The sequence below is a fragment of the Colletes latitarsis genome, chromosome 9 (genome assembly GCF_051014445.1).
Source record: "Colletes latitarsis isolate SP2378_abdomen chromosome 9, iyColLati1, whole genome shotgun sequence".
NCBI lineage: Eukaryota > Metazoa > Arthropoda > Insecta > Hymenoptera > Colletidae > Colletes > Colletes latitarsis.
The window spans coordinates 15,468,049-15,756,406 of record NC_135142.1 but is presented as its reverse complement, the minus strand read 5'-3'; the positions used below and the strand labels follow the sequence as shown (position 1 = coordinate 15,756,406).

Here is a 288,358-nt window from a genome sequence, read left to right as displayed (position 1 = left end):
GTTGTTAAAATATGTCGATAAAACAACTGTTAAAATTGCAAAAGTTATTTCTTTAAAAGTATAAATCCATAAATACACACGTGCAAGTCACGTTTAAATATCAACAAATCTTTCTTTACCAATACATCGTGAAATCTAATTTCACTGTTCAGAGAAAACAAATGAAAAATAAAAATTTTTATCACCATTAATCAAAATAATTTTTACCATCAAAATTTTCAGCAAAATTCAATTTCTCATCAAGTATTATCTACTGTTATAATTTGCAATTAACATCGTTGAAACACGTTTGGAGTAAAGTTTTCCACTTTATTGTTGTTTTATGCTACCGAAGATATATAGATTTATACGATCTCTCGTGATTTATCAGTTTAATTTCCCTATATGGCAAAGAAGATAGAAACTCGAATTATTTCCCGTAACGATCGTAATAAGAGAAGACCGCCATTATGTTTGGAACGATCGCGTATCTTTCATGATTCAATCTGATCATGAAAAGGATCAAGTACTGGCGGCTTAATCGACAAATATGTTTTCGATTAGTTCCCTGTGAGCCCAGCAAAGACCCCAAATACCGTGCAATTTCGGAGGGTTCTCGGCTGTATTCTGCGCAACGTGATTACACGTCGATCGAACCTAATGACCTGTTGCGGGTTTATTGTATCATTGGTATCGTTCTAACAGTATTACAGTTTGAGACTCATTACTCTAAATTATCTCGTAGAATGTTTTCACAGTAAGTGTATCACGTAAGCTTGATAGAAACACACGATACGAGATGCATTAATATTGCTTCTTACTCCATCTAAACGCATTGAACGGTCGATTAGTTCGATATCGAAATTTATCACTTTTATTAACGGCTAATAACCCTTTACTATACAAACGTTTCACATAAATTGATAATTCGAAAACAGAAGGTATAAAAGGTAATATCTAAAAAATTAAAAAAAATATAGAGCATTTTAAACCATAGCTTGGCGACTTCATTATGGTGGACTACTTTTAGGCGTTGTTTATTTATATTTTGAATTCGAAGTTCTTTATCAAGTGTAATATCCGTAATATTTCAATCAAAATATAAAAATATCGCGTTATTATGAACAAAATGCAGCATTTCTTTAACATTAACTTGTGTTAGCTTTTAATAAATTAAGTTGTACTATTTTAAAATTGAGTGATATAATCAAATTCCTGCTGAACGTTTTTAAAAAAGATACTAAACAATTATAAGAAAATACTGATTGAAACATTGACTAGCAATAACAGGTACAACTCTCGTACAAAATGGTAAAGAATAAGTTTTTTAAAATTTATACAATTTTTCCCAATTTTCCAAGAATAAAGTACCTTATGAAAGTTTTTGGCGGATATTTGACTTCTAGAAGAAAAAACTTGGACGATGTTTAATCCATATCTAATAATGTACTTAAATAGTCCATCGTAAACCATAAAACAAATTGGGCTTTTCAAGTTTTTTTATTGTTTCAGGAGACTTCCACGTTTCTTCGTCCGCGCAATAACTTTGTAATAAAAGGGGTAACTTTTATATCGGACCAAATTAGTCATGAAATTTTCCAAAAGTTAGTGAACAGTTGTAACGTGAATCCATATCGATTTTAAGTAAATTATGTAACTTGTTCGAAATTTCCACGTAATGAATCGTATATTTTTTTCAGAAATAATTTCATTTACCAAAAGAAGTAATTCTCTTGTTTTCAAACTATGTATTTCAAGCGTTACTAGTTTCGAGACAAATAAAAACATAAAACGATAAAATATAGTTTTCAAGCAAAACCATTTTTTATTATTGTTTTCAACTGTTCGCGTTATATGTAATGCCGTTATAAACAATAAAAAAAAGAAAAACGGAGAATGTACATTCACGAGAAGAATTAATAGCAGCGAAACGTTTCGATTGAAAAGCGAGACATTAATTTCATTTAAAACTTCGACGTGCAAAATATTGGTCATGTCGAAAATATATGTGCGTTTCGTGCAATTTTTCGATAGTCACTGTCAATAAATAAATCGTACTAGCTGACAAAGACTAAAGTTCAGCCATTACTCGTAATTTAGCAATGAATTGAATAGTAAATGACAACCAATGTGTTTCCCAACCGAATTCTATTTTTTTGTAAAATAAACATAAATTTATTAACACGTTCGTAACCCCGATATTGATAATCTTTTGGTATAAAGAACATTATGTCCTTTTGCAGATTAAATCATCGTGTGTAATATAACTAGGTAATAAAAAATATTTTGTTAATAAACCTATTAGAGTTGATATTTGAAAGGAAAGATATTAATTTTTTTACTATTTACGAAATTTTTAATCTATTGTATAAACAAATAAATATTGTGTTTATTGTAAAAATAATTTCATAGTAAATAGTTGTACAAATTTAAAAAAAAGAGAAAGTATGCGTACAAATTACATATACGTTTGACAGTTAAATGATTAAGAAATTATGATTAGTATTGTTAATCTACTACTACTGAGAAAAGGATATGGAAGCCATAATCGCGAGACTTTCATTCTATTATAATTACGGGAGTATTTTACTCCGGTGGCCTTCGCAGTAAATGAATCATCTTGCGGTAAAATAATTACATCAATAATTAGTGCAGTGATTAATTATGTGACTAATCATAGACTGTAGATTTTTATTACAGAACAATTGTAACTTATAGTAATTAAGACACTAACCTATTGAATAAGTCATTCTTATATAGTATACTATACTGTATTAATTAATGTTGTATACTTCATATAACGTGTAACTATTTTGATAAATATATGTACAAAAAAAGGTACAAATAAAGTATATTTATAGCAGAAATACATAAGTTGCTAAAATATTCAAGTTATTCCTAATGATTCTATAAAAAGGAACTAACAGTTCAATGAAATTGACAAAACGTATAATTTTACTTTTAACGTTAAGTAATCTATTAGAAAATATTCTGTAGGGTTAAAAATAGTATCTTATAATTTGTTTCTTGAGTTTAAATGTAGAATAATTTTAACTAAAATAATTATTAATGACCATTGCATCGATACGTTAATGACGAATTCAACATAATACTACATATATTGAAATGATATTACGAGTTAGTAATGTTTTACCAAACAATAATTAAGCAATAATTCAAATTATGTTATTCATATTTGTTATTGAATGTTTCGACTATTTTTTGATTTTTCTCAGCAATGCAAGGATATTTAATTCTATAATAAAATAGACAAAAAATATTATTCGATGTTACGATAATTTTACACTTATATAGAATATAAAGTTTAAAAAATAGTATGTCTCGAAATTTGGATAAATTAAGAATGACACAATTAATTTGGAAGGGAAAATCTTTTTTTATCAATAATAAAATGCGCATGTTTAACAAGTGTTTATAGATGACTTCTTTTAGGAAAAAATTAATTATAAGAAACTTTTGGAAAACGTGGAAATATAATGGAGAATAGAATTTCGAGACTTCTTGTAATTTTTAGGTCATGAAGATAATATTATGAACTTGTAAAATTGACTTTACCTATAACGCTATCACCGACTGTGAGTTTCATTCAAAAACTGGTTAAACAACAAACCTTTTTCTTAATAGATTCATCTTTCCATATTCCGTATACATGGAGAAAAGTTTGTATATTTATCCATTTTCATTTGATCGAACGAGTTCTTGCGTTATACGTTTTGAAATATATTGACTAATATGCTTTTAAGAAAAGATCGTAGAAAATAGGATGGTAAAGGGTGAATTTAAACTCTACGTCGAACAGCAGGTCCTTGAATCGAGGTAGTCAATTATTTCACCGACTGAAGCAATGTTTGCAGCAGAAGGTAATATAGTAAAGAGCTAACTTGAGCCATTCTAGGATCAGCAAGTCCTTGAATCTAGATAGTCAATTATTTCAACGACTGAAGTAATCTCTGACAAGCGAAAGTATCTAGGCTTAGCGTACAGATGTTGGAAGACTTAAATTCTTGCAAATGTCTAGAAATCATTCCGTCTAATATAAAGAAGAGATCAAATCGAATTATGATAATACAAAGTGCTTTTGAAATATATAGATAGCCAGGTTAGAAGCGTATTCTCATAACTATGAAAAGATGCTATAAACATAGATCTCTAACTCTTTTCTTCCGAATAAAAAGCACATTTTATTTACAATTGAATGTGATTTCAATATCTGCCTAGTTCGTAATTTCGAATAGTGTTATTATTTTCTTTCTGTTATAAGCGAACAGTAGAAACGTGGAGGTCTCGACGACGACGAGTAGATTTGAAAATCTCGAATATATCAGGATTATAGAAAATTTTATTAATTTAAATAAATGATACAATATATAAAAGAAATCAATGATTCATTTATGTATTTTTCTATGATTGTTTTACTAAATAGGTATGACGAACTAAGGTTCTATATTAACATAAAACAATTCACAGAAATAGATATAATACATAATCTAGATAATATAAAACTAATTATACACTATGAGGAAACTAAGTCTAATTATAAAAATGCACAAAAATTATTTATTTATATAAATGAGCAATACTTTTTGGTAAACAAATAAAATTGTATATGAATACAAAGAAAATGATAGGTATATAGGTATATATTTTAATATTTATACAGGACCACGACCTGTTAATTCCTATTATGTAAAAAAATCATCTAAATATAAATAAACAAGTCATGTATTTCTCTTATTTATTTTATCATTTATAATATATATATAAAATTTTCGTGTAACAACTCTAGCAAACAGTGTGACACAATCAGCTTAACACTCCAAATCAGTGTACGTCATATGTTCCACTTGAAATGCGCAATCAAATATAGTTCATGCATAATGAAGCACTAGTCTATTTTAGTCACACAGTTCAACAGTTCTTTAATAATAATTTCACCGATCCGTGGATTTGTAGAGAAGAGGAGGTGCTCCGTGGAGAGCATGTTCTCCCAATTTCAATTCTTCGCGTATTTATTTATAGTGGTCCTTCAAGATTCTCATTTACAACAACCCTATTATTACTGCGAATGTACTCCGAAAATTATCTGCTTTCTCGACGGTCCACGAGATGTCGATAAAAAATATTTGTGTAGCATTGCAAAAGTACTCTTATAAAACTGCAACATGTCTTAACTTCATCACAATTATTTAGAATAGAGAATAGAGGAAAATAATATCTGGAGAAGTTAATTTGAAAATGTCCACTAAAAATGTTCTGACAGTTTTAAAGAATATGTTTATTGAAAGATATGCCGGCATGTAGAAGAAAGTTTGAATTTTGTTAGATAACTAATAGAAATAACTATTTGTTCTACTATGGAATTATGTAAATATTTGTTAATTACCGTGTAACTTGTTTTTAATAAGAAACGCTTTAGAACATGTTAATACATCATTGAGATCGAGAATATTATGAAGAAGATATTAAAAGTTAATCTTTTTTTTTCAAATTTAAAACAAAGTATGAATTTAGTTTGTTCATTCTTAAATAATAATTACTTCTTTATGCAAGTATGTAAATGTTCATTGTTTACTATATAATTTGTTTTGAGTAATATTTTAGAATATAATTTATCCCTTAGTTACTCGTGTCACTTTAAAGTATTAATTTATTTGACCACAATTAAGAAAAAAATTAATTTATTTTAATACAAGGAAATATTTTTTTTTTGCTCGATTTTTACAATAACAAGTTCGTTGATGTAAAAATACACTTGTTATCTTACTAATTACCTCTCCATTTTAATTCACTTGCCTCACAAGTTAAACAAAAAGAGGTTACAGTATTGTGCAAATTAATATGAACGCAAGGATTATTTGAAATTTTTACAGGTGCATTGTTTGCAATATTTTAAGTGTTGGAACGAATTTAAAAATGTTTGAGAAGGCTAAGATTTTTAGTCAAAAGTTGGAAAATCGTCAGAAGTGATTCCATTTCGAAATGGGGGAAAAACTTCATCCATACCAAACGAGGACATATTTCTTGTTAAAAAGTCAACATACCATATTGTATTTTTCCGTGAAGTAATCAAAATTTTGTTTTTATCTAAAGTATTTTTCTAATGTAATAATCTGTGTTCACATTAATTCGCACAATTGTACTGTAAATCAACGATGAGGTATCGATAATCAATAATTCTAACTCTAGTTAATACCATTTTTTTTCGTGAGTAGAAAATCGGCCTGTACAAATCCGAGAAAGAAGCGTGAAACGCATCGAGAATAGAAAACATTTGTAAAACGCGAAGTGGTTTGGCGACAGGGATGCTCGACGAGGATCCGAGGCGTCTCAGGCTGTTAAACTCTGGGAATCGGTGCCGGTGGAAGCCGTTTTTGGCGATCGTTTCGAGCAGATGAAGCCGGCACACCGGAACAAAGGAGGGGTGCAGAAACGTGCGTGGAGGTGGTTGCCGCGCCTTTAGAGGGGGTAGTGCGGCGAAAAGTAAAAAACAGCCAGAAAGAACGAAACGCATGGCAGAAAGAACGAGAGGGCACTCGTACACGGTGAAATTGCCCAGCCATTAACGATACTACGTTATTACGCTCGTCCTTTTTTGCACCGCAGCCTCCACTCGCGCGCGCACAAGCTGGCGGCCATCTTGGAACATGGGATTGAGAAAAGAAGAGAAGGAACACGATGGACAAGAATGCCGCTTTCGTACTGTCGCTGTCCCGTTCATGACGATGATGAATCAATCCGATCGTTGCTGACCAATCGTTCGACAGGAAAAGGAATTAATTTCTCGCGTTAGTTTCGCCGCTGGAGGGCTCGTCGCGAATTATTTACACGCTCGTCGGTGTTCAGCCTTCGCCGGTGACTCACAGTCCGCTGGACCGAGCAACGTTTTTACGATTACTTACGTAACTGCTCGATACGAAAGTGTAACTCGATGGTAGTAGTTGGTAATAAATGTTTCACGGAAGTATCGGGTGTCTTTAACAATTTTTTTTTTTCGTATAACAGTAATTTAATTGTAGGGGAGACTAGAGGCGGTAGCAACACTTTGACTGCAATACGATTATGCAAAAACTGTTGCATTTACGGTAACAATTTTTGTATGTTACATACTTATTTGAAATTATTAAAGTTATTAATAACGAATGTCATAACCGTATTAGGATCATGGTTAAATTAAAATATAATAATACACGAGAAAAAGTAGAATAATTGTGTTGATGCATAAGGAATGTAGAGAATAGGAAATAAAAAATTAAATCATAAAAATTGGCATCGTAATTATGACAAATATATAAATCAATATTGGACCCACTTCTCTTTTGGTTTACAGCTGCTGTATGGTTCCATGCACAGAAGACAATAATATTCTTTATCTTTATTCTTTTTTTCTTTTGGTTTCTTTATATTCTTTTGTTCGTTCTTTTCTCTCACTTTTCTGTAATCTACTTGTTTCGTTTTTAGAAAAATCGGTATGTATAGCAGATGTTCTTGACTTTTCATCCCTAGTGATTTTCATTGTTGATAAGTTTAAGACTATTTGTTGCTAATTTTACAATACTGAAGAATTTAGTCGTGTTTATCATACACAACCAGATAAGAAGACGATATTGTCAATAAAATTTTGTTTTTAAATTTCTTGTAAATCTTTCTTATTTTTGTTTACCATTTTGCTAAGATAAACAACGATTTTAAGGCATGAAATATATTTAATGTGTTCAAGACTTACAAAATTCTAAGAATTTTTTAGATTTTGAATAACGCTAGTTTTGTAAAAAAATTTGGAGACTGCGAGTTGAACTGCTTGACTCGACACGTCTCGACAGAATTTGAATTTTATAATTTTATTATTGACCGTCGACACATCGATATAATATCAATAGTGCCATGCTATTTTAGGAAGAAAGATACTTAATTAGTTGTATACCTAAACTGTCATTCTGTAATATAATTTATTGAATAGTGTTCATGCAACTTTAAGTTAATAATCGTTTGAAACCAGAAAATGTTAAATATTGATTTCGTCTTAAATAACGTAAGTTTCTGTATTTTGTCAGTTTTCAATTTTCCTTATTTACTTTTTCATTCTCTTTCCTTTTTGTTTTGTTTTAAATTTCACTTTGTAGAGTGCCAAGTTTATGTGCGATAAAAATGATTATATCAGAGGTCCTTCTAATCTGATTTCCATCTATTTCACTCGCTCCAGAACAATCTAAGTGAGTATTCACGAATAACGTTTAATCAAAAAATAGGTTAGTTGAATTTTTCAATATTAAACCGTAACGTAATTTAAGAAATGGTATACAAGCAGTAGTTGAACATCAAGAAAAGGTTGTAATATGCAAAAGCGAATGTATAATTGATTAACTTGCATTTACATTTTGGAAAAAATAAATACTTTATTACCACTAACTTAATAAAGTACATTTTGTGCATTAATCTTCATATATCCGATGTAAATCGAATTTATCAGAAAAATCTTATTATTTTTTCAAGTTGAGTACTTGTCTCGTACGAAAACACTCAAATTGTTCAGCAAAAATGTACTTTTCACAGTTTCCCCATTTTTATTAGGATTACAAAAATGGCACATTAATAATATATAGAAAAAGATCATTACTGAAATAATATATACGTTTTAAAACATCGGTAAATTTTATCTTTACATCAATTGCAAGAAAATTAAAAAGAAGCGTAAAAAATGACGAACATTGATTAATTACTCTTAATTGTTTCGAATTGATCAATAATATAAGTAGCACAATTAAATACAAACCGACCATACGCTCGTATGTGTTCGAAAATGAAGTTATTACATTGCTAGCCGTTATTAATACATATATTGTCATTTTCAAACTAGAAATTATTCACCTATCACTCACAATTGCGCTCAATAGTTACTGCATAAATTTACTGCATAAATCATTGTTTGCCACAGGCAAAAAAGGTATTCTTAAAATTGCTACGCCTCCCTATAAAAATCTTCAAAATACGAATTTGAGAAATAAAGAAAAGATAGAGCACTAATATAAAAAACAACGACAATAAACCATCAGTGTAGTTTGCTTAGAGCAATTATATTTGTGATTATTGTAAATTATTTTAAAACTATTATTAGGTGTCACATAACGTTCATTGAAAATCATATACCAAAGAATAATGTTAATTTAAGTTAAACGATACGATAATGTCAGTTATTTTCCTCTTTTATTATGATTACTCGTGTTATTGACTTGTAATTAACGCAACGAGAATAAATATATTTTTTATTATTTTACATGTATTTAAAGGAAACTTGAATCGTCTGCTAGTAAAGAAACTTCCCTTAAAATCACTACATCGACATCTCAAACGTTTCGTATCTCGCAGAAAATAATGTTTCCAATGTACGTATAAATTTTTATTTAAAACACAAATCAATATAGAATTGTCTAAAGAAAGAGTATTAAAAATTTTTTAATGAAATTTAGAAAAGGGTTACCTGGTACCCGGTTATTAACAAAAAGGGTGGTAACCTTGTCGTATATTCGATCTAATAAAAGGGGGAAGGAGTCTTAAAGGGTTATTTGATTGTACTTGATGGGGGATACAAGAAGATACTTTCAAATTGTAGACAAAATTTTTTTTATATAGATTCTTTTTATTTTTTATTAACTACTGTAGAATCTTGTTAACCTCTTTAAAGATGTAAACCCCTTCCCTAGTTGGCAGATTATCTGATTACAAAATGAAATTTTTTAAAGCTAAATAGGAAATTGAAACACTTATAACGTTTGAAAAGAAAATGAAGTGTTTTCCTTAGCCAGATAAACTTTAAAAAGTATTATAAATAAAAGATTAAACTAAAATTTTAAATTCATTTCCTCGAGAAATGTATAACGTTCATTCAATTAGTTTTCGAGTTACCTTTGACACCAGTTTAAAGATTGTGGTTTTGAGAAAAACGTGTTGAAAATTTTATTTTAATAGGCGTAACTTCATTATTTTTGGGAATATTTTAAAATGTCGAGAACTCATTTTTTAAATGTTTTTCTTTGAATTATGAAAAAAATGATAAAAGTCGATGCTTTGAACTCGTTACAGTATAATCCCCCCTTAATCCCTGGTACCAAAGACAAGCGAATATCAATTAGCCAGAAAACGCTTATCGTTTGTAGTTAGATTGTATGCACCGACGAAAAGAAAACGTTATCGAGCGTTTCAGCATCCTTTAGAACAGTCGATTCCTTCAGGGATTGAGGCATATTATTAGTCATTACCTATAATCTCAAGTTGGTCTCTCCCATCAGGTTCAATAGTCATTTTGTACCGACTTTTGACCCGTCCGGACTATAATCAAACGTAAATCGTGTCCGGCACTTTTTATGGAACGTTTAAAGACCAAATGGGACCGCACCGATTGCCGATATTTCTGCGCATTGTATTTGTCTCTCTTTGTCGTTTCGCCCATCTCTGTTGCAGTGCCAATTTTCCCAAGACTGCCATTTGCAGCCATTAAATTGTTTTCGACCCCCGTCTCTCTTCGTGTCTTGACTTCTGACCCCAACCATACGTATAACCGACCGCATCTGTGCGTGTATGTCATTCCATAGAATACATTCGACCGATCGAACATTTCTCAACGATTTTTAAAGAATTACCCATCGACTCCCTCGGTTAACGACGATAAAAGTTGAACGTGCCCGCTGCAAATCGGTACAAATTACGATATGTTTGAGCCACGAGTAATTTAACAAACGAACGAATAATTAATGCAAACATACCTAATTAAGGATTGTCTTATTATGCAACTAGCCATTACTCGTGGCTTCGCTCCTTGTTGAAGTCGTTTTCGACGACAGTTTCTTTTAGTCTCTTTCATTGCGCGTGTTTAAATTTGTTTACTAAAGTAATAGATTTTAAATTCTTCCAGTTGTTTCCCCGTGATGAAAGTAACAAACAGACGGGCATAAATAAATTTTGTTTATAATTGCTTAGAACTTGCGATTATAATGCGAAACAGAACCGGGGATTCATAAAAATCGTTTCACTAGATTTTGAAGTAACACGTGAGAAAGAGACAAACAGCAGACAAAAATTCGAAAAATGTGTAATTCGGTTTAAATACTCTATAAAGTGTATACCCCAGTCGAAATAAAAACATTTTTCAATTGCAAACAAAATTGTAATTTTATTTGTGTAAATAAAATTTTCAACCGTTGTGTATGGTCCTATTCAGTATGAAAATTCCCAAAATAAATAAATTCAAGAAATAAATTTCTTTAAGAATAATAAGTGAAAGATTTTCATTAATAAATTTATATTTGTATTGAAAATATATTAAAATTATTTCTCTAATATAGGAGTAACATAGAATGTATGATTTAATAAATTTAACTAGCCAGATTATTAATATTTGTATTATACACAAGAATTCTTAACAATGCATTATCTATTTCTCATGTTATAGCTCATTCTGCTCCCTAACATACAGGGTGTTCGGCCACCCCTGGGAAAAATTTTAATGGGAGATTCTAGAGGCCAAAATAAGACGAAAATCAAGAATACCAATTTGTTGATTGAAGCTTTGTTAAAAAGTTATTAACGTTTAAAGTTGCACCTGTAGAACGGCAATCTGCGTACAGCTGCGTGCGCGCGATAGTGGTTCTCACTCAGCATGAGAAACTCTACTTAGTGACGTGTCGACAGCCATACAGTTTTCTGAGTGAGAGCCACTATCGCGCGTACGCAACTGTTCTCAAGTTGCCGTTCTACAGTCGGAACTTTAAACTTTAATAACTTTTTAACGAAGCTTTAATCAGTAAATTGCTATGCTTGATTTTCGTCTTATTTTGGCCCCTCGAATCTCCCATTAAAATTTTTCCCAGGGGTGGCCGAACATTCTGTATACTGAATAATGATGATTTAATGGAGTTTAAAGTAACCCGGAACAAACAAACAAACACATAGATAAAAATGCTAAAAATGTACTATTTGGTTTCTGCAAATTATATCAAACTCAGTTGAAAACACATTAAAATTCTACAATTACAAACACAGTTATAATTTTATTTGGTAAACGTTTCCTTTACTGGCTTTGCTCTAAATCTGGGGTGAATGGGGTAGTACTAACAACTTCTGCAAATATCTCGAAAATTGAGGACGAATGACAATTATTATTAAGATAAAAATTGTTCACAATCACATCCTCTGTAGTATATTCAAAAATCATCGGGATCACTCCATAGATAATATTGTTTCTTAACATTTTAAGATTTTTTTGTAAACAAAAATGCAAAAGCTCGTTACTTTTTCAGCCTCTCTTATCTCTATTTCTTCATAACACTCAGATACAACCTTTTGTGAAAAAGCTATAAAAAAATATACATACATGTGCTGTAAGCGTGTTGCATCTACAAGGGGGCGCCGATCGTCTTCTATTCACATCAGGGTGACAGACAGGCGAACGTATATAACGGGTGAACTAAAAGATTTAATTTAACCAATTTCGCATCAATTTCGTTATGGGCCGCAAACTGCCTCACCCTTGGCGACAAAATAAAAAATAGCCAAACCTAATATATTCACTAAAACTAATTGTCGAAATATTGATTACATTAACTAATTAGTTTTAGTGATTAGATTAGATTTGGCTATATTTTATATTGACATTAGGCATATATGAGTTACGTCTGAGCTAGTATATACTATTGAAATTGGTTAAGTTACACAAAAGACGATCGTCAGCCCCTTGCAGGCACACGTGTCTGCGGCACACGTACAGTTGGAGCAACCAACCAACAATTTTTACAAATATCTCGAAACTTGAGACCGAACGACAATTATTGTTGCAATAAAAGTTGTTCAGAATTTCATTCTCTATAACATACTCAAAACTCATCGGGATCACTCGATGGATAATATAGTTTTTAAAAAAAAATGCAAAAGCTCATTACTTTTGCAGCCTCCCCACCTGTAAATTTAGGGCAATGATACTAAAGTAAACATTTACCAAACAAACCTTTTAATTAAATCAAAAATTTATAGGAAAGAATGAGGTTCTGATTGTTGTTCGATAAAATAACAAAAGTACTTGTAAATAAGCATTGTTTACAAAATATATATTTACAAACGTTTCAATTCTAGAGTTTTGACATAAAAGGAAAGACATAAAAAGAAAAGGAAGCAAACGTAATGAAAATATACAGGGTATTCGGCCACCCCTGGGAAAAATTTTAATGGGAGATTCTAGGAGCCAAAATAAGACGAAAATCAAGAATACCAATTTGTTGATTGATGCTTTGTTAAAAAGTTATTAACGTTTAAAGTTCCACCCGTACTGAATTTTTTTCTAGAAAGTGGGTAGGATTTCGGGGGTAGGTCTATTCATAAAAAATTATTGTAATTGACCCTCGCAACCGAAAATAATTTTTCCAGAACGATTTGAAATTTTTTAATTTTGTCGAAAAATTTCACACCATCTTGAATTTTTTTCTAGGAAATGAGTAGGATTTCGGGGATATGACTCTTCACAAAAAATGATTGTAATTGACCCCTGCAGCCAAAAATATTTTTTTTAGAACGATTTGAAATCTTTTTTTTTCGTCGAAGAATTTAGGCACCTACCCCCCGTCAATTTTTCCTAAAAATTCGTTTTTGATTTTTAGTAATTTTATTTGACGCCCCACAGAAAAGTTGTGTAATACTTTTTTGTAGGTACTCATGAGCTCTACTTTAGAAAAAAGTTTCATTGAAATATATTCACTATTGTAGGAGTTATGGCTGTTTGAAAATTCGACCATTTTTATTGGGTTTTTCTCAGTTTACGGGGTCAAAGATTAACTTTTCAAATATTTTTGCAATTTCTACATATTCTTCATCTAAATACGCGCCGTTTGCGTTTTTGAAAATTAAAATCGTCCGATTCGTTCAGGAGTTATGGTGTTTTAAAGATTCGCATGAAATTTCGGGGAACGATTTCTGGCCTGAAATTAGATTTTCGGCAAGGAATTTTTTTCTCGAAAATGCGTAGGAATTCGGGGGTGTGTGTAGTGACCACAAATGATTGCAATTGACTCTTGCAAATGAAAAAAATTTTTTAAAACGATTTGGATAATTTTTTTTTCTGCCAAAAAATTTCTACACCTACCCAATTTGTTTTCTCGAATGTGGGTACGATTTCGGGGGTAGGTCTATTCATAAAAAATTATTGTAATTGATCCCCGAAACCAAAAATAATTTTTCCAGAACGATTTGAAATTTTTTAATTCAATTGTTAATAACTTTTTAACGGAAACTCCATCAGCAAATTGATATTCTTGATTTTCGTCTTATTTTGGCTTCTAGAATCCCCCATTAAAATTTTTCCCAGGAGTGGCCGAACACCCTGTATAGAGCAAAAAGAGTTGAACTGAATGTCATTAACTTAAGTTACTTTTTTTTCATGGTTACAAAGTCATGAAAAATTAAAATCAATTCTATAAATACGTTTAAGTTAAAAGGTATTCCAAACTACTTCGATTCTATTACCAAGCATACATTGAAAAATTTGTGCTATTATGTACAATAAAAAAGTGGTTCAAGTAAATGTTATTCAGTTTTATAAAAGTTATCCAAATAAGTAAAGAAAAATACCATCTTCCATTTAAAAAAATCAAGAGATATGCACATTGAAAAAATTAGCTCCTTGGACCATTTAATTTGAAAAGAAACGTTGATATCTTCATTGGTTTCTGAGGAAATAGGTTGAAACTTCATTTGGACCATATGATACAAATATTAACGACAGTTAATATCCTAATTACCATAAACAAACGAAGCTTAGAAAAAGTTTAAATTTTTATATAATCAGAATAATTACAGAAAAACTTCTAAAAACGAAATACATGCATAACTTTTGTTGTATCTAGCATCTATAAGACATATGTCTAAAAAATGTACGCTTTTCGTTCAAAATATAGTGCGTGCTAAAGGATAGTTACACATCCGTTTTCTCAACAATACGAGTAACTAAAACTAAATTCGCAACTAAATTCGAGTCTAGAGAAACCAAAGTATAAATAACACAGATTTTAAAGTATAAATAACACAGATAAACTGTTGTTAATATTACTATCAGATATCTCGTCACCTCAAGATATCACGGTAAGGTATTTGATACAAGACTGTATCGGACACTTTAATTCAAGGAAATACATAAGCAGAGATAAACGCTGTTTTAAATATTTACGGTATATTCTTATCTGATATATTGGTACGCATTATTCACCACAAAATCAATTCGAGCACTTATTCGTTTACAATTTAACGATATACTGTACAAAGGCTTAGAAACAGTATTTGGTCAGTCATTTTAAAAACGTATCACACCGTATAAAGTAAAAACTATTGTATTTAGCAAATTATACAAACTAATAGAACGTCAATTATATTATATATTTTTATAAGTACTGTTTTGATTTTCTCTTTCCTTTTTGTATACTGTGAACTGGTTTCCACGACCATGTTTTCCTTTGATTGATTTACTGTTCCCTGGTTTTGGACAGAACATTCTTCCTCATTACCGAACAGTAAAAATCTCAATTTTGTATCCGTATTTATTTGTATTGATATTTATCTTTTCGCTTTAATGTTTAAAAGTAATGATAACCAATTGTTCGTGACATCAATACAGTTTGAATGCTGCAGTTGATAAGATTATGAGCAAAAAAATTGGTTCGAGAGAAGCGTCTATAAAATATTCTAAAAAGCATTTTAGTTTACGAAATAGAGATTTTAAAGCTGATTCTAAGCTGGGTAGATTTGCAAAAACATTCAAAACATTAAGATCAATTGGTGCATCGTATAAAAGATTTAACTAATCGTTTCGAATTGATTAATAATATAAGTAGCACTAATTAAATACAAACCGACCATACACTCGTATTCAAAAATGAAGTTATTACATTGTTAGCTGTTATTAATACAAATATTGTCATTTTCAAACTAGAAATTATTCACCTTCCACTCACAACTGCGCTCAATAGTTACTGTATAATTCGTTGCTTGCCACAGGCAAAAAATGTATTCTTAAAATTGCTACGCCTCCTTATAAAAATCTCCAAAATATGAATTTGAGAAATAAAAAAAAGATAGAGCACTAATGTAAACAACAACGACAATGAACCATCAGTGTAGTTTGCTTAGAGCAATTATATTTGTGATTATTGTAAATTATTTTAAAACTATTACTAGGTGCCTGTATAAGGCATAAGGGCAGCCTGTATAAAAATAATGTTAATTCAAGTTAAACAATACGATAAGGTCAGTTATTTTTCTCTTTTATTATGATTACTCGTGTTATTGACTTGTAACTAACGCATCGGGAATAAATATATTTCTTATTATTTTACACGTATTTAAACGAAACTTGAAGCGTCTACTAATAAAAAAACTTCCCCTAAAATCACTGCATCGACATCTCAAACCTTTTGTACTTGTAATTAACGCATCCAGAATAAATATATTTTTCATTATTTTACACGTATTTAAAGGAAACTTGAATCGTCTACTAGTAAAGAAACTTCCCCTAAAATCTTATTACTGCATCGACATCTCAAATGTTTTGTATCTCGCAGAAAATAATGTTTCCAGCGTACTGTGTTCTTCCAGACATCCCCAAAATTCTAAACTCAGTTTTCAACATCTCGTGGAGCATTTAAACATACCGTTACGTTCGAGAGCTATTTAAGTCCATTTAAACGAATATTCAGAAACAAGAAAAACCTCGCACGACGCATTATCTTGTCGAGGGTTCGCGCTAACGCGAATATCCCCCTAGCAATGGCCGAACATCTCGTCGTTCGGATAAAAGTTTCGTTTCACCTTTTAAGAAGTCCCTCCCGATTAATAAATTATGTAAAATTTCGTGTTAATACTCGACCGGCCGATAAACTCCTCGGTCTATCGTCGAGGACGATCGCTGCGAATAAATTAGCTCGTGAAAATGCCGAAAATAATACCGGGACGTCTAGATTTTTTCACGGGGACCCGGGTGTATCTCTCCCGTTCAATTTAAATTTTCGATTTGCCGGTGAACATTCCTCGTACAAAGGAGAGTCCCTGCGAGTCAGGATGCCGATAAGATTCATGCATAAAAACGGATCTGGTTTACGAGAATGCTCGTCGTCTAGAACACGATTATTAAAACGTGCCGCCAGCTTGTAGACCCCAACGAAGGAAACACAGTTCTCGGAGTCTTCTTGGAACCTTAAATTAAACCGCTCTCGTTGTTTTGCGATCGGAAAAGGATCCCGATCAGTGCCGAGGACTTGAGAGCGTTCCGGTGTCGTTCGCAATCGGGGGCATAAAGTGTCCGCATAAAGCAAAGTCCAGCGTAGACGTCGAACCACCAGGTAAGGATACGATCGAAATGGTGCCCCACGTTCTCCCACAGACCTCCATTCCATCCAGAAAATTTCAACGAATTTTCTACAGGTTCTACAACCGTATCGAATCGCGTGGAACGAGTTAAAACAAAACGTTTTCCATAGATATATTCAGGATGGCCGAAACGGTTGGGACCAAACTTATACTACGTGTCACGCAGGTCGAATAGATAAAAGAAGTTTGTATAAACTTATGCTCGAAAATGCTTTATTGAAAAGATATAAACTTTCGAAGATATTTATGATTTATTACAGTTACAAAAAATGTTCGAAAATTCCTCCCTCTACAAAAATGTAGTCGAATTAGTGATTGTCGAACTCTTTAAAATATTCCATCTGGTTGGGACCAAGCTTATACTACGTGTCACTCAGATCAAATAAAAGAAGATCGTATAAACTTATGCTCGAAAATGCTTTATTGAAAAGATACTAACTTTCGAAGATATTTATGATTTATTGCAGCTATAAGAAATGTTCGAAAATTCTCCCCTCTACAAAAATGTAGTCGAATTAGTGATCGTCGAACTCTTTCAAATATTTCATCTGTGTCGGAAATAATAGTAAATGCATTTTGAATATACAATTTCTAAAGTTAATCTTCTATTGTATTTTTATAAACCAACTTTTTTGCATGTATGGTACCTTGAAATGTCTATTAGACGTTGTAAGGACTGATAGTAGAGCTCTCGAAGTAAACAATAATATTATTGAGAATTTATAATACGTACGTCAACGTTCAAAACAAAAAAGGAGGTACGATAGAATATATTCAGATCAATTAGTAGGAACAAAGATTATTATCAACATGACGAGCATTCGCTATTCTCGTTAAACATTCTCAAACCAACCGTTTACGTCCATCTTCAGAATTATCAAAAGTAATCAAATAAACGTTATTTAAAACGTTAAACCAAAAATGATAAATGGGTTAATACGACTAGATCCAATACTATTATTAACACATTAACACATTGATTGCTACGTCACCCATATATGAGTGACATGATTTTTCACTAAGGAGCTAAACAAATTAATTCTCAATAAACCTAGACAGAACTCTTGAATTTTAACAAGACTGTAAAAATAAGTTCCATGACAAATTGTAATAACGTTAGCTACCAATTGTCCAAAAATAAAGTTTTGTTTTCCTGGACAGTCTGGCAGCCAACGTGTTAAACAGTCTCAAATGGAACAGTAACTCTATTGCTCCGCGATGGAGTAAGTTCTAACCCAAATAAACACTGATAGGTTCTCTATAAAAGTACTATCGTCCTAAAACTAAACTTTTCCGTAAGTAAATAAAAGTTCTCTAATCCAGACGATTCATCCGCCGCGTGAAATAAACCGTCAGCCAACATTGCTACGGGTGTGCTCAACTTTGAATACCTAATCACGATTCTATAATGCAATTTCAGTGTCGGTAGTCGGCCACGGAACATGGTGAACGCGTATCCTCTAGAAAGTCTGCGGACTGATAACGTATCTAACGTTTTACAATCGAATGTCCCGAATATTTCTCGTCGACGTCGATGAAAGCACAGAAAACCACAACTCGAGATTGATGGCCACGCCGCTGGACCGAGTTCAACGTCTGTGTTGGAATTTAAATTCAACGCGATCCAGTTTGCAACTCTGACTCTAACGAGTGTAACATTTCGTAAAAAAAAGTTTTACAGGTACGTGGCGAGGGAACGACGAAAAGCTTAGTGGCCGTACCTGTTCGCGAGGAAGAATCTTATCGGATGGACAGACGGCGTGCGGCCCTGCGGGGGTTTAATTCGAATAAATCCGAGTTGACGAGAAGGCGGCCTTTTAAAATTCCAGTGATAACAGACCGGATCCACCGGGACTCGTCAACAACGTAACGTTTACTTACTGTGTTTTCTTTCTGTATCTTAAATAGAGAACAGTAATGACAATCCACTTGGCAAAAATTCTTCTATAATAATTAAATGTAGTTGATATGACACAATACCAAAAGAAAATCATAGTGTTTGGTTTCGTGACTTGGACCACTTTCATAACAACCAATTTACATACAGATATAATGTTCGGACTACGATATACCTAATATAGAAACTTGACACTCGATATATCAAACGATACAATAAAAAGTGCAGATATTTTACTTTTGGACAAGATTGTCCTGAAGACTATAAATGTAAATATTTTTATTATTAATATATTATTTGATCAGGAAGAATGGGTATTTTAATATAGTATTAAAGGAACAATAACAAATACAATTATTTTGATATGTACAAACGGAAAGAATGTTACCATCGTTTTATCGGAAATATATTTTTCAACAAAATTTAGGAGTGGTGAGTTTATTCGGAAAGTCTTATTTGTGAATCTTCTTTAACTTTAACACGGCCTGTCTTATTTTTTATTCGTATTCTTTCTACAGATCTTTGTATAATATATCACACTGTCATTTTTCATTTTTTCAATAAGATACAAAAATTTGTCTAATTTTGAGATTTGTTTCTTTACTTTTTCTATCTATGATAATGCATTGTTGAAACGAGAAGTTGTAAATGAAAATTAATGCTTATTAAATGCTTGTCTATATTTTTTGACTATTTTCAGCGCCAATCAGAAACAAATGCCCATTGACGTGAAAAATGTATAAATAAAGTTTTAGGCAGTGTTTTTGCATAATTTCTGTGCCATTTCCAATGTTATCGATTGAGACAGCTATAAAATACAGCGCTATAGAGGGTAGGAATTTGAACCATAGACTAGTTACAGAATAGACTTACCTATCGTCCAATGCATTTTTGTGTTATCATAGACGAGCTATACGACTCGTATACCTGGTTTGTGTTGCTACGTAGCATCAGAGGGCTACGTAGCTCCCTTACCATTTTCGTGTCATACGTGACGTTACTGACTCATGAAAGAATAAGATCGTAGCGCAACGAAACGGCAGGAATTATTATTAAATTTAGAGATCGTCAATTATCTTAAATATAAATGCAATCGGGATCGATGTATAAAATTTAAATTGAGGTCGTGACATTAGTACAGACCAGGTATAGGAGACTATGCATCTTATGCAAGGCGGTGTCACACGAACTGAAATACCGACTTGGTAAACAAACCAGTGGTTTTTGAACGACAACAGATGAGGTATAAAAGTAGACCTAACACTACAGATGAGGTATACGAGTAGATTTTTCACCACAGACGAGGTATATGAGTAGACTTTTCACCTTATGGACTTTTGCGGCCGAATCTGACTGCCATACCGACCTGAAAATTCGGAGGTGATTTTAGCGGCCTCTTCTCATGGATGGCGGTCATTTGAGAAACTATTCACTGAATTAGTATTAATAGGTAAACAGCTGTAGTGTTTGCGTAAATATATGCGAATTGACTATGGGGGGATTGCAAAGCATAATCGAATATTAATTATCAGACGGCAGACCAGGTGCAGAAATTTTTCACAAACGAGAAAGGTCCAAAAATTATTTTTGGTCAAGAGACATACTCCCGAAATCCTACCCCCTTTCGAGAAAAAAATTCGTGTAGGTGTGAAATTTTTCGACAAAATTAAAAAATTTCAAATCGTTCTAAAAAAATTATTTTTAGTTACAGGGGTCCATTACAATCGTTTTTGGTCAATAGACATGCCCTCGAAATCCTAACCATTTTCGAGAAAAAAATTCCTCAACGAAAATCTAATTTCAGGCCAGAAATGTTTGCCCGCATTTTCATGCAGATCTTTAAAACGTCATAACTCCTTAACGAATTGGACGATTTTAATGTTTAAAAAAGCAAACTACGCGCATTTTGATGGAGAATATGTACAAATCGCAAAAATATTCGAAAAGTTGGTCCCTGATCTCGCAAAATGAGAAAAACCCCATAAAAATGGTCTAATTTTCAAACAGTCATAACTCCTACAATTGTGGATATATTTCAATGAAACTTTTTTTTGAAGTAGAGCCCATGGGTACCTACAAAAAAGTATTAGACAACTTTTCTGTAGGGCGTCAATCAAAATTACTAAAAATGAAAAAGGAATTTTTGTGAAAAATCGACAGGGGGTAGGTGCTTAAATTCTTCGACGAAAAAAAAAATTTTTAATTAATTCTAAAAAAATTATTTTCGGTTCCGGGGGTCAATTGCAATCATTTTTGGTGAATACACATACCCCTGAAATCCTACCTACTTTCTAGAAAAAAATTCGAGAAGGTGTGAAATTTTCTGACGAAAAAAAAAAAATTTTAAATCGTTCTAGAAAAATTATTTTCGGTTGCGGGGGTCAATTGCAATCATTTTTGATGAAGTTACATACCCTCGAACTCTTGCGCATTTTCGAGAAAAAAATTCAGTACGGTCGAAACTTTAAACGTTAATAACTTTCATTTTATTAAAAAATAATAAAATTTCTGAAATTTCTGTCTCGCTTCCTCTTGTGTTCATTTCTAAATCTGTTGGTAACGTTGCGAGTGACACGGAAATGGTAATGGGTCTCTGGAGCCCCAGAGAATCGGGCCGAAAAGATACATTAGGTGATAGGTCTACTCGTATACCTCGTCGGTGCTTTCACGCAATATATTTTATTGGCCCATTTTTATGGGGTCTCGAAACCCCATTACCATTTTCGTGTCATTTGCAACGTTACCAACAGATTCGGAAATGAATTTTAATCCCTTCCATAGTCATTTATACTATATCATGTATTTACACACACACTATAGCTGTCTGCTCACCAATAATTCAGTGAATAGTTTGTCAACTGACTGCCATCCATAAGAAGAGGACGCTAAAATCACTTCCGAATTTTCAGGTCGGTATGGCAGTCAGATTCGGCCATGAAAGACCATAAGGTGTAAGGTCTACTCGTATACAGGGTGTTCGGCCACCCCTGGGAAAAATTTTAATGGGAGATTCTAGAGGCCAAAATAAGACGAAAATCAAGAATATTAATTTGTTGATGGAGGCTTTGTTAAAAAGTTATTATAACGTTTAAAGTTCCGCCCGTACTGAATTTTTTTCTAGAAACTGGGTAGGATTTCGGGGGTAGATATATTCACCAAAAATGATTGTAATTGACCCCCGCAACCGCAAATAATTTTTCCAGAACGATTTGAAATTTTTGAATTTAAATGTTAATAACTTTTTAACGAAGCCTCTATCAACAAATTGATATTCTTAATTTTCGTCTTATTTTGGGCTCTAGAATCTCCCATTAAAATTTTTCCCAGGGGTGGCTGAACACCCTGTATATACCTCGTCTGTGGCTGTATGGTGCAGAATTGGCCACCAAACGATTAATTTCATTAGAATAATCAATTGATTAACGGATGCGACTGGAAATTTAGTCGCGATTAATAATTAGAAACAGCCGATTTATGCTGAGGAAAGTCACAGATGCTTCGTAATTTCTGGTCACTACCCTGAAATGCGAACGCGATGAAATAATCGCAACACTAAAAACAATCGCGATCAAATTCATATAATTATATTTACAACTCGAGTAATATTTATATTTTGCAACGCTACTACAAACCGCGATTAGTGTTTGCACGCAACTCTACCCTGGAAAAGCAAACGCGAAAAATTCTCATTGTGCGCAACACTAAATGGAGTTACACAATTAATGCAAATTATTTGAAATTTTAACTAGGCAAAGAAACGCGAATAATTCGTATTTCGCAACGCTAATAGCAAACCGCGATATATCCAAATAAAGAAAAGAAATGGTCGTTGTGATACAAGTATCATCTGAAAAACTAAAACTACAACTACAGACGAACATAGTGACACAGTAGTAACGATGACACTCCATCTTCATTCGAAGATGAAGATGAAGAGCCATTTGTTGCAGCCCACTCTTGCGACAGTTTGTCAGGGCCTCTTCGACTCCCGAGAGTCTCTTCTTTCTTCGACGGTCCTGCCATAGCCTGAAACTTAAACCTACGCCCGAGATTCCGTGCAATACACAGTCCTCCAACGATTCTACGAATCGTTATCGGAACAGGTGTGGAGAAACTCGAGCGGGACGAGCGTTTCGGGGAACCTACCGCGAACGAACGCGACCGCGAAGAGCGACTGTAAAGCCGCGCGATTCCACGAATCGAAAGTAAGACCAAAACAAACGGTACAATCCGTTTGGATCGGTCAACGTTTCGACTCTTCAAATCGAACTACAGGCACAGGACTTGTACAGCCCTGCCCTGACCCTACCTACTTACATCTAACACACATACCAGAAAGTAAGTTACCTACCTACCTAACCCTATATTTAAAAAATTGCAAAACTCATTCTCGCAAACATACGCTCCACGGTTCTCACACATAATGTCCGGGCGCAAAAGCCTAAACTAGAGAGGATTCCCCGGGGTTCCTCCGACACCCGAACATTTCACACAACATTCATACTCTAAAGTACGTACCAATTTCCTGTAATCAACTGACGAAGGCTAGTGTCCATTGCGTATTTCTATTATTTATATTACATTATTTTCTTTTGATAGAATTCTTGATAAAATATGTTACTGTATAAGTGATCGTATTCGATTTTCAATCTGTGTTTAAAATCATGTAGTCGTTTATATTTCATTAAATATGTTGTAGTATGATCATCTTGTACAAAATCATCTTGCAAAAAAATATGTAAAAGATGAAATAGAATTTTTATCGTAAATAAGGAACTTTTAAAACGACGCAATTCCACAGCCTAATTACACATACACACACACACATATGTGGAAATTGTGTCGCGCACGATACACTAGCGCAATGTCAGTCGCATTCATATATGTATGTATATTATTAGAAGTTCTTATACACTAAATCATCGTGTCCATTACCTTCACTAACGCAAGTAGCACCTGGGCACCTGGGTGAATTTAGGCAATGAACACGGAAAGATATCCTGAAAATCCTGATCTAGAAAAAATGGTTATTGTGAATAATAGCGCATAACAGACTAGTATCTCTACTTTTTCTTATTTAATTTTAATATCAGAATTAATAGTTGAAAGATGTTATTCTATAAAAAAAGTATACTGACCAAAATTTAATTATACAGGGCGTTCAGCCAACCCTGGGAAAAATTTTAAATGGGGTTCTAGAAGCTAAAATAAGACGAAAATTAAGAATACCAATTTGTTGATGGAGGCTCCGTTAAAAAGTTATTAACAATTCAATGCAAAAATTCAAATCGTTCTGGAAAAATTATTTTTGATTGCAGGGGTCAAATATAAGCATTTTTGGTGAAGAGTCATATTCCCGAAATCCTACTCATTTCCTAGAAAAAAATTCGAGAAGGTGTGAAATTTTTCGACAAAATTAAAAAATTTCAAATTGTTCTGGAAAAATTATTTTCGGTTTCGGGGGTCAATTACAATAATTTTTTATGAATAGACCTACCCCCGAAATCGTACCCACTTTCGAGAAAAAAAATTGGGTAGGTGTAGAAATTTTTTGGCAGAAAAAAAAATTTTTCAAATTGTTTTAAAAAATTTTTTTCATTTGCAAGAGTCAATTGCAATCATTTTTGGTCACTACACACACCCCCGAATTCCTACGCATTTCCGAGAAAAAAATTCCTTGCCGAAAATCTAATTTCAGGCCAGAAATCGTTCCCCGAAATTTCATGCGAATCTTTAAAACACCATAACTTCTGAACGGATTGAACGATTTTAATGTTCAAAACGCCAAACGCCGCGTATTTTAGTGTAGAATATGTAGCAATTATAAAAATATTCAAAAAGTTGTTCCTTGACCCCGTAATGTTAGAAAAACCCCATAAAAATGGTCCAATTTTCAAACAGCCATAACTTCTACAGTAGTAAATATATTTCAATGAAACTTTTTTCTAAAGTAGAGCTCATGAGTACCTACAAAAAAGCGTCAAATAAAATTACTAAAAATCAAAAACGAATTTTTAGGAAAAATTGACGGGGGGTAGGTGTCTAAATTTTTCGACGAAAAAAAAAATTTCAATTCGTTCTAAAAAAAATATTTTTGGCTGTAGGGATCATTTACAATAATTTTTGGTGAAGAGTCATATCGCCGAAATCCTACTGATTTCCTAGAAAAAAATTCGAGAATGTGTGAAATTTTTCGACAAAATTAAAAAATTTTAAATCGTTCTGGAAAAATTATTTTCGGTTTCGGGGACCAATTACAATAATTTTTTATGAATAGACCTACCCTCGAAATCCTACCCTCTTTCTAGAAAAAAATTCAGTACGGGCGAAACTTTAAACGTTAATAACTTTTTAACGAAATCTCCATTAACAAATTAGTATTCTTGATTTTCATCTTATTTTGGCCTCTAGAATCTCTTATTAAAATTTTTCCCAGGGGTGGCCAAACACCCTGTATAAGAAAAATTACTTCAGTTCAGAGTTTATAATAAAGTAAACTACTTTGAAAATTTAAGATTAATTATTAAAGCAAATTAATCAGAATATGTAACCCTCGGACGATTCTGTCGTCAAAGCATATTTTGAAAATGTAAAAATAGTGCACCATACATATTACTTTGACTCTAGAATCTATCCATCGCGAAATATCTTCTTGTGCATTTTAATAAATAAGGAAAGACTATGGTATATTTGGTACAAAATCATCAAATTATAACATGAATGTGACAATTGTGATTAGTAATTTGAAAAGACAATCAATATTAAAAATTATATTCGATAATCGTCATTGCAAAGTGAATGTAATTATTGAACAATATAAAAAACAATCAATATTCAATCTATATTATAAACATTACTCTATCCTATACTTTCAATCATACATATTCTTATTCAGAATCATTTAACATATTATGACACTTATATTAAAAATCGCGGCGCACAAGAAAACCCTATCCTGAACTAACAAAATATAATAGTAAATGTTACTACTTACGGGTATGATTCATACCCGCGGTCACTATATTCGCCAAAAATACTAAGTATACAACTGGTCACCCGTGTTGATTCGGATATTTCATCCTACAACATGGTTGGGGACCAGAGGAAACAGAATAGCATGCGACTCACCAATTGTAGAATTCAAGCACCCGGACGACGATTTAGGTTAGTAACTGTCACCAGCGAAGTCAGCAACGAAGTCAGCATCAATGTCAGCAGCGAAATCATCGTCGAGTTTCTCTGGATCCACAGGTACGATGATGAGATAACAGGATCCTGTAGAAAGAAAGAGTAAATGTTTTAACGAAAAGATTTTTACCGTATTTGAAAACTTGATGTAAAAAAATTTGAATCAAACAATTGTTTTTAAGCGTACTCGGAACAAAATACGAAGGATACTTACATTTTTCGCACGTGGGCATCGCCAAATACTCCTTTTCGCATACATACAGGTTTCCTGTCGAAACGTGTTCAAACTCTCAAAGCATTCTGGTATCGCGTCTATTGCGGAATTGTAGTTTGACCGTACTTGAGCGTCCCATGTGCTTGAATTGTAATTATGGGATGTAACAGAAATAAAACACAAATTTGTTAACAGACACTTATTAATATTGTATAAATGTATCGATGGAGAATGACGAAGAGAACAGAAACAGTTAAAAATAAAAAATGTATACTTAATTAGACGCGAAGCTGCCAACGCACTTATCACACCACTTTCCAGACGAAGAATGACGAACGGAATCGGACACGTCTCTCGCGCGAGGAGTTGGGAGTGGGGTGAGGGAGTCACCTAGTCCGTCTCAACTCTCGATGTGTATCTCCAAAAGAAAGGTTAAATTTTATATCTCGAAGAATTAAAAATAAATAAAATAAATATATGAAGTAAATAAAATTAATATTAAAAGATATCAAACAAATAATTAATTACTAATTTATAATCTGTATACTACTGTGACGTCAAAATGAGAAGCTGTCATTGGCTCATCTAATATCGATCTGTTATTGGTTGCATATGTAACTAGATCAATTAAAATATATTAATTCTAACCATATAATGTGTAAGTATTAACTTTCAATCCAAATTTCAATCAGTTTTTCATATAAAAGTTTCTTTTGTTTCTACTAAATTTTCTAAAGATATTTGTTTTAATTCTCACTAGATTACTAACCTTCTTTGACGCGGTGTCGATAACATTGAACTTGACACAGTTTTGGTAAGAAGTTTTCTACAGGCATAAACGAAGTGCGAAGTAGAGGTCGCACGCAATATTTCTGTCGTAACACACGGATTAAGGGCACAGACAATGCATAGTATAGATGCATAAACCAACAGTATTGTGTCACGCAGACCAGGAATTCATGAGCTCATCTCCAAGGTGAAGACGAGAGGCCGGCGTCCGAGAATATAAACACAGCCTGACCGAGCTTTCAAAAGATAAGAAACGTATCGCATCATTGTCCTTGGCTCAGGAATGCTAACAATGGTAAGAATAAAATTATTTTTAAAGAATATTATAGAATACACAAGAAATAGGTACAGACGAGTAACAGACAGGAACAGTATTTAGTGGGAGTCCTATGACGCAAAAGAAAAATATCGTAAAAAATTAATATTTTTGTATATTTTATACATATTATTTGTCTATTGTTGTTGCATTTACACAATTTATATGAAAAGCATTTATTAGAATCGTAATAATTAATGAATTTCAATCGATCTAGTTACTTATGTGTCGATTAACAGATCGATATTCGATGTTCAAGCAGCGCCTGTGATTGGCTGTTACTTATTGTGACGTCACAAGAATATAAAGACAATAAATCATTAATTAATTGTTTGTCTGATATCTTTCTGTATTTATTTCATGTATTTACTTTATTTATTTTCAGTTATTCGAGATATAAGGTTTAACCTTTTCTTCTGAAACGAGACGTCGGACTACGAGACCACCTCACCCTGCTCCCCACTCCTTGCGCCCCGCGGGAGACGCGTCCGTTCCTGTCAGTCATTCGTCCTCTGGAAACTCGTGTGATGAGATGCAGTGACAGGCTTCGCGTCTAATGAGGTACGTAATTTTTAATTATTGTCATCTTAATGTTCCAAATCGCTTGTAGTACTTTCCTTTATTGTCTGGTGGTGCTTTCATTTAATATTAACACGTTTCTGACGTTCAAGTCAATCGGAATCGCGAAAAATGTTTCATCTGTTTCGCACGTGCTCTTCCCATACATAATCGTCGTCAATTATGAAGTCTGTAAATATAATTAACAATTCATGGACCATATTTCGGGTTCAGTCGATGTTTAATTAAGTTATAGGTACATTTATTTTAATGCATTGAATCGTAATATGTGTTTTATTGCTGTTACAGATTTTGATTGTCGAGTTCGACTGGAAGGGACGCTATCGGTATGCAATCGACGCCATGTTTGGAAATGGTAAATGGAAGGAATTGAAAATGGAATATTGGGGAAATCAACTTCATTATAACAAGTGAGTTTGTACCTATATATGTTTACACATTTTTGTGTTTTTATCGGTCAAATTTAATACTAAATCTATAAATAGACATGTCTGAATGATCTTAATTATTTCTTATTTCTTATTTCAGTATTTTTTTTCAGAAATTTTAGTGACCGCGCGCAATGCGGTCGGTAGAATCAGTGTTTGTTGCGTAGAATAGTTTATTGTTCTTCGAAGCACAGTTGCTTCGAGTAGAGTTTCGTTTATACTTTAAGCACACGCGAAGGTCGAGTCAGTGTATATTGCGCATTTTTATATTTTTTCCAGAGCGTCGTGGCTCTTTGCTTTCAAAATCGCGACAGTAGAGCCTCTTGTTCGCCGACTTTTATTTTCGGTCGCGTTAGTTTATCATTTTTTTAATATTTCTTTTACATTTTTGCTTTAAAAATTAAAATTACTCGACGCCGGTGTTAGAATCACTGCATCACCAATGAGAAATATATGTAGATTGAGCGAAAGTCTACGAATAAAAAATGTAAGTAACATCCTATTTTATTCTATGCACCTTTAGAAAAATATAATATTTTCAAATTTTGCTATGGATTAAAAATTTTTTAAATTATCAAAAGCTTGTGATTAGTTTTGAACGCAGTATCTTTTATATTAATTTATTAAATGTATATAATTTGTACAGTAGATTATGATTGTTTTCTTGTGCTTTACAGACTATGAATTTCATCCTTACATTCTGGAAACCAGCAGGACCAGCAGCAGATGACTTCGCTGATATATTTCATTGGGCAGTATCATCGTCGTCGTAGTCAACGATTGGTGAGTCGCATGTGATTTTTGTCCCTCCGGTCCCCAATCATGTTGTAGGGCGAAAGGTCTGAAACAACACGGGTGACCGGTTGTATACGTAGTATTTTTGGCGAGTAGTGACCACGGGTATTTTTCATACCCATGAATAGGAACATATGTATATTGTTTTATTTTATAGATCAGGCTAGGGTCTTTTTGTGCTATGCGATTTTTAATATAATATGAAATTTGTCAGAAAATGAAAAAAATTCTTTGACTTGTAATATTGATTGTTTTTTATATTGTTCGTGCTTCATATGAAAATATAATTTCGTGACTTAATATCGAAGGCATCAAAGTCTTTCCTTATTCAAAAATTTTATGTTACAATTCATGTACAAAAAGACGTTTCGCGATGGGTAAATTCTTGAGTCAAAGTAATATGCATTCAGTACTACTTTCATCTTTAAAAAATACGCGTTGACAACAGAATTGCTCAAGGGTTAAATATTTTAATCAGTTTGTTTCAATAATTTTTCCTTACATTTTTAAAGTAAATTATTTTACTGTAAAGCCTTTCGTCTTAAAAAATTCAATTTTAATCAGAATAATTTGCTTTACTAATAATATTTTTCATTATTATTGTATATTAAAATTTTGTTCTTTATTTATCAAAAATACAAAGTCGAGTAAAAGAAATAAGATAAGAAATAATATATAAATACTACTTCGTTATACGCTAGTATGTTAGTGGGGAATTCTAGAGGCCAAAATAAGATGAAAATCAAGAATACTAATTTGTTAATGGAGATTTCGTTAAAAAGTTATTAACGTTTAAAGTTCCGCCCGTACTGAATTTTTTTCTAGAAAGTGGGTAGGAATTCGGAGGTAGGTCTATTCATAAAAAATTATTGTAATTGACTCCCGAAACCGAAAATAATTTTTCCAGAACGATTTGAAATTTTTTAATTTTGTCGAAAAATTTCACACCTCGAATTTTTTCCTAGGAAATGAATAGGATTTCGGGGATATGACTCTTCACCAAAAATGATTGTAATTGATCCCTACAGCCAAAAATATTTTTTTTAGAACGATTTGAAATTTTTTTTTCGTCGAAAAATTTAGGCACCCTAGCAAAAACCCTCGTAGCAAAAAATAATTTTTTCAGAACGATTCGAAACTTTTCTTTTTACCGAAAAATTTAGGCACTTACCCCCCGTCAATTTTTCCTAAAAATTCGTTTTTGATTTTTAGTAATTTTATTTGACGCCCTACAGAAAAGTTGTGTAATACTTTTTTGTAGGTACTCATGAGCTCTACTTTAGCAAAAAGTTTCATTGAAATATATTTACTACTGTAGAAGTTATGGCTGTTTGAAAATTGGACCATTTTTATGGGGTTTTTCTAACATTACGGGATCAAGGAACAACTCTTCGAATATTTTTATAATTGCTACATATTCTACACTAAAATACGCGTTGTTTGCCGTTTGAAACATTAAAATCCTCCAATCCGTTCAGGAGTTACGATGTTTCAAAGATTCATATGAAATTTCGGGGAACCATTTCAGGCCTCAGATTATATTTTCAGTAAGGAATTTTTTTCTCGAAAGTGGGTAGGATTTCGGAGATATGTCTATATTAACCAAAAATGATTATAATGGACCCCAGCAACCAAAAATGATTTTTTTAGAAAGATTTGAAACTTTTTAATTTTGTCGAAAACTCACACTTTGTAAAATTTTTTTCTAGAAAGTGGGTAGGATTTCGTGGGTATATGTAATGACCAAAAATGATTGTAATCGACCTCTGCAACCGAATATAATTTTTTTAGTATAATTTGAAATTTTTTAATTTCGTTTAAAAATGTCAGTACCTACCCGAATTTTTTTTCTCGAAAGTGGATAGGATTTCAGGGGTATGTCTATTCACCAAAAATGCTTATAATTGACCCCTGCAATCAAAAATAATTTTTCCAGAACGATTTGAAATTTTTGAATTCAATTGTTAATAGCTTTTTAACGGAGCCTCCATCAACAAATTGGTATTCTTGATTTTCGTCTTTTTTTGGCCTCTAGAACCCCCCATTAAAATTTTTCCCAGGGGTGGCAAACACCCTGTATAATTAAATTTTGGTCAGTATACTTTTTTTATAAAATAACATCTTTCAAATATTAATTCTGATATTAAAATTAAATGAGAAAAAATAGAGAAACTAGTTCGTTATACACTATTATTCACAATGACCATTTTTCCTAGATCAGGATTTTCAGGATATCTTTCCGTGTTCATTGCCTAAACTCACCCAAGTGCCCAGGTGCTACTTGCGTGAGCGAAGGCAACGAACACGATGACTTAGTTTCTAAAAATTCCGAATAATATCTATTTGCGACTGACATTGCGCTAGTGTATCGTGCGCGACGCAATTTCACATGTGTGTGTGTGTGGTTAGGCTGCGGAATTGCGTCGTTGTAAAACTTTAATGTAATTTACAAATAAAATTCTATTTCATCTTGTCCATACTGTTTGCATACTCGAAGACAATAATATAAAATATTTAATGAAACGTAAATACAATGAATTTCTTGATTTTAAACAACAGAATGTAGAAAATCATTTTATCAAAGATCCTATTATTTGAAAGTTACTTGAAATACGCAATGATCACTAGTCTTTATCGGTTGATTTCAGGTATTGGTACGTAAACATTAGAGTGTGAATGGTGTGTGGAATGTTCGGGTGTCGGAGGAACCCCGGGGCGTCCTCTCTAGTGTAGGCTTTTGCGCCCGGACATTATGTGTGAGAACCGTGGAGCGTATGTTTGCGAGAATGAGTTTTGCAATTTTTTAAATATAGGGTTAGGTAGGTAGGTAACTTACTTTCTGGTATGTGTGTTAGATGTAAGTAGGTAGGATCAGGGCAGGGCTGTACAAGTCCTGTGCCTGTAGTTCGATTTGAAGAGTCGAAACGTTGGCCGATCCAAACGGATTGTACCGTTTGTTTTGGTCTTACTTTCGATTCTTAGAATCGCGCGGCTTTACAGTCGCTCTTCGCGGTCGCGTTCGTTCGCGGTAGGTTCCCCGAAATGCTCGTCCCGCTCGAGTTTCTCCACACCTGTTCCGATAACGATTCGTAGAATCGTTGGAGGACTGTGTATTGCACGGAATCTCGGGCGTAGGTTTAAGTTTCAGGCTATGGCAGGACCGCCGAAGAAAGAAGAGACTCGATGAGTCGAAGAGGCCCTGACAAACTGTCGCAAGAGTGGGCTGCAATAAATGGTTCTTCATCTTCATCTTCGGATGAGGATGGAGAGTCATTCCATGTTCCTATTATGTCACTGTTGTCGCCTGTATTTGTAGTATTTGTAGTTTTTCAGATCAACAGCCAGTATTTTGGGGCAGATCGCGGTTTGCGTTAGTGTTGCGGAACGCAAATGATCGCGTTTGTTTAAAAAGTAGCGTTGCGCATAATTTGAATTTATCGCGATTACTTTTAGCGTTGCGCACAATGAGAATTTTTCGCGTTTGCTTTCAGAGTAGTGTTACGAGTAAGAATTAATACCGGTTTGCTATTAGCGTTACGAAGTACAAATTATTCACGTTGTTTACCTAGTTATCTTTGCAAATAATTAGTTATATAGATAACTTTAGAGTTGTGAATGATGAAAATTTTTCGCGTTTTTTTTCAGGGTAGTGTTGCATGTATAAACTAATTTCGGATTGCATTAGTGTTGCGAAATGTAGATATTATCGCGTTGCAATTACAATGAACCGATTTTGATTACTTTTAGAGTTGCGATTGGTTATATTCCTCGCGTTTACTTTTGGTGTAGCGTTGCGTATAGTCACTGATCACGTTTGTTTGTGGAGTTGCGACGTATAGAATGCCTCAAGTATAACACTGGTAGTACGTGTATCATCACGGAACAGCCTGATGTATTACAATATAAATAAAAAATAGAGGATTTGCGGTGTACTTGTCAATGAGGTACATCCTTACGTATTTTAATAATCTTGAAATCGTTAACCCTTAGAGTACGGAGTCTATTTTATAACATAAAGGACGGAATGGGGTCACTAAAGTCCCCCACACAGAAATTGTTTTGGTTTGTTTATAAGTTGGCATATTAATATTACAAAGACTGTTAGTAAATTAAAAAACGATTATTTAATTAAATTTACAGCATTTATTTTTAATAAACAAATAAAATACTATCCACTTTCAACCATTTCATGTTTTGACATAAAATAAACTTATTATTACAATAAATAATTAAAATAAGGAACACAAACTAAGGAACTCAACTTTACTTCTTTCAACAATAAAAAATACAAAAAAATAAATATAATAATTTATTGCATCAGCTCCATCTCTATCGTTATCACTAAATTCTTTATTCAGTGTCACTAGAATCCATAATATGTTATAGACAAACGATCTTCTTTTCTTTTGTTCTATTGTTCATTACAGACAAAGTTAGAGCATGTGGCACATTTAAATTTAGACTTTTTATCTTTATTTCTAGGACATAGGAAGCAACGACCACGTTTTATTCCATCCTTTGTTATGAAAAAAAGGGAATCTGTAACGTAAAGTACGATGTGGTGTAACTTGGGTTCCCCAAACGAAAAACTTACCTTATAATTATAAATAAATTAATAATAGAATGCCACTAATAAGTTTTTATACAGGATTTAAAATAAAACTCGACTACCTAAAGGGAAAAAGAGAGAAAGAAATTATTTACGAAGTTATTAAAGAAAAACTAATCTTGGGGGGCCTAAAGTCCCCCACTCCGTACTCCAAGGGTTAAATAATCTTAATCGATTGATTACTTCAATGAAATTAATCGATTGATGCTCAATTCTGAACGATACAGCTTTCATTCCGTTGAAAAATACTAAAATTTATGTAATTTCATTTTCTGTTTCACTTCCTTTTGTGTTCATTTGTTTAATCTATTGGTAATGTTGTGGGTGACACGAAAATGGTAATGGGGCTCTGGAGCTTCAGAAAAATGGGTCGAAAAAATACATTAGGTGAAAGGTTTACTCGTATACCTGGTCTGTGTTAATACCTCTCATAGTCAATTCACATGTATTTACGCAAACACTACAGTAGTCTGCCCATCAACTAATTCAGTAAATAGTTTCTCAACTGACCGCCATCCATGAGAAGAGGACGCTAAAATCAGCTCCGAATTTTCAGGTCGGTATGGCAGTCAGATTGGGCCACGAAAGTCCATAAGATGAAAGTTCTACTCGTACACTTCGTTTGTTCTGGAGGCTCGCGTGTCGCTTTTAACGTTATCGGCTCATACTGGAATTCGAATTTAGCACTCTTAGTGTTAGGAATTAAGACTAAGTATGGAGAAATTAAAATATTTCGCAAGCAATAAAAATTAGATCTCGAGAGCGGTATACTCAATTCAATGATCTGTAAAAGTATATGGAAAAATTAACGATTTATAAATTGTCCCTTATATATTATTTATTGAAAATGATCCAATGTAATTGGTCTTAGATATTCATATTGGAATAATTAAATTTCACTGTATCGAAATCTAAATTATTTTTATACAAAAAGGTGCAATTACGAATACACGTTAATACCAAATTTATCAATATGAGGTATTGAATTGCAGTTTCGTGTCTTTTCATTGCAAGTTTTTTACTTATTATTTAATTATAAACAAAAATCGCGAGCAAACTTTAATCGTTGCAAAAAATTTTAAAATTTATAAAAATATACACTACATATTTGCAAGAAATTTCTTGCAAGGCAATTGCGTTTGATAAAAATTACTATATCCTGTTAAGGAATCTTATCATCACAGGGTTTACGATGCGAATGTGACATCTCTGCTATTTTTGAGGGCTATTGTTTAACAGGACGACCAGGCTCGCATGAGACCCTGGGAAAATGGAAAAATAGAAAGCTTAAAAGTTATCCTTGCATTTCATTCCATTCATACAATGGCTGCCACACTAAGGTTAATTTAAATAAATGTGTTCCGAAGAACGAAACAGATATCTAAACACTTCTAATTACTGATACTGCTGTTCGTCACTCTCTATCATTGCCTTTATTTGATATTAATATATTTCAATTATAAATTTAATTGGCATCGTGAAAAAAAGTTAATTCGGTTTTCCGGTTTTTTTCGACATTTAATTAACTGATGTCCATTGTTATTATATTTCTAAATTAGAGTCTCTTATGATATATTTTGGATTTAATCGAAAATTAATTTTCGTGGTTTGGATCATAATTTGATTTATATTTCTGGTGTAATCTCTAATTACGAGTCAAGTTCAAAGATGGACGCCGTGATGGATGCCGGGATGTTTGAAAATATTGATCGACAGAATTTTACATGGATTATTGGTTAGAACTAATCTATTATTGCAAGTGACATATACATATATATAATGGAACGAGCGGTGCATTGTTGTTGCGTTTCTATGTTTTTTCTTGTTTTGCAATTAAATCAACAAAGACTATAATACTATGCTATAACAATTATATATATATTTAAAACAACCAAGGCAGACATAGAAACACAGGTCTTGTCTGTCTTTGCTGATTTAATTGCAAAACAAGAAAAAACATAGAAACGCAACAATGCATCGCTCGTTCCATTAAAAGACAAAAAAATTCGTATAATTTAATTTCCTACCGTAACAAGCGCTACGATCGTTTTCTATGGATTGTTGGTAATGCTGCGAGTGACACCGAAATGGTAATGGGGCAAAGAAATGGGTTGAAAAAATACATTCGATGTAATGTCTACTAGTATACATCTTCTGTCATAGTAGCGACTTTATTGCATTATCAACACTCGAGCTATTTTATCAGTCTTGTTTGGTACGTTCAATAGAATATTGACATCCTTTGTTAGACTTGGAACGATTATCGTCACTGTTGCCGACTGTTGTTTAAGAATTTCACAAAGTATTAACAGTAAAATCGTAGATGGCATTTATTGAACTAAAAGTCCTTAATTCGGTGATAGACATCTGAAACACTTTTGTGTAGTATGTATTTCTACTTCATTACAATTTGCTTAAAATATTCTAGAAACTTTTACGTGTAATCGGAAATCGGAAATTAAAAATGAGAATCTCAAATTATTAATTCTCATCGATTCTAAAGAAATGAATAAAATGTGATGCAAAAATTATTTGGCTACAATTGATCAGGTCAAAAATCTGTAAATACTTTTTATGTAATGCCATAGTAAATTAGTTATTTTGATTTTATTTATGCTTCGAAAAGAACTTGCAGTTATGCTATAAATGTATAGCGAATATTTCTTTATTTTAATTAACTACTTTTAAATACGAATATATATTCTAATTTTATTTAAGCTAGGGTCTATGAATATTTAAGCGATATTATACCATTTAACTTTATCACCTTATTCTTCTAATAATACACAAGTTATTAGTACTAAATTGGTTTCATATTGAAAGTATCATCATAATCGGTGACTACGATTATAATATTATTTTGTATAAAATGTAACTTTCGTCTGTACTAAGAGAAAATGAAAAACTCCAAAAATGTCAAAATGGCAATAGTTTGATGATGTACAACGATTTTTACTACAACTTTTAAACTTTGTTTTTGCATTGCAAAAAATAGTTTTTTAGTACTGAATTTATTACAGTTCAAACATAAATTAATATGCACTTTGCATGCAATTTTAATTTCGAGTCAAGTGGTTAATTAATTTTGGAAGTACTGTAGTTATTTGTTTAAGGACTGTTAATTTGAAAAAGACACATTTAAACTTTCAAGTGTTTTATTAATTTAGAAAAAAATTTCTGACATTTATGATTAGTCAGTAATTCCAAGGTCATGAAGAATATCTTTCTTTTCCTTAAGGAAATCCTATAGGTCGAGTTTGTTTCTTTTGTATAATAATTCTTATTTTCTTCTTACGGTATCGAAGAAATTTTCTCGTAACTAAAATGCTCTTTTCTGTAATAAATTTAATTTCTTGCGCTACGAAAATATTTGAATACCTCGTAGAAATGAGCACACAAACAAATGGATTAAACCACTAGATAAAACTAGAAAACAGTCACGATTCAAGAGGGGAAAGTTGAATATACGATAAATGCTAAAAGGCAGAGTGTGGAAAAGAAAATTAAGGAAAAGTTCCTTGGACTTCTTTGCATGTTGGTACCGCGTAATTTTACTCTTGTTGACGTTCCTTTCCAGAGTGAATGAGCGCGACCGTAACGATAACACCGGAATAATGGTCGCCAACGGACCCTCGTGGACGAAAACTTTCGCTTCAACTGAATCAAAGTGGCAAGGAGGCGCGACACAAGTTTGATCATAATCTGAAGGGAAAGCAAAGGGTGCGTTAATAAACTCTCGGGTGGTCGTCTTCTTATCGCGCGTCCACAACGTGGCTTAGGGGCATCTTACAGTAGACGGAAAATAGGCATTCTTTGTGAATTTTTTACGAAAAAACCATTACACTTTTCAATACAAGAGTTTCGTCCACTTTGCTATTCATCTTTTGAGAATACACACTTTTTTAGTAAGATTTAGATAATTATATTGCTTTTCTAATGAGTCAATATTTTCGGTCAACCAAAACTCATTTTATTATTAACAGTCCCAGTAGTTAAATTTTTTTTGTCATGTCGCATATAATTGACTTCTGCTTAATAATTTTGCTATTTTACTATACAATTTGCCTGTACAACATCATTTGATTATTAGTGCTCTGTTAGAGATATTTGTTTCTGATTTTTTGGCGCACATTTTTAATACACACTTCGTAATTTTGCTAATATTGACTGTATCGACCAAGATAACTGAACCTATCGATGTTTACATTTTTTCATACACAAGCAATATATTTTCGTATCGTTCGAATACTTTTCTGGCGTCCGTGTAGTCGATATTTTCAAAAAATTGTCTGTCACACTTGATGTACATCATCATTATACTTTCATATTGCTAATGACATAAGCAGAACATTAATTCGTTCCGTTAAGTTTAAATTGTTTAGTATCACACTTGACGTACACTATCATCATACTTGCATATTGCTAATGACATAAACAAAATGTTAATTCGTTCCGTTAAGTTTAAATCGTTTACTGTTACACCTGACGTACACTATCATCATACTTGCATATTGCTAATGACATAAGCAGAACATTAATTCGTTCCGTTAAGTTTAAATCATTTAGTATCACACTTGACGTACACTATCATCATACTTGCATATTGCTAATGACATAAGCAGAACATTAATTCGTTCCGTTAAGTTTAAATCATTTAGTATCACACTTGACGTACACTATCATCATACTTGCATATTGCTAATGACATAAACAAAATGTTAATTCGTTCCGTTAAGTTTAAATCGTTTACTGTCACACTCGACGAACACTATAATTATACTTGCATATTCTTAATGACACAAACAAAATGTTAATAAATCCCGTTAAGTTTAAATCGTGTACTGTCACATTTGTCGTACATTATCATCTTGCATATTATTAATGACATGAGCAGAACGTCAGTTCGTTCCGTTAAGTTTAAATCGTTTACTGTCACACTTGACGTACATTACCATCATATTTGCATATTATTAATGACATAAGCAGAACGTTAATTCGTTCCGTTAAGTTTAAACCGTTTACAGGAAGCGTTAACTTAGCTTCCGAGGCGATCGTATCTGTTACAGAGCCATTTATCACAAGAGAAAGCAAATTGAACGCCTTGCATCAATTTCAAGAACATTTCTCATTTCCTTCGAGCAATTAACAATCACGCACGCCAACGCTTGGCTTAAACACACGTTGCTAGTTAATTGCCACCATATTTCGCAGGCAAATTGCACGCCATCGTACTGTACATACATCCGAAGCTCGATAACTCCTCTCGAAGCCAATGGGAACATTGTGTAGGTAAAGAAAGACCGCGTATCAGTTAAATGATGCTTTAAGAGGACGGAGCACTTGAACCGCTATAAGGTGCTACATTGTCCCGTCATTCTCAGTCGTACCTACCGAGATTCAAGCTACCGCTGTCGCATTTATGCGCATAGAATGTAAAGCAGCCATTGAAAGAGCTCACAGATTAATATTCCTGAAATTGGGAGAAATAGAGATTCAGTGGTTTTGCAGTTTTTTATGCGGTATGAAAGGGCCTTTGTACTCTTTGAGGAGCAATTTGTTGAAATCCAATTTAATGTGCAGGGATGAAAGGTACTATCAACATAGTCGAGAGAAAGAGCCCTATTGAATGTACAGCCTGAAATCACGTGAAACTAAGTAATTTCCGTTCGAACCGAGTTTCAGCTTTAAACTATGATAAAAGCCTCACGAAATATCCTTGGTTTATAAATTCTCTTCGAACTTATAATTTACTGACGATAAAAGTTTTTCTAATTTCCTTTGTCCATAATTGTTTGTGAAATTCAAGATTTCTCCACATTTTTGAAGTTTATAATTTGATTTACAAAGTACGCATAATTTGTTAATTGACGTTAGAAAGTATTCGTCGAGTTTGTTTCAATCGAACTGGGAAAAAGATTCTTTTCATGCCTTTTTCATTCTTGCCTTTATCTTTCTTTATGTCTATTATTGACAATGTCGCTTCATATTACACAAACCAATGGAAGAAAGAAAAAAATCATATTTCAATTTCTTAAATAAAGTATGATTATGATATCTTTAATTAATTTAAAGGAGTTTGATGTACGTATACTCTATAGTAACAGTCACGCTTTATGTATATAATTATATTAGATTATCCCATAAATCGTGTCGTTTTTTAACGCTAACTTTAATTATAAAATAATAATACTTGTATTTATTTTTAATCATTAATGCACCTTTTAGATTTCATTTCCAAAAAATGTTCGGGATTTTATTTTATCGCCAACTTGACATTCTGAATATCGTTGAAAGTTCTAAATTGTAGATTTTAATATTTTATAAGTTTGTCTTTACCATGATAGAATAAAATTTCACTCTTATTTACCAAAGATGGTCATTTTTTCACATAAAGCTGCGTGCAATTGGTAAAACTATTGATTTTATACTTGTGTACTAATCATATTTTAATTTTTAAATTCTACATACTGTTCTGGGAAACTTGTGAAAATATTTAAACTATATTTAAATTTTCTGTTCATTTCTCTTTTTTACATATTTTAAACAGGATTCAGTACAACTGAATTTTCTACTAATTATATTAATTTACTTTTACTTTTAATAGGAAAGGGCAGATTTATAATTCGTTAAACGTAACAGAAGTTTATGATTTTGTTGTATAGGGGTATATTTTTTCCATTTCATACTGTACACATTCCTATATACTTTTCTAAATTGTAGCTTGTCACGTTGAATATAACGTTTTTGCTCAATAAGTCTATTTTTCAATTTCTTCCGAAATATTTTGCAATAAACACATATTCTTTTTTTGGGGGCTTGAAGAGGGTCTAATACACGGTTGAAAAGTTGGTAATTTTTTGTCAAATATATTCAGTATTTGATCAAATAATTTTCCTATTTATTTCTATTGGATACGTTGGCCAAAAAGAACGAAGAAAATTGTTTTCTAAGAAGTTAGACGTTCTAATGGGTCTATGCGTTGTATTATGGTTGGCAGGGTTCAATCCCTAGAGGGGTTCTATTAGACTCTGGCAGCGAAAGGGATTCAGGAGAAAACTTCCTTACGTCTCCTAAAGTCTGGCAAATCTTCCTTTTGTGACTAGAGTAACGATGAACCGGATAATTACTCTGGCAATGAAACCAAAACCCTCTGGTAGTGATACCAGTGCTACTCCAGGGGGTGGAACATGTTCGTGATCATCAGATCAAAGAGGTTATAGATTTCTAGGATGGGTACTTGTGAGCAGTGCTGGATTAATTAATAATTAATCATTATTTAAGGCACCAAGAAAAAGAGACATCCAATGTTGCCTGTGGGATGTCTTCGAAAAGTTTTAAATAATTGCAAAAGAAAGTGCTGTCAGATCTTGATTACAATGTAGCTCAATCTAGGTATCCAATAATGACATACATCAAGAGTATATCTGATTACAACAGATAAATTTATTTATGGTTCCCTTGTTTCTATGACAAATATTGCATGCAAGAATAATTGTAAGTTTTCCATTTTCCTTTTCCTCTTTATTCGCGAAGCAAGTGGTATTTGCTTTTGCTTCCTCTGCTTTTAAGTACTGAAATTGGAAACTTCACGATTATCAGCACTACATTTTCATATATTTATACAGGGTGTTCGGCCACCCCTGGGAAAAATTTTAATGAGGGATTTTAGAGGCCAAAATAAGACGAAAATCAAGAATACCAATTTGTCGATGGAAGCTTCGTTAAAAAGTTATTAACAATTAAATTAAAAAATTTTAAATCGTTCTAAAAAAATTATTTTTGATTGCAGGGATCAATTATAATCATTTTTGGTCAATAGACATACCCTCGAAATCCTACTTAGTTTCGAGAAAAAAATTCCTTACCGAAAATATAATTTCAGGCCAAAAATACTTCCCGTAAATTTCATGCGAATCTTTAAAACACCATAACTTCTGAACGGATTGGACGATTTTAATGTTCAAAAAGCCAAACGCCGCGTATTTTAGTGTAGAATATGTAGCAACTATAAAAATATTCGAAAAGTTGTTCCTTGACCCCGTAATGTTAGAAAAACCCCATAAAAATGGTCCAATTTTCAAACAGCCATAACTCCTATAATAGTGAATATATTTCAATGAAACTTTTTTCTGAAGTAGAGCCCATAGGTACCTGCAAAAAAGTATTAGACAACTTTTCTGTAGGGGAGCAAACAAAATTACTAAATATCAAAAAGGAATTTTTAAGAAAAATCGACGGGGGGTAGGTCCCTAAATTTTTAGTCGAAAAAAAAAATTTCAAATCGGTCTGGAAAAATTATTTTCGGTTGTGGGAGTCAATTACAATCATTTTTGGTCAATAGACATACCCTCGAAATCCTAACCATTTTCGAGAAAAAAATTAATTACCGAAAATATAATTGCAGGCCAGAAATGCTTCTCGTAAATTTCATGCGAATCTTTAAAACACCATAACTTCTGAACGGATTGGACGATTTTAATGTTCAAAAAGCCAAACGCCGCGTATTTTAGTGTAGAATATGTAACAATTATAAAAATATTGAAAAGGTTGTTTCTTGGCCCCGCAATGTTAGAAAAACCCCATAAAAATGGTCCAATTTTCAAACAGCCATAACTCCTATAATAGTGAATATATTTCAATGAAACTCTTTTCTGAAGTAGAGCCCATAGGTACCTGCAAAAAAGTATTAGACAACTTTTCTGTAGGGGATCAAACAAAATTACTAAATATCAAAAAGGAATTTTTAAGAAAAATCGACAGGGGGTAGGTCCCTAAATTTTTAGACGAAAAAAAAAATTTCAAATCGTTCTGGAAAAATTATTTTCGGTTGTGGGAGTCAATTACAATCATTTTTGGTGAATAGATATACTCCCGAAATCTTACCCACTTTCGAGAAAAAAATTCAGTACTGGCGGAACTTTAAACGTTAATAACTTCTTAACGAAGCTACCATCAACAAATTGGTATTCTTGATTTTCGTCTTATTTTGGCCTCTAGAATCTCCTATTAAAATTTTTCCCAGGGGTGGCCGAACATCCTGTATATGTGTTGTATCACACGTTTGCCTTTTTTTCATATTTTAATAAATATCATTGTTATATACAGAACCTGGATAGTGATAAATCAAAATTGTTATTCATTATATAACAAATAAGTATAAGATATTTTCTTTATAAAATATTTCACAAATTTACATTTCAATGTTTCTATACGCGATATTCATTAATTAAAATAGATACAATGCTATATAGGGTGCCCCGTAGAATGTGAGACCCACTTCAGGACTAGATTCTACACATGAAAATAATAAAAAAAAGTTCATATAAACATACGTTCTATTCGACCTTGTTTTTGAGTTATGGCGAGTTTCTTTTTTAACACACCGTATGTGTTCACCTTCACAACAAATGTTTGAAATGAGTCGAGTTTGAGGCCTAGAGACGTTTTATCATTGACTGTCTTACTCTTTCTATTTGTCCAGGAATTTTTCGAATTTCATGGAGGCTTTGTACAATTCTTTCGCATAGGATTCCGACGTTATTAATGGGCACTTTGTATACAATGGATTTCAAATAGTTTTCGAAATAATTATACCAACATACAACTCGTCATAGCTCGAAAATAAAGTAGAATAGGACGTATGTTTATATAAACTTTTTTTTTATTGTTTTCATGTGTAGAATCTAGTCCTGAAGTGGATCTCACATGTTACGAGACACCCTGTATATTGGCAAGTATTGAGTGTATATCAAAACTATTAATTTGTTTTGAACATAACCTATTATTTAGTCCCTTAATAGGGTTCTTCGATTCTTAGCGATTTCATTTTAGTTGGCACACCTGGTACATGCATCCACATTCCAAAACATTTTTTTTAGGCAATCGTGGAATTAACACATGTATTGTATACAAAAATAATTTTTTTTAGAGCTTATATAATGGAATCCTTTATTCAAAACATAGAATTAAAAAGAAAACGTCTTCTTACGCTGTTTAATCTCCGATATACTTCAAAAATATGTTTTGAGTGTACCTATTTTAGAGGCTATTTTCACATTTTCGAAGAGAGTATCAGTCGATAAAAAAAATTATATTGTCAAATATTTTTTAAAAGATTATCCCCTCCATAAGATTTCACCAAAATCGACGTGTATGAGTTTGATACGTTCCTTTGTCAGTTTAAACAGTGAAGAATGGTTTTTTTATTTCTTATTAAAATGAAAGAATGCTATAAGAATATATGATTTTTCAAACAGTTTGCTTTTTAATTTTATTTACCCTTTCTATTTGTTCAGGAATTGTTCGAATTTTCAATGAAATCCTTGTCAGTATTTGTAAACAGTTATCTGATTATTTCAATCAAATGAGGTTACCTGAAAGATGGAGCCCGGGGCTGTAGCCTTTTAATTAACGAACGAGCGAAAAGTGATTAGGAAACACTGCACCGGACCGAAACATTTTATTCGTATCCTGCTCTCGAAAATGCATCGGATCGTTAAGTTCGTAAACAGGGTTCCGTGAAATTTTCGTCAAAATTAATCACCGTACGAATAATTTCCGTGCTTGGCTGGTAATCAGCTCCTCCCTCATAGCCAGGCAAACATAATTCGACTGCCACGAGTCGCGTCCCGGGGTTCCTCGAGCGAACGCAAGGACGTTGGAAATCATGCAAACATCAGGAGGATTTGAAATGTGAGCGCACGCCGGGGGATAACCGACTGAATCCGTTACCTTCGACGGCAACGTCGAAAACAATGGCCACTTCTGCGCAAAAGTAGGACACACGGACTATATCGGCGTCGATGAAACGAGAGCCAAGCGATTACAGTCGTCGAGAAGGAATAGAAGGCGATCGCGTCGCGACGCCGCGGCCTCCATCCGTACTCCCCCAAGACACTTGCTGTGCGTAATTAATATTTAAGCCGACAGCGGGGAAGGCCGTCGCGAGGAAGGCCCTCTTTGCGTGCACTTTGCGAACCAAATGGCCCCGAAATTTACGAGCAAACTGTTGCTTTTGTTGCGCCTCGGCGACGCAGCGGTTTCGGGAAACGCCAAGCGTCGCTAGTCGAGCCGAATTGTTTTGAGCGCAAACAACAACGACGCATAGTGTGTCCAGCAATGGACAAAAGTCAAAAAACTAAAGTCTATATTTTATAAATTCTTACAGTGAGTAACGAAAGTATTCGAACAACATGATAGAAAGTAATTGATTATACAAAAATTGTATAATCAATTGCAATTTATTGAAACAAATTGTTTTTATACTATTGTACATACATTTTCTAAATAAGGGTGGTCGGCCACCCCTGGGAAAAATTGTAATGGGAGATTCTAGATACCAAAATAAAGAATATCAATTTCTTGACTTCGTTAGTAAGTTAGTAAGTTACTAAATAATTTCAAATCATTCCGAAAAAATTATTTTTGGTTGTGGAAGTCAATTACAATCATTTTTGGTGAATAGACATACCCCCGAAATCCTGCGCATTTTCGAGAAAAAAATTCAGTACTGGCGGAACATTAAAAGTTAATAACTTTTTAACGAAGCCTCCATCAAACAAATTGGTATTCTTGAGTTTCGTCCTATTTTAACCTCTAAAATCTCCCATTACAATTTTTTCCAGGGGTGGTTGACCACCCTGTATATGCAAACTTAGAGAAAAATTAAACAATAAGTAAACTAATTACATAACATTTGTAACAGATAAGTACATATAAGACATAACAAAAGTATTCGAACACAGTTTTAATAGTCATGATAGAACGCAATAGATATGATTATATTGCAGTTTAATATCTAGTTGGGCCACCCTTGGCTTTAATAACCTCTCGAAGACAATTTTCCATACTATTAACTAACTTTTTGGTAACACTTGAATCTATAGAGTGCCAGGCTGTCAGGATATTTTCTTTTAAAGAATTTTTATATGTTATATTAGTCCTTTTAAGTCTCCTATCGAGCTTTTCCCATAGATGCTCGATGGGATTTAAGTCCGAGCTCTGTGATGGGCTCGGTAATGTATGGGGAACATTGTATAAGATCCATTCTCGTACTATTTTGGCCGTATGTTTGGGGTCTCGGTCTTGCTAGAAGCAAAAATTTTTTAATACGTCTAACTTTTCGGCACTGTCAATTAAATTTTCTTTTAAAATATTTAAATAGTTAATTTTGTTCATGATTCCATCGATGAATACGAGATTGCCAGGTCTATTAGCAGATATGCAGCCCCATACCATTACGGAGCCTCCACCATGTTTCATTGTATACTTCAAATTTTTTTATTTATACAGAGTGTTCGGCCGCCTCTGGGAAAAATTTTAATGGGAGATTCTAGAGGCCAAAATAAGACGAAAATCAAGAGTACCAATTTGTTGATTGAGGCTTCATTAAAAAGTTATTAACGTTTAAAGTTGCGCCTGTAGAACAGCAATCTGCGAACAGCTGAATGCATGGGATAGTGGTTCTCACTCAACATGAGAAACTCTACTTACTGATATATCGACAGCCCTACTACTTTGTGAGTGAGAGCCACTATCACGCGTACACAGCTGTTCGCAAATTGTTGTTCTACAGGCGGAACTTTAAACGTTAATAACTTTTTAACGAAGCCTCAACCAACAAATTGGTATTGTTGATTTTCGTCTTATTTTGGCCTCTAGAATCTCCCATTAAAATTTTTCCCAGAGGTGGCCGAACACCCTGTATACTCTTTGGCAAATTTTAATCGAAGTAATTTATTCTTCTTGTTAACGTATGGTTTATTTCGTGGGGCTCTATCATGGAAATTATTTTTCCATAACATTCTTCGACATAATTGGTTGCGTACTTGTTTATTAAAGTTCGTAGGAACCATTGTTGTTAATTTTGAAGCAGATGTAAACGGATCTTTTTTTATTTCACGCAGAAGCAGTATTTCTTCCCGTGGTGTTAATTCTTTTGGACGCCCTGATCTCTGTTCATTTGCTAGATTTCCGTTCGTATTATACTTTTTTATTATATATTGAATTGTTGATTTGTTTCTGCTTACAAGAGATTTGTAATTTCTTTATATGATTTACTTTCTTTGTGCAATTTAACAATAATTTTTCGTTCGAGTTTATTTGTCTTCGATGTTTTACCACGCATTATTCTGAATTACAGATTAACGGTTAACTTTCGGCTTCATTTGCTTTCAAATACTGTTCGAAGCACACTGAAGAACATTTATTTACATTTAGACCTCGCAGCAGTCTTGTGTTTACAAATTATAGTGCTTATAATTCAGCTTTCAAATACTTTCATTACGTGTTAAATGTACTTATATGTGAAAAATGTTACGTAATTTGTTTCCTTATTGTTTCATTTTTCTCTAAGTTTGCATATATTTAGGAAATGTATGTATGATAGTATAAAAACAATTTCTTTCAATAAATTGCAATTTATTATCCAACTCTTGTAGAATCAATTATTGTCTATCATGTCGTACGAATATCCCAAAATGTTAATAAAGGAACGTAAATTTTAATACTATTCATAAATTTTACTGAATTTACCAATTTGTTGTTGAAAATGATGCCAGAAAATTGCAATTGTCGGTGTATTTTTTTAAATATGTGCCATTTATCGAAAGTTTGTGTCTTCAATTTGATTTTTGCAAGTTATGTACAGTATTATAGTGCCTTCCAAACAGTTAAACAATCTTTTTATAATATTAACAATTGGTCCCAATATTTTATGTTAAATATATATCAACTTTGAATAAAGTTTAAAAAAAAATACCAGAAAATACCTCGATGATTTTTTGCATATTAATTCAGGGCAAAATCATTATTGCAAGTACTGATACCTGCTCCGAATCATAATCGAAATTAATCTAATAAAAAATGTTCTTTTATTTTTTTAAAAGATAAGAAATTGTTTCTGTATCTATTTTATATTTGAATTAAAAAGAACTAAAGGAAAAACATTACGTAGATGCAAAGTTATGATTTTCTGAACCAATCAAAAAACTTTTCGAACAAAGGTTACACAGAAATCACTTACCAAGAAATTTCATTAGTAGAAATTAGCAAAACAATTTTTATTCAACAAAAAATCAAAGTCGCTTCATTTTTTTTAACAAAAATGTATAATTTTTGTGCATCAATTAATGCATCTTTATATTCTTTTTAAAAAAGTGTAAGAGGTCTTAGGTCGAAAATTGACTAGTTTAGAAGCTATGATTTTTGTTCCGAATTCTCATTTACGCGACACATTGTGCGACGGTTTAAAAAGGCGCGTCGCGATGAGATTTGCGGGAGATTGATTTATGTCTGGATACGCGGAATATGCTCTTGACGAAATATTATTTCGCTGGATACAATGTGTTTCGAAGGAATACGAATCGCTGTAAGTGCAACGAAGCAAACCTTTTATGCGATATTTTATAACTCATTCGGCAATTTAGATGTTCGAATGAAAATCTGAATTCGTAAATTATTATACAGTAGAACTTTACTTATCCGAACTCCGTTTATCGAAATGAAATTTTCGACAATGGCCGATTTAATGAACTTCCGCCGAACTCCTATTATCTAAACTACTATCGAGCGTATTAGCTACTTGTAACGACCCCTGCGGCAACGTCAAATATATTACTACATCTCGAAAGACTAGAGGAGTAGCTTTATCGATGGACAATAAGGGCAAACACGGACAAGTATAAGCATCAGAGTGTACTTTATTTTTCACCTTTGGAATTTTTTTGAAACACCCCCTGCAATTGTAAAAATAACCTATGCAAAATCTGAAATTGATAGGACAATGGGAAGACGTAGCACATCGAAGTTGAAAATTTTTTATTTTTGTAAGTTGCGATTCTAAACTTTCAAAAATTTATCGCGGAAAAAAAATATACTTTATCGCATTATATTTACTTCGTTAAATAGTACTAGTTTTACCTATAACATTTTTTTATATGTTTATAAATAACGAAGATATTTAAGTAATTTCGTTTTTACGTTTTCGACTTCATATTTTCACAAAATAAATAGTACTTTTCAGTGAAACAATTTAGGTGCATACCAAAATTATAGTTTCTTATTAATTTGATATTACTATTTATTCATGCGTATGAAATAGTTTATGTAAACGTGTGCAAAACAATATTCAAAGTCTTGAAATTGTTATTTGTCTTGTAGGCGTCATATTTATGAGATTGTTTTACAAAGTATATTCATTGAAAAAATGATAAAATCCGAAGGACCAGGTGTTCCTCTATTTAAAAAATCTTTTTGTTTAATTTTATTGTGACTGATGATTGAGTCGACTTTGTTTGATTATCGAAAAAGGATAAAATTTAAAAGTCCGATTACTAGGACGTCATGGTACTTTCTAATTAAAATCATTTTTTAAAATGAAAGGATATTCGTTTTATTTATTTTAGTTAATTGAATGTAGAAAGTAGATGTTGCAAAAATGAATTTAAAAACATGAAAGATAAAAATGATTGTTTTATCTCATTTCTACCGAACACATTTTATTTTTCCCTTACCGTCTCTATTATTAGGATAATTATTTTATATAAAATTAATTTAAAAGAACAGCGTAGTGTAACATAAAGAGAAATGTATGAAAATGTGAATATATTTTTGTAAATGTGTGTGATAAAAAGGTTATAAAAATTATTTACGGTTGAGCAAAATAATCATATTAGTGTAAAATAACTAGCACTATTCTTTGAAAGTTTAGGCTATTTAATTTACACGAGGAACTTTGTTTTTAACTAATTGGTATTTTTTCATGATTAACTCTACGTTGCTGTATCGTAGTTGAACAATAAATCGAAACAATATTAGTTTCCACCAGAAAGGTTTATTCGAGTTCATCGAGACAGGTATTGTGTGTGTTATTTTACAACGTACGGAAAATAAAATTGGATCTCAACACAAGTGCCTTGATCGTGATCAAAGCTCAAAAACTATTAGCATTGCATGAAACTTGGCGTACGAAAAGAACAGAAGACTATGACTGTGTACCTGGAAAATGATTTCTGATATATCCTCTTCCACTAATCCAACAATCAAGCGACTTTTATTAATTCTTGTGAAAAAAGGAAAAGAACCTTTTCTTAACACGATGCAAAGAAACGTAACTTTTTGACACATGATCGTATGTGTCTCCTTGTCATTTCAATTGAAAATAATCATATGGCAAAACGTAGCACACCTACATACATTCGGTTTTAGTTTTCATACATAAGAAAAAGCCACGAATTATTACTCATTCCCTATGTTATATGCGATGTTTAATAATAAATTAAATGGTAGTTTTGGAGATCACACGTAATGTTATTATTTTACACTAAAGGAATTATAATTTCACCAAAAAATATCGTTTAATAAATTTCAAATAAGACGATACATTCGACTGTAATGCGAAATCGTTATAATTTCAAAACTTCAATTCAAATGCGGCACGTATTCTAGTTGTCCAATTAAAATTTGGCAAAAATGATTTTTTTATCAAGTGTCACAATTTATGGCGATGTGCCAAAAAGAACTAAACAAAAATTTTGACCCCTGTAGTTAAGGACTACCCTAATGCACATATTGCAAGTATTGAATAAGAAATTATTTAGTGTGTTCATTTCTGCTCTTTACTGTACTCGGATCTCCGAGTGTAGAATGTGAAAAGTAGTCGGTAAGTTCCCTGAAACACTCTGGTCAGCGAAGCAAAACAGTTTGTCTTCGCCGTGGCACTTACTCATCGTTTCTAACGAAGTTGAAGGCTACCGAGGAGAAAAGACGACACCAAAAAATTGGCTTAATTATGGGTCGCAATTAAAGGATGATAATGGCCGGAGAAGGACGCGAGAGCGCTGCTCGGAGTCGAGCAAAAAGGAAGCAGGCAGGAGCGTAAACAAGGAGAATGCAATGTGGGGGTAGGTGGCTGAAGCGGCCAAGAGGCAACACACGCTCATGCGCGCTTGGAACCCCGCCCTGTCGCTTCGGACGAAAGCTTGTCCCGTCGAGGACTCTCGGCCGAGGCTCGACGAGTAGTCACGCTTTAACTCGCGATCCGCGAGGCGGATGGTACCGGGAACGCGAGTCGTAGGTGCAGGTACCCGATGTAACAAGGATCAAGATTTCGGCAGTCCTACCTCCTGCACTCTGTGCCGGGGATCCCGTGACCGAGCACGGCGGCACAGACAACATTTTTCGGGGGGTCGTTCTCGACGGGAAGCAGGCGTGCAGGTGTCAGGTGTCAGGTGTTTCATGCGGGAAAAGTCTCTATTTGCGCGCTCTGTATCCGAGTGTCGCTGGGAAACTGTTAACCGAGGGAGGAATTATCCAGTGACAGGCGTTGGAGGATCGAGGATTCCATCGATCACGCGTCGCCGCTACCTTCGATACGCGTCTCCAGGTGTTTAAATGTTTGTGGTAAACACGAATGCCACAACGTGATCGGTGTAGATTCCGAGATCAGCAACAGAGTAAGCAGAGGCAACCAGTTGCTGGATGTAGTTATCCTCGTAATTGAAACCAACGGGATACACTTTTCTGATCTTTGTCGATCGAAGGAAGGGAAGAGATGCTTTCTGCGATAATCCCAGTCGACCAGTAGTGGCGGGGATTTATCCGAAGCGAGTCGAGGCAAATCCAGAGAAGGCGGCCCGTCGTTCGTTAAGATCGCGTCGCTAGCGATCGGATTTCCTTGATTATAGTAATAGTATCGACGCGATAAAGCACCGTGTCCTTTTGCGAAGGGAAAGGAGAAAGTAGGATCGATTTTTGACGCCTGACACGAGCGGCATTTTCCTTCGTCCTCGTTCAGGACGCGCCTCCTGTTGATTATAAGCGCTAATGGCAGCGATGGTCAATCGATCATCGACCTCGTTAGTCAGGGAGATATTTCATCGATGATTATGCTTGCTGGGTCGATTTCTTGAGCAAGGAAAGAGCGAAAGAAGCGCGCCTCTGGCTGGAATATTGGAGATATGTGGTGTGCGAAACGTCAAAATTGTAATAGCAATCAATCGGTCGGTTAATCGGAACGTAAACTGTGTTTCCTACAAATTCACGTAAAAATTTCTGGTTAGCGTAAGGTGTTTGTAACAGTGGGTGAATCAAGCAGGCCTAACTTAATATCCAATTAGTAACGATTCATCGAGTGTCATCGATTTCGCGATAGAGTTCAGTGATAGTTATCGGGAAGACGGTCGAAGGTGTACTTAGCGTAAAAGATAACGACCTTGAAACTTTTCCACACGGACCAGAAGGCTGACTCGAACACTGCCGAGATGCTCTATGCTCGACAGCGTGACTACAGTTAAAAGGTCGTGATCGATCGACTTACTTCGATGGCCTAAAAGAACTTTAAACGTGCAAGGTCATTTTGCATAACGAGAAAACGGGACGACTTTAAAGCGCGGATGAAACGAGGAAAGATTTCGTTCGACTAAAACGGATTGATAGTTCCGCGAAAACAATTTGCGAGGCCTACGTGTCCTATTTGCTCGAAGAAAACACAGTAGCGCCCCAACGAAGAGAGAACCCTCCTCGAGACAGTCCAGATGACGCGATAGCGGAATCCGCTGATCCGCGCGATGTCGTGTCAAGGACATTCGAAGAAACGGGAACGTACCGGCACTAACGAAATGTGGCACGCCGATAGCGGGACGTCTCTCGAATTTTTACAGGGTTTCCACGAGATTTCGAAGACACGGCCGTATGTTGCGAGGCGACGATAACGCAGGATCGGTTATCGCGACCAGGATCATTTTCGATCACAGTCTTCTAATTCGTTTCGAAAGTCTATAATACCTTCGGACTGATACGCTTAACGAAATCATAGAACAACGTCGCCTTTTCATGAGATTTTCACGTGAACCTAAACGGTGTACAAAATTTCGATTAATAAATAATACAAAAGAAAGACGTTACCCGTAGTTAACAGCCGCAACGAAGGAACGCGTTCGCTAAATGAGATCATCTAAGAAAAGACTCGATCAAGCGGCCCAGAAAGCTACCCCTGTCCCGTGCAAGAAGAACCTCGTCGGCCGACCTCGCTACCGAGCCAGCCTCTGACCCCGAGTCAGCACACAAAGTAGCCCCGCCAGCACTCGATGAGTCCTAGTAAAGATAAGGATCCTCGAGCACTCTCGATCGTTTGCCTCAAAAGCCTGAAGAAGATCCGGTTGGCACCTCTCTGAGAGCGGTTGGGTGATGCGCGGGAGCAGCTCCGAGCTCCTGCTGGAGGCGAGCTGCGTCCAGTGTCAGAGCGATCATCACAGCCAGCATAGGCATCAGCAGCATCCGCAGAACGAGAAACACGACTTCCAAGAGCGAGAGCTACGTCGTCGCAAGCTGTTGGAGCTCGGGTTCGGCGCTTCGCGGCGCCGACCGCCACGGCGTACCTGCCGTCAGCGGTTCAACTTCTACGCCACCTCAGCGTTGGCCTTCGTCGCGACGTCTGGCGGGGCGGCGCTCCTTTTCCTGGTGCCCCTCTACGTAGATCCGGCCATCAGCACCTTGGCGGCCGATTTCTCACCTGAACCGGTCATCTGCACTACTTCCAGGCGCGAGGAGCTCTACGGTTTGTTCAATTGCACATGGAGCTCGTGCCGCGAGGGATGCACCAGTGACGTTTACAGGTGTACGCATATATACGTCACGTACACACCATGGAGCAACACCAGTATGAGCAACGACACTGGAGGTAGAGAGAATCCCGTGAACTCTACCGACATCGCGCACACCTCCACGACTGCGGGTAAGAATTATATTTTCCTATTTTCTTCTACGGTACGCGACAAAAGGATATCACGTTCAATCGATTTGTTCAGTTTTATTTTGTCAATTGTGAAAATACTATTTTAAATGTAGATATGCAGGATGTTCATTAGGGTGGTCCTTAGCTACAGGGGTCAACATTTTTTTTTTAGTTTTTTTGTGCCGTATTTAAATCAAAGTTTTGAAATTATAACGATTTCGCATTAGAGCCGAATGTACTTGTATCGTTTTATTCTAAATTAATTAACCGATATTTTTTGGCGAAATTATAATTCCTTTAGTGTAAAATAATAACATTACGTGTGATCTCCAATACTACCAATCAATTTATTATTAAACATCGCATATAACATAGAGAATGAGTAATAATTCGTGGCTTTTTCTTATGTATGAAAACTAAAACCGAATGTATGTAGGTGTGCTATGTTTTGCCATACGATTATTTTCAATTGAAATGACAAGGAGACACATACGATCATGTGTCAAAAAATTACGTTTCTTTGCATTGTGTTAAGAAAAGGTTCTTTTCCTTTTTTCACAAGAATTAATAAAGTCACTTGATTGTTGGATTAGTAGAAGAGGAGATCTCAGAAACCATTTTTCAAGTACACGGTCATAGTCTTCTGTTCTTTTTGTACGCCAAGTTTCATGCAATGCTAATAGTTTTCGAGCTTTGATCACGATCAAGGCACTTGTGTTGAGATCCAATTTTATTTTCCGTACATTGTAAAATAACATACACAATTATTGTCTATTACTAGGAAACTTTGTTCCAATAATTTTACTTTCGTCATGCCCTAACAAATATTAGGTTGGGGAACAAGAATTCCATTATTTTCACGTTTATTTTAAGACTTTATTTAACTTGGTTCGGATTGTTCGACTTGGGTGAAATATGTACCGTTTTGTTTTATAATTTGTTGCCATTCGATTTCGTTCCGTTTCAATTTGTGTGGCACTCAAACGTCGAGCTTCTTTTTGAATCCAGCTTTATGCAAATGGTTTAAAACTTTTTGTGGTCGATCTTTCACTCCTGGATGGTGCTACCACTGCTAACATGAGGGTCTACTTTGATCATTTCCATGATTTTATCAACATTTTCGACATTGGCTCTGACAGTATCGGGCCCATAAACACCATTCACAATTTCAGCCTTCTGGCTTGCATTTTCGCCTTCATCAAAGCAAAATTGTAAAATATATTGAATTTTCTCTTTATTAACTTTCATTTTTTACACCATGTAACTGACAATTCAATCAACCAACCAAAAAATTATAAAAGAATTTTTTTTTAGTACGAAATGCCACTTTTCCAACGACCATAAGTCTCAATTTGTTTGGTCAATACTTTACAAGACATATATCACCACAGCCACCTAAGTGAAAAATAATGGATTTCTTTTTCCCCAACCTAATATATTTTATCAGAACTTCTAGTCTCCATTTTTCTACACATTCACTTTCTCTATGAATAATATTTTGCAAACTGCACACGTCGAACTTTTAATGATGACTAAATAAAAAACGGTTCTTGTTCCTATGGCCTCATTGTTGAAAGTAATATACAAGTATCATTAATATATATCTGAGAAAATTTAAAAATATTCATTAATACTTCTAAAATAACACAATACAATTATGTCCTAAATTGACGTGAAATCACCTATAATTTAAAACATTTAACTCAAATGCGGCACAGGTTCCCGTTTTTCAATCACTCTCAAATTTTGCAAATGTTATTTTCTCTCTAAATGTCACAATGTTATGTTTGATGTTCCAAAAGGTTCACATTTGGGACCTGTTCTATTTATAATATACAAGATGTTCGGCCACCCCTGGGAAAAATTTTAATGGGGGATTCTAGAGGCCAAAATAAGACGAAAATCAAGAATATCAGTCTCTTGACTGAGGCTTCGTTAAAAAGTTATTAACAATTAAATTAAAAAATTTCAAATCGTTCTGGAAAAATTATTTTCGGTTGCAGGGGTCAATTACAATCATTTTTGGTGAATAGACATACCCTCGAAATCCTGCGCATTTTTGAGAAAAAAATTCAGAACGGGTGGAACTTTAAACGTTAATAACTTTTTAACGAAGCCTCTATCAATAAATTGATATTCTTGATTTTCGTTTTGTTTTGGCCTCTAGAATCCCCATTAAAATTTTTCCCAAGGGTGGCCGAACATCCTGTATGTTAATGACATTTCTAAGGTATTCCAACACTCTGAATTGTTATTATATGCCGATGATCTTAACATATATACATAAATGCGTTTATAATCAGCGAAAGCTCAATCAATTCAAGATGACCTTTACAGGCTTCAGAATTGGTGCTCATTAAATAAATTGTGCCTCAATTTAGATAAGTGCCATATTGTTAAGTTTAGTAATAAGAAAAATAATATAATTTATACTCTAAATGGCATCGAACTAACCTCGCTTAATTATGTTAAAGATCTTGGTATAACTTTCTTTTCTAACTTATCTTTCAAAGTTCATTATGAAAAAAGTATTTCGCAAAGTCTCTGCTCTCTGGAACTTATTAATAGGGTTTCCAGATACTTTAGTAAAACTAATACACTTAAAATTTTATATTGTGCTTTGACGAGACACATTCTAGAATATGGCAGCATAATTTGGCCTTCTTATTACAAAACATACATCGACAACATTGAGAGAGTTCAATACAAATTTCTTCGTGTTGTTCCTAGGCATAGTGGGAGTTCCATGCCTCTTGAATCACATAATTATGATGACTTATTTATTAATACTAATCTTCAAACACTGCATAGTAGAAGAAAAATCATAGATATTATGTTTGTAAGTAAGTTAATCAAAGGTCATATTTAGTGTTCAACGATTAGTCAATTGTTTCCTTTGTATGTACCATCTAGATATTTAAGAAATCACTTTCTATTTTACTCTGAAAGTTACCGCACAACGTTTGGAACTCAGAATTGTGTAAATATTATAGAATGATTAGTAATGCAAATTTTGTACACACTAAAAGATTTAATTGAACAATCATTAAAAAGTCTAAAATTATCCTTGCAACATATTATAAATTAATTTATTTTTGTTAAATTCACTAATCGATAATGTTTGACTGTGTAAAATCCGCATCTGTAGTTCCTTACATCTTTGTACTAAAGGGTTTAATCCCGTTAATAAATGAATAATAATAATAATAATTTAAGAGGGTAAGACCGAACAAAGTCGAAAGTCGAAAAATAAGAGTCACCCTAATACTACAGTTCTCTAACCCTGACGTTGCATTGTATAGGATTCTAAATATAACAATGAAAATCACACTCACGTTACCGTTTTAGACATAAGAAATTATAATTTCACTAAAAAATATCAGTCGATAATTTTTGTATAAGGTGGTACGAGTACATTTGACTCTAACGCGAAATCATATAAATTTTAAAACTCTAATTTGAATGCGACACGTGTTCCTGTTTTCTAATCTCGCTGAAATTTTGCACTGAACTTTTTTTAATCAAGTGTCAAAATCTGGGGAGGGGGGGGGGGGTGTCTGACAAAATCTGACAAAAAAATGTTTCGAATAAAAGTTATTCAATACTCTGATGAGAATAAATTGCAATAATACAAATTTCGAAACAGTTTTTTATTCGTTAAAAACCTAAGGTCACCTTGGCTTTTTTAAATAGTATTATGCATTTCAGACTTGATGTTTTATCTGATAGAAAAACGAATTCAGTAATCTGCCATGCAATGGCCTTCGGATGGCCTTTAGCTCAGAAATTCGCAGTAATTAAAAAAACAATTTTCTTACACGCTAATAAAACGTAAACGTAACTCATAGTCAATGATACTTTCGAGCTGAATGTAAACATTAACATACATCTTTAATTCGATCTTTTATTTACAGTACGTATTAATTTATTATAATAATGGTAATTTCATAGGATAAACCCGGAATAGTTTGACTTCCGGGACCTATTGACCAGTATTGATACTTTAAAATCAAAGTAAGATAGGGTTCTGTGTGATGTAAACGAAACAAATGCATATTCAGCTTGTTGGTGATCCCACAGTGACAATTGTTATAAAGAAAAAAGGAAAATGGAAATTGTATCTAACACAACAATGCTCCAATTTTCTAACAGAAAGTGGTCAAATTTTCCATGTACTTCTAAACTACGTAGAATGTTATAAATTGTTTTTTAGAAATATGATATCCCTCCGGATATCGCTGCCTGTATAAATCCACTGTCTGGCGATTATTCCTTTTACACTCACCATACGTCAACAATATTTCAATTTTTTCGGAATTCAAAAAAGATTCATTATTAGATAGATATTCTCACATAACTTGTACTGCACTACTGAGTTTACAGCGTCTTTAGTAATACTATGTGAGTAAATGATCAAATCAAAGTTAAGAGTGTTTACATTCTAACTGTTTACATTCAGTTCAAAAGTATCATTGCTTGAGAGTTACGTTTACGTTTCATTAAGGGGGTCTGCTACTGTAAAACGCGTTTTTTTATGTTCTCTTTGGTATTTTTTTATAAAGAAACTATACAAGCTTATGCATCGGCGTTTCGTCTATATATTTATTACCTCTCAGTAATATTCACAAATTTTTACAACGAGAAATAGTCAAAATTAGTGGCAGTAGAGAGCCTCGTACGCAATCGCGCACCGAAAGAGTGTTCTAATGGCTTCCATGATTCCAGCCGTTCTGTTTGTCTAATTGTAAGTCAAAAAGATCAAAAAGACTCTTAATTTCTACAGTCGGTACTAAAAGAACAGAAGAAAATTGATAATTAAAAAAATAGCAGCATTTTGAAGTTGAAATATTCATTTTTTTCTCATTTTTAACTTTAGCGGGCTAAAGAAAAAATAGAAAGAATAATGATTTTGACTTCATTCTAGTACGGACTATAGCGACACATGTACTGAAGGTGCACGCCAAAGAACAAAATCAGTCGAGTAGATCTTGAGATATCATGGAAACCAATTCAGAAAAGATAGTTTTGAGAAAAACGCATCTAAACAGAACGATCAGACCGAGCAATATGTATACCTTCGTTAATTTTAGGAGTTCAGTCATATGCTTTTGCACACATATTTCTAAGACTATATCCTTTAAGAAAATGCAAAAAAAAGATCGAATTTTTTGGCGGTTTACAGTAGAAGACCCCCTTAACGCGTAGGAAATTTATTTTTTTAATTACTGTGAATTTCTGAACTAAAGACCATCCAAAGGCCATTGTATAGGAAGTCGCTGAATTCGTTTTTTCATCAACTATAACAATGTGAAATGGAAAATGCATAGTGTTATTTAAGAAAGTCTAGATGACCTTAGGTTTTTTTGAATAAAAAAATTTTTGAATGTCTCAAAAATCGAGGCGACTATTAGGATGAACACCCTGTATATTATCGTCTGTAAGTCACTGGACATTTTGCTTGTCCACAGATACAATTTTTTAAAGCGACTTTTTTATCTTGCTTTCTTACATTTTCTTATTTTAAGTCACTATTTTAAGTAAAATGTGAGTGTGTAAGTAAAAGTTGAGTGTGTTATTCTTTTGTGGCGAACTGTATTCTCAGCCGTGAAATTTTCGTTATTGTTGATGAACTTTTTGAGATAAGAAGACTTCAAGCTTTGGAAGCTCTGGGTATTTATTATAGAAAATATAATTCGCTAAAAAACTTGCGAAGCACGCAAATAGGACATCAGTTTTTCAGTTTTGATTATAAGCTTGTTAACCTTATCGACACCAATATCACATCTAGTAGTAGGACTTCGAATTGCTTCACATTATTTCGAATCTTATTGTGTGTTGTAACAAAGATTCCAACATAATTTGATGTTAAGAAATTTTTGTAAATCTTGATCGTCTCGAAAGTTTTGAAACTCTTAATTGTTTTGGATGTCCTGAAACTCATGATTGTTTTGGGTCTTGATCATCTTGGGGGTTTTGAAAATCTTAATAATGTCGTTAAGTGTAAATCCAATATCTCTTGGACATTTGCGAGTATACTTTCAGAAGGAAAATTTTGTTTCTTCTAAATTCATATTTCGTGTTTTGGCGTGTAATCCGAGAGAACTCTGTATAAATAGCGTATTAAGATACAAGTTTGACACACAGACCAATTCAGTATACATTGGTTAATAGTAATTCACAAGCATAACGTCCCATCATCCTACCATACTAGTTATGAGTTGAAACCAACAATTAGGTAACAGAAAATTATTAAAATGATAGGTTTTTCGCGGTCAAATAGTTATTTAAAAACATTGTTTCTCATTTTGATTCATTCTCTTTATTCTCAACTGAAACAAATTATTTGATTTAATTACATTTGTTAAAAATCAATTATATTTGTAGTTTTACATGCTTTATTTGAAGATCGTGATGTAAATAACCTGTGATAACGTGATAGTGAATATGTTCATCTTAAAACTGGCGAAGAAATCTATCCTATAATTGCATCCAGCCAGGATTGAACAAATTTTATTCATAAATAACAAATGCAAATTGTAAATTTATTTGTAAGCTAACTTCTGGTTGCATTTGATTTGCAAATTCATTCGTAAATTGGAGTTTATTAATGGCTTTATTAAAACGAGATCCAGACGAGCGAAAACAAGTTTATGAATGAATCTGAAATTTTTATTCGTTATTCGTGAATAAAATTTACTCAGCTCTGTTTATAGCGTTCTGTAAGTCATTTTATTTCGTTTTTTTTATAAGAATTTCGCGTATGAGAGATCTATTTCGAAGAAAAAAAGTCGTCCAAGTTATTTCAATCAAGAAATGGGCGACATATATAGATGTATCTGTGTTTACATGTATACGATTTTTGAAGTAGGTACAATTTGTGCAGAGTGTCGATTCATAATACTGAAATTATGTATCAAAGAATTGAGCATGGTTTTTAGCAAATTTTAATAACTCCTGACGCGTCGAAAGGATAGGAAGATTAATGATAACACATTCACCAAAAGTTTTTAACGTTTCATGAATACAAATTTGTGGATTTGCATTTGGATACAACGCGGTGACTTTGTGAATATTTTGTGAAACTGAGTGGATACAGATTGTTAAAATACAAAAGTCACTATAACTGGGAAAAAATGTCAAATCAAGCACATAGCTTAAACGAAATTATTTTATGCCTTTTGTAAGTACTAAAACCATTCCTAAAGTCCCACGCATTACGAGACACCCTATAGAGTGATAGGAGATCACAGGAGGTCTCATACTGTCTTCTGACCCTAATATTTTCCATCGCCATTTTAGAAGATGAGTCATGTAATTGACTAGAATCATATTTTTTTATGGCTTAGAAAGGACGATATTGGTACAATAAACTGTTTAATAATACATAACATTCAATGACATCATTTTTTACACGAGTCCAACTTCTATACTCTTTCTTTAATCTCTTAACAATCTTTCAGTCAATCTTGTAGTCAGAAACGATCACTGTTTCATCTGACCGTTTAAGGGATGAAAATTATTGTTTTACTTCATATTTCACGTTTCGGTTTCCACTTGATTAAAAACGTTATTTAAAATAATTGTTATGTAGTCTAGAAACAATGCCAATAAAGAGGACTGATCATTTTTTCCAATAAATGTGAGCGATAAGAGGTTAAATAAAATTATATTTATTTTACATAAATCAATTTCTCACGTTATTTCGCGGATAGAAAATATGAGATAAAATATTTAAAATATAAATATTTTTATTAAAGAATATAAATACTTTTTGTATATATTTATTTAATATATTTAAACTTTTTATATATATTTAATTGAATCTAAACATTAACTAGAGTAATTTTCAATTTTCTAATTCCCAATTTGGATACTGCGAGTAATTCTTGTCTTAACTAAATATTTATTTCACGTCTCCATATTTTCATCTTTTTCATTAATCTTATAAAAAAGTTATCCTTCTCTTTTTTTTGCAAACGTATTTTCATAATTCTTTTTTCTTTTATTTTTAGAATCATGTTTGCTTTTCATTACATTGAAACGTTTCGGTCCAGTGGTTTCCTTTGTTGGATTTATATTCATTAAGCAATTTGTTATTGAATTCTTAAACTTTTCAAAATATTTCAATTTGTTCAATGACGTATATCGTATAGTTATCGTTAAATATTTATAATCATGCGATGTTAGACATTTGGAATACTTTGAAAAATACATTTTAAAATACGTTTGAAAAATTTTAAATACTTTGGGAAGTATTTATGTTATAAATGTTTCATCCTATAATTTTCATATGCAAAATAATATGGAGAATAGATTTATTTAAAGAAAATGTATACATAATTTTATTTAAGAAACTATTTTCAGTAAGACCTCGCTTAATACTAATCTTATGTAAATAAGGGTAGGTGCTTGAAAACACTTTTATAATAAGCGTTAATAAATTTAAAGCAGTAACTATATCAATTTGGCATTTATCGTCTTAAAATTAATAATTTCTATAATAGTGTCTAAAATAATTTTTTATTGTATCATTGATTTTAGAATTATTGGGCAATATAAATCTGAAGGAAACTCACGGGATCAAATAAATATAGGCATAAATCGAACGACAAAATACAAAAGTTTGAAAAACATACAGATTTAACAATAGAAATGAAATAGCTTATAAGAACAATCTTTCTATACGTAGTACAGTGTTGCAGATTGACACGCGTCTCGACAAAACGCTTCCAATTAAAAAATCTGTCGCCACTAATTGTTCACTCTGTCGGCTACGTGAAAAAAGGGCTTTTTGCGTAACGCACGGTTACATGTATGTATATGTATTTACTAACTGAATGTGTATATTTCGTGTGACGTAAAAGCGCCTTACAATGAAACGACGTCAAAAGAGGATTTCTATCAGGAACGTTAAAAAAAACAATTTTTTGTGAGTAAATTAAGTTTCCTTGAAAACTCGTGTTATTTGATATCGTTATATGAAACATTAATGAAAATTTTGATATTATTCGAATTACGAAGCTTTAAAGGAAGCAGCGAATGAACAAAAAAGCAAATAAAAATCCCTGGTTTTAATATTTTAAGGAGAATTATTTCGGTGCAGAATTGAAAAAATAAGCTAACTAGTGTTTATATTATTTAAAAGTTTTATTATTTAAAAATAACGAAAGTATTATTCTAATGTTTATTGCACTATTAAAAAATTATTCTTCAGGTTATAAGTATTTATTTAGCAGTTCGAAAGATTAACAAAGTTTTAAAATATTTTTGAAATGTTTTAACGTGTTTTCCTCAAAACCACGTTTTTCGAGACTGTCGACACGATATCTAGAAAATTACTGAATCGATTGATCCGAAATTTCATATATTAGGTCACTCTATATTCCTGTCGAGTTTTATACCAGAATTCAAAGCAATATTTCAAACATACCATTGAGTTTGATGAAAAACTGTAATTCGTTTCTCGTTCACTAACTCTTTTTCATTTTTTCGATAAAACAATTTTATCGTTGCTTCAAAACTTCTTTGATTTGTCATTAAAATGTTATTTAATACTATTTCTAGTTGATATTTTAAAATTTGTTACCCTCTAAAAAGCGTTGGAATATACAAACTAAATTATAGTCAGATTCAATTAAAAAGATAATGAAATATCATTTTGTTTCTGGTCAAGAATCCTGGACATTTTACATTTGACGATTTTGGTAATTTTTTTTAATTTGGTAAAAGTTTATACTAAACGTAATAATCTTATTATTTGGTCCGAATTCAAAATATAAAATGCCTTCATGATTCCACCAAACACGTACAAAAATTTTATGTAAGACGTAAACCAAACTTGGAATGTTATTGTGCTGCTTTTCATTCAACAGTTCATCAACATTTTTGCCAGCGATTGTCGTATAATATCCATTTTTTATCTTCAGTTACTAAACATAACACCTTAGGATGTTTTAGAAAGAAGAAACTTTTAGGAAGTTTTTTTATATTACATACGAGCAAAGGTGTGCAGGTTGTACGATTAGGTTGTTCCATTTCATAACATAGTGCGAACTAACCCATTTTTTCCTTAAATCTCTATGATTGTTAATGTTGGTATTTTTAAAACAACAAACATTCCTTGAACAGATAAATTTCGTTTTTTTTTTTGCACAGATACGAATTTTAACGGCATGGACTTATGGGATGACCTAATACATATAAAGTAGATGTCTGTTTATAGTCTCTATCAAACTTAAGTTGATACATTTAAATTTTCTATATTGTTAGCCCCTTCTAAGATTAACAAAATTGGAATAGTATCAAGGTCCTTCTTTAAAATATTGCCATTTTGTTAAATCTTTCTTTAAATTTTTTGTTCTTATACAGGGTGTTCGGCCACCCCTGGGAAAAATTTTAATAGAGGATTCTAGAGGTCAAAATAAGACGAAAATGAAGAATACCAATTTGTTGATGGAGGCTTCATTAAAAAGTTATTAACAATTAAATTCAAAAATTTCAAATCGTTCTGGAAAAATTATTTTCGGTTACGGGGGTCAATTACAATCATTTTTGGTGAAAACACATACTTCCGAAATTTTACCCACTTTCGAGAAAAAAATTCGAGTAAGTACTGAAAGTTTTGGGTGGAAAAAAAGACTTTCGTATCGTCTCGAAAAAATTATTTTTAGTTGCAGGGGTCAATTGCAAGCATTTTTGGTCAACAAACATATACCCGAAATCCTACTCAGTTTCGAGAAAAAAATTCCTTACCGAAAATCTAATTTCTGGCCATAAACGTCTGCCCGAATTTTCATGCGAATCTTTAAAACGTCATAACTTCTGAACGGATTGGACGATTTTAATGTTTAAAAAAGCAAACGACGCGTATTTTAGTGTAGAATATGTATAAATTGCAAAAATATTCGAAAAGTTGGTCCTTGGCCTCGCAAAATAAGAAAAACCCCATAAAAATGGTTCAATTTTCAAACAGCCATAACTCCTACAATTGTGAATATATTTCAATGAAACCTTTTTCTGAAGTAAAGCTCATGGGTACCTACAAAAAAGTATTAAACAACTTTTCTGTAGGGCGTCAAACAAAATTACTAAAAATGAAAAATGAATTTTAAGAAAAATCGACAGGGGGTAGGTGCCTAAATTTTTCGACGAAAAAAAAAATTTTTAATTAATTCTGGAAAAATTATTTTCGGTTGCGGGGGTCAATTACAATCATTTTTGGTGAATAGACATACCCCCGAAATCTTGCGCATTTTCGCGAAAAAAATTCAATACCGTCGGAACTTTAAACGTTAATAACTTTTTAACGAAATCTCCATTAACAAATTAATATTCTTGATTTTCGTCTTATTTTGGCCTTTAGAATCCCCTATTAAAATTTTTCCCAGGGGTGGTTGAACACACTGTATAGACTAGAGTCACACTAATATACTTTAATCATTTGTTTAATTCACTTATTTTCTGCCTGTGAAACGGCGTCAATCTTGTCGATAGAAAAACACTCTTACTAAAAGTATTTATTACTATGCGTTAGACAATTAGACAATACATTTAAAAGTTAATAAATATGTAACAGTTAATATTTAAAAGTTAATGAACTTTCCGTTCATAGTTCTCGTTTAAACAAAGTAGCGTTAAGCAGTATCATATTGTTATTGCATTTACTATGGAAAGTTATACATTAATGAACAGTTCAACTTTAATGTACACTACACATTTGCATTTTTAATCATAAGAAAAATATAATGGAATTAAGTTGTATAATTTGTGTTTCTAATTTATTTTAATTGCTGTTATATTCAAACGACTATTAAATTCTGAATATCTATTATAACAATTCATTTTTTACGAGTCAATGCCAATTTTTATTTTTATTTTTTTCAAAAAAAAGATGGCCAAAATTCTTACCTAAATAAAAATTCGATAAAAAATAAACAAGCGTTTATTCATTACTCGTTAAATAAAAATAGAAATTTTAATTATAAAACAAAACATTTTCCAATGGACAGGTACAAAATGTTCGATCGAATAAATTGTTATACGTTAGTTTTATCGATTTTCTGTTATTCGAATACAATTTTGTCCATATCTGTTCCAAAATCAAAATAATTTGTCCTTGAAGAGTTTAAGACGGAAGCACACTATGGCTACGTCACGTGAGCGCACGAGACCTTCAAACTAATTTATTTTTGGGTTACGTAGAAGTTGTACACTTCTTTCGTAACTTTCCTTCACTTCTTAATATCACTTCATGCAATGTTACGTAGACTTTCATTTCCAAATCTGCTTATACCTTCCCATACTTACGAATATTTTAATTTCTATAATTACGATATTTCTGTGAGAAATTGGTATAACAATTGTAATAAACCACACGCTATATTTAATTGTAAAATACAGATGAAATGAAATTTTAAATAAATTTCTATTTAATTCAATTGGATTATTTAGTACATACGCAAATGAACTAAATTTTCTTTCCTAACTTTACGCAAATATTTATTACGTAAATTTTATATTAGATTAGAGCTTTATAAACTAGAATTTAACTTGATAAAAAAGAACTCTTTGATCGTTCAAAGCCATGTAGTCTGCTTTACAGATAATATTTCTGCATATTATTCTCCTTCGACACAAAACGTGTAACTAAATAAAATTTCATCTAGATTAGATAAAAGTAGTAGCACTTTTGAAGAAATCACAATCACGCTGATTTCGAATTTTAATAATTAAATAAAATTTTTACAACTTGTAATTAACTTGTGAAATTAATAAGGGAAATATCAGTACTGATCCTCACCGTAAAGTTTTGAAAAATGACGAACGTAGGAGATTGGTAATATTTTGTTTCAAGTTCAAAAATAATATAATATAATATGATTCGTTGAACAAAAATTCTATAGAATATTATATTTTCTACGTTTGCTACTACGCTACATTTATTGTTGATTGGTATGCTCTACTCGAGTCTACGAGATTAAGCGAAGTTTCCAAACTTTACCATTATTTTTATCATGTCTGATTGGTCTCTACGGCTATAATTCCGATCACGATTGCTGTACACGTGGACCTATAAGCCAGCATTTCATTAAAATATATGAGGATCAGCACTGACATTTCTTTTGTTAGTTTCACACGGTAATCTCAAGTTAAACTTTAGTTATTAATATAAAAGGCAAAACCTGTATGTTTGTGATTTCTCTATAGCTCTTATTATTTCTGTCCAATCCAGATCAAATTTTGTTCATTTGCTCTTTATGATCCGACGGGAAGTATAAGTTACTTAATTAGCAAAAATATTATAGAAAATTTTTATTTTTAAGTATTATAGAAATATTTATACGGACGAAGGGTTGTATTTCAGCTATAACAATCCAAGTATGTATTTATCTATAGAAAATTTTAAAAAATCTTTAATTTGTCTATGAAAATATTTTAATTCAAGGGTGGTCATCCGTCACGCTTGACGGAGTAATATAGTAGTATAAGATATACATATAAAATATATGTTATGTATAGTGTATAACCAACGTGTAACAATTTATTCAATTGAACAGTTAAATTTCTATTCGTTTACTATGAAATATTTAATGTCTATTTAACGAACAATGGATAAAACAGTTATATAATCTTTATTTATTATTCAACATTTGTATCTATATGAACGTTTTGTCGATTTTTAATATAAGGACACAATTAAGGATACCACCACGTCCTTTCGAATTCATGTAACTCGAAGATCCATTATATTTCTATAAATTCTTTCCAACAATAATAATTCTTCATTCTTAAATTATATACTATCGTGTCGAAGGATATCAAAATAAAAACATATAATAATTGGGAGTACAAATTAAAGAGAAGAATTATTAAAATACTTCGTGTGTTCGTTCAAGAATAACAAACCAATAAACTATTCCTTCCTTAATTAAGAAAGTCGAACATCGTGGTTACGTAAATATCGAGTTAATAAACTTCAGAGTTTGTTCTCACGATCAATAAAAAGTTTTTACTTTCCTAAGCGTACTAGTTAAAAACAACTTTAAGGCTTGACGTACACTCTAATAGTATATAAGATGTAACTTCGTGTAATTGGTTATGCTAGGTTTAGCATTTCGAATGTTGACGATTCGTTCGTTAATGCGTTAAGTCCTCGACTTACGCTATTTATTCGTTCTGTAGTTGTCCGCGTAAATTGAATCGTATCGTATCGATTAATGTTTCTTTAATAATCTATTGCGGTATAATTAACAATTTCTGCTAAAGCTGTTTTTTCGTTCTTTTTATAATACATTTAGTATACAATTTTTGTCATAGACATGAACTAAAATTAAAAACATTCATATGCACCTCTTTATGGAACGAACATTGAAAAGAAAAAAGGTATATTTAATGTGCGAATAAGTACACACACACTAAATGTGTATAGGGACATAAGTGGAAACATGACCGTGTATCTATAAAATCGACGTAACTCGAGGACTTACTGCATAACGTGGTTACAACCGCGTTAAGAATAGGTAATGTCGTATTCAGCAGAGAAAACAAGACCTTTCGTGCGAATCGTATTGGATGAGATGTTATAGTTAGAGTTTGTAAGGCAAAATTATTCGATGTTATCTACATTCTACTTACTCACAGTGCCATGCTCACCTTAATCCGGGACTGTTTTTTCTTTATCCTTGCAATGCCACAATTAAGGGGAATGTGGGCAACATTTATTCAGTTACAAGTTTATCAAAGGTCGACTAAATCGCCAGATCCAGGAATCTTTGGTTTTAATAATAACTCGAACTAAATATAGGGTGTTCGGCTACCCTTGGGAAAAATTTTAATGGGGGATTCTAGAGGTAAAAATAAGACGAAAATCAAGAATACCAATTTCTTAATGGAGGCTTCGTTAAAAAGTTATTAACGTTTAAAGTTCCGCTCGTACTGAATTTTTTTATCAAAAATGCGTAGGATTTTGGGGGTATGTCTATTCACCAAAAATGATTGTAATTGATCCCTGTAACCAAAAATGATTTTTCCAGAACAATTTGAAATTTATTAATTTTATCGAATAATTTGTCCACTTTCCTGAATTTTTTTCTCGAAAGTGCATAGGATTTCGAGGGTAAGTCTATTCACCAAAAATTATTGTAACTGACCCCCGTAACCGAAAATAATTTTTCCAGAACGATTTGAAATTTTTTTTTTCGTCGAAAAATTTAGGCACCTACCCTTTTGTCGATTTTTCTTAAAAATTCGTTTCTCATGTTTAATAAATTCGGTTAGCGCTGTACAGAAAAGTTATATAATAATTTTTCGTAGGTATCCATGAACTCTAGTTCCCCTCAAAATTCCAATGAAATATATTCACTATTGTAGGAGTTATGGCTATTTGAAAATTGGACCATTTTTATTGGGTTTTTCTCAGTTTACGGGGTCAAGGATCAACTTTTCGAGTATTTTTATAATTGCTACATATTCTACACTAAAATACGCGGCGTTTGGTTTTTTAAACATTAAAATCCTCCAATTCGTTCAGAAGTTATGATATTTTAAATATTTGCAAGAAATTTCGAGGAAGCATTTCTGGCCAGAAATATATATTTTCGGTAAAGAATTTTTTTATCGAAAATTCGTAGGATTTCAGAGGTATGTTTTTTCACCAAAAATGATTGTAAATGATCCCTGCAACTAAAAATAATTTTTTTAAAACGATTCGAAATTTTTTAATTCTGTCGAAAAATTTCACACCTACCCAAATTTTTTTCTCGAAAGTGGGTAAAATTTCGGGGGTATGTTTATTCACCAAAAATGATTGTAATTGACCCCCGTAACCAAAAATAATTTTTTCAGAATGATTTGAAATTTTTTAATGTAATTTTTTAATAACTTTTTAACGAAGCCTCAGTCAAGGAATTGATATTTTGGTCTCTAGAATCTTCCATTACAATTTTTCGCCGGGGTGGACAAACACCCTGTATAACACTTATGTATGTAAAGTTTATGTGGTATATTTTCATATATCGTATATTTTCATACGCAAACATATTTTAAGTGCATGAAGATTCGCAGTCTGCTGATTAGTATTGTTGTTTGTACAGTGCCGACGCCAGGTGACGTCGAGGCGGCGCTCCTGGTGAACATCAAAGGGTGCGGCTACCCGCCGATCGTCGACTGCAACAACTTCACCCGCGAATTGGGCTACGAGGGCGCGAGGTTCCCCTGCCATTACAGCCGCGTGAACGGCAGCATAGTGATGGCGAACTATAACCGTGAGGCGCAGGTCACCACCATCATACACTTCTTGGCGGCGCCATTCGTATTGACTCTCGCGACCAGCGTCGCTCTGTGTGTGATGCACTGTGACTGTAGGTGCAGTCCGCCGCCTCGACATTCGTCACGTGGTATCAGGAGAGCCAGGGGTAACGATCTCAGGTAACTAACATCAAATTTCCGCTTTCTTTTTCTGCTTTAACCTATATCGGTCGATAAGTTACTCGAAACAACGATGTTTATTCGACACGGGCAGCAACGGAACCGAACAACTCGTTTAATTGGCCGATGACCTTTCGACCATTCGAACTGTGAATCTTTTTAGAAACACTCGCAATTATATTTAAAAATAATCAGAGCGTCGAGCGTTACGAATTATGTAGTCCCCGCGAATTTTCCGCCATTTTTGATAATTTTAAAAACGGAAACAAAAAATTGAGGTCATCGTGATGTTTTTAAATAAAATGTATTTTTGACTTCGTAATATTGTAAGAGGCGTCGAAGCGAATTCAATGACCCGCTTGACTGTGACCTTAGATGACCTTATATTGGAAAATCGTGACGAATCGATTGTTTCGATTTTGATGCCTTTAAAGTTTCGGAGAAAAGGATGTATTAAAAATGGAGTAGTCATTATAATAAGTGAAATGGACTTGTTAACACACGACACACATTAATACTAGTGTGTCGTTCGAAGAAGCTAACTGCAACGTTGGTGAAACGGAAATATTTAATGTATAAACTCTTAGAAATTAATTTTTTTTAATAGTTAATTTCAGAATCGAGTATCTGGACTCAATATATTTTAACAAAATATTTTAATAAAAAATTGACAAATGATATTGGTTCAGACTGCAGAAACAGAGTTGGGCAAATTTTATTCACGAATAACGAATAGAAATTTTAAATTGATTCGTAAACTAATTTCCATATACGTTTTATTCATAAATTTATTTATAAATTCAGAATTTGTTAAGAAATTTTTTAAACCAATATTCAGACGAGCAAAGCTGTAGGCAAATGCTAGTTTACGAGTGGATCTAACATTTTTATTCGTTACTCGAAAATAAAATATGCCTAACTCTGTTCGCGAAGCCTGAACCAATGTCAATTGTCAAAATCCGAACTGTGAAAGCTTAAAATATTTTAAGTTCACATATTCGATTTTGAAATACATTAAAGTTTATACATTAAATGTTTAACAAAAGTTTTATAATAAAACTTTAAACTTACACATTGATAAATAATCTATGTCCTACGCATAATGATATAACTTTTGAGTTCAGATTTTTCGAGTTTCAATTTTCCAATTGAAACGATGTTACAGACAGATTACGAAAATATTTTTATAGACAAAATAATCATTTTATCGTTTGACACACAATTTAGTTCCAAAATTACGGAACCAAAACCCTTTTGTTTATTTTAACCTGAATTAAATTATAAAATACATTTACTATTTAATTTTAAAATAAATAAAATGTCATTACTATATAAATTAAGTGCACTGCTATCGAAGCTGATTATATACAATTATTATCAAAAGTTGCAATGTACAAATATTTTATAAAATTTTTGCATAATAATTTACATTATTATCAGGATTACGTTATGCCTAGATTTTTCTTTGTATATTAAAAAATTGAAATACGTAAATATTTTAAAGTTGTTTCTGGTGGATATAACCAATTTGAAATTACACTCCTCAATTTACTTACAGACCCCACAGTTTCTCAAACTTGGTATGCGACTTAAATCGCATTTCAGTACGATTATAACTAACAAGATTTACTTAATTGGGTATCCTAATCTTTTTTATCAATCGACGTTTTTTCTTTTACAGTTTATATGTTCTTAACATTTAAGATTACAATTTTAGTTTTCTTTATAACATACAGATCAATGTATGACGTTTCCTTGCTTAATTTTACTAAAAAGAAGAAACATTTTATAAAGTGGTTTCTATACTTTTCATGATTATTTTTTTACGTACTGCATATTACTACGAATTTTTCTAATGGATCACACTTTGAGTGATCGAAATGTCGACGGCTAATTAAGCACGTTGTCTCATTCTATTGGTTCTATGTCCACTAAACTATATTATTCTAATCTCAGGTAACGTTTAACGATATTCAAACGTGATCGTTGTTTGTCTTTTCGCGACTCTGCTGGAGAGCTTCGAAAATACTGAAATGTCGGCGCAACTTTTCGTCCAGATCGTAAGATTCGTCGGGTTAGTGAATGCTTTTTTTATTCATCAGAGCTGTCCCCGTGGAACACGCTTTTTGGGTGAATTTACTACAACCGCAGCAAATGTGAGAAGTTCGTTTTATTTTTCATTGTTATCGTCACTCTTATCGGATATTTAGGCGGCAAGTTATAGTTTTGGATGATTTCCTAACTAACCGTCGATTATTATCAATATGGCGCGAAGATTTTAAAAACTGTTACTCGGTTGAGCTGGAAAAATGGTCTCAAAGGGTATCGGGAAACAAGGGGTATTTCTCGACTATTTGTGAATTTTATATAGAATTTTGTATATTTTACCAATTGATTCAAAGAAATAGACATGAAAAAAATCGCCCAAAATGTATTAATCCAATTTTTAACCCTCGAAGACTGACTCAGTCAGAGTCCAATTTGACTCAAATCAGAATTTCGTTACCTTCCGGTATAAGGTTTTCGATATAATGTCTATATTATTACATTTGCAAGTTTTTTATTTATTATTACCACCTACTTTTATAAGTTCTTGCATGTATTGTTATATTGTTATTTAATAAAACACAAAATATTACGATTTAAAAAATAAATACTCTCCACGGGTTAAAATGAATCAGAAGTCCGCTGGGCAAGGATTAATTATATAATTTTGATATTAATATCAATTTAACGTATACGACAGGAAATAAAGATTTGAATACAGAAGAATCAGATGTACATACTAAGGCTTAGATAAGGGTCTGGTTAGTCAAGAATTATTATGTTCTCAGCGTTCATTAGTGTCTTTTGTATAATCCTAAATAATTAGGATTAAAATAAAGGTGCAGTAATATACAAGAAAATTGAGTTTGAAAATTATGGTCGAGGTTTAATGTATCCAATGACAATTATAATCAATCGGTTTGTTTGTACTTATTAATTAATCGTATAATAATAAGTATACGTAATACGTATAGTTGTTCAGTACCGAGGTGGACAAAAATTGTAATTGCTTAAAAAACTGTTATTTTATTAATTACGATATTGTTGCAAATGTTGTCTTTATCGTTTGCATGCAAAGTTAATTTATCCTATCTTTAACTCTTAAATTGCTCATATAATTATGTATGTTTTAATCAATTAACGTATTATCAATATAACATTCAATTTCGTCGAATTCAAAGCAATTGATTAGTAATCTTCTAATTCGTGTGACAGCTTAGCAAGAAAATTTTCCACAATTTCTTACTTTGTAGAATAAAAAATGTTTTAAGGATTTAAACGTTTCTATTTTTTGGTGAATCTTATTATCCATCGTATTACGTATTTAATGTATACGATCATTCAAAATTTTGTCAACTAAAAACAAATTAAGCGAGTAAAAATTTCCATGTTTGAAAAAATGGTATTCGTGTCCTTGTTAGTTATTGACAGAAGTTTATTCAAACATTATTTTATTCTGTACAAATTTATTATAAAACGAAATCTGATTTCACCGATCTAATATCAGAAATTGAAACGCGTTCGCAATAAAACTCTTCGGAGAGTTTAATCAAGCCAAAGTTTCCGTAGGATTATTTTCAAATATGCTACTTTAATATTATTGCCGTTTTAATGGGTGAAATTATTTTCCAATGGTACCTTCCAGGACTCCGCGTAATTAAATTCCGTTTAAAGTATAATCCAATAAGACGCGATTTAAAAGCGCTCTTAACAGCTTATAAAATAATACTCCAGCGGGCCAGATTATTCCGAGCTATAAGCTACAACATTAAATTAAGAAATATAAGCTGCAATAATACTGACGCGTTATCTGTCCTCCATCTCTTAGTTTTCAGTAGTCACTGAAACGTGTCGCGAATGAATTCCGTTAAATCCTTTGATCGAAAAATGTAGCGCGCAAACAGTCGAACGGTTTCATCCGTCTAAATGGATATATAAAAAAGGAGTTTCTTTTAAAAGGTATCGATCGGATCGCCAATAGCGATCGAGTATTTCGCGATAATCTGGAACTTCGTCGACCCGTAGTGCTCACTATGTGATCCCATCGATCACGATAAAAGGTATTGGAAAAAGATATCACGGCGATGTTACTTGTTCTACGGAAAAAAATTTCCAATCAAAATAATTTTCTTCAGTAGTAATCGAAAAGAATATCGATCACTTTATGACGTTTAATTATTGACGGAATCAGATTTTCTACATGGAAGTCTATTACGAAGTTGCAACGACATACACGAGGAGATTTTTCAATTGTGGGGTTTGTCTTTCGTGAATTTAAAATGTATTGTAGAAATACACAAGTTTATTAATGAAGTTTATTAATAAAGCTGTAACCTTTAATTATCTGATATTAGAACCATGAATTTGACAACTTTCATCTTTTGCAGTAAAGATGTACATATTTTGAAATATTGAATATTTTTCTTTAGTCCTAACTTCATTCTAAAGTCATATATTTTTGCGTGAGATAACAATGGTGATTATAATAATATTATAATCTAAGCTTGATTCACGAATGTGAGTTATTTAGAACTTATCGAATTGCACATTCGTGATTCTGATATGAGAATAATGGTCCAATTTACAAAGATATTACGTCTTTTATGTGATGTTCTCGAAATCCTTTGTCTTTCATTTGCAATAACTTTTTAAGAATTTTAAAAATAAAACATCATGTCACGAGTGGAGTTGTAGATAGGAAATGTTACATTCTTCTTAACAATAGTAATTATAAAATCATTAACGAAACTGTTCTTTTACTTCTGTTATTTTTTTTTTTAAATACATACAAAAACAAATAAATTTAAACGAAAAATATAAAACTAAAGAAAGGAAAACAACAAAAAACGTTGTCTCTTGTGATATTTGAATCACGTACTTTGGGACACGAGTCTATAACCAATCGTTTTTACCATCACAGTCGTTACAATTGTGTGAAAAAACTCCATATGCATATACAGGGTGTTCGGTCAAACTTAGGAAAAATTTTAATGGAAGATTCTAGAGGCCAAAACAAGACGAAAATCAAGAATATCAATTTCTTGACTGAGGCTTCCTTAGTAAGTTAATAAGTTATTAAAAAATTAAATTACAAAATTTCAAATTGTTGTAAAAAAATTATTTTCGGTTGCAGGGGTCGATTACAATCATTTTTGATCATTACACATACCCATGAAATTCTACACATTTTCGAGAAAAAAATTCCTAATCGAAAATGTAATTTATGGCCAGAAATGTTCCCCGAAAATTTCATGCGAATCTTTAAAATGTCATAACTGCTGAACGGATTGAAGGATTTTAATGTTTCAAAATTCAAAAGACGCGTATTTTAGTGAGGAATATGTAGAAATTCCAAAAATATTCGAAAAGTTGTTCCTTAACCCCGTAACGGGAGAAAAACTCCATAAAAATGGTCCAATTTTCAAACAGCCATAACTCCTACAATAGTGAATATATTTAAATGAAACTTTTTTTTTAAGTAGAACTCATGGGTACATACAAGAACGTATTAAACAACTTTTCTGTAGAGCGTCAAACAAATTTATTAAAAATAAAAAACAAATTTAAAAAAAAAATCGACAAGGGACATTTAAATTGCATTCAAAAATTGCTTCTCGGCGAAAAAAAAAATTTCGAATCGTTCTAAAAAAATTATTTCTGGGTTCTAGGGTCAAATACAACCATTTTTGGTGAATACACATATCCCCAAATTCCTACACACTTTTGAGAAAAAAATTGAGTACGGGCGGAACTTTAAACGTTAATAACTTTTTAACGAAGTCTCCATCAACAAATTAGTATTCTTGATTTTCGGCTTATTTTGGTCTCTAGACTCTCCCATTAATATTTTTCCGAGGGGTGACCGAACACCCTGTATAGATATCCAAAAATTAAATTTTAAATACCTTTGTAAATAATAAGCATTGGAAAAAATCTCGAAATATGTGTTTACTTTTTTTTGTTTTAGAGTTATCAGAAAAAATTTCGATTAAAATTGTCGATCTCTCCTTCTCAGTATTAAAAAATTGTCTGCTTTAAATCGGCCTGCACAGTCTCGATCTTCGAACCTATAGATTCTCTACAGGGAATTCGTATGAGTCTCAACCAAAATCAATCACAGAATTGTATAATAGGATTTTAGAATCAGTAGGATCGAATATTTTCGGGTTATTCTAGTAATTTAACAAAAAATATACCGAGGCGAATTAGTGCATTTTAGCTAGCGAATATCTTGTGGACAAAATATTGAGAATAGATAATATGTGTATTAATCAGTCAATCTTTCTTGTTTATCATTGATAAACAAGAAGATAATTATTGTTGAAAAAATTTCTTACGGTATTTCTAACTGTGATAAAAACACATACTTATTCGACAAAAGAAAATTATTAAATAATAAAAAAAATCAGATACGAAATTAAAATTTTGATTAATTTTCAATTGGTCAGTGAGAATTAATTGGAATATTAGTTTACGATCAAGTTGTACATATAATGCTTGAAAATAAATAATGATTTATACCCATCGTGTAATTATTGGTTATGCTGCTTACTCTACATAACTGACAACATCGATGATTAATTCCTTCGTTAAAAACTATTTAAATCAATTTTCTGAACACCAACGCGGTCGTATATTCAATAAAAAAGACACGCGTTCCCGCGTCTTCTATTTTTGTCATGTGCCTGTTGTTATGCCGCATCTACGAAAAAAAGAACGCTCTGGTTTCTGCTTTAAAAGTCGAGCCTACTCCATTACAGGCCACTGCGTCACCGAGGCCACTTCCAGTATCTTTTCATTTTTTCACGTACTTTTGGTGCGCGTTGCCTTTGCCGTACTCGAAAATAATTCAATGAAAATAATTAATACACCAGCGCGAGCTGCCTACAAAATAAGAAGTATTTACACAATGCATAAAACCAGAGTGCATAGAAATCACAGAAACCGTGAAACCACCGAGAGGCCGGTACACTTTTGATTTACGCTAAAACCGACTAACTCGGAAACAAGGAGACGCATAAAGCACATGCTCGTAAAATAGCTTGTAGTTGCACGATGTGGTCGACATGCTAACATCGTGGGACGAAAGAGGTCGGGATTCGAGCTCATGTCCAAGCTATGCCCATTTTAGACATAGTGATCGTTTGTCGCGCGTTCTCGAAGCACATCATGGCTCCTGGATTCTTATTTTCCTGTCGTGGACCGTTTATTATCTTTATAACGGCTGCTGGCACAATATCGTGTCGTACTTAGGAGATCAGGCTAGACGTTTACGATAAAGGATAGCTGAGACGAGGGCTAACAACCTTGGTCATGATACAGGGTGTAAAATTAAAAACGTCGAATTTTATGAACACTATGGACTTGTTAAATATCTCTAAATATTGAATTTTATTTATGTTTTCTTTGTTTCTGCGTGTACACAGTGTTAGGCTACTTTTAGTGGATGATGAGACGAAAATGTTCGATAGAGACTATACAGAGTGGTCGGCCACCCCTGGGAAAAATTTTAATGGGAAACTTGTATATTATTTGGTTATGTACAGCAAACATTTAAAAATTATTTCAATTTTAAATGCAACATTTCGATAATAATGTTGCATAATCCTCTTCAGGTATTATATCGTCTTTTGTATATCAGAACCATGAATGTACAATTCGATAAGTTCTAGAATTCTAAATTTTGGTATTGTTATACTGCATAATAACTTAAATTCATGAATCAGCCTTAGAGTATAATTACCTAATAATCACGAGTGATTTTAGCTTAAAGTTGAAAATGAAAACGGACATTAAAAATTTTTAAATACGTCTTTACTGCAACAGATAATGGGGACGATATATTCTTGAATAGAATTACAAAGAAAAATATGGTTTTAGTAACGAAAAATTAGACAATTATAAAATTATGGAGGAAATTGAAAACAAGTTTAAATTCACATCAAGGTGAAATGATCACTGTTATCGTTTACACTATCAATAGAAGCAATACATTTATTTTTGTTACAATTAATTATAATTTACTGAATGATAGTTTGAATTTTGAACCTTTTTAAAATTATTCTTGTGATCGTTTCAATTTATTGTAAGTTTAAATTTGATTTACTTTCGTTTACGATTTTACAATTTTTCAATGTTTGTTTAGTCATACTATACGTTCCTTTATAATTGTTTTCAACAACACATTATACTCGAAGAGGATCATGCATAGATCTAAACGTTGTAAATAAATCAAATTAATTTTATAGTGTTTGCACGATATAACTGAATATGTATTATACGACCACACCTATATAGTAGGTCAATGTTCTAAAATTCTTTGTTTCATTAATAGATGTTTTTAAATATATTTAGTTGTATATAATATGCCAAGTATCTTGGCGCTATTACATTCTCGACATAATATATTTGTCATAAAATTGTCAGACGCAACGAGAGGTATTATAACTGAACGAGTTCGCTAAGCCAAGGTCTTGGAGTAAGCGCCATGCTGTTCCTCACAGTCGTCTCATTAGGTGCTCTTTTGCCTCCTCCACTCCGTGATTAGATCCTTGGACGAACAATGTTCCTGCTTCCAAAGCCAACAGCAAGCTGTTTGCCACTTTATACTCAAAATTTCTCAAAACAATCAGTCCTCCGACGCTCGATTACGTGACTTTGAGTCGCTATAATGCATGCAAATTCAACTAACCGTTGAAGCTCTATTTCCTGACTGTGATTGACACTACAAACTACCTCTTCTGTTGCGATAGTGCTGTCCAGCATAAGCCTCCGAGCTTAGGGAGCTTTCTCTCCTGTCTCCGCTACTAATATACAGAGTGTCACGTAACGAATGGTACAACTTAATATGAATCGATTCTACGTGCGAAAATAAACTGAAAATGTGGAATTGTTATTGATTTAAAAATTTATTGAAGATACACACGAAGTTTGAGAGCGTTATAATAAACGATAAATGTTCATTGGGTTGAGAACATAATTACGTATTCTTTTTAAATATTTGCGTTACTTGGTTTTCTATGTTTTTGAATGCGCGAATTGCACACTTACAAGTATTTTGGAAATAGATTGTCTTAATTATATTCCCCGTGTTCAATTTAGTTTTGCTCGTTCCAGAAATTTTTTGTTGATTGTATCATGACACTCTGGGTAATGCAAAAACGTCTGTATCATGTGCGCGTGCTTGTGTCAGACACAATATGGCACGTACGGAGTAACGAAACATTGTTAGGGGTTCTACCTGCGAACAGACGTGTCTTGCGGCGTTCCTATGTGCAATCATATTTCAGAGATAAAGACCATGTGTAGGTGTTTGCACAAAAAAATGGGAAATAGAGTAGGTTAATTTCTAGATAGTCTCGAGTAGTCAGTTCAATTTGTACCTACTATAATTGTTGCTTGATGCTAAGGCTTCGATTTAGGTACTGTTGAATTACGTACTTACGTAATATTACATTATATTATTTATATAATGTATACTATCGTATAGTAACTATAGTATAGCAACTATATTTATTATATAATGTATTTACGTCTTCATTAGCATTATTCATATAATATTCAAACTTTGCGTGTATGCTATTTCTTTATAACTTCTATCATTTTTGTCCAATCAAGATGAAATTTTTAAATAGACTACTTTACGAAAATGTTAGCTGTAATTATTAGTATATTTAATAATTTGAAACTATCTTAAACCTATAGTTAGTCTTTTCGACAGCAATTTCCAAGTTTGTAAAAAAATGGTTTCCATTTTTCACACGTGATTTTGTGTAGAGATACTGTATATACTTATTAATATTTAATATTTAATAATCGTAGTATTTTTATCGAAGCTAGATGAAACTTTGTTTAGAAGCTTTCTATGTTCTAACGGAAAGAATAGACTACTTGATTTACAGGAAAATTAGCAACGAAGTAGACTATAAAGATTTAAATGAGAAAGGTTTGCTATCAGTAACAGCTGCGGTGTAGCTGTAATTAAATATAAAATAAAAAAATGTAAAAATATAAAATTAAAAAGAAGAACCTAATTTGCCTAAAAGAATGCTTTAACGCAAACCTTAGTTGTCCGTCACGTTTGATAGGGGATTAGTATTCATATAATATAAGTTTCTATAATATAACATACTTCTGAAAAGTAAACAGATTCGTGTAAAACTGACTACTGCAGGCAAAACTATAGCAACATTCGCATCTCATTTTCTGAAACTTCTTGTCAAACCAAACAAGCTTTACGATACTATAAAACTGTTTTAAATCCTCTATTCATCTTAAGTATCATGTTCCATAAACTGATTCTTGCTTTCATAAATTTCACAGTTTTCAGAGGCTTCGTAATATATGACTATCTTTTTAAATAGGTTGGCAAACCACAACCTGTGGACCACATTTGGCCCCCCACCTATTTCTATACAGCTCGTAAGTTGAGAATGACTTTTAAATCAATTTCATGACAGTATCATCAAATAGCTGTTTAAACACCCATAGATTAGATTGTACATCTATAGATGTAGGAAAGAATGTTCTATATACAAAAGTTTTATAATATAAACGGAAGCGTATTGTAGTAGCACTAATTATTTTAAGAGGTATAGGAGTTTTTTACGTAATCTTCAGTTTTACTTTCCAATTTATAAAGTAGGGGAGACTGAGGCTAGAAGTTCCGATTTTGAGAAAACATCAAAAATGGCTAGGAAATAATGCAGTTACTTTTTTCACTACTGACTAAATTATTGTTAAATTTATTCTATTTTATGATCTTGAGCTTAAATTTAATATATTGCAATAAGTTTTTCATAGAAACTCGTTTTTGGGGGGTAAGTTGTTACTAAGTAAGTTAGGGGTAAGTTGTTACTGGGGTAAATTGTTACTAAGAAATAAGTGTTACTTTCTAATGAGAAATTTCATTCTCTGATGAAGTAAAACACAATTTTATTAAGAAGGTTTGTTTATTAACTTCGCATTAACACAAATGCATATGTCGGAGAAACATCCTCTCGGGCGAATAATCCTTTGTCTCGTAGTTCGTTTCATATTATTTAAAATTTTCAACTAATTAACGATAAACTATTAACTCAAACAAACGTTATTAAAAAGAAAGAATAATCAACGAAAACTGATGAGTCCTTTGTAGGAATTATTTAGCTTTTATATCACGCGACTTTATCGCCCGGAAACCCTTTTTATTCTGCTCTTTTCTTTTCGTATATCTATTTTTTTAAACGTTCTGATATCCAGACGACCAACTCGACTACTTTCAAAGGCCACATCCAATCGTCAACGCCAACCAGTCGCACGTTTACGTTTTCGATGACATTCTTCACATCGATTAAGTATCGATTAAAGCCAACGTAATTTTATTTATACAGCGTGAAGTGACACGAATGAAATTTTCTAATAGTTTACGACATATATTTTTGAAAGAAACAAATGTGCTATCTTTGGCACAAATATCAATGTAATAAAATAAAAACAATAATCTAATACAATGACAAATGAATAACAACTTTACTTAAAGTTAATATAAATAACTTGTTAAACGAACCTGTTTCTTATAACCTACTGTGGCTTCTTTTTTGGCTTGTAACTTTTTAATAAATCTGGAGAGAGTGATATGACAGATGTTAAAATTTCTGACAATGACTTTTACCTTCTGTCCTTCTTACAGTACGGATTCACCTGCCTTAATCATGATTTCGATGGAGATGTGCCTCTTTCCGTTTTTCGCTTATACAAGATGTTCGGCCACCCCTGGGAAAAATTTTAATGGGGGATTCTAGAGGCCAAAATAAAACGAAAATCAAGAATACCAATTAAATTAACAATTAAATTCAAAAATTTCAAATCGTGCTGCAAAAATTATTTTTGGTTGCAGAGGTAAATTATAAGCATTTTTGATGAATAGACATATCCCTGAAATTCTACCCACTTTCGAGAAAAAAATTCGGATAGGGGCTGAAACTTTTTGGCAAAAAAAAAAATTTTTCAAATCGTTCTGAAAAAAATTATTTTCGGTTGCAAGAGTCGATTACAATTATTTTTGGTCATTATACATACCCCCGAAATCCTATGCATTTTCGAGAAAAAAATTCCTCACCGAAAATCTAATTTCAGGCCAGAAATCGTTCCCCGAAATTTCATGCATATCTTTAAAACACCATAACTCCTGAACGGATTGGACGATTTTAATGTTTAAAAAGCCAAACGCCGTGTATTTTAGTGTAAAATATGTAGCAATTATAAAAATACTCGAAAAGTTGATTCTTGACCCCGTAAACTGAGAAAAATCCAATAAAAACGGTTCAATTTTCAAACAGCTATAACTCCTACAATAGTGAATATATTTCAATGAAACTTTTTTCTGAAGTAAAGCTCATGAGTACCTACAAAAAAGTATTACACAACTTTTCTGTAGGGCGTCAAATAAAATTACTAAAAATTAAAAATGAATTTTTAAGAAAAATTGACGGGGTAGGTGCCTACATTTTTCGACGAAAAAAAAAATTTCAAATCGTTCTAAAAAAAATATTTTTGGCTGTAGGAGTCAATTGCAATAATTTTTTACGAATAGACCTACTCCCGAAATCCTACCCACTTTCTAGAAAAAAATTCAGTACGGGCGGAACTTTAAACGTTAATAACTTTTTAACGAAATCTCCATCAACAAATTAGTATTCTTGATTTTTCCCAGGGGTGGTCGAACACCCTGTATGTCGCATGCTAAAACGCAACAGGTATTATTTTTACATTTGTAAAAGATACATTTGGAGTAAGTTTGTACGGTAACATGCTCCGAGTCGTGGGAAGAATTAGCCTCAATCAACATATGTGGCAATGTTTACAAATATTTTGTTTATATATTTAAATATTCTAATAAATGCTATCACAACATATTCTTAAATGTTATTTGATTTATAACGACAGAACAATAAGTGATATTGATACTAAATAATTGAATACGACAAGAAAAAAAATGACTGAAATATTTACTTACGTGATATGTGATAACCTCTTGTCTAAAACTACGCAATTCGCTGTCACGGATGCTATTAAAATGTTTGATAGCGTGGCGTGATCAGTTTATTTTCAAAATAGTTGAAAGCACAACGCCATCTTTTTTCATCTTAAAGATACAACTTACCCCTGGAACTTCTAGCCTCGGTCTCCCCTAAAGTATCGTAATTGGGACAAATTTCGAAAAGAATTTTTCTTTTGTAAAATATATTTTAAGATATCTTTTTACAATTTTATATTTCATCTAAAATTTTGGTGTATCACAGTCCGATTTAATCATTTGGCGAAAATGTGCTCGTCCACTTTGTAATTCACATAATGTAGCAATGAATGATGGATAATTTTCTGCGCATCGTGAATTATTATATTTCAATTTTATTTTTTTACCTCGAAATCTTATATTTTTAGCAAATTCAGTCTCATAGTTTTTTGTTTCTTCTAATACATATTATTTATTTGTAAAAATTCTAAGAAATGTTTTAAATAAATCGTAGAAAAAATTAAATTTTATATAAAAAGAATTACACCAAAATTTTCTTTAACTTATTTAACAAAAACAATTATATGAAATCTTATTTATTGTATAATTACACCATAGTTTTAAACAGCCATGCACCATAAGTGTTTTAGTTAGTATATTAATGAAAATATTTTTTTAATTAAAATTAATTTCTTCGATTAAACTAGTATTAAAACGATGTATCGAAAAACGTTTCTGTTATTTTTTAATTAAATTTTGTACTTTGCTATACTCTGTATAACTATTTAGATAATTTAAATAAACTGTAACACGAGATTGTTCGAGGTTATAGACGATCGTAAAAAATAGCAGAGTTTACGATTCTTTTAAATCGTTAAAACAGACACTCGAAATGATGATCATTAACATTGATGTAGTAATGCAATTTTTTAACCGATGAGTCATGTTCGCGTTTTACAATTTTTGGATTCATTCCAACACACACTACAATGATACTTTACCTCATACTTTACGGGTGTTATTGACCTTTTTCTGTACAGAATATTCTTCCCAAAGGAAAAAGATCATACTGTGTTTAAAGTCTACTAAATGAGTTGGCCACGAAATTAATCTTCCACCTATCTGAAAAAATGTCATTAATATTTATTTTTACAGTGTATAATCTGCAGGATAACCACCATGTTAGTATCATAGTCCTTGTCAAATATTTAGTTATATGTGTTCTAATACAATATTAAGTATATTCTTTATAATATTTTCATATTATAATATAGCTAGATAATGGCATCACTTTATTATCTTGTTTCACCTGCTGTGACTTTGATGATCTTTTATTATAGTTCGTTGAAAATATTTACATGCTACTATCAGACGAATGATGTAGAAGTTGGAATTTTCATTTTTAAAAATGAAACAAAATATAAGGTTGCATCTATGCTTCCAACCCTCCCCAAATAATTTTACCGCAATACGTTCTTTTTTATACTGTATATCTTTTATATATATGTATAATTTTTTTTCATATCTAAAAATATTAGAAATATCAAGTCTAAAATTGTTTATACCTAGAAATACATCAGATGGTATTATCGGACTTTATTTTCAACGTTCTTTATTTATACTCCGCAACAAAAAGATAGCATACTTGTAATTTAGTTAATTTTTTAAAATAAGTATTTTGATACTGTATAATGAAGATTGTTATATTTCATTCTAATTGATAGCCTAAAGTGACTTGTTTGTGTCCGGAATGAACACTTCTATTTTTTGTTCGTTGACTTAACTTTAGATTTAATTATATTACTGTTAATAAACGAACAAATAAAGAAACGTGCAGTTGAATTTTGGGGCATCAATTACATTTTTCAATAGGACAACGCAAGTATTCGTATAACAAAGTCTGGAAAAGAGTATTTCAAATAACAAAATATCAAGATTTTTAAATGGCCAACAAGATTACCCGATTCGAAATTCATAGAAAATTGTTGGACGCAACTAATAAAATATTGCATGCATAGGAAAAACAATTCCTCACTATTAAAGAAATGAAAAGTTGCTTTGAGCAAAATTGGAGATAACTGAACCAACAATTAGTCAAGTTTACAAAATAAAGGTAGAATCAAAGGCTAATAAAATAATATATTTCTACATACACATGTTAAGTATTCTAAGAGTAATGCGCTATCTTTTTGGTATACAGATTTTTAATTATTTTTCAATATTACGAAATGAAATTTTGTATTTTGTTAACAAATATACTAAAATATATTGAAATTATTTTTATTAAATATTCTAAATATCGACAGCAATATAATATATTGTGTCAAAAATTTCTAAAATTTCATATGATGTGCTGTCCTTTTGTTGCGAATTGTACCTACGTGAAAAAAAATTTTCAACAATAAAAATGTTTAGTTTACAAATAGTTTGTTGCCTCGTGGAATAGAAAAATTGATTCCACTCTCATTTTTTCTCTAAATTCATAGGGTATGGATATATTCGTTTACAGTTCTCGATTAATTTAATAGACGTGGACGGCAATAAATCCTACTTTTCAATAATGCTACCTTCTGTTGGTAAAACCGATATTTTTTGCAATCATAAAGATAGGCTCTAAAAGACTAAATTTATCGTAGAAGTTTGATGAGGTTTTATGAAGAAGAGAATAAAAATGTTTAAATTTCTAGTGGAAATACGAAAATCCATTATATGCAAAATATTAGTAATTGATTAGTTTTTCCCTGGTAGATGTTTATTAGGAAAATAATTAGCATATAGATGTCCCGTTGTAGCAAAATTACATTTAGCACGTTTGACATTTCCTAGTTTAAATATCTCTTCTAATGCACAAGCAATTAATGTATTAATAGTGCTCTTCTCAAGAGAATTAACTAGATTCATAGAATGGAATAGCCAACAAGGTCGAGGGCTAGTAAGCAGTTATTGAGCGTTATATACAAAGAGTTTGATAGAATTAATTATAGTAGCTGAGTTTGTAATTAAGAATTACCAGAACTAACTTAAGAACAAGGTTAAATAAGGCACAGGTGTATAAGAACTTCTTTCATTGTTTTTGTGTCTCCTGTCGACCATTGAAATAGAACCAAATTACACTATTTTAAATACTCCCGCACGTATAGCGATAAACAAGCTTTTTTCTGAAGGTTATTAAAAAAAATATGACATTTTAAGGTCGTTAATATTTTTTAAAATGAAACAATATTTTTATTTATTATTATGTCCTAGTGGTGGAGATCAAGACGAATCCAATGATCTATGACAACATGATTTGTTTTATTTATAGTAAAAAGAACGTTAATTATATTATTTCTAACTATTTGTATTCGATTGTTAAAACAATTGACAAATCATGCACTACATGATAGATCTAATTTAGAAAAATAACTTTTGTCTGAAAACTTTTTTTCTGTCTTGGGCAGTTTGGACATTGTAACAATAAAATAAAAAATAGTTGAATATTTGAGGGTTAATTTCCACCCCTTAAAGAAAATTTGTGTAGCTAAAGTATCAAATTTTTTTTGAACTTCTAGATTGTAAATCAAACTTTAATATGAAATAATTTAAATGTTTAAACGAGATACTCTGTAGATAGTGGAGGAAGATCAACATATATGGAATACTGAAGTATTTACCCTAAAAAGATAATATGGCGAATAATAGGAGCAAATGAGTCCTGAGGTAATATCAAAAACTTTAACAAAAATCATGCAATGTATTCATTTATTTGTCAAATTTAATACTTAGTGATAATTTTGTGACAATTTCATGAAATTTTTTATCGCAATGCTAACTTTTAAGACTGAGAATTGTTACTAAACAAAGATGATTGTTTCTATGCTGTAATTTTTGCCACTGATTAGATCAGAAGAAAAAATAATTTTACTTCCTGTTTGTTTTTCTAATTTCATACTGTGAAGTTAAATTGAAATACCACTATTCAAAATTACATTGCACCATAACCAAATCGTGACTTTGTGTAACTTTTTAATTACATAAAAATTTCAGATACTTTTCGTTTCTCATTGCTGCTGTGAGTTTAAGTAATATCATTTATTTCTATCTATTCAGATTAGTTTCTATTTATCTCAAGCAAACTGGTATTCCAAGTTACTTGCAACTTAGCCAAATCGTGACTTTATGTAACTTTTTAATTACATCAAAATTTCAGATACTTCTTGTTTTCCATTGCTGCTGTGAGTTTATGTAATTTTATTTGTTTCTATCTATTCAGATTAGATTGTATTTATATTATCTTGAATAAACTGGTATTGCAAATTACTTGCACCTTAGCCAAATCGTGACTTTGTGTAATTTTTTGATTACATCAAAATTTCAGATACTTTTCGTTTCTCATTGCTGCTGTGAGTTCAGGTAATATTATTTATTTCCATCTATTCAGTCTCTATTTATCTTAAACAAACTGGTATTCCAAATATGTTGTGCTTCCTTTGCTTCTTATCCCTGTTGTCGGTCCAACAGCCTCGAGACTCGAAAGAATATCGTTCCAATATATTCCCGCATTCTGTATCGAACGAATGTCGAATGCAAAGTCCCAATGGCCCAACTTTTATTTAATTTCGAATAGAGTTCTATTTGTTTCGCGCTCAGCGATGTTTGGCCGATCAAGTAATCAAGGTCTTGCGCGATTTTCCAGCGAACGTTCGCGAACATTTGCAAACACGCTCGACATGCGAACGATGGCGGCGGCGGCGGCGGTGGGTACCAGAAAAGAGGCGTAAAACACTCTTGAACTTTTAATTGGAATGCCGCTCCAAAGGATCGCGCTAGGTTCCGCCAACACGCGGAAGGAAAAAGGAACGGGCGACCTAGGAATTCATTTTACGCCAGTCCTGTACGTTCGACTTTGTCATCCACAGTAATGCGGGCGGATGAGATTTCAAAGCGTGTAGGACATCGTCGCCTGATGGTGTTTCTTTGAATGCGTGAAATCGATGTCGTCACGCGAGATTCTTTTTGCGGTACTCTGTCTTCCGGTTCTTTTTTTCGTCCGGGCTTATTCGGCGCGAATCGACCACGATGAACTGGACAAAGTTCGCTTTTCCCTGTAATTTTTTGTGTCCAACAGCTTACAGAAAACTCTAACGTAACGCTGTAGACGAAATTTCTGTTAGGACGCTACTGTTTTGAAGAAAAATTATCAAATGTTTTGATAATATAGCAAAATGAACGTTTGGAAAGGATTGCGGAATAATAAAACGTAAAAAACCAATATTGAGAGCGAAAAACACCGTTTTGTTGTATAAGAATTTCACATATTGGAATGTAACGGAATAAGAAACAGCCTATTAATTATTACATAACACATAACAATTGCTTAAAATGATAACTACTCGGTCTACAAATTAATTTTCGGTCTGTTTGTGGTAGTTCAATGTATATTTATAAATAGTAAAATCAAATTTTAAGTTTCGGTTGATTCCTCTTTAATTCCCTCTTTAAAAAAAGGTGGAGGATTTGCACCAATATAATCAACAATGTTTTTTTCAATTCCTTTGAATGATCGAAAGTGTGAATGACTACAGATGGGGCTGTAGCAAAAGGAATAATTATTAATAGTTCGAAGAAACAAGGTCACTGGATTTTTCAACAGTTCAGATGTTATTAGTATGTTTAACATTAGAACTACCAAAGTAGTTCAAATGACACAATAGTAATTTTTAATAAAACTCGTAAAAAATTTGCTCGACTGAATCTTTGAAAATTTTCCGCTATTTTTTTTTAAGAGAATAAATAAACACTTATTTCCATTGAATTATACATTTTTTCACGTATCTATTGTTTTAATTTCTTTGGTACAAATAAATACACTATAATTGTCGGTAGTTCTAGCGTTGGATATTTCGTCACGAGTTCCACAATTCTCAAATAATTAGTTTTCCACGTTTTTCACTTTTTCTTAAACTAGATTCTCGAAATTTTTAGAAGCATAGTCTCGATTCGTAAATTAATGTTAACGTTCTAAAGTAATTAACTGGAAAATTTGTAATAGTAATAAACGAATTAAAATAGTGTTGTCACTTTAATTACATATTTAACTTATTACTAATAAACATTGCATTTTTTTAATAGGCAAAAGTTTTTATTTCAGTTAAACCTACTCATGATTTAACATTTAATTTTTTAATACTTTTGGCTATTTACGTATATATTTATCAAAATAAATTTTGTCTACCTTGCAGTACTAATGCAATTTTTATAATTTTAGTTTTTTAACAGCAAGTAATGCTCTAAATTGAAACTGTATATGGTTAAACTACTAATTTTCTTTGCTCTGTTTAATTCATGTTTTAGACTAATATTTCTACCAAAGAAGACCCAAACTGGAGTCATAATATTTCAATATAATATTATTATTTAGTACGATGCTTCTAACGTGTCTAATTAATTTAAATCTCTAAAAATATGTATCTAATTAGATGAAGTCCAGTTTCTTAACTACTAATATAAAAAAGATCGACAAATTCTGTATACAGTGAAAATACTTATTTATTTCACCTTTATTATGTTAATGGTTGCAAAGCATATACTTTACGTGATAAGGTTCAAATTTTTGCAGATAAAAATTAAACCTTTGAAAGATACTCACAGATGATCGAAACGTTAATGAAAGAATATTTGGATTGCTTGTATCGACTCGTTGTATAGCTTGTATAGCAATCATCAATTGAATATTCAATATTATTAACATTTAAATCATGTTCGTATTAACCATTGTCATTTTTCTATTGACATTCAACGTGATGAGCTACTGTTATATGAACCATGAGTAGGCAAATTTTATTAGATTAATTGATAGGCTAATCTGTAAATTAGTAAAATATTATATAAATATTCCATGTTATACAAATAGAATGTTACAAACTGTTTCCTTAGATACTAACGAAGATATCGATATTATTTACTTTTTTAATCAAATGATTCAGGGATGTTAATTTTTTCATATACAACAAATTCCTTTTGGTCATTTGTTAGAAGAAAAAAAATTCTAGATTTTTTAAAGTTTAATCGAAGGCTGGATTATCCTTTCGTTATTTGGATAGCTTTTAACGGAATAACACTTACTGAAAACAGTTTTTTATATTGTACACAAAGTTAAAGCGAAATATTAAAATTGATTTTACAAATATTTTTAGGAACATGAATTTTAAGCTATTTCGATTTTCTTCACAAACATATACTAAAAGACTTGCATAACTATACACAATAAAGTAAAATATTTAAAGTAAGTGTTATTCATTTAATAAGGTCTATACAAATAATAAAAAAATAATATCATCGTTCATTTGAAAAGATCTAGGAGGAGCCCTTTTTTCTCCCGAAAGATTAATCGTCTTGGATCATTTAATTCAAAATAAAAATGAAGTCGATATCTTCATTGCTTTTTGAGAAAGCAGCTTGTAACATTTTATTTGGTCCACATGGCGTACAACATAATACATATTCTATTCTTGTTTTTCCTTCGTTAACATACGCTTAGCATAGAATTTGGTGTAGATTTATTTTTTATATTCATTCTTTAAAATGCAATAAGCAAATTATGCCGTTTCTTTTTTTTTATCGTTTCACGATATTATTCATCTTGGCTGTCGCTTTGTTATAATGTACTTTATGCTTTCGTTAAATATTCATCATAAAAGACTACACTTCGGGATTACAAATATTATGAATGTACTTCGAGTTTAAGGCGAAATTTGGAGCGTAACACACGCACTTACAAATTGTTTTGAACAAACTTGTCTGTTCTTGCAAGTATGCAGTCCCGTTGTTTGTAGTTCCGGAACATTTATAATAAACATGTAATAATTCTGAAATACAAAAGGAATACTAGAACTCGAATGGATGAAATGCTGTTGCGAGTTTAACTTCATAATTGGATCTATTTTGGTCTGTTTTCCTCTGGTTGCTGTGTTTTTCGTTAACATTATATCTGCAATAAACTACTTGTTTTTATCCCACTGCACTGTGAAGAAAAGAGTTGAACATTTTGTGGCATATTCAAAAAATTGAACATTCAATAAGAATATGAAAGAATGTAAAGCACAAATAATTATAAACGTACTGTTTTTAGTAATTTCTAATATTTTTGCGTTCTTGTGTTGTGTTTTATTTATTAGAATTACATATCGTTGATGCTTTAAGGTTTGAGTTTAAAAATACTTTAAGAAAATGTTACAATAATTTAATTTATTTTTATATCAATTATAAATGGGATAATGCATTAAAACCTTAGTTTAAGACTTAATTAAGGCCTATATTAGAACATTAATGACTTTTATATAAAATTTATTCTTTGCAACTTTGTAAATTTTTATTGGCTATATTGATCTTAAACTTGTAAGGAATATTTAGGTGTTTTCCTTTCATAAATAACTCAGCAGAAAAATTATAAAATTAAACAGCCTTTAAATAACATTTCAAGAAACATAAATTTCATTTTTGATGTTTAAAGCTTGTTATATGTAAGCCTCTATTAGGAAACATTTCGGTTAAACATATTAACAAATAATTTTACAAAGTATAACTTTTACATCTTATTACCTGCCGAAAATTTACATTAAATATCTAAGAGACATCAAAACAAAGAAAAAATAAATATAGATTATATAAGAAGGAATTAATCGATAAGTTTGGTATAAGAAATAAATGTTATTTAGTCACATTTTTAAACAGAGTAGTCAAGTAAAATATATACTTGTAAGTTTAAAGAGAAGATCATAAAGTAATACAGGGTGTTCGGCCACCCCTGGGAAATATTTTAATGGGAGATTCTAGAGGCCAAAATAAGACAAAAATCAAGAATACCAATTTGTTGATGAAGGCTTTGTTAAAAAGTTATTAACGTGTAAAGTTCCACTCGTACTGAATTTTTTTCTCGAAAGCGGGTAAGATTTCGGGAGTATATATATTCACCAAAAATGATTATAATTGATCTCCGCAACCGAAAATAATTTTTCCAGAATGATTTGAAACTTTTCAATTTCGCCGAAAAATTTGGATACCTACCCCCTGTCGATTTTTCTTAAGAATTTGTTTTTGATTTTTAGTAATTTCGTTTGACGTCCTACAGAAAAGTTGTTCAATACTTTTTTGTAGGTACATATGGGCTCTACTTCAGAAAAAAGTTTCATTGAAATATATTCACTATTATAGGAGTTATGGTTGTTTGAAAAGTGGACCATTTTTATGAGGTTTTGCTAACATTACGGGGCCAAGGAACAATCTTTCGAATATTTTTATAATTGCTACATATTCTACACTAAAATACGCGGCGTTTGGCTTTTTGAACATTAAAATCGTCCAATCCGTCCAGAAGTTATGGTGTTTTAAAGATTCGCATGAAATTTACGGGAAGCATTTTTGGCCTGAAATTATACATATTTTCGGTAAGGAATTTTTTTCTCGAAACTGAGTAGGATTTCGAGGGTATATGTAATAACCAAAAATGATTGTAATTGACCCCTACAACGGAAAATAATTTTTCCAGAACGATTTGAAATTTTTTAATTTAATTGTTAATAACTTTTTAACGAAGCCTCCATTAACAAATTGGTATTCTTGATTTTCATCTTATTTTGGCCTCTAGAATCCCCCATTAAAATTTTTCCCAGGGGTAGCCGAACACCCTGTATATACAGGCTGAAAGATAAATATTAGAATTTCTTGTCTAACATAAAATTTAATAAATACATATGTGAATTTTTGTAGGTATAATATAGACTTTTAGATAGCGTGTCATAATTTTTTTAGACATAAACAAATAGATAAAACGTACAAATTATTGAAGTGTATGAGTCTGGACATAGCCTTTATCAAAATAAACAGTAGGCAGTATAATGTAATAAAAGAGCAATATTTTAAAATAGAATTTCGACATTGTCTCACGTCTTTTTTATATTTGCAAGTGCCAAAATATATAGAAGGTTTAGAGACATCGACTTAAGTCTGGTAGAGTCTATAAACAAACATCTGCTTTACATGCACACTATATTTCAAATCGATCGGTTCAGTAATTCCAGACATGTCACGTCCATAGTCCCGGGAAATATGGTTTTGTAGAAAATCTGTCGATAGTTGTCGGGTAGTTCGTTTGAGCGATCTGACATCCTTTCAAAAACATTTTTATCTTCGTTATTTTTAAAAATTTGGGAATAAAGCATTAGGAATATATTTTTTAATAGTTCAATACTCGATTTGAATTATCTGACTGATGTAAAATCTTGCATTACTGATGTAATTACATAGGATATGTAAACACTTTATTACGATATATTGATCTAGTAGCTCCTGGGCAAGAAATGTACTTCTAAGAAGGAGACCACGAATCTGTGTGGTCGCTGATTTCATGCAAACTTTTTCTGATGATTATAAAGCAAACATAAGTAGACACATGTCCGAGATTTTTTGCAAATGTTCATTATTTATAAGGATATTTAATATTTAATTTTTAGATATGGATTATACGTAGTTTCGTCAAAGGATCATGCTGCTGTTCGCAAACAGCTCGCGAGCTGTGCTTGTCAGCAGTGTGGACACTTTCGCGAATAGCGAGTAGCGAACTCGTCAGCAAATAGCAAATATTGTTCTTTCGGGAAGTGGTAATATCAAAAGGGACTGTTCGTGAACTTAAAGTGTGTCCTGGATTATAACTGTTCTGGAGCAGTTCACAAGCTGTTCACGAGCTCCAGTGTGGACACTAGGGTGGTCCTTAGCTACAAGGGTCAAAATTTTTTTTTAAGGGTCAGAATATTATTATTAAGGAAGGATTATGGTCAAAAAATGAAACAAATTACCTGCATATAAATCCATGCTCTTTAAACTTTAAACGGATAACGTTGCAGAATTGACAAGATCAAGCAATTTTGTTTACACTTTTGAAAAGTCTAAATGGTTAAAATTATATTCTTGAAGTAGGAATAAAATAAATATTGATAGTGAATTTATATATTCACTAACATTATGTTACATTTCTTAAAAAGAATCTATTCATAAAGAAAAGGTACCAAAAATTAGTATTACTGAATAGAAACAGATTATGGGAACATCACGTGTCCATTAACGATTATGTATTATTTTTGATTATTTCATATTCTTATAATTTCTCAATTATTTTTTTCTTTTTCTATTGAAAACAAGAACAATAATAATAAGTTATGCACTTTTACATTACATATCATTTATTTTAATTTGCTAATTTCAATGTATATCATTTAAAACATTGTTGTGTTTATATAAGTGTAGATTTTCTTTACATCTCTTTTAGGCCTCACCGGTTGAAAAATATCCCACTTTTTTGATGCTCTGTTATGCATGATAGGATATTTTCAAATCCACCATGAATAAATAGAATAACCAAGATATTTTGGTGCAACTTGGGACTTTTTTTAATTCTAAAAATTCGTACTTCAAAGAGATATCTGAATAACTTATATTTGGTTGAAAATTTCATATAAAATATACAGGGTGCAGAGGAAATAGTGGTACAGTCAAAAAAAGAGCGTTTCTTCATTCAAATCTGAATAAAAAATTTGGAATAAAAATCTTTCATACGAGGTTTCATTTTTCAGAAAATTTATTTCGAAAATTTATTGAGTATACGTGTACTTAACTGGCTCAGTTCGTCAAATGACACTTTAGATCATTTTTGTGATTGTTTATATGTATACGATTACGTTTATTTATGTGTATAGGACTTTGCAATTGGAAAGAGTCAATAAAACACGAAATACAATTAAAAATATTGAGGAGTTTAAGCAAACGTCTGGGAATAATTTTAATTCTGCAAAAAAGAAGCGATTTTAGTAATTTATCATTTAATTAATTAATTATATTTCAAGTATACTTTATACTTTATTAAACTTTAATTAGGAAATTGTATTCGCATAAATAAACGCGATTGTTTGAAATAAAACGTTGTGCAAAAAATTTAATTGTCGATTTATTTTTACAGCTTGTAGAATTTAGAGTTAGTGAATACATTGATGCTTGTAAGATCTATACTTTTCTAATTTTCATATTCACGAACTTTTACTTTCAAATTCAAAAAAAAAAATAACGAAGTCGTAGAATATTTTCAAGAGTATGTCAGATTCTAGTACGTTTCCCTCAAAATCATATTTTCGAAGACTGTCAACGCGATGTCTCCAGAATTACCGAACAGATCGATTTTAAATATCGTACGTATGTATGTAAAGTGGATGTCAATTTGTAGCATCTTGGTATATTTAAATCATCTATATTTTTAGCTTTTCCAAATGTCAACAAAATCAGGACGATATATACGACACAAAGGAACATTTAAACTTTCATAGGCTTGTGTATTTTGTAATATTTCTTTTATATATTAGAATTTTATATATTAGAATTATATTAGAATTAAAATAGAAATGTCATTTTGTTAAATTGCATCTTTTATTCTCTATTTTGTTCGGGGCTATGTAGGTCACGTGACTCTGTAGACGTACCATTTTCAACTACTAAATCCACGCATATACGTATCTGACGAAAAAAAGAGCTCGAAATTGGGTGCATTGGAAATGCAGTCTTCGCGTAATCTCCGAAGAAAAGCCCTCGAAGGAAACTCCGTTCAGGGTGCTTTAAGAAACGTGTACTAGATCCGACCGTTCTATTTCCTGTTCCTCGTATCCATATTACACGTTACAATACGAGCTACTCGATATTTCCTATATACCTCTCGGCTTATGCCCGGCCTGCGGAATTACGGTTTCGATCAAACTGAATCAGTCTCGCGGCGCGGTTTCGAGGCCGTGCGCATTTGCACATGCACCTGCACAGAGGAAAACGCGGCACCGCGGGCAAACATTCCGCCCACACGACGTCAAAACGCAGTTCCAGACGGCGTGGCTCGGTACCAAATGGTATGGAACTGGTTATCTAACCCACCATTAGTCACGATTGTAGTTTAATTACTTTTGACGCGTAGTGACTCGTGGTTTCGTTCGAATAAGACTAACCGCGTTCGCTTGCTTAGATCGTAAAGGATGTCGTTTAGGTTTCCGTACGAAGTTTCCCAGAGTGTTCTGCAGCCAAAGATAAGGCGAGAGATAGCTTGCTTGGATTTCAAGTTTCTTCACTGACAAGAGACAAATAAGATTAACAATATTTTCCCAAGCATATTCTACTGTGCGAAGCTCGAATGTTGGCAACTGAGGAAATTGATGAACAGATAATTATCAAGTTCTTTCACTGGCAGAACACAAATAAATTTAGCAATATTTTCCTAAGCTTATTCTACTGTGCGAAGCTCGAATGTTGGCAACTGAGGAAATTGATGAACAGATAATTATCAAGTTCTTTCACTGGCAGAACACAAATAAATTTAGCAATATTTTCCCAAGCTTATTCTACTGTGCAAAGCTCGAATGTTGGCATCTGAGGAAATTGATAAACAGATCACTGACAGAACACAAATAAATTTAGCAATACTTTCCCAAGCTTATTCTACTGTGCAAAGCTCGAATGTTGGCAACTGAGGAAATTGATGAACAGATAATTATAAAGTTCCTTCATTGACAGAACACAAATAAACTTAGCAATATTTTTTCAAACTTATTCTACTGTTCAGTGTTTTAAAGTTGGCATCTGAGAAATTGACGACTTGATTGGGTTTAATATAAACCCCTCTTTAGATACCTACTTCCAACATGCAGTGGATAACAAGAGGAAGTAAATGTCATGCTATGCACCAGTAAAATATATTCAGATATTCAAATAACGCCTACAACAAGACAAAAATACGTGTCTTTGAAAACTTCTAAACAGGTTGCAACAATCATTGTACGTGTTATAAATGATGAAGCGTCACTCTGTTTAGTTTATTGTTTACTAGTAATTCTTTAAGGTTACAAAAGTAAGCAAATGCTCACCCTTTTATTATATTTTTCATTTAATATACTCACATATTGTAAAATTTTTCATTTATACGTCATCTTTGAATAGTGTTTTGCTATTCTAGAAACAGGTTACGTTTATTTTCTTTCACAAGCTTAAATATAAAAAAAAAATTTCTATCGTATTTTGTCGTTTCAAGATTATTGTTTAAAAATGATGAAAGTTAAGCATTTAACGAACGAAGAGTCGTAAAGAATTCATATTAACAAATTGCTAAATTTGTTGACAGATCTCTGAAATTGAAACCACATAATTCCATTTTGTAGTCATTGATGTATTCAAAGTTTGGCATAGAATTTTGAACCGATATAATTTTAAAAATTGTAGGAAAGGTGTTAATCAGTTGATCTTGATTTTTCACATGTTTTATTGTTCTTCATTATTGTAAAAACATGTTCACATAAATATATATGCATCTAAAAATAGATAGCATTTGAGTGACAAAATTTCGTGCGACGAAAAAATATTTTAAAGAAAGAGAGAAATAAAAAAACAATAAAACTGTCAAACGGGTTGCAGAATTTGATGAATCGAGTCACGTGTTTGACATACCTATTTTCAATCAATTTATCTTTGGGAATACTTTTAGTTAACCAGTATTTTACTTGTGAAAAACCAGGTTTCTGCAAATTGAATACAACCTATAGTAGTACCATATAGTGCACTCTACGCCATGTCTCATAATGTGTTCAAAATGATAATCTTTGGCAGTAATAGTCTCAGTATTAACCTCAGATTGACATCAATACAACACAAGTCTCGAAATTAGCAATGCTTATGCAACATTAATACGTTGCTGCGTGTTGCTGTATTGCGTCTGCTTCTCTTACAATTAGTAAACATAATTGCTCAGCATTCCCCACAGGAAGATACGCTGTAACAAATGTATGGGAACTCTATTTCATTTTTCCATAATAGAATACAATCTGTTAGTTAATATTGTATATATTCTGTATGGATCTTACTATCGAATTTTTCAATTCCCAAATTATTAAAAAATCACAGGAAAAAAATGTTCTATATTTTCGTGCATATAATGTTATTATTTCCTCAAACAATTGTTTAAGGTTTTCTGGTATTATTTTTATTGCAAATACACATATTATTTGCTTTTTCCGATCTTTAGTCTATTTATCCAAATGTTTCGAGGATGTTGCATTTTTGCAAACATACATTATATTTATAGTAAGACTTGTCTATATACTTTATCGTGAAGTTTTTAAATACAGGATGTCATGAAAAACGCGTTACCATTTTGTTTTTAAAGACTTTTGAAGCGAAAATATATAAACGTATATTCTTTTAGGAAAAAGATTTTTCTTTCACGATTTTCCTCTTTCAAAACCATTCAAATCGAGTTAAAATATTTTTCATGTCCTTAACAACAAAAAAAATATTCAGGCAGCCTTCTTCAGCCAAGTTACCCTGTATATAATTTTTATTTACCGTTTTATATTTGAATTTTTACATTGATGTTCCACGCGATGATTAATATATTGAATTTATTAGTCCCAGATTGAAAATATGAAGTGTCTAATTTAATGACTCATTATCAGTAATCAGAGATATCGTTTTGCTGTATTTTCAATTGTACTTTGAACGGATTCAATATTATTATTTGAAACATTCAATGGCGCGAAACTACTGTTAGAAGTTACAGTTTACTCTTCTGCAAGAATGTACGAAACTTCTGGAGTATTAAGCAAACGATTACGTTCTAACCGATAGCTACAGCAAATGTAATCAACCACCTCACGGTTTTCGACGCTTCTTTTGCGATGCTTCCGTTTTCACGCATCTAATATATTTGTAACACTCGTCGTGTTTCGATATTGCAAAAGCAGTGCGGAATTTTCATAGCAGCAACGAACGTGTGCATAAGTTTCGATTGTGACTAGAATACCAAGAAACATAAAGTGAGAGAGTAAGAACAAATTTCGAAGGCTGAGTAAGTCTAGAAACAAATGAAAATCATTTTATGGTTGTTGGAATGCTGACAGTGACACGGAAGTGTTTTCAATAATTAATTCTATTGGTAAAGAGCGAATTATAAATATCTACTAACATTACAAAGAATTACTATCGTGCGTCTACCTTTAAAAAGGAGAAATTATATTTCCATTTTTTTTTTAATGTTCAACTCGACCTAACAATTTTGTTTCAACTGAAATAATTTTTCTTTAGTACTCGTGTATCTTTATTGCAAGCACTCAAGAATTTATTTTCATCTATTTTCTAGTTCTATAGTTATGATTCGTTGGAAAAAGGTTAGCATTATAGTTCAAGCTTGCTACGAAATCATTTGTTTTCAATGTTTTGAAAAATTCTTCGAGATAAGTATAAATACTGTTAAATTTAGTTACCACTAAAATAGTAAAAAAGTGTTGAGTTTATACATCATGGTCAAGTTTCCGCAAAATCTGTTTTACTTCAAAATGAGTTCGATTTTGCATGCAATAATCCTATTATTCAAAATTATACTTTTACTTGGTAACAGATAATACAATTTCATAAGATAACGCTCCACGTAAAATAAACTTATTGTTGTCGCGAGTTTACAGTTGCTGGAACCGAACCAATATAAATAAAATTTACTGGTTTATGTTTTACGGTCAATTTTTTATTGTTGCAAAATTTGATCTTTTTTAGATCTTCATCAAATGATTTAATACATGTTCCTTAAAACTTTTTTCGTGTATAGTGCTTTGACGAATGCAACAGACATTTAATATAAATGAATAATAAAAACAAGTTATATAAACAAAACTGTAAGAAATTATATAAACGTAGAGTATGTCATAATTATAATAAAAGAGATATTAAATACAATCGAACTCATTCATATCACAACCAATAGTACTACATTGATTGAAAATGTTAATTATTTAAAGAAAACAGTATTTTCATAAATATATCAATTAAAACATTTATGGTGTACATTATTAATATGATTCAAGTATGCAATAAATAAGATATTATGATATTTTTGCTTACAAAAAAAGATAAAGAAAATGTTTAGTTATCTCTTTTATGTAAAACATAAGTTTCCCTAAAATATGTTTATAAAATTGTTCAGAATTATTCCAAATAATAATTATACAAGGTGTTCGGCCACCCCTGGGAAAAATTTTAATGAGAGTTTCTAGAGGCTAAAATAAGACGAAAATCAAGGCTACTAATTTGTTGATTGAAGCATCGTTAAAAAGTTATAGAAATATTTCCGGCCGCACAGTATATTTTCGGCAAAGAATTTTTTTCTCAAAAGCACGTAGAATTTCAGGAGTATGTGTATTCACCAAAAATGATTATAATTGAGCCCCGCAACCAAAAATAATTTTTCCCGAATGAATTGAATTTTTTTATTTTTAAGCACCTACCCTCTCTCGATTTTTCTTAAAAATTCGTTTTTCATTTTTAATAATTTTGTTTGACGTCCTATAGAAAAGTTGTCTAATACTTTTTTTATAAGTACCCATGAGCTCTACTTCAGAAAAAAATTTCATTGAAATATATTCACTATTGTAGGAGTTATGGTTGTTTGAATATAGGATTATTTTTATGGGGTTTTTCTCATTTTACGGAGTTAACGAACAACTTTTCGAACATTTTTGGAATATCTACATATTTTTCACCAAAATACGCGTTGTTTGGCGTTTGAAACATTAAAATCCTCCAATTCGTTCAAAAGTTATGATGATTTAAACATTCGCATGAAATTTCGGGCAAATATTTCTAGTATGTAGGATTTCGAGGGTATATCTATTGATCAAAAATGATTGTAATTGACTCCTGCAACCGAAAATAATTTTTTTATAACTATTAGTAATTTTTTTTTTCGCCAAAAAAATTTAACATCTACTCGAATTTTTTTCTCGAAACTGGGTAGGATTTCTTATTTTGGCCTTTAGAATCTCTCATTAAAATTTTTCTCAGGGGTGGCCAAACACCCTGTATATTAGAAAAATAAAAAAGTACAGTAATCAGACCTTGATATAAAAATAAAGAATATAAATATATGTAAGTTTCATTGAAATGTATTATTTAAACACACTGGTGTTAATAAACATACACCCCAACGTACATAGACACATTTATACAAAATTTTTTGTTTAAATAATCAAAATCAGGTGGTCTTAGAATGTGCTTTTTCACGAATAAAAATTTGTTTACTTCTTTTTACTCGATCACTTTCCTTTGTTCGTAGGTGTAAATAAAAATTCAATTTCAGTTTCTTTGCGAGTTCTTTCAAATCGTGTGTTTCCGGTCGCACGAACATCGAGACTTCTCGTGACATAATGCATAATACGAGTCGAGTCAGAAAGATGAATTATGTGGGTTAACGAGTCCCTATTGAGATTTCCGTAACATCCTCTCATTGTCCTCGCCGCGTGCAGCTCGCGTTGTTGTTGTCTACGGAGAAAACATTTCCGCGATATTGCAACGCAACCCTCGGTAAATCCGTTGTCGATCGACCTGCAATGAACGAGGGCACCCGCGCTAGAGACAATGTGAGACTCGAAATGCGGATCACGGCTGCGTCCTTCTTGGAGAGCGCAGTTTCTTCTCCGAGCTCGTTTCTTCGAGTTTTAAAATTGTCTACCCCGAGGAAGGTGTATTTCGAGCGCGTTACATCAACCGTTTCACTAGATGACGTAACTCTGGTCACGGAAAATTTTGCCTCATCCTCAGAAAAATGTACGGAAGAACAAGTATAAACGACCTTCAATAAATTAAGAAAAAATTACGACCCATTGTTCCAACGAGAATGCAGCTCTTGGCCATCGAATTTGCTTCCCATGCAAGAATTTTACCTTTTTAAATACTATAATACAGTGATCCCTCGTTAACGTTATCGAGGCAGGTATACTATTCCAGAAATCGTCGACTCTTATTTCTGTTAGGCTTGATCGCATTGCAAACAAAAGTAAAAAACACTCAGAGTGAAATAGAGAGAAATGTTCAACGTTTGTTTATTCGAAAGATTCCAAAATCGTTCAGAAATCAAAGTAAATACAAGGTGTTCCGAATTTTTCCGTACACACTTCAGCAGTGTGTTCTACAAGTAAAAATAAGACTAAAGTGTTATATAACAAAAAATTCATATGTGATTTTTTAAGAAGTTATGGCAAAAATATAAAATGTGATGTTCCTTTATTTACTAAGGAAACAAATTTACTAAAATTTTGTTTAAAGAGAGCAACTGCTAATTGAGGCATAAAAAAATAGTTTTACTATTATTAAAACATCTCTTTATAAGAGCTTAATTTCTATCATTTATTTTGTATGCTGAAATATTATCATAAAATTTTGAACTATTTTTCAAGTTTATGTTCACTAAATTGCAAAGAAACTCAGGACATCGAATGCTTGCAAAAGATTGATTTTATTTTATTATAAATTTTTTTTTTTATTTTAATGACCTGAATCTCAACCGAGTTTCACAGTTCATATTTTTGTTATAACTTCTTAACAAAGCATTTATGGATTTTTTGTTATGTAACATTTTAGTCTTAGTTTTACTTGTAGTACACACTGGTAGCTCAACTTAAAAATAGTGAAAGTTAATTTGTTGATAACGTTATGCTTTTTAACATATCCATCATCAATCGTTAGTTTATTCTTTTTTATCGTATTTTTAATTTCTTTTCTTTTTAGTAAGTTCAACATCTCGTCCTTATGTACTTCTTCCTTATTTTTAAATTTCGTTTTTCCATGATTTCCTGAATTATTAATACGTGCACGATTATGTATACATAATACTTAATCTGTTACGGTTGTGTCTTTTACAAGTAACATTGTCCTTGTTGTGTAGCTACATATTTTAATATTAAAAAATCTTTTAATTTAACTGTACAGACGATACTTACCCCGCATTCGGCATATGTGGGTTAATCGAGTTGTCAGCGAGAATCTAAAGTTAAAATATGGTATGATTTATATAAATCAAAGTAAGTGTTCCTTTGACCCATATGCACCTATCACAAAAGGTTCGATAATTGATATTTTCGTAATTTGAAGGTTTCGGTGTAACGATTGCATACAAATATGTTAAGATGAGAATTACCACTTAATTATCCTTATTAACCTGCACGAGATGAGTAATTCAGACAGAAAGTGAAGTGTTCGTTTGTGAACTCGAGAAGGATGAAAATACAGGTCTGCTTACACGTGTGCCGTTGCATACAAGGTCGCAAGAAGCTAGTGCCTTCATTCGATAAATGAAACTTTAATCTCCGTGGAAATAGGGTCAAACTTCAAGTGCCGACACAAAGTGGATTCATCTCTGCTTTGGTTAAACAGTCGAGCGCTTTTAATAATTACAAACTGTGACATATTGGTCGCTTTTAATCATTTCTCGAAATACACGTCTTTCACTTTTGGGCTCTAATTATGCACGAAATCTTAGTTCATTTCCTTCAAGAACTTTACATGTTTTACGTACAAGGTGATTATTTGAAAACTTTAAATGTAGATGTCTCGAAAATAGCAAAAGTTTCTTAGTATCCAGGGGGAAATATAGTTTATTCATTTTTTATTTATTGAACGCTCTTAAGGCTATTTGAAGGATAACTTGGTTTCTTAAACTGGAAATCTGTATCTTTCTTTACAGATTCTTATTCTACGCGAAAAAACAACAAACTTTTGTATGATACATTTTTTTGTTAGACTTTATCTTATAAATATATTTAATGAAATAACAAATTGTTTTATTTATGAATCTTCTTTTTTTATGATGATAAATCAATAAGAACTATACTTTTTGCTGTACAATCTTCATAACGTGTTTTCAAAAAGTTTTTAAAATGCTCTCCATTTTGTATTAAACAATAATAGAGTCTATTATGGAATTCATTTCTTACCTTTTTAAAAGTTTCCTTTTAAATATTTTTACTTTTCGTTTATATAATTTAATTTTTCATTCTTTATTTTCGAAGTAGCGAAACAAACAAAAATTCGTTATTTTATTAAATATTTTTTTGAAATAAAATCCAATAACGAGATATTCCATACAAGAGTGTTCTTTTTCGCATAGAATAAAAATCTCCGAATAAAAATAAAGGTTTTTATACTAAAAAAACGAAGTTACTCTTCAAATAGTCTTAAAAGCGCTCAACAAATAAAACATAAATAATAGATATATTTTTCCCTTGAAACTAAAAAACTTTTATATTCAACATTGTTGCCAAGATGCTTAGATTTAAGCGTCTTTTGGAAATGAATACTTTGAATAAAATGAAACTAAAGTAAATAAATTCTACAACAACATAATGTAATTAAGTACGTATGATTAATATCTGGTAGTCAAAGAGATAAAGTGTGGAAAATTTTGAAAATCTAGTCTCAAAATATATGTCGAATCGAAAAAATTAAAGTAAATTTTATAAATCGTATGATTCAAAATGTATTTTATTAGTTTGATTCAACGTACAATTTAAGACTGCACTTCTCAAAATTTGTTACGTTTTACTTTACTGACTAATTGTAAATGATATTAATAAAGTCGTTTGTAGACACCTTTACTCTATATTTACTTAACTATCTAATTTTATTCCTGTGTTATTTACTTACTTACATCTTTCTAGAGATTAGCAATTCATTTTTGTATATTGAGGAATATATAAATTAAAGATCGAAACGGTTGTATTAAATAAATCATGTTTGTCCGGGCTATTTTTCTTATAATATTTATTTTGAATTTGACAAAATATATATGTGCAAAAAAAAGCGAACAAAAAGGAATAACATTTGTCAATTTTTAATCATACTTTTTCTTTCCTAGTAATGGATGCTGAACAAAGGATAAAATTATTGGTTACTGTAAATTTGTCGTCATTTAAAGAATTTGCACACATAAGAACATGATTATTTCTTGTTCTTACATACAATTCATACTATGCACATCATTTTAAAATTATTATAAAGTATAATCAATACCCCAAGAACGAAAGACAAGGAAGAATTTTCTTCTAAATTGAAGATTTTCGTATTTTTAAACTATTGATACATTGACCTAAAAAAGGCTAGAAACATCGACAAATAAATCATTGTTTTTTAGTTACGCTTGCAATAAAAAAAGGAATTTAATTATTTTTCTTTTTACCTTTTCTTGAAAGGCGTAGATATCCTTTTTCTGTCCATGAAACAGACAACTAAATTTTAATAAAAATTGAGACAAATTTAATTAATAATTCCATTACTAAATTCTTCAATAATTTCATTTATCTATTATTATTCGTGATTTATCTGATATTACCATTTACTAATAGTTTCTTCCTGGGTGCAACAGTTAATATTAAAAAAAAAGGTTATGAGAACTTGCCATCATTCTTCATTATAGAGTCGAGCAGCTGTAAAAGTAAAGTGCACCGGTGGAGCGTGTTGGATATCGTCCATGAAACTAGCGAAAACGCCGTCATTAGTATAATACACGAAGATATCGGACAAACAGTTTTCGGAACACCGTATCAGCTCGAAACCATTAATCTTCGCCTAATATATCGACTCTCCGGAACGACGAACGCTAATTATCATCGCTCCATTAGTCTATCGTTGCCTCCAAACTTCCGTTTTGTCGTTGGCAGAGAGTGCCGTATTTTTTCAATTAATCTAAATCTTCAACGCGAACCATTTCTCTCCCGAATATCGATGAAACTGCTGTTGGTGAGCCGACAAGAGTGTTTCAGTCGGTTTCCATTAATCGTTACAGGTGAATAAAACAGGAAAAGAATAGTGGAAGCGTCGAAATTCTAAAATAACAATAAAATAATACAAAGCTGTATCTTTAAAACTATTAAAGATAGGAAGAAAGTTGCATTATATATATATATTTTACATTTCAATACCACATTTATTATTATTTTTAAATACAACTATATAGTTTTTCTGAGATTAATCGATTACTTGAGTCAAAAGTGTTACATTTGTTGGGATTGTGTTTGGTTCATTCTAAACAATCCTAACAACTCATTATTATTTCAACACATTTATCAATGAACGTACATAGGTATTTTTACACGTGTTCCCTCACAACGCCATTACAGATTACCGGCGACTCTACCACGGGATTCCCCCTCATATTCCCCGTGCCAACGCTACTAACTACAACCAATAAAAATAACTGCACAACATTAATATGAATGTAAACTGCTCACTAGATATTTTAAGTTCTTCGACAATGTTTCAAGTTGTGTAGTATTACAAAAATTAAAATATCTAGTCAAGTGTTTAACTCATGTTCATATTGCTAACAGTTTTAAATAACATAAGTTTTTAAAATTTATTTATCTAAGAGCTTCACAATTTGAAATTTTATTATTCTGTTTTTTTATTCTTTTATTTAATTCCTAGAACTGGTTTATTAATGTTTCTTTATATCGTAAGAGTATCTTACCTTTTGAACATACTTTTCATTCCTTGTATTATACTATCTTCTCTTTAAAATTTGATTGTAGTGAATTTTCGTTTCATTCAGTAAAAACTACCAAATATCATGTAAATAATATAAGTAAAGATTAATAGTGCAGTCTCACACGAGGTTTTTCATTTATTCAACATTTTGATTCATGTGTTTTCGAGTCATTCTCAGAAAGAAATAGCATAAAATTATGTATCTATGAAATGAAACAAAAGGAATTACAAACTTTATAATGTAAATCTTAAGAGTAAGCTTATTTAGTTTATGTTTTGAAACAACGATTTAGAACCATTTCCAAAAATTGTTAAAACATTTATAGAAAAGTAATATTTTATAAGAGAACAAAACTTAATTCGTAATTACGATTACACACATAATTTAGTTAAAAAGTACATGAAAATAGTGTTAAATTAACCAATAATCTAAACTATAGCAAAAATGTATGAAGAATGTCCAATAATTACATATGTACATTTATATTTCCAATTTATTGAACATTTTTCCACACATATTTACTTCAGTATAGATTTATTTTTATTTAAATTTCGTTTTAGTTTTATTTATTTCTTAGTTAAATGATATCTATGATACGTTTGTAACCAAAATTTTGTCACATTAATTAGATAAAATTATATTGTTTTCTCTTATAAAATTAATAATAAAAAATTATTTTTTTTCTTATAGCTACAGCCAGAATGGTTTTATCAATTATGTGTTTTCTAAAAAAAAAGTAAAGGCACTAAAATATCTAAACACGATTCTTCGCGTACGTAGATTATTTTTTATTGCAATTTTACAACTAGCAAAGACAAGAGAAATTGCAAATTTTCTATCAAATATGATTACTATTAGTTATAACATGCGACTTCATTGTTGCTGATTTGACCATAATAGACAATCCAATAGAATTCGCATCCACTAATTGATACGTTTAAAGAGAGGACATTGAATTTTCTTATTGTTAATAAAATACGTATATGTATCTGCATATTTTCAAATTGTTAATAAAATGTTTCTACGTATACATAGAACCTTATATTTTTGAGGCTTACGAATATTTTGGAGTAAGAGTCTTTCGTCATTATACGCTTATAGTGACATTAGCTTTATACTGCCTTGTGTCTACAAATAACATTCATCGTCATACTGCTGTAAAGACAGCTGTGACTATTGAGTTTTATTCAAACGCAAAAAGTTGGAATTCCTGGTCACTTAAATGCAATCGTAATACCACGCAAAACTGCCAAAGTCAACCGAATTATAAACTTAATCACTGACAGTAATGTGTTTTGCAGATTGCTAGTTAGTTACTGAACAGAGGTGCAATGGGAATTTTAAACCGGTGGTTCGTTTCAAATGTATAATAATTCCTTTGAAATTATTCCTCTTTGTTCCAGAAATAAAATCTGCGAATCGTTTATTCTTTCGAATAAAGTCCAAAATGACGTGTAATAAAATATTTCTAGTTGAATGTCGCTGAGAAACGGAAGTCTTAAACATTTAACGATGATGGATTTTGATGTGATCAGATATTTTCTGTTTAACGTATGTAATTGAAAATTTAATTTAAATATTAGCAAAGAATAATCATAACTATTGGATATGAGTTAATTAGCAAATGGTTACTCGTTTGCGAGGAAAAGAGCCCTGCTTTGCTATTCTTGGCAGAAGTGTTCGATCGATTCTTAGCATAGCGAATAAAGAAGGTATTTTTTATTTTAAGCAATAAACTTCGAGTAGTCTACAGCTAATGTATCAAATAATCATATTAAGAATTGAAAAATTGGTTTGAATTCAATTGCATCTCGTAAGATAAAGACTCTTTTCTTCCGTATTTTATTATTTAAATATTTTAAATAGTAAGTTGTCCCATAAGTTCGTATCGAGTTTTGTGTTAAAACTTAAAGCAATATTTCAAACATACTATGAAATTTTACAAAAATCGTTTGACGATACACTCACCTTTTTTCTATAAAACTTCGATTATTCATTAAAATGTTGTTCGACGTTGTTCTTCAGCCCGTTGACATTTTCAAAATGTTTACCCATTAAGAAACCTGCGGATTGTTGTATAAAATTCATTTTTCATCTCTAGTTATTAAGTGGTTCAGGAAAACACTGGTTTTCAGAAAGAAATGAAAAAAATGTTTAGATTGCAACGAATTTCTAATTTACAAACTTAATCCTCGTCAATTTGAGAATGACACGAACATACGGGATGACTTAACATAGAGGGTGTTCAGCCACCCCTGGAAAAAATTGTAATGGAAGATTCTAGAGGCCAAAATAAAACGAAAATCAAGAATATCAATTTGTTGATGGAGGCTTCGTTAAGAAGTTATTAATGTTTAAAGTTCTGTTCGTATTGAATTTTTTTCTCGAAAATGCGCAGGATTTCGGGGGTATGTGTATTCACCAAAAATGATTGTAATTGACCCCTGCAACCGAAAAGAATTTTTCCAAAATGATTTGAAACTTTTAAATTCTCAGGGTAACAGACAGTTATGGCCAGACATTATATTTTCAGTAATGAATTTTTATCTCAAAAATGTGCAGAATTTGGGGGGTATGTCTATTGATAAAAAATGATTGTTATTGAGCCCCGCAACCGAAAAGAATTTTTCCAGAATAATTTGAAACTTTTCAATTTTCAGGGTAACAGACAGCTATGGTCAGACATTATATTTTCAGTAATGAATTTTTATCTCAAAAATGTGCAGAATTTGGGGGGTATGTCTATTGATAAAAAATGATTGTTATTGAGCCCCGCAACCGAAAAGAATTTTCCAGAATAATTTGAAACTTTTCAATTTTCAGGGTAACAGACAGCTATGGTCAGACATTATATTTTCAGTAATGAATTTTTATCTCAAAAATGTGCAGAATTTGGGGGGTATGTCTATTGATAAAAAATGATTGTTATTGAGCCCCGCAACCGAAAAGAATTTTCCAGAATAATTTGAAACTTTTCAATTCTCAGGGTAACAGATAGTTATGGTCAGACATTATATTTTCAGTAATGAATTTTTTTCTCGAAAATGTGCAGGATTTGGGAGGTATGTCTATTGACCAAAAATGATTGTAATTGACGCCTGCAATGGAAAATAATTTTTCCAGAACAATTTGAAATTTTTTTTGGCCGAAAAATTTAGGCACTTCTTTAATTTTTTTCTCGAAAGTGGGTTTCGAGGAAAAAATTCGGGGGTATGTCTGTTCGTCACAAATGATTGTAATTAACCCCCGCAACAGAAAATAATTTTTCCAGACGATTTGAAACTTTTCATTTTCGCCGAAGAATTTAGGCACCCACCATTTGTCGATTTTTCTTAAAGATTCGTTTTTAATTTTTAGTAATTTCGTTTGACGCTCTATAGAAAAGTTGTCTAATATGTTTTTGTAGGTACATATGAGCTCTACTTCAAAAAAAAGTTTCATTGAAATATATTTACTATTGTAAGAGTTATGGTTGTTTGAAAATTGAACCATTTTTATGGGGTTTTTCTCATTTTGCGGGGTCAAGGAATAACTTTTCGAATATTTTTAGAATTTTCACATATTCCTCAACAAAATACCCGTTGTTTGCATTTTGAAACATTAAAATCGTCCAATCCGTTCAGGAGTTATGTCATTTTAAAGATTCGCATGAAGTTTCAAGGAAGCATTTCTGACCTCACATTAGATTTTCGGTAAGGAATTTTCTTCTCGAAAGTGGGTAGGATTTCGGGGGTATGTGTAATGACCAAAAATGATTGTAATTGATCTCTGTAACTAAATACAATTTTTTTAGTATGATTTGAAATTTTTTATTTTCGTCTAAAAATTTCAATACCTACTCGAATTTTTTTCTCGAAAGTGGGTAGGATTTCAGGGGTGTGTCTATTCACCAAAAATACTTATAATTAACCCCCGCAATCAAAAATAATTTTTTCAGAACGATTTGGAATTTTTGAATTTATTTGTTAATAACTTTTTAACAAAGTCTCAATCGTGAAATTGATATTCTTGATTTTCGTCTTATTTTGGCCTTTAGAATCTCTCATTAAAATTTTTCCCAGGGATGGCCGAACACCCTGTATATTAATTTTAAAAAAATAATCACAGTTTTATCACAAGCTTTTTAAGATAATTATACGTGATTGAGAATATACGTAAAAATAAATCGAGTCCTAGGCGATATTATATGTGCATGTAACTTTCCTTACTTTGCACATGAAAGAAATCCATCTGCCAACTTTGCTAATTATTGGATATTTATTCATACCGCTCAGCTGGCGTTTTAGCATAAAACATTTTGCATCATCGATCACTGGTGTCATGGCGCACCGGTAAATGAAATTTTCTCCTCACGGGCGGACTTGCCGTCCGATTTTCTCGGATTGCGCCGATGAAGAAACATATTTTTCTGGATTTTATTAAGACAGTTCCTGACGGCGGACACCATCTGGCCTACATTCGAAGAAAAACAATGCTGGCCGTGAGAGCTTGTAAGAAAACGAGCTTCTTGACGCTCTCTCCATTTTCAGAAAATCTCATGTTGCAGTCACTTTGCAATATGTTGTGGTTACGAAATGGTGTTAAATGTGTTAACGGTAAAAGCATAAGAGAATTTTCCGTAATTAAAACAGTGTTACTACGAGGCATTTAATTAAAATTTTTTTAATTTTAATTGGAAAAGATATCGTCATCTTTGAAATTTTTACAACGTAATCTTGGATTGTATGAGATATAAAATTTATAGATTGTATTTAACCCTGAAATTGGACACATATATAATTCATTAAAATACATTATTAAAATTATTTTTTTTAAGCATATCAAATTGGGATATTCAAAAAAAGTTAAAAAGGAACAATTGTTACAGTTTAATGATAAACAGTGAATAATAAAAAATGATTTCATGATTGTGACTTAAAGCTTTCAGGACAGAATATAACCTGAAATTTTTCAAAATATTATATTTATTCGGGGAAATGAATATTACAAATTTTCATAAAAGTATAGTAACAATCTTATATACATATGTAAAACAGGCAGTTTTTCGTTTGATTCGCAATAAAAGTATTGTTTTTTGTTAAACCAGTAAGTAAAATATATGTAATCATTAAATCCATATGTAAATTTAAAAAAATTTGTATCAATAAACGACGTATAACACGAAGTAGATATATATCTTTTTCTCGCTTTTTTTTATTATACTGATACGAATGTCAAAAAGGCTTCTCATTTCGGTACACTGGGGTCTTTTATGTCCACTTAGCTTTTATTTCGTTATCGCATTTACCTAAGTTATATACAGGGTGGGCCGGATTTCATAGTACAACCGAGCAAGGGCTGATTCTACGTGAAAAAATGAGGAAAAGAATTGGTATAACATTTTTTTATTCGGGGCTCCGTTTTCAAGAAAATCGACTTTATAGTTTGTTTACCTTTGTTAATGATATAGTTGTCTACTTTTCTATCACAGTTGTCTCGGTCCGAGATAGTGTTTACAAACATTATTAAAGCAGTACAAAGTGTTTCTACCGATAATTAATTTTGTATTCCTTTTTTTCCACTTTCTGTTGCAATACTACAATACAGTATTACAAGTATTGTTGAAAATGTCCTCTTCTTTGCTGTATACACAAATTTAACTTGAAAATAAACTGTGACTTCTATGGTAAACCGAACTATGTAGTAACGTCGTACGAACGTCTTCATTATTCTTAATGTGAGTAAACACTATCTTGGACGGAAACGACAGCAGAAGAAGAATGGACGACATCTAAATTGTTCGCAAAGATAAATAAACTTTAAAGTCGATTGTCTCGACACTAGAGCCCTGGATAAAAAAATGTTATACCAAATCTATTTCTCATTTTTTCACGTAGAATCAGCCCTTGCTCGGTTGTACTACGAATTCTGGCTCACCTTGTATAAAGTGTACCAGTTTTCTTCCGCAAAATTTCATCAATATGTCCTACAAGCAAAATTAAGAACAGAATTATTACATAAGTATAGGCTCCCAAATGTTTTATTAAGAAGTTATAACAAACATTTATTTGTGGTTACGTAAACTGTGTTTATGTTTGCATAATCTAACTAATTCAATTGCTGATTATTCTAATTATAAATATAATTAAAATACAATGCAATTGAAGTACAGCGTAATTAAAATATAATGTAATTGAATTACAGCTGTCTCAATCGCAACACCCAACGTTGGACGTTTGAGATTAATTTGTTTATATATTTATTTTATGAATGCTTGTCTTTTGTATATTTGACTCTTGTCTCTACAGTGTATTTTCATATTTATAATATGAATTTCTCTGTTAATATAACGCTATTACTGCGTAGTGATAAGCATCAATGTTTTTTCATTTTACTTATTTTATTAATTTTGTTAAATGAATCGCATTAAGTAGTTGCCTTTATTTTTTCTGTTTAATATATATATATATTGCAAGCTGGATAAAGTAGGAACATATTGTATGTTGTTCATTTTTCATTTTTGTAAATATTATCTTTAAAATAAAATACAGACTTTATTTCATTAATAATACTCTATCCAGAAAAGTTGCTGTTTGTTTGAAGAATCATTGTATCAAATTTCAATTTAATTGCATCATAATTTATATTGAATGCAACTTAATTACATTATTTTTATAATTCCACTGCAATAGCAGTTACGAATTACATTGTAATTTAATCGAACTTGATTTTCACTCGTGGAAGGTCTGAATTACGAATTACAATGTTATTGACTTATCGTGTAATTCAATCATTTTGTAATTATAATTCCTGGACTAATTCAATTGTAATTCCACACAACTCTGGTGATATGTGCACACTTAATGATAGCAAACAAAGTACAAAATGTGTCGAATGTTTACAATATATTTATAAACCCTGTGCAGTCAACTTGTCAAATACCATATGTAGAATTCGTGCAAAAGAATATTTAGACAGTGTATTTGTACCAAATGAGTTTTCTAAGGAAATGCTATAATTTTCTCGGTATACCATGAATCTTTCAACCATTGTCTAAATTTTATTTACGTAGATTTCCGTTTTGTTTTGGATTTATTAAAAATGCTCCCTTTTAATGGGAGATTTTAGAGACCAAAATAAGACGAAAATCAAGAATAACAATTTGTTGATGGAGGCTTCGTTAAAAAGAAACATTTCCGGGCACACAGTATATTTTCGGTAAAGAATTTTTTTCTCGAAAGTACGTAGGATTTCAGGGGTGTGTGTATTTACCAAAAATGACTGTAATTGGCCTCCTTAAACGAAAATAATTTTTTCGGAACGATTTAAAATTTTTTTTTTCGCCGAAAAATTTAGGCACTCCTGAGTAGATTTTTCTTAAAAATTCTTTATTCATTTTTAAAAAATTTGTTTTACGTTCTACGGAAATGTTGTCTAATACTTTTTTGTAGCTAGCCATGAGCTCTACTTCCATACTAAATTTCATTGAGATACGTTCACTATTGTAGAAGTTATGGACGTTTGAAGATTGGACCATTTTTATGAGATTTTTCTCACTTCACGGTGTTAAGGAACTGCTTCTCGAATATTCTTGGAATTTCTACATATTCTTTACAAAAATATGCGTTGTTTGCCTTTTGAAATATTGAAATCCTCTAGTCCATTCAGAAATTACGATATTTTAAACATTTGCATGAAATTTCGAGGAAGCATTTCTGGCCAGAAATTATATTTTCGGTGTGGAATTTTTTTCTCGAAAGTACGTAGGATTTCGAAGGTATGTGTATTGACCAAAAATGATTGTAATTGACCCTTGCAACGAAAAATAATTTTTTGAGAACGATTTGAAACTTTTCAATTTCGCCGAAGTTCAGGGGAATCGTCCATTCATGGTCAGACATTGTATTTTCGGTAAGGAATATTTTCCTCGTAAATGCATAGGATTTCGGGGGTATGTATATTCACCAAAAATGATTGTAATTGACTCCCACAACCAAAAATAATTTTTTCAGAATGATTTGAAATTTTTTAATTTCGTCGAAAAATTTTCCGGTCGGTATTGAACTTTAAACTTTATCCAAGCCTCAATTAACAAATTGATATTCTTGATTTTCGTCTTATTTTGGCCTCTAGAATCCCCCATTAAAATTTTTCCCAGGAGTGGCCGAACAGCATGTATATTCGCGATGCGAGTTAACAAGTCGAACTGCTTTCCTCTTTTGCATTTCCCTTTCGCAAATCTCGCGTAGGCTGCCTCAGTGTAAAAACGCTCTTAATGCTGTTCGTGGACTGTGCCGTGTAAGTTATGCGCTTAGCATGGAACGGTGAATCGAGTTCCGAAGTAGTTCAAGAGAACAGATGGCGAAACGAGATTCATCGATCGTCTCGATTGTCGTCTTATCGTCCATTCGCAAACGGCCGTACGATTGACGGAGGGCAAAGTATCGCTGAATTTCGGTGTGAAACGCAAATGGCTTGTATCCAGTCATGCCACGAGGACGACGTAGCCTCTCAGCGTTAAGCCTTTGTCGAGGCGTATGCAATTTTCCGCAGAGTTTGATGATATATTGAAGAACTGTCCATTAGAGACTCTGAAACTTCCAGATATCCAGGACACGGCTTTAGAATTGTTCGTGTGACTGTGATTTTCGAACACTCGAAGCTGAATTCGAGAATGTATTTGCTACACAAGGGCCACGATGATACGTTTACGCAACTCTGAATCTACAGGGTGTATTAATTTTAACTCTTTATCTGAGAACCTACTGGTTTAATAGAAAAAATATCAATTGGAAATATATTTATTAAGAAGACACGTATAAACACAAATAAAATAGTCTTTTAAATCCAATAATTTATTAAAATTATCCAATTTGTTTAATGTTCACAAAATGTCCGGTTGAGATTCATGTTCTTAGAGTTCTGTCGCTTATTATAACTTTAATGTTCTCAACTTTCTAATTAAACAGGAAATCTGTAGAATACCCTACAAAGGAATATATCGAATTCATATATGTACATATGTATACATATTCCAATTATGATGAAATTTGTGGAAGAGGTACTTTTTGAAAAAGTATTTGTTTTTCTCAGTTGACATCCATTTTGAAAGAGCAAGAATGGTCCCTAAAATGGGGATGCTGAAAATTATAAATATTTTTGAACTAGATGGTATTATTTCTATCGATACTTTTATACATTTATGTTTTTTTCATACATTGGTAACATATTTTCGTTCAACTCTTTTGAGCACGTGATTATATTTTAGTTTAGGTTAGAAGTATTGTTACTTTTATTGTAAAAAAAATTTAATCTTGTTCTAAATATTGTTTAGCACTTATATAGAGTTCATTATTATTTCTGACCAGTAAGTATATTTTATTATACAGGGTGTTTGGCCACACTTGTAAAAAAATTTTCATACTGTTTTTGAAAAAGACCAGGATAAAATTGTTGAAACGTTTAAAATACTTGAAATATATATCTTCTAGGAATTTATTTATCATAACCAATAATTGCCATTTTATAGAGAATTAATCAATATATTCCTATTAAATGACATACTTTAAAACTCTGGTTTCATCTTTTTAATATTCTAGGTCATTAAAGTAATAGTATGGTATACCTTTAAAATAATAGTATAGTTACCAAAAAATCTGTTTATAATAATTTCTCCCCTCGAACCAGATTAACCTTTATCTATAATATTTTATCGAATTCGAAGGTACATAATAGCTTGAAAAAATTAACACATCATTAGACCAATTTCTTTCAAGTTACAATTTATGATCTAGACTTAATTATTTTACGATAAATTCGCTACATCAGCAGAAGTTATAAATCTTTTGATTTTCATAAAATAGGTGGTTGTGTATTGTTTAAGAAAAAACACAGTCGATGATTTCTGACATCTAAAAGAACTGGAAAGACACACAAATTGGGTCCTTCGTCAGCAATTAAACTTTTCCACATCGGTCAGTACGATTAATTACAAAGGTGTACGCGGTCGCAGACGACTAAAAACTGCTGTTAACTACTCACTGCTGCGTCTAACTACTCTTAATAACTTGTAACTACTAGCGTGAGCGACGGGGCGCAACCAACCTTGCGGTTTGAAAAGTACTGAACAGGTTTAACGAGTTTAACAGTCGTGACAGTTTGAAAACTTTTTGTTCGTACGTGGATATAATATGCTGAAAATGTATGTTCTATAAAGGACTGCATTCGGTGGACATTAACGTTAAATTTGTTTATGTTTTTGCAAATGGAACCTCGTGTTTTATTATTTCATAAAGTTTTAATCGCTATAAAAGTGAAATTAAAAATATATTTGAATCGTGAGAGGAATATGCTTCGTTTACAGTTATTTTCAATGTACATTTCATTTTCGTATAAACAATTTCTTTCACATATAGCGATTAAAGATCACTGTACTTTAACACGTTGATTGCTAAACCAAACCCCTCAAATTGTCCACAAAGACGAAACTTTGTTTTTAGACAATTGAATTGCATACCCACAATTTGTTATAGAACTTATTTTTACAGCCTCGTTAAAATTCAAGAGTCCTATCTAGATTTGTTTTCTTTAACATTTAATCTTGAGAATTCATTTTTTGGTTCCAGTCAATGTTTTAAGAAAATACTAATTTCTGTGAAATTCCACAAATCAAATCTTCAATCTCAACAATTACACGTAACCATGCTTCGTCAATATAATTACACGATTTTTTCACTATTAATTCAATGAAGATTTACTAAATATAATTTCCTTTTATAAATTGTATTCATCCATTCAAGTTAATATTTTTCTTTTAAAATACGAATCAAAGTACATTAAAAAACACAAAAGACTTGTATCGAGATTTTTAAAATATTCACATTTTATTTCATAGTAGTGTTAGAACAGAATTAATTTACCACTGAAAGCGATTAATCTATTACACTGTTGTTCCCAGTGTTAACTACTCAAAAATTATGTTTCTCGTCATTTTATAAAACTGTGAAAGATCCTATCTTTCTAACAGAGCAAGAAATATACATAGTATAATAATAGAAATGCCTTCTTAACACTTTTTATTTAATGTTACATTTAAATTAAATAAATATGCAGTTGCATACAATAATATTCAATTTTTATATTTTTTGCATGTAACGATATTGGATTTTGTTATTTAAACAATTTTAATACGTTAACTTTTCACAGCAAGTTCTTTTAAACGCCTGCTTAATGTTATCTCGATTGTAAATGTTTATTAGAAACTATTCATAGACTTCATTTTCAAATTCAGAATGTTCTAAATTGAAGAGCAAAACGTAATAAACGTTTAAATAATCTTGGAGCGTCTCTAGGTCACTTAGGAAAATGATATCGACCGCGTGACTTGTCGTAGAAGGGCAGCGAGGCCGAAAGGAAATCGTGATGGAGGGTTGCAAAGGAAAAAGAGAAAACAATTGGAACAGGTGGCGAGCAAGATGAAACAAATTTTTATACCGATGCGTTTCAGAAGTTGATCTAAATTTTTAGAAGAATTGCTGCGATCGATAGGCTGTGGAATAAAATGAAAAATAAATTTACTCCATAAGAGTAAATTTAATATACTGTACCGCGAGGGAAATGAAATATGTGACGTCGGCGCAGTTTGTTTTATAACTACGAAAGAAATGCTTTTTTTCAGAACATTCGCAGTTTAACTCGTATTAGAGTTTTTTTTATTTATTTTGATTCAAACTAAAGTGAAATAATTTTTTTCTATTTAAAGTTACCGCTAGAAACCAAATTGGCTTACGATTTATGGCATCCACGAATTACTTTTAGAAGAAATATTTTTCATTAGATTGTATACGTTCTCTATTGGATAAAAGTATTTGGTAAAATTAATCGTTATCGATTACATTGTAAGGTATTTCGTGTTCTCCGAAGCGTCTTAGGAAAACTGTTCGTTTACTGTAAAATGTCTGCAGCCATGTTAAGTACAAGGCACGGTAGTAACTGTGTCACAAACGTACATGGAGTGTGATTTCTTATGCAAACTGTCGGTCAAGTTGAATAGCCGCCACTGCAGGCATGAAACGTAAGTTCAGTGATTCTAACGAAGAATAGAAAATCATCGTATAATTGTATCAGTTATAACCTCAAATGTTCCACGTTGTTACAGAAAAAAGAAAAGGTTCAATGTACAAGGAAAACCAGCATCGATTTGCTTTTTTATTTACAAGTACTCTCTTCTTTAAACGTATAACAACCTTATTTTATACTGGAGATAATTTTAAAGAGAAGTCAAAAACGTTCGATAATATAAAACTTGAACCGATTAATATTTTAGAAAATCTGTTTTTCATTGAAACAAATGTTTAGTTTTATTGTAGAAAGTTATAATTAGAAAGCATCAATCGACGAAGAAAAAATAAAGTTTCAAAATTATGTACTGCTCGTGATAGGCACTATATTTTTACATAACTTTGAACTCTAATCACAGTTTTCTACCTAAGTTTTCTTATATCACATACTGCTATGTTTTGTACGAATGTATCTACCATATTCTAATTAATAACTTCTTTTTTCTTCACCAATCTTTCGTTTCTGTTTTATAATTTAACCTACAATTTTAATCACCAGTTACAGTTAAAACTCATATCTTCAATTTTTGTATTTTATACATCTGTATCAACAATAATTTCTATACTATTAATCTGAACAGAAATTATATTTACACAGATTTTCTTAGACACCGTTTTTTCGTTAATTTTTCATTTATTTATTAAATTCTTAGTCGTGCATTATTCAATACAGTCTAGTAATTATAGTTATATATTTTTATTTAATTTCATTTTCGATCGTGTCGTATTTATTATTATTAGAATTTATTATTATTTCAAGTTGTATTTATTAACAATATACACAATCGTTAAAATATAAACCACTATTTATTTTGAGTAAAGTTGATACATGTACTTACTGAATATAAATATGAATATGCCTGATTTATAGCAGTTATAGCAAGTTAATTTATTATAATTCTTACGATCTTTAATTTTGAATTTCTTTCAGATTGATTGGTTAAATTCCTGAATTATATATATTTTGTGATACTACTATTTTCTCATTCTTCAAGTTATTTAGATTTCGAATTTGTACAATTTATTTTTCTTTATGAATAAACACTTCCTGCTTTCTGTCTAATATTTTCCTTTGCTCGAATTATTTTGTGACAAATTTTTTCATAATTTTTATTGTAGAAGAGGGAACATTGTTAATATTAGATAATCTTACTCAGTTTATAAATAGGAACATACATAATTTATATGGATTGTAGTTCGTTTATCATTTTATATTACCAACTGACTTCGTTTAATTTTATTCTTTAACTATCTTAATACATTATTTTGTCATCTTTTGTTATCTCTTCCTACGTCAACTAATTAATATTCTGTGCTTTATATACCTCTTCCATCTCTATTGTTTGTAATTTATAAAATTCATATTACTTTGTATTGTACTGAAGATTCAATATTAATTTGTACATATTCTTTACTAAAATACGCGTTGTTTGCCTTTTGAAATATTGAAATCCTCTAGTCCATTCAGAAGTTATGATATTTTAAACATTTGCATGAAATTTCAAGGAAGCATTTCTGGCCAGAAATTATATTTTCGGTGAGGAATTTTTTTCTCGAAAGTACGTTGGATTTCGAAGGTATGTGTATTTACCAAAAATGATTGTAATTATCCCCTGCAACCAAAAATAATTTTTTGAGAACGATTTGAAACTTTTCAATTTCGCCGAATTTCAAGGGAATCGTCCATTCATGGTCAGACATTGTATTTTCGGTAAGGAATTTTTTCCCCGTAAATGCATAGGATTTCGGGGGTATGTATATTCACCAAAAATGATTGTAATTGACTCCCGCAACCAAAAATAATTTTTTCAGAATGATTTGAGATTTTTTAATTTCGTCGAAAAATTTTCCGGTCGGTATTGAACTTTAAACTTTATCGAAGCCTCAATTAACAAATTGGTATTCTTGATTTTCGTCTTATTTTGGCCTCTAGAATCCCCTATTAAAATTTCTCCCAAGAGTGGCTGAACACCCTGTATAATGTGTAGTATACAATATTGAAATATCTATACAAAATTTAGATTGAATCATTGAATCGGTGTGTTATATATGGTTCACGATCTGTATTTCTTTTACAGATTGTAATTTTTTTTTACACAATTCATCGTCGTTTAGTTGTTGTTTGATAGTTTTTTCTCTTGTTTCTTCGTATTTTTGACCCTTTGTCAAGATGTGATCAACTGTTTGGATCGAGTTGAAATTTTCGCAATTTGGTTTTTCTTCTTTCAAAATCAAATACGAATGTGTTAATTTCGAGTGTCCAAGTCTGACGTTTTCTATTGAAACTGATTGCTGAGGTTTCTTTATTAAATTCTGCCTTGATCGTTTGCAACTGCTTAAAACTGCACTTGGTTTTCCACTGATGGTTCCACTGTATTTCACCATTTTTTATGATCGACGTAGTATCTCGATACTATTTGATTATTTTCCTGTAACGTACTTGCTATATTTGCGTTTGTATTTGAATGGTACAAGCGAATAAAAAAATCGTCAACTTACTTTTCGAGGTGACTGTATAAAAAAATGAAAAATTATACGTGAAAAGAGAGGTAATTATCGTCAAATGTCGGCCAAGGAAATGGCAGTAACGTTCAATCTTATTTGTTGTTAACATGCGCCGCGAAACGTGCCTAATTCCAAAAGGTAATCGTATAAAGAGTTTCCAAGTGGAAGAATCTTTAGGGCGCGCAAGGGGTGAAACGAAATCGAATAAAACGCATGAAAGTGAAAAGATCTCGGACACGGTATTTCTTTGGTTGGCAGCAGCGACGGAGTAACCATTTTTCCGACGACTTGCTGATAACCGAGTTAGAGCGGATGCCCTCGACCTCGACGCTTTTTTTTCCGCTTCGTGCCAAAGTACCCGAAGAATAAAAACGAAGTGTACGCGGTCGTGGATATTTAAGGGTGCTGAGCACCAAGTGGCGAGCTACGATGGCGCTGGTGAATCTCGTTTCTAAAGCTTAGTACAGACTGTGTCGACAACGTGTATCTGGATGTAACTGGATACAAATTGTCGACGATGCAGCAACATCGCCCGAGCGTCTGGCGCACGTCAAATTCATTTTTGCCCAAAGGCCAATTTAGAGTTACTCACAAAACTGAACACACACCTATGTTGGCAACGAAAACGGACGGTAAAATCATTAAAAGCAGTCGTATTGGAAAATAAAAACACAATATATATTTTATTTCTACATTTTAACACACGAATTCTACAAAAAGTTTCAATCAAGGACTATTTATTTATATTTAAGAATAAACGTAAAAGTAGACTTATTTTAGGGACACAAAATTGAGCATACATTATATATTTTGACATTATGATATAATAAAAAATGAGTTTTAATACTTTGTCGCATAACCTCTGGCTTTAATAACTGCTCGCAACCGTCTTGACATTGACTCAATTAATTTTTGAACAAAGGAAGGTGAAGTATTTTCTATAATTGAATTTTTCACATTTATTTTCGAGTCGATTCTAATTTGTCTTCGTATCGATAATTGTTTACAATTTTTTGTATTGTTGAATGAATGACCAACAATTCTGGCCACTTCACGTAAAGACTTTCCTTTGCAATACAATTTTACAATTAATTATCGCGTTGAGATGTCTGTTTCTTTTCTTCTCTCTGTTGTCACTAATACTCAACTAAGAAGTAACAGATAATCATTTGTTTTTAGATTTTTGCAACCGCATATATAAAAATGTTTCCTAGGACTTTCTCTTCAATAATATTGTAATTCGGCTTATGCAGAACCGTGTAATTTGAAAAATTCTAAAATACGTCTATTGTTAAATATAAATAAATCTTCCTATATATAAATAAGTCTTCCTTGTTTTAAATTTTTTGTACAATTCGTGTGTTAAAATGTAGAAATGATATATATATATTCTATTTTTATTTTCCAATATGACTGTTTTTAATGAATTTATCGTCCATTTTCGTTACTAACATTGAGCGAAACCGTTCCGCTCGAGCGAAGAAAGTTTTCAGGGACAGATCTTACTTGCCCCCAGATTAAGTCTCGGATAGCGAAAACAGCAAAGAGGGTCGTCAATTTTGATAACCCAGAATTAGCTTAATCTGTTTTTCTTCGCGAGGAGAAACTTTTAATGAAGGAACAATTAGTAAACCTTAAGCTCACCAATGATTATAGCTGAATACGCGGGAAGTTCGCTGTGAAACGAGTACTTTTCTTAGAGTTACATGGAAACGCATCTACTCAACTATCTTATCCGCGAAATGCACAAAGTACTTCATAAATACATGCCCATACTGCAGAGAGTGAATTTACACATTCAGAGCAATAATAAACGTTAATGCAATTATAAACAATTAAAAGAATCTTTATCAACAAAATGTAAGTGTCGAAGGAAGAAGAAAAATTTCTAAATACTTCAAAATTTGATAAAGGGTATAGCCGATCAAAAGGGTCGAAAGTGCTCTTGAACTGAATTCAAAAATTAATTTGTGCCAAGTTTCAACTCTGTATCTCGACTTAGGGGGATTAAAGTTATCTAATACGAAGTATTTTGTTGCAAGAAAAATTTTGAAAAAATCAGAGGCATTTTAATCGTCGAAACAGATGTTATCGAATTTTTTCAAATTTTTCCCTTGGAAATTCAAGTTGAAAAAGATAAGAAATACGTAAAAATGCTGAATTTGATGTGAAAAATTAGTTCCTAATTGTTTCATCGAAAACTATCTGTTCGTCAATTTCTTCAGATGCCAACTTTCGAACTCTGCACACTAGAATAAGTTTGGAAACATATTGTTAAATTTATTTATTTGGGTCTTGTCAGATTTCGGATGGTAGAGTAACTTGTACGGTGAATTTTTGTACATTCTTTATGTTTTTAGACAATTACAACTATAACTATAATTTTTAATTAAAGAAAATACATAAATTAATATTTTCCTGTATTTAGTTAAACATATTTGAAATGTAAGTAACAACTTCGTACTGATTCTATGTTTGAAGAAATGCATTAAATAATATTGTGACTAAGGTTACTTTCATTATAAACATATCAGTATACCTACTTCGGTAGCTGAGTATACTTGAATTAATTTCAGATTAGATATTTTGTAATGTATTTTCAACATTTATTACTTTATCGAATTCTATCATAGAGAACAAAAAATTATATTTAAAGAACGAAGTTGGTCTCTGTAGCTCTTTCATCATCCAAACGATAACGTAATGCAAAATTGCCTTAAGTTGCTAAGTTAGCTTAGTTTTCCAATTTCTTAACAAGGTTTGCAGTATTCTAAAATATCGTATGTAAAACACGATAGCTTCGAAATGAAAGAAATTAAATTCCATTGTTATTTGCGAATTTATTCCATGTTCTGATAATTAATATATTTGCGTTGAACGTTTTCCTATTTTTTCTTTCAATCATTCGCGTGTGCAAAAAATAGTGGCAAGCAATAACGGGAACTCGTATAGGTATATTAAATTTTGTCGTTCTCCGTTATATGAAATTTTATTTCCTAGAATTCGCTCTAAATAGGAAACCTAGTTTAACGTTTGACGCGTTAATAACGAAATAGCTTTTGAAAGCGTGGTATATTTTATTTCGTCAGCTTGTCGTTTGGAAGCTTCACAACCATTGGTTACATTTTTATTTCACGGGCACTTTGGCACGAGAGCCTGCAAGAAGTCTTTATAATTCGATTACGAGAATTGTTATGTTCATTGTGCGAATAAAATGGCGTGACAGCTGCTGTTAAATTTTTTTTACGCCTGGCGATGTACTGTTCAGTTTCAAACCAAAAGTATTCGTGTTATTATTGTATCCCTCTTTTTCAGAATAGAAACTCATTGGTTTCGTATGGTCTAACTATTTGCGTTTTCGAAAATCATGCATAGGGTAAAAGATCCAATTACTGTCATTTAAAAAATCAACTCTGACAATATTTCATTATATGTTTCATTTATTTATCAGAAACAGGTTTTTCTTATTTTTTTATTACTCAGTATATTTAATTGGAGGAAAGAAGGACTACGATTTACAGTATCTCTATTTTCATTTATAAATTCATTAATTTAAAAAGAATGTTTCGAGAACTATTAGTGTCTTCCTTAAAATGTATTTTACCGAATTACTAACACCTCAATTATTGCCAAATGAGTAAATCCTGCCAAGATTAAAGATTAACATTTTTATTTGCATGTTTTTCTAAACTATATGGAACAGTTATTATTTTCTATAACTCTTATACAGGGTGTTCGGCCACCCCTGGGAAAAATTTTAATGGGGGATTCTACAGGTCAAAATAAGACGAAAATCAAGAATACCAATTTGTTGATAGATGCTTCGTTAAAAAGTTATATATTAAATATTTACTGAAAATATTATAGCATTCAATATACATTATTCTCTTTATCCTTAAAGTTTCGTTTATGTTCTTAAATCAATAAATAGGTTACTTTAATTTGTTACGAACTGTTTGCGCAACTAAACTTGTATTTAATGGAATTGCACGAAATGGTGTATTTAATACAAACGAAGAGGACTGCTTTGTTCGTAAATGCAGCCTTCATTAAAGACGCGACATTCATTAAAAGTACGCTTTCATTGTCGTATACGAACATTCTTCTTTATTATTAATAATATTTCTGACCTGGGAATTTTTTTTCTTCTTTTAATTTAGTAGTTTTTTACGCCTGATCCACTACGAGGTTATTAGCAGCGTGGGATGGTTTTTAGTTATATTTTGTCAATTAATTTCGTTTCTTTGATGAATCCCAGTAGGTTGCATAGCATTTTGTTGGTGAAATTTTCTTTAAATTGAGGTTCCAGCTTGTGTTTACGGCGAAGAGTATTGCATTTTGGATAGTCGAAAATTAAGTGGTTTGTTGTAATTGTTGTATTGCAGTGTTCATATATTGGTTCAGGTTCTTCTGATAATAAGTAGTTATAGCATTTTGTTCTTTTCTAGTTAAAGCAGTTGATTTGTTTTCTATAAAACGGGCATTTTAGCTTGGTTCCGATTTCTTTAATTAAAGCGTCTTTGGAGGGAATATTTTGGTAGCTATCGATAAGGATATAATTTCTGTAGCTGTCGAGAGTTTCAGTAATTAGGTTACGAAATATTGCTGGGTTAGTTGGTGTCAGTTTTCTTTCTTATATGCTAGTATTCTATTTAAAAAAATAAAGTTAATCTTCAAATCTCCGAAACGCCTTCACATATAAAAAAACTAAATACACTGCATAATGCATTCCTTTAAACCATGCAACTTTTGTATACAAAATTTTTTCGTGCAACGCATATTTTGGAAGCTATAGAGGTGTACAAGTTGCTTAGACCACCCTGTATACAGGGTCTTCGACCACCTCTGGGAAGAATTTTAATGGGAGATTCTAGAGACCAAAATAACACGAAAATCAAGAATACCAATTTTTTGATGGAGCCTTCGTTAAAAAGTTATTAACGTTTAACGTTCCGTTTGTAGAACGGCTATCTGCGAACAGCTGTGTACACGCGATAGTGGTTCTCACTCAGAAAACTGTAAGGCTGTCGATGAGTCAGCAAGTAGAGTTTCTCACGCTGAATGAGAACCATTGTCGCATGCAAGCAGCTGTTTGCAGATTGCCGTTCTACAGGCGGAACTTCAAACATTAATATCTTTTTAACGAAGCTTCAATCAAGAAATTGGTATTCTTGATTTTCGTCTCATTTTGGCCTCTAGAATCTCCCATTAAAATTTTTCCCAGAGGTGTATCTTCGTGGATGAATATATTTTGGTTGAAATTGTCTCCATATTTGAATTGATTGGGATTTTTTCGCTATATATGGAATTGTTTATCAAAATGGCTACTCCTCCGCTGACGGTTTCTACATTCCTGTTGTAGACGAATGAGATGAAACTCTTGATTCGAATTGTTTGGTTGGATTTGACATGTGTTTTTTGAAGACAGATTATGTCTGGTTGATTTTATATACGTGTAGCTTTGGCGGATTAATTAGTGGTTTGTATTATATTGGGGGGGGGGGGCAACTAACTGATGAATTTTCTGAGGAGGTTAATAATAGTTGAGCCAATTTGTATTCAAGTTTTTTGGTTAATTTGTGAATTCTGTTTTTAATGCTTCTTTCCTTCAGGTAGGGGGTAGATATCTATTAACAACTCTATTAAACCTGGTATATTTTGTGTAAAGTTTAATGCCATGCTATAGGGGGTTTCAACGGTAAGTGTATTTTCCGTGAGACTGATTAATTGATTATAGTTCAGTGGATAGTTTGACTTCGAATCGTTAATTTTGTGTGTAAGTATAATTGGTGTTTGAAGCTTAGCATGTGTGTATAGCCTGGTTCGTGTATACCGACTCTCAAAAAGGATATTTTAGATGTGGTTCTTATTTTGTTATGTTTAAAAACTCGTTCGATCGTATCATGAGAAATCGTTAGCAAGACATTAGAGAGTATTATCCGTTGGGATGGAGTAATTAGTCGTTTCACGTTCACGATATTGTCATTTATTGTAATGTGGTTGTGGTTGTTTACTATCTTGGTGATGGTGTCTTTGGAATCCAGATAAATGTACACTCAGTTATTCAAAGTTCTTGAAATGACGCGGATAGAAGCAGGACTGATAATTTTTCCAAGCGCATTTGCATAATCATTAATCGAAGTTCCCTCTATTGAACCTATTGTTATTGCTTGGTTTTTTCAAAATTTTCCATTGTTTACTGTCGGGGTGTACGTGTTTCGGTTTGATTGGATTGGTGCAGTTGTGTTTTTTGGTTCTGTATTCATTTGAGCATTTTTTTGTGATGTCATATCCCCTGTACTCAGAAGTCATTGGTTGTTTTAAAACTTGATTCCTCATGCACTTATGGGAGTGCACAAGCTCACGCTGGTTTGTACTTATCACCTTTACATTCACGCTTGTTTCTATGACGGTTGGCACGAGACTGACCTGGGAATTATTTAATCTAATTCATTTAATTTCCTATACATTGTTGCGGGGATTCCCGTGTCTTTCGTTCGTGTCAAGTCGCGTCGTTTTGTTCGAGCCGCATGGTTGGCATTACTGTAATTTCTTACATTAAACTATGTAATACTTAAGGAATACTTAAAGTGGTTGTGTTTAATATTTTAACATTGCCTATATATATGTCGGAGAAACCATTTCATTGGCCATTTCTCTGGGGCGACTTGTATTAGGTCCTCTCGGGCGACCAAGCCCCTGTCTCGTCACTCTATGCATTTCTTGTTTTTCTCAACTCTTTGAACTAAATAAACTAATAACTGTTAACTATCAATCCTTTGTAGGGATTCTCTTTCTAATTTTCCCGCACGTTCTTTCTGTCTGGAAACCCTTTTAATTCTGTTCTTTTCTTTTTCGAGTACTTCTTTTTTCAAACGTTCCGGTACCCAGACTACCAACTCGACTACCTTCAAAGGCCACATCCAAACGTCAACGCCAACTAGACGTACGATTACGTTTCCGATGACATTCCTCGCATCAAATACATTTAAATATCGATTAGAGCCAACATAACTTTATTTACACAACGTGAAGTAACATTCAATTTGAGAACAAAAACTTTTTAATGGCCTCCGACATATAATTATTTAATCAGTTCCTATGTAAGGAAACTTGATATTTTTCAACATACATTGACCCGATTATAAATTAGATTGCTGTAAGTAAGATAAAAAAGAATTCTCTAGATGACGAATAACCCGCGTGGTGTAATTGAATTCAATCATCAAATCAAAACACAAAGCATTGTTTCTGCTCCGAAAGAAACGAAACTTGGAAACGTTGAACGGTGTTTGATACTTGTATTATCAATGAATTAATCGAAATTTGCTCTTTCCCCTCGAAGTGCATCCTCTAACGAGATAATGAACTAACTCAGATCTGGGAATTATTTAATCTAATTCATTTAATTTCCTATACATTAACCCAATTATAAATTAGATTGCTGTACGTAAGATAAAAAAGAATTCTCTAGATGACGAATAACCCGCGTGGTGTAATTGAATTCAATCATCAAATCAAAACACAAAGCATTGTTTCTGCTCCGAAAGAAACGAAACTTGGAAACGTTGAACGGTGTTTAATACTTGTATTATCAATGAATTAATCGAAATTTGCTCTTTTCCCTCGAAGTATATCCTCTAACGAGATAATGAACTAACTCAGATCTGGGAATTATTTAATCTAATTCATTTAATTTCCTATACATTAACCCAATTATAAATTAGATTACTGTACGTAAGATAAAAAAGAATTGTCTAGATGACGAATAACCCGCGAGGTGTAATTGAATTCAGTCATCAAATTGAAGCACAAAGCATTGTTTCTGCTCCGAAAGAAACGAAACTTGGAAACGTTGAACGGTGTTTGATACTTGTATTATCAATGAATTAATCGAAATTTGCTCTTTTCCCTCGAAGTACATCCTGTAACGAGATAATGAACTAACTCAGTTCTGGGAATTATTTAATCTAATTCATTTAATTTCCTATACATTGACCCAATTATAAATTAGATTGCTGTAAGTAAGATAAAAAAGAATTCTCTAGATGACGAATAACCCGCGTGGTGTAATTGAATTCAGTCATCAAATCGAAACACAAAGCATTGTTTCTGCTCCGACAGAAACGAAACTTGAAAACGTTGAACGGTGTTTGATACTTGTATTATCAATGAATTAATCGAAATTTGCTCTTTTCCCTCGAAGTACATCCTCTAACGAGATAATGAAATAATACTCATTTAAAACGATTCGCAGTAACCCCGTTAGTGGTTCCTCTTTTTCGTTTCGCTCGACGGAACAAGAATACTACCTTTTTCCAGTCGTTTGGATAAGCTGCTGCTTGTTCATTCAATGACTTTAGACGTTCACCAGCACGCGCACTTCGTTTTTATACGTCGGCTACTTTGGCACCGAGTGCAAGAGGGGTCTCGTGGAACAGAGAGGATTTCTCGTTAATGTCGACTATCAAAAGGTCGTTAGAGAAATTGTCTCATTACTTTTTTTTTTTTTTGGTTAACAGAAAGCGCTCGTGAATTATAATAGCAGTCCAGGGCCCACGCCAGAAATTCCTGGCTCAAAGGGAACAATGGAATTTTTTAAGCCTGCCCAGGCTCCCGATGTAATATTTAATTTCGCGATACCGCACGGAACCGAGGAATTTATACAATTAAAAGATGGTTTCAATTGCTCGAACCTTTATAGACGTTTCGTGCTTTATTTCGATACCGAAGATACGATTTCCAGTTTTCTGTGTGGCCGGGTTAAATAATTGTGTCGATATATACAGGGTTGTATTTCGAAGTGAAAGTTGGAAAGAAAAGTCTAAAGGAAAGAATCGAATATTATAATAGTGTCTATTTGTTTACTACTTTATTTTTTTTATGAGTTCAACGATGCACCAGGAAAATGCAAATGCATTCTCTCATATTTGCTTATTTCAATATGTAGGATTACCTAAGTATCTGTTATTTGTAGTCTTATGAGAGAAAGCATTAGAACATTTTTTAAACGAGGTTACATATTTTTATCATTGTGGTGTAATGGAGGAAGTCAAAATCGATACAATATAAATGACCTTAAGAATGAAAATTCAAATATTAGAACATTTGAAACATTTCCTGTATTTTATGTGTTTATGACAAAACATATTTAGGACACACGGTACTGTTCAAAGCAGCAAACTAAATAATGCAAAGGAATTTTCTCTGTCGTTTATTTTCGAAAGATTTCAAAGTCTTTGGTATTTTTTAAAACAGTATCCTATGTTTCCTTGTATATATATTCTTATAAAGAATAAGAGAAATTGAGCAAGTGTAAAAACGTTTTTTTTCGTTCAACAATATTTCGATTGTCAGAAAAATGCAAATGTACTTTGTTTTTTAATGTAATTTCTTTTTCACTTGCATAAATTATTCGGGACATTCTGTGTAATGAATTATTAAAGCGCTTAAAATATCAATACTCTGTGAGATACCTCACATTTTGTACAAATTTTACGTTTCGTGGAAGATATTTTACATATTAATCATGAACAGTTATAAACATCATAACAATTCTAACTCTCAATAAAATTCATTCATTTATGGTACTAACAGTTTATCAACACGACAAATTAAAATTCGATTCAATGTAGTATAAAAAATATACATGATTCCATTTTAAAAAACCTGCATTTTTAGATGCATCGTTGATAAAAAAAGTGAAGTCATAGAAAAATAATATATAATACAATTTACTTATTTTTGACATTCAATATAGATATTATATAAATTAAACAAATAAACAATCATGTATTAATTATTGCCCTGTACGCGTATTTTGGAATTATACTTAAATCCAATATTTTATAAATGCTTGCGTTACACGTCGAATTAACCATACGCAATATTTGTACGTTTCACGATAATTGAATAATTATTTTATTTCAAAAATAAACAGTCAAATTTAATTTTTAACAAAATAAAAAAATAAATAATGTTTGATGACTCGTTTTGTATAATGATATTCAAATGTTACATTTTGAGATAGATTTATTGTAATTAATGATGTTCTCTATGTAAGGTAATTATTATTTGAGAAGGCGGCTGTATTGATTTAAATTTGGTTTTTGAATGGTTTATGTTCAATTTTCCTAAGATTTAGCTTAATCTAATAGCAAATGGTGTATGCTGATTTTATGTCGTATTAAAGATACTTCTGTCTTTATTGTTAAAAATGTATTTGTGTGTTGGATTTTTGAGTACTTCTACAATTTCTATATACACATATAGTTATATGCCTATTTCATTTTCCGATAATGTAAGGGCATCATTTTCCCTTTAGCTAAAAGGTTTGATATTGGATTAATGATAAAAGGTTCTTAGTTCCATTCGTAGTCCTGAATTAAGAAGAGAATTTAATGGGTTTGCTACCTTGCTCGATTCATAAAATAAAAAATCATAGCCAATTTTTGATAAAACCTTGGATTTTTAGTTGCTAGTGCCTGTATTATAGTTAATTATTTTATACAGTCACTTTTAAGGTTTATTTTTATTTTTTAAGCCTGTTGCTTTTTCAACGAACCTTTGATTTTAAACGCAGTTCAATCTTGTTGATTTTTTGTCATTTTTTCGTGAAAACTGTAAAGTCTGTTTTATTATTTGTAGATTCGAATTTGTTATTGACTGTTCATATAACTTAACAAGATTTATTTGTCTTATTTTGGCCTCTAGAATCCCCCATTAAAATTTTTTCCAGGGGTGGCTGAACACCCTGTATACAAAATAGAATAGTAATAGTTTGATCAAAATCGATCCAGTAGATTTTAAAAATATGCAACTCGTTTCAATATCCTATCGATTATACGTCTAACGATAAATAGAAATCACGTAAAAATTGTATGATTACAAAATTATAATTATATTACTATAATAATAAATTCAAATTTGGAAAGTTAATATAATTATTTCTGAACTATTCAAGTATTGAGATTAGTTGTGAGCGTGACAAATTAATATCCTACAGTCGCAACAGAAATCCTTGGATATCCAAATCATACCAATAGTCTCAAAGAATTCTACAAAATAAAGTAGTTTAAATGCCTCTCACGCGAACTAGAGAATTGTATCGTTGGTACAGAAATTTTTATACACATTCCATTTCTTCACAGTTTAATATATTTATTCCCAACGCAGACACTTGCGAGGACAAAGGAAATGGGTCAAAATCTGACTCTCACACGTGGCTTCGACCGCGTGTCTCTTTCCCTCGAACAGAAACACATTTCTCTGTTCTACCTGACGTAACTCAGATACAGGTTTTTATTTGCACGAATAAAACGTGTTTTTCACGACAATTCTTTCACTCGAAATTTTAATAACCACGAGCATGCGAATGCATAAATATTATTTATCGTTTGTAGTTACTTTAATACGTTCCAGGAACACCGAAAGTGCTCGGATGCTTTATTCGAAACCGTCTTTGGCTCATTTCCTCTTCTTTTCGCGTATTTTTGAGAAAACGACGACACACCTTCACTTGTACGTTTTCTGGGTCACTTTGAATACAAAAGACAGGTGCAGAATGCATTGTTTCCTCATTTTTTAGCTTCCTTGTAAGAAGAATACCATAAATTTTACTTTTTCCCTTTGTTTCTGCGAAGATGCATTTTTATTACTATCTGAGATTACCTTCTTCCGGATAAAATGTTTTTAAACAGAAGAAACTGTTTTCACAGTACCTTTTTATGGCCGAGGCAAGTAATGTAACAATATTTGTCGTATTAGAAGTATTTTATTTGTCAAATATTTTATTTATTTATTTGTTAAATCTGTATATTCATAAAACAGTCCAATCGCCCATTCATTATTTTCAAAATTAAGTATTTCTAAATATTTCTAATAATTTAAAAAGAAAAATAAATTCTAATGATTATATATAGTTTTTAAAATTCAACTTTCCCAATTGCAAACTTGTATAAATATTTTTAACGTAATGCTCTATCTCATAAAGTAAATTAATAACTCGCTAATTAGAATCACCAAACAAAAAAATACAAAACTAATATTGCTACATTTAATACGAAATATGTATTATATACGATAGCTGAGTTTCAGTGTGTCAAACTTTAATAAACTGTTGCTCGTTAATTAATTAGTTTCGTTTCTGTATATTCCGCCTAAAGCAAACGTTCTGCCTTCGTATGAATTTTATAGTCTCTATCTACCAGTCTGCATCGAACAAAAATCCATACTGTTGGCTTACATTTTTATACCTCTATAATTGCATTCGCTTCCATTTTAATTCCACGAAAAGCGAAGAAAGAAATAGAACGGCGGCGGATTGAATCTAATCTAACTAAGAGGCTGCAAAACAAATTGCATCCATATTTTTGTTTGCTCTTACGCGTTTCTCTTCGTGTTCATTAAAAAAATTTGCGAATATCTTTCAGCGTCGTTAATTTTCCTTCCATCGAGAATAAAAATACACTGAAGAACGGTGTTGGTACTTTTACAATCTCGAGAGTACGTTTGTCGAAAGGTTATTTGGTAGGAATATTTGAATTTTGTTTAAATAAAGTTTAAAAATGTTTTTAATCGTAAAACTTGTTCAATTTTTATTTTTTAATTCTGCTAATTAGAATAGTGTATTTTAAGTACGTAATGCAAAACTAATTTCTCCTGTAACTTATGGGACAAATTTAACACGTCGACTGCTAATTTTCCGTGTTTAAAGATATTTTTGTCATTTGTTCAAGTTATAGTGTGAAAAAGAGAAATAATTGGTAGTTCAATGTATTCACTATTTTGTAGTAGTTCTAATGGGAATGTTACTTAATATATTATAATTTCACTTCGTGTGAGACATTTTAATAAAATAAAAAGTTGATTTTAATATGAAATATTAGTACTTAGATCGATTGAATATTTTTGTTATAAATAGCAGGTCGTTAGTTTTTAATGTAATTTGTTTTGAGGATGAAAACTGTAGCTCTATTCATCACTTTGTAGGAACAGAATTTTGGGAAAATCGCAGAATAATTTTTTGGACAAGGATTCTAGGAACACAAATGGACATATATTTTGTTAGATACATTTATACAGAAGTATAGGCATGTTTCAACTTTCCTTGTAAACTCCGACCGACTAGCAACGAATTAATTGAACCCACGCGAATAACAGGATAAAGGATATAAGGAATCGTAGAATTATTCTGCCAGATTTTACACCTTTAACGCATGAATTTACAGACAGGTTTAGAAACTTCGATTATCAAAGGACCATAACGAATATTTTCCATAACGAAAATGCTTCTAGAAGTTTCGATTTCCAGCTAGTCTGATTACTGATTCACTTTTGACTCTAACTTTTGACATGACAACCGATTTCACGAACATTCGATGGCAATTATAGGCATCATATCGTTAAAACTTTGAATATCTTATATATTTTCTATAATACAAAGAAGAGACAGGGGAGAACATTATTTGTTTACAAAGGATAAGTATTATGATAAGAAATAATGTTTTCCAAGGTCATATGCTTCTAAGAAAATAAAAAACCACAAACTTCAATTTATGTCGGTTCATGATGGTTGAATTATTAAAATATTTATACATATTGTGGCAAGCTTATGGCCGCACAAAGGCGCTTTACGTTGGAGTACTGGTCGACCGTAGGGGAACCCCTAAGTAAAGCACGCCAGTCGGTCGCGGGGAATCCCGTGCTTATGCATTACTATTGAAACAGTTTTATAAAACATCTCTTCTTCGCTACCTTTGTAATTTCGCTGTATGATTTATTAAACTTGAATAAATTACATTTTATATTACTATCGGACCACACATATAAAATGGACTTCTGTTTCACTATTTAATTAAACAAAGGACTATCACCATTAGTGATATTGAATTGGTACTTTATTAGTTGAAGGTTAATCATACCTTTTCAACGAATTTACTATAAAAAGCTAAACACGAAATCTACTCCATTTGTCATTTCTCTCGCCCGCAGTAACGTAACTGAAACGATTCGGAGGGGATGGTCCGCCCCAGGCAATACTATTTCGGGGGCGGCACTTTTGCTCTACTAGAATGAAAAGAAAGTTTTTTTTTGTTTTCGTTGAAAGTGACATTGAAGAGAAATGTTTTCTCCGCTGAACGGAGTGATCTAATAAATAACTTTGAGATTTCTACAGCTTCGCGAAACTTTCTAAGAAACATACCTTTTCTTATCCCCGTCGATTCTATTGGACGACCAATATAAACGTTAAGTACATCACGATCACGATGATATTGATGAGAAAGAGTTCAGAATGTCCCTTGAATCTTTGATTATTCTCGCAGTAGTGTTGTTAGCTATGAGAGACGTTTATCCAAATTGAAACTGATGAAGAATTACCTACGATCTATTTGGGGTTGAAAAATCTTGCCATGCCCTTTACAAAAGAAGGCTTGAAAAAGGGAACAGATTTTGTATCAGATATATCATTAAAGATTTTATTAACAGAAAAGCATAGAAAAAATCAGTGAAATTCTGTACTTAACTATTTTATTTCAAAATTAAAGATGGTATACTGTATTTGTTACTTACCTTATATTAATTACTCTTTTTGTTTAAGAACGCTTTACGTGTATTATGTTATACAAGGTGTTCAGTCACCCCTGGGAAAAATTTTAATGGGAGATTCTAGAGGCCAAAATAAGACGAAAATCAAGAATACCAATTTGTTGATGAAGGCTTCGTTAAACAGTTATTAACGTTTAAAATTCCGACTGTACTGAATTTTTTTCTCGAAAGCGGTTAGGATTTCGGGGTAGGTCTATTCACCAAAAATTATTGTAATTGACCCCCGCAACCGAAAATAATTTTTTCAGAATTAAATAAAAATTTTTTTTTTCGTCGAAAAATTTAGGCACCTACCCCCCGTCGATTTTTCTTAAGAATTCGTTTTCGATTTTTAGTAATTTTGTTTGACGTCTTACAGAAAAGTTGTCTAATACTTTTTTGTAGGTACCCATGAGCTCTACTTCAAAAAAAAGTTTCATTGAAATATATTCACAATTGTAGGGGTTATGGCTGTTTGAAAATTGGACCATTTTTATGGGGTTTTTCTAACATTACGGCGTCAAGGAACAATTTTTCGAATATTTTTATAGTTGCTACATATTCTACACTAAAATACGCGGCGTTTGGCTTTTTGAACATTAAAATCGTCCAATCCGTTCAGACGTTATGGTGTTTTAAAGATTCGCATGAAATTTACGGGAAGTATTTTTGGCCTGAAATTATATTTTCGGTAAGGAATTTTTTTCTCGAAACTGAGTAGGATTTCGAGGGTATGTCTATTGACCAAAAATGATTATAATTAATCCCTGCAATCAAAAATAATTTTTTTAGAGCGATTTAAAATTTTTTAATTTAATTGTTAATAACTTTTTAACGAAGCTTCCATCGACAAATTGGTATTCTTGATTTTCGTCTTATTTTGGCCTCTAGAATCCCTCATTAAAATTTTTCCCAGGGGTGGCCGAATACCCTGTATAAATATATGAAAATGTAGTGCTGATAATCGTGAAGTTTACAATTTCAGTACTTAAAAGCAGAGGAAGCAAAAGCAAATACCACTTGCTTCGCGAATAAAGAGGAAAGGGAAAATGGAAAACTTACAATTATTCTTGCATGCAATATTTGTCATAGAAACAAGGGAACCATAAATAAATTTATCTGTTGTAATCAGATATACTCTTGATGTATGTCATTATTGGATACCTAGATTGAGCTACATTGTAATCAAGATCTGACAGCACTTTCTTTTGCAATTATTTAAAACTTTTCGAAGACATCCCACAGGCAACATTGGATGTCTCTTTTTCTTGGTGCCTTAAATAATGATTAATTATTAATTAATCCATCACTGCTCACAAGTACCCATCCTAGAAATCTATAACCTCTTTGATCTGATGATCACGAACATGTTCCACCCCCTGGAGTAGCATTGGTATCACTACCAGAGGGTTTTGGTTTCATTGCCAGAGTAATTATCCGGTTCATCGTTACTCTAGTCACAAAAGGAAGATTTGCCAGACTTTAGGAGACGTAAGGAAGTTTTCTCCTGAATCCCTTTCGCTGCCAGAGTCTAATAGAACCCCTCTAGGGATTGAACCCTGCCAACCATTATACAACGCATAGACCCATTAAAACGCGGCGTTCCGCTTTTTGAACATTAAAATCGTCCAATCCGTTCAGAAGTTATGACCTTTTAAAGATACGCATGAAAATTCAGGCAGACATTCTGGCCAGAAATTAGATTTTCGATAAGGAATTTTTTTCTCGAAACTGAGTAGGATTTCGGGGGTTTGTGTATTCACCAAAAATGCTTGCAATTGACCTCTGCAACTAAAAATAATTTTTCCAAGACGATTCGAAAGTCTTTTTTCCACCCAAAACTTTCAGCACTTACTCGAATTCTTTTCTCGAAAGTGGGTAAGATTTCGAAAATATTGTTATTCACCAAAAATGAGTACAATTGACCCCCGCAATCGAAAATAATTTTTCCAGAACGATTTGAAATTTTTAAATTTAATTGTTAATAACTTTTTAACGAAGCCTCCACCAACAAATTGGTATTCTTCATTTTCGTCTTATTTTGGCCTCTAGAATCCTCTATTAAAATTTTTCCCAGGGGTGGCCGAACTCCCTGTATTTTTGAAGGGGGAGTGACAGTCTCTAGTCACGCTACTTCTCTTCCACATTCTTTGTTACATTATAACTGGGAAGAACCGAAAGAATGTAAATCCCAGACGCGTATCGTTTTCATTCGGAATATCTGTTCAAACTATAACTTTGTTCTTATTTCTGGCAACGCTGTTACCTTTACGTTCAACCGACTCTCGTTGCATTAGCATTTTTGCTGAAAGCTTCCAAGAGTTAGCACAAAGACATCCGTGCTTTAATTCGATCACGGTCAGGTCGGGTCACGAGCTTTCTTGAAGAAAGTTGAAGCGCACTCGGAAAACCACTTGCCACCGCCACCCTTCGTGCCATTTTATTCCACGTTGGAGGGAATCTGTTGCGTCCTCGGCGACGAATGCGTCTGCAACGTTGAAGCCTCCTACGCTTGGTATGCCCGCGGCACACGAGCATCGACAGAAGAATATTTCCAGTCTGTAGGTGGAGCGTGGGCGGTGAAAAAGGGCCGGGAAAAATCGGCCAACCGGAGTTTCGCAACATCTGCTGCGATCCAGTAATTTCAAGCCGCGCTGCCTGAAGGAACGCGAGCTACTTGTGTATATAGAATACCTCCAAAGAGGATCAAAAACTTTTAGAACGTATCTTACTGATTAAAGTAACCAAGAACTTTTAACGATAATCTGCCCCATACGCCTGTTATCAAAACTGCTACAATTATAAATAAAACTTGGGAACCGTAGGAAATTATGGCTTCAATTTTGTTCGTCGAACGTTTCACCCTCTTCGCATTTTTCAAGATTTGTATGCAAATATCTTTGCTATTACTCGTATTATTGCATTTATCCTACAGTCTATCGTTTTGAATGTCCATCACGAATCGTTCATTTGAAATAGAAAAATTAAAGATAATCTTCATCAGTATGAGTGTAGTTGTGGCTCGAACTAGAATAACAAAATATTTGTTGGTCAAACGGTAGTCATGTAATTCAATAATTCTTTTTTATTGTGGAATTCTTCATTCCTTTAAGGGAGTATTGCTGTCTAGGCTGTCATTTCTTCTGCCTTTTTTTTGTGATTTTTTTTTAACGACAGGTAGGTTGTTTTGTAGTGACATTTTGCAGATATATTTATTTGTCTTACAGGTATGTATAGTATTTTTTTCATCAAAAAATATTAAAAATTGCGAGAGTTATAACTTCTTGTTTAAAAAAACACATTTAAACTGGCTTACATGATATTTCAAGATCCACGATTTTTAATATTTTTCCATGAAAAAAATATTGTACATGCTTATAAGATAAAAAAATAAGATAAAAAATTGATAAAAATCATATATCGCGATGGCTTCCTTCAATGGTCGACGATTTAGATAAAAGCTTCTTGGTCTATTTTTACAAAAGCTGCTTTGAAATTTATTCTTTCAAAGTGAAATCTATGGAATGTTTTTAATAAATGACTTCTTAAGCAATGAAGACTCCTCGATGAGAATTTCCATTGCTATTTTCCGTAATTTTATTGAATTCAAAGGCAATTTGAAGGTTGAATCGTAACGAAGTTTATTATGTCGTTATAAATGATGATTGTACTTTGTTTAATTAATTGGTATATTTCTTAATTCGAATACATGTTTGTATTAATAAGCATTTAAATTTGGCTATCTAAATGTTATTAATAATATTGACGTATTTATATAATAATATGTAAACTATAAACTAGTATATCAAATAATAATTATTATTAAACATTTTTATAACGTATATTTGAAACTACATGTAGTCATAAATGCTATTATTGAAACCTAACCTCAATTTGAAACCTAACCTTGGGTATAATAATTACATTGAGGTACATATTAATATTCAGACGTGCAAATTATCCAAAAATATCTATGCGTAAGCGTGAATTTTAATGGTTTTTTTAGAATGCTCGTTTCCTGGAAATGTCTGTTTATTAAATTTTTCATAACGTTTTTTAACGAAATTATAATAATATATTCAAAAATAAGATAATCAAATAATCTCATCCGTTAAAAATTAATAAGATTACAAAGTACGAAATATATTAATATAAAAATAAAAAATGGCCTAACGTATTAGAGAAATATTAAAATTTACATGAATTAAAAATTTCCATATATTCGGAAGCGAAAAAGTGAAAAGACACAAATCACTATATTGGTGATATTTATTTAAATATTTTTCCGAATGAGACTTACCATAATCCAAAGCTTCGTTTTACGACAAGAAATTTAAAATCAAAAAATTCACGAGTTACCGTTTTTCTACTTAATCACTCGCGTATTATTTAAAACTTCCATACTTTCGCAAGTAAAATGATTTACTTATTGCAAACATACGGAGGCATAATTTATGTTTTAGTTTCCGAAGGTATAATAGTTTTGTTAGTATATAAATATAAATACATCACAATTTCATTAAGACTTTCCGCGATGCAATTATAAAATTTAAAAAATTACCAATAAACTTTAGTTATTGGTAATTTCTTAAATTTCAATCAGAGCCATAATACTTAAAATCACAATCAGAGCTATAATACTCGAGTAAAGTTTGATCACGAATCGAGTAAATGAATGAAACGTAATAAATATTTCGAAAGGCGAAAATAAGTAAATTGTAGAAAGCTCGCCACTTTAGTTTCATTTTAACTAAAGTTTCACAAAAGGTAACAAAGAATGGAATATTCATTAATTCCGATGTAACTGCTTTCGAGTTTTAAGAGTCGACAGAAGCTTATTAACGAAGTCGATACGAACGAACGAAAAAGGATCGTTGCTCTTTAATCGGCCAATGTTTGTCCACGTTTGGGGAACTTTCGAACGTATTTTACGGAGTCGATTCGCTTTACGGAGATTCATTTTCTTTGGGAGGCAAAGACAAAGCTTGCTAAAACTTTTCAGAGATATTCGAGCTGCACCCTTTAACATTATATCTCTTTGACACACGAAGGAAAACAGTCAGGATAGTGTTTGATCTTTGTACTTTGCCGGTCGGAAATATTGATCAAGGATTACCATCAGCGAAAGCATTTTAAAGAGCAGCCTTTGACTACTCTGCAGATTTTAGGTTCCGCAAAGGTAGTCGGTAAGTCGAGAAAATGAAGCAAGCGGAATTTCCAACTGAAATTGTACCTTGTAATTTGATAACCGTAAATATTCGCCAAGCAAATCGTGTTTTGCTCGTTTCTCGGGTTACAGTGTTACTCGCTTCCATTTTCATTCCGTATGCATTACACACCTCCTTCAAAAATTTATGAAAACGTTGGTCTTTAAACCAGTTAGATCTACAAGAAGACATTTCGTTTGAATTTTTAGAAACAATCAACGTTCTTGCCTCTGCACCTCCAGATTTAATTCCACCTATTTTTAAACGAAATATAAGTAATTTGTCATTTAAAAAATGATAAATTTTATTTAAAATTTTTACTGATTTAATTTCACCTATTTTCAGTAGCACTTCAAATAATTTATTTTAATTAGTCGCATTTTTATTTCGAATTTTTCAAACGGACAACTTTGGTTTTTGGTTTTCCAATTTCACCCAATTTTAATAATAATGTAAATAATTTATTTCATTTAATCGTATTGTCATACAAAATTTTATGTATAATTAACTCTACTTTCTAATATTTTACTTCTAATTTTCGTGAAGGTAATTTAATTCTACTTATTTTTGGCAATGATATAAATAATTTTATTTTCATTCAAAAGTTTTCAAATTATCGTCTTTGTTTCTTGGTTTCCATCTCTATTATTCATTAAATTTAATTCCACCTATTTTTGCTAGAAATGTAAACAATTTCACTTAATCGCATTTTCATTGAGAATGTTTTAAATAATCGATTCTGTTTCTTGGTTTCACCTCCATTGTTTGTTCATTTCAATCCACTTATTTTTAGTAGCACATAATTTATTTCACGTGGTCGTATTTTCGTGTAGAACTTTATTCATAGTAAATTCTGTTTTATGGTTTTTATCTTCACTGTTTACTGATTTGAATCCACCTAGTTTTAGCAGTAATACAAATAATCTACTTCACTTAGTTGCATTTTCGCGAAAGTCATATTTCGTCGTATCTGTCTTGTTACCATACAGTGTAATTTATTTTTCTCCTTTTAAAAATAATAAAGTGGTAATTTTTATCCATTCAGAATCCTATTGGAATAACACGTACACGTGAAATAAAAATTGAATCGCTATTTTTAATAAAAACTATACAATTTCGTTTATATTTGACTTCTAAAAACATATCAAACTTTAATTATCATGCTTAAAAGAATAATCACATACATTATTGCCTCTTGAAACAATGCGACAATTTAATAACAAAACTGCTATAGTGTGGTTATCTAAATCGACTGACAAGACCACTTCACCCATTGCTTTTTTTAAATTCTTTGCACTCAAAAATTTATGCGACGAAACGAGTAATATTAATAATTTCAACGTACAATGTCGGTATAATGATTTTACCGGAAAAATGAGAAGGAGTTGTCAATCGTGAAGTGAATTATGGTTTTTTTTATCAAAATTAATGGTTTGATGTATTGCTTTCAGTTCCAGCGCAAAATTTAACACGTACTTATGATTTGATATGCAAATTGAACTTCAACTCTATTCTACAATACAGGGTGTTCGGCCATCTCTGGGAAAAATTTTAATGGGGGATTCTAGAGGCCAAAATAAGACGAAAATCAAGAATACCAATTTGTTGATGGAGGCTTCGTTAAAAAGGTATTAACAATTAAATTTAAAAATTTCAAATCGTTTTGGAAAAATTATTTTCGGTTGCAAGGGTCAATTATAATCATTTTTGGTGAATACACATACTTCCGAAATCCTAACCATTTTCGAGAAAAAAATTCTTTATTGAAATTACAGTGTCTAATCCTGACATTCCGATTCCACTGAAATTTCAAAAAGTTTCAAATCACTCTGGAAAAATTATTTTCAACTGCAGGGGTCAATTACAATCATTTTTGGTGAATAGACATACCCCCGAAATCCTGCGCATTTTTGAGAAAAAAATTCAGTACGGGCGGAACTTTAAACGTCAATAACTTTTTAACGAAGCCTTCATCAACAAATTGGTATTCTTGATTTTCATCTTATTTTGGCCTCTAGAATCCCCTATTAAAATTTTTCTCAGGTATGACCGAACACCCTGTATATGTACCTTAATGCTTATCGCAAAATACAGAATGTATTTTGTTTTGAAAAATTTCAAATAACAAGTAAAAGTGATACAATTATTTATTCATTATTAGTGTGGGAATTTGGGGATTGAAATGAGCAAGACTCGACTTCCTTTCAGCAACACGCATTTAATTAGCACGAGGTTTCGTTACAGAGAAAAGACACACGGTACAAAAGTAGTAAGTCAGAAGAACTCTAGGTGGCGCAAAAGCAAATGGCACTTTATTTCTAACAATTACTTGTTAAACAACAATAAAAATCTTAATTATAGAATGAAATATTTGGAATTAAAAATTTAGTTGTTCGATCGATTGAACGTCACGAATAAATTGCTATAATATGGTCTTATTAATTATCTATTATTCGAATAAAATTTTACTTGCGTTCTCAAACCAGGTCAAACAATCCCAAACGAGAGCCACAAGTTACCAAATTGTTATGTACGCAACTTTCATAATATATAGTATTGTAGCTTGTATTCTAGAATAATACTGTTGAATTTCTTAATTTCCTATCCTTTCATTTTTGAGTTACTATGATTACAAACCTTGGATAGACATAACAAAAGTGGTTTAATCTATCACGACTTGATCTACCGAATTATTTTTGAATTTTATTGCCAATAGTCACCCTAGTATTTTAAGTGTTTTGTTTAAAAATTCCGGACAGTTCTTTGACCGGTACTTATTTTGAATGATTTTTTTTACTAATTATATTAAAGATAGCTTTCAAAGTTATAATTTATATTTGTGGAATTTTTAAATTTTTTAACTAAAATATAAAACAATTTCAATCGATAAAGAAAAAAACTGTAGAAGGAATGAGGTCAATTATGTGTAATCCAATGTTGTTATTTTGGATAATAATAAAATATATATTTAATATACAATAAGTAACATAAATTTTCTGCCGTACACAACTCTCACAAGACAATGGAACCGACGCGTAGATCCCCTCGCGTGCCAGTGCTACCAACATTAAGCCTACTTCATACTACATTCACTCACCAGACATACCACTAATAAAAATAACCCTACAAAACCAAATATAAAAATATGTTTGACATCGTTTGAAACAATTTCCAGGAGCCTGGTTTACTTTTGCACGTTTCACAAAAAAAAATTAATTTCTCTTCTTCTTTTGGGTATTTTTCAATTTAAACAAACTGTACAATCCTCGTGTTTTCCTTCTTGATGCAAATACATGTAGTTTTCCATCTAAACGATCATTTTGATCGACGGTATCTCATTTATGTATACAGGTCGGACGTTTAAATAAAAATAAATATTATAAAATATAGTACAGATTTAAATTGGGCAATATAAAAATGTCAAGTGTGACTCGATACAGAAGTTCCTGTGATAAAAAACTGATGTCACGCTCGACAAAGGAGTGTAAAGTGTTAACATCTTTTAGGCGAAGATCGAATGGCATTTAATCGTATCGTTACTCTAGGCGCCAAAATATCTAGGTGTGTCCCTACTAACAGGTAATTAACCCTTTAAGTGCTATGAACGTACATATGCGTCCTACATGCGTTTATCAATGTTTCCAATTTTTCACTGCAACACAATTATCAGTATTTTAAAAATAGATTTCACTATTTTAGTTATAGTATGTTTCAAATTTTAATGGATCCAATGAAATAATTCATTAAGAGAATTACATTTATAATAAATCAACAGAGTTCACACTAGCGTATTCCGTCTCCAACGAGCATTTTGGCAAGGAATATTCAGTACTCGAAGGGTTAAAAATCCTCACACCGATAAAACGATGTCATTCCGTGATAAAATAATTTCCCCTTCCGGTGTTTTCGATGTTTCAACGATTCCATTTCTGTGTCTCCGGCGGTCTCGTTAAAATTCAGCGAATCAATCGTCGGTTACGCAAACAGAATCCCTACGAGAAGGAGAACGTGATTCTGAAATATTCTCAGATTATTACAGCGATCATGGAATCCTTTTACAATCGTGCAAGTAAATTACAAGAACACTTTGCCCGACGTCTCGATGGTTATTACGTATTCCACGTTCCTCTCAGGTAGTACTATTCCATCGATTTCATTGCAGTATCACGATCCCTGGGTAGTGAGAAGCCCTTACGTCCAATGTAAGGGTGTATCGTTATCTTCAACCGAAGCCGTTACTCAGACCTTGATGCAGCCCTGTTTCGCTGCTAATAATCGTGGCAGAGTCTCGAGTTTCTGGGCAATGTTCAGCTCGTGTAAGCGACGTTTCGTCAACAATCTGATGTCGTCTCTATCGAGCTATTCCCTGGACGCGTCCTGGCCGTTTATAACGTTCGCGTCGAACACGTTTCGAACGTTGATCCAACGCGGTTGGAAACGTGTAGAGCTGATATTGGGAATGCTTCTGCCATTTCTAACGTTGAAATTGCCGGTTGAGACGGCGCTGGATATTATGCAAGAACGATCGAGAGGATTCACCTTGTGACAAAACAATTTCTAAGAATTCTGCTCCCCTCTGTAATAGGTAGATTGCGAATCTTTATTCGATTACATATTTTTATGGGAATTAGATATTAATATAATACCAAGGGAACATAGACAAGTACTCGGGATGGCATTTAAGCTGACTATTATAGTTTATAATAATGTGGATTAATATTAAGAAGTGTCAATTTATTTTGCAACAATCGGGAAATTTTTGTTAATATTATTGTTTCGTTGTAAAATTAAAATTTTTATCGTATCAGCATCATAAGTTCTTAATAAATACAAAATTCATTCTATTTACTTTCATTATGAATTTATTTTAATAAATTGTTAAAAATATAAACGTCAACTCAAATACCGTCGGGAGTGTGAATATTGGTAATCATTTAGACACGTTTTTCGATAATAGTAAAAATTAATATAAAAGAAAGATACGTTGGAACAAAAGTGCTTGGCAATTATTTTGAAACTCATTAGTAGACTGCGAATCTTTATGTAATTACATATTTTTATAAAAATCAGATAAAATTATGGGGCTTAGACAGAAATTTGTTTTATGAAAAGAGGATTCTAAAAATACGTGGTTTATTGTGTATATTTTCCATGTTTCATATGTTTTGAAAATATTTTTTTAAGTCCATATGCAAAAGTATTTAGTTTTATGATATATGTTATTCAAATTTAATATTATTTGTCGAATAATCAGAGTAAATTTGTGGTGAACGAAATAATGTGTTCTCTAAGAAATGTTGAAAAATATCAGGTCCCCTTGCATAGGAACTGATTAAATAAATATATATGGACAATATTTAAATGTTAAATATAACCACTTTAATTATTCATTAGATATTACATAGTTAAATAAATGACAGTATGCGATGCCGGCCATACAGCTTGAATAAAACGACTCGACTCGAACAAAAGCTACGGGATTCCCCGCACGATCTTCAACCTTATTATAGGTGGCGCCATTTGGCCGCGAGATTATGAACGGCTCAACAAGAAATGACAACAAATACAGCTCTGATATTCTCGGATATATCTTTCGTCGTGTGGAAATTTAGTACAATTCGAAATAACGAGGAATTCGTAGCATCAATATAATATGGCAATTAAGTATACTGTAATGATTTTCGCTTTGAAAATTTATGTTTTAAACGGTAAATTAATATCATGCCTAAAACAAGAAAATATCGGCGTACATTACTTCAAGATTGGATTAATGGAATTGGAGATAAAAGTTTTGTAAGCGATGGAATATTTGTGCGATGTGACAATCACAATTAACACAATATTTAAATATTCCTATACATAAAACAAAACTTCAAAAAGAAGATACTTTGAGAGCAACTAATATTACAATTTCAAAATACCTATTACTAACTATAATTTCTCCATTTTAATAAAAATAACTACACAGGAATTGTAAGACCATCTATAATATCGCAAAAAGTGCAAATTGTAACAAAAAAGACATCAGTTTTTCATCAACACGTGTAAAACAATGGTCCGTGTAAATTTGAGTTGACGAAGACGTGACAACGAAAAATGAAGAAGTTTTCTGTATGTCAACGGTTAATATGGGAAAAATGCTTGTTGTTTATTATAATATATTATATTATAATATATTATATTATAATAAATATTATTTATAAATTATAATAGTAATTAGCAATTGTAAAATTAGTATTGATAAACTTAAAGCCACTATTATAACACATTTTCAATACTTTTATTACATATGCTTCCTTGCATATGTTATAATATTACTCTATAAATTTATAAACTAATTACTAACTATATTACTGAATAAGTTGATAAATTATATGTTATAGAAATATAATATATTTTCTTATAATATGGTATATATTATGTTATTTGCATTGCTAATAGGATATGTACCTAAACATTACATGGGATTCTTTATGTCTATTTAACTTTGTAAATTTGATAATACATTTGATGGCAATAATTGTTGAGTGTTAAAAACTTTTTGTTATGTCGACTTTGTAACAGGTCATTCTACAAGTTCGTGTCATTCGTTCTTATTGCTGGATTGATGAAGACAAAATTTGTAGCGGAAAATGAAATTTATTGGCCTATAGGAAATCCGAAATTGTAAATATTTACCAACCAACAATATTGACCATTTTAAAAAAAGAACCTTAATCGTATAATATATAGAAATATTAGAGAACACTTATTTTTTATACGATAATTCTGAAAAAGAAAATCATCACAACGATGTCTCCATCTATGTTTATATCTTTATAAAGTACGTTTGGTGAGATACGTTGAGATTATATTATTATAGATCAATTATTGATTTGATAAATCCATGAATAGTTATCGTTAATCAAACTTAAATAGTAATAGTTCATTTTGTATTTTGAATTGTAACTTAGTAAGAGAACTATTACGTCTAATATACAGCGTGAGACGCTTAATACAAACCATCTGAATAACTTATTTACTTCTGACGATAGAAAAAAATGTATTAATACTAAAAAATCAACAAACATTTAAAAGAGAGTGCTTTAATTATGGTTATTAATTTATTTTTTAAAAAATTCTGAAAATACATAGACCCTTAAAGATCTTATTTTAAAAGATTTTATTTTTTTTAAATAAGCAATGTGGGATTTCTTTGAAAACGTGTTTATTTATAAGTGAAAAATTAAGTGACTATTTCTACGTTCTATCCTACTGTATCAAAGTATTTCTTTTAGTAAACTTGACAAAGAAAATGACAAAATTTATAATCCTTCATATATATATGATATTGTAGGATTATAAAATAATATTTTGAAGTACTTCATCCTATGTAAACAAGTAAAGCCTGGTTCTAGCATTAACTGTAGTTTTAGTTTTATTACTACACTTTTCATTTTAAAATAAATGGAGTGATATGATAGAAAGTAATTATCCTTCATTTTACGAAAACTATACTCTGTATAAAATTTTATTTTATCCGTAATATTGGCATGGCAACTTATGACCCCCTACAGTTCTTAATTAACAAATATATAATGACACCGATTAATTAAGAAGGCTTCAGTGGGTTATGAAACTACTAGCATAATAAAACTGACAAAACGTTGCTTGAGAAAAAAGAAAGAGAATTTCTTATGGAACTATCATTCAAATCAAAATTATTTTCGATTATAAGTATTACTTTTAACCTTAAGATACATTCCAACGCAGAGAACTAAGCTAAGATTTCATAGGAGTAGAAGAAGCAATACAACGAACGTGTAGACATCTACAAGATTAAGTTGAAAGTGAAATAGTATCACATAATAATTCCGTTCACGTAATAGTTGCAAAATATATAAAAGTGCCAGTCAGCCAAAGATGTAAAATAAATAAATCTCTTGAAATGAACCCCTTTTGTATATTGTGTTTGTAAATTAATACTACGATTCCAACCATTATTTCCAATATGTAAATTTTCGATTGTTTTTGCATTGTTGGTTTAATATTTAAAATTGCTGCTCTTCTCCGAATTTTAAACGTGACCGAGATCTCTGGAGCCATCTCCCACGACCCTTTACCGCCATTTTAGAAAAATATATAAATTTCTATGCGTGTATGGAAATCGACTGAAGATTCTATTACGATAAATCAAAATTGACAAGTCACAAAAGTAACCTTTAGGATCGATCAATCTTTTGTCACTTTATTCTCAAATGCATACTACTATTTCCATAAGTTTTCCAATAGTTTTAAAAATGAATAAAATTACAACGACACAGTTTGCGTTGTTTTCCTTCTTTGCCAACTTGCTATTATTCCTCGTTCTTTCTTTTTGTCTTTCATTCTTCTATACCTTTTATTCGTTTCTTCCAGTTTCTGCATCTCTCAGCGAGAGAACGGCTCCTGTTTTCTCGTTTGTCTTTGTCCTTCCGTGAATTAATTTTCCATTGTTTCATCCTCTACTTTTTATAGACCAACGTTCCTAAATTCTTCACACTTTTTTCCGTGGATATTCAGTTTCCGCGATTCCATTCCCGCATTTAAACTGGGATAGGTGCTCGTTTGCAATTATGTTGTGTTTATGGCGCGGAAAGAATTTAGAGTAATTTTGTCATGACACACGCTGGCCCCCAGAGACAGAGTTTCGAAACTTTAGGCAAGGATATGTCGTGAAACGCAGTGGTTGAAATGGTTGTGAAAACAATTGTTTCAAACTGTTATACAAGGTGATCCACGCAATTTGTGCACCAATATAACTTTCAAAATATGAGTTGCTGAAACAAATTTTGTATAAAGTAGTTGATGGTTTCAACAGGTTCACTACTATTGAGAGATGAGATGTTGGCACACTATCCATAAGCTAAACGACGCAAGAGACAAAAGGAATCATTCGTACGCTCTTCCTAATCCCCTCCACTGTTTAGGTTCTTGACACGACCTTGATTTTTATTTAGGGACTTGGTTTGTGATCGACTTACCTAATAATAACAAAGAACCTAAGCAGTAGAGGGGATTACGTGGATCTTGTCGACGGTTCACCTTGCCTCTTGAGTCGCTTAGTCTGTAGGTAGTATGCCATCATCTCGTCCTCTAATAGTATGTAATCAATACTTTTTTTTTACAGGTGAAAGCATTTCGCAAATTTGAAGGTCAACTTCATTTATTTAAATGAAATATAATATTTTTTATACCAAAATACAGAGCGTTCGGCCACCCCTGGGAAAAATTTTAATGAGCGATTCTAGAGGCCAAAATAAGACGAAAATCAAGAATACCAATTTGTTGATTAAGGCTTCGTTAAAATCATTAATAAAATTTGTCCACCTACAGGAATTTTTTTCTCACAAGCGCATAGGATTTTGGGGGTATGTTTATTTACCAAAAATGCTTGTAATTGACCCCTGCAACTAAAAATAATTTTTCTCAGACGATTCGAAATTCTTTTTCTTCACCCAAAACTTTCAGCACTTATTGGAATTTTTTTCTCAAAACTGAGTAGGATTTCAGGGGTATGTCTTTTGACCAAAAATGCTTGTAATTGACCCCTGCAACTGAAAATATTTTTTCCAGAACGATTTGAAAGTTTTTAATTTCACTGAAAAATTTCACCACTTACTCGAATTTTTTTCTCGAAAGTGCGTAGGATTTCGGGGATATGTTTATTCACAAGAAATGATTGTAATTGACCTCCGCAACCGAAAATAATTTTTTCAGAATTAATTAAAAATTTTTTTTTTCGACGAAAAATTTGAGCACCTACCCCTTGTCGATTTTTCTTAAAAATTCGTTTTTGATTTTTAGTAATTTTATTTGACACCCTACAGAAAAGTTGTGTAATACTTTTTTGTAGGTACCTATGAGCTCTACTTCAGAAAAAAGTTTCATTGAAATATATTCATTATTGTAGGAGTTATGATTATTTGAAAATAGGATTATTTTTATGGGGTTTTTCTCAGTTTAGGGGTCAAGGACCAACTTTTCGAATATTTTTGCGATTTGTACATATTCTCCACCAAAATACGCGTAGTTTGCTTTTTTAAACATTAAAATCGTCCAATCCGTTCAGAAGTTATGACGTTTTAAAGATTCGCATGAAAATTCGGGCAGACATTTCTGGCCAGAAATTATATTTTCGGTAGGGAATTTTTTTCTCGAAACTGAGTAGGTTTTCGAGGGTATTTCTATTGATCAAAAATGCTTGTAATTAACCCCTGCAATTAAAAATAATTTTTCCAAGACGATTCGAAATTCTTTTTTTTTTATCCAAAACTTTCAGCACATACTGGAATTTTTTTCTCGAAACTGCGTAGTAATTCGGGGGTATGTCTATTCACCAAAAATGATTGTAATTGATCCACGCAACTGGAACTAATTTTTTCAGAATGATTTGAAAATTTTTATTTTCGCCGAAAAAATTTCTGCTCGCTATGGAACTTTAAACATTAATAAATGTTTAAGGAAGTCTTAATCAAACAATTGGTGTTTTTGATTTTCGTCTTATTTTGGCCTCTAGTATCACCCATTAAAATTTTTCCCAGGGGTGGCTGAACACCCGGTATAGTACAAAAACTCGATATTTCTAGTACAATAAAAAAGAGATTTGGGCGTTTATTCTGTTTTCGGATAAAATTGTCCTGAAAAACTTAAATATAACAATTTTTATTATTACAATACTATTTAATTAAAAACCATGAAATTTGAATATAATAACAAGGGAACATAGACAAGTATTCGTGATAGTATTTAACATTAGGTTTACGGATACTCGTGCATATTTTTATTATAATTCGCTACGTTGACAGTTTTTTTCTATTAATTAGAGTATACGTCCATATCATTACATCAATTCAATTCAACATAAATTGCTAACAAATAATATTTATGAGTCCTATAACGTTAAGTTTAGAATCTGAGTGCGTCAAATTGACGTGTATCGTAGATCTAGTGTTAAGTTGTCTATTATAGTTTATAATAATGTAGATTAATACTAAGAATCGTCAACTTATTTTTCAACATTAATCAATCGGGAAACTTTTGTTAATATTATTGTTCCGTTTTAAAATCAAAATGTATCGAAAGCATACGAAAAGGAAATTCATTGCAACAGAAAATCACAACTAACACAATATTTAAACATTCCTATACATAAAACAAAACCTCAAGAAGAAGATACTTTGTGAGCAACTAATATTACAATTTAGGCTCTTACTTAGAGGCTTGGTTTGTGATCGACTTACCTAATAATAACCAAGAATCTAAAAAGTAGAGGGGATTACGTAAATCTTGTGGACGATTCCCCTTACCTCTTGCCTCTTGCCTCGTTTAGTCTGTAGGTAGTGTGCCGTCATCTCGTCTTCTAATAGTATGCAGTCCATACTTTTTTTTTTATAGGTGAAGGCGTTTCGCAAATTTGAAGCTCAATTTAGTCTTTTTAAATGGAATACTATATTTTTTTATACCAAAATATGGAAGAATGTCAAATTCTGAGTAAAAACGTGTTGATCTTTATTAGCTCTAAACCTAATAACTAACGAGTAATTTTACTTTTTTTGTTGAAAATTTTATATCAAGTTGCAGACTCAACTTTATCACAAATTTAAATAATATCTATAATTCATGATTTCTTGATCCTTTAAATCTCTTATAAAGTGAAATTTCGCAACTATTTTTCTCGTTTTGTTGCTCAATTTGTTATTGCTTGCAAGGTTTAGACAGCTTTGATTGTCCTCGTATCCTTTTTTCCGAAATCTTTGAATAAACAATGTATCCACAAACCTTCCTGCGCCGTTTCTTCAATAGATGTGCGACGCTTATTTGTTTCTTGCAACTCCAACTTATTGCTGCTTCGAAAAGTTGCAATACAGAACCACGGTTCGATTTCCTATCGATCGTATTTTGTACACAGTACGGATCCGCAAATCCGATTAGCTATCGTTGATTGAATATCAAAATTTCGACAGCTCATTTAACCGACTTAATTAAAATCGTGTTAGTCTCGTTAGGCAGAGGTTAACAGACCATCGAAGCAAACGAAATTTCATGAAATAATCGTTGTCGGTAACTGCAAGAACATGGAATTGATACGAATGAAATTATTCGAATAATTTGCTTACAGGTTGTAAAATATTAATAAACTAATAATGCGTATTGAAAGTACTTAAGGGGTTTCAGTAGTATGAAAATGTCAAAAAATTGAAAATTATTTTTGCTTTCAAAAATAGTTAAAAGTTTAAAAATTGATTTACTACAAGTTTCATATATGTATTTAAAGTAGTTTTGGAGTTATTGCACTTGAAGCGAACTAACCCTTGTGAGGTACTGAATGTCTGTGAGAAATTGGTCAGTGAAAAGAATGCGGATCTGATTGGTGCCTAGATCCCCACTCTACTAACTAGTTTGGCGCTATTGGCCGAAACAACAATATGTCGTACTATTATGGCGTATGCCCTATAGTGATATAAAGTTATTTTGACTCTAACTCGAAGAGTATCACGAATCTGTTGACACAACACTGTGCTCCTTAGGCTAAGAAAATTATAAAAATGGACAGGTCCTGGTTCTTCGGGCTCATTTTCATTTTGCTTTGTCAGTAGTGAAGTATAACGTAACTAGTAGTCGTGCAAGAGTTATCATATTTATAAGTAAATGTCAAGTTTCGAATAAAACTTTAAAGTATATCCTTATATCTTTGGCTGAGTGCTTGAACCTTCCCCAAATAAAATCCTAACATTGTGACGCTGCAACTACTTAGATGAGTCTGCAGCTTAAGGAGTTAGGTAACTCTAGCGGTATGTAATACAAGGCAATTTTTTAAGCTACAATGAAGAAAAAGTAAGCAGTCAATTATCCTGAGACTTTGCACTGTATTTAGGTATAACAAATATTGAAAAAAACCCTTGGCAATGTTTAAAAAATATTTATAATTAAGCCTACACAGCGCCATGTTCCCGAGCCACTTCATTTTTTGATGCCTAACTGGTGTGCAGGATTATGGTAAAATGGTTGTTGCCTACAACAAAAACCGAAATATGCCATTAACTATGATAAAAATCCTTAGCATTGACGATGAGATATTTCAATTTGTATAAAAATGAACAATATGGCAGATATTTGAAACCTAAAATCGAATTTGATCAAAAATCGAGTTTTTATTACTAATATTTTGTAGAATTATTACACAATTTTTAAAAAACCGGATCGTCAATGCTTAATAAATATAATAGTACAGATAACTGTAAATTTTCAAAGCAATTGATTAATTAGAACTGGAGTAATTCTGCACACCGTTTTGTAGAACATAGTTCCGAGGAAAATGCATTTAAAGTTTGATATACGCAGATATAAGCAGATATACGTCATTGTTCGAGGCTCTAAATTTTCAGCAAAAACATTGTTCCGACACTGGGACCTTTCGCATAATGATTTTAAGGCTTCAAACTATTATTTAAGTCAAAAAACAAAATATCGAATTTTTCAAAATTTTAGAGTTACCTAACCCCTTAAAGCGATGAAAGTACGATGAAAGTGGGGATAGATGGAGAAAGTAAAGTACTCCCCTCATCCCTGTATCGTCCCGCTGACCAATTTCTCACAGACGTACAGTAGATGAGGCAGTGTTACATACAACTCTTTTTTGTAGGATTCTCTAATTCCTCGACTTACTTTGACACATTACAATATCCCCTGGATGTGTCTTTTATTTTAATATAGAAATTTCTATATTAAATTGTTTAACTTTATATTAAATTGGAACTAAATTGCTCTGATATACAAATTTCGACAGATACAAAACGGAAAATTTAACGATTGTACTGAAAAAACTAGTCGTAAAACTTTAAACGCGTTTTTCTTGATATTTTTCTAAACAATATACAGGGTGTTCCGCCACCCCTGGGAGAAATTTTAATGAGAGATTCTAGAGGCCAAAATAAGACAAAAATCAAGAATACCAATTTGTTGATTGAGGCTTCGTTAAAAAGTTATTAACGTTTAAAGTTCCGCCTGTAGAACGGCAATCTGCGAACACTTGCATACACGTGATAGTGATCCTCACTCAGAAAACTGTAAGGCTGTCAATACGCCAGTAAGTAGAGTTTCTCATGCTGAGTGAGAACCACTATCGCGCGCACGCAGCTGTTCGCAGGTTGCTGTTCTACAGGCTAAACTTTAAACGTTAATGACATTTTAACGAAGCCTTAATTAACAAATCAGTATTCTTGATTTTCGTCTTATTTTGGCCTCTAGAATCTGTCATTAAAATTTTTCCCAGGGGTGGTCGAACACCCTGTATATGATATCTTGGGCTGTAATTGATTTTACTTGAAATTTTAAACACATATTAAGAAAAATAGTAACTTTACCGCAATCGACGATTTTTTGTATAACGTTGTTTGTTCGCGAAATATGAATAAAAACAGTGTAGATTTTCATGAAAATAGCAGCGAAAAAGTTTTAAAATTTTTATTTCATCAACGAAACTCGATAGAAAAAAAGGTATAAAAACTAGTTTACGCTTTGATAAATACTAGGTATATAATTTATGAACAAAATTTTTTTTTTATTTCTGATCATTCAGATGGGAAAAATCATGTTCACCACTTAACCGCGCATGAAGTGTGCCGTTGGACGAGAAATCGCATAACTCAGACAAATATTAATATTTTTTTATTTAATTTTGAATGTACATTTATTGGGATTTATATTAACAAGTGCCCCAAAATAAATGGAATCGTAGTAGTAGTTTTATCAGAATTAATTCTCACATTTCGCGTTATTTTTAAGAGCGTCACACTGATGTAACTTTTTATCTCAAATTTCGATAAAATATTGAAATACTGCAGTTATTCATTATTTTACTTATATTATATCAGAATTTAAATCTCAAATATGCAACATCAATATTGTATTCAAAATTTTCTTTAAAACTTTGACTTCATTTCCTGTCTCTTCCTGATAATCTTTCTGCATCATCATTTCTAACAATTATAACAGTGATAATTTAAGTGTTTATTCTTTAGATGTATTTATATACTTTAATAATCGATTTCATGGATTATAAAACATTATTTTTACCAAACAGCAGTTATGAAATGTGAACCATATAATTGTCTATATATTTTTGTTTCTACATTTTTCAGGCTAGTTTTTCGTAAAAATTTATTTATTAATTTTCCGTAAATATAATTGAAATGTAAATAATTTAACGAAATGCGATTATTGAAGTAAATTCATAACACTTGAAGAATTAGATATTTTCTTACTCGTCAATAGTATTCTTCTAGGAAGAAATTTCTCGATAAAATATCGTTGCTATACTTCGAATGTACGTACTTGATTAACTTGATCACATTTTACATTTTTTTTTTATTGTCGTTGATTCTATTAATAATGTCTCCTTCTGTTTTTCACTATTTTAAAAGTTTCAATGGACAGTTCATCATACTTGTAAACAAACATTTTGTATTCTAAAATGAGAAATACCTGCATAATTTTCTCATTTATTATTTTGGATGTTTTCTACTAACTAGGAAACCAATCCTTAAAGTTTATAATATCTTCGTGTGTTATTATTTTTACAGTACAAGATCTACTATTTGTTTTTTTTTTATAGTAATCGTATTCTTATGTTCTTGGGGAAATGACCCAAATCATGTTTCGTTTAATTTCGTTGTTAGACATTGTACATTTAGTTTTGAGATCGTTCGAAAATGGCTAATTTTGGATTTGTACTGTTCTTTTATTCATTAATTCGATTATTTTCTACTTTGCATCAAGTAGAAGTACAAGATAAAATTCTTCCTTTATTAGTTAAAACTTACTCCAGTGCACAGGAACTTTGATTGTACCTTCGTGAATATTTTTTATAGGGATTAGTGTCACTTTAAACCGTGGAAACAAGCTGAGAAATTTAATTCCGCTACGACTCACGCAGAGACAGGCTCTTATTTAAAGCTCAGACTGTTGTGACTTCTTGGCAATCCAGGACAGCGAGTTTCAATTTCTGAGTTGCATTGCAGGATTGAATCCATCGGAAATTACGGGCTGCAGGTTTCAAGAAAATGGGAAATAATACCTATAATCATCCGAGAAATTTCTCTCGAGACACTCTTCGTTTGAGATATTTCTTTGCAGAGATTCTCGGGCTCCCTTTTCAGAAAGTATAATTTATCTCTTTTTCTAATATAATCGTTCGATGGTAGAATACAGTATCTAATTATGCGATGTAAAGTAGGAACATTTCCTTTCTTCGATAAAAAATAATGTTTTGCAAACAAACTTTTCAGTGGCCAAACGAAGCATTCTGGATTGAATGTTGCAGAAGTCGTATTAAAATGATCGATATCATAAATATTGTTCTTAAAGCTACCGCGAAGACGTCTTTGTAAAGTCTCTTGAATCTTTCATTTACTTATTTCAAATCAGTCTTTCAAATATTGTATTAGACATGAAAGAAGAACTCAATACTTAAAAATGTGATATTATTACTGGAATGTTATTATAAATTGCTTATCTTAACTTATTTTTTATCTAACGCTTTTATTACACGAATATGTAAAAAGGTGACTGCCCTAGGAATCTGACCTAATCATTTGACAATATCTGTGAGTTTTGTATACGTAAAATGTTCGTTATTAATTTTAACATATACTGAACTAAATATGAATAAATAGTTTCTGCTATTCAAATATAGAAAACGAATTCCAGTAGCAATAAAATATTAAACTTAATAATCGTACCAGATTATTGAACATATTATTGAACAGTCAAAAATAAAGATAATTCGAATTGAAAATATAAATTCTTTTTTTTTATTTCAGATTTTGTTTGACGTTTATACTAGTTTACGCTAATTTAACTAATTTAATACGTAACTACAAAAACTGTCATGTAACTTTTATAAACTTATAAAATATAGTATTCTAAATATTCAGTTTGTAATCTTCTAAAAAAAGAAGAAACACAAGAGCATGCTTTAATTTTTTTTATTAATTTTGCATTTTGGAAATTACATAATTAGCATCATCAAACTTTATGGTTTATGTTTTCGCTTTTGTAATTGTATTTACATTTCAAGTTGCTTGTAATGTTTATGCGTAGAAAAGAAAATGTTAAGCTAGAATGGTCAGCTCTAATTCAATTTATTATAATGATGGCCATTTCGCTGTTGAACCAAGATATTCGCTTATTATTATAATAGTATTGAAAGTAATTTTTCCTCGACTTTTTTACCTTCCTATTTAGATCAATTTTCTACGTTTTATTCGCATATGTTTTTCAACGTTTCGAACATATCTGTACGTGGAATTAATCGAATATAATCGAATTAATAGCTGCTCCATACCCAATAAAATTTAATGAAGCTATTATTTGGATTTATCCAGTTAGATTTTCTTTTTATTTCTAACATGTAAGGATTTGTTCTAATATCTATTTTCACAGAGTACAGACTCTATAAAGCATTTAACAAATCGAAAAAAGAAAATATAAAGAATTTTGCATCGTATATGTGTCAGTTTATATTATCTAATACGTTCATTTTTCAAGTGTTTTATTAGAATCTCGAGGTTTCCCCATGCAAAAGTAATTTTCTAATAATAAATTCCATTATTTCGAGAAATTTGGGCCAGTTATCGAAAATGTCGATTTCTAAAGAGCGGTTATATGTACGTAGCAAGGTTTTCTGTGATTGAACTAAAAGGAACGTCAATAATTGCTGAAGAAATTGCATAAAGTATGGCTGAAAATCCGTATCGCGGTTACGTACATGTCTACCCCACATACATACAGTGCTCGGTATTGTTTATTCTGCAAAGGTTTCCTAGAAGTTTCCTTCTTCGGTACACGTAACCCGTTAGCTTGACTGTATTATGACGACGTTATGTAATCAGTCGAAAGGAGGCGAAGTAAGCTGAATTGAAATCTCTCTAACGATCTCTTACAAACGGGAGCAACGTGGTAAATATCTAAATGAAAAGATTCGATGAGGATCTGCTAATTTTTTTCAGAACCAGATCCTCGCAAGATAATTGTTACGACACTGTTGAGGGGTTGAGCAAATTAATTTAAATTTTGTGGAAGAAACTTTCCGATATGCTCAACTTCACGCGTCAACTTTAATGACGAGTAAATGTTTGTGGGATACGGAAGGTAAATACGTTAATCACAATCAGTTGAATATTGCAACGACCAATAACTATTTATTCAAATGTACAAAGTCTTGAATATAATATTGAAGAGTTGTGTTTGAGTGTCAATTTTGATCTGCTGTCTGGGCCAAGGTTGTCCAAGAAGCTAACCTCGCCATGGGCGTACCCAAGGCCATGGGAGGAAACATCGGTCTTAGATTGGTCAAAAATTATTAATATGCCGGCTGTTTCGGCCGCGAAGTATTACACAGTGACCACCCAAACTGGTGTTTGGGAAAATAATGATAACCTTGAAGCCCAAGGAAGGGCCCGTTGCTCTTTTTAGTTGCACAAAATTAGACATGTGGAGAATCGACTCGAGGTTGTAAGGCTCGAATCTAAACTAAAAACGAATCTAATTCCAAATCTTAATGTTACCCTTAACCAAAGCTTGGCTTCCCCTACCAAGGTGACGAAAACGCGTAGTGTTAGCCAGTGGGAGGATTGGTCAAGCCAATCCTCAAAGTCGTCACCTTGGCAGGGCGTTTTTTACCCTTTACAACATTCCCGCCCACCCTGCTGACCAGTGTCCAGGTACACCATGCAAGGGTGAGCGAGAACGTTGCCCCTTTTTATATAAACAATCTTTGGGGAAAGACAAGACCCCCAGACCCCGGTGGTCTGCAGCTATGCGCTACCGCGAGTTTACGATACGTCAATTGCAATTGAGGCAAGGAAGAGCTCCAAGGATTGCAGTCCCATGTGGAGTTTGAAGGTTCCTTAACCCCTTCCCGTACTTTAACGAGTCAGATTCGTGACGAAGATTTTGGCCCAAACACGAATGTCATGAGCCAGACTCGCGAACAGAAACTCGTCCCAAACGTAAACATCATGAGCTCCCGGACAGCAAATCACGATCGTCATTGAGTTTTAGTTCCTATCGGTGTGCTACAAGAGTCGGTCACAATTCTCATAATCTCTGTTACAAAGCAGTTTAGTATCAGTCTGGTCTGTTTACCGCGCGTTGACGCCTATCGTTTGGGCCTGGATTTTGTCCAGCTAAATGGCACGGTAAGGGGTTAATAACCGTAACGTAATTTCCAAGTAAAAATGTCTCGAAGTCCTAATCCTCAAAAATAGCAAACAAGTCACATCTCTATCATAAACCCTGTGATGTTAAGGTTCCTTTAGAATCCTTAACACCGGCTAATCAGTTTGGAGGCGAAGTTGATCGGTGGGAGGCGGCATGTAACTGTTATTTTTAATAATTTTCCCTCGTCTGGGGGTTTCCGTGAGGCGGCTACGGGCTCAGATCAGCGCTTGGTGCTCAAATGTTTCCTGCGACACCTGACTCGCCATAAAACATCTGGCACCGGTTTTCGATGTTATTGCAGATAGTAAAGTCATAGAACGACTGAATTTGGAGGGCCATGCAGATTTGAATGAATTTAATAATTAAATAGCCGCCTTAATGGCACTTGGTTGTAGGTGAAACTTGATTGTATGAAAGATGTGACTCTACATCCGCTGGCTTTATGAATTTATTGTTTCGCTGCAACACAGAATAAATCCTAATTGTTATTTCGCGCCGCAACAGACACTGACCCGAAGTAACAAAAGAAATCGTGAGAAATCGTTGCATTTCTCTGTCGACTGATTCATCACACTTCACATTTAATTCACGTTTAGAGTTAAGAGGTTTCAAACTTAACACTTTGACTACCACGTCACCCATATATGGGTGACAGGAGTTACCACTATGATACTAGAAATATGAATTCTCAAGTTAAGACGTTGAAGGAAATTTTGGATAGAATTTGTGAATTTTAACAAAGTTAATGAGTAGTGAAACAAATTTTAAGTTATATAGCTTACAATGATTTAAAATCAAAATTTTACTTTCGCAGAATAGTATACGGTTTTGATCTGGCAGTGAACGTATTACAATAGAACCACCATATTGTATGTTTTAAGTGCAAGGCGTTTTGCAAATATTTTAATCTTATGAAAAATGTTATGAATAAAAATGAACAATGTCAAATAACCAGTAAACAAAATTTTATTCCAATTTGTTGTAATACTTTTCGAGTTATGGTACTTTAAATTCAAAGTGTCAGCCTTTCCTACTGAATGGGTTGAAATGTCCTAGATTGTTTTTATAAATTTCTATTTATTAACATAAAAGATATGGTCTCTAAACTGTGGATTACGTTTGATTATGTAACTATCCTCTTAATAAGGGTTTGAAACACCGTAGAAAGGGCTTCCACAAAGGGTTCTATCGATTGTTATGTACCAAGTTTAATTTGATGAACATTTTTTCTATATTTGTCTATACCCTTTTGTAATTTTAACAGTATTTATGGAATTACATTTTTTCAGTGTAAATCATATTAACACAGTGGTTTATCTTCTTTCGATTATTTATAAATTTCTCATACCATTGTACATTAATACCTGTTTAAAGTAAAATTTATTGAAAAATTGAAAACTATTTTTCTACTATTTATTTTGTATTTCTAGCATCATTTTTCTTTAGGTAAACAAAATTATGGTATAATTTTAAAAATTTTCCACAGTAGGGTAAATATTGTACAATACAGTTGCAGATAAACTAGTCCACTTTATACAAATAATGGTAATAATAACAGTAATTTGCTTCTATTCTGTTATTACGATGTTGTTACGGTAATTTATCTCATTTGTAGTGGAACAGTATTATCCTCTCCAATTAGGGTAAAAATCACTATAACGCAATCAAGTACTACAGTATTTCGAAGTAACTAATTAGTGATTATACGCAAATATAGATTAATTTGAGAGCTAACATGCGATTGGCCCGTTTGTAGAATATTCAGACATGGACATGTTGCACAGAGTGGAAAATTTGAATAGGTTATTTTCAAAGCTTTTCAAATTCGAGTAGCTAACGGTTAGAGTGTTTGTCGACTAAAAATTCAATTTAATTGAAAAAGTTCATATATCCGAAAGTTGCACAAATAAAGTTCAAAAATTGGGAGATAATTTTCGTAGTAGCCCTTTTTTAAAATTTTGTATATAACTTTTGTATAACGTTTTTCCCTTTTTTCTCTATTTTCATTTTGTATCAGAGTTTTCCCCCCATTGGCCTAATAAATATATACATTAGTTTAAAATTAGTTTAGAAAAAACGAGAATCGTGCATTGAACTTATTCACTAACCTTTTGGTCAATCGAATCGGTCTTATTTTTTGATTGCTTTCATATTAATAAATGTGAACAACTTTTCATTTAAGTATACAAAATATAATTAATCTAAAATAACCAAAATAGAAGAAGAACTCACGATAAAAGTACAAATGAACAAAATCTAGTTTTGAATTTTAAATAAAGACATATTAAACGCACTGTCGATTATGATTAATAGTTAATTACAATTTATAGTTAGTTCCAACTTATGCAATGTTTCTTATGTAGTTTTATTTTCAATATAAAAAACTGCAAATTATATTTAATTCATTTTACATATTATATGGTGCATTAAAAAAGAAAATGGAGGAGTGTCTCTTAAGTAACTAATTATTAACGGAAAGAATACTAATTTAATTCTTATGTAATAATTTTTTGTATTGCATCTAGTTATCTTAAAAATTAGAGTGACGACAATGTATGTATTTTTGATTCGTCGATTTTCACAAACTCTTAACTATGTGGTGGATTGCTTGTTTACTACTATAATTAAATCCTTTTTTACTTAATGAAGTAAATTATATAAACATAAACATATTTCACAAAAAAAGGTTATCATTATTTTAAAATTTACTAACTCAAAAATTAATAAACGTAATATAAACGTATCTGCAAAAAAACAAATTATATCACTGATAATGGTTAAAAAATATAAATGATCTAGAATGAAATATTCGATCTATGTCATAAATGCATCAGAATAAATTACCTGTAAGTCTATTAATTCAAAGAGTATTAGTATCAAAGAGTATGCCTATGAAACCGAAAAACTAATCGGTTTGATCGCATTGTAGACGAAACTGACAATCACTGACAATTGTGAGACCGAATGAAATAAAAATATTCAATATCTGTTTATACCACAGGTTCTAAAATCGTTCAGAAGTCAAAGTACATACGTAGTTCTTTTTACAAATTGCATGATTCTAGAAGGCTCAACTTTAAAATAGAGACTGATTTGTTAATAAGTCTATTCTTTTGTATCATATCTTTTTAACACGCCCAACATCTGGTCCTCACGTATTTCTTCTTCCTTATTTTTAATCTTCGGTTTTCACGTTTCCGAGGCAGCTTGTTTGTCTTATGTATGAACGTTTAATGACCAGACTTGCAACCTCGTCGATGCAGTTCCAGAAATTAGTGGGGATAATGGAACTACTATAGTTTTAAATTCTTCAATTTAATAATATTTGACGCGGTAAAAGTCATAAATCTAAGCGTCCAAACACTTTCGTTAGCCACTGTACCTTGTTCCGTGACATGCGTTTCACTTTCGAATCAATTCACGCTTATTTTCATTTTAACAATTTTTAATCGTCGAGGAACATATAAACGTCGGTGTGGGTCAATTTTTCGGCTCGATATGAATAATGCATCGGGTGAAGATAATCCGTGGCACGGCAAACAACAACGCCGAGGGGAAACAAATTTTCCCTGAACGGTTTCACGGTGAAAAAAAAGAGGAAAGAAGTCGATCAAGGTTTATTCGCGCCAATGCAGCGCGCAGATTTGGCTGTGAATTCCGCTCGCCTTAGGCTTCATTAAATCTTCGCGACAGAACGGATGTCCCAGATTGTTCTTGCCCGATGAGATTGCGATTTCGTTCATGCAGTTTGCATGCACCGACGTAACGACGTCCGAAACTGTCGCATTCAGAGCCCGCCTACGACAGATTGAAAATCGTTTCCGGGACGGTTGGTCCGTGATTTTGCAAACGAGAATTCAATATCTACGTCACCGGTCGCGCTACGTTCGGCAAATTATTAAATATCGTTCTGGAAATTGGGGAAATTAATCGACGACAGAACACGGCTGTTAATTTACTGGCGCGAACATTATTTCACGCTATAAACCGCGTACAAACCACGTCTCTCTAAATTGCACGTGGGTTGTTCGATGAACGTGCATTGTGAAATTCACGTAAGTTCATTTATATTCGTTTCGAGATATAACAAGCTGTTTATACGAAATTTATTATTATCACTGTAACCTTTCGACCACGCAAAGTAGCCCAAACTGAACTAGTAAATGTCAAACTCGTAGCAAAGTTGGTAGAAACAAGATAAAGGGATGACTTTTTGTTTAAATTAAAAATAATGTATTATAAAATAAGGAGAAAATAGAAAGCATATGATCTATGCAATTTTTATCCTATCAATCATATAGGGTGTTCGGCCACCCCTGGGAAAAATTTTAATAGAGGATTCCAGAGTCCAAAATAAGACGAAAATCAAAAATACCAATTTGTTGATGGAGGCTTCGATAAAAAGTTATTAACAATTAAATTCAAAAATTTCAAATCATTCTGGAAAAATTATTTTCGATTGCGGGGGTCAATTACCATCCTTTTTGGTGAATACACATACTTCCGAAATCCTACCCACTTTCGAGAAAAAAATTCGAGTAAGTGCTGAAAGTTTTGGGTGAAAAAAAGACATTCGAATCGTCTACGAAAAATTATTTTTAGTTGCAAGGGTCAATTGCAAGCATTTTTGATCAACAGACATACCCACGAAATCCTACTCAGTTTCGAGAAAAAAATTCCTTATCGAAAATATAATTTCTGGCCAGAAATGTCTGCCCGAATTTTCATGCGAATCTTTAAAACGTCATAACTTCTGAACGGATTGGACGATTTTAATGTTTAAAAAAGCAAACTACACGTATTTTGGTGGAGAATATGTACCAATCACAAAAATATTGAGAAGTTGGTCCTTGACCCCGCAAAATAAGAAAAACCCCATAAAAATGGTCCAATTTTCAAATAGCCATAACTCCTACAATTGTGAATATATTTCAATGAAACTTTTTTCTGAATTAGAGCCCATAGGTACCTACAAAAAAGTGTTAAACAACTTTTCTGTAAGACGTTAAACGAAATTGTTAAAAATGAAAAACGAATTTTTAAGGAAAATCGACAGAGGGTAGGTGTCTAAATTTTTCGGTGAAATTGAAAAGTTTCAAATCGTTCTGAAAAAATTATTTTCGGTTGCGGGGGTCAATTACAATCATTTTTGGTGAATAGACATACCCCCGAAATCTTGCACATTTTCGAGAAAAAAATTCATATGTTCGGAACTTTAAATGTTAATAACTGTGTAACGAAGCCTTCATCAACAAATTGGTATTCTTGATTTTCGTCTTATTTTGGCCTCTAGAATCCGCCATTAAAATTTTTCCCAGGGGTGGCAGAACACCCTGTATTATGAACTTGAAATTTTTCGTAAAAATTGAAATTATTCGATACCATTCTTGTAGTTGAATTTTCTTTATAACATCATTTCTTTTACATTTTAGCTGATTATAAATTTGTCAACAATTTCTACTTAGCATTTCAAAATTGCCAAAAAGTCAAGAAAAATTCTGATTTTCCTCATTCAGACTATTTAATAGCATCGTTGTCTAATTACAGAAACAGAGAGAATATGATCCATGCGATTTTTATGCTATCAATTATATTATGAACTTGAAATTTTTCGTAAAAATTGCAATTATTCGATACCATTCTTGTAGTTGGATTTTCTTTATAACATCATTTCTTTGACATTTTAGCTGATTATAAATTTGTCAACAATTTCTACTTAGCATTTCAAAATTGCCAAAAAGTCAAGAAAAATTCTGATTTTTCTCATTCAGACTATTTAATAGCATCTTTGTCTAATTACAAAAACAGGAAGAATATGATCCATGCGATTTTTATGCTATCAATTATATTATGAACTTGAAATTTTTCGTAAAAATTGCAATTATTCGATACCATTCTTTATACGCCATTATCTTTATAACATCATTTCTATTACACTTTAGTTGATTTCAGATTCGTCAACAATTTCTATCTTCCATTTCAAAATTGTCAAAAAGTCAAGAAAAATTCTGATTTTTCTCATTTAGACTATTTAATAGCATTTTTGTCTAATTACATGCAATATATTTTGTCGTTAGTATAAAAATGTGATAATGTATTTGAACGTTTAGAATAGATAACAAAAAGGAAACTGATGTTAAGAATTTGACTGAATTTGTAATTGAACAAACGAGTATTTGTTATACGTGATAAACTTGTTGCAATGATGTTTCTTTCAAGAACATGTTCGGCTTGTTATCTAATGGAACAGCAGTACGAGAATGGCTTATGTTAGCAGAGTCCGCGTGAATGCACACGAAGCCAATGAAAAATTAATCGGCTGAGTAGAGTTAGCAACGTTGGAATTATTGACGGACACGAGACTTCCTTGTACGAGTGCGTTAAGCGATAGAAAAGAGAATTATTCTTTTCCAGCTCTCTATCGAAGTAAGCGATTTCAACTGTGTTGATAGAATATTAAAATTTTCAACGATCTGACCTTATTTTTGAGCACGCTTTAAGACATACAGAGCCAGAAAAATCACAAATATATAATTAAATAAGAAAAAATCTATGTTAATTTTCTTCTTTTTAAAGAATTTACTTATTCATTTTATTATTTGTGTACTGTTTGTAGAATTTATAAGGAAATTATTTTTAATAAATTATATTTAATACTAATTCAAATCAAAATATAGTATATACAGAGTGCCTCATTTAAATCCCATATTGATTATACGGAATAATATTCCAGACAAAAGTTTGATGGTTTGAGGGGGCATATAATCTAATATAGGTCAGTTTTTCCTGGATGGACGCGTAGAGATATAAAGGTGAACTTTATTTTCTGAAATGAAACCACATATTTTTTCTATACCAATCGATGCAGCTCATTATTTTCCATATAAAAGTACTAAGCCGGTTATTATGAAAAATTATTGGTTTGGAAGATATTTTAATGATCCAGATTTTTCTTTGAAATGTGAGAAATGTAAAGTTTACAAATTTATAAATGAATAAATTCACTTTTATTTTTCAAGAGATACGATGCAATTATAAACAAATTTGACCTTGAAACAGTCGATTTTTTCAGGGTAGAATTTTTAGTAGATCTCCACCGATCCAGAAATGTAGAATCACACTGTGATGATCGTGAGATATAATTTTGGGACACCCTGTACATATTAAGATGAAACTTTTCAAAATTTTACGCATTTTAGACGCTTTCAATACATTTTAATTATTAAATGACATTTACTCCTTTCATATTTAAACTTTGTGAGCCATTTATTTTCTTGTATTTTTTAAGAATAACAATCAATCGACTGTTTACACTTCAGAGGAACCCACAATTAGGCAATGAAACGTTTGTATTAAATAAACTATGTTCGTTCAGATTATATTTAGCTTCGAATATTGTCATAATTATGGATAAATGAGTTCACCAATGATCGAATCAGTTCCACCGTCCATGATTTCGGCAAATACCGGGCTCGAACATCATGATAATGGGAAAATCATGTGTAAACCAAGCCGATCGGTCAATCATCTCGACGTGACCGCCAAATTTCGCACGTTAAAGTGATAGATTCGACAAAGCCAGAGGAGAGTCGTATCGGGACTAACTGGTTTATCATGTGATGTTGCTAGGACGGCGATTTGATGAAGCGTTTCATGATATAGTGTTTCGGAGTAATGCATCGGTTGTTAATAAACCGGCTTGTTTTGAGGGTTTGTTACCAGTCAAACGACTGAATCTCGTTCCTCGTATCGATTCGAATTTATAATGTTCTTTGTTTCACACATTAACACATTAACTGCCACGTCACCCACACATGAACGACATGATTTCTCGCTAAGAGGCTAAAAAAATTAATTCTCAACATTGGACGTTAAACAAAATCAATCTAGATAGGACCTTTGTACTCTGACGAGGCTGTAAAAATAAGTTTTATGACAAATTGTGTCTAAAAACAAAGTTTCGCTTTTGTGGACAGTTCGAGGGGGTTGGTCTGACTATCAACGTGTTAAAGTAAGTATGTATTATATTATGGGGTTTTTGCGAAAGTTTCCATGACAATTCTAATCGATGCAAGTCCTCTCTGTCGTCAAAGTTCCAGAAATGGCCTAAAATTTAAAAAACAATGCCTTATTTTAATTATTCAGTATATTCAAACGATACGTTCTTGCTAAATATTTTAAAAATATTGCTGAAATTTTCTGTGGAAACGGCGATTTTAATCGTATACAATTATTTTAAAACTCGTGCAATAAAACTGCGACCATTTTTAAAATTTTTTTATCCTCTAACAGGATTGATAATATTCGAAAGCAAAAAGATACCGTTATTTGGAAAACAATTGAGAAATCGTGCTCGCATTCGAAAACGGGAATTCTCGTTATTGGTCGTCAATGTGTAAACAATCCTAAACTGATTTATGCCACATTAAATAACAGCCATTTGCGTATTTCTGTTAGTTTGAAGATTATTGCATGAAAAAAAGTTGATTTTGGTACAATGAGATTATTTTTTGCTCCCAAAATTTCGTTTAATAACATCGAAGATATTCAAAAGGTAACGACGAGCATCATCAACAACATACCAGTAAATAAAATGAAAAAGTCGTTCGAAGTAATTGTTGAACGAGAAAATTATTGTATCAATGCCGAAGAGGGCTATTTTGAATGCAATAAACGAATTGTTCAAAAATATTCATTCTATTTTTTCTTATTTTAAGCCATTTCCGAAATCGTTGGAACAAAGGGTGTATACAAGGTGTTCGGCCACCCCTGGGAAAAATTTTAATGGGAGATTCTAGAGGCCAAAATAAGACGAAAATCAAGAATACCAATTTATTGATGGTGGCTTCGTTAAGAAGTTATTAACGTTTAAAGTTCCGCCCATACTGAATTTTTTTCTTGAAAGTGGGTACGATTTCGCGAGTATGTCTATTCACCAAAAATGATTGTAATTGACCCCCGCAACCGAAAATAATTTTTTCAGAACGATTTGAAAGTTTTCAATTTCGCCGAAAAACATAGGCAACTAGCCCCCGTCGATTTTTCTTAAAAATTCGTCTTTGATTTTTAATAATTTCGTTTGACGTTCTACAGAAAAGTTGTTTAATACTTTTTTGTAGGTACCTATAGGCTCTATTAAAGGAAAAAGTTTCATTGAAATATATTCATTATTATAGGAGTTACGACTGTTTGAAAATTGGACCATTTTTATGGGGTTTTTCTCATTTTGTGGGGTCAAGGACCAACTTTTCGAACATTTTTGCGATTTGTACATATTCCTCACCTAAATACGCGTTGTTTGCTTTTTTAAACATTGTAATCCTCCAATCTGTTCGGAAGTTATGATATTTTAAACATTTCCATGAAATTTTAGGGAAACATATCAATGTATAGTCAGACATCATACTTTCAGTAAGGAATTTTTTTCTCGAAACTGAGTAGGATTTCGGGGGTACATCTATTAACCAAAAATGCTTGCAATTGACCCCTGCAACTAAAAATAATTTTTCCAAGACGATTCGAAAGTCTTTTTTTTCACTCAAAACTTTCAGCACTTACTTGAATTTTTTTCTCGAAAGTGGGTAAGATTTCGAAAATATGTGTATTCATGAAAAATGATTGTAATTGACCTCCATAACCGAAAATAATTTTTCCAGAACGATTTGAAATGTTTTAATTTAATTGTTAATAACTTTTTAACGAAGCCTCCATCAGCAAATTGGTATTCTTGATTTTCGTCTTATTTTGGCCTCTAGAATTCCTCATTAAAATTTTTTCCAGGGGTGGCCGAACACCCTCTATGTATGATATGTACTTTGGAAATAAGTTCTCTCTAAAGATGGAAAGGGATCATATAAACACAAATCCGGAAACTCTTCTTTTGCAAGGTATAAACACTTTGTAACACAGCATTTTAGAAAAGTTTAAAGTTGATTTAAAGAAACTGTTAAAAATGATTTCCTTCTGCAGCAATACGCGATTTATATCAACATTTTATGCACTATATATAATTATTAATATTCACGTAATGTATATAAAATTTATCAAACTGAAAATATTAATGATCAGATATTTTAGATGTCATAGAATGCAGTAAAAAAAACCTCGTCTTATGGTTTTCATAGTTTCAGCCATTTACATATTTGAAATTAAAAATGAAAATAGATAATGATACGATGGGTTTGATTATAACAAGTAGTAAAATAAAAGAAACTAGCCAATAATTAAAAATATGTTAACGTTGTGAACGTTTTTTATTATTTTCGTGGACTAAGAGAATGTGAAACTAACGAGTTTGGACATCGGAAATTGCACATACATTTTCAAAACATTCTTCGTGGAAATATAAAAAGAAAACGAGTTTTTGAATGGTTCACAATAATATACTTCCTTTATTTTTATAACAAAAATTGTGTCAGGCACCTTCTGTCTGTGTCAATGTTTCTTAACTCCTTTTAAGTAACATTATTTTGCAAACTCTTGAATAATTAATAATCCGATGAAAATATGTCAGAAGCGTAAGGAGTGTGAATTTTTCATTCCTATCCGATTTAATCAAGTTTCCCCAGCGTCTGATTCGTCGTATGTGGCCGAGAGTTATCGTCATGGAAAAATTACATTTTCCGTTAAGAAAATTAGGCCAGTTTTTTGTCAGTACCGATAGCAATCGTTCCAGTTGCCGATAACAAGCTTCCATGGCGATCGATAGATGAGGCTTCATCAGCTCGAAATGGATTATTCCTACTGTATCTCGTCGAATAAAGAGCGAGATCTGCTGTCAATATAGTCCCCGGTTTCAATTATAACGTAACTGATTGTTCGATACTTGACAAAAAAGTGATTAATTTGAATGGCATAGAATGATTCGCTTTCCTTACTTTTCAGATACTCTCCTTTTTCTTGTGGACGTATTTTTCCACTTGGAAGATTAACATTTTCTTCGCTAAAATTTGTAAATGCAGATAACATTTTAGTAACGTTATCTTTTTGTTCCTCTAACAGATTATTACTTAAATTAAAAGTTTCTAAAACCATTTCCCTGGAAAGGAATTTATTAGACGCAGTTAGGAAGTCTGAAAATGAGGAAAAATATATTGATGAACGATAATTCTAAATAATTTGTTTTTTTTCTTCAAAACTGGAAAATTACTCGTATTATTGTTAGAATGCCTTGGTACTTTATTTTATTAATTATTTTATGCAAGAAATTTCCGTTCTTTTTATTTAATTTCTCGTTTACAGGTGCGAGTGGAGCATTTTTTATTTAAATTTGGTCAATTGACTAGAATAAACAAGGGTCTGGTAGTTTCTGATAGTTGAAGAATATTGTATTTCTAATTATATAATTTATTTTCTAGGCTTTGTTTATTTATATAAGAATTTTCAATGCGACAAAACTTCGTTAATTCACAAATTTATCGTGGTATCAAATTATGTATAAAAAATTCTATATAGAAATATTATGTTTTTTCTATTCCGACCCTGACAATGTCCTTTTTACTCGAAATCTAAATTTTATCAAGTATATTATAAAAAAAAGAATTGTACATATTATGACATTGAAAAATTCTCAATGAACAACTAATATTTTTAATTATAATCTACTTGTTTCCAAAATCAAGTGTATAAAATTTAGTTTTAAATATATATTTTGAAAGTTTTTTAATTTCAGAAAACTATTTACATCTATGTACATTATTGTACGTGTTCTTTAAGTTATGCTAAGTCTATGATTAAAATTTACGTCATTGTTCTCTAATGGTCTTTCGTTTATTAACGACTATTTTGTTGTGTATCTTGACTAGTCTGATTGTTCGTGTTTTTGGATAGTCGAATAAAAACTATCACTTATTTTTGCAAGACTTCTCAGAATTATGAAAAGTAAAAGAAAAAGAAAAGATTTCGAAATTTAAAGTTTACACTACATACGTATCACCTTTTTCTGTGAAGTCTATAGATTTTGTGAAAATATAGAAAATCAATTTTAGGAAACATACATTCTAAAATGTTGTCAAAATCACACCTAAACGACATAAGAGCTAATAAACAATAATAGTCAAATAGAAAGTAGAATCGATCTGGCAAATAGAAAGATATCAATGCAATTAAACAATTTACTCGAATACTGGTATAAATCATGCTGTATTTAAAAATATCATATTGCAAGAACATTTAAATGTAATCCACGTGTAATGGAAATTACAGTTTATTAACGTAGTTATATTGTATTTAAAAACAAAAAAATATGCAATTGTTTTATAATTGTTCTGTTTATACTTAATAGGAGAAAGTTTTAGGAAAGAACATGCAGTTCTAACGATTATTAGCGAAAGTGTGAAAGTGGTTGTAACTTCCCCTAGGTTTCGATCAATTGTGAATCATCGTAGAGGTCGCCTGCCGGGCGAAACGCGTATTCACTATTATACTTTCATACACATGTCCGATTTTACCTGCGCTATTGCTTTATTCAAGTACTTGAACTTTGTAGTCTGACTGTAAGCCACGCAATTTTACGTGAGTCTATATTACGTCAGAGTTTATTTCTACCTTTCCAACGTTCCTCATATGCAAACAACTGTTTTCCATTGTCTAGAACCTGCCGATGAAAACAGTAATTTATTTTTCATTCGAATTCGATTATCATTCCGTATTGAATGTCGATTGAATCGAATATCGATTCTCATCGCCATTTGTATTTTATCTGTTACACATTAATGAAATAACAACCTTCTCAGCATTTTTTAAAATTATCATTCTCAGAGACTTTATTATAAATAGAATATATTTGCTTTGACCAAACGAAATTTTCGTATTTACATACAAGGTGTTCGGCTAACCCTGGGAAAAATTTTAATGGGGGATTCTAGAGGCCAAAATAAGACGAAAATCAAGAATACCAATTTGTTGATGGACCTCCAAATGACCTTGAGAACGTATTATAAAATTTAGTACTCGTACACCTTAAATATATAAAGTAACTACATATTTTTTATCATCGTGGAGCAGTGGAAATCAAGACCAACCTGATGATACACAATAAAGTGACCTCCAAATGACCTTGAGGACGTATAAAATCTAGTATTCGTACACCTTAAATATATTCGTTGTTTTTAATGATAGGAAGAAATATTGGAGAAAATTATCATTTGTTGGAAGACAAACAATATGATGAACAAACAATTTTTTTCAAGGTTATATTTTACGTTATTACAAGGTCATCGATGTTTTTTAAAACAGGTTTACATGCTTTCATTGCTCTTGTTGAGTGCTGTTTCGAGTGACGGGTCGTAATGCGAAAATTAAATTGCGCGTGGTAGACGAAATGGTGTCGTTAATTGGGTTTAACCTTTTATTGTGGCTATTGTACGAATGGTTGACGCATAACTATCGAAGGTTGGTACGTTAGAATTGAGTTCTTACTGTTCCATTACGGTTATTATAAAATTTCTTTTCGTGTTGTTCATACGTTGTTTTATCAGACTTTGATCATTTCCTTCTGACATAATTGGTCGTTCTTAGGTTTTCGAAAGAATTGTTCGAGATCTAGAGTAATAGAAACTGAAGAAAACTTTCCTGAGAGAGCTGTAATTCTTATATCAAAGTAAACAATGTTGTTGACAGAAGTTGTATAGAGATTGAAGCCACGAAAGAGTTTTAATGAAAAGTCATACGGGTGAAAAGACGATAATCATATTTATTAAATTAAATTAAATTAAAATTCAACGTTTGAATTTAGTAAATTCAAACACAATTTATTTTTAAATCTTTCGTTAAATTTCAATTCGAATTCATGATCTTTTTTATTTTTTTGAACGATTAATTAATTTAAATAGACTAGGATTTTATTCCTATTGGCATGGCGTATAAACAAAAATGAAAATTTCTTTCTAAAGCAATTTCAGAGAGAATTTATATCGACCAGAATTAATAGTTAACACTATTATGAAATATTGAAATCACACTTGCTTTCTTAGATGCAAGTCAAACATGTCTTAGTCTTCTTGAAAATATATTAACTTTCATTAATCGTATTTATTAAAATAATAAAACATACTCGAAATTTAATGTTAGATTTATTTAAATTAAAGTACGTAATACGTGAGAGAAAATTGATCACAATTAAATAAAAAGTTTTATCAACAGTATGAAATCGAGAATTTTCATCTAATTCATCGCAACAAAGCAATAACTATTTATTAATATAATTAATTATTATAATTTATTAATGATTTTTTTTTCCATTATAGTTAATTGATAAATTATCTTTCATAAGAGAACTTGCGTTTGTGTTCAACTGATAAACTGTTTTCCATCAAATGTATATTAAATTAATAATTATGTTTATAAACATATTTATAAATAATTATATTTATGTAAATAACATGGACTTGAATTTTATAGCATTATTTAAACAATTATATATAAAAATATTTGTATTTATTTAAAAAAAGAATTAGATAGTAATACATTTTTGGGAAATTTGAAAGACACGTCTCTTTATCAAACACAAATGATAACTTGAACGTTTTATTCGCTTTTCTAAATATTTAACATTTATAAACGTGATTATGTCAGGTAAACAAAGCATTTTATTTAGTATGTTTATGATAGATTTGCATTTTGAGTGCTCTTAATTTCCAAATTTTGCTTATTAATTCTATTAGATTTAATTCGTTTTAATAGAATAGAGAATAGTAAGGAAATTGATATGATTATTGTGTTTCTCAAGTGCAGTAGAAATGGTCAAAATGCTGATTAAATACAACCATTATATTTAATGCATTAATGTATTACACTACATAACTTAAGAATGCAGTGAAAAATATAAAGTAGGGAGTAATAAAATACTTAAACCTTCGTGGTGAATTGTTTGAACCCTTGCTGAGATAAATTGAAGAATTGATTTATATATAAAAATTCATAGTTTAATTCACGAAACGAATGCAAGTGCATATTTCACTTGCAATGTTGTACTGTGCATTATCGTTTAAGAAAAAGTTACAACTTTACATAGTTACTAAAATTACTCCTGTATATTGTTTAAATACTTGAATCCATTACATGATTAACTACATGTTCATTTTTACGTTACACTTGATACTAGTACGTTATCCTAATAATTGAGTTAACGAACAGTATCTTGTCCTAATATTTGAGTTGTTCTGGTTTCGTTGAGAGATGTTTGATGACAGCATACTTGCTTGGCAACGGTATGTATTTGAGGTGGCAAATATGTGCACGACATACTTTAGAGCATGTTAAGGATGATTTAGGTGATTTGAAAAATGGTTCAGAAAATGACAAGATTTTATAATGGGGGAATTAAAAAATTGGTGCCACGTTATGCAAAGTGTCTCAATAACAGTGAAAATTACGTAGAGAAATAAATAGTTTAAGATGTACAATATAAAATTCGTATTAAATACTTTATAAAAAGAAAAATATACTTTTTCTTTGTTCAATAATCAATCGAAATTTACTTTCTCCACATGTACTTTAAGAATACGCTAGGAAGACAAATTATTTTAATTATTTGACATTTTCAGACTGTCGTTTTAATGTTTCCCAACCAATGCACAATTCGCTCGAATTACACGAACGACAAAAGTATCTATGAGTCGGTCTTGAAAATGGAACAGTGGTGTTTCGGGAAGCTCAACCGGCAATTCCTAAATGAAATTCTGTGGTTTGTCTGCTAGATTAATTGTACTACCTGGCTTGTCTCGGAGCGTAAGCATCGGTTGGAATGAAAGGAATAGTCGTCGAGCGCTGTGCGTCAGACAGCCACTTGTGTTTTCGTCATTTAATTATGTTGTGTTTGCCAGCGAGAAAACCAGTCGTAGATTCGCTATTGTTCCCGACGACGTTAAGTTCCTATTAAACAGACGAGGAACATATCTATCCAATGCTTCTTTAAAGCAGCGAGTTCCGTCGTACTCGAATTAATTGAATTTCTTGTTGCCAAACTCCAATCTTGATTACATGTTCCTTCGTACTCAGGAATAACAGATTACAGTGTTAATCGATCTGTGAACATATTAATTTAGGACAGATTACTATTTAAGATAAATCTTGTATCCCCGAAACATTGGCTACACATTTTCTTAAAGTACACGTCGCAATTTTGAAATTATTATTCATCTTTTCCCATTGTTTAAAACAAACGTTCTCCTATCGAATTTCTTTGTTAGTCCTTATTTGTTTCGAAGTATTTTTATAACCGAAAAATCCTGTGTTTTTTGTTTGTCAAATCTGAGTAAAGAAATCAATGTTAATTGATAGGAAAAATCCAAACGGAGCTTTTATTCTTTTGGTTTTATTTCGGGTTAAATTAAAACTATTTTTATTAGGATGTGACTTTGAAAAAAGGTTCAGAGCAAAGAAATAAACAAAATTTATTTAAAAATCGAAAACAGAAATCAAATTTACGAAATTATTAGTATTTACAAGTATCTCACTTTGTGTGAATTATAGCTTGAATTCTATCATACTTGGAATGTGCTGAATGCATTCTGAATTTTTGCTTTTAAAAGATTTGTTTTGTTTATTACAGTTTCAATTCTACGTTTTATAAGCTTCTAAATATTCTCAATAAAATTCACCTTTTTAGTTGTGGAAACTTAATGTCTTTCTTTGACAAGATAATCTTAAAAGTGCTAGTTTAAAAATTTACATTTAACATGTGTATCTAACTTGGTTACATAGCTGACGTGAATTTTTTATTTTTAAAAATTTGCATATTATATGTGTATGTATGAGACAAATATCACAGTATTTTCTGACATAGATCTTTAATACTATTTTTGTTAAAGAAAATAATTATTTAAACTAAACATTAGTTTCATAACAGTGTTAATGTGAGAAAGTACAGTATCGGGAATAATTATAAAATCAAACATTTTTCCTACTTTCTCTCTTCAATACTTTTAAAAAGAACTGATCATTGCAAGATACGTTTACAATAGTAAGAACTATTCTATATAAATTACTTATTCGTTGTTACAAAAAAAATTGATAGGTCTATGAATATTTATAAACTAAATTACTGTTCATAGCTCACTGAGTATGATTCTACGAGGATATTCAGATATCTAATAGGTATCTAAGAGGATAATTTATTTAAAAATATTAACAGAAGCCTCACTTACGTTAATAAATATTTAATTGTAAATGAAACCGTTTTATTTTAAATAATAATTGATTCATTCTGGATGGGTTTAATGGCTTCAATTATTATTGGTACGACATAAGGTAACAGAAAAGGTTGATCAGTCATAATTTGAGCTGTATTTGAACAGAATTTTAAAAGTAAAGTAGCCTTTATAAATGGTAGATTTAATTGGTTGTCAATGAATGTTAGACAACTATTTGTTGCCTTTTACAACATTAATAAAAAATAGTAAATTTATTTTCCAGCAGGATAATGCTCCCTCTATAAAAACATGATTTCAAGAATTCAGGAAAATGTACGACGAGGGCAAATTAAAAACTAAACAGAATCTGTTCGGACAGATATTCCAAACAAAACTCTAAATAGGTTAATCGATAGTGTTCCTGGCGATTTATTACAAATAATCAACAATAAAGAGAAACACGCTAGATACTAAATGATCAGTAATTAAAATTAATATTAAGTTTATGTTTTTTAATAGTCTAAAATATATTTTTACTCTTTTTTAATTTTCAGAGAAGATTTTCTGTTTAATTTTCTGTTTCCTTGTGTTTCTTTTGTATCACAATATGAAAACACAAAATTTCTTTGATTTTTGTTGTATTGTTATGAGAAATCTAGAAATACGATTGAATTTATAATTATTCGGAGAACAGTTTCAGAAATACTGTGTCAGAGGATAAACGTATAATTTAATAGTTCATAGTGAAAAATGGCCAGCGATAATCAAATTCGGACTGTGGTTTCTGACGATCGGTCTCTGGAGAGCGGGAAATTTACAACCGTCGAAATACGTTTTCAATAGTGCGAACAACGGTATTTGCGACAATATTTCCCGATCTTCGTCGTTTGCTTCGCGTTACGATGCCGTTAATTTCCTCCAAACGGCGACTCGCGAGCGTCGTAAGTCTCTAAAGGATATTTATGTAAGTCCATAGTGCTTCGAAGTTCCTAGATTTTGTTCCGAGTGTTTTTCGTTATTCCATAGTGATTTGAAAATTTGTCGCGGTAAAGGCGTTTCCTGCTGCGTATTTCATTCGCGAGATAATTTCATTTCCAATTTTCGTTTTATAATGGACAATACGATCTCGTGGAATATCTCTCGTAGAAGTTTATCATAAGTTTCAGCTATTTTTACTGCGAGTAATTATACTTAGGTTTGACCACTAGAAATAGAACGTTTGACCCTTTGAACTTTTATTTCAAATTTTCTTGTTTAGTATTTATTTTTAGATAAAGTTAATTTGATTATATACAAGAGTGAAATTTATTGCTTCTGTTTCAGAAGCAAACAGTCTCTTTAATTTAGATTATATTGATAATTATGACGACAACAATTAATCGAAATCCTTAAAAACATAAATAATAACTGGCTTGTTATGACGAAATACAATGTCTGAGATTTTAAACCGTTATTATAAACGCGAATACTATGCACTTTGTCCTGATCGCTTATTCATTTTTACATATTTGTCGCAGTATTCATTTGCTATCAGTATAGCATAACCACAGTTCAAAATATTGGTTTTGCAGTTGAGTTGACAATCTTGTATTGAATAGTCGATCGAGCACTTGCGAGAGAGTGATCCCTCTGCTGGCGAGTAAGGCAAGTGTCGCTGCACATTCAATCTAAAAAGAAGACCGTGCGAATTTATGGACCAATCCAATATATTTTTAAAATAAAGTCTAGTCTCGTTTTGACAACCGACGCGATAGGACGTGTTTACTTCTAGCTCGTTCCGTTGACGTGTGTCATAAATACGTAGTGTTAGTGAGTGCTGTTTAAACTACTTTAAACACTACTTTAACGCATCGTTATGTCGCAGGACGAGAACCAATACAGTGACAAAACTTTTGAAATTAGTAATCTCACCTAAACCGACATAAATCACTATATTCCAATGGAAAATAACAATATCGCCCAAAAACCCAATATAACCATACCTAGAACCTCATACGCAAACGTTGAGAAACAAGAGTACTCTCAAACCGAAGATAAAGCAATAATACTGCAATCAGGTGATGGTATTACCACCAAAGAATATACTCGAGCAGTTGGAAACATAATAGGACCCAAAGTCATAAAAGACTAGTCAAGGATATCCAACGGAAGAATATGCATCTATCTGGACAGTAAAGAAAGAGTCAAAAATTTCACATCGAAACACAAAACTATATTAATCAACAATGCGAATATAGAAATTCGCCCTATGATGTTACCGACCCAATAAATCATATCATCTGACGTAGTACCTATAATCCCAAACTTAGCAATTGAGAACATGTTAAAGAAAAACAATATTAAAGTACATCCAAAAATAACCTCTCTAAAAGCAAGAATCACAGATCCAGACCTGTCACACATACTAAGTTTTAGAAGACAGATTTATGTAGATTCAGACGATCCAAAAACATACATAAACCTAATTCCTTTCAAATCACAATAGAAAACAAATCTTACAGAATATTTGCTACTACAGAAAAACAGACATGTTTTAATTGTAATCAAGAGGGACACGTTGCCAAGTAATGTTCAAATAACGAAACGAAACTAGTTTACAGGCCAATTCATATGCAATTTAAACTCCACCCCATATCAACGACCACCCCAAAGAAATAAAAATAAGTGATTCAAATACAATAGAATGGCCAGTACCAGAAACACAAGAGGTCTCTAACAAAACCGAATAGAGAGAAATAGAAACAGTAGACTCGAACGTAAACAAAGCAGGAATCAAAAGACAGTTATCCACAATATTAGAAGACAGCACGAAACCAGTCAAATTAAGCGATTTAAATTTCAAGACTCCAAATTTAAAACCAACGAAAAAACTCCATAAACCCCCTGAAAAAACCATCAAGAAATCAAAACGGCTTTCACCCTTAACAAAATTGATGATATGCTCGAACCAGCCAAAACGTATATAGAAGATCAAGAACACAACCATATACTAAACTACCTTCAAATTAAAATTTTTCTAGAAAATGCAATCGGAGTACCAAACCCAATAGAAATATCAAAAGAATATACGACCAATACCCTAACCTTGGCACAAATGCTACAAAAAATTCGCCCTCTACTCAAAGAGTGAAGTATAAAAAACAGGATAAGCCTACTGCAAAATAAGTTAACTCAAGATCCACGAAGAAAACAAGACACAAACTGGTCATCGGAAATAGAAAGTGATTCCTCTTAATATGAAACATATAATACAATATGGAACATAAACGGATTTTACACCCACTACAAACAATTACAGCTGTTACTAAAACAGCACAACCCAACTATCCTCTGCCTATAGGAAACAAATTTTACAAAAACACCACCGAATAGAGCTTAAAGGATTCACTATATTCAATAGGACCAAGGACTATTAAGGAAATTCCACTTGACACAAACCTGGAAGCAATTGCGTTTACTGTATCTCTTCCAAATTAAGCAAATAAAATTAAAGAGCAGATATCTTTAAAAGTCATATCGTAAACAAGATGTTTATCGATGCTAATAACGCTGATCTGATATTAATGATATCGTATCCAGCTCGGCCACACGAGAATCTCACAAGACCACCATCCGAAGAAGACGTCTCCACTTTATTGTGACAAGTGTCAACATCCTCTAACCCTCGAACACATATTGCTTTCTTGTACAGAATACGAAACCTCAAGAATCCAGGCAAAACCTCCAAATTCACTAAAATAATACCGAGAATGTGATGAATATCCTCAAATTCATCCATAGTGTGGCTGCACGATGGCGCTTTACGTTGGTGTTTTGGCCACGAACGAATATTCGTGTTGTTTCAACTGTTGCTCGTGGTCGATGTTTATTGTACAACCACTCTGTGCTCCTAACCTTTGTACCTTGACCCTCAGAAGTTGTTGCTTCTGATACGCAGGAATAGATTGCTGCGGAGACTAACTGTGAAGATGTTACTCTGTCGAAATTAATCTAACTCTCTGTACTGATTTTCCCATAGGGAAACCTCGGTTTCCCCTGCCAAGGTGACAACGACGAACATTGCCTACTGGAGGGAGGATTGGTCAAGCCAATCCTCAACGTCATCACCTTCCTAACAATTTGCAACATTCCCGCCCCCCCTACTGTCCAGTGTCCAGATAGACCATGCAGGAGTGAGCGAGAAGGTTGCGTTGTTATTAACTATTTGGGAAATGCCCAACGACCACGAGACCCCGTTGTTCCGCAGCTGTGCGCCAACGCGGGTTTACGATACGTCAATCGCTATTGAAGCAAGGAAGAGCTCCAAGGATTCCAAGTCCCGTGTGGAGTTTGGAAGTTCCTTAATGACCGTGAGGGGGCTAGGAGGTAAAACGATCACTCAACCAGGCTACCCCACAATTATTATCATTTATTAAATATGCGAGTGATGGTGGTGTGGGGCATACGCAACCACACGTAAGTTAAGCTAATAATGACTTTGAATATAATCGCGACGACGTCTTTACCAGACTGTATAATGTTACGACGTCCTCAACGGACTGTCTAACGGACTACGCCTTCTTTCTTAAAACCCTACTCCCTATATATAGTCCGGGCCAAAAATATAGCGAGGTTGTAAACTCGAGTGGGTGTCAAAGTTTACACGTTTCAGCTCCTGAAACAAATGAATTGACAGAAATACGAGCAACTAAGGGCCTTAGACCATAGTCAGGGCAGTACGAAGAAATATTTTATCCAGTGTCGTCATTTTTAGAGGTATCGTAACAGGTGAAGGTCTTACTCAAGTCTTTAATATCTTAATTTACCTGCTTATAATACAGGGTGTTCGGTCACCCCTGAGAAAAATTTTAATGGGAGATTCTAGAGGCCAAAATAAGACGAAAATCAAGAATAACAATTTGTTGATAGAGGCTTTGTTAAAAAGTTATTAACAATTAAATTAAAAAGTTTCGAATCGTTTTGGAAAAATTATTTTTAGTTGCAGGGATCAATTGCAAGCATTTTTGGTCAACAGACATACCCCCGAAATCCTACTCAGTTTCGAGAAAAAAATTCCTTACCGAAAATATAATTTCTGGCCAAAAATGTCTGCCCGAATTTTCATGCGAATCTTTAAAACGTCATAACTTCTGAACGGATTGGACGATTTTAATGTTTAAAAAAGCAAACTACGCGTATTTTGGTGGAGAATATGTACAAATTGCAAAAATATTCGAAAAGTTGGTCCTTGACCCCGCAAAATGAGAAAAACCCCATAAAAATGGTCCAATTTTCAAATAGCCATAACTCCTACAATTGTGAATATATTTCAATGAAACTTTTTTCTGAAGTAGAGCTCATGGGTACCTACAGAAAAGTGTTAGACAACTTTTCTGTAGGGCGTCAAACAAAATTACTAAAAATGAAAAAGGTATTTTTAAGAAAAATCGACAGGGGGTAGGTGCCTAAATTTTTCAGCGAAAAAAAAATTTTCGAATCGTTCTAAAAAAATTATTTTCAGTTGCGGGGGTCAAATACAATCATTTTTGGTGAATAGACATACCCTCGAAATCCTACGCATTTTCGAAAAAAAAATTCGAGAATGTGAGAAATTTTTCGACAAAATTAAAAAATTTCAAATCGTTCTAAAAAAATTATTTTTGGTTGCGGGGGTCAAGTACAATCATTTTTGGTCATTACACATATCCTCGAAATCCTACCCAGTTTCGGGGAAAAAATTCCTTACCGAAAATCTAATGCGAGGTCAGAAATGCTTCCCTGAAATCTCGTGCGAATCTTTAAAACATCATAACTTCTGAACGGATTGGACGATTTTAATGTTCAAAAAAGCAAACTACGCGTATTTTAGTGTAGAATGTGTAGCAATTATAAAAATATTCGAAAAGTTGTTCCTTGACCCCGTAAAGTTAGAAAAACCCCATGAAAATGGCCCAATCTTCAAACAGCCATAACTCCTACAATTGTGAATATATTTCAATGAAACTTTTTTCTGAAGTAGAGCTCATTTGTACCTTCAAAAAAGTGTTAGACAACTTTTCTGTAGGACGTCAAATGAAATTACTAAAAATAAAAAACGAATATTTAAGAAAAATCGATAGGTGGTAGATGCCTAAATTTTTCAGCGAAAATAAAATTTTCGAATCGTTCTAAAAAAATTATTTTCAGTTGCGGGGGTCAATTATAATCATTTTTGGTGAATAGACATACTCTCGAAATCTTACCCACTTTCGAGAAAAAAATTCAGTACTGGCGGAACTTTAAACGTTAATAACTTCTTAACGAATCCACCATCAACAAATTGGTATTCTTGATTTTCGTCTTATTTTGGCCTCTAGAATCTCGCATTAAAATTTTTGCCAGAGGTGGGTGAACATCCTGTATATGCATGTAGAAAATGAAGAAAGATAGTGCAGTTACGGACACAGAAAAACATTCAGAAAGGCACCCTCAAGCAAGATGTCATGTACGGCCCTAAGTGCCGCAGCAGTAGTCGGTTCCAACCCTCAAGAGTTTAGTTTACGACCTCGCTATATTTTGGCCCGGACTATACACTCCTTACCCTAATAGACAAAGGGAGAGAAAAAGAGATAGGACAGAAAGACGGAAAAACGAAACTGGAAAATATCTAGCGTAGGAAAAGTTTAGCTAGTGAAAGAGAGTAATAAAAGTCATGAGGCTCGCCGGGCCCGGATCAGGGTGGTCCGAGGCCCAGGCGAAACCTTGAAGGAAAACAGGCGCCTCGTACGGCTCTGGTCGCCAAGTGTTTAACAGGACGACCAGGCTCGCACGAGACCCTGGGAAAATGGAAAAATAGAAAGCTTAAAACTAACCTTTCATTCCATTACCATTCATACTCTGGCAAGGGCGTAGTGGCTATACAATGGCCGCTACAACCGTATCCTAATTTGTCAAGTAAAAATGTCTTGAAGGCCTAATCCTTAAAAATAGCGGAGATGTCACGTCCGTATCATAAACCCGCTCGCTGTACCAATCCTGAACAGTTGGAGTACTGGTCGACCGTAGGGGAACCCCCCAAGTGAGGCTCGCCACGCGGTCGCGTGGATTTCTCGTGCTTGTTGTATTACTATCAGATAAAACATCTCTTCTTTGCTACCTCTGCAATTTCGCTGTGTGGTTTATTAGACCCGAATAAATTACATTTTATATTCTATCGGACCACACAAGGCAACAAATCACTTTACGAATCTATTTAATCATAGACAAATAATAATCTATATCGCTAATGACCTCGTTGTCGATGCGACGTTAAGCATTCAATTAAAAAATGAATAAAAGTAAGATCGCCTATTTTCTGAATACCAACGATCGCGAACCTGTGAACGAAAGAAATTCTTTCGGATCTTTCACGGTCACAATTGAAAAATTACTTTCTCTCTTTGATGAAATAAACTCCGACCGACAGCCAAAGGTCTTCAGAGGTAGTTATTATTAGCCTAAAGATCTTGGACAAGTTCCAATTTGGGATCAACGTCGTTTGAGTTCCAACTTCTTGTTTCCGTTTGCGGTCTGATATCGGCCGCGAGCCACTCCGGAACACATAATTATCTCAAGCTTTCATCGACCTCTCTTTTTCTATCGGCTTCCATTTCATGGCAGCGGCTACGTGCATCGCATTATCGTAGAAAATATCTAGGAAGCAGAACGGCCGCAGAGTGATATTACGTGGAAGAATTTAACAAGACCGATTCCCTGTTTCTCCGGCAGCGTAGTTTTTTTTTTCTTCTCCTGGGAAAAAATGTGGCTCATTACCGGAGGGAAACGGTTTCCGCGGTGGGATTATTTAATACATTCTTCTTATTTTCTGCTCCGTCTGCGGAGCTTCCCTCGCGAAACTCTGATTCGTCTTACTTTTGGGTGTTCTCGCGATCGCGATAGACGTCATTCAACGCGGCACCGAGGCCACTTGGAATAATTTCCTTGAACCAGTCTCATTACTTGCTCATCAGACTGACACGAAAATAACACATCTCGTCGAGCAATCTCTACTTATTAGTAGATAGTAGATTGCGGATGTTTATGCAAATGTTTTAATAGAAAACGAATAGAAAAGCAGAACTTAAAGGGGTATTCTACTGTAAAACTCGTATTCTTAGGTTCTTTTAATTATTTTGTAGCAGGGAAGTATAAGAATTTGTATCCTTATCTTATACAGGGTGTTCGGCCACCCATGGGAAAAATTTTAATGGGAGATTCTAGAGGCCAAAATAAGACGAAAATCAAGATCACCAATTTATTGATAGTAATAACTTCATTAAGAAGTTATTAACGTTTAAAGTTCCGCCAATACTGAATTTTTTTCTCGAAAGTGGGTAAGATTTCGGGAGTATGTCTATTCACCAAAAATGATCATAATTGACCCCCGCAACCGAAAATAATTTTTCCAGAACGATTTGAAACTTTTCAATTTCGTCGAAAAATGTAGGCACCTACCCCCTTCGATTTTTCTTAAAAATTCGTTTTTCATCTTTAGTAATTTTGTTTGACGCCCTACAGAAAAGTTGTCTTATACTTTTTTGTAGGTACCCATGAGCTCTACTTCAGAAAAAAGTTTCATTGAAATATATTCACTATTATAGGAGTTATGGCTGTTTGAAAATTGGACCATTTTTATGGGGTTTTTCTAACATTACGGGGTCAAGGAACAACTTTTCGAATATTTTTATAATTGCTACATATTCTACACTAAAATACGCGGCGTTTGGCTTTTTGAACATTAAAATCGTCCAATCCGTTCAGAAGTTATGGTGTTTTAAAAATTCGCATGAAATTTATGGGAAGCATTTCTAGCCTGAAATTATATTTTCGGTAAGGAATTTTTTTCTCGAAAATGGTTAGGATTTCGAGGGTATGTCTATTGACTAAAAATGATTATAATTGGTCCCTGCAATCAAAAATAATTTTTTTAGAACGATTTGAAATTTTTGAATTTAATTGTTAATAACTTTTTAACGAAGTCTCCATCAACAAATTGATATTCTTGATTTGCGTCTTAGTTTGGTCTCTAGAATCCCCCATTAAAATTTTTCCCAGGGGTGGCCGAACACCCTGTATATATTTATTGATATTTGTGTAATACAAATTTTGGTTTGTAGTATATTTTTGTAAAGTGTTATAACAAATCAGGGCCCGCATTAGTCACATCGTGTATTCGTTATGTATGTATGTATCTGTGTGGTGTAACGTTTTTTGGTAAGATTTCAAGAGCGGTCAGTCGTCGTATAACAACAGTGTGTCTTGCGTCCACGTGTAACGAGCGTTTAATATATCCTTCCAAATATACAGGGTGTCCCGTAACTGGCGGTACAAGAGAGTAGGGGGTGATTTTACATGACAAATTGAATCGAAAATGTAGAATAAAATTTTTTCATATGACTATTTATTTTCGAAAAAAATAAGTTTGAAAATTTGTTGAATACGCTAGATTACTATAAGTTGCCATGCTCACAGTATTTCGGAAACTGAAGGTCGTGTTCCATAAGCATAAGAAGAAAGTAAAATCGATGTAAGAGATATCATCATGTTGACAATGTTTGTAAACATTGCAAGAAGCACAGAAGTACTCTCCTACTCGGAACAGTAAGATAGTAAAATCAAATTTTCAAACTTATTTTTTTCGAAAATAAAGAGTCGAAAAATTTCGATTCAATTTTTCACGTAGAATCACTCCTTACTCGCTTGTACCACTAGTTATGGGACACCCTTATATATGTATATTATTATTAATTCTAAGGCCAACAATTTTTATACTTGTGAATCAAATTTTACCATTTAATGTCGATACAGTAATTATCGTGGGGCGACTTGCTGTGTGGAGAAAGCGAATAAACGAGATAGCGAGATAGCAAGAGGGAAAGCATGGCATTCAATGATCGATCGAGGAGTGTCTTTTACATTCATTCAAAGGTCAATGTATAGTAGGTTGTTGTATTCGTTGTCTGGTCAGATATAACTCTATAAAATTGAAATTATATATTGATATTTTAAAAAATCGAGGTAATATCAGTCTTTTATTGAATGAAAAAATTTTTGGAAATTTTTATTATTGCACTTTGTTCTTCTCAAAGTACTCGTTAAATTTTCTTTCAAACATTCTTTGTCAGAGTAGTGTAAATGGCTAAAAACTCGGTGCGACAGTTAGTATGAACTTGAATCGAACTGTACTTTGGAAAACGTCAAAGTAAATAACAAAGTAAGCATAGAAGACGAGCGCAAATAATAACAGTTTTTATATTCATCGGATAGAGGATGGAAAGCCCTTTAAAATGAAACTGTTTCACGTCAATAGTGTAATTAATTCCGGAGATATAACGATTTTTGTTCATGTCGATCGCGTGATTAGTTCCGGAGATATAAAGCTTCGAAGCATTTGTTTACTTTTCATTGTTGACGTCGCGAGGTCAATGAACTTCTTGGAAATAGTATGGCCTTAACCAAGGTCCTTGACCGCACATGCTCGCAGTAAATAGTAAATACTACGTACGAGAGAGAGGGAGGTCAGACGCATTAGACGGAGACAGAGCTAGTGGAAATTAAAATCACACACTTTCCTTTACACGACGATATTTCCAAAATAGAAAGTCGTATCAACATAAACGAAAAACCATTTCAAAGAGAAAGCTTTGCACCTGTACGTTTACAACCTGTAAGTTAATTATTCGAATAATTTCGTGGCAACTTGCTGTATGGAGGAAGTTGAATAAGTGAAATAGCAAGAGGAAAGAAAAAAAAGGGGAGGGGTGGGATTCAGTGATATACAACGGTTGGTTGAGGAGAGTATATTGCGTGTTCGGCCACCCCTGGGAAAAATTTTAATTGGAGATTCTAGAGGCCACAATAAGACGAAAATCAAAAATACCAATTAGTTGATCAAAGCTTCGTTGAAAAGTTATTAACGTTTAAAGTTTCACCGGTAGAACAGCAATTTGCGAACAGCTGCGTGCACGCGATAGTAGTAGATACGAGTAGATCTTACACTTTATGGACTTTCGTGGCCCAATTTGACTGACATACCATACCGATCGGAAAATTTTTCGGCAAAATTAAAAAAATTTCAAATCGTTCTGAAAAAATTATTTTTGGTTGCAGGGGTCACTTGCAATCATTTTTGGTGAATACACATATCCCCGAAATTCTACGCATTTTCGAGAAAAAAATTCTTTACAGAAAATATAAAATGTTGCCAGGAATGCGTATATTTAAAACATCATAACTTCTGAACGGATTGGAGGATTTTAATGTTTCGAAATGCAAACAACGCGTATTTTGGCGAAGAATATTTCGAAATTCTAAGAATGTTCGAAACTTTATTCGTTAATCCCGTAAAGCAAAAGAAACCTTAGAAAAATGGTCTAATTTTCAAACGACCATAACTCATACAATAGTAAAGGTATCTCATTGAAATTTAGTATGGAAGTAGAGCTTATGAATACCTACAAAAAAGTATTGAACAATTCAATATTCCTACCCACTGTTCAACAAAAAATAAATTGCGTTTATTATCAAACAATTGATAATTCAATTAACCTACTCCACCGTAATTAATTTAACGTTGGAGGCGTAGTGTCGAAGAACAACTTTGAGCTCTACACATCATACGAACAATATTCGTGTGTTTCCAACAATATCTAAGGGGGTTAAAATGAAAGGCGGAAATTCTTCACTGAAAGGTACAAAAGTTCCACTGTATATACTTCTTGCTGTATGTGTATTGATGCCTTAACTGTCTAACTATGCACAATAAAAAAAAATGATTCAAACAAATGTTAATTCAAGTTGATAACAAGAAAATAATATTGTTGTAAAAAACAGGTCACCTAACGAAGATTAACCCCACTAGACCATTTAAGTTAAAAAGAATACAAGATGTTTTTGAGAAAAGAGCTTGTAACACTTTATTTTGGTCACGTGGTATATGAATACGTAGTTATTCATATAATAGGTCAACTTATTTAGCAAGCCCAGTAATTCTGGTCTCGTCGCAAACGTCTAATTAATAAATCATAAACGTTCATGCAAAGTCACTGTCGCGGATTAATTAACACGTCTGTGGTTTAATTAAAACCGCAACGCGTAAAAGGGTTATCGCGTGGTGTCGTAATGCGAACGCCGATTGACGTTAATGATACGATACTCGTTGAAATTCTGTGGATGATGAAAACCTGAATTAGAGGAATTAATTTGTTCGTTTTATAGAGTTAAAAATACTTCGACGCAAGTAGGTTTATTTCCATCTGAAACATTCAATAGAATACAATAAGAAAATTATTTCAATATCGACGTTACATATTGACAATTTGTAGATATATTGTGATTGCTTATGGTATTTTATACATATAATTATATTTCGTGCAATACGTTAACTGTTTTTATGTATCTAATGTGGTATAGGAGAAATAGTTAAAAAAATACATGTTTATTGAGTTTTCGGTTAAAATGTTAATTGACTCTTTTGTAAATTTATTCATATATGAATACTTCGTGACAAAACGCAAAATACAAATGTTTTAAAATTTGGAAATCAATATTCTTTGTCGAATTTTGTTGAAGCATTGAATGTGTAAAAAAGTATTATACAAACTTGTTTTCAAGCTAAAAGTTATTAGAATTCTATTTAAATAAATTTATTTCAAGCTGTGTTTAAACTATTGTTCATTATTGTCAATATAATCGCGTTATCTGAAAGTGAACAAACAAAAAACATTTTTAAGCGATTCTGTAATTATTATTATCATATTATTACTATTCTTGCATATCTTTGAAGGACATTAGTGATTTCTGATGAATTTCATTTGATCAATCTGATATTTAAAGCATTATTTATTGAAAACGCGATAATGTCTTCAGAATTTTTATTTACGAAACACAATCGACTCTCCAATTAATTTTAATACTAATGAGCTCCGAATCTGGAACATCAAAACAAAATTGTCAGAGTAATTAAATGACGTTTCATTCTGGTTTTATCGGAGACGCAATTGCATTTCCAGAACGAAAATTTTAAAGGCGTAATCGTATTTCTAATAAATAATAATGCACCTATTAGTCATTTCATTTAATTTTGATTCAATCATTTTTTATCGCTCTCTGTGGAAAATAATCGAATAGCGTTAAATATGACGAACTGACCATGCAATATTACCGCTATGCCTAATTCAGCGATTAGGGAACAATCTGTTTAATAATCGTCGTGATTACTGAGCATAATGTACAAGGCAGTCACCATGATAATACTATATTGTTGAATGCATCGTACACCGCAAATTTTCTAGTAGACTGGCAATATTTCGGCCAGAAAACTGGAATACATTTGCTCTGCTAACGATCCATTAATGAAACATGGTCCGACGATACAATGACCAATTATGTCACACTAAACATTTGAACTCTGTCTGTATAAATAATCCAATGAGGATTTCCTGTTCCCAATAGAGGATGTTTTTTAAATTTACGTCAGTGAATAAAACATTCATTAAAAAAAATGCTGTTATATTTGTATCTCTAATAATTTTATAATTCGTACCATACAATTTTTGTTTGAAACAGTTTTTCCTATAAAAAATAATTTTCGAATAATTTTAAGTTGTCAAATTAGCTACCACACGAGTTTTACATTTTCATTGATAAATTAGTCCTGTATTTGTTCTAAATTAGGCTCAAGGATATTTATCTCTTCGTACAAGTTGCAACCATTAATGCTAATATTTTCAATTATATACTTACAATGGTAATATGTACAGCAATGTGTATATTGCTAATAATCCTGTAAGGTGTCCATAGCGTAAATAATAAAAAGATGGTTAGATACTACACCTTGTATAAATTATTTTAAATTAATAATCTTGATTTTTGTCTGTCAGATTAATGATTTACTTAGAAAATTTAATCGTGTGGGCAGTTTTTAACTATAATTCGAGGATATCGATAGGTAACATTCTTAGAAACAATCTTTAGAAAATTGAAGTTTTATTGAAGTAACTCGTGAAGACAACGTTAGTTTTCACAAATAACATTAAGAAGATTCAAAAGTGATTTAAATAAAACAATTTATCACTTGCAAAGTAGTCCATGTGTTCCTCCTAAATCTAATAAAAAAATTGTGAAAAATTTTATCACGAGCAAATTAACGATGTTAAAAAATATACTATCAAGAAATTATTGCAAATATTAGTAGTGTAAGTAACAAAATATTTGAAGTAATTAAATATAATAGTGACGAAATCAGATACTAACATTACAACTTTGGTGTTTCGAAACTTTAAAAGACTGCGTTATATTAAAATATTTTATTTATAATAGATTTATCAGTTCTCTGCCTTCTTTTACATTTTAATTACTTATTGATTTTCTGATATCACCAATGTTAGAATTTTCAGTTTCAATTTCGCGCCTTTCCTTTTGTTATTAAATAATGCCGCTAGGTGGCGCCATAATAGATTAAGTTTTTTCCCTTCCTTTTTTGTTTTTTTGTGTGCGTGTAGTTCTTTTCTTGTTTGCTGGGTTTTGCTGTTGGAGGTTTTGATATCTGTACGAAATAAAGTTTAATTATCAAGCAACCAACATTTATATCACTTAAATTTTAATCGAAATAGTAAACTTTAATTTTATTATGCCTCTTATTGGATTGTGGCGTTCATGAAATCGAAACTAGCGGGAAAAAGTGAAATTCTATCTCTGTCGTACCGCGTTAGCACCGAGGAGAAATTAAATGCGAATTTCGACTAGAAAATTCCAGTCAACGTCTTTGTGAAAGCATCAAGAACGCTCATGAGTGCTCCAAATTGCCGTTGTTGAGCGGGGATTAAGCTACCACGGAGTACGACTTAACTGCAGCCCCTTAAAAGCACCGTTTACTAAGCCACGAAAACGAACGCCAAGAAAAGAAAAAGGCGCGCAACCGTTCCTACGCCTGATTCTAATTCTTCTCATCAGGCCACAGAGGATAGCATTTCCACAGAAATAGAACCTGCGAACTCAGTAAAATCCACTTTTATTATCACGTTTCATGGCGAGAGTAATAAAAATTTTTAATCTCAGAAATCCCGGGAGGAATTAATAGTATAATTATGCTACGTACAAAGTGAGTCGTCAGAAATTAAATATCTGAGTATCTCTCCTGGATAGGAATGCGCAATAAATACGTAAACACGATTTCAACGAATACGATAAACGTGAGCTTTTTCTTCCAAAAATCATTTTTCCTCGGCGGTATCAAGGCCATCAATTTGCCTCGATGAAACTGTGGTCCGATAATAATATAGAATGTAATTTATTCATGTCAATAAACTCATGTCAGAACTCAAGACTTTTCTTGGCAACTTTCTGAATTATTTGAAATATCACAATTGAAACATGTGCAGTATTTTTAGCAATGCTACCTTATTTAAATCAATGTACCGTCACATGTAAATATTACTTCTGGTTAACCCAAGATTGCTTGGAAGGACAATATCGTTCTTGATAGTTAGAATAAAACCAGAGCTTGAACCAAATTGATGTGGCCTCCGAACGGTCAAACAAGAAATATAGTAGTTGAATTTCAAACATTTACGAAGTATTTTAATTTGTGTGTCTTTTCAAAGTATTTCATATTTATGAATTTTTTGAACTATTTATAAGTTCAATTGAATTTTTCATGAAGTTTAAGGGGATATCTTTAAATTACAGAAAATCATTTATTTATCGCGATTCTTTTTATTATTTATTAATTAATGTAGAATCTTGTTTACCTTTTTGACGCTGTAACTTCTGTTTGCGTTGTTTGTAGCACCTGTCACACTCATTAGATCGCAAACAGCAAACAATTTTCTTAAAAGTAGTTTACGCTAATATCGAGCCATTTCTTAAGATAAAAGAATGCAAAATTGAAAAGTGTATAGCGTTTGAAAGAGAAATTATCTTTTTTCTGTAGACAAGTTAACTTTACATAGATGGTAAAAGATGTTATGAATAAAAACTAAAATTGAAATATTGGGTTCAGCCCCCAGAGAAATATACATATAGTAAATTGTTTGATAATCTCATGAAAAATTGTTTACGCATCTATAAATAATAAAAACAGTTATATTTTATTGTTCCATTGTCGATGGAAATCTGTTTTCCAAAAAGAAGATAAAGCTATCATAAAAGTTTGTTCTGATAAAATGTTACGTATTATTCATTGTAGAATAAATTGAAACCGTAAAGTTCTTTAAAAGTTTTCTGCCATAGGTGTCTCAGCCTGAACAATTAGATAAACGACAAATTAATTTTTCTGGAAACGCAGGTGCCAAGTACAAAAGAACGAGCGGACTCAAAGGAGTTTTTCGACTCTCAAACTCGTTATCGGACGGAATGGCGGATGAAGACGGTGTTGAAAAATTTGTCCAACCGTAAATCAGGTTTTACAGAGGTCGCGAGATCAAAGTAGCAGGGTTTGCTTTTATCGTATGCTAGCCACGAAATTTTCAGCCGGACTTTTATCGAATTTCACCGGTGGTGTAGCCCCGGACTTCCGTGGCAGTGGAAGTCCTTTTATCCGTAAAGAAAACGAGACTTCTTTACGACGCGGCGTGCACCATCATTTCAAAGATCCGTCCTGCTAGGTACTCGATAATGCTAGGATGATCCAAGTATAAATGAAAGTTTATTGCATGTTAATGCGCTTCAAAGAACGAATACGATAATGAAATTTGCACACGTCTGTCTAAATGTACTTTTAATATTAATAATAAATTTATGTAATATGACAATTTGACGAGCATCAGATTCGACGATTAAAGTTACAGAGCTCGTAATTACTATTTCATAACAATTTATGTTGAATTTTATTAATAAACGATGTTACTATACTTCCTAATTAAAATAAACACTGCATTTTAATGTAACTGTTAACGAAAAAAGTTTCAATGAAAATAGATGCAATCAATGTCTGTAAATCTAGTTGTGATAATGTTGGCATCCTAGACATGACAAAAAGTAGTAGAAAACACTTTTATCCGAAACAATATGCAGGGAATTCTGAAAAAATTAAAGATAAACAGCTTTGAATGTTTCTGTAATTGAAATACGTGTGAAACACTGAATACTTTTTCTTAAATTCAAGTACTGATTTTAAAGATATGTTCAACGTGTTATGAAAGCTTCTTAAATTTCAATGGATAACGAAACTGATAGTTACACAACGTATTGACACAGAAAATATACGTATAATTTATAAATTTATACATTTTGTACGAATCAATAAATGAATAATTATACTGGTTAATTTTTAGAAACACTAGCTATAATGAATTCATACATTATTGATACATAAATAATGACGTTTGCAAATTTTAGGTTCATAAAATGAAATATTTATCTCCTTATAAAGTTATATATTCGTGTAAAATTTAATGAACAAACATCATACTACTTCTATTTACACACGATTATGAGACACATTTAACAGATTTGATAAAAATTTAATCTTGGAAAGAGCATCCTATTAAAAAATATTTCAGATAGAAATTTTTCTATTTTAAGTGAGAAACACTGGTGCTTTGTTTTTAATTTTGTGGACAACTTCAAGGTTATTAGAAGGTGAACTTTATTTCTTTAAATGAAAATCTACATTTTTCTCAACGTGAAATGTTCTTTCTTCCTAAAAAATCGCTAATCCTTAAGAAAAATCCTTAGTCCCCGTAAGAAGATCAGTAACTTTTGTTTGAAACATTTTTTTATGTGATATATATTTTATACACTAAACTAAAGAAATTCTTTTTTTATGCTCTACCTCTTTCTCTATACGTAATAATTGTAGGTATTTCTTGTCACTAAGGATAACTAAAAGTTATGATCGAAAATGTTTAAAATAAATATTTACCAATCAAGGGATAAAGACTAGTAAATATTAATTTTTCTCACAAACAATAATCAATATTCAATTTTTAATTCAAATATAAAATTGTTACTTCACGCTGTGTGGTAAATATTGGAGCACGTTGCAATATCGGCATTAACTTTTTATTTATATTTCATTTTTATATTTTGGTTCAAATTAGAGAAAAATGTTGGAGGGAAAAGATAAATGGTTTCAAAGGGACCGAAATTTCAGAACAACGTAGAAGTGGTGCTTTTAAAAAAGAATGTATATTTATGTTTGTAAAAGTTTGGCCTAATTTAAATAATTTCATATTTTTTATTAAACCTTTGTTATTATATTCATTTGTAATTTTCATGAAAAATATATGCTTTAATTGTAAATAGAAGGTAAAATAAAAAATTGTTTGTACAATTTATTACTTAGTTGATAACGATTTCGTGTTAATAAAATCATTGTATAAAATTGATAAAGATGTAGCAGGGTTTGATTCAAGCAATACATATAAATAAACAGAAATAAAACATAATAGACTTCAGTAAGCTTTTTCGGAATATATACCATATTATTTAGTAAATTGATTCTTTTAATGAATATTATTGTAAAGATTTTAATATTTACTTTCCAAATAAAATTATCACATTGTAAATTAAAAATCCAATTTGACAATAATAATATTATTAATTATCGTATAAATCCATCAATTGAGAATTTTAACCGATTTCTGTTAAACATTACAGGGAAATATTTATATTTTACTTAATAATTATTAATTAAAATTAACAGTCTATTTGAATAAAATTATACTCCATGTATTTATCTAATTTTTTTTACAAAAATTAAAGCTGCAATTATTTATTAAACCAAATAATTATCATGAAGCTTTCTGTTCAAGTTATCTAAGTAAATCAACTTAAATAATTAAATTAATTTGTTTCAAACAGAATGACTTAATTCTGTTTTTTCTCCTCCAAGTTTAACATCACATCAACTACACAGTTATTAGCAACGTAGTCGTTACGTTATAGTAATTGATTCGTAATTTTGATTTTCTCGATGAATTTGAGTAGGTCCTGAATTTTATCGTTAATAAGATTAATCTTTAGTGTGCTCCCTAATTTGTGGTTAGAATGAAGTGTTGAATTGAGATTGGTAAGTTGCATGTTGTGCAAGTTGGGGCTGGTTCTTTTGCTAGTAAAAAGTAGTGTTTCCTTGGCGTGGCCTATTCTAATTGGGGTTATAGTGGCCTGGCCCCTTCTTGGTAATCTATAGATCATTTTATCTTTTATTAGAAATGAGTCGCAGATGCTTTTCACGTGGTTAGGGACAGAAAGCGTCCACTCTAGATCCTATTGGTCCATTATGCGTTTCTTGGCCTCCTTGATCAAATCTTCCATTAAATGACTTTGGATTTGTGTTGGAATTTCAATCGCGATTTGCAGCTTTTGAATCAGGCGCGTGTTATCCCCTGCATACTCAAGAGATGGCGCTGAGCATGCCCCAAAAAAAACAAAGAATTTTTGGTGCTATGTAGTACGTATCGTTTATTGTGCAATCACATGTTTCGTTATGCCTTTTTCAAGTTTAATAAATAAGTTTACTTTGTGTATTTAAAATCTTTCAGTTTCATTACCTTAACCCAACAATTTGGTTGGTCGTAAGGCTTGGGGAGGCGTTTGCTATTTATTTGGCAGCCCTGTCAGCTTTTTCGTTTCTCAATGTGGCGCTACTTTGCTGCAGGTAGGAACTCGGGAAATTCGTAGGAGGGCAGAAAAGGAAAGGGAAAGGGAAGTGTAAGCAGAAAATATTGAAGTGTAATTGTGTAATTTGCAGCTAGATGTAGAATAGAGATTTATTACCGCATATCCTGTTCCTTGTGCAAATTTTTAATCCATCGTGGTTAAAATCCCTTTCTTCCAAAATATAGAAATGAAATATAAATGAAAAGTTAATGCCGATATTGCAACGTGCTCCAATATTTACCGCACAGCGTGAAGTAACACTTTTATATTTGAATTAAAAATTGAATATTGATTCAATTCTCGAGGATTTCTAGCTTGGTATCTTCTTTTTTATACATGAATAGTTGTGATTCTATTTCAATAGGAAAGTGGATTATTTAGCGGGCGATTCTTATTTTATCAAATTAAATACAGAAATTATAGTAAAGAAATTGTGGCGTGCATATGGCCGCACGATGGCGCTTTACGTTGGAGTACTGGTTGACCGTAGGGGAACCCCCCAAGTGAAGCTCCCCACGCGGTCGCTGGGAATTCCCGTGCTTGTGTATTACTATCGAAACAGTGTTATAAAACATCTCGTCTTCGCTACCTGTATAAATTACATTTTATATTACAACGATAAAAATGATTGTCTTAATTAATTTTTGGAGAACAACAAATATTTTCCCCTTAACTGCCCAACTAATGAATTATCGAAAGTCCATGTTTTTCAAATAGGCGTTTCTTTTATCGGTACGCCGTTTTGTGGATACAAAAGAAGAATTCAATTTTTGTGTAAATTTTTTTTCGATATCTCTCATCGTTCGATACACCACAAGAAAAAAATTTACATTTTGTTTTCCGCCTCGAACCAGAATTCTGCATGAGAAACGAGTTTGCGTTGCGGATGGTACACTATTCGAATATAATTTTTCGAACGTGGAAAATATGTAAGTCCGGTATTAATCTGCTAAAAATTCATTAAATTTATAAAACAAGTTTCTCGTTCATATTTAAACCAGTCTGGTGCTCACTAACACATGAATTTTTTTTAGTCTATCTCTTTCTTTAACATGTGCAAGGTACACGTAATGGCGATATGATGTTTTAAGGGATATAGGTCAGGGATTCGTCGGATCCTCCGCGCGAAGGCTCCGAGACTGTTGCTCTATATCAGCGGTTAACCTAAATTTTCCAGAATCTCACACCCTTTGTCAACCTTCAAAATCCCGTTGTAAATAAAGAGCTTATTTCCAAACCATACTAAATCTACTTTTTGGAAAAATAGAGATTATGAGCCAGAAAGTTTGGCACAGCATTTCTGGAATATCCTTGGTGTCTTACAACGACTCTCTCGAGAGATATATTTATGAACATTAAATTTGTTATTCTTCTAATTATATTTATTGAGGAACATTCTGCACGATTTTATTTTTCATACTGAATTAAGGAGTTAATAATAAAAAATCTAAAAAAGGTAGAAGCTAAACTAGTCTTTTATTGCACAATTATAAATTCTTGATATACGACTACACATTACAGACGTTATTCAAAATTACTGATTAATTTCAGTAATTATTATTTGATAGATCTAGACACATGCTGTTTGTATTATCGTATTATAACTTCGTTTTCCCGCGACGAATATTTATTTTGAAACACTGAAATTGAAAAACAAATATTGTTTTGAAACTTTAACTTTTTTTAATAGTTTATTTACAAATAATCCAAACGAAGCTCCTCCATTACATCTCTCTTAGCAACATTATTCGATTACAATCGTATCAAAATATTTATCATTAACACATTTCATAGTCTTTTGAACTTTTTTTATTTGATTAACTTTCAATGCAATAATTTCATGTTTCTGGTTTTCCATATCATGTTAGTTTATTAATTTCATACTCAATTGCTAATTTATTGATGACTTTGTTATGTTCAAATTTATTTATTATATAAAATTCAAACTCTGTAGGTTTGCAGGCTATGACCTTCAGAAGATCTTGACCTTAAAAGTCGTCACGAGTTAATTATTCAAACAAAAACAAATGAACATTAATATTTTGAACGTCCATTCGTACAACTGTTGTTATTATTATTATTGTCACGACGTCGATGTTATGCACAGTCGAATTAGGTCAAATATCGTGGCAATTAATTCATGACGATTTTAAAATTCGAGGTTAACACAAGGTCATATATGTGTAGTATAATAGGTCGTGGGATTCATTTTAATGTTATCTAGAATACTATAAAGTTAAAAATACATGGTCCCACGATGATCTTGATTTTTTGTCGAAATATTTGTTTTTTTAATTTTTGAAGCTGCTTAAAAATTTGACTCTGTACAGTTTAGCGATTGTCAAAATTTAACAAAAATTTTCCATCATTTCGGCGAATTCTATATGCTCTTAAGGAGGTCTTCTAGTGTGAACTTTTGAAAAAATCGATTTTTTTCATTTTCTTAAAGAATATAGTTTGAAAAATAGGTTTGCAAAACTTTATGCTTGAACACTTAAAATTAACGAAGTTATGGCTGTTTAAACAACGTAATATCTCAAAATCCACTTGCTCAATTGGTCTAAAATTTTAGATACACTTACAGTACATGTATAACTATAGCTTGTATGAAAATGAACCTAAAATTTTTACTTTCTATATTTCTTTAAGCCTCCGAAATTTAAAAAAAAAAACATGGAAAAATCGATAATCAAACTTCAAAGTATATACTGCAATCTTTTTAATTATCAACTTTTTTCTTTTGTCTTGCTACTGGCTAAACTCATACCAATTAAGAATCTTTGACGTTTTTTCATTTGAAACAAACAGAATAAGCGGAATCATTGGCACCGTAACACAACTTTTTTTCAAAGTGACTGAAAGTATGCAGTGCCACTGATTTTAACTTTCTTCCACCCAAAAAATTTAAAAATGTCGCTGAAATATGTAGAAATAAACCCTGTAAATTTGACTGCAAAAGGTTTTATAGTTTATTCGCAAAAAATTCTCTAAAAAAGTCTAAAAAATGTACTTCACACTAAAAGACCCCTTTAAAGAGTACAATTTATTTACACCGTATACAGAGAGAAGTTTTCAGAAAAACATAATTAAAATTTCAAGTTCTAATGTTTTTAAAACTACACTTATCCAATTTAAGTTTAGTTAGCTATTCATGCATCATACATAGAGCGATTTGAGGAGTTGTAATAAAATGAATTAACTTTTAGACATTTTTCTTCTTTATTCGTAGTAAATTACACGGATTTTAATGGTTTCAGTTATTGTGATAACTGAATTATAGGTATTGTGAATACTGTTTTCATTCAAAACATTTTTGATGTTATCTATCACACCTAGGAATTGTAACTTTCATTTCTATTCTGGTGATAGGGTCTAATTATTTTGATCTTAACACTGCTATCCATAAGTCAATGGATATTGTGTAATTATATTATCTATAGAAAAATTATTATCATTCGATCAAATCTTCAAAAATCAAGGAATTTAATTTCATCTTTCTCTTTCATTAATTCGGTAACTAAATGTGATTGCAGAAGCCTCTTTATTAACCTTAATATTTCAAAGTTGTTAAACAGTTGCTAACTCTTTCTATACATGTTTCATCTTCAAGGTTAAAATTCTCATGCAATAAACATTTTGGAAACAAAACAGCTTACTAAATGAACGAACATCTCGAAAAATGATTGTATCTCTACTATTAATTCGAGTATTCGCCTAACACCAAATGGAAAATATTCTTAACATGTTAACTATCATACAATAACTTTCAAATTGTTCATAGAAATGAAACTTTATTTCTAGACAATTGGAAACTAGCATACCCACAATTTGTCATAGAACTTATTTGTACAGTCTCATTAAATTTCAAGAGTTCCATCTAGATTTATTTTCTTCAACATCGAATCTTGAGAATTAATTGTTTTAACTCCTCAATGAAAAGTTATGTCACCCCTATACATATACAGGGTGTTCCGCATTTTCCGTACACACTTCAGTAGTGTGTTCCATAAATAAATATAAGATTAAAGTGTTATATAACAAAAAATTCATAAATGGTTTGTTAAGAAGTTATGACAAAAATATGAAATGTGATGTTTTTTTATTTACTAAACAAACAAATTTACTACAATTTTGTTTAAAGAGAGCAACTGCTAGTTGAGGCACGAATAAATAGTTATAAAGGTAGAATTATGTGGATAACTTAAACATTTCTTTATTAGAGTTTAGTTTCTATCATTTATTTTGGATGCTGAAGTATTCTTTCTTCGATGATAACTTTTTGTTGCAATACAATTTTGAACTATTGTTCAAGTTTATGTTCAGTAAATTGCTAAAAGACTTAGGATATCGAATGCTTGCAAAAGATTGATTTTATTTTATTATACATTTTTTTTCTTATTTTAATGTCCTGAATCTCAACAAAGTTTCACGGTTCATATTTTTATTATAACTCCTTAACCCCTTAACGCTCATATTTTTCGTGTTAACCAAGAATGATCAGTTTTCTTTATTGGATTTGTTTTTTTGTTATACAGGGTGTTCGGCCACCCCTGGGAAAAATTTTAATGGGAGATTCTAGAGACCAAAATAGGACGAAAATCAAGAATACCAATTTATTGATCGTGGCTTCGTTAAAAAGTTATTAACGTTTAAGGTTACGCCTGTGGAACGGCAGTCTGCGAACAGCTGCGTATACACAATAGTGGTTCTCATTAAAAAAGCTGTGAGGCTGTCAATGAGTCAGTAAGTAGAGTTTCTCATGCTGAGTGAGAACCACTATCTCATCCACGCAGCTGTACGCAGATTGCCGCTCTAAAGACGGAACTTTAAACGTTAATAACTTTTTAACGAAGTCTCAATTAACAAATTGGCATTCTTGATTTTCGTCTTATTTTGATCTCCAGAATCTTCCATTAAAATTTTTTCCCAGGAATGGCAGAACACCCTGTATTTATGTGATTACGCAAAAAATGTTCGGTGTATTCCTTGGCATATCGATTAAATGTTCCGTCTACGCTTAACGTCGAAGAATGACGAAGGTTATATTTGCCGATAAGGGAATTAATTTACATAACGTCGACCTTCACGTTTTCGAGGCATAGGTTCGTTTCTCCGTGAAAGAATGCGATGCAATCGTCGCGTGCCCTGTAATTTCCGTGCTCGTTCCGTAAATTCCGCTATGTTTCTTACCGAAACACGCCTGGATAAGATCTCATTGCAACTCGACGGTTTAGAAAATTATTCATTCGATTTAGTCGCGAACTCAGCGAAAGGTGAAACGTTACTGAGAAATTTGCTGACTCGCCATAGTTGTCTATTTATAGGGTGATGAAAGGAAGAGTCTAAGGCTTTGGGGATTTATAGTACTCGCCGAGAGGAGTAAACTGCTTGAGAGGGTGTTCTAATCCGACACTAAGAAAGACCGATTTCTTTTTATTTTTCATTTTCTTATAGCTTGGAATCTTAATTAAATACTAACGTACAAAACTAACGACAATTATGGTGTATTTGTTTATACAAAAGAAATTAAAACGATAGATACTCCATAATGTATAATGCAATGGAAATAAATCTTTATTTATTCTAGTATAGAAAACTACGGTGAATTTTCTAAAGTCTAGTACAATGAATTTTTTACAATTTTTATTAGAAATTACGAATGGGTCGTTTTGATCACTTCAGTAGTTCTAGTGTTAAGAATATGCTGTTGAAATTTTGTATTAAACTTCGAGTAAGCTACGTTTATTGGAAATAGCAAGGGGCTTTTCAAACTTCGGTGAAAGTAAAATTTATTTTAATAAGAAAACAATATTACAAGAAACAATGTAGAAGGTACATTCTAAAATAAATAGATAAAAATTTCAAAAGAATGCCAATAGAAGTCACAATATTGTAGAAATTCTGTTACATCTATTTAACGCTTTAAACGTTTTTCTCTGAAAGATTTTTGTCAATAATGTTGCCATGATTTAGTAAAAACCAATGAATGAATATTACTCAAACAAATAAAATATATCATTGTAAATTAATTTAAATTCCACTGAAGACTGACTTCAAATTTGGTTTACTCATTAAATAGATGTCTCTTTATCACTGGAACACCGAAAAATGCAATATCTTAAAACTATGTTAGTTTCTAAAATAATTATAATTGTAAATTTTTAAAAATAATCCATTTCGTCAAATTTTGAGTTTTCCAGTTCTCTTCATTCAGACTATCAATATGCTTATTTAATTTAATCAGATTTTACGTTTTTCTGGATACATGTTATCACACAAATAATCATGTATATTATCAAGATATGTAAGTATGTAAAGGTGTGTGGTGTAAGTGTCAAATTGATATCTTAAACAGTTTTTCGAAACTGTTGATGTTTCTACAAAATATTTCAAATAAAAGTTCAGTGATTTTGAAGAATTTCAGTTTTAAGTTTAGTTTAGTTTTCGTAAAGAAATATTTCCAAAATTCTATTGCTATGCATACCGAAATTTAATTGGGCATACAGAGTACCTTTCTTCTTGAGACCTTCTTCAATATGTTATTGTGAATCTTGTTTATAGATATATTATTTAATCTAATGTTCAGATGAACCAATTCACATCAGGCCTTCAGAAACTGTACAATATTTATACATGTGTTTTTCAATACATCTTATTAATAACGGTCCTAGGTAAAACCAATAAATAATTTACTATTTAATTTCTACTCTTCAGTATATGAATAATCGTAATATCAATGTTTTCGTTATAATTTATTCCGAACTATATATATACACAATCAAATTCTCGCATAACTTTAATCACTATTATATAATTAATAAAAGGCATATTTATAGATAATCAATAATGACTTACAATCTACAAAGTAAACAAATATTATAAACAAAGGGGATAGCGTTTGCAATCAAAAATGAGATAACTTCGTATTGAATACAAATGAAAGACATAATAAATGTGTTTTCAACTAAATGTATAAATTATATAAACTATACAATTACGTGATTATGTCATAAATACAAGGTTTTTTTAGTACAAAAATATGTAAGGTGTGATCTGGCAATAGCAAATTTTCAGTCTCGTAAACTAAACTGAGTGTCCATAATTTGACATCGTAATAATTGTCAAATTTCCTTATCATATAATAATAGTTGCGATTAGTAACGATATGAAATAGCCATAAAATAATTTCTAAAGGAATGTGAATTATTTTATTTGAATATTCTGTTCAATATTATATTTATAAGAAGATACTGAAGAATGTTTCAAATGGTAGAAATTTGGATAATGGAATTACATATACAGGGTGTTGGGCCACCTCTGGGAAAAATTTTAATGGGAGATTCTAGAGGCCAAAATAAGAGGAAAATCAAGGATACTAATTTATTGATTGAGGCTTCGTTAAAAAGTTATGGAAAAATTTCCACATTGTATATTTTCGGTAAAGAATTTTTTTCTCGAAAATGCATAGGATTTCGGAGGTATGTCTATTTATAAAAAACGATTGTAATTGACCCCCGCAACCGAAAATAATTTTTCCAGAACAATTTGTAATTTTTATTTTCATCGAAAAATTTAGGCACCTACCCTTTTGTCGATTTTTCTTAAAAATTCGTTTTTGATTTTTAGTAATTTTGTTTGACGCCCTATAGAAAAGTTGTCTAATACTTTTCTGTAGGTACCCATAACCTCTACTTAAGAAAAAAGTTTCATTGAAATATATTCACTATTGTAGGAGTTATGAACATTTGAAAATTGGACCATTTTTATGTGATTTTTCTCACTTTACGGAGTCAAGGAACAACTTTTTCAATATTGTTAGAATTTCTACATGTTCTTCACTAAAATACGCGTTATTTGCTTTTCGAAACATTAAAATCCTCCAATCCGTTCAAAAGTAATGACGTTTTAAAGATAAGCACGAAATTTTTGAGTGACATTTCCAGTCGGAAATTATATTTTCGGAAAGGAATTTTTTTCTCGAAAATGGTTAGGATTTCTAGGATGCGTCTATTGACCAAAACTGATAGTAATTGACTCCTGCTTAACTTTTTAGCAAAGCCTCAGTCAACAAATTGATATTCTTGATTTTCGTCTTATTTTGGCCTCTAGAATCTCCCATTAAAATTTTTCCCAGGAGTGGACGAACACCCTGTATATTAAAGTCTCTACCATACTTTGTGTATAATTATACTAATGTATTATAATGATGCCAAAACCGTATAAAAATATATTTCCGATCTATTTTATAAAACATTATTTTTTCAACGTCAGAATATAAAATGCGATCAAACGACCGAGAAAAACTGTCGCTCGTTATTCAGCCGGGTTTCCAATCAATCAAATTCCATTGTCCCATGCATCGACAACTCGGTGTCGGCTTAACACACGGTTAAAAATCGTTAGCGACCGCGTGAATTTATTTGCATAACGCGAGGCCCGGTTCCGTCAACGCTTCGGAATAAATTTACGAAACGACACGAAATTATGGAATGCAAAGAGAAATAATAATGCTTCGTCTGCCGAGATCAATGGTCAACAATTAAAGTGTTAAATTAAAAACGTACAAAGTCACCAAAAATCTAAAAATTTTGCATATTTGTCAAATTAGTATTTTTTGTTTCAGATACGCTAGATAAATATAGCCAACGGCAGATAGATAAATCGAAAATTATTCTTGGTGTTTCAGATTATATGGTTATATGGTTATAATCTATCTGTGGTTGAAAATAAATGAAAACAATTGAGTGTTTTGTTCTAAAACAAATTAGAATATAATATAATTTGGATTAATAAACTATCACTGTACAATTAAAAACAAGGATATTTAAGTAAATAAGGAACTAATCAAAAAATTATCGAAATTCCCTAAACGAGTTCAATTAAGGAGTAAACTGGTCTGTCCCGGTTAACAAGTTAATTTTAGACTCTTAAAGTTGATTTTTTGTTTTATGCATTTTCTTAAAATTTTTGGATCTTGTAAATTTAATTGCAAAATTCGAAAAATTAATGATTGTACAAAATATTCAAATATCGTAACGTTTGACTTTAGATTTAAAAGTCAGAAAAGCAGTTAAAAGAATTTGAATGCTATGATCTAAAAATTTTGCTGTGTAACATACGAAGTATGGCTTTAGAATAATTAAAGTGTTATTTCTTACTTTCTGCGTCTTCGCTGAATGTTTTAACTGAATTTTACAAAATTGTGATAATGGCGTTTAACATACCATGTCTGAAAATATAAAGACGTCATTAAAAAAAAAAAAGAGAGAAACAGCTGTGGGTCTAGAAAAACAGACTAAAAATGAACATTATAAAATTAAAATAACCCATCGCTAATTAATTGTGAAATAAAATAAAATTCAACGCAGTAAATTCTATTTTCTTCCCAAAATTTCAAATATGTCAAATTGTTATCAGATTACAATTCTGAATATATTTATTTTTTAATCGATTTAAGAAAAAGAAAGAACGAGTGAATAATTAAATATTTTTAACTACCTCCATTCTTTTAATATTGTAGATTTTGTGTTGATAATGGCTTAATCGATAAATAAATAATTATAGACTATTAATTTTTTTGGCTTTTGTGTGTCAGATTTATCTGAATTAACAAAAACAACAACAGAAAATAGTTTACAAAAATATATAATTATTATTTTGATTCAGTTAAAATCGTTCTAGGAAAAAATGGAAATTATGACAAATGTTCTTTAAATGTTTTTTACGAATAATATAGGAAAAATGATGAAGAATAGAAAATTATTGAACAGTTTTATATTTGTTAAACGTTTACTGGATTTAATAGTATGCGACATAGTAATGTTCCATGTCATGCAAGATCAGTAATTAAAGACTTGAAGAGGATTTACGTATTCGAAGTGGAATAAAGCGACTTCATTGTTCCACTTTATTTTTAATATACTTCTGATCCTCGTTACTGCCTTTTATTTTTTATCGCGTATTACCTTCACGTTATACGTACTATATGTATATTAACAAATTCAAGGTTACCTTCACAATTATTACAAATTCTTAATGTAACTTTGATCATCATATTTCTTACGAAACAGTAAAACTTCTTTTTTATTTCTAATGTCTTTTATAATTGTCTTCATTTGAAAGAACTTTATCAATTATGATGGCCTTGAAGGAAGATTTATGACTGTTCTATGTTAAGATTGGTTAAGTTTAGGTTTTGGATAACAACAAACAAACAATTTTTTGCCTTATTATATCTATAACTTCGATATTAGGGTTGAATTACGCTTAAATCTAAGTTAAGGATAGTCGATGACATCTCCTCTTGTACATATTTTACGATTGTTGAAACCAGTGTGGTCATTATTGATCGTTATTTTTGTCTAGATTATCAATTTACAAGAAAAATAGCGAGGGCTAATAATACAAACATTCTGTATTATAGCAATCTGTGTTCGCTAAAGTAGGGGGGATGCGACCTCAAGGAGGGCGTTTTACAATTTCAAGAAGACGCTAAAGAAAACTTTGAATGTAAAAAAATGCATATAATACAATATTTTCCTTTTGATTAAATAATTATTTACTTGAATTTTTCGCTATGAATGTGATAAAAATTTTTATAAAAATTTGATATAAATAATTTCTATTTGAATTTGAAACCGCTATTTTTCGACTAAAGTAAATATTCCCTTTCAAGTATAAATGTCCAAAATTAGAACAAAACGATAATTATAAGTATTCCATAACAAATGAGGTGTTTGTAAAACTAAAAATCTTGTATTTTAAAAAATAGATTATTCCTATGATACAGTCCATTAAAAATTTACATTAAAAAAATAAAATAATTTTAGTTAATTTTATTTAAAATTGGTCAGTTTTAAATGTGTGTACGTATGGATAAGTTCAGTAAAATGGAAAACATATTTAGAATTGTGGAGAATTGTTTTTGTAATATCCTCTTCATATCTGGCAATTTTGTCCAATTCTGAGCATGTTTTTTGTTTTATAGGATTATGTGTGTGTATACGTTTAAGACTTATTAGTTTTAAATGAAATTAATTTCAACTATTTTATCATCTTAACACAAATTTCTGGTGATTTGTAACAAACGAGTAATTTATTTTATTAAATATAACAATTTATTGCTTTGCAGTGATCAGTCTTATTATAAAATATTCTCAAGTTTTTCCATCCCTTATAATTGTTTACTAACACATTTTATTATATACATTTAGCTAAATAATTACTCACAACATTAACAGTAACTTTTTGGAATATTACAACTCAATATTATATATTACAACACAAATTACAGTTTGTAATATTAAAATTGACTTATCAAGCTATGGTGATAATCCAGTTTATAATAAAGGGATGAAAAACTTAAACATTTGTCTCTATTAATACGTTAATCATCACAACTTAACAAATGTCAACGTATTTTTTTTTGCATAATTTTAAACACTTAAATTTCTTTTCTTTAAAGGGTTGCAAAAAGAAGTTCAAAAAGTTTAGAAATCATCGTATTAACTAATCTCCAAATTCAAATTAACTATTAGGTACTATTATTAGTTAAAAATAAGGAAATGCTTGATTCTATAATACATTGTAAAATATTACACTCCATGAGAGTCTTTTTGTTAAAACTATACAGGGTAATGTCACTGGAATGATTCGCGAAAATATTAATAACAAAGAAACAGTATATATGTACATTTGCAAAGATCAATATCATACTTTTTTCCAATTTCATTACTGATAACAAAAAATTTATTAAAATCAATGTTCAAAAACAGTGTAACTGTTGGGTTTTCCATACATTATTTAAACATTTTCCCATCCAAAATTACTTATGCACTGAGAAACACAATTATACAATTTCTGTATAGCATATTTTTTTAGAAAATTACAATATATATTCTGTTTTAAGAATATTAAGAATCTTATATTATTCTATTATTTCCTCTATTACCCTCTTTTATCCTTAACAAAACAAATACAGATCTATATCAATTGACACATCCTGTATAAGTGCATTGCCTAAGCTGACCGAACATTCAAGATTTTAAATGTGCAATAAACAGGATTACAAATAGAATTCTCGAGTTAAATGAGCACCACGAGAAACCATAATCTGATGATGGATGCACCAAACAAAATATTTAATTAATTACCTGTATCGAGCAAATAATACTACCGATAATAGTTATGAAATTACATAAATACAGTAAATCACATACCCATACCGAGGGGCTGATTCAATGTATCGTCCTTCTCACTTCGAGAACTCTGTTTCTCTCTCGTTTCCTCTCTCTCAATAATGTTCAACCCCAAATTACATGTTGTGTTAATGTTTCTTTTCAGAATCGAGTTATGTAAATTCTGCACCATACATATCGGCGATTAGAACGTCACTGTTAAACTCGGTGTGAGTATACACCAGCTTGGTGTGAGTATCACGTTTTGTGAATTCGTTTTGTCTCGTCCAGTGAATATGTACGTACAAGCTTCGTGTGAGTTGCAAATAAAAAAAAAAAAAAAGGAATCGCGTACCAAGCCCGATTTCACGAACGATGTCAAGCAGAGAATTGTTCCAGCTGTGTACAGAGTGTTTTCGATATAGTTGCTCGAATGTTTCGGTCGTAATCCAGTCACTCTGACAATCAACGAATGTTCTACGAACACAGATCAGTTTAGAAATGCTTCCATTATTTTTATTCACACACGTTTGACGAAATTTCAGTCGTACGTATTTCAGACGAAAATGTTTTTAATGTACTCTGCGTTGTGATTAAAAAAGGAAACGTTTCTGAGCTCGATGTGTTTATAGAGCTTCTCAAAATTTGGCTACTTATTTTTATATTAAAACACCCTGTGTATGGCCTTAATACGTTCAGCGCTACAAAAATATATATTACGAGCTTTTAAGTGTGCCGCCTGCGATATTTGTTTAGCCCTTTACCTTTGAAACGAACAGTTTACTGCCAATTTTCGCGAAGCGAAAAACGAGTGGAATGAACAGCAACACCAGATGATGTTCAAAAGGCTGAAATTGAAAAGCATCACATAACGGATCGAAACAGATTTCAGTTTTGAAAGATCGAATGCTGAACGTGTTAACGATACTATTTTTAATATTGTACTTACGCCGTACATTTTCGTTTCAAGAAATATAATTAGAAAATTTCAAACTTCGATCTTGTTTATCGCTAAGTTTCCTTTCTATGTTAAATTGTCGTTAAATTCGACAAGGAAATGTTTTTACATCGTACAATACCGAAGCAATATTAGATTTAATATAATATCGAACTCGTTCAACGAATTTACATGAATCTTTGTATTAGAGTTATATTTCAATATTCTGAAGCTCTTTACTTACAACGTATTTCATCTTACCAATTTTGCAACGATGTTATTCGATCAAAAAAAAACCTCGTTAAAAAAAAAAAGGAAAAGAAAAAGAAAAAATAGTCCAATGTGCATTTCTCTTTTTAGCAAGGTGCATTATTATGTTTCATTGAGAAGTCTGTTATCGACTCGGCGCGAAGCGTTCCCGCGAAAAGCTGTTTGGAAATTTTTGCTTATCGCTGATGAAAGCTTGTGTGTTGTACTTCTGATTGTAGGGATATCGGGTACACAAGATATTCACGAAATATCGGCGAGAGACGAGAATGGCTCTGTTATATATTCAGTTTATATTCTCGTTTTTACGTGGATATCAATATTTCGGGAAGACTTTAAATTCCACCGAACGTTACCAACAACGACGAGAGCGCGAAATGTTTCCTCGACGGTCGACAGCTGTCACGTTCGGGACATTATATCAGCTGGCCAAAAAAGTTCTTGCAATTTTTAACGATCAAATCAAAGCTCTGGTGAAAATCGAACGTTGGAATGGGATTTTCGTTTCCTGTCACACCTGAACTTGATATTGTGTCTGTTTAACCGTGTTGCTCCCCCGAATTACAGTGCAACAGAATCGGGCAAATTTTATTCGCGAATAAAGAATACAAATTTTAGATCTATTTGTAAACTATAAATTCATTTATACATTAGAATCTATTAACGAATATTTAGACAATGGGTAGAAGTTAGTTTACGAGCGAATCTAACATTTTTATTTGTTGTTCGAGAATTTTACCCAACTCTGTACATTCCTACTTCTTCCACGAGAAGGAGTGTTTCCTTTTAGGTAATGGAAGGTTAAGAGTAATATCGAAGCGTTTGAAACAAATAAAACACCTATAAAAGTTTAAGACTCGAGGAGAACAGCAGGATTAAACGTAGCGGTAATACATAAAAGCATGTTTTTATTAAAATTGAGACTTTCGATCGATATATTCCAATTGAATATTTTATAAATATAAATGTATAGAGTGCTTCAGAAATAGGTCGTCAAATACCGGTGTATTTTACCACTCCCAAAGATGAAGAAAGATCGTGTAAAGATAGGTTTGGAAACTATTTCTTAACGACAAATAAAATAACATTAAAAGCAGCGTATGTTGTCATAATAGCCTACTCTATTACTGTACTAATGTTTGCAAAACACCAGACATTTTTAAACATCTTTATCAGACTCTGAAACATACAGGGTGTTCGGCCACCCTTGGGAAAAATTTTAATGGGAGATTCTAGAGGCCAAAATAAGACGAAAACCAAGAATATCAATTTTTTGACTGAGGCTTCATTAAAATGTTATTAAAAAATTAAATTAAAAAATTTCAAATCATTCTGAAAAAATTATTTTCGGATGCGGGGGTGAATTACAAGCATTTTTGGTGAATAGACATATGCCCGAAATCCTACGCACTTTCGAGAAAAAAATTCATTACCGAAAATATAATGTCTGATCATGAATGAATGATTCCCCTGAAATTTCATGTGTTTCAAATTGTTCTGAAAAAATTATATTTAGTTACAGGGGTCAATTACAAGCATTTTTGGTGAATACACATACCCCCGAAATCCTACGCATTTTTGAGAAAAAAATTCTTTACCGAAAATCTAATGTGAGGCCAGAAATGTTTACCTGAAATTTCATGCGAATCTTTAAAATGTCATAACTTTTGAACGGATTAGACAATTTGAATGTTTAAAAAAGCACACAACGCGTATTTAGGTGAGGAATATGTAGAAATGGTAAAAATATTCGAAAAGTTGATCCTTGACCCCGAAAAATAAGAAAAACCCCATAAAAATGGTCCCATTTTCAAATGTTCATAACTCCTACAATAGTGAATATATTTCAATGAAATTTTGTTATGAAGTAGAGGTCATGGGTACCTACAAAAAAGTATTAGACAACTTCTCTGTAGGGTGTCGAACAAAATTACTAAAAATCAAAAACGAATTTTTAAGGAAAATCGACGGGGGGTAGGTGCCTAAATTTTTCGACAAAAGAAAAATTTTTCAAATCGTTCTAAAAAAATTATTTTCGGTTGCGAGGGTCAATCACAATCATTTTTGGTGAATAGACATAACCCCGAAATCCTGCGCATTTACGTGAAAAAAATTCAGTATCGGCGGAACTTTAAATATTAATAACTTTTTAACAAAGCCTCCATCAACAAATTGGTATTCTTGTTTTTCGTCTTATTTTGGCCTCTAGAATTTCCAATTAAAATTTTTCCCATGTGTGGTCGAACACCCTGTATGTAATGTGTATTATTTCAGAGAAATTATTTCAATTTCTTTAAGTTTTACTTAAAGAATTATTTACAATTGTATTTCAATTTAATGCCGTTTATGTTAATTTTAATAAGCAAATACTAAATAAAATCAGAAGTTTCTAAAGCTCAATGCACATGTGCAAATTATTGTTAGTTACATTGACAAATCGAATGATTATTTCTCTCTCAAACATGTAAGAACTTTATTTTAAAAACATGTAAGAAATTTATTTAAAAAAATGTCAAGAAAAGAGCTACAAGAACAGACATTAACTTTATGTGCGAAGGGTATAACGTGTCCCTTTTTGTATATTCATGTTTTGAGATTTATAGTACAAAAACGAAATACTAAAAACCTTATTACTAAACCTCGAATATTTATGCAATTATGGGAGATTTTAATTTTCAAAGAAACTATAGTATGCACTTAACATGCAAAAATATAAAAAATATTTGGAGTAAGATACGAGTTATTATATTTAGCGGTTGAGACGACCCTGTACAAAGCTATCATTTCAGTAATTCTTAATACATTAATTACTTTAGTAACTACTAAAGACTTCAATATATGATTGTGTTATTTTTCACATACTCGCTCTGCTTACTTAACTAACACTTTTATTCGTACTTCCACACCACACTCACTGAAGCGGGCGATTCAAACCGATTACCTTACTTCAACAGATTGTAATTTCTTTTATTTAGATGAATGAAAAGGTACGAAAGACCCCAGACTTAATTGTTAGATGCAATCAAAAGATTTTCAAACATTCTAGTGATAGTTTTGTTTAATTATTGAACCGCAAATGATACCAAAATAAACTCGAATGAATGTATAATTAAAAATAATACTGTTCTAATTATACGTAATGTAATTTATTTTATCTTTGTTTAATAGTACTTTCTTAATTTTTCAAGCTTAATTATTCACCAAAATGTTGAAATTTTTTATTTGATAAATTAGAAACGAGTAATGCTTGTTCTAATAATGAAAATAACGACAAATTTGTGACGTTACAAGCACAGTTGCGATTTTATTTGCTCTCCGCATTATATCCTTAATTTATTTTTTTAAGATGTAGTAATAAATATATAGTTTATGGTAAAAGAACAACTTCGAGATACGAAATAAAATTTTAAAAAGGAGATAGTCTTAATTATATATCTCAATATTTTGTAATAATAAAAGCCTCAAATTCTATCGCATACATAAGTTTCGAGGCTAACGTAAAATGTTCATCTTTCGGTTGAATGATAATTTTTTGTACCCTAGTCATAAAAAGAATTATGTAAATACTCACTATGAGAAAAACAAAAGAGATAAAATAATTAGAAACTTTTGAATATATTCATAAACACGATTCAAATTATATGTCTATAATTTAAGTAATTCACTGTGTCATACAACGACCTGACTTTGGCAGTTTTAAATAGTAATAATTTGCATAACAAGATAAAGTAGAAAATGATTCTTACATCATTTTTAACTATTTGGAACTCATGAGATATTCTTTGTTAATTGAAAAAAATTTGACAGTATTCTGTATTTCATTGTTCTTTCAATACATCAAGGATAGTTGACAATGTTAATTTTTACTTTTACATTAAGTTTTATGCTTTGCATTAAAACGAAAAAGAAATGAAGAGAAACATTAAATTCTGGTGAAAGATGCTACTTTTACAATGTCCATTCCAATCACAATTCTTGTTAAATCGTATTAATTTCTTAATTTACGAGGTCAATGGATATTTAGAAAACAATACAAATTCAATGAATATCGATATAAAAAATTTGTCGTCCCAATTAGATTTATCGTTTCGAAAGTACTCTGTCGCAAGTAAGAAATATTTGGATCTCGAAAAGGAGAAGTTTCTGGATTTGTTTTTATATAACCCTTCTTCGTTCTTAGGAAAAGTAGAATACAGAACCAAAGTTTGACGACCAATTTCTGAAGCACCCTGTACATAACAAGAACGATGACGTTATACATACTCATAAATTGATCAACGATATGAAAGTAATTGCAGTCGAAGCAATAAGTTGTAAAGTAATGAAAGAAAACTTTGTAAATGCTTAAAGAGGGTAGAAAAAAATACGAAAAGAAAATTGTAAACACAAGTATTCAAAAATTGTTTCTATTATATTAATATGTAAATATTCATTTCCAGTTCTAGTTAGTTCGAGATTCGCATTGCATTCCATGTTAAGTATCACGTGAATCACTCTATTAGATTCTTATGTTTCAAGGATCGTGCCACGTTTAGTATGCAATGCGGCCTTGCAATTTCGTTTGGAATGTTCATACTCGGGTCATAAATTAATTATGAGAAGGTATAATGGTTTTATAATTTGCTCATTGAATATTTTTTCTTTCCGAATACATTAAAATTTATTTATATTTTCACTTTTTGATGCGATATGATTTCTAATTATTTTATATTACCTTTACCTTTAGCTCAATAAAATATTTCTTTGTAATGTTTCGTTTTGGAGAAAATCGATTTGGAAATACTAGTGCTGCACGCTCGAATGGCAACTTTCATTTTAAATTAAAATAAACTTAAATATTTCCATCTTGTTAATACAGTCAAATAGTGAAGTTTTTATCAGAAAATAATACTTTTGATTATAAAATCTTGTTTGCATAGATTGTGCATAAAAACGATAGACATTTATTATATTTCAGTTAATGTTGGGTTTTAATAATAGTACTGTAACTGCACCTCGCCTTCTACATATTCATACTCTCATTATTATACTTATTTCTATACCATACCATCTCCACCTGTTGCATTTTATGTGATAAAAATGTTAAAAAAAATGCAAAACTCAACAATATCGACTTTCACCAACTAAGTTTTACGTTTAACATATTTTTTAAATGTTTTATAGTTCAAATATCAACAAAAAATTGTTTAAAATAGAATGATTAAAAAATAAGAACTAATTATTGTATTACTTTTCCAGTATCTCTACATTTACCTTCAGATAAACAAATTGCAGTAAAATTTTAAGAATTGGACACTGTATAGGTCAAATGTAATTTTAATAGAAAAAGATTGAATCAAAATTCTCTCATAAACGATATCTCGTATGAGAAAATTTCATTTCACATATTTTATTTATTTTTACACGTACAATCGTCTAACTCTGGATCGTCTAACATGTTTAGTTATTTTATTCTACTTATAGGTGAAAAAGGAAGTTGTGTAAAACCTATCATCCTAATTGCAGGACATTCTGTTTATATAGGGCATGTAAACAGCAGCTTCGGTTTGCAATAGCTTGATTAATATTAAATGCAACTGAGTGTTCGTGACTAAATTGCTGCTTGTGACTGATTTAAAGGTTAAAATGCAACTCGCGATCCTTTTAATGGTCGAAAAAGCAACTAATACGATTGCACGTCGAAATGCAACCGAACATTATGATAAACACATTTTTTACGCATTTTAACATACAGGGTGTTCGGCCAACCCTGGGAAAAATTTTAATGGGGGATTCTAGAGGCCAAAATAAGACGAAAATAAAGAATATCAATTTCTGGACTGAGGCTTCGTTAGTAAGTTAGTAAGTTATTAAAAAATTTTATATCGTTCTGAAAAAATTATTTTCGGCTGCGGGGGTCAATTGCAATCATTTTTGGTGAATACACATACCCCCAAAATCCTACCTACTTTCGAAAAAAAAATTCAGGTAGGTGCTGAAATTTTTTGCTGAAAAAAAAATTTTTCAAATAATTCTAAAAAAATTATTTTCGGTTGCAGGAGCCGATTACAATCATTTTTGGTTATTACACATACCCTCGAATTCCTACGCATTTTTAAGAAAAAAATTCGAGTAGATACTGAAATTTTTAGACGAAATTAAAAAATTTGAAATCGTTCTGGAAAAATTATTTTCGGCTGCAGGGGTCAATTGCAATAATTTTTGGTGAATAGACCTATCCCCGAAATCCTACCCAGTTTTTAGAAAAAAATTCAGTACGGTCGGAACTTTAAACGTTAATAACTTTTTAACGAAGCCTCCATCAACAAATTAGTATTCTTGATTTTCGTCTTATTTTGGCCTCTAGAATCTCCTATCAAATTTTTTCCCAGGTATACCTGGTATTCTAATATAAATTTTTGCTACTGTGATTATCAAATCTCATATTGTCTAAAATATTATTCCTTTACCTATTACATTTCCAAACCGTAAATAAACCAATTAAACCGTTAATTTCAAGAATTATTATCTTGTTTCACTTACGTAAATATTTACTCGAACCAACGAATACAGTCCACATTATTCTTCGTAGTATTTATATTCAAGGATAACTTGAACCGTTATTTTCGATCAATGATATACCACGATTATTCAGCGTGATCTTATTCAGAAGTATTTGATACATTTTATTCATTTGACGAAAAATGTTTACTTTCGAGAAAACTGCACGAACTGTTTTGGTCGCCCGATAGTTGCTGCTTGTAACGCGTGCGATGAGTGGTTGCTGTTAATCGACGTGTGCGAATAGTTTTTCACGTACCTACGGCTTTGTAAGAAAAGAAAAGTCTGACGCATTGTGCACATCGAATCTTCGTCCACTTAATCGACTGAAAAAGAGATTACGGTGCGATCGATTTGATCGATGAAACGTGTGTATTGCTTCCTTGAAACGCGTTGAATGGGTCAACGGTTTGTTTAAATGTGTATCCGTGTACCGTGCCAAAGCTTATCGAGTTACTGATGCGATTTGTTTTTCAGCTACTTCCATCGACATTGCCAAAATCGTACTTGCGAGCACGTATCGAGCAACGTCGGTAAGCAATTGGGATTACGTTTCAGTTTCTTTTTGTTTCGTTTAACTGTCTAAATTCAGAAACGCTGCACTATACACGAATATGAAACACTGGGCACATTTTTAACGGCGGACTAATTGCATACGTTGTACGAAGGGCTCGAAACTCGTTACTTCCGGTCGCAGTAGTAAAATAATTTCATATAAATTGCTATAAAGAAAAAGCGAGGAACTTCCTTCGAAGCTCAATGCTTGTTATTTTTAATATAAATAGAGTCAAATTTCGATACAAAATACGAATTGAAGATTAGTTAAATTTTTTATATGCATGTTTACTGTTTCCCAAATTACAAACTTATTTCCCTTCTTATCAAATATTTATAGTGTTATCGAATATTGTATCTGATCTTGTTCCTATTAGAAATACTATATTTATACAATTTCTACAAGGTTCCTAATGAAACTCTACAATTTTATTTGTTACATTTCTGCAAAGTTTTAACTCTTAAAAACATGTGAAAGTATTAATGTGCATTGAAAATAGATAATAAGCGTTTTATTATGAATATCACTGAAGTTATATTGCAAAACAATAAAGTTCTTTGATTGAAACATAGTAAAACGGTTACAGATAATTATATTTAACGTTAAATGTTTAATATCAATTAGAAACGAGGGGATTTAATACGTTTCGAGCTCTTTTTATAACGCTTGTAACACTTCGCAAAGAAAGTCGCGTTCGTTCATTAATACGGGGCCAAAATATAGACAATTGTAATACCTCTGATACTACCTAAGCGCGATCTATTTCTGTACTAGTTTCCACTTTTCGAGCATTTACAACATACAAGAAAGCTATTGATAAAGTATAACCGTTTCCATTTTTGTAAAATTTAAATAGCGCTGCGAGTTAAATGTCTAGCGGAAATAATATTAAGAATCATAAATCTGCCATCGACTTCAACTTGCACGTTTACGGTACAATAAAATGGCGCACTGTTGAGAACCGAAGAGAACTGTCCTGGAAGGAATGTGAGTCATTGGTTACAGTACTGACCTCTTCTTTGTAACGCACATAATTAAGCCAGGCCAGTAGTTTTTCAAAGATCTATGCCATATTGAACATCAATAGAGTAATTCTATGCTGAACACAAGCATAATTTGAACAATTATATAATTTACACTATAAATACAAGAAAAAGGAGCTTTGTAAGAAGAAAGAATTGTTAAAAAAAGAGTATAAATTAAATATTTATCATTGACATTTATACCTTAACTTCCTTGGCTATTATTTACAATTATATATAAAATAAAAAATTGTTCTCCAATTTAAACATATTTATTGCATTATATAGATTTAGTTCTTAATTTTTTAGACAGTTAAATATTAATTTTAAAATGTAAAAAGGTAGAGTAGTGAAGTACTTATTTTTAGAAAGAATAAACAATAGATACATTTTAACTTTCTTGACTAATGTATGCACTTATATATGAAACAAAAAATTATTCTACAATTTAAATGTATTTTTACTTTTTAACAACTACTTCTTGATTTCTTTAACAATTCAATATTCATGAAAAAGTTTAAGGAGAGAGTTTAATAAGAACTAATTGATTTAAAAATATGAGGTATCCACGTATGGAAATGATTTAATATTAGAAAATGTAAAAAGTAAATACAGTTGTGACCAATATTTACATTTTAATATTTTTTACTATTATTCGCATATATACGACAAAATTGTTCCATAATTTGTATATTCAATATTCGTATTATTGAATAGCTGTTTCTTGATTTTTCTAATAGTTAAATATTAAGGAAAAAAGATCGTGTAAGAAGATCCAATTGTTTAGAAATATGCGATACCTATTTATGGAAATTACTTAATATTACGAGAAATAAAGGATAGAGATATTTATGATCAGTTTTTACACTTTACTTGAGTAGCATTTACATGTATAAATAAAAAAAGATTATTCTTCAGTTTAAATATTTCATTGAACATCTATATACTTGTTGGCATTCCCACAGTTAAATATTATTTAAAAAATGTAAGAAAAGAGGGCAATATAAGAATAATAGTTTAGAAATACGAGTTATCTATATATAAAAATTACTTAACATTAGAACTAATAAACAGTAGACACAATGATGAATAACTTTTACATTTTAACATCCTTAACTATTATATCCTTGTACACGAAACGAAACTTATTCTACAATTTAAATGTACTTCCATTTTGTTATTTCTAATAGTAAGTAATATTCATACATGGATAACTCGTATTTCTGAACTACTGATTGATTTTGCACTGATCCATTTGTATGTAATCTAATTATCAGATTTAGAAAACAGTTTTTCAAAGAATATCGATCTTTTTTGATTAAAATAAGACAAGGAATGTACGGTTAATAATTTTGAAAATGAATGGTGGAATAAATCAGAGGATAAAAATCTTCGATAAGAAATCTACTTTATCGAACCACTGACGAAGGAATAGTTATGCTGATGAATAGGAAGAGGTAGAACGCTGCGTGTCACGATATGGCAACATCGCGCCTAGTTCTGTAACGTGATTGGTCCCTTACTCGATTTCGCCGCTGCCTATTGCAAACTTCTCAGAGCTCAACTCTGGTAAATCAGATAATAAAATTTTTACTGAAGAAAACTCAAATTGAGATTGAGATCTAAATATATAATTGTTTGAATCATGCTTACAGTTAACCATTATTATTATCCTATTATCTACAAATAATGTCATCCATTGACTAGTGTTGAATCTAGATTCTTCCCTAGCATACAACTATTAAACTCGATAAAAATCTTTTCTATGTAGTACCGATATAGTGTAGGGAGAAAGAGAAATTAGTCCTGCTAGAAATTGAGAAATTGTTCTGATCAGCATTTGTAAGGTCTACCAAACAAAAATTATGCGTTAGTGTCTACATTCTGGCTAACCTACTCGTGGTTCCACGTTCCTCTTAACTCAGGACTCATCTTTCTTCTGCTCTGCGCTACATTCCAGGGCAGTTCTCTCGAGGTACTGACACTACATGCGCTCAGCACTTGTGGCGTGTTCGTCGACTGTGTTTTTGCTGTGCTTTGCATCGCCGCGCTGAACGAGAAACGAATTCGATCAAGTCGTACAGACGTAATCGGCGGAATGCATTTTCCTTTTCTCGCCAGATCGATTTCCCGCCTCGAAAGTCCGGCGCGCTCGAGGATCAAAATCCTCGCGAATTTCATTAACGCGCCTAGAAATCGAGACGCATAGACGAGCTGGGGATCGTCTTCTTACAATTTGCCGGAAGGTACGCGATGCACGGCTGCAGCCGGAACACGAGACACCGTGAAAATTCGAGCCTCGCTCCAAAGTTCTCCGGCGGAAGTTAGAAATGCAAATTTCTGGCGACCGCGTTCCTGCGAGGCCTCCTGCCCAGGGACGAGGAAAGAAAGGGGAGAAAATACTCGAAGACTTCAGCGAACAGTAACGTGAACTCGTATTCGATGATAGGCGCGCATGTACTTCAACGACTGTATGTAACTATAGTGTATCATTAAATATAATAAACGAATTGTATAGACATAACGTGTGATCATCAATTTCATCCAACTGATATACCGATCTCTTTTTCCTTCGTATATGGATTGCTTTTAACTTTCGAACATTTTCGATGTGAAATTATTTGAACCTTCGAAGATCTCAAAAGTATGTTACTCTATTACTCATTCAACTTTTTCACGTTACATGAATGGACGATCAAACATCGCATATCATAGTTGTTTTCTTTTCGAAGTCTTTCGATCTCTACTGTTCAGGTCGTGAGTGGACAGCATTTGAAAAGATAATTTCTTAGTTATCGAATTTATAAAGTTTTCATTTTCACAGTATCATAAAAGTCCATAGAGCGTTTTAAAACTTCCTATATAATTGAGTATTTTGAAATATTATACTATATTAAATAAATCGAAGCAGCTAAGTTGACCTTACACGCGTTATTTTATGTATTTTTTAATTTGTAACTGTTCGATTGAGTACTTAAAGTTGTTGCTGATATCGGTAAGGTAAGATTTTCTTGAATTCATATCTTGCTGCATTTCTCAAGGCCTCCAATCGTAGATCTTTAACATTCTATTGGTTTATCTAAAGCACAAAAGTACTTTCATTCTGTCTCAATTTAAACATTTTATTCTATTTTCACTGTCTGTATCACTGTTTGCTATAGCTGTTTCACTGTCTGATCGTTTAGCTTCTGTTTAGTTTTTTCAAACTCTTAAGACTGTAAATCTTTGTCTTCTTCTCAACGCGAGCTACGAGAGCCCATTTAATGCTCTTGTAACAATACTTATACCTCTTGTGCCTACATTCGTATTATACTTTCGAATGCGATAATTTCTACTCTATCGATACGAGCGAGTTGAACTATTTTATCCACGTCTTTTTCATTCAAGTAGAAAAAACAATTTCACTCTATTTTCACTGTAGTTATTCTTGATACAATTATCGTAGTTTGTTAATGCTACATGGGTGTGTTAACGCTGCAATAAAAACGAATAATGGTGTTTTCTAGTAATCGTTAACGCAGCTATGATTTATATATGTTTGTTGAAGATCTGGGTAGAACATTTTTAAGAAAATATTCCACCCTTATTATTTTTAATACGAACTGGCACATTGTAAATTCACACACAGCGAAAGGGACTAACAATAAGTTTCACAGAATGGTTACACTAAGGTCTGTTTATGTCTTAGGGTCTCCGAAGAATCTACTTCTAGGAATTCTATCTAGGAGTGTCCTAATGGGATCATTAAACTCGCTATACAGGGTGTTCGGTCACGGGAAAAATTTTAATGGGAGATTCTAGAGGCCAAAATAAGACGGAAATCAAGAATATCAATTTCTTAACTGAGGCTTCGTTAAAAAGTTATTAACAATTAAATTCAAAAATTTCAAATCGTTCTGAAAAAATTATTTTCGGTTGTGGGGGTCAATTACAATCATTTTTGGTGAATACACATACCTTCGAAATCCTACCCACTTTTGAGAAAAAAATTCGGGTAGGTGCTGAAATTTTTCAAATCGTTCTAAACAAATTATTTTCGGTTGCGGGGGTCAATCACAATCATTTTTGGTGAATAGATATAACCCCGAAATCCTACACAATTTCGGGAAAAAAATTCATTACCGAAAATATAATGTCTGATCATGAATGAATGATTCCCCTGAAATTTCATGCGTTTCAAATTGTTCTAAAAAAAATTATTTTCGGTTGCAGAGGTCAATTACAATAATTTTTGGTCATTATACATGCCCCCGAAATCCTACGCACCTTCGAGAAAAAAATTTAGAAAGGTGTACTTTTTCGGTGGGATGGACAAATTTCAAATCGTTCTAAAAAAATTATACTTAGTTACAGGGGTCAATTACAAACATTTTTGGTGAATACACATACCTACGAAATCCTACGCATTTTCGAGAAAAAAATTCTTTACCGAAAATCTAATGTGAGGTCAAAAATGCTTCCCTGAAATTTCATGCGAACCTTTAAAATGTCATAACTTCTGAACGGATTGGACAATTTTAATGTTTAAAAAAGCAAACAACGCGTATTTAGGTGAGGAATATGTAGAAATCGTAAAAATATTCAAAAGGTTGATCCTTCACCTCGAAAAATGAGAAAAACCCCATAAAAATGATCCAATTTTCAAATGTTCATAACTCCTACAATAGTGAATATATTTCAATGAAATTTTGTTATGAAGTAGAGGCCATGGGTATCTACAAAAAAGTATTAGACAACTTTTCTGTAGGGTGTCGAACAAAATTACTAAAAATCAAAAACGAATTTTTAAGGAAAATCGCCGGGGGGGGTAGGTGCCTAAATTTTTCGACGAAAGAAAAATTTTTGAAATCGTTCTGGAAAAATTATTTTCGGTTGCGGGGGTCAATTACAATCATTTTTGGTGAATAGATATAACCACGAAATCCTGCGCATTTTCGTGAAAAAAAATTCAGTATCGGCGGAACTTTAAATGTTAATAACTTTTTAATAAAGCCTCCATCAACAAATTGATATTCTTGATTGTCGTCTTATTTTGGCCTCCACAATCTCCCGTTAAAATTTTTCCCAGGGATGGCCGAACACCCTGTATAATTTAGTATTTCGACATCGGAAGTTCTTTCTATCCAAACTGCAGTTGGAAACATTGTATTTCGTATTTTGGAAAATTTTGTACTACAGAATTGTGCATCTTCTCAAGCTTTAATTTTTATTTTTAAAATGAATATTATATTAATTACAGTTTGAACAAGTATGGTTTATTTAACACAAACATTTCGATTAAAAGCTTTGAATTATAATAAACAGTCAAATTGATGTTTCCAAAATGTATTCCATTATTTCAACTTAACGTGCATTTTAAACTTTATAAAATTATTTCATAATACTTGATTTTATATTCTTATCAATTTGAAATTAATATACTATTGGTCGTAAGTACCCTAATTTTCATATTCACTTAATTATGCTCAGTTCTTTTTATATAATTTATTTATGTATTTTTCTATAAATTAAATTTACAAACATTTATATTAAATAAGCTGTTTTTGTTCAGGTTGGATTTGTAATATTTGTTTCGAACATGGCAAACAACAATTTATACATGAATGCTACGATATCGTTTTCTTAATAAATTATTTTCTGCTAATAAAAGGTTTTTATTTGCCACATAAATTGGCTCTACGAACTTTCTGGGATTAAACATAGTTTTCATCATGACCTACTGCAGAGAGTGTAACTAAATGGGTGGTCAAACTTTAAGAGTATATTAAGCTCGTCTTAAGGGTAGAATCAGGTCATATAAACATGGCATTTTGAATTATGAATCTATTTTTGAATAAGCATAGTATGCAGTATGTATATTTATTGGGTTTTAACAAATACTGCTTTCTAAAGGCTTTTCTTTATATATGTATGTATGTGATACAAATTTTTTAACTGTAAGTCAAATAATCCATTTCTTAATCTAATTTCGTTTTCTAAATACTTATTTACTTGGCGATTTGGCGTAGATTTACAATTCAAATTTTCAAATTTTCGCTACTTACGATAGTTATCGAATTTCCCATTCTGATTATTCTTTAAAGAAGTGTCACCGTTAACATCGTTCTTGACAAAAAGAGGATATTATATTTGTAATATCATGGATACTTTTCATATCATTTGCAGTATTTTTGCTACATTGTACGAGTAAAAATCTATAACTCGTGCCAGATCTATTTTCATACGATACAATACAAAGCTTGGCTACCACGAATATAATATTCTGTATTAGTATCTACCACATGATTATTATTCACTTTAACTGTATTTTATGGTTTTTATCTCGAAAAGCCGACTTCTTGGACCACCGTAATCCAACTGACAGCAACTGTTCCGTTCGATTCCGCAAGCAGAATATTGGATAAGCACGGACAGACATATCGATCCTCTCTAGAGCTTTTCCCCAGGACCAGGCGCCCGTTATCGACGATTCTTCTATCGAGAATAAAAGTCGACCGTTTCTGCGCTTGCATGGCCAAGCCGATAGGGCCGTGTACGCGCGTGGACTGAACCGATGCTGATATGACAGAAAAGGGAGACGTCCATTGTTCCGTCCTTTGTCTACGAGATTTCGTGACGCTTTTGTCCCGCAAACTGCCCTCTTATTGTTGCCAGCAAGTGGGAGATACCGTTTGCACCCCCTCATCGATGGTGATTTAATATCTGCCAGTCTAATGCACTGGCTACGTTGGCGAGGTTGATACAATTGGACGAAAATATCAAAAATATGAAATAATATATACAAGGAGTCGGCCAACCCTGGGAAAAATTTTAATGGGGGATTCTAGAGGCCAAAATAAGATGAAAATCAAGAATACCAATTTGTTGATAAAGTCTTCGTTAAACAGTTATTAACGTTTAAAGTTTCGACCGTACTGAATTTCTTTCTCGAAAATGCGCAAGATTTCGGGGGTATGTCTACTCATAGAAAATGATTGTAATTGACCCTCGCAACCGAAAATAATTTTTCCAAAACGATTTGAAATTTTTTTCGCCGTCGAAAAATTTCACACCTTCTCGAATTTTTTTCTAGAAAGTGGGTAGGATTTCGGGGGTATATCTATTCACGAAAAATGATTGAAATTAACCCCCACAACCGAAAATAATTTTTTCAGAACGATTTGAAATTTTTTTTTCGTCGAAAAATTTAGGCACCTACCCTCTGTCCATTTTTCTTAAAAATTCCTTTTTCATTTTTAGTAATTTTGTTTGACGCCCTACAGAAATGTTGTCTGATACTTTTCTGTAGGTACCCAGAAGCTCTACTTCAGGAAAAAGTTTCATTGAAATATATTCACAATTGTAGGAGTTATGGCTGTTTGAAAATTGGACCATTTTTATGGGGTTTTTCTCATTTTGCGGGGTCAAGGACCAACTTTTCGAATATTTTTACGATTTCTACATATTCTTCACTAAAATACGCGTTGTTTGCTTTTTTAAACATTGTAATCCTCCAATCTGTTCGGAAGTTATGATATTTTAAACATTTCCATGAAATTTCAGGGAAACATATAAATGTATAGTCAGACATCATACTTTCAGTAAGGAATGTTTTTCTCGAAACTGAGTAGGATTTTGGGAGTATGTTTATTGATAAAAAATGCTTGCAATTGACTCCTGCAACTAAAAGTAATTTTTCCAAGGCGATTCGAAAGTCTTTTTTTTCACCCAAAACTTTCAGTACTTACTCGAATTTTTTTCTCGAAGGTGGATAGGATTTCGGAAGTATGTGTATTCACCAAAAATGATTATAATTGACCCCCGCAACCGAAAGTAATTTTTTCAGAACAATTTGAAGTTTTTAAATTTAAACGTTAATAACTTTTTAACGAAGCCTCCATCGACAAATTGGTATTCTTATTTTTCGTCTTATTTTGGCCTCTAAAATTCGCCATTAAAATTTTTCCCAGGTCCCTGTATTTCCCTGTATATACAGGGTGTTCCACATTTTTCCGTAGACACCTCAGAAGTGTATTCTATAAGTAAGACTAAAATGTAATATAGCAAACAATCCATAAATGCTTTGTTAAGAAGTTACAGCGAAAATATGAAATGTGAATGATATGATAACGCCGTTCCTCTCAATTTAATACAGGACAAGACGAGATACGTATGCAGAGTCGATGTTAAGTAATATAAACATGTAAATTAGGATATGTGTACTGTTAAGTCTCTATGACGGCAAGTCTCATACTGTACTACGAACGTAATTTTAGTTTCGTTGCGTCTTGCGAACGAATTAAAGTGTTCAAAATGCCAAAAGTATTCTCAAATCGCGAGTATACGGATATTCATTTCGTATACGGCTTGAGTGCCTGAAATTCTAGAGCTGCCGTTAGAAAGTATCGTGAAACGTTTCCTAACAGAAAGCACATCACACAGTGTTAGACTTCATCAGCAGTTATATGAAACGGGCTCGTTTCATTCTGTGTCTAACAGAAATGAAGATTCATCTTTGCAGAATACGCAACGATTTGCAAAAATTGAAAATTACTTCGAAAATCTTTTGTCAACTTCTTGTCAGCTGCAAATATCTGAAAGGGCTATTTAGAGAATGCTGAAAACTACTAACATGTATCCCTATCATTACACTTATGTGCAAAACTTATTACCAAGTGACATCATTAAAAGGATGCAATTTTGTGAATAGTACATAAATACTGTAAGCAGAGACAATCTTTTCCAATCAAAAGTGCTATGAACCGACGAGGCATATTTAATTTACACAATACTCACGTATGGGCAACTGAGAATCCATATGCTGTGAGAGAAAGATCGTTTTAGCATCAATTAAAAATGCAATGTTTGATTGGACATGTGTGATGAATTCTTAATCGGACCTTATTTCCTTCCTGAGCGGTTCACGGGAGAATCTTTCCTAATGATCACCCGCCATTGTTAGAAGATGTATCTTTATCATTCCGTCAAAACGACTGGATACAATTAGGTGGATGTTCAGTACATTATGCCCATTGTGTAAAAAATTGGCTTAATAGACACTATCCCCAACAATGGATTGGTCGAAGAGGCCCAATTTCTTGGCCCCCAGACCACTTGACTACCTGTTTAGATTTTTACTTAGGGGGCACTCTGAAAGAGAAAGTTTACAATACAGAAATACGTACAAGAGATGAATTAATTGCAAAAATCAATATTGCATGTGAAGAATTGGACAAAATCGCAACCAACTGAAGTCAACAATAAATTCAATAGTACGTCGATGCCAAAAGTGTCTCAACAAAGGCGAGCGTCACTTTGAAATGGAAACAGGCATATTCAATATGATATTTTATAAATAAGGTATTTCGATTGATCTTAGGTTCTTCGTTTGAGCAATTAATGGCAAATTCAAATACAAAAATTTTTGTTTGTAGCGTTCAGGAAAAGCAATAATATGTAGGAATAATCGTAGTGAATGTGCGATAAATATGTTAATATCTAATTGTAATAATATACATATAAGCAAAGAACATAATAATTATACATTATATACTATCAGAGATATTGATAAACTTTAATATTATTTGTCGTAGGAAAAATGTATTTTAGCTTTTAACAGAATCCTATTAAAAAGCAAATTATTTTCATTGAAACCATATAACAAATAATTAATTTTGTAAGGTGGCAAATAAATCATTTGATTGGAAATACATTAATTAATTTTCAATTTGAAATACTTCATGAAACAATGGTGTTATTTTGAAATACCTTTCAAATAACTCTGAAAATGAATTTTGTAATAATGTATTTCGAGAATTTCACAAAACGCCCAGGTCTGGTACGAAGCTTCATTTAAACAAAAATTTGTATCGAACATTCATGGTCCTCGCGTGATGATTAAATACATCTTGATTGGTCTGTCCGGCTATACGTTGTTATTTCTACTTGGAGCGGCGTTTGTAAACATTAACAATAGCGTGGTGTTGTTTTTCTTTAATTAACTAGGAAGATCGACAGAAAACAGAAAATATCACACCACGATTAATATTTATTATAAATTACTCCGTGGTAATTGCTATAGTTGTATATACAGATTGTTATGGGATAAATAGTATGACCGAGTGGGATTGATTCTAACAAGACTCTGTAAGTGTAAAATCAAAAGTATGGAATCAAATTTGTTCGAAAAGTGCGTCATTTTTAAATAGATTTGAATATTTGTTATTTTCACTTGTACTGATGTTTATGAACAGCGCCGATAGTGTATTATGTATTTCAATTGATTATAATTAGTAAGAAAAGAGTAGAATCAATGATAAAGGAATAGTTTCAATTGTTTCCATTGTTTTCTCGCCATTTATTAATTTGCTACTAGGACGACAAATCTGAAAAATATGAAACATTGTATCGATCACTCTACTATCTTTTATAGTTTGTCTAACCTTGAATGACCTTGTATTATAGTTCGTTAAAATCGTCTAAATAGCCACTATCACGCGAAGGATAAACATGTATATGTATGATTACATTTAAGGAAACGAAATTGATCTTTATATTTAACATTGCTACGTACAGTTGTTATACAACAAATTATTTTATGATGAAAACGAAAATATTGATGTGCTGTATATAAATTGTTACGCGACAACTTTTATGTACATTATTTAATAGAAAACAGAAGATGAATTGCACAAAATATGACACACACTATGACCGTTATAATCAGTCAAATGTTCTACCATAATCCATCAAACGCGACGTTTTAAAATATCAAGAAGAGTCTTTCTACATAATGGAGAATAAAATTTCTTCGCGCACAATTTCCAGTATCTCTTTTGCCCATCCTTCAAAGTCCTTTAACACATACTTCTTAATTCTCAACAATTATGATAGGTTTTTACACTGCTTTTTCCTCAAAATAATCAAATAGACCACTAATAGGCATTTCAAAAATTCAGAATTTATTTAACTCATTCACTGCCAGATAAAAATACAATTTTCTGCAAGACGAAAATTGTGATTTTAGATAATTGTAAACTAATGTAATTTAAAATTTGTTTCATTACTTATTTTTGTAACCTAAAAGTTAAAATTTCTAAATCTTATCCGAATTGATTTCCGTCAACATTTTAACTTGAGAATTAATTTTTCTAGTTCCACTAGTGCAAAATCATACATATGGTGACCTGGCAGTCAAACTGTTAAGTAGTTTGAACTTTTTTAAATATTCAGATCCTAATGTTTCTTCCGTTCTCTTAAAGAATTTTCCTTTTTTAAAAATATATCGTTCACTTTCTACTTTGCTCGTCTGCTCGTGCAAAATTAAAGTATTTCAGTACCCCGCTTCTGGTGACATTTTCTCATTAAAAAGAGGCAACTGGAACAGCCTTTTTGTCTGACAGCGACCTAACGATTTACATTATCCCTAACCCAGACCTTGCTTCGTGTTTCCCTCCCGCGTACTATAACTTCCACATACATACGTTCTGTAGGCTGTGTAACCTGAATTTCTTCCATTTGAAAATCTCCCGAGGCCTCGCTTTGTCCCAAACGTCGCAAACGCGATAAGACGAGGATCCTCTAATTTGATTCAAACCGAGCCGTCTTCCACGGCGTCTTACAAGGCCTTGTTAAAGCGCAAGAACGGTTACGGTTGAAAAATTTCACGGGGATGGACCACTTTCATTTCGCTGAATATTTATGAATCTTCGGGGCGAAAAGAGGGGAAAGAGCAAAGTGTACCTTGGAGATTCTCGTCGAGAACGACCCACGCAGACTGAATAAAACAAGCGACGATATCGCGATACGATATCGAGTCTCACCTCACAAGTCCTCGTTCAAGGGTGGGGATTTAAACTGAGCGGTCGTATCGAGAGATTAACCTTCTGCCTTCTGATTCAGAGGTTAGATCGTCCTGAGAGGTTCCAACAATTAATTTCTTTTTTTAATTAACGTTTGCATAGAGTATGGTTTTTATTTTATTTATTATTACCCTAAAGTGTAAGTCTTAAACACGTTAATCTTATCTTCAAATTTAATAAACTGAAATTAAAATTTTATGATTTAAGTGACACTCTTTCTTAACATATTAACTCACATATACAGGGTGGTCCGCATTTTTTCGGACACACTTCAGCAGTGTGTTCTACAAGTAAAACTAAGATTAAAATGTTATACAGGGTGTTCGATCACCCCTGGGAAAAATTTTAATGGGACATTAATAAGACGAAAATCAAGAATATCAATTTGTTGATTGAGGCTTCACAAAAAAATGATTAAAAAATTAAATTAAAAAATTTCAAATCATTCTGGAAAAATTGTTTTCGATTGCGGGGGTTAATTATAATCATTTTTGGTCAATAGACATATTCTCGAAATCCTAACCATTTTCGAGGAAAAACATCCTTTCCGAAAATATAATTTCCGGCCAGAAATGTCACTCCAAAATTTCGTGCTTATCTTTAAAACGTCATAACTTCTGAACGAATTGAAGGATTTTAATGTTTCAAAACGGCGCGTATTTTAGTGAAGAATATGTAAAAATTCCAAAAATATCCGTTGCTTAACTCCGTAAAGTGAGGAAAACCCCATAAAAATGGTTCAATTTTCAAACGTCCATAATTCCTACAATAGTTAATGGATCTCAATGAAATTTAGTATGGAAGTAGAGCTCATGGATACCTACAAAAAAGTATTAGACAATATTTCCGTGCAGCGTCAAACAAATTTATTAAAAATGAAAAACGAATTTTTAAGAAAAATCGACAAGGGGTATCGAGTAGGCCTAAAAAAAAAATTTCCAAATGATTCTAAAAAAATTATTTTTAGTTGTAGGGGTTATTTACAATTATTTTTGGTGAATAGACGTATCTTCGAAATCCTGCGCATTTTTGAGAAAAAAATTCCTTACCGAAAGTATGATGTCTGACCATACATTGATATGTTTCCCTGAAATTTCATACAAATGTTTAAAATATCATAACTTCTGAACAGATTGGAGGATTATAATGTTTCGAAATGCAATCAACGTGTATTTTGGTGAAGAATATGTAGCAATTCGAAGAATGTTCGAGAAGTTGTTCCTTAACACCATGAAGTAAGAAAAACTCCATAAAAATGGTCCAATTTTCAAATGGTCATAACTTCTACAATAGTGAATATATTTCAATGAAACATTTTTCTGAAGTAGAGCTCATGGGTGCCTACAAAAAAGTATTAGGCGACTTTTCTATAGAGCGTCAAACAAAATTACTGAAAATCAAAAACGACTTTTTAAGAAAAATCGTCAGGAGGTAAGTGACTAAATTTTTTGGTGAAAAAAAAAATTTGAAATCATTCTGGAAAAATTATTTTCGATTCCGGGGGTCAATTACAATTATTTTTGGTTAATAGACATACCCTCAAAATCCTACCCACTTTCTAGAAAAAAATTCTTTACCGAAAATATACTGTGTGGCCGGAAATGTTTCTATAACTTTTGAACGAAGCCTCAATCAACAAATTAGTATCCTTGATTTTCGTCTTATTTTGGCCTCTAGAATCTCCCATTACAATTTTTCCCAGACTCCAATACTCCACATTGATGTACAAGCAGTTTTCTCATTTTTGATTCAATTCATTAATTATTGAAAAAAGAGTGAATCAATTTATCACAAAAGTTGAATTTAAAACTATAAATTATAGCTCAAAGTTAAAATACTGATAAAAGTCCTCATGAACCAAAAACCAATATAAATTATAAGAAAATTCTCGATCTATTAATTTCGATAATATCTACATGTAGAATATACACCATTTAGATGCTCCTGAAGAAACAATGTCAATTTTTAATGTTTCTGGATGTTCGATACGTAGAAATGTTTGTCGGATATTTGTTGAAATACGAGTTACAAGTAACTAATATTATTTAGCAATAGATACTGTCTTACAAACAAAAGACAGTTATAGATGTGTAGTTATTTTTACTGATTGTAGTTGGTAGCATTGGAACGGAGATATGAGGGGGTATCCCGTGGTAGACTGCCCAATAGTGTGTAATGGCGTTGTGAGGGAACACGTGTAGAAAGTGTACGTTCATTCTTAAAATAGATGTAAATGTGTTGAAATAATAATGAATTCTCTAGAATTGTTTAGAATGAACCAAACACAATCCCAACAATAGAAATACTACTTACAAACTAATTTAAATTACTTAATTGTTCACATGATTTTGTTTCAGTTTTTATATTATTTCGGTTGTAAAATAAAATTTGTTTTAGAAAACAGGAGAATCCTTCGATTTGTAGACTCAATGGGCGCTAAATATTAAATTCTTGTATTATCAAATCTGTGAATTATTGTGCATTGTAGTATGGGTGATAAATGACCCAAAGTTGGCCATCCGTGTAATTGTTAATACTAATGCTAAAATAACAAATTTATTTATTTGCAAATAATGTGTAAACGAATCCATGAGTCACTGTATATTATAGTATGGGTCATAAATGACCCGAAGGCGGCCACACGTGTATTTATTAATTTGTTGACCGTCTGGGGATTAATTTATGTCCTAAATATAATCTGTGAAGCTAAAAAGTTGCCGACACCATATTACAAAATAAGGGTTCGAAACGAAACGCTTCAAGGTTATTTTTAACCCACGACATGAACAAGTTCGCCGATCTTACACGAGATTGGCAATCTGCACTTTCACCGATACGGCTTAAATATTTAAACTGCTCTGGACATAGAGAAAGTAAGTGAGAGTGGATATCAATAACTGAAATTGAATATTAAAGTCCGTTTAAATTATTTATGAGCAGAATGCGCTTCACGGGTAGATATATAAATCTTGCAAACGTATCGAAAAGTATCTCTACTTCTCGGTTCCTATCAAACGTAATTTCCGTCTTACGGATTCGATCAATTTGAACGTATTACGGTACGTTTTAATCCTTTCAGGCGTCAGATTTAAATTGCTCAACGATTACGAGCTGCTATTAAATATCTGTACGACACGAATCGATATTAATTCTTTAGTAGGTTGGCTGAAAATTGTAACATATGTAGTTGCTCTAATAAGTTCTGACGGACTCTGAGAGTAATTAAAATAAAAGCAAATAACGCTCATTTTTTCTTTATATTTCGGAATTTTTTGTAATTTTTCGACTATCTATCTTTGTGGTCCGATAGTAATATAAAATGTAATTTATTCAGATCTAATAAACGATACAGTGAAATTATAAAAGTAGCGAAGAAGAGACGTTTTATAAAACTGTTTCGATAGTAATACACAAGCACGGGAATTCCCCGTGACCGACTAGCGACCTTGGGGCTTCTTCTACGGTCCACCAGTACTTGTGGTGGATAGGTTCACGCTCGGGAGAGTTTTCAGATATAAAATTCAATTCTGCTGTTGTATTAAAAAAAAGACTTTATTTAAGCACACTTCTGCTTTCTTACTTCTTGCTTTTGCGTAGGCGTCGAACAGAACTAGCCTCTAAAAAATTTCTGAACCAAGAAAAAGGGGGTGCGCCAACTTAAATTTAATACTACCAACTAGTGGCTTAGATCTTACTTAAACTAACTAAAACTAGGGACTTAACTAGATGGCGCTTGCTACGCCTGTGACGTTAGCCGCCACATAATCCAACGTAAAGCGCCATCATGCGGCCATAAGCGTGCCACAATCTTCCATAAATATATTAATGATATAAAAAATGCATTATGCCTGTTTAATAATTTTTCATATCTCAAGATGATATCTGCTTATCAACATGCCGGCAAGTACATATAATAAAATTGAGAGACATTAAGAAATAATCCTTTTCTAATAATATATAACATAATATATCTGGTGCTGTTTAATAAATTTTGTTCTTTAAATTTAAATGGCTTAAAAAAATATTAATAACTGTTTATCTAATAAATTCGAAACGAATAATGCTTGTTCTATCGATAAATTAAAGATAAAACTGTAATTTCACAAGCATAATCTAGTCGTGTATTGAATGTAATTATTTCGATTTCCTTTTAATATTGCAAACGTAGTAAACAATATAAAATTTAGAATAAGAGAAAAACATCATAATACGGAAAGAATAATAAAAGAGTGATACTAAAAATTCACTTAGGAAATGTGACTTTTGATTGATAAATTAAATAAAATAATCTTTATGCAGTTATTTAAATTATATATCTTAATACATTCTAATAATAAAAGCTTTAAATTTTATTGTATGTACAAGTTTCCCCATTTTATACATAATAAATGTATCTACGTGTGAAAAGAATGTAAAACAATCAATATAAAATGGAGAGAAAAGAAAAAGTACTTAACAATTAAAACTTTTTAAATAAGTTCGTTATGCCCGTGGATGACTTATGTCTTTCAGCTCTTGATGGGTTACATCATAAAAATAATTTTCTAAAAACAAAAAGAAAGTTCGTTAAAAAAAGGACGGGGAAAATATTAAATAAGATTCTTAGGATATCTCGAAAAAAAAGATGCAATCTTTTTAGAAATAAATACTATTTTTAAGTGTTCATCACAAATACAATTATTTCTAAATCCTATCAGTTTATAAACTTTCGAGGTCGATATGGGAAAGTTGATTTTCTGGCACAATGTTATTAACTGTTCCAGTAATCGATTAAACAAGAATAAAATGTTACATCCTCTACAAATTTAATAAAATCGATTAAAAACAACATATGTATATACCAGCGATATGAACAACGTAAAAGAAGTTGAAAATTAAAAAATTCTCTTTGATTCAACACGTTGATTTCTACACCAAAAGTGTAAAATTTTTTACAAAACCAAAACTTCGATTTTAGACAACTGTAAATTGCATAGATTGAAATTTATCTTAATATTTATTTTCGAGACCACATTAAAATTCATAAATCTTACTTAAATTTATTTCCTTTAACATTTTAGCTTGAGAATTAATTGTTTTAATTCCGAAATAATATATGGATGAGATGGAAGTCAGAGTATTAAAATTAACACAATTCGACATCCTATCGTGGGTACTCTTTTTACATAAAATTGGATTATGCTTGTGTTCGAAGAAATTAATAAAAGTATTTTATTTTATTTTTACAGGGATGAAAGCCTCCAAAACGTTCTACAAATAACCTAAAAATTGACAATAAGATATAATTTATTTTTTATTTATAAGGGTGTCTGCGTCCTCATAACATGATGCTCAAATGGTCCTGGTTCCGTCAGACAAAACGTTTTCTTGGTGTTTTTCAACCAAACGTCTTCGATGCTATTTCTGAAAACCACTGGCGTGTTCCGAATAGACAAGGGTCTCAAACAGAAGGATCTCGATGGTTCGTTGAAAAGCAATGGGAAAACGGACCATCGTGATCCTCTGTTTGACATCCACGTTTCGGAAGCTTCATCCTTTGTAAGCATCACCGAAAGCGCTTGGGTGCAGAACGCTAAGAAAACACTCGACCGATAGACCTTAAGGTTGGTTCAAGCTTATCGAAATAGGTATTCGACACCTACTACTTCTCTGAAATGATTTTGATGTTGTTTGCTGTTGATTGTTCGCGTAAATACCTTCGTATAACTACCGCGTTTACGCTCCAATTTGGTATAACTAAAGTATGATGTGTCATAAAAAAAGCGTTACCGTTTTAGTCTTCTGCCATCTTGTTCTGTCCCACTGTTAGTTTTCATTTTACAATACAATCGTATAGAATAAATCCTCCAATCTGATAATCGAACGTTTGATGCAATTTATTGTCAAAATAACCGTTCTTGGCAAAATCGTTCATACACAAAACATTTATTGATGTTAATAAATATTAAATTTTGTTTATTAATATTTATTTTGAGATAATTAAAAGTATTTTCTCTTGTATCATAGGTTATCTATGATGCTGTTTCGTTTTAAGTTATTGATAATCAATTGTCACAAATGTATGTATAAACATACGTATTTAACAAAGGAGAAGAATTAATGTAAGAAGCATATGTTTAAAATTCTATCACGATGTGGCCAAACACGTAGTATGAAAACATTTTACAGTAACAGGATATTCTGCAAGTAAAGTAGGATAAAATTATATGACACTGTTATTAGTTTATTGCAAAGAATCATTCTATAAGGTCAGATATTGATCGATAAATCCTTTGTGGAGATGATTTCGTTAATATAAATCAGAAATTTCAACATTAAACGAAAATGAAAAAATAAATATTATGCAATTTGAAAACAAGAGAAGTAAATATTGAAAGCAATAAGGTTTCTCATATTCTCATTCCCATTGTAGACATATTAATACATATTTACAATTAACGATTTAATATTACTGTGTTTTATTTTGCATTTAAAAGTCAATAATTTTAATAAAAAATTTTGTTCCAAATTTTTTATTAGTTTTTTTCAGTTTTATATAAACGATGGTAGCATATATTTTGATATATATTTAATATTAGATCGTAAATTCAAAAGTACCACCAATCATTTAGATATTAGAATTATAAATATTAAATTTAAAAAATAGTAAAATTCTTGAAATATTTTAGGTGAATGTACGGGTCAACGGAAAGAAAAAGAATTTTTCTTCTTTATAAGAACTTTACAGTGCAAATTATCGTACATAAACTAAAACTAAACCTTTTCAAAATGTCAAAATATGTCGATCTACTACCTGTCATTTAGTATAAGCGAGAATACAGATAAATGTTTCTCTATAATGTTTTAATAATTCGAAAACGAAATATATAATGATATTTGTAAAGGTAACTATATTGCCTTATAAGTTACAAAATTGTAACAGAATTTTATATTTGAAATTATAATTACAATGGTGCGTGCACATGCTATTTTACCGATGCAGAACCAAAAATAATACTTTTTCATCAAAATGACGGAGGGAAAGAGAAATTAACCAAATAGACAGCAATATGTACATTAAATCAAACGTACTGCGAAATCGCAATTATTTGATTACATGATCGAAGTGGTGTGCGAATGCTTTGAAACGTATAATAATTCCCTTATTGACATTATTTTCAGTATCCAATAATATCATTGAAATCAGATAATCCTGATGGAACAAAATATATGTTTTGTATTTCCTTGCATTTCATTAACATTTAATTGACTATATAATGTAACAGTGTTGGGAATAAATATTGTATTTTATTAAAGGGGACTATTCGAAATTGTAAAATTATATGTATCATTTAATTATAAAAGAATATGCAAAATACTCTAAAATTTGTATAGTTTTTTACAAATGTGAACTATTGTTTCCTAACAAAGTAATGTAAATATTTTCCATTAATAGTGTTCTTCTAAGTATACAAAACATGGAAATACGTTTAAAATATTAGACGTTGAATGAGATTTATATAGTAACTGAGAGGTCGATCAAGTGCTTGTGAGAGTGCGACCCCTCTGGTGGCGGGCATGGAAAGCGACGCCACAATTTACAGTAGCAATATTCCTTTTAATAGACTTGTTATTTAAATAAAAGTTAGGTATGTGCATTTGCATGAATTATAAAAACAGCAAACTTTCCTTTTACATAAACTGATGGCAATAAGAAACATTCTAAGTGAATATATTGTATTATAGAATACAAGAAATAAACATTCAATGTTGGAAACAGTTCCGTGCTTTTCTCAGCAAAATTCAATCTTCGTTTTAAGAAAATTAAAATATGTCCAGTCATATGGGGTACGCAGAATATTAAAGTTCATAATTGTAAAATTCACATAATCGAATTTTTTAAAAAACAAAAACAACTCAACTATACTCATATTCTTTACTTTTTTTGTTTCTTATAATTTAGTTCGAATTCTTCTTATTGTTTTGGCAAGTTCATTTAGTACTACTATAAAAATTCTATTTTTTGTGAAAATTAAAGTGATTATTATTTTTCTATAATTTAATTTCATCTGCCAATGCTTCGTTCAATGCCACAATTAATAAGACGTTCATAATTATGTAAAACAAGTTTTATATTATAGTATTTTCATTATTAATTGCATCCTTAATTTTGAACGACGAAAGATACCTAAGACTGTCCAAAATATTTGTATGTTTCATCGATGAAAATAGTACAAAATTTTATTTTATTTTATTTATATTGTTTGATTAAAAGTTATGGAGCATATGCTACTGGTTCAGTCATTAAAATATTTTCTATCCATGACATTTTGAGCTGTCAATGAAGAAGATTGGTGGTTTCGAAACGACAAACTCATTGATATTTTCAAACATCAACAGCTTCATTGGAGCTTAAATCGACCAAATAATGTTAAAACGATTGGGACGGGTGGTAATTAGTTGGGACACGTTGAAAGCGGAACAAGTTTCTAGGTGAAACTGGCGTCATTTGAGTCATGCATGATCGAGCATTGTTATGCAACAATACGACTTGACGGTTGCCTTGATCAGTAAACAGTGGTTTCCGCTCCAATTCATTGTTCAAATTGATCAACTGACATTGATAGGTGTTGATAATACGACGTGATTGTTTCATCTGGTTTAAGTAGCTCATAATTCAGTTTATAAGTCAACAGAAACTTTACTTATCCAATTTAGAAAATGCAAATGAAAGTACAGAATCAATCATATTTCCTCATATTTTCATATTTTCTTGTCGCCAGAGTTATTATTTTACTGAAAATTTTCATAATGCTCATAAATGATTTGAATAAATGTGCAATAATTAAAATTGTACGTTTAACCAAATGCCCAAAATAAACTTTTTAAAAATCAAAACTCTACCCAAAAATATTTCAGATAGATTGAAATAAAATTAGTTGAGATATATATGAAATATTAATCGATAAAATGTAATGATTTGTTCGGGAAATTGTTTTCAAAAATTCAAGATTGTTCGATAACTATTTGGTAAAAAAAATGACAACAAAATATAATTTTACTATTTTCTTCAGTCTTGACACAAGTAAAAGATAAATGTTTCGGAAATTAAATTTAATATTAGATTTCATTAAAAATTTAATTATGAACAAAATATGATTTATATTACATTGTTTTGTAATGACAATCTGAATATGATTATTCTGCATTTACTAAGTTACAATTTTTTTTGTACGGATACTTGGCAAATTATATTGTTAATTGATCTTCTTACGCTTTGTTAGTTTAAGATTTTTATGAAGCGTAATTTTTCATCTTTTGCGATGATTTTATGCAAAAATCCCTTGTAAGCGTCGTTCTGTTATCAGATACAAGTGTCTAACCGTCAGTTTTTGTTATCTGGATCGAGATCCTATCGTTTTACGTTGTTTGTAAATTCTTTCAATTTCATACAAACGATTGGAAATAATTTTCTGATTCGCGCAAAACTGCTACCCAAGTTTTTCTTGAGTTTGCGTTTAATTTTCAACTTAAAATGAAACTTCAGACTGTGTAGAACTATAAGCATAGAACTTCTCCATAATACCGAGGTAACCAAAGTAGTTCGTGAGGGCTTTTATAAGAAAAATTAAATAACTGCAGAAACTTTTACGAAATGTTTCATTCATTAAAATAAGAATCTTCGTAATCTACAATTCTTTCATAATGAAATACAACCTTCTAAATCCTGCTTTAATGAAATGTTTTTTTCAGAGGTAAAAAAATCGAACAACCTTAACGTCAATATATGTTTCATAGGGGTACTGACTAAGAAAGTGATATCGCTTGATAAAATGAGGGAAATGAATATCTTCCATTTAAAAGCACAAATTTGTTCACAAGTAAATTTTGCATCAGTTGAATTGAATATTTCCTTTATTAAAGATGCTTTATTAATTCTTTTATTTAAACATTAGTAAAAGTTGTTTTTAATTTTTGATTTATTACGTTATAAATTCCCTACAAGATTATTCGCAGAATAATATAAACAATATAGTTATGACAAATATAAAATTAGAACATTTGAAAAATGCTAATTGTAAGTATAGATTATACGTGAGAATTGAACGTCAAAACGAGTTACATTTAATGATTGTGAAACTAAACAATTGTCGTATTAAAAAGACAAGTGCCAAGTCTATTAATTGTTAATTGCGATTAATTATTGTCAGTAGTAATTCAATCGATAGAAAAATAATCGATCAAAGATTAATTACTGAAATTTGTTTTGTAGTAATATTAGAATTTTATATGAATGCTCGTCAATAATGATTAAAAGATGTAATAAATATTCCGTTAAAAATGTATTCCAATCCCATTTAAAAATCAACATTAATTGGATTTTGAACGGTTAATTACATTAATCAACGATTGAGATCTTTCGTCAATCGAATAATTCAATCGTTAATTTTTTGACAATAAATATTTTTAATCATTTTTGACAATCATTTAATCAAATTAAAAATTTTAATCAATTGATACTTTACACTGCTGTGACTAAACTATTGCTATTTTGTTTTATGCATATCAGTGAACAGGATAGGCTATCAATTATCACATCTCTACTGAACGGGGTAAGTACTAAACAATCATAATTAATTAAAACTTGCTTCGTTTGTTCGTTTGCTGCCGCGTCATTAGATAACGGCTAGAGTGATCGCAATGAAATTTAAAACCCATCCTTAAACTAGACCAAGGTTGGTGAACTGGCTGTTCGCGAGATAGTCGAGACTCCTTTTCTCCTACCTCCCCTACTTTCCTATTCCTCTCAAGCGTTGAAAGATTGCGTGCCTATGCTCAGTGCCTATTATGTACAGTAGAGACGAAGGCTCGCTGAGCGCCTAGATAAGTAATGTATAGCGCGGTGCATGATATAGCGAGGTCGTAAAATCGATCACGCGTTAAAGTAAACATGTTTCGGCTGCTGAAACAAACATGAGAGGATTAGGGTCTAAAACCATGATCAGGGCCGTACAAAGAAATCTTTAATCCAGTGTCAATGTACCTTATACAATATATAGAAGCAAAAATTCAATTGACTTCTTCAATTTGCTCTTTCTATTTATTATTGAGGGGGTTTATAAGGAGCAATACGCCTCTGCTTGCACAACCAGCTCAATTTATTAACAATAAACCGACACTTCACGTAAACCCCTGACCGGTCAAATGACCAGTCCTTTGTTTCTTTTACCAAGCAATGTACTCCTAATGTTTGAATTATATGTATAAAATGTTTTCTCAAGTTTATTCGTAAGATATCTTTCTCTTTTATGTAGCATATTTTTCCTTAAAGCGTGTATTCAACTCAAACCAAACTTGAAACCAATTCAACAATTTTATTCTAAATGTGCATTTTTAGTATTTTAACTTCATAGAGAAATTTTAAAAACTACGTCGAAATTTTTTAACTTCCATCGAATAGAAATTAATAGAAATGTTTAATTTACGAATAATGTCTGAGACTCGTTCTAAGCAACATTACTGCAGTATACTATATTCTTATGGTTCTCAGCGGAGAAGTTCGCCAACCCTTAAACTAGATTATAAAAAAATCATCATACTAGTGTATACTTTGCAGTAAGTCAATATGCGATAATTATTGTCGTGCATGAAATTTGTTTATGAATTTAATGATAACTTAATTTTTAATATTTTTTTTATCAGTTATTTACGATCGCATCCACCGCTATTAGGGTTATTAGCGATCAAAAACAAGAAGTTTACCTTTTGGTTAGTCAATTTAGTATTGTTTTGACAAAATACATTTTTTTTTTAATAGGAATTAATGTTATATCAACTATGTGGTCATTAACGACAGGAACACTTTATTTACATTATTTCGTTTCCTTGAGAAAGTTAATTAAACTATGTATTTTGTTGTTATTTAGGTTAGTTTTTAATGAGTTTTCTATCTTGTATTTGTTTCCAATTAAATCATATTTTGAGCATGCTAGAATTAGATGTTCAATTGAGTATGGAATATTGCATGTTTCATATATTAGGACTGAATCATTTGTTAACAGATATGAATGGGTTCTCTTATTGTTAGTATGGCCCATTCTAATTCTTGTACTTTTCGTAGAACGAGTTGTAAATAGATTTTAATTACATTATTTGTCTTTTTGCCTTCTTTGATAATTGTAAACGGAAAAAATTACTGTTTTACAAAGATTGATCAAAAAGTAAGATTTTTTCAGAAATAAAATATTAGGAGAAATTCAATTTCTCATGTGTATACATTGTTTATAACGCAATATAATCAAAATGTAACATTCAAACCATTAATGTGTTTGGTTTCTTTTTTTTCTTAGTAGCTATAATGGCTAGAAAATTTGAAACATGGTTCCATATGGAAATTTGCTTTGTAATTCGACTTTCATGGACGAAACATCTGTTTCTCATCGAAAATCGTACATGATTGATTGAAGTTTGTGAAATACACGTGAATCATTAAAGGCACAAGTGTTTCTTGCTGTAATACGTTTGTGTTATTCGTTTCCTCAGCAAAATATAATTATTTGGAAATTTGTGTAAGTTGAGTTCTTTTCTGAAAGCTTCAAGTCATAACTATAAATTCCTAAAACCATTTTTTATTACCATCTTTATATCATTAAATGCAATATTTCCTGTAGACTACTAATTTTAGTCACTGTAAGATAAATCCATATAAAAACGTTTCTTCAACTTTGTTTGAACATTCGAATTTCATACATTTAAATTACATACTTGGCTGTATTCCAGGAAATTTTTACCATATCTTTTGTGCCATTCCAGGATTAAATACTATGATCTACCAATTATACTCTGCGCTTACGTTTCTTATATCTTCTTTGTCATCTTTTGCCAACCCATTACAAACTTCTACTTACTTAATCTTCACTCGTTTCCCTGTTTGATTACTGTGCTATAGTTTATGGTCTTTGTTATTCTTCTCGTTTATTGTCTCTTGTTCAGTGTATCCAAAATTAGTGTCCTCGTTTCTCCTACTGAGCTCGTAAGCTTGATCGTAGAACTCCCCTGTTACAACGTTCTGGCTTGAATCTACAACAGAGATCGACTCTCTGTCTCTGTTGCTTGATTTACAAGATCCCCCAGACTTCTACTTAATCATTTAATTTTGTTTCAATATCTTTGTACCTTCTGATCGTGCTTTTAAATTTCAACCGTCACTATTTTACGTGTCCTCCTACTATTTTAACTCTGTCTCTTTTAATATACGTTCCTTACACTTTTGTCTTCTTTTAAACGTGCTGCTCGTTGTTCTGTTCTCTCCAGTCTTCCATAAATCTTTCTTTGTCTTTTCCCTCTTACACTTAGCAGTATTGTTACGTCCATCGTATTGTTCAAGTTAGGCTTATAACTCTTGAGTTGGGTTGTAAAATAGTTATTGCTGAAACTCGCACATTCACCATGATACAATTGTCTTCTTTTCTTTTTCTTCTCTTTCACCCTGTTTTGTTACAGCGAAATAAAGACGTTGAATAAATAAATAAATTTCCCAATCGAGTCGCCACGATTTTACGTATAACAATTGTCTGAACAGGACTTTAAAAATGCACTTTTAAATCTATCAAAGGCGTTTACGCTGAATTGAATAAAAATTAAATTCTTTATATGTTAAAGTTTTTATTTCGAACAATGATTGTCAAATATATGACAAAAATGTTGTATACAGAGTGTTCGGCCACCCCTGGGAAAAATTTCAATGGGGGATTTTAGAGGCCAAAATAAGACGAAAATCAAGAATACTAATTTTTTGATGAAGGCTTTGTTAAACAGTTATTAACGTTTAAAGTTCCGATCGTACTGAATTTTTTTTTCGAAAATGCGCAAGATTTCGAGGGTATGTCTATTCACCAAAAATGATTGTAATTAAACCCCACAACCGAAAATAATTTTTCCAAAACGATTTGAAATTTTTTTTTTTTCGTCGAAAAATTTCACACTTCGAATTTTTTTCTAGAAAGTGGATAGGATTTCGGGGGTATGTCTATTCATAAAAAATAATTGCAATTGACCCCCGCAACCGAAAATAATTTTGTTAGATTTAATTAAAAATTTTTTTTTTCGTCGAAAAATTTAAGAACCTACTCCCTGTCGATTTTTCTTAAACATTCCTTTTTCGTTTTAGTAATTTTGTTTGACGCCCTACAGAAAAGTTGTCTAATACTTTTCTGTAGGTACCCATGAGCTCTACTTCAGAAAAAAGTTTCATTGAAATATATTTACAATTGTAGTGGTTATGGCTGTTTGAAAATTGGACCATTTTTATGGGGGTTTTCTCATTTTGCGGGGTCAAGGACCAACTTTTCGAATATTTTTACGATTTCTACATATTCCTCACCTAAATACGAGTTGTTTCCTTTTTTAAACATTGTAATCCTCCAATCTGTTCGGAAGTTATGATATTTTAAACATTTCCATGAAATTTCAGGGAAACATATCAATGTATGGTCAGACATCATACTTTCGGTAAGGAATTTTTTTTCTCGAAACTGAGGATTTCGGGGTTATGTCTGTTGACCCAAAATGCTTGCAATTGACCCCTGCAACTAAAAATAATTTTTTCAAGACGATTCGAAAGTCTTTTTTTTCACCCAAAACTTTCAGCACTTACTCGAATTTTTTTCTAGAAAGTAGGTAGGATTTCGGAGGTATGTGTATTCACCAAAAATGATTGTGATTGACCCACGCAACCGAAAATAATTTTTCCAGTACGATTTGAAATTTTTGAATTTAATTGTTAATAACTTTTTAACGAAGCCTCCATTAACAAATTGGTATTCTTGATTTTCGTCTTATTTTGGCCTCTGGAATCCCTCATTAAAATTTTTGCTAGGGGTAGCCGAACACCCTGTATACAGTTTCCAAATTACTTAAAATACTATAACATCTACCTGAGCAGTACTAAAATTGAAGATAAATAATTTCTAAATTACGTAACACATAAATAACGTTGCAGAGTCTATAGATATTATAGATCAATATTAGTTGAATTTATTTTTATTTAAATCGAAATAATTCCTCCACTCAAGTTGACGATTTTGTCACGAATTTATTTAGTGTTGTCGATACACGAAATTGCAAAGGGGTGACCGAACACCCTGTATATTTCGTGTTATATTCCATTTGAGAGCCTTAAGAACCCAAAACTTTTCTTGGCAACTTTCTGATTTATTTGGAATATCATAATTGAAACATGCGCAGTATTTTTAGCAGTATTACCTTATTTAAATCAATGTACCGTCACATGTAAATATTATTTCTGGTTTTCCATTTTTAACCCAAGATTGCTTGGAAGAACAATATCGTTCTTGATAGTTAGAATAAAACCAGAGCTTGATCCAAATTGATGTGGCCTCCGAACGGTCAAACAAGAAATATAGTAGTTGAATTTCGAACATTTACTAACTATTTTAATTTGTGGATACAGTCCAAGTTATATTATTTTACTGTAATAGTTACGTGCGATAAATATTACTGTTACTGTTTTTCATTCTGCAAATTTTGAATTTGTGGTCCGATAATAATATAGAATGTAATTTATTCAAGTCAATAAATCATACAGCGAAATTGATAAAACTGTTTCGAGATTAATATACACGCACGAGATTCCCCGTGACCACGTGGCGAGCTTCACTTGGGGGTTCCCCTATGGTCGACTAGTACTCTCACGTAAAGCGCCATCTTGCGGCCATATGCGCGCCACAGAATTTACTACTCTCGGCTTCATGAGCTTTGGAAGCTGAACAATATTGTTGAGTTCCACGATACGCACCAATTCCAGGTGCTCCGGGCGAATTTACAATTCGAAACCCAAACGACGATCAGTAATGAGTCAGTGAGAATTGCTTCCAGTATCGGCACCTGGTGTACCTGGGGCTCTATATGATTTATAACCACTTAATCCGAAGATCATAAGCATGTAATCTACACCCTGGCCGCTCCACACCAAGGGCTTTAGACCTAGAATTACTAGCTATCTCGACCTTCTCCGTATCATCGATGAAGGGTACTTAAATGACCCAATCTTGACTCCTAGTACTGTTGTAGTCAGGACGTTATCTCTTGGATCTCTCATTTCTGATCTCAGCCTATATTATTTCAGCATCTCGCCAAGATACTAGACTCAATCAACAATGATAAAGAGACTGTTAATACTGTTACGTTATATTCTTGACACATTTCTGTGACATAGGGTTCCTTCTTCTTCTTCTGGTATTTCTTCGTCGTTAATCTGCGTCATTAGTGATGTAGATAATAATTAATATTAGATTTTATACCATAGGTTAGTATCTTTGACGAATTTCAAGATGTTTCTATACGGACTTTCTTTGGGCCGCAACTGATTTAATTTCACAACTTCGTTTTTGCTGTTCGGATCCTCTGCATTCATATGCAATGTGATTTCTTGTTAGTAATGTGTTTTCACAGAAGCTGCAGTGAAGACATAGTTGCGTATATTTTTTATATGGACACCTTTTTATGTGGATATTACAATTCTTTTTTGTTGATAGTGATACTAATATGTATTAGCATACAAAAATCGTGTGTTATATTATTCATCATTGGTTGCTTTGTATTCGATCTTTTATTCCATTTTTTTTAATTGAGGATTGTATGTCTTTTATAAAATTGTAGTTTGCTGTTCTAGAAAGACATAAGCGAAATAATAGGAGGAAAGTAAAGGAAAGAAAAGGTGAGCGTTTCGTCCTAGGTCTGTTAGTGGACTCATTAGAAAAGCAACCCTAACCCTGTTTTAGATACTAGGACATTCAATGATCAGTCGAGGAGTATCTTCTACATTCATTCAAAGGTCATTGTGTAGTCGGTCCTTGAACTCATTTTCTGGTCACCTGTAACGCTATAAAGTTAAAATTACATAATCCTATTAAAAAAAGTCAAGTTGATCTGTGCTTTTTACCGAATAAAAACATTGTTCCGAATATTTTGTACTGTACTTATACTTTGTTCTTCTCAAAGTACTCGTTAACTTTTGTCAGATTAGTATAAATGGCTAAAAAATTGGTGCGACTGTTAGTATGAACTTGAGTCGAACTGTACCCTGGAAAGTGTCAAAGTAAATAACAAAATAAACATACAAGACAGCGTAAATAATAACAGTTGATGTATTCATCGACTTAAGGATGAAGAACCCTTTAAAATGAAACTTGTTTCAACTCGATATTGTAATTATTGTAGCTTCGGATATACATATAACGATTTTTGTTTCAAGTCGATAATGTGATTAGTTCTGGAGATATAAGGCTTCGAAGTATTTGTTTACTTTTCATTGTTGACGTCGTAAGGTCAATGAACTTTGTGGAAATACTATGGCCTTAGCAAGGTCGTTGACCGCACGTGCTCGTAGTAAATAGTAAATACTACGTCATTTGGTCACGATTCTCACGATGCACGTGCGAGAGAGATGGAGGTCTGACGCATTAGACGGAGACAAAGCTAGTGGAAATTTAAAAAACACACATTTTCCTTTACACGACGATATTTCCAAAACAGAAAGTCGTATCAATATAAATCAAAAACCATTTCAAACATGAAGCTTCGTTACTGGAATATTTATTAAAATATTACAAATTGTAAGTAAATTATTCAGATAATTTTGTGGCGGCTTCCTGTGTGGAGGAAGTTGAGCAAGTGAAATAGGAGGAAAGAAAAGAAAAGGAGAGAAGAACGTTTTGTCCTGGGCCTGGATAAATACTATGATATTCAATGACCAGTTTAGGAGAGTATATACAGGGTGTTCGGCCACACCTGAGGAAAATTTTAATAAGGGACTCTAAAGGCCAAAATAAGATGAAAATCAAGAATACCAATTTGTTAATGGAGGCTTCGTTAAAAAGTTATTAACAATTAAATTTAAAAATTTCAAATCGTTCTGGAAAAATTATTTTCGATTGCGGGGGTCCATTGCAATCATTTTTGGTGAATACACATACCTCCGAAATCCTATCCACTTTCGAGAAAAAAAATTGGGTAGGTGGTGAAAGTTTTGGGTGAAAAAAAATACTTTCGAATCGTCTTGGAAAAATTACTTTTAGTTGCAGGGGTCAATTGCAAGCATTTTTGGTCAACAGACATAACCTCGAAATCCTATTCAGTTTCGAGAAAAAAATTCCTTACCGAAAATATAATTTCTGGCCAGAAATGTCTGCCCGAATTTTCATGCGAATCTTTAAAACGTCATAACTTCTGAACGGACTGGACGATTTTAATGTTTAAAAAAGCAAACTACGCGTATTTTAGTGTAGAATGTGTGGCAATTATAAAAATATTCGAAAAGTTGTTCCTTGACCCCGTAAAGTTAGAAAAACCCCATGAAAATGGCCCAATCTTCAAACAGCCATAACTCCTACAATTGTGAATATATTTCAATGAAACTTTTTTCTGAAGTAGAGCTCATTTGTACCTTCAAAAAAGTATTAGACAACTTTTCTGTAGGACGTCAAATGAAATTACTAAAAATAAAAAACGAATATTTAAGAAAAATCGACAGGGGGTAGCTGCCTAAATTTTTCGACGAAAAAAAAAATTTCAAATCGTTCTGGAAAAATTATTTTCGGTTGCGAAGGTCAATTACAATCATTTTTGGTGAATAGACGTACCCCCGAAATCTTGCGCATTTTCAAGAAAAAAATTCAGTACCGGCGGAACTTTAAACGTTAATAACTTTTTAACGAAGCCTCCAACAAGAAATTGATATTCTTGATTTTCATCTTATTTTGACCTCTAGAATCCCTCATTAAAAGTTTTCCCAGGGTTGGCCGAACACCCTGTATAGGAATAGGTGGTTGGTCGCGTACTTGTGAGAAAAGTACAGATTGGGGGTGTCCCTCTATTGGCAAGTGCGGGAAGTGTCGCCACAAGATCTTAGATGGAAAATCCAAGCTGTTAGCAACTACTGATTCATTACCATACATTTATGAGTATGCTCTGATGGGATGGAATCCAAGCAATGGTTATTATCAAGTTTTTATTACAGTTGATAAGTTCCATATAAATACTCTGATTTTTTAGTTGAATTTCATATTGGTTTCTTTTGTTTGTGATCGTAAGATGTTTGGTCACACTTGTATAATAGAATAAAAGAAACTGATTAGATTATGAGTGTTACGCGTACGAAACAATTATAAAGCACTTAGAATTGCATATAATTCGGCTGAAAAGATTGACGTAGGTTTCGAAAGATGTTTCTCGATCGTTTGATTTTCTGTAATAATGGCGGAACGAATGGAGAATCCAGCCTCGAGACAGTTCCGAACAGATCAGAGAACGACATGCTCTGCCAATTGTACCGGGTTTCAGTAAGGTTATTGTATGGTTATTCGTGTGTCATCATCGCAGAAATAAATTAAGTTTTGGGTTACAAGTGATTGGACTCCTACTTGCAATAACCTCCTCAGAATTTGATCTGATAGTCTAATCTGCTGATTTGGGGTTTCGAATTGGTCAGCAAGGTCTATGTTGATTGAAAGGGTCTTTATAAACCGAAGAGCTATTTGAAATAGGGTTGCTATTTACGTCAAACAAGTCGCTACACCTACCGAGTCCCGCAGCGCCCCAACAAATAACACAAACTGTTTTTAAACAAAACTGGTATATAAAATTCGATCATTTTTTAGCGTCTCCAACGTATATACGCGTGTCCGTTGCCAAAGTCTGGACATTTCACAATAGTTCCCCGGAAAGATAATTCGCTGAATGTGCAGAATCACGTTACTTACCCGAGGAATACGGAGTCTGTCGGAATTAATAACGCATAAACGCGGCGTATCGGTTGCTGGGTAGCGCACAGACGAGTCAAGATAAAGCTTTTACCGTGGTAAATTTATTAGGATCACGTTAACCGAGGTATGCGTGCCCATACGCGGCCTCTTCATCAGCACTGACCAGAAATGCCCGGAATTTCTGCACAGAGCGCCGAATTCGCCCCAGGGGCGCGCCACTCGATCGAATTTCTTAACCCTCGGGGGGTTGTTCTCATTCAAGTGCGTCAATTTTAGGTGATTCTTAAAATAAAGAATTATTATATAATTATGGAGTCAAGGTTTCAAATTTTTTTCACGTGTTTAATCATTTTTCAAGGTGACACGATATAATTTTTATGGAATAATCTTTATTATTGCTCAAGTTATGGCGCGTTTCAAACAGTCTATTGTTTTGAATACCTGCCATGATATTTAGAAAATAGATCGAGGACAGTATCTAAAATAATTTCTTTTATCACCTAAAAAAGTTAAAAAGTTCATCATTTTTTACTTTACGTGACTTCCATTTTGCAAACAAAAGTTTTGTTTACTTCATTTTGGTTGAGACCATGAAGTAAAATCTTTTTTGAAGTTTTTTATCAGTATACAAATTTATACTAATAGTATATACTAAAATAGTGTAATAGTAATAGTACAAATTTTGCAATAGTACACCAATTTAACTGCGTTATCTAGAAACACGACTAAATACGCATGTATACAAAGTTTCAGTACTACTGATCCATTATTATAACAAATATAAACATAATATTGAAAATTCTATGTAAAATGTATTATATATTATGTGAATGCTAGTTCCGGTTGCAAAAGCTTAATGAATCCAAAAGATTGAAATGTAGATAAGGATGTATTTGATTGGTTTTGTCAACAAAGAGACAAAAAGTTATTTTATTTAACGTCTTGTGCTACTGTCCTCAATTATATACGTTAAAAAACTTACGTGATTTGATAGCCAACAAGTTATGAAATTCTGTATTAAATGAAATTTAATTTAAATGAAATAAAAAAAAGAGATTGTTCGATTATTCGAAAATTCTATTATCCGACCAATTTTGTTTTCCCTATTAGTTTGAATGTGGGAATCTCTACGGTACCCAGATTAACTCGGATAAACGGAAAAATGTAATATGTGTGTATGTACCCGAGTATACTAGAGTGTTCAGCGGTTAAAGACTCGGGGTCGATTAGAAAATGTTAACCTACTTTCCCAGGAAAACAGTTCTGCCATATCTCTCCCAACAGTAATTGACGCGTCGTTAACCCATACATAGCAAAAAGGGACTCTAATTCCAGGGCAAAGGTCCAGATGAGCAAACTTACACTTGAATAACAAATAACGAATAAAAGTGACTAATATCGATTTACTCCTGACGTTCATTTCATTGAACATTTGTTCAGATAAATTTGTGTTCGTTCAACTCCACTGACAATCATTTGGTGAGATAAAGAATTTCTTGAAGAAAAGAATTTAGCATCGGAGTATATCACCGTTTCAATTAGCGTACACAGAGACTCGTTTTTTGAAAACTGAAAATATATTATTAAGTCAACGTAATATTGCAATTAATATTAAGTAAACTTTTTCCGTATCTTCTGATAAGATTAGAAAATGTATAAATATCGAAATTGATTGCATATTTTTTGATAAATTTCTGAGTACGCCACTGTTTTATTGATACAAGGGTTAAATTCGTGTTGCGTCGCGAAACATGTTCTTACCATTTTTACAATAGCAATTCGGCTTTTACATTAACGCTACAAGCCATTAGCGTAAATGTCAGGCCAGGGGGTTTTCCCCGATACTTACGACGCACAGTCCACCCTCTCGATCGCAAAATGCAAGAAGTACAAGGGTCGTCTGAAAAGTTTTCAGCCTAACATAGAAACAATTATTTTCCCGGTCAAATATGGCTTTATTTTTTAACATAGTCTCCTTTTAAGTCAATACACTTTTCCCAGCGATGCTGTAACCCTTTCAACCCTTCTAAATACTAGTTATGTCTTGCCCTGTAAAATAGGCGTTTTCGTTTGACATGACCTCCTCGTTCGATGGAAATTTCTGTCTTCCAAGTGATATTTTAAGCTTAAGAAAGAGGAAAAAGTCGCTGGGAGCCAGATCTGGTGAATGCGGTGGGTGGTCAACCAATTCGAAACGTAATTCGTGAATTTCGACCATGGCGACCACCGAAGTGTGAGCTGGTGCGTTGTCTTGATGAAACAGTATTTTATTCTTCTTGAAATGCGGCCGTTTTGTTTTGCAATTTCTGCCTTCTCTCGTTATTCTTTTATCTTTCTCAAGATAGTCGATGAACACAATTCCTCGTGTATCCCAAAAAACCGTCGCCATCACCTTCCCAGCCGATGGAACCGTCTTCGCCTTTTTCGAGACACGTTCACCCTTTGCAGTCCATTGTTTCGACTGTTCCTTTGTTTCATAAGTGTAATGGTGGGCCCAAGTTTCATCTACAGTTATGAATCGGCTTAAAAAATCTGATTCGTTTCGCTTAAACCGCTTCAACAGAGCCTTGCAACTATTCATTCGATTGCGCTTTTGGTCAAAAGTGAGCAAGCGCGGTACCCAACGCGCGGATAGCTTACGTATGTCCGACTCTTCAGCCAATATATGATAAACGCGTTCTTTTGATAAGCCTCTGCTATCTCTCTAACCTTGATTCAACTGTCGTTCAGTACCATTTTGCGAACATTTTTAATGTTATCGGCGGTGGTCGCAGTTTTTGACCACCTCAAACGCTCATCATCAGCCAAGCTGATACGGCCACGTTTAAATTCAGCTGCCCATCTTTTCACGGTGGCATGTGATGGGGCAAAGTCCCCGTAAACAGCGTCGATCTCGGTTTCAATTTGCGTAGGCGTATTGCCTTTCAAATGCAAGTATTTTATCAGGAAACGATACTGAATTTTTTTCCATCTTCACAAAAATACTGACATTGACTGATACAAACGACTGCCAAACAACTGAACTTCCAAAATTGCTAAAACCTTCATAGGCATTTATCAAAACATATATCATTGTACTACCAGAATGGTTTTGACGAGAAACGCCACCTTCATATCGAGGCTCAAAACTTTTCAGACGACACTTGTATATACAGTTACCGAAAAAAGTATCCATACACCGCAATACATTCAGTTTAAACAATAATAACTCTGATTATAAAAGGCTACTTAGCTATGAAAGGCACATATGCAGTTGGGAAATTAATTCAGCTTTCAGATAGTATGAATTTGATTATGATTTAAATAAAAATACAACAGACAAATCTCAAATACCGAATGAAGTAAGAAAATCAGCGAGAAAAAAGTATTCATACGTGATATCTATTAGCGAAATATACCAATAAAACTCAAAATGTTGGGAGAATCTCGTCTTTCTTTTATTTCTGTTTCTTTTGTTTCGTAGCATTTCGTCAATTGTTAGCGTGGTTAAGGAATCATAGTTTGTATCATAATGAGTGCTAAAAATAAGGAAACTACAATAGAGGAAAGAAAAATTGTAATTGAATTATGGAAAAGTGGGAAATCACTTCGCGAGATTGGTGAAATGGTAAAAAGGATTCATTCTAGTGTACAATATATAGTTAATAAGTACAAAAGTACAGGATTAATTGAAAATATGTGTTGTTCCGGGAGACCGTGTAAGTTAACTGAAAGGGATGAAAGATTTATTACAAAGAAAATGAAAGAAAATCCATTTGAAAGTGCACCTAAAATCGCAGTGGAATTAGAAGCAAGAACTGGTAACAAAATTTGTCCAAAAACGATATCAAACAAACTTAAAGAATCAGGGTATTTCGCACGAGTAGCAAGGAAAAAGCCCTACGTTAATAAGGCGAATAGAGAAAAAAGACTTAATTTCGCAAAAATTTACATAAATAAATCGTTAGATTTTTAGAAGCAAGTTATTTTCTCAGATGAGAGCAAGTTTAATACTTGGGGTTCAGATGGACGAAAATTAGTGTGCAGAAAAAAGGGAGAATCTTTAAGGCCCAAAAATATTAGACCTACAGTCAAACATAGTGGAAGTAGCCTTATAGTATGGGGCTGTATGGCCGCAAATGGCCTGGGAAACTTGCATCTCATTGATGGAATAGTAGACCAATTTAAATATTTAGATATTTTAAAATCAAATTTGAAAGACAGCGCACGGAAATTAGGTCTTTCTGATAATTACTATTTTCAGCAGGATAACGCTCCCATCCACAAGACTCATTTAATTAGAGAATGGCTTTTATACAATACGCCTCACGTTCTGGAAACTCCTCCGCAATCACCGGACATAAATCCAATTGAGCATATATGGCAAGAATTGAAACATCGTTTGCAAAAATATAAAATTTCAAATAAAAATGATTTAACAAATGCTTTGCAAGAGGAATGGCAAAAAATGGAGAGAAATGTAACAAATAATTTAATTGAATCTATGCCCAGGCAATTACAAGCGCTTATTGATAATATTGGATATCCTACAAAATATTAATTACTATAAATATGACTGATTCACGTACAAACAAAATTCTGTATGAATACTTTTTTCTCGCTGATTTTCTTACTTCATTCGGCATTTGAGATTTGTCTGTTGTATTTTTATTTAAGTTACAATAAAATTCATACTATCTGAAAGCTGAGTTAATTCCCTAACTGTATGTGTGCCTTCTATAATTAAAGTTTTTATTGTTTAAACTGAACGTGTTACGGTGTATGGTCACTTTCTTCGGTAACTGTACCAGCGTACAAATCCTGAACGGAAAAGGTTCTGATTGACTGCGACTGGCTTCTTGCAGTAGCATATAAGACACGAAATTGTACATACGAAAGACATACAAATATTGTTGGAATAAATGCATTCACTTCTTTCTGTTAATATATTTATTATAACAATGATAAGAATAACATATAAAGGTCTTAAAACATACACGTGCTTTCTCGCATGAGAGTCCCTCGCAACTGTTTGCCACGCCACATCGGCAACGGCTTTTTCGCGCCAGACGTTCGATTGTTTATCGATCGTCCACGAGACGATGCCAACCTATAGGAGTCACTCGTCAATATATGGTTGCCAACCATCAAATATAAACCTTGAAAGATAGCGGCACATCGCACGAATTACCAAACGAACGAGAGAGAGACGACCATACAACAATCAACAACGACACACAGTCCACAACACATTCAACCACTTGCATATCAGCAGACGTGCAAGTAGAGCTCTTGTAGTTGTGCTGCACATTGCACCCGAGCGCTCAACAGTTCGTGATGTTACGCGAGCTTCCTGGTATAGTTCGGACTACGATATAGCAAGCTCGTAAAATCAAGTAGGCGTCAAAGTAGAGATGTTTCAGTAACCGGGATAGGCGAATTAACAGAAATACAAACAAATAAGGGCCTTAGACCATAGCTAGAGTCGTATGAAGAAATGTTTTTTTATCCAGTGTCGTCATTTTTAGGAAGCCATTTTTAGAGGTACCGTCAGAGGTAAAGATCTTACTCAGGTAGAAAATGAAAAAGGTAGTGCAGTTACGAGACACAGAAAAACATTCCAAATATTTCAGGTAATGACTAGTATTTACATGTTTTTCATTTGTAAATAAAGTACCATTTATTAATTGAAATACAAAATATATGTACACTATCATTAATTTATTATTGGCATTCTCAAACAAGATGTCATGCACGGACCCAAATGTCGCTATAGCAGTGGGTGCAGACTCTCAAGAGTTTAGTTTACGACCTCGTTGACTATACTCGATCATTGTGCGTGTAACCGACGAAGGGCAAGGACAATCACCTTTGGGCATCGAGGTAGAATTCCACTCCTTCCGAGTTCGTGTTCGCTGAACTTTTCGCGTTACACGTCGCTGGTAACTACCAGGGTGTGGACGAAGAAACTTTGTACACGACGAAGAGAATATCCTTTTGTGGAAGTTTGTGTACGGTCGTTTCGTAAGCAACGTCGTTTCTTATCTTACTTACGCCCGGCTCTCGGATTTCAATACTCGAAATGCAACTGTTTCGTATAGAAAGACGGTGGAAATAGTGATGGGATTCGAACTATTTAAAGATATCTCGAATCAGGGAGCGAAACTCAAGAAGCCCCTTTCGCGAAACCATTGTGATTGTAAGCTTTGTACGTTCCTGGGAGTCTTGAAATTCTCGAATTTATTGTACGTCTTGAGATTATCGAGAATTTCACGAAGAGGATCTACGATTGGAACGAGTATTTTTTAAATTGAACACAAATAAGCAGGGACTAATGAATACGAAGAAACTTTGTTAGTTTGATCCGAAATGGAACTTTGATATTAATTTTTTAATAAATTGTCAAATTAATATAAAATTAAGTTGACTTTGTTCAGCAATATTTGAAGAATGTATCAAGAATTAAACATTGCAATTTCAAAAGAAAAATTCGCTTTTTAACAAGATGTCTGGCTCCTTTTTTAGGATATAATTACTAAATAGAACAACATGTGTATAAGTAAAATTCAAAAGAAATATAAATATAATATACAAAATTCAAAAGAAAGAAATTGATTTTATGATTATTCACAATAGTTTGGAGTTTTTAGAACAAAGTAAAAGATATTTCTGCGATGATTATATTTTTCTTATATATTAACATTTGTGTACAGACTTATTTTATATACATACATGACGAGGACCTAAACTCTCTAGAATCTTTTATTTTAAAAATTCCAAACTATTTATCAAAACATGGAATTTATGATATTACAGAAAAACGAATATTTTCTCAAGCGTTATTATTTAATTTTTTATATTGCTAATTTAATTATGGTTTTTGATTGCAATAAATATTACAAATAAGTTCTGGGAAACAATTAAAATTAAATTCAGTTAATATAAATTTTTTTTCACATATTTGACACATAGTGTTGTTGAAAAAGAAAGTCGAGAAATAAAAAATAATTTGAAAAGAATTTCAAAATTTGAATATGAGCTTCAGTTTCAGAACTTTCTAGTCAAAAATAATTATCGCAAGTGCACCACCTGACGCAGTTGTTGGATTTTTTTTGATTTTATAGAAATTGTTGAAATTTTAACGAAGAACACTATTTTTACAAAAATTTCTCCAACAATTGGAACTTCATTTTATTTACGAAACACTCGTTAGAATTGTAAATTCTCAACAAACGTAAGAAATGTTTACAAGGAATGTACAAACAAGATTTTGTTAACGATAATCAATCTAGTTTCATATGATAATTATGAATAAATTCTTCAGTACCGCAATAATGCTAACATGCAGCATCAGCGATGTAAAAACTTTTAATGTTTTCAAGATATTCAAGATTTCTGAAAATATTCAAGACTTTTAAATTATTAAAAACTGTCAATGTGTTCGTAACTTTTAAAATATTCAACATTATTAAAGCCTTCGGGACGTATAAAATATTCAAAGCTTTTGAAATATTAAAGATTTTCAATAAAAGTGAAGCCTTGATCCATATTTTAGCTTCGAGCTAGTCTCGTAAGATTATGTAATTTAATTCTCCACATTTTTGTGACGCTTGGATACTTCTGACAGTTATCTTGATTTTTAATTTATTAATTATTCTGTTAGTACTAAGTTGTAGGATACCAACTAAGTTACTATTGTTGTAGAAAAACATTTCAACAAAAGAAGGAATAGAGTACAAGACTATTAAAAAGAATATTGCATTGTTTTTTCTTATTTGACACACCAATTATTGTCAAAATGAAAGATCCGATTACTATTGTCTCCTCAATAAAAAGTAAAATTCATATATTAATGAAGTACGACAATACTTTTGTGTTACATGTTTTTATAAATGGAAAACTTATTACATACTATAATGTTTTCTACAGGGTGTTCGGCCAACACTGGGAAAAATTTTTTTAATGGGAGATTCTAGAGGCCAAAATAAAACGAAAATCAAGAATATCAATTTCTTGACTGAAGCTTCGTTAAAAGGTTATTAAAAAATTAAATTAAAAAATCTCAAATCATTCTGAAAAAATTATTTTTGGTTACGGGAGTTAATTACAAGCATTTTTGGTCAATAGACATACTCTCGAAATCCTACGCACTTTCTAGAAAAAAATTCGAGATGTAAAATTTTTCGATAAAATTAAAAAATTTCAAATCGTTCTGGAAAAATTATTTTCGGTTCCGGGGGTTAATTACAATCATTTTTGGTCAATAGACATACCCCCGAAATCCTGAGCATTTTCGAGAAAAAAATTCAGTACGAGCGAAACTTTAAAAGTTAATAACTTTTTAACAAAATCTCCATCAACAAATTAGTATTCTTGATTTTCGTCTTATTTTGGCCTCTAGAATCTCCCATTAAAATATTTCCCAGGAGTGGTTGAACACCCTGTATATTGTTAGCATCCCCGACTCCTCATAGTAATGCATGATGTTTTCTTTTAATGCCATGTTTAATTAATGGTCTGTTTCGACTTTTAACAATTATATATGTAATATAGGTATAGTGAATTTTAACATAAAAATTTTCTATTTTCATAAGAAATTAGTAACATAAAAATGATGTATTTTTTATGGTATTAATTACACTTTGTAATCGTATTTTAGATTTTCTGTATACGACGTTTTAGGTTTTATTCGGTGTTTCAAGTAAAAGAGTTAATACTGGAACGTTTGAATAGAAGAATGTTCGAATAATCGAAATTTTATTTTAATACATTGCAGCAAAATGTGGGAGATAGAGTACAAATTTTAGGTTTGGATTAGATTTATCGTTTCATCTTTCCATTTAGGAATTTTGAATATATCTGCGAGATTCTATTAAATCAAGCGACCATCGTTCTGGGAATTCTCGCCGAAAATCCGATAGATTAAGATAAGCTGGATAGATGGAAGGCGAGGGTCGTAGCTGATGTACACGACCAGTGGCTTGTACCGCGATTTTCGTGTAAAATTGAACTCAAAATTTATAGTTCTGTCTTCTGAAATTGTCCTAACACGTTTTTCGAACGTGCATACATTTCCAATAACTTAGGTTTCAAATTATTCAAGAAAATTGAGGAGTGTAATGGAAAAAAATTCAAGTTATTAAGATTATAATATTGATATATTTATGTGTAGCTTATAAATGTTCCTTGTTGTATGGAGAAATCAACCATGGTTGACTTAGATTAATTATTATTAAAATTATTTGGTACGTTGACACTCGCGAGACTTGTAAAAATGGAGTATCCATCTGGAGATGATTCTCGTTAACTGATATATTTGTAGACCGAATGCGAGTTTGTATATTTCTCTTGTGAGTGATTGCATGAGAATGATTGTAATGTGAATGTCAAATTTAAAGAAGGTTCATATGACTATGTTGTGAGGTTCTAATTGGTCGCAGGATGTACTAGATTGGGGAAGCTGGAAAGTGTTTCAAGGAAAAGTAGAAGTTATTAATAATAATGTTGAGGTTTCTAAATTTGTGAAAGACATTTTAATTTAGTAACATATAAATAAACAGTAAATCTGGAGTAATTTTTAGACGCACAGAAAATATTTTAATTGAAATAAAATGCTTCCAGAACATTCAAGTTGTTTCAATTTGGAGGGTAACCAAATCAACGAAATATAAAATACCTGTAAAGATTTCAAATCCACACGAAAGATTTGTTGTCCACAAACAAAAAAATGTAGATCGTGTTATGGTAGTCATTATATATATAGTGCTCTATAAATTATTAAAACGAATTATTCTATTTTACTGAGTTTTACGTATTATGATAGTTTTTGCCTTCTCATACACCGTTGGCTTGCTCATAAATAACATTATAGTTTCTGTTGATCGATGACGCTGGAGAATTAAAACAATTTTCTCTTAAATAACAATATCATATAAAATTATTTTTCAACAAATTATTGCATTAAAAATTTCCACAAGTCGTTCATAAGTTTCAGAGTCTATCAAAATATCTACATTAAATATTCTTGTAAATCATCCTTTCCCTTTTCCCGAAAATGGCGTTGATATCACTTTGTCTTGTACTCTTGCAAATTACACTTTTTGGGAGCCGAGCGTATCGTATCAATTTAATGTATCTCCATTTCCAATTACCCTGTCACGGGTATTTGTCGGACCACAAGCATTCGATTCGGGAATCCAGTTCGGTGATTCGACGGGATTTAATCCTGCAGATGGATCCTCGAGTACAAGGATGCCCGTAAAATTCGACTGCGACCTTTACAGAAATGTCAGCAAACGTTAAACAGACAGTTAACGGGGAGGAAAGAACAAACACGTCCCCTCCTGCCGTCGCGTTTTGTATCCCCGACGGAATTGAAGTTACGATATGATTACGAGCGTCGCGGTGCCAAAGGATATAAATTTTAAAAACGGTTCCCGTGCCTCGTACGACCGAACCGCGATATTGGATCCGTTCAGTTCACGCATTTAATAAGGCCTCCTGTGGGCGAACGGCCGAGGATGGCGGTTGGGGAATTTGATTTTGACAAGGTCAAGGGCGCTCCCTTTCCCTTGCCCCAGGCGTCGCTATTGACAGCAACCTCATCATCGTAAGCCGTGACTCCTCTCTGTTATGAGAAAAACTGACAAAGTATTAATCACAGAATCATGTAAGAAAAAATGCATTGTTTCACTTAAGGGAATATTGCTGTCTAGGCTGTCATTTCTTCGGCCTTTTTTTGTAATTTTTTTTTTAACGACAGGTAGGTTGTTTTGTAGTGACATTTTGCAGATATATTTATTCGTCTTATAGGTATGTACAGTATTTTTTTCATCAAAAAATATTAAAAATTGCAAGAGTTATAACTTCTTGTTTAAAAAAACGCATTTAAACTGGCTTACATGATATTTCAAGATCTAGCAGACCGATTGACTTCAAATTTGGAGAGAATATTCAGCAGACACGCCTTTATAGCTGGAACTAGAGATTTAAAAAAATATTGAGTTTTACTATTTTTTTTTGATACGCTGAAGACAAAAGAACGATTAACAAATAGAAATTCGAAACTTGAAGCGTCGCCATTTCTTTATTTATCAGGATTTCGACTTCTCCCTAGTTCCTGCTATAACTACAACCTTCCTTATGAAGATACTTTAACCCCCTCTGTTTCAAATTATCTGGAATCCTGGAAGCCGTTGGAGCACCTTTTCCAAAAGAGCCATTAAATAAGAAGTTATAATTCCCACGATTTTTAATATTTTTCCATGAAAAAAATATTATACGTGCTTATAAGATGAATAAATATATCTACAAAGTCTCAGTACAAAACAGCCTACCTATCATTAGAAAAAAAATCACAAAAAGGGCCGTGAAATTGACAGTCTAGACAGTAATACCTCTTTAAGAAAAAAGCACAAGTTTTCTTCATACATAAAATGTTTGCAATGCAAATTATAATTCATATAGTAACTCATGGAATTTATCACATGGTAGTACAGTTTCTATCCCTTTGTGGTGGTATTAAGTTTATGCTTGGGTGTCGTGCTGGTCGGAATTAATTTTCGTTGAACGAGCAGTAATACATAATATGTAAGATTATAAAGAAGAAAGCAAATTTATTAATTCTTTTTTTAACTTTAGTCACATGTAACGCAATAATATGTTTTAATTCATTTATACCACTCATTGAAATCGATTATAGATCGAAAGCGCCACGTAGTCGATCGGTGGAGGCGCCACCATAATATAAGCGGATGCGCCACCTTTATTCGTTAGTTCGTCTTGTGACACGTACGAGAGATGTATCAAAATATAATATGCTTATAAAAGGTTAACCACGGGTAAACCATGTTAACTCTTGCCACGTACTTCATCAATACCACTATTCTCATTTTCACCATTTTGCTCGTTTTTCACTTCGTGCTTTCACTCGTTTGCTTCACTGGAACTATGTCACTACCAAAATCACTATTATAAATATTATCAAAACAACCGTTATCACTTACTGTATCAATGTTAGTGTTAGTAAAGAGTCAAAATAAAATTTCTCATCGCTACTTATAATTTCATGGCAGACTTTTTTCGGTAACTTTCTTTTTGCCATGCCGGAGTATTGTTTCTAAAATATTTTAAGAAGCAAAAATGTTTAATTGCACAATTTGTGAAATATTATTTCGAATTCTGTGTATCTTCGAATCTTGTTGACTTGGTATAATATAAGATCAGTATGTTTCTTTGCTGTGGTGCAAAGAAGCTAGTATTTTTGGGATATAGATTTCTTAGAAGAGTTAATTTTTTTACTTCTTCAACTTCTTCTCGGTAGATATAATTCTTCTGTCGAGAACTATCTCCACAAGATGACTTATTTGTACGTATTAACACTACCGATATTCTTATTCTTATTTGTCCTCCATAGAATGTTCAAAATTATATATTGTTATTACTGCTATTTTTGAAATTAGTATTTTCATGCTTTTCCTTCTGTAAGATAAATGTAACCCAGTTCGTACTTGGTTTCATTACATTACCTTTAAAGTCTGTTAAAGCGTTAAAAGTAAGGGTTATGGCACAACGTGAATTGCCACTATCGAGGACTTAGCAATTTCTCGTTTTGGTAAGGATCCATCGAATCCTTAATCTGAAGGACCATCGATGGAATTTAATTTTGTCCTCTTGTACTCCGATAGTAACGACGTGTCATAAACCTGCAAGGTCTTGGGAACTGTTAGTGGTTCTTGACCGTTGACCATTTTTAGGGAAGTTAGCAAGGTCCTCGTTGGTCAACGACCAACCGCTCATCGACAAGGAAAAACTTTGACTTTTCTAAACTAGAAATTAACTAAAAATCTTAGCACAAATACTCATTAATGAGAACTCTTAGTAATCAATTCGTCAATCAGATCTTAGTACAAATATACTTCAAAATTCACTTGTATTCTGCGGAAATATTCTCATACAGTTCACTATACGAACATACATACATCAGTTAAAATACTCGCATAAGGTTAAGTCGGTGTTTCGAGGGTCGCGAAATTTCAAATCAATTCAACGAGGAGGATTCACGATGCAACAAAGTCTGACATAATAGTCTTCTCAAGAAGATCTCGCGTAAATGGTTACGTTTCATTGGGATCGTTAATCTCAAAACTAAATAAATTTCTCCGTAAAAATCGTCATTTGGTTATACGCTGGGTAATAAATTTTCTTCGATCTTAAGTTCTAAAAAATGATAGTTCGTATTTCGAGGTGTCCCTTTATCAGACCGGAACACTTTCTCTGACAGACGATACTTCAGGCATAGGAATACTTCAGTATCTATGTACGTTTATGGACCTAGCGTCGTCGCCCCAGGCTTTAGGAGGGTTCACGATATTACCCAACCTTTTCTGCATGTAGGTTAACACCTTCAAGAAAGACGAGATGATCACTCATCCAACCGGGCCGCAGTTAAACAGATCTAATAAAAATGCACCATCCAATTCAACCAAACGCAACCTCTGATGTTACAAAGTGATACAATTTTGAGTTCATATTTAATTATATCAAAATCTTTGTGAGTTAATTTTAAGTCAAACTCTTGTAACGTTCAGTTTATTTTCATTAAGCCTATGTTCATTATCAGGCAATATCGTTGAAATTCTGTTCACCTCAATCCTTAAATAGTTTCAACGAACCTCTATTAAGTTAAATTATTTAGATACCAACAGTCAATCTGATTCGATTAAAGTCAATAACATAAATCTGTTGACAAATAAAGCATTGCTATATTTTGAAAAAATGACTTTCCTACGTAATTGAACTTTTCATTCATTTTTACCTATTTTATTGGTATTCAAAAATACAAATTAATTAAGTTAAACTCATGCAGATTTCAGTTTATTTCCATTAAGCGTATGTTCATTACTAGGCAATATCGCTGAAATTCTGTTCACCTCAATCCTTAAATAGTTTCAACGAACCTCTAATAACTTAAATTATTTAGATACCAACAGTTAATCTCATTTAATTTCAATTATCCTTGGTTAAATCTGACACCAGTCTCAGCCGATCTCATTCAACCTAAATCAAATTAGGTTAGCCTTTGTCGGTCTATTCAATCTCAATCAATTCCATTCAACTTGAGCCAATTTCAGTCAATCTCAGTCAACAAGCAGACAATATTACTGAAATTTTATTAATCTGAGTTAAACAAACATTGATCTTCGTTCAACCAAAGGCAACTTCGGTCTACTTTAGTAAACCAGACAAGAATATTAACGAACAAGTAATGACCTCAAAAACAGATGTAAAACTCAATCTAAATCAACTTCTGACAGTCGTAGTCGTCTTTAGCCCACTGGTGTACCAACATCAATTTCAAACAATCCCATTCAATTCCTATTCACTTCGTTCAACCTAAGTCAACTTTAGCCGATTAAATCAGTCAGTACATAATATAACTCGATCTGCAATAACTTCATTTAAACGAACGTCAAACACAATCAATTTTGTTCAACCTTAGGCAACCTCGGTTGATTTTAATCAAACAGGCGACACTCTATTCGAATATCTATTAAACAGATGTCAACCTCAAACAATCTCACTTAATCCTAGGTAATTTTAGTTGATCTTAATCCATTTGTAAAAAATATCACTGTACTACTATTAACATCTGTTAATCAGATATCACTGTTGCATTTATTTTTGTCTCTTGTTACCGATTAACTATGCTCTCCTATAGATTAAATATTACTTTATCGTTTATCGTGCATGAGTTGCCATTGCAATGGCACGATGATTTGCTTCGGCACTATAATCCCTCTGTTTTTTTATCCCACATTCTGAACGATATAATCGCAACTACGACTATTCCCATTAAACTTTTTCTTGATCGTTAACGTTACTATTGTCCGTTCTTAAGCTTTTACGACAATTTCTACCTAAAAGCCATTCTGAAATTGAATATGTAAATATTTAATATGAAATATCGCAATTGCTCGATCAATATTATCGCAATAATGCTAAAGTGCACTTACAAATTGGAATCCTCGAAGAATATTGATCAGAAGCGTCGCGTTGTAGAATTCTAACTTCCAAGAACTCGATTCGCTCCGTTTTATTTTTCTCGAAAATTACCGTAAACAGTTTCGAGTGTGCATTTCCTCGAATCAATAATACGCGATCAGTTTACTGATATAATAATGTTGACACGTATCTGCACGCCAAAGGGAAAGGAGAGCAACTATTCCATAATCGATCATTTGGTCTCGCGACAGTCACGAACGATTCGTTCCAACGTGGGTAAACTAAAACTGCTGGCATAATTACTACCGCCAGTATATTGCTGCATGCGCTCCAACATTTTCGATGCACGATATTGTGAAAATACGAAGAGGCAAGGGAAATCGATAGCAGAAACGCTTCCATATTTCGCGCTAAATGGAAATTCCGTTCTCGGGAATCGATATTTTAATAGATGCTGCTAGAAACCGAAGCGAATCGATCACGCCCAGGACCCAGTTCTATTTAACGCTTATGCAATTACGCTACGCTACAATTAATGTGACAATAATATTATTATATTCAGTATTTATGATATTCCTAAGGTATTCTTGAAAAATAAACATTTCCACTATTAGGTTTCTAATTACTTGTTACATGAAGATTTTCTTTCCTTTTTCTGATAATGTGAGCATATAAGATACATTTGATAAATAAATTATACAGGGTGTCCAATAAGCAATGGTGTAGTACAACCACTAACGTGGTGATTCCACATCAAGAAGTGAATCGAAAATATAGAATAAAATTTTTCCATTAGAGGCTTTGTTTTCAAGGAAAACGATTTTAAAAATTTGTGGGATTGATTTTGTCATAACATTCTGGTACCTTGAATTTTTAAAAACATTATAATGTAAAGCAATATCGTTTATATTGAACAGTTAAGACAAATTATTATAACATTTTAACGATTAAAAACTGTCACATTGAAGAAAGTTTGTTGAAATTTATTAAGAAGAGTACAGTTATGTATGTATTAAAATAGACAAAATTTTGAGAAATACCTTATAACAATTAAATTAATAAAAGAATCTGTTTCGAAAGTGAATGTTCAATTTTTTGTGTAACCTTGAGCATCGATTAAAATTAATTCGAATAGAAATACATGTAATATACAAAGAAATCTAGTAAATCGAGGCATCATAGTGCGCCATACCCGATAAATTTTCAAAGTAGTTTTTCTGCAAAACAAAGCCTCGCGTGAAAAATTTTTATTCTACATTTTCGATTCATTTTTTCATATAGAATCGCCATGTTGCTGTTTGTACCGCGGGTTACTGGACAAGCTGTATATTATATGGTTCTATGGAGAAAGCATTAGAATTAAATTAAAGTGAGACGATCGTTTTACTCGATGGCTTCAAAAATTCAGAGTTTGTTTTGGTTGTGTCAGCAATTGGGGGAGGAAAGTATATTTGTCGACGTTTAGGATTACGATTAAGACAATATAAATGAATACAAGGTAGGTATAAATACAAATAGTTTTACATCAGTATCTGCATAAGTCGAATTTTTATATGCGATAAATAGCTCTCAACCACTGTTTTATATTGTATAAATATTTTGATCTCTATTTTATAAATCTATTTTATAAATATGTTAAAAATAATATTTTTATTTATTGCACATTCTACATCTATTATTCTGGCTGCACAAATGCTGTATGTCCATTTATTTAATAATACAAATAAAATATGTTTAATACAGATTTCCAGTAATTCAACATTTCATAATCTTCAGAAGTTAGAAGATAGTATTCTCATATATGCATATATAAGATTTTCTTCGGACTTCTATGACATCTCATTTAAATGACTTTTATATACTCCCATTTAAATCGATCCAGCTGAATATCTCCGAAACTATTGATGATATGTGTGGCGTTACTTCCCATACTCGCCACCAGAGGGGTTGCGCTCTCACAAGCGCTCGATCGACTCCTCCATTGCTATATATACATTCTTCGCCCGACTTCTCAATATGCTAGAAAGCTTTACTGTCCACTAACATGATCTCCTTTCCTTTTCTACCCTCCTACGATCTTTCTCGAGATCTTACCACCAGCGAAGCAGCGCCACATATATGAAATAATATTAGATAAAAGTTTTTAATGGTTTAAGGAGGCACGTGATTACTCTAGTCACATGAGTTCGTATAGATTGTAAAAGAAAACTGGCTTTCACTACTAAATATATTTATTTTGTAGAGTAACGAAGGTAAATATTCTAACTTTTAAGATACAAATGAAAAAACACAGTTAATGTATGTAATCAATGTATACTAATGTATGTAATCACACGTGGAATTCCACACGTTCACTCTGTGCGATACACTTCTTTTACACCTTTTTATAATACTTTCGGGATCGCCGATCCTGAAGACTAGTTCGATATTACCTCTCGATTCAGTTTAGTAATGTTCGAAAATAGAAATATTAAATGAATCATCCAACAGACTGTTGTGCTTTGTTGAGTTTGTTGTTGTTGAAAGATATGTAGGTGGTCTAGGGAGTTGGCATTTCTTTCTACTTGGCGTAGCTTTCGCTGCCAAAAATGATTTTTAAGTTCGTTGACTTTGGTTCAGATTTGGTTAGTAAGAGAATTTCTTATAAGTTTGTACAGTGGGTAGGATGTTCTTTGGTGTTTACGTCTGAATCTGTAGCGGAGTTTGATTAGATTCAGGAGTTCATGATCTGTTTTGTTTGGTTTGGTGAACAGATACACTTCTTAATATGTGTTTTATCCTTGTATTTATTTCATTACCTAATTTCTAATTGTTCATGAAATTACTTTATTGATATGCTAACTTATTTGTGAATATTTCACTGCATTTATTTATTTATTTGCTAATCAACGGATTAAAACTCTTGAGTCACGCAATCAAGAAGAATGAGAACGAATGAGACACTCTAAATGAAAATAGATTATTATCAAGCATTTCTGACATCAAAATGCAATATTCTGGATAAAGCATTGTTAAAAAAATTTATAAATACTACTTTTGTAAAACAGTCCAAATTTAGATTTTATTTAAAATATTTAAGTCGTAGATCAAATTCAACAATTGGTAACAGAAATTAACATCTAACAATCTAACATCTAACATTAATAAACATAAAAAGGGAAGTTACATCAGTCACTGCTAATTGAAGGATTTGGATTGTCATTATCTGCAATTATATTTGTTGCTGTTATTTCTTCATTATCATAGAAATTTAACAACGTCTAATTGGCAATAGAATCATTATACAGTGTACATCTTATTGCAATTTTATATCCTATTTTACCAATTTTAACTCGATAGTGCCGTGATATTAAATTTGTACAGTGTTTGATAAACCGTGTATTTATTGGAATCATAATTTTACCCAAACGAGTTTCGCGTAATTTTTATATTTCCCTACGGTGCTGTAAAAAATTTAAATGAACAGAGCGACCGCTTCAATGCCTCGCTAAAATTGCTTCCGCATCCCGTCGCTAATGAAATTTCTCTTCAAGCAGATCGATTATTAACCATTAATAAGTCATGCTGGATTTCCACCGGGTACACCGACTCCAGCAATTTCCATCTCACGGTGCCTTCGACTGAACATTTTTATAAATTTTAATATCAGATAATCTTTATCCTTCAACGATGTGCATTTTTTGTATTTAAAAAACGGAGGCAATAATCCGAACCGAAATACTTGGAAATGATTGATGTAGAATTGATGTAGAATTTCTTTTATAGATGTGCAATAATTTTAGTTAAACAGACGTCAAGTTCTATCTGAATCAACTCTAAATAATAATTTTTATTTAGAAAACAGAAGTAATAATCCGAATTGAAATACTTCGAAATGATCGATGTAAAGTTCCTTTTATGAATGTGTTTTGGTCTTTTCAAAGCATCACAACTTATTAAAGAGGAAGAGAAAACAAGAAAGGAGCTGGAAATATAATTCATAAATATTCTTCAATATAAACGATAAATATACAAGGAAAGAAAATTTTGATGCACTAATTGAATTAAGAATTAGAAAAAGTGTACGCATGCGTGGAAAAATAAATTTTCTTCAAACAATGGCGAAGTGTACTTAAAAATGCAGCAATATAGGTAAATAAATAAATTAATTTTGTTAACTTGAAGATGATTAAAATTTGAGAAAATCTTTTTGGAAAATGCATGCAACTTAATAAGAAATATGGAGGGAATTGACATGGCCATGACCCTCGTTATCGATTCAATGGTATCGAGGTGTATGCGCGGTCTGATCATAAACAGCCGTGACTACTGGCCATCTACGGCCGACCTCATACTACTTGCCGGTTTGAAATGTTGGTTGGATCGAACTATGGCAAAAGTTTCGTACTTACGACTTGCGTCATAGTTCTCGACTACCGTAATCGAAAAATACGTTTCAAAAGAATGCGAAAATACCGTGAACTAATCTTGAAAAATAATTGCGAACCTTTCTGGTTACAAAAGCATCGAATTGCTAACTATTTAAATAAATATAATATAGTTTATCAATTTCTAAAAATTGAGACAAGTTGTAACTCTTTTTTCAATGAAGTTACAAGAAATTGATACAAGAATTTTATTATTCAATGCACTTGTGTTGTAAATGAAAGGATGTTTCTTTTCATAAATTGGTTCCCTTAATTATTTTGCATATGAAAGTGTTGAAGTATGAGCATCGAAAAAGTAAAACTATAAAATGTACAATAGGATTCAGGTAACGTTCGTTTTAAACGAAAATAGAGAAAAATTTGATATAGATTAACGATATCAATTATACTATGATAAAATTTGTTTCCACGTATTCTGAATTCGTAAAGATTCAGGAACATCTCGGTTAACTATTAAAAGAAAGCTTCCAAAAGTGTTTAAGTTATGCAGATTTGATTCAACACTTTAGAAGATACACCTGATCCTTCTTTAACACGATATTTTTTTATAAAATTTAAAAGTTACACGATTTCCATTAACATTTCTCATTTGCGTCTTTTCACTTTTTATTCTATTTTTAATGTAGAAGTTATATTCGAGTAAATATTTATAATTTTAATTCTCATGTCATTGATTGAACAAAAGTGTGGAGCATTGTTTGCCAAACCATTATTCATCGATATTTTTTCTTTATATGACAATCTGAACATTATGGTAATCTATTTTATTGTCAGGCTTTCTAAAAGAACACTATTATATGTCATATTTGATTAACGATATGAAAGTTAATATCGAAAGAAAGAAACTAATTGCGTACTGTGCAACTGAAAAATGAAACGAGGAGCGTAAAGAAGCTATTGTTAAAACGTTTAAGCATTCATGATGGAACGTTTGAACACCTGTTGGAATAAAGCAATCTGCTAACATAAAATCTGAAATATCTCGTAAGATATTACGTTTTCAATGGCCATACGTTTATACATTTGTACGAAGAATGATGAAATGAATCGAATTATATAATAAAAGATTCATAGTTTCATTTAAAAAGTAAGTGCAGGAGTATATTATGCTCACACTTTTCCGCTAAATAATATTATACCATTAAAAGATAGTCTTCGTTGAGGGATTTAACTTTTTTTCATATCAATTTTTTGTAGCTTCACTGAGAATAGAACTGCAGTTTGACCTACTTTTTAGAATCACCCTATATAGTAAATTAAGTTTCAAATCATTTTTTCGATTAGTCAGTCTACGTACTAAACACCGTTTACATGTTAAGAAATTTTATAATTCAAGTTCCTACAAACATTTCCAATATACTAAATGATATGTGCATTTAATTTTCTGGAAACAATAAAAAAAATAAACAAACTTTTTTATTTTCAAGTTTAAAGTCTTTGAAATTCTTTATTTATTTATGTATTTTATTCACCTTGCAAACTACTATCAAATAATAAATTGAAAAACATAGAAACAAAATAAAAAAAAGAAATATGTAAATTTATATGACGACCCTTTTATTAATAAATAATTTTTATTCGAAAAATTTTTCTGTCGCTCTTATAATTTATGGCCTAATATATGTGCTAATTTTTACTAAAACATCCTCTATATATGTAATATAATCCTATAAATAGTACCCATGTTTATTAATTTATTCTCATTAGATATATTGTGCAAATGGAATAAACAGAATTCCAGTTTATTAACTTTGGATAATTACCTATTGTATAACGTTGAATAAGTATAAAACTCAACACCACCTGCATTTTCACTTAACCTTAATACAGCCTACCTAATTTTTAATTCTTTTTAAAAATAAGTTAGATTTACTTAAAAAATATAATAAATAACTTACTACTTATGTTATAAGCCAACGCAGTTATATTTATTAAAAAAATTCCTTTGAGGATTTGATTATAAATTTTCATGGAATTAAATAAAGAAAAAGGCAATATTGGATTTTTAAATACATGAATGCTATATTTCATAAAAGTCAATTATACTTTCATGTCAATTATGCTAATTTCATAAAAGTCAGATATTGGTTAACGAACAACAATATTTGGCGATTTATGAAATGAGGTGTGTATTATAAAATTTGAGGAAAAAATAAATATATTACAAATATATTAATAAATTTTCTCGAGTTTATAGCCATTTCTGTAAAAATAATTCATACATTAACTTGAAATTTGAACAATTTTTAAAACATTTTCCAACACTTCTCCCTCTAATTAAGAAAAGCACTTCTCGCTCTAATGTGTTTACATTTTGAAGGGTGTCACTTGAAATACCTTCTGTCTACAATGTTTATTCTAGTTCTTGCACTCAACACAAGATTCTTTCTCCACATACATTTAACGTTTATCATTAATTTTTCTCAACTATTACTTTTGGAAGCTCTTAGAAGTAATCTATATTCGTATTTTTAACATTAGAAAAGTGTCAAAATGTAGAAAATACACTTTACAATTTAAAACAACATCAGAAATTATTCACGTCTATATTCTTTTAGCAAAAAATTCTTAAAAAGTATCTTTCCTCGCTTGCCAATAAAAATACAAGATTAAGGAAATCCATAACCCCAGAAAATGTAAACAAATCGAGTTTCTTTTTAATGTCTATTCTGACAACATACGTCCTTCTGCACAGTTTGATAAACGATTATTTAACTCTGAGCACTTTAAGTCTATACATTTTTATTTCTAAAATTGAATTCCGTCACCAACATAAGCAAATATTGATAAACAAAGAATAATAACTTTTTGATACAAAAAGTAGCAAAGTAAACAAAATATGTTTTTGAAATTAGTTGCATATGAATTGTGTTATCAAACTTGTTCATGCAGATAAACTTCATAAATCAATAACATAAATCTATTGACAAATAAAGTATTGCTATATTTTGAAAAAATGACTCTCCTACGAAATTGAACTTTTCATCCATTTTGACCTATTTTATTCGTATTCAAAAATACAAATCAGTTAACGCATGCTTTAAGTCTATTTCCATTAAGTGTATGTTCATTACAAAGTAATATAGCTGAACATCTGTTCAACTCAATCAATCCTCAAACAGTTTCAACGAATCCTTATTAACTTAAATTATTTAGATACCACCAGTCAGACTCATTCGATTAAATTCAATTTGAATTAACCTCGGTAAAACCTAATGTCAATCTCAATCGATCTCCTACAGCCTAAATCAATTTAAGTTAACCTTTATCACTTCAATCAATCTCAATCAACTCCATACAACTCGAGTCAACTTCAGTCATTTTCAGTCAACAAGCAGTCAATATTACTGAAATTTTATTAATCTAAGTTAAACAAGCATTGATCTCAAACGAACTCGTTCAATTTCAGTCGACTTCGTTCAATCTAAAGTAACTTTGGTATACCAAAAAACAATATTAATGAACATGTAATAACCTTAGTGAAACAAACGTCAAACTCAATCTAAATCAACTTCTGAGAATTTTAATCGTCCTTATTTAATTACGTATAATTCAGTTAGTTTCGATTATTTTCGCTTGAAAGAAAACTATAAACATTCGTGAAAGATAAATGAATAAATATGCAAACTGTCAAAATGAAGAAATTTATATTTTTTTTGGAAAAAATTCCTAAGAAAACCAAAAAAATGAAATTCAAAACGTCAAACTCAATCTAAATCAACTTCTGAGAGTCTTAATCGTCCTCATTCAATGACGTATAATTCGTTTAGTTTCGATTATTTTCACTTGAAAAGAACTGTGAACATTCGTGAAAGATAAATAGATAAATGTACAAACTGTAAAAATTAAGAAATTTATGTTTTTTTTTGTAAAAAAATTCCTAAAATAACCAAAAAAATGGAACTTGAAACGTAAAACTCAATCTAAATCAACTTCTGAGAATCTTAATCGTCCTTATTCAATGACATATAATTCGGTTAGATTCGATTATTTTCGTTTGAAAAAAAATTGTGAACATTCGTGAAACACAAATAATAAATTATCCAAACTGTCAGAATGAAAAAAATTTATATTTTATTTGTGAACAAATTCCTAAGAAAACCAAAGAAATGAAACTCGAGACGCCAAACTCAATCTAAATCAACTTCTGAAAATCTTAATCGTCCTTATTTAATTACGTATAATTCGGTTAGTTTCGATTATTTTCGCTTGAAAAAAACTGTGAACATTCGTGAAACATAAATAAATAAAAGTGCAAACTGTGAAAATTAAGAAATTTATATTTTTTTTGGAAAAAAATTCCTAAGAAAATCAAAAAAATGAAATTCAACACGTCAAACTCAATCTAAATCAACTTCTGAGAATCTTAATCGTCCTTATTCAATGACGTATAATTCGGTTAGATTCGATTATTTTCACTTGAAAAAATTGTGAATATTCGTGAATCACAAATAAATAAATATGTAAATTGTCAAAATGAAGAAATACATATTTATTTGAAAAAAAATGAAACTCTAAACTAGAATTGTCGCTTAAAACGTCAAATATATTTTCAACAAAATGAAATTTGATCGAAAACCATTCATCTTAAAATATCTTTTCCAATTTCTACGTAAGTCTAAACGTTCTAGTACGTTCCATGCTACGTATGAAAATAGAGATATTCACATTGAAATTTTTTAATCGATAAGTGAAAAATAATACGTAAATTACGCGGTAAAATCTGTCGAGTCCGAGAGAACGTGCTCACGCCTGAGAATATATTATTCGTGCGAACAACGGCGCGTAAATAACTTAAAAATTCCTGCGCGCTCCGTAACGAGGCCCATCACGCAACTGGACAGAAACGTTGTCTGACCATTATCGGGTCGTAACTACTGCGCGAGCTTCGTTGCCTCGTCTGATACGATCGGTCCGTAACCGCTGACAATGGCCCGGCCTGTATTCGCTGTTCTTTTCACAGCTGCATCGATGTAGGTCATGGTAACATCATATTCAGAATTTTTTACAGCGCCACCAGTGAATTGCTACCAGCGTTTCATTCCTCCGGTCGGTTTCTTTCTTCTCTCTTTCCCTGTCATCCAGCCCTCGTCTGTCCTGCTCTTCGCGGTTTCACCCTCGCCGCCGTAATTCTCCGCCGTATTATAAAATCCTATCGCGGCGTGTACATCCGTCGACCACAAAGGAGCCATTGAACGTCTTATCGCGATGAAACGTTCGGATATGAATATGCAATATTCTTGGGACCTGTACACGTGCACGTGGCTCAGAGCGCTGGGCGGTGCGGTGCAACGATTTCTGGAGAACTTGCACACGGTCGCGGTTACCCCTCGAATTCGACAATGGACCCTTTGTAGCCGCAGTTTGGCGTACCTCCATTCTTTGCCCGGCGGCGTAATCAGGCGAACCAATCCACGGAATTTGGGTTAAAGCATTTTTGAGACGGTGAATGGATTGACAGGGATTCCTCGAAACTTAATTTCGGCCAGGATCCGCGGCTACGACGGCCATTGTGAACCGGTCCGGCCATACGCGGGATAGCGGCATAGAAAATTATTCGCGTTTCGCGGAGGCATTGTTCGCGGAAATTGATCCCTTTGAAGTACGAGTCGAGAGTCTAACGTATTGTTCGTCGCGGCCTCTTATGAAAAATATGACTACGCGATGAGGAAGATTATTTGCATTTCGTACGATCGCATTGTTTCCGAAAATTTAATCCTACTCGCATTGGGATGCAGATTTTCGATGCAATTTCACGTGTCACTTTCGTACGAAACGTCGAAAATGTAAGTGTGAAGATCATTATAGCCTGATTTTACGTCTCTGGATCAGCGGGGATCCGTCAATACTCGCTCGGCGGTTGGTGGTTCTTTTTGGACCCAGATAACACTTATTTTTCATTCACTCTTTTCCCCTATTTTCTAAAACATTAATGTTTCTGGTATTCAATAAGCATTTTGTGATTGGTTATATTTCATTAATATTTTAAGTACAAAGGTCTAATAAAATATGTATTCTTCTAGTAACATTCAAAAATATTTAGGACAAAATTACGATATTGTGTCTTCTAACAAGTTGATAAAACAAACATTCCACATTATTATTGGTTAAAAGTCTAAATATACAAGTAATGCAAAATGTAAGATATGGGTTGAAAAAGACTATTTTAACAATAGCCATGCGAATGTTAAAATAGGTTAGCACAAAACTAACCTTAATAGGCTGTTTTCAGGTCAAATTGTTTTATTATTCAGTAGTTTTGTATTCGTCAAGAGGAATAAATTTGCAGGAGAAATCTTGAGGAACTTAACAGCTTTCTTGGAAAATGAATTTAATTTTGCACCAAATTGTTAACAGATCTCCGCCGAGTCAGAAGTGTAGAATTATGATGTAAATAAAATATAGGAAGGCTGAAAGAAGGTTACAGAATAGTAACGTTGTTCCATTTACAGATTATTTAACCCTTAACAGTCAACAAGTTTCTTGTAATACAGTAAAACGTCAAGTAACAAAAGCTCAATTATCGAAACATAAGTGACACAGATAAACAGATACTTCGAAATCTGGATTTGTGTCGTAAATAATGAATATAAATATTTAATTAAAATTACAAGTTTCACTTACTTTTAATAGTAAAATAAAAAAGATGGGGTTGCAATTCGAAAATTAGTTTTGGAGACAGTTTCTCGTTTAACCATTTCAATATGTATAGTATTTCAAAGTGCATAATTGCGAAATTGAAAGCAGATGAATCGAAAGTAATAGAATTTAATAAAAAGACGCGTGAACGAAGTAAAGTGTAAAATTAGTAAAGACAGTCCAATTAAATTAGATAACACGGAAATAGATATTACACAAAAATGAGTGAAAGTTAAATAAGAAATATATATCTTTTAAATATTCAATTTAAAAGAATCAAGAAACTCAATTAAAATCAAGAATTATTAATATACCTTTCATATTATGTTTACTATACGTTTTTTCGTAGAATATCGTATGTTAAGTTACTTAAACATTTGTGTAATTCTTTTGAGAAAACAATCCTTAGTCATGAAGCTTCATTTGGTCAATTTAACAACCAAAATAGTACAAAAGATATAATGGATAAAATTTTTAATATTTAAGAACCATACATTACATAGGTACTTTAAATCCATTGTGTTTACAATCATATAGTACAAGAATATAAGGATATATGTATTCTGTTGCAGATAAAATAGAGACGAAATATTAGTTGAAATTTTGTTACTTTTCCATTATCGTTAATTGTTCCTGACGTTATATTGCAGGCAATATTAACTTCATGAACAAAGCATTGTATCGTGTTTCAAACTATCGAAATTGCTTTTACATTCTCCGCCCAGCTCCTGAAAAATACCTTTGTACGTTAATAAAGCTACAAGCTTGAGATGAAAGTTGTGCAAAATTGCAAATGAATTACTCCAGGAATTATAATTATGAAATGATTGAATTATATCGCAATTTGTTATTCACATATTTCATTCAATTAAATTACACTATAATTCGTTATTCCAATTGGAGTGTAATTACAAAAAGAACGTAATTAATTTACATTAATTATAAATTACAATTACAAATTAATAGGTCAGGACTTTAAACAGAAAGTAATAACTATGACGGTTATTACTTATAAATTTATAATATCATAACAGAAATAAAGTCTGCATTGCACATTTTGTAAGTGCAGTGTAATTAAATTGCGTAATTAAAATACAGTGTAATTGAATTGACACAACTCTGATTCGAATGTCTACAATAGAGTTTTGTTTTGAATCGTTTGATCTTGAAATTAAAAATTTTATTGAATTATTATATAAATATGAAGAATATAAAAATTATATTGAATTGTGTATAAAAGAATACTATGTATTGTGAATTTGGCAAATATTGAAAAATATGAATGTAGTTTTATTAATTGCAATAAAACTCCATTGTAGGAACCGCCAACGAGCACGTAATTAATGATTTTTAATGTCTTGAGCCTTGGAAGCGGTCTTTTTCAAAGCAATCAAACAAAACAATTATTATTTAGTATAACTTTAATTAACATAAATATAATATAATATTTAGAGTAAAAGTCAGACGATCGTAAAACCTACTTAAACAATTTTAAGTTAAAAATTTTTGATCGATATTTTAAATTCGTATTGTCATTATTAAAATAGTTGTCAGTAAAATATTAATCATAACCAACCTGATTGAAACGACCAATAATAACACACAATTGAAACCAAGAATTGAATTTCCCTAAGCGTTGAAACCATTGATTTCCTTCAAGGACTGATCCATTACCTACTCAACAAAGGATCGACGAATAAAAGATGAAGGGAAGGGAACCTAACCATAATGAAAAATGAGACGCACGAAAATATAAAATATTTAAAAATATTCCAATCATAAGAAATATTTCAACGATAGAGTTACAAAAATTGTTGGATCTGGTATTTGAATCTACTTCTACTAAAAGTGAATTGTTACAACTTGATACTCCCATTCACTTTGCCATAATGTTATCATAATTACGAATTATGGTTTATAGTACTATGCATTTTTAAATGAGATCGTGTTTGAATTCTTTTCCATAATCATAACCAAGTAAATCCATAGCCAATACTCTAATAAAAATATAATGAAAGTTAAAAAAAATGTTCTTCTGAATGCTTCACACATTGAAAGGTGTCGACTCAAAAATAAAAATTACTATATATCTAGTTTTTAAGTGATTTCAAGTTGGTCCTGACTTTTTTCATGTGAAATTAAAAATACATTCTTTCAGAAAAGATGTATTTTTTTATAATCGATAATAAATATAATTAATATTTTTTTGCTTAAGTTCAAAAACTTGTAAGACATACAATATTACTTCGATAAATGAACGAATTTTGTGTGTTCTTGTAACTATCAAGGTTTTACTGTACACGCAAGTGTCAAATAATAGTTTTTAACTATAAAAGGATATATTTTATTTAAATCAATATTAGAAAATCAACAAAAATATATGTAATATATTGTTGCATTAAATACTACTAATTCATTAATGAATTAAACAAAATTATAGTATATCATTATAGAAACATTCCTTTTTTCTGTAGTTTAAAGTACCACTTCATGTTCCTATGGATATTAGACTTTGAGTACTTCTACAATAATTTGTTTTATCTTTGTTCTACAAAGACAGTAACATTGACATTATCGACACCTTTTTACTTTTGTTTATTTTCTCTTTTGATGACAACGTTGACAATAAAACTATTCTAATATAACTATGTTTCCTTCTTTTATGTTATTATCAAAGAGCCAATCTTTTTCTTATTTTAAAATTGTCACTATAATTGTATTCAGCTTGGACGTATACAGGGTGTTCGGCCACCCCTGGGAAAAATTTTAATAGAAGATTCTAGAGGCCAAAATAAGACGAAAATCAAGAATACCAATTCGTTAATAGAGATTTCGTTAAAAAGTTATTAACGTTTAAAGTTCCGCCCGTACTGAATTTTTTTCTAGAAAGTGGATAGGATTTCGGGGGTAGGTCTATCCATCAAAAATTATTGTAATTGACCCCCACAACCGAAAATAATTTTTCCAAAACGATTTGAAATTTTTTAATTTTGTCGAAAAATTTCACACCTTCTCGAATTTTTTTCTAGGAAATGAGTAGGATTTCGGGGATACGACTGTTCACCAAAAATGATTGTAATTGACCGCTGCAGCCAAAAGTATTTTTTTTACAACATTTTGAAATTTTCTTTTTTCGTCGAAAAATTTAGGAGCTACCCCCTGTCGATTTTTCTTAAAAATTCGTTTTTGATTTTTAGTAAATTTATTTGACGCCCTACAGAAAAGTTGCGTAATACTTTTTGGTAGGTATCCATGAGCTTTACTTCAGAAAAAAGTTTCATTGAAATATATTCACTATATTAGGAGTTATGGCTGTTTGAAAATTGGACCATTTTTATGGGGTTTTTCTCATTTTGCAGGGTCAAGGACCAACTTTTCAAATATTTTTGGAATTTCTACATATTCCTCACCTAAATACGCGTTGTTTGCTTTTTTAAACATTGTAATCCTCCAATTTGTTCGGAAGTTATGATATGTTAAACATTTCCATGAAATTTCAGGGAAACATATCAGTGTATAGTCAGACATCATTCCTTCGGTATGGAATTTTTTTTCTCGAAACTGAGTAGGATTTCTAGGGTATGTCCGTTGACCAAAAATGCTTGCAATTGACCCCTGCAACTAAAAATAATTTTTCCAAGACGATTCAAAGGTCTTTTTTTTCACCTAAAACTTTCAGCACAAACTCCAATTTTTTTCTCGAAAGTAGATAGGATTTCGGAAGTATGTGTATTCACCAAAAATGATTGTAATTGACCCCCGGAACCGAAAATAATTTTTCCAGAACGATTTGAAATTTTTGCAATCAATTATTAATAACTTTTTAACGAAGCCTCCATCAACAAATTGGTATTCTTGATTTTCGTCTTATTTTGACCTCTAGAATCCCCCATTAAAATTTTTCCCAGGAGTGGCCGAACACCCTGTATATTGATCCTTTTGCAATGCTTTTTGAGCCCCAAAATCCCATTATTTCCACGTTTACTCGTTCAAATGGTATATTATATGCATCTTTAATAAGAATGAATCTTGCTATTTCTATTTTTTTGTTAGAAATTTATAGAATTTTTTAGTCAGTAGAGCACAAGTTAGTAATAATTGCACATAGTTTCAAGCCCGATTTCAAGCCGTAGTATCGAAAGATTTACACTTTTGTATATTAATTTCTTCGATCTTAACACTCCTTTTGTATCCTTCACTCAATGATTATAGACCCGGAACGTTCGAACAGAAAATAACTGAAAACTTCTTTTTGTTCCAGCGACCACTCGATAAGCAATCGCGAGGTCATCCGACGCACTGCGAGTATGGAGAAGTGACGAGGCCCTTATGACGACGCGAGGAAACAGCCGAGAGTGCTCTGGCCCCGTCGCAGTCCGACTTTTAGGCCCCGCCCACTCAGTCCCAATTTCCATGTTGCTCGGTCGCGCAGATCCAACCATTTCCCATCTCGAATCCATCGCACCTTGTACGTCACACCTGACTCTGCTCCTTTCGCCCCAGCACCCTACACACGTACACAAACAAACACACACATGTACAAACTGACACGTGCAGCACCGTGCAAGGAGCAGAATATGTCAGCAGGTACAAAAACAGGGAACGATCCTTCGGGTTAGAAACACTCTTTCCGACTACGAACAGTGTACAGTGAATCCTCGACTCGTGTCAGTTTTTAGATTCATGGTTTGCACGCAGACCTGTGCACTTTTTAAATAACGTTACCCGAAATATTGCTCCAAACAACGGGTGTTTTATTTCATTTTTCGAGGAACAGTTATGTTAATTTTAAACCTGATGGAAACACGCGTGTACATTGCATCTTGATGTCAATAATTTTATTACATCTCTGTTACGTATTCATGTATATCTATATAACTATGCAATTATTTTCTCTGATTTATTTGTCTAATATTGCTTCAACAAAGATACCTATTTGAATATAAGTGTTTAAAGGAAAGTATTGCAAATAATAAATCTATATTTGAAATAATGTAATAAGAAGATACTTTTGCAAATAACCACCATGATGTTACGATATTTGCTTTGTTAAAACGATGATATGATAATGATTTAAGGAAAAATGAAATTACTGTTATAATAAAATTGTGAATGTAATTAAGTTGTTCCGTATAAAATCATTTATATAGTGCATTATTTTGCATATACAACTATTCATAATTTCGAAAACACAATAATTTATATAAATATGTTTCATTCAAACATCTTCTCTACAACTAAACATAAGATGAAAATGTTGTATAGTTGAAAGAGTATTAACATTCTATTAGGAAAATGATGAATAAGTTTTTAGATAAGAAAATTAATATTTATTCGTTATACAAACGTAATTTCAAAGTTTATTTTAAGTAACCGAAATAAGAAGGAAATTTGCAACGATACATCGAATTATCTGAAATAATAGCAACTTTATTATCTAAAATAATTTCAAATATTGCGATGCTTCTTTCTTATTTAAAATAAAATGTGTTCAGGTCTGCTAGTATGCGTTTTCTGTGTGTCTAAATATTTACAAATTAAATAAGGTCTTCTTTTCTCCGATGTTTCTTTTCATATAGAGGTTTCTTTAATACTCTTCATATAGAGTACTAAACTTTAATTAACTTCTAAAAATGAGATTGCAAAGGATACGTCGTACCTGAATTAACCATATAATTTGAGGGTTCACTGTACGCCAAACGCGAAGACCGTGAGTTCGTAAAATTTAACCTCGTCGAAGCTACCACCTTCCTTGATTCGTTACTCGATTGCTCTGCAAGATGTTGCGCGGGTGTACTTAATTCAAATTTGATTTGCAGCGAACTTTATGGTTTCTCTCTCCTTTAGCGGGTTTTAAACGGAATCGTTCGCTCAGACAACAATTGCGACCAACGCGAGCAGCGTAATTAACGTTGCGTGCAATTAAGATCGAACGATAAAGATCGAAGACAGAAATAAACAGGGATTTCGTGCACAGCGAGTTCAGCGGTTGCGTCTCAGGAATATAATCGTCGACATTAACGAAAACCAAAAACCCGTGATTCTAACGGACTTCTGAAGTGTCTTAACATTTACTAAACACGGAATCGTTCTTCCTTCTTTTCAAACTCGAACTCCTACGCTGTCTTGGATCTAAACAGATCGCGAATGGATTATAAAATGTCTTAAGTATGTTAAAATTTATTGAAATCAAGCACTTGGCAAATATTTTTTTTAAATACGTGACTCTTATTTTGAACGAATCAAAAACTAGCCTGAGTCGATAGGTTACTACAAAGCAACTGACATTTCTTAATCCTCCTCGCACCGTGTAAATCAAACAGCCATACAGGGTTAAATTTAAATAACAAGGAGACAAAGGGCACAAGCGTTACTTTCGTAAAAAAGAAAAAATCTGAAACGACACGGAGAAATTAAAAGAGAATAAAATTGTTAATGCACAGCATCTCTGTATCTATAATAAATTTTGAAAGTTAGTAAACTTGCACCCTTTGTCCCTCGAATAAATCAAATTAAAAAAAAATTAATCACCTCTCATTACCGATATTCCTTGGAAAATCAAAGCGGTATCGCAGATTTTACAACAGTTATCGTTTTAGATGATGAAAATACGACCCCCATAAATTAAACGAGCGCCTATCGAATATTCTCTAAAGCCTGTCTCAGATTTCTACGTCCAGAAACGGACCTAAACGGGCAACTGTTCGCGAACCGTAGCGGCCCGCTGTATATTTTATTCGCGAAAATATTTTACGAACAACACCGAAGCTGCCCGAAGTCGCAGCCTGAACGGTTCGCCATAAATTGTCGAGGGTCCCTCGCGGAGCAGCCGTTTCGAGCGCCATTTTACAAGCGTGCTTCGCGTGGCGTTCGAACTCTGTGTGCATAGCCTAACCGACATCGTCTACGAGCAGAGGCATGCTCATGCTGCACGAATCAATGCCGTCACGAGAACGTCCAGCCATCAGCAATTACGTTTGATGTCTCAAAGCAGCCGGATGTCACGCGGTAATCGAGTGCCGTTGTTGTTCGTGGCGTTCACAAGGCAAGCACACTTCGCATAGGAAATGTAAACGGCGATCGAAACGATGTAACTTCGTCGACGGAAGTCTTTGCGGGTTGATCGTTCGTTCACGTCGAGCAAAACGAGACCCGAAGGCAACGCTTTTTCACCGATAACTTTTTTCTTCTTCGGTAACGAGTAAATTAACTGGCGACGAAATCGATCGTCGATTTCTCGATCGAAGAAAGAGTCGAGGAGAAATTCGTCTTGATCGAGAAAATAGGCGATACTTCGGAATTTATTTGACGATTATTTTATTGGTCATTTTACAAGCAATTATTCGCGATCGAAGAATTCGTCGCTTGGAGGAGAAAATGGCTTAGTAATGGAGAAACAGTTTTCCTCGATCGAGGAAATTTTCTGAATATTTCTTTTCGATCGAAGAGTTAAAGAGCCGTCAAATACTATAATCTTTCATTATACGAAATTAGATTAGTATTTTGAGTCTAACTTTTCTCGGTCGAGGAAACAGATAGTAATTTAGAGAAATATTTCTTGATTTTGGAAGCAGATCATTACGCGACGATAATGATTTAGTATTTTATGAATTATTTTTTTCGATCGAGGAAACAATCGTTTGAAAATGACTTGGGCTTATCAAGAAATTTATTTAATGACTATTTATCAATATAGAATTTAACTATTTGTTTGCAAAAAACGGTCGCTTCGAGGTGACTTTGACTAATTGTAGAATTGTTTTCGATTGGAAAAGTAGGTAATTTAAAGATAATATTGGTTTAAAATTGTGTAAAAGAGTTAGTTCATCAGGTCTCTGACTTAGTAATTCAAAAAAATATTTTTAATTAAGAAAGCAAATTTTCGTCTATACGACGAAAATGATTTACTGCTTTGTAAATAATTTTTTTTAAGCAAAGAAATAATTTTCTGAGGACGATTATTGCTCAGGTATTTTATAAATATCTATATCGATCGAGGAAGTAGATGACAGGTACTTATTTAGTGACTATTTCTCGGCCTAACATTTTGGTAAAACATCGTTCTTCATCTAGGAAATAGATGCTCAGACACAGTTTTGGCCCAATAATTCAGAAAAATATTTCTTGATTCAGAAAACAGATTCTTAGGAGACGATATTGATTTAGTTTCGTTCCAGGAAGCAAATGTTTAAAAACAGGTTTGACTTAGTAATTCAGAAAATGTTTTTGACAAAAAAGCATGCTATTAAGTGACAACAATGATTTAGTACATTGCAAATAATTTTTCTCAAAGTAGGAGAAAGTAACAATCGTTTAAAAAACCACACTGTTCTGGTAATTGAAGAAAAATGTTTGCGGATTAAAAATGCAAATATCTTGATAACGATGTTGACCTAATATTTAACGAATAATTTTCTTCGATCAAAAATCTATGTTTTGAAAGAGAAAATGACCTAGTAATTGCAAAATAACTCCTCTCGATCGAGGAAGCATCAATTTTGCAGCGACGTTGATGTAGCATTTCTGAATATTTTCTTTAGAAGAAGATATAAGAAAAATAAAATGATCTTGTATTACACGAAATTTGTTTAGCGTTCTCTAACTAATTTGTTAAACTCGTGAAAACAGTCTTATTCAAGATGGTTTTGGTTTATAGACTAAGACAAATGTTTCTTCGTAGAAAAGGCACATTAATAGGTGATGACGAATACTATTTTAATCTAGTAATTAAAAAAAAAATGAATATGTAACTTGGTGACGATAAAACGAAACGATTGTCTGCAAAATATAAATGACCTAGTAACTTAAAATCAATTTCCTTCGATCGAGGAAGTAGCCATTTTGTAATGGTTCTGACCCAACATTTTGTACATTATTTTTCATGTTCAAAGAAACAGTCACCTCGAAACGATTGTACCCTATTAAGTTAAAAATAATTTTTCTCAATTCAGGCAGTGTATGACTGAAAATATTAAATTACCATTTTATAAATGTTTGTTACCTATTGAGGAAACGAGTGTTCACAGCTCCGACTATAATTATAAAAAATTCTTTCTTAATTACAAAAGCATGTTACTAGACAACAACGACGCACTATTTTACGATAAATTTTTTCAATTGAGAAAACAATCGTCTAAAGTCGAACTTGACCTAACAATTTAAAAGAAATGGTCGCCGATTGGAAAAGTTGGTGCCTAGTAACGATATTGATTTGACATTTCGAGAATGATTTTTCTCGCCCGAAGAAACGGTAAAAGAAAATGGCCTAGTAAACGAGGAACAATTTTTCTCGATCGAGGAAACAGCCATTTTGTGGTGATTTTGATCCAATGTTTCGCGAATGATTTTTACCGACCGTGGATATTAATAATTTGCGGACATCTTTGGCCTACCATTTTGCGAATATTTCTTTCGATCGAAGACGCGTCATGCGTTGTTAAATAACACGAACCTGCGCTTGCGTGTTGGTTGTAAGTAAACGTTGAGAAATAATTTTATATTATACACTGTAAACGATTAGTATCGTACGAAACTCAATGATCAATACTACGTACAATAAGTGAAAAGTTTATTCGACGAAGAGACCATCAGTGATGTCAATCTTGTTTCATGCGTTGTGACACATGAAATATCTACTCCCATATAGTCTTATAATGTTTACACGTGTGAATAAAGGTGACATTTGTCTACAATGTTTTCCTTTATACTCGAATTAAAGGATTATCTCGTGTTAAAAATGACAGAAATGCTTCGTTCAGGAAAGTGTTTTTGTTTTAGCCTAATCAAATGGATATTTCATGTGTCACGATCCAATATATTGTTGATATAGTGGTGTTTTGTAGATAATACGTGCACGAACTTCCCTTGACGTTGATGCATCGCGCAAGAATGCGTATCAACTAAATGTATTGAAAAATCGAGGGATCGTTTCCTTGTAAAAAGAATATACAATAGAGAGGGCAAAGTGTCCTAAAACTATTACTTAGAAGTTAGGTTACGAAGTAAGGGAGATAATGTAAATGGCGATAGTTTAAATGCATAACTGCCCGGTTAGTTGAACGAAAGAAGAACGATCGACGAGAAGATTGAAAGTTATCTTAAAATTTATTTTTTATTAGGTCGCGAGATGCTGTTAGAGGGTTACGGTCGATTCAACTTAAACTACCATTTTTCCCATGAAGAATCCTCTCCTCACAAATTTTATTTTATACGCGTCTAGAATTTAAATAAATGCCAAAGTTATACAAAATACTGCGATGTTTGAAAAATGAATACATGCGTTTAGCGTTAAGAGCAAAAACAACTGAACAGATCTCCAGTCTATTCCTTATTTTCTAGCTATCCTTAGTTAATGGTCCTCCGTTCCGTTCGCTTTATTCAGTTTTTAACGTTATTATTTCCAGATCGTCGTATTCTTCAGCATTAACACGTTCACTGCCAGATCAAAACCGTATAATATTCTGCAGAAGTAAAATTTTGATTTTAGACCATTGTAAGCTACATAACCTAAAAGTTTCAGTACTTATTTTCGTAATCTTATTAAAATTCACAAATTCTATTCATATTCATTTCCCTCAACATTTTAACTTGAGAATTAATTTTTCTAGTATCATAATGATAAATCCTGTCACTCATATATGGGTGACGTGGCAGTCAAAGTGTTAACGCAATTTTTCAAATAAGTTATATCCACCTAATTCATTTGAAATATTATATATTTTAAAAGATTGTTTGTTCGTAAAATTTCGTGAATCATTTTAAAAATATACTACCGATGCGATAAATTTACTTTTCTCTGAATTTACAGAAATTCTCGATTTGTTTGAAGCAGGCATGTCAAACACGCAGCCATTGCGTTTTTCAGCATGACCATTTTTCTTATTCATTATTTTATATTTTTGTTCTGATACTTTGTATTATGTGAAGTTTTGTCATTTACTATGCTTAGGACAACACCTACAATATCAAGTTTAGTTTTTCAACGTCTTTCTTCAATACTGAAACTAATATCAAGATGTTGTACCAAAATTTGACGTTTTGATGTCTGAAAAATGATATCAAGTACTCTTTCTTAAATATGAAAGCATGTTATTTAAGAAACAAATTTTTCCTATTCTTAACATTCCTAGTTATTCTATACAGCATAAAAAAAATGTTCGCTGATTCATAAGATAATTTTGATGCGTAAAAACCGGAAAGCCTAAAATTAATTTTAAATAGTCATACATGATGGCCTTCTTCAAGAATGTACACAAAATTCTACACAAATATATAAATAATTAATCACTTTTTTTTTTATATTCGGTTACTTGAAACGAAAGAAATAACAATTTTTTATTAGCAATGAAAAAGACAATGGCTCTTTTCTTTTCGATACCTTCGAGCAGTAAAACTTCTCAGAGTAACATTTTAATGGAAGTATATTTTTTATCTTAATAAAGAATATTTACACGTCACTCTGATAAATTTTGTTGCTCGGAGATACCGACAAGAAAGTAGCAAATACTTTTCCGATCCCTATTAAGAAATTTTTATTTAAACATAATAATATGTGGTACTGTGTGCAAAGAATTTTGAAAGTATATAATTTAAAAGTTAAACATGTTAACTTAAAAATAATTTGACGATATTTATATTATATTAGTTGTGTTTGAGATCTTCAAAAATAATTCTCGAACAAATTAATTTACAGACTGTCCGATAATAACGTGTTCTTGTATCTAATTTTTTATTTTGTTCAGATGTAAGAGAACTGCCCCCTTCCTGCCTTCTACACAACTTTACTTGTTCGTTATTGTTTCGACAAACACATTAACAAGAAATAAACGCAAAAAAGTTGGGAAACGAATTATTTTTGTATTAATTGTGATGGCTGTTTTCTCCAGACAGAAAACAAATTTCACATCCTTGGGATAGAGGATATCTTTTTAATATTCCAGCGAAAAGTATTTAGTTTTTGGAGCAACAAAAATGTACATCAAGTCTGTTTTTGAAGACTTCTGGGCCATGATTACGCAAAGGACAGGTTCAGTTGAAGGAAAAAGGATTAAATATTTCTCTGGACAGTATCCAA

The 288,358-nt window shown here is 31.8% G+C and overlaps 1 protein-coding gene across 5 annotated transcripts; it reads left to right on the top strand.

Moving 5' to 3' along the window:
• The first annotated feature begins 51,273 nt into the window (after positions 1-51,273).
• Teh1 (tipE homolog 1 phospholipid transfer protein) lies at positions 51,274-281,067 on the top strand. 5 transcript variants are annotated; one of them, XR_013080335.1, is made up of 5 exons: positions 51,274-53,941; positions 70,033-70,366; positions 209,479-209,542; positions 217,534-217,589; positions 220,756-220,766. XR_013080335.1 is itself a non-coding variant. In XM_076773464.1 (4 exons), the coding sequence occupies exons 1-4, from the start codon at positions 53,395-53,397 to the stop codon at positions 280,616-280,618; spliced, it is 996 nt and encodes a 331-aa protein (XP_076629579.1). In that variant the 5' UTR covers positions 51,274-53,394; the 3' UTR covers positions 280,619-281,067. The 5 variants fall into 5 exon arrangements, 4 of the variants coding, with proteins under 4 accessions (XP_076629579.1, XP_076629580.1, XP_076629578.1 ...); XM_076773464.1 differs by lacking the exons at positions 209,479-209,542; positions 217,534-217,589; positions 220,756-220,766 and adding exons at positions 241,024-241,066; positions 280,547-281,067; XM_076773465.1 differs by lacking the exons at positions 209,479-209,542; positions 217,534-217,589; positions 220,756-220,766 and adding exons at positions 80,776-80,833; positions 241,024-241,064.
• The last annotated feature ends 7,291 nt before the right edge of the window (positions 281,068-288,358 follow it).

Excerpts from the sequence above, each read along its gene's own strand:
- Teh1 (XM_076773463.1), top strand. The coding sequence starts at position 53,395 with ATGCGCGGGAGCAGCTCCGAGCTCCTGCTGGAGGCGAGCTGCGTCCAG. Across the intron at positions 70,367-80,775 it reads GCCAGGGGTAACGATCTCAG|GTTGGCAAACCACAACCTGT; the intron begins GTAACTAACATC and ends CTTTTTAAATAG. Across the intron at positions 80,834-88,083 it reads CACCTATTTCTATACAGCTC|CGAACGTTCGCGAACATTTG; the intron begins GTAAGTTGAGAA and ends GCGATTTTCCAG.